This window comes from Enoplosus armatus, chromosome 22 (assembly GCF_043641665.1).
Source record: "Enoplosus armatus isolate fEnoArm2 chromosome 22, fEnoArm2.hap1, whole genome shotgun sequence".
NCBI classification, from domain to species: Eukaryota; Metazoa; Chordata; class Actinopteri; order Centrarchiformes; family Enoplosidae; genus Enoplosus; species Enoplosus armatus.
In genome coordinates this window covers 6,520,873-6,797,134 of record NC_092201.1, presented here as the reverse complement: position 1 = coordinate 6,797,134, position 276,262 = coordinate 6,520,873, and the positions used below count along the sequence as shown (strand labels likewise).

Genomic DNA, 276,262 nt, shown 5'->3' with positions numbered 1-276,262 from the left:
CTGCTTTCAAATGCAATCTGTGACATTGCCTCATGGATCTTCTCTCTCTAGTATAGTTTAACTGTGTTTTTTAGACCACCTGTACAAAGAAAAACCCTGACAGCAAACACTGAGCTGTCAAAGCAGATCAACACAACATCAAAACCAGACAAACCCAAATAGCCAAAATCCTGAATTAGAACATTGGTTTACTTAAGCTTAGAAAGTCTTTAACTATTACTAAGTCTACATCTTCCTCTACCTGCTGTGAGAAATCTGATTATTTAAGTCAACTGTGTCTGTTGAGCATTTGGGCGGCCGTGAGCGCGCTTGCCTGCTCGCTAGCTAGCTCGTGTGCAGGGTCCGGCCTAATTGGATTTATGTGCGGGAATGTTTTCCAAAGCCACACTTGTGAAATACCTCCACATCTGCTGGCCATTAGCAGTGGACATAACACACAACAGAGAGAGTAAAGCCCCTGAACGCCTTGATTCATTGGACTGCAGCTCTGCTTTTATTGCTGTGGAGGAAAAAGGCTCGCTGCAGCGTTTTAGCACAGCGAGCGCAGCCTTATCTCTCTCTCTATCTTTTTCCTCTCCTGTTCTCCATTTCATTTGTTTTCGCTTCTGTCCTTCAATCCTTCAATCCACTCACTATCTCTTTGTTTGACCTCTAATTCTCTTTATGTCACAATTTTTCAGTCTTGCATTCTTATGTGTCATTTTCAGTCTCACCTTTCAGCTTTTCCTTTTTCCTCCATAACTCCATCCAACAGGTCTAATTTCCCATCTGCTGCCCACCCCAACTTCCCCACATTTTGTGCTGCTGTGCCCACTTCTCTGACAGTCATTTATCTATGTCAATACAACTTCCATCTCTAAACCTTTTTCCTTGTCCCCAAGGCAAGGATGTCCTCCTGTTTCATCCCTTGGTGGGCACAGGGAGAAACTAGCAAGGGGGTCTGACAACCCTCTGACCCCTCATCTGTCATCTGCAAGGGAAAAAGCACCCTCCTAATTGGGGGAGGAAGCGTCGAGGGGTTGGGGGGCTGGTATGGAGGTTGTTATTCTAGTGTCGGGGGGGGTCAGAGGTGAAAAGGGGGAGATCACACCGGTGATTAGCCTCCTTCATGTGCAGGAATGGAGGGAAGCGGGGACAGGGGGGAGTGTTTGTTGGGCAGCTGGGGTGTAAAGTAATTAGAGAGAAAGGAGTAAAATTCAGCATGTAGGATGGTCAGTGCTGTTAATGGTAATGCCCCAGGTCAAGGCAAGGACACCTGGACCCTCATAAGGTGAGTCCAGGTATAGGTAATCTCTCACAATCACAAAAGATATAAGCACTGAGGCATTGGAGATAAGACTTGTCCAAAAAAGAAAGAAACTCAAATTTAGAATATTAAAATGTACATGATCTGAGTGTGCATGCACTAGACACTGTAGGGACACACTGTAATTACATTCATTGTGGTTTTGGCCCTTTGAACTACATTCTGCCAACTGATTTGAAGCTGCCAGCTGGATAAGCACATCAGCTGTTTGTAAAGACAAGTTTATCTTAGAATCAGACATGTTAGCGTAGCACTGGAAGGAGCGCGTCAGATTAAGAGTCAAATGAGGCTGCATTTTGTGAGTGCTGACAGGTTCTGGCCTTGGGAGCTGACAATGTCAAAAACCTCCCATGCTCACCCTGATAATGAACACTACCCATCTCTCGGGGTCACCCTCCTCCGCCTCCTCACTTCCCCTGTCCACACCTCTTTACGTGGCTCAGCAGGCCATGAAATAGGTGTGTGTTTATGTGGGCATGAGGAGAAAGCAGGAGAAAACAAAGAGACAGAATGTTAAACACAAAAATACAACCTTAAAAGCCATTATGTGTGAATTTTTGAATGTGATTTTAACGTCCTTCATTATTCTGACGGCTTTATCGTTTTTGTAGAAAAATAAGCCATACCCAGACTTACAGTTTGGAGAGTATGTAATAGGTGTACTTTCCCCACCAACAAAATACTTATTTTTTAAGTTTCAGCCTATTTTTCTCAGTGAAAGGACAAATTGCAAAAGATGCCAAAAAACTTGGAAACAAGCCAAAGAGGACAAACTCAGTCAAATCATGATTTTAATTTGTTTATTTTCCATCATTTCAACACAACCTTTACAATTTTTACAACTCCCCTAGTGTACACTGGGGAAATGAAGAAACAATGGGAATAATCATCAGGAACAAAGCAAAGATATGATCATGAAAGTTAACTCTCAGGAACCCTGTGATGACAGAAGACTGCTTGACTTTGTTAAGAGTGCTCACAAATAATCTGGGAATTACTTTGCTGTCTGACTGGACCTTATTGTTACTGGCAGTTGTGAAATGTATGTCAGTTACACTGATTACATCAGTATTTAAATAAAGGCGCATCAGTCTTGTACATCATAGTGCTACCAAACTTCCCATGCTCCAATTAACAATGCAGCAGAATGACTGACATTTTGGAATCCTCAGCGATAGGCCCGGGGCTTTGAATGAAAAAAAAAATCATGGAAGTTAATACTCCCATTGCTTTGGTCTGTTATGAAAGAGCTTTGCCACTTCCAACATCTTCTCCCTCGATGCATAATCAGCTGTCAAACTTAACTTATTTACCTGAGGCTTGTGAAGCACAGGGGACAGGGCTAGCTGTAGTTCAAAAGGTACCAATCTGCAAAAATCTGCTCCAAGACAGATTTTCTGAGCGTCTGGATTTCTTCTTTGCAATGACACTGATTGACGTTGCAGCTGAAATGTGTGTACAGTGCACCTCCATGCCTGCTGCCAAGGCCTAAAGCCGTTGTTGGCAGCCCCCTGAACACACACACACACACACACACACACACACACCTCTACACCTGCTGGTACTTTCCTGCACACACATACACGCAGACCAAAGGGAGGAAAAGGGACCAAAGAAAAATTAAATGACCTGCACGCGTCTTAATGAGGGACGGCCGGGCGTCTGGCATTTACCTCAAACCATTTCTTCCCCCTGCTGCTCTCTCTGGAGGGCTTTAAGTCCGCCGCCCGTTAACGGCTGAAGTGTGGATTTCCTGTCAAGTAAGGGTTAGGGCCCAACAAAAGTCCTGTACGCTGGTACCTAAATAGGATCACTTCCAGCTGCCCCACCTAAACACACACACTAACACACACTTCATGTCTTATAATGTCCCTATATGGATTTATACTGTGTCTGTGGTACTCAATGTTGTCTTTATAGTGACCTTATTGTACCTTTATGGTACTTTTAAACTCCAATAATCAATGTAATATTCCTATAATAAAGGATATTATAAAGTTATATGCTGTCGTGTGCTCTATCCGATATTATCCTTATATAATATAAACGCTATATTTCTTCATGGGGGCTGATTGAGGTCAGTCTCAAATGTGCCATTGGAATCAGCCATGAATAGACTCTTGGCACTGTGTTTTCCCCCCATACCTCTTTCTCTCGTGGGGATTGTTTGAACAGCAGGACAAATATTCCCTCAGTCCCCTGATTGATGTTTTCATATCTGTCATGATGTGACTTTCAATGGCAAACAACTGAAAAAAAGATGCTGTCTCATGACGTGGCATAGCAGTGCATCCCTAAATCGGGTTTGTGTGGTTCAGCCTCAGGTTTGTCACTTTATTGGAAGGCAATTTATGGCACAGACCAAGAATATTCAATATGCTGACGTGCAAGTTCAAAACCCAGGCCTCTTCATGTCACTGTCCAGTTGGAGCTCAATGTCAACAGGATTTAGTGCAGTTTCAGTGTCTTGCTTAGGGATGCTTCAGACTCTTTTCTGCTTGTTTTATGCTTGTGAGCTGTTTTCTGGTACTGTATTAGGCATTTTGCAACTGGCTAATCCTTTGAGAACGCAATCACTACTTTGTGCCAAGTGCTCTTTGGCGCACCATGTAAAGAATCCCATCTGCCTTTTCAGTTGAGCCAAAGTCAGGCGAGTGAGGAGAGACCTCCGAAAGATCCTGTCTGATGACCTGTTTGAAAATCTGGCTGGCTGGGGAGCCATTAAAAGTCAAGTCATTAATAAATGGTAACAAGTGTCTCACTTTCTAATAAGCAATGCATGCAGTTATAAATGATAGGTAATTGATAATAGGGGTCAGAAGTTTCTCTCTTACTAATAATCCAACAGCAAAAGTTAGCAAGTCATCTGTAACAAGAGATGTAAATAAGATATTGATAAAAGGGGTTTGACAACAATCTGTCAATTATTTAATTAAAGATGTTAATAAATTGTTAATGAATGGATTTTAATCCAGCTCTCGCCCTTCACCCAAAGGTCAAAAGTCAAACAGCCCATTGGAGTTGTCTATCTGATGAACTAAAGAGCTAAAAAGATAACACAGGAGATTTTTCAAAACCTGGCAACCTCAAATTTGTTCTAAATAATGGCTTTAAAATGATCTATAAATTATTTATTGACCATTAATTAAGCCATTCATTGCAACTTATAAACTTTTACAACCCATGCCTTATTAGAAAGTGGTGCCATGTGTGCCCATCTATAGAGGTGATGTTAAAATGCCTGATATGTTAAGGCTACACTATAATAAAATGCTCTCCAAACCAGGTTATTTAACCAAAATACAGTGTGATTAGTAAATAGAGCTACTTTCAAAATAAAAGCAAATCACCAAAGTTTCATTTTAAAGCTGCCCAAATTGGGGGGGTGTACAGAACAACTAAACCATTATTATATCAGCATTGGCTTATTCTGGTTGACTCGTTTGATTAACAGAATCTTGCTTAAGCCTGCGTGCTTATAGAAATATGATAAAAATGCTTTTGATGATTGGGAGAATTTGAAGTAAAACCAATTTGTGTTTTCGTTTACTACAGATTACCGCTTAACACCCTTTAAAAAAAATAAGGCTGGCATTCTAAAAAAGATGTAAATCTTTAAAAAGTGGGTCACAAATGGTTCGATTTTGACTTAGGTTTTAGTTAAGACTCAATTGTGCATTTGTTGGGCACTATTTTCAGATGGATTAATACACCCTTGGTGCCCCAGTCAGTATTTAAGGCACCAGACTGGTGTATGTGGGATGGACTCAAATGTGTGGCCCATTGGTGTGTTTTAATAATTTTCGGATGACTCTGTTTATGACACAGAGAAATAAGCTCTGTCAGACTTTGGCTACCCAGATGATATTTGTTGGCAGGATCGTCAGTGATATCACCAGACTGGTGTGCAGAACGTTTGGCGTGTGAGTCACATCCGGTTTTATTTTGAAAATAACAACCGGAAGGTGTGCTATTTATTCCAGAGGACTTGACACTGGTGAGGAGAGGGACGCTGATAGAGAGGAGCACAAGCTCAAGTAAAGGGGGGGTTGAACCGAGGACGTGTGGCTTCTTGGAAAAGTGGCATCTGTGTGAGGAAGGCAAGTCTTCTGCTGGTCATCAGCCACTCTGGACTTCATACAACCACCGAGTCTGTGGCTCACTCAACCCGGATTCTAACCTGCTTTCAAGCTCCTAACCATGAGGACACACGTATGGATTTACCAAGCTTTGGTGTGTGTTGTGGTCACTATATTGGACACAGGTAAGACATGAAGATCTGTGCTTCAAGGAGATGATGAGTGAGTGCAAGAGCAGTGCCTGCTGTGATTCTCATGTTAACATGTAATTAGTTCCCTTCTTTTCTGCATATTGTCTATGCAGTAAGGTGAGAAACAGACATAAGAGAAAGTCAAGAAATTACACCGAAGAATGACTTTAAAAAAGTGAAACAAGTTAGAAAAAAAAATAGATTTTGTTAATCGGGACTTGTCTTAAATCAGCCTCCTCTGAAAGTGAACTCTTTGTTGTTTACTTCTAATCGGTTTTTAATAAGAGACTATGTCGTTGAGTGGCGTTGAGTGAACTTGATAACAAGCCCTGTCTTGCACTGTTGATTCGGCTCACCCTCTTGGAGGAATTACTGTAATTCATTGAGAGATTGTGAAAAGAACTCGAGGCTATTTTGAAGATCAGGGAGAGTCTGTCACCAAACATTTAATGACTGTTTTGTGCAAAGAAACTTGAATGAATGAAATCATTGAGCAGCTCATCAAACTGCTCCTCCTTATAGTAACCCCCCAGGGGGTCCCATTATTTCAGTGCAACGCTGGCCCTAATCGCCAGTACGCAAAACGATCTAGAGACCAGTTTAAATTGTTTTGAGCGACAATATTTGATCATCAGAAAGTTTCCTCCTCCAGAAGGAGGACGCGCGCCGTGCCGTCCCAGCTGCCGATAGAAACCCGTGCCAAAGCGCTTGGTTTGAAGTGCATCTGCTTTGTCATTAAACTTTTTATGTAGGTCATGGTGGTTTCAGTAATAGACACTCCTGCATCTGTTGGCCCGACGCCAGCTACTAAGAGGATGCGGTGATGTCTACTTGTAATGTTGCAGCACCGGTCGTTTAACGCATCCAAACGAGCTCCGTGGCGCGGATTATTTGGTGGTTATCGAGAGTGTCCCGGTTTACATCCGCCCCGCTGACATGTCACCGAGTAAAAGCACTGAATCCACAGTCACCACCTCCCGGGGTGCCGACCCTGACCTCTGACCGCCCTGGAGTTGGGGAAAGTAAAATGCGCGCCCCGGACTGTGGTATTCGTGCGTTTGTCCCGGTAGAGAGATAGAAAAGGGGTGTGTGTGCATGTGTGTGTGTGTATGAGGGCGAGAAAGAGTGGGAGTCGGGGGGGGGGGGGGGGTGTAACATCTGGCTGCTGCTCCACATTTTGCGCTCTCTGAAGCAGATGTAATGTCTGCTTAATTCCCAGACAGAGGCGCACCTTTAACCTGCTACTTTCCTGTTGTTCAAATAATTCCGTTTGTCCTCAACACTGCCTTAAAATGTAGCCATACATTGTGTGATTATCAGCATTTTTGATCATTTATTTTGCAGGAAAGCTTGACTAAAATACTTATCCAGCTGATGTTCTTTGCTCAAGGGCACCTAAGTGGAGGTTTCTGAGGAAGGTCGGAGTGTTGGTCATTCACCTTTCCTCTCTACGTTTTTTCAAGCTAAACTGAGGAACTCCAACCTGTTCCTGTAAGCTATTACTGCCTGTTCTCATTAAATCTCATCTCTCTTCCTTCTCGCCCATTGAGCACATTTTATTATAATCTCCAGCTTCAGCAAATGTTTGGGATTTGGAGATAGCAGGAGTCTGACTGCAAGGAGAGGAAGAGACTAAGTGAAATCTAATTGAGCAGCCCGGCCAGACATCAGGGCTGGAACAACACAGTGATGAGTGCCAGATGTGGTCCAGTGGAGCCCAAACATTAATAACACGTTCTCCCCAAAAAACTATTTTCAACCACGAGTAGCCTCTAAACGCTCCACAGTTTACAATATCCTAAGTACACACACAACGTCTTGTGTCGGATCTTGGCGCAGGAGCATGTAGCTGTAACTCAGTAGCATGAGGTTTCCCTGTGTGATTTATATCGCACTTGCCCCTAATTATAAACGGAAAACCATTGTAACTAAACACATAATGCGTCTAAAGATGTTGCTGCAGCCCTCAGAAACAGCATTTACAGTGGAGCTCCATTCTGCTGAAGGATGGGCTCTTAACTTTTTCCACCAGGTAGAAATGAATGATGTGTATCACAGAGGATTTGGACTTAAAATATGGTTTTGTCCTGCTTTTGAACCCACTTGGATCTCTCATATACATTATGCTATGTCTTTGCAATGATAGAATTCCCTTTTGATGTACTTCTTCCTGAGAAATGGCTCTCAACAAAGGCCTATAAATAAAACAAGAAGGAATTATAATGTGTCCTTTTCCCAACTTTTGACAGTCCGTTTTTCCACATACTGTATGTTTTCTACTATGTGTTGGATGCCAATAGCTGAGAGACATTAAACTTGTACATAAAACTTTGTTAGTTTGTCGAAATGCTGAGGAATTCTGACTGCATCTTGTTTTGTTCCCTAAAAAATTAAATGTCACCAGTGTTGCTCAAAATGAAAAGGAATAAACAATGTCACTGTAGTTAAACAGCAGGAGTTCTAATAAGACCTTCGTGACTGTTAAGGAGTCATGAATCCAAGTTATTGAAATGTGTTTCTGTTGGAATCACATATATCCATTAGATGTATCTACTGTATGTACTGTTTAAAAAAGCTGATTTTTGGCTCTTTCTGAAAGCAGTAAAATATGAGATATGCTTTCATGAGCATCAAACCTCCAACTGAGGCACCGGAGCACATCAGCATGTTGGATGGACATCATTCTGTTCTCTTGGCTGTCTTCACAGTTCAGCACCCAGCCCACACTTCTCAGGCAGCTACCTTGGTTTGAAGCAGGAGTGCTGGGGGCAGTTTGAACTGGGCTTTGATCCTTTATACACTTCATACTTGCTTTTCTGACACATAAACTAGTCTGCTACGTTGGAAAGGTTCTCTCAAGAGTTTTGAGGGGTTTGGGACTTGCACAACGATGTTTCAGCATGATTCATCCGTGCAGATGCTAACATGTCAACAAGCATGGGGGGTTGAAGCAAACTGTAGTTGAAGGATGCTGTCATTGATAGCTGGCCACCAAGTTCAATGTATGACAGTGAAACCATTTCATCTTTACTCAGCTTCGTCCATGCCAAGACCCTGGCACCAGTGTTCATGCCTCCTGCTGTTCTAATAGTCAAAGCACCAGGAGAAAACTGCAGGAAATATTCTCATCGATTTGACAAGTTCCTCTTCATTCCCAGCGCCTTGACAGCAGCAGGGAAATGTTTGGCCATGTCTCCCAGTATTTGAGTAATGTTTGATGTTTTGTGAAGAGGAGACAAAACAATTCCACATGGTTTCTTAGAATATGTACATATGCATTTCACCTTTACTTGACAGTGTAGATACAGACAGGAAACAAGGGAAGAGAAAGAGAAGGGGGCACAAAATGCAACAAAGGCCCTCGGCCTGAATCAGACCAGGTTATGCCGCCCCAACCACCTTGCTTGCTGCCAGGACACCCCCAACATGGTTTCTTTGAAAGAGGTTTTTTTTTTCTGTTATTATGAACCGCATGTCATTAAATAACCCTACAGAGGAAAGTGATGTTCGTTGAGAACAAAAAGCAAATGGCAAAGAAGGTAATCAAACAAACTTTGGCAGGATTAATTGGAAAATGTAATATGTTTAAGACTTGCAAGCATTCACATCATCAGACAGTTGTATGATAGAAATGTTGGCCAGGTAAAGGGTTAAAAATACTGTACACTGACAGCATAGCACTATATCCTTAAAACATTTGTTTGCCTGTTCTGTTGTTGCCAGTTCGGTATCATTCAGCACCAAGTCGGATGACTCAGAGCTTTCAGAACAATTTCTCTGTCATGCTTACAACTTGGATGTTTGTGTGAACGGTCTGAGTCAGAAACAGACAGTAACTCCCACATGAGGTGAACCTGGCATCAGCAGGCCCATCTCCTTCCAACCCAACAGCGAATCTCATTGATGTTCCGAAACATGCAGATAGGTATTCTCATGTTGCGTCCTCATGTTCTTGCAGGTTTTTGTAAAAGGTCTCATCAGTCGTTACAGAAGTATGAGAAGGCTGAGAGTCACATGCTGGTTTGCACAGACTGTCCTCAGCCCCCTTTGGTGCGAAATAGCCGATCGCAGGAACACTGCGCTCGCAAGTGCAAGAAGGTCAAGAAAAACTTCAACTGCAGGTGAGTTACACTTTCTGTCTCTGTTTCCCTGAAATGCAGCACATGGTTTCTTCGTGGCCGTGTTCTCCTCACTCCTCCTGTGTAGACAGTATTTACATATTTCTGTTGTTTATCATTTCTTTATCTCTCAACTACTTCCCGTGTGCTCCTACAGGGCTTTCAACTTTCAACGGCACAACAGGAAATGCCACTTGCTTCCCTTTGACCGTTTCACCCATGGTGTGCAGAAGCAGGCCAATGTCAACTTTACTTTGTACGAAAAAAAAGGTAAATGTCGTAAATTTCGGTCTCTTAAAGTTGACTTTATGGACACTGGAGTTTTTCTCATGAGAACGTTCAGGTGCAGAGAGGGACTCAGACAGGCAAACTGTTTGTTGGTGATTGCAGGTTGTGCGTCGGCTCCCCGGTTTTTAAGGTCTTGGGTTTTCCTGTTGACACAATAAAAGCAAGCAACCGGCCTCACCCCCCCTGCTGTTTAATCACTCCAGTGGAGAGAGTCGCATGCATAAACATGTTGCAGACTTAAGTGTAAACGAGTGTAAACAAAAAAATTAATTGTTTACAGGTTGTAGAATCTAGCACTTTAGAATTTATTGCAAAATTTACAGAAACCCCCCCCCCACCCCCACCCTCCCGGTGACATTTAATGAACTTCAGGGAGTTGTCTGTTTTGGGAATAACACACAGGCTGGGACATAGTAAAACGTCTCTGACTATACATGGGAAAATATATTCCAGGTGGTCAAGGGAGCGAACGCAAATCAACTTTTAATTGACTTAACACTGTATAAATTGGCACACAAAGAGTACAGCTTGTAAAGTGATAACATGAATGGTCGTTTTCAAATGCTTTTTATGCCTTTGCTTTTACTTAGATTATATAAGGGAGTGTATCATCGGCACCAAGGACAACTACAGAGGGAGGAGGTCTTGGACGAAGTCGAACATCACTTGCCAAGCTTGGGCAGATAATAACATCAATGAACACACGTAAGTCCTCTCTTTTTTTAACCAAGAAAGTCAACAAAAAATACCTTTTTTGTGGGAATAGGGGCTCTTCATGAGAGGAGGACATTCACATGTCACCTTGAAGGAACAGTGTCTTGCTTGCGTGACACTTTTTAAGGAGTGGAAGGTGTTAATCATTTACTTCCCCTCGCCATATTCCTGTAGATTCTGAACCAGCAGCCTTCAAAGCCTGCGTCTCTAATCTTTAGGCTTCCACCACCTTCCTGGATGCTCCTTCTTCCTTCTTTCTCTGTGTCTGATATTGAACAGGCCTCAGCAGCTGATTTATTGATGTTCAGATCATCTCCTTGCACCTCAGGGGTTAAGGGAAGGTGGAGGCTTGGAGGCGGGTGAACGTTTAGCCAGAGTTAAGTCAGATTTCTTTCAACACATGCAGGGATGTCCTTTCCTATGAGGTTGTTTTTCTGTTGTACTGTAGGCCACCAGGTGTATCCCAAAGATGTTTTCTCTCTGCTACAAGCGAGGCAAGATCAGTGAATTTGTGATGATGGTTCTGTGCCAGCATCTCATTAGTGGGGCTCATTAGTTACAAGATTTTTTAACTGCAGTGTGGGGGGGTTGAGAGACAGAGTAATAAGTTTCAAGGAGTACAGAGTGAAAAATAGACAGAAGGGAGGTAGAATGAAAGAAATAAAGCACAAACATTTATAGACTGAAGTCATGTTCTGCCTGTTGTCCAGCTGAGCTCACACAAAGCCACAGACATACTGAAAGAAAACACAACTTTACTGAAGTGTCCGTCTCCATCCTCTCCTCTCTGCCTCCCTTACCTTTCCAGAAGCAGCTCTTCACATTAGGAATACTTTGTCATTGTTTATTTGACACACGGTTCCAGTCCCCGTCCCAGATGGCAAATGTAACGTCCAACAACATCACCCTGGCTTGTCAGCAACTTTTAACTTTCAAAGGGTCAAAGGGAGCTTTACTTAAGGGAGATTTAATGCCACTGTGGGGTTACCTAACATGGGACTGTCCCGCTGTGGGAGAATTACCGCCGTAATGAACCACGCATCATTTGAGTTTCAGGTAACTATTATTTTCATGCTTGAGCGATCACCGTGGGGCAGGGGTGATTTCTCAGGAGGTTCCCTTCCAGGAATGGGACTTCCACCTGTTGTCTATATTTAGTGTTTGAACCAAGGCTCTGAGAGAAGTGTGTATTGATGCCCGGCCAAGCGTGGAGAATGAAATGGAATGGAAAATTTCTGTTCGTATTAATAATAATAGATAACATTGCAATCATTTATTAGTGCCCATAGGGACATTCTTTTATTTTTCTACACATTTCCACTGGGAGGTACAGAAAACACACCCCTACAGCTTCTTGCCGAGAGTTAGAGGAGAAGATTGATACCACTCTCATGTCTGTGCGGTAAATATGAATCTTCCGCCAACAGCGAGTTAGCTTAGCTTAGCAGGAAGACTGGAAACAGGGGAAACTTTTGGACAGAGCCAGGCTAGCTGTTTCCAGTCTTTACACTGAGCTAAGCAAAGCTAAGCTAACCATCTCCAGGCTGTACCTTCATATTTAACATATAAAAAGTGCTATTGATCTTCTCATCTAACTCTTGGCAAGAAAGTGAATCAGATTTACTGGCTTTAATGCTGAATGCTTTGCTCCTTTGGATGCTGTAGCATTGACGTTTGTTCCATGATCACCAGGTGCATGTTGCTAGACATTTTGCAGCAGTTACTTCAGGTCTAGAGTTCATCTTTAGTGATATCCAAATATGCTTAGCCGGCCCAGGGAGCGAAGCATGTGTGCATAGTGTCTGCCTGCGCTCCGATGGGAGCAGACTTTGGCAAGGAGATGAATAACTGGCCAACATCTGTTAGCGCAACATCATTATGGCTAACTTGCTCCCATGCCGCGGCCTTTTACGGACTCTTACCAGATGCAACCTTTTTTTGTAAAGTGAGGAACCTTGTAATTCCATTTATAAATTAAGGATACTATGATAGAAATATATTGAGATTGTGAGTTACACACAACAGATGTGAGTTTTGGCACTTGTCAGACTGCTGCAAAGAGGAACAAGTGTTTTGTTTTAGTTACATGCATAAGTGAGATTTTGCTGATCTCCTAACCCTGTTATATTTGTCTCTTACTATGATTCTTTCTCTCCTTTTGGCTAAGTTAGATGCCTAAGATTTCTTCTAGTTCTGAGATGAATGATGTTGTGCATTAGTGTAGAAGCCTTGTGTAAGCCCCAGGTCACAGAGGGGAGAGCAGAGCAGGCTCCCCCAAGAAAAAAGTCATTGTCTGGTGTAGAGTGTTCAGGCACGCTGCTGAAGGGAGGGTGGACTGGTTCTTTTTGCTTTTCCTGCACATGTTATTTCTTTGTACATTGTCAATTAAACACTGAGCTCCCACCTTTTTGCTCACTTTATGTTCACTTTTTCTTTTTAAGCACTTAAGTCAGCCACCTCACTTGTTTCTTTTCACCCTTCTTCTCCACAACTTTTTCTCCTGTCTTCCCTCTCTGTCTTCCCTCTCTGTCTCCTTGGGCGGCAGGGGGGGAATGTGGTCAGCATGGATCAGGGGGTGCTGACATGCCAGCTTTTCATCATCCTGCCCTGACAGAAGACGAATTTCACACACTGTCCATTTAGTATGGGGATCCCGTGCAGTTCCCCATTGTTACTTCCCATATGTTTGGACTAGCCAGTTTCTTTTTCTTACAGTCTTACAGTCGCTTGTTCACACTGACATGATGTAGCCGTTGACAGAGAGGGATTAGGTTTGAACGTGTTCAAAGGCTGCCAGCAAAAGACCTGCATGGGCTGCTCCAAGTGGTTCGTAGCATTGTTCTGTGCTGTTGGTGGTTACTGTGCTGTGACAGGGTCTGGCTGCTTCACACATGAGGGAGCTGGGATATGGTAGGAATCAGTAAGGCGATCATGCAAAAGGTGCAAACCTGAAGAAAAGGAGCGTATTAATGACTTACTTTGCATAAGATTTCTGTGACTGGTCATTCTAGGATTTAAAATGTAACCCAGTCACACTGTAGGCACTAGCATTTCTCAGAATGAAGCTTACATTTTTATGTAAATGCCTTTTGAATTTATTTGGCTTGTTACTGAGAGCACCAGCAGGCAGGTACAGTATACACCACTGGAGCAGCCAAGTGTGCAAGTACTCCCTAAGATTTATTTATACAGCTTACAGTATCAGTTAACACTTTCAATAATGTCTGTCTACTCCCCTGTAGGTTTTATCCTGATCGGTACCCAACGCAAGACCTGAGGGAGAACTTCTGTCGGAATCCCAACAACGATCCTGGTGGTCCGTGGTGTTACACCACAGACCCCAACGTACGAGCTGAGGAGTGTGGCATACCACAGTGTTCAGAGGGTAAGAACTGGCCAAAATAGCTCAGATTCATGTTAGAAAGAAGCTGTCATGTACCTTTTCCAGAGGTGTTCTAACATTTAATCAGTGTTTAATCAGTGGTGTGAAGTCATAAGTCGTGTTTTCATTCATTAGTCGAGAAAATATTTTGATAAATGTTGTTTTTCTTTGTTGACAGAAGTCTGTATGACGTGTAATGGGGAAGATTACCGGGGCAAAATGGACCATACAGAGAGTGGCAAAGAGTGCCAGAGATGGGACTCAACAAGACCTCACAAACACCACTTCCAGCCCAAAAAGTAAGCTGCAAAGCTGATAATCATACACTAACCTTTCTCACGGACAATACTGCACACACCCATGACAGATGCTTAAAGAAATGACGCTAATGCTCAGGAGAGGTAGACCTCACCAGTTGTTATGACTTACTTCTCTCCCTCCTATTTTCTTTCCTCCCCGTATCCTCTCTCTCTCCTCTCTCAGGTATCGGAACAAAGATTTAAAGGACAACTACTGTCGTAACCCAGATAATCGTCTCCGTCCCTGGTGCTACACCATGGATCCAAAAACTCCGTGGGAGTACTGCAACATCACTGTGTGTGGTAAGGGCCTATGTACTGTATATACTCCAAATCTGGGGCTTGGGTTTTGTGGACAAAGCCTCCAACAAATCAACTGAAGATCAAATTATTGTTTAACTCTGATTTATGTTGCTAGTTTTTCTCAACATCTAGTACCCTTACAACCCTTTAATATGTGGACATAGTGTTGACGATCCCTTGCTTGGCTTTTGGACGGACAGACTGCGGTTGGGTACTACCAGCTAGCGGTCTGAGAGCACCAGGGGGTTTGTTACATACAGGACTTTAGTGGTTTTGGAGTACTTGCGGTGAGCTGAGTAAAAAAGCCCTTCTTCTCCCCTGCAGAGTTTCATAAGACCTTTGTTTACCCGGCTGGATGTTTCATGTGGTGGTTGGCTTCAAATCCTTCTACCTCAACAAGGACGAGTAGGTTGTTTGTAAAAAAGGGAGGGTCTGACTTCAGAGAGCCATAAGTGTTTTATTGAGACCATTCATAGATGACAAAGGGCTGTAAAATGAAACGTTACAATAGAAGCTACTACACAGAGACGTGTCACATGGCCATCGGAGGGTCTAAAAGTTGTTTTAGTGGTATGAAAATCATGGTATGTACAAACGAGTGACAAATAAAAGGAAAAGTGGTCACTAGATCTCTCTCCAATTGAAAACCTATGGGAGATTTTTGACCGACGTGTTAGACAACACTCTCTACCATCAGTATATCATCAAAACACTAAATGAGAGAATCCTTTTTGCAAGAATGGTGCAGACATCAAGTGCTTCTGTGAATACGCAAGGGGGCGTATCCTCAGGTGAGACTTCTCACTCGTGCTACTCAGAGAACCGAGGTTATGCAAAGTAATCTAAAGTTATTTATGAAGAGAAAAAGCCAAACTTTCTCTGGTTCCAGCCGCTCAAATTTGAGGAGTTGAGACTTTTCTTCATTTAATTTCACTGCAAATTTAATGTCTTTATCTATCTTGATCTAACAAAACAAGAAATTTGAAGATGTCACCTTGTGCTCATGGAAATTGCAAACGGCATTTTTCACAAAATTTGAACATTTTATAGACAAATACTTGTTTTATCGTAAAAATAATCTACAGATGAATCAATAATGAAAATAATCAGTAGTTGCAGCCCTAATTTATTTGATATGGTCCTGTATGTAAATGTTTTTCAGAAGTATATGTTGAGGGGTTAAACAATATAACTTGCGTCATATCACATTTGGCATAGTCTGACAGAGTTGTAGTTTAGATAACTTTTGCCTTCATACGTAAGACAGGAGACAGAGGGAAAAGAAAAAGAATGGACGCCAAAAAATTAGGTTACACCACAAGAGAATTTGTTCATTTTTTCTTTTTGAAAGCACAATGAAATATTCCCACATGTGCACCCACAAACACACAGAGCATCCCTCCTTGTCTCTGTCAGACACATGCACACATGCACTTTACAGTACATGTTATGATTTACAGCGGGGGCGGAGGATCTGCATTTGTCCAGATGTGTGCATCCCTCAATGCCTGCCCTCAGAAAGATAAAAACCACTGACCTGTACTGCACAGTGCACACAGACACTGGCATGTATTACATCAAACCAAAGAATCCCTCTTTTCCATCTTTCTCATTTCTGCTTCAAAACATTCCCTTTCCTCCTCCATCTTCTCCCATCTCATTTGTCAAAGGCTAAAGAAACAGAGACAGAAATCCTGAGGGGAGAAGTCGCTCCCCATGTACTGCAATCCCTGCACTGCTGAAAAGCAGAATTCCATCTGAAGATGTTTGGAATAGTTTTCCGGTGGATAAAGTTGACCCAGCCGGAGCGGGTTGGATGTGATATCTTTGGTTGGGCTGCAATAAACAAATTCACCAGAAACAGAATTTTAATATTTCATGTTGAGGCAAAAATTTATTCATAAATATGACAAGCTTCAGGTTTCTTACAGCAACCTGTGATATTGTGTCAGCAAGTTGAATAACTGCATGTTGTTGTGGATGTCCCTACGTGCAAGAATGTTGGGCACCAGTGTTATGAATACACAAAGTTTCCTATCGCAGTTGAGACAAGGGGGGAGTGCTACTGTTTTTGATCATCTGTCTCTAGGTTAAACATGACACATTCTTCTGGGGATTAATATCTCCCTCCTTCTCTCCCTCCCTCCTTCCGGCCTTCGGTTTCTACATCTCACTCTCTTTCGCAAAGTTTTCCTGTGCCTTCGTTCTCGTGCTTACACTCACTATTACAATTTCTGTCTTTCTTCTTTCTTGGCCAGACTCTGACTCAAGTGAGGACGCAGATGTCAATGTAACAACATCCTGTGTCCAGGGAAAGGGCACAGATTACAGAGGCACAATGAATGTCACTCCAGAGGGTGTGACATGTCAGCGCTGGGACTCCCAGTTTCCCCATAACCACTCCTTTCTTCCTCAGAACTTCAAATGCAAGTGAGTAATGTTTGTTTCATGGCCCCTGACAGCTTGGATTCAGTTGTTTCGGCTGTGTGAAGGAGGTGATTTGTTCATTTTGTACATTTTGACTGTTGAAATGCCAAAGGAAAAGTGATGAAATTGAAACTTAAAAATCATAGTTTTGCTGGACAGTCATCAGCACCATCATTTAAATTGTAGTTTGTGTATGTGTTATAGAGACCTCAGAGAGAACTACTGCCGTAACCCTGATGGTGCGGATTACCCATGGTGCTTCACTACAGACCCTAATCAGAGGATAGCCAACTGCACCCACATCTCCAGGTGTGATGCTGAGGCCACACAAAAAATAGGTAAATTACTGTACAACTTCAATTTAAAAAGAACAAGTCAACATTTTGGGAAATATGCTTATTCATTTTCTTGCCGAGGGTGAGATGAGAAGACTGATACCACTCTCATGTCTGTACGGTAAATATGTAGCTAGAGCCAGTAGCTGGTTAGCATAGCCTAGCACAAAGACTGGAAAAAGGGGGAAACAGCTAGCCTGGCTTTGTCCAAGGTAAGAAATCCACCTGCTAGCACCTAAAGCTTACTAACAGCAACAGAAATGTAAAAAACGAGAAGTTGTGGTTTTACAGGAAGTTGTGTGCTGTAACTATTTCTTGCCGAACAGTGACAAGGTGCGGACCAGCGAAATAGTGCGGCACATAACCCCCAGTAAAACCACACCTTGCTGGTTTTACATTTAGATTTTTGTATGGTTTAAACAAACAAGATATAATATGTTGATTTGTGATGTTTAGAGGTGCTAGTAGGCAGATTTTGTTACCTTTGGTCCGAGCCAGGCTGGCTGTTTCCAGTCTTCATGCTAAGCTAAGCGGCTGGTGGCTCTAGCTACATATTTACCATACAGATGTGAGAGTGAATACAGAATTGCACATGCTTTAAAAGCCATGTCATGTTTTTGCAAAGTGGAGTTACACAGACACTCTCTATATTGCTCCCGTAGGACTGGGCCAGTTGGCAGCATGCTGCCCAATGAATTCCATTTCATGGAAGAACAAAAACACCAGACTTTGGCAATAGTGCTCGCTGTCATTTCCCATGTTTCTCTGCTTCACATTTACAGTAAGAAGACCACATGAGTCAAACTGCGGAAAGTCTGTTAGTTACTATAGCCCCTCTTCTGATTCTGTTTAAGAACAGACATAGAACGCTTTAATGTTTCTATTACATTTGAGAACTACCGGTTACACAGGGGTCCTTGACATGAAGCTGATTCAAACCACAAATAGACTTATTATGTTGTGTTTGCATCAATGAGGAAGACCACCATCACCCTAATCATGTATGTTGTTCTTTAAGTATGTCCACTTACTGATTGCATTTAGATGTTATATAAACTGTTGGGCCCAGTAATTCTTTGCACTCCTGGGGATAATTAACAAGATGGTCCAAAGTAACTTCATCCTGTCCTTCCTCAGAGTGTTATGAAGACAATGGAGAGACATACCGGGGCACTTTATCCATAACTCGATCGGGGATTCCCTGTGCAGACTGGTCACATCACATAAACAGGTAACAGAGTCATTTATTCTGCATATAAATGTGTTGTTTTGCTCTTTCTGTTAACACCCAGTCAAGCTTAAGCTGTACTGAGAAAACTGGACATATTTCCTAGAGAGGCTGACATTCTTTTCAGCTCAGTTGATGAGTGTTTGTTGACAACTTAGCTCCCATTGCCTTGTGAAAATCCCTTTCATATGAATGAGGCTAAGCAGTGAAAACAAACAGCAAGAGGAAATCAGGGGTTCCTCCGGGGTCAATACGAGGCCCAATTATTATTCATCTAACTGACGAGAGGAAACCCCGGGGTGCTCTCCAAGTGACCCAACCTGACGGAAAGGTTGCCCACTCCAGGGCTGTTGCTTCATGCTTAAGTCAGGCTGTTGGAATTACTTAATTTACAGGAATTTTAAAAGCCAAAATGGCACAGACAGATGGACATGTTCCAGAGCAGACCCCTGACCCCAGGAAGTGCTTTCTGAGGAAAGCAGATCAAAGCCAATCAGCTCCCTCGCGTAGACTGCAGCCAGTGAGTCTACCCTGGTCAAGGTCAAGGGTCATCCCAGGAAAAACTGCTGAGAGCTACAGCTTGTTTAACATTCTCCTGGGAAGTGGAATTATCCTCACCCCCTGACAAATTGTTGCCCATCGCTTAGCATTATTTTTTGGGGGTGTGTCCAAACTCCTACCTTGTAATTGCTGTCAAGTGATATTCTGGATAACTGGGAAGATCACATTTAATTCTCCTAGAGCCAAGTGGAACGTTAGAAAAAGACACACAATTAGACGTGAATTCCTACAAATCGGCAGCACAACCAAATCGTTCCATAGAGGATGTGGCTCCTGCTGGTCTGAGCCCTGCTGAATGCTTAGAGTGCATACTTTCATACTCCCATGAGCACTCTTCACAAAATTCTGCGTTTCCTTCTACAGGCTCTGTGCAGCAAATGCAGAGGACTCATTGCACTATAGGAAAGCCAGAGTCAGACTTTCCAGTCATGGTTATTTGTAGTGCGTATGTACTGTATGTGCGTGACAGCGTGTGTGTTGGACTCCATGCATGCACTTGTGTGTTTTTAGAGTGTGTGAGTGTGTATGAATCTTTATGAGATGTGGCCCAGTGTTAGTTCTGATACACTGTTTGCAAAATAACAAATGGAATATGAGAATCTGTATTTGTGTGTTTTACAGTGGGGATTCTCACTCTACAGAATCCCATGTAGGGCTGGAGAAGAATTACTGCCGGAACCCGGACCGGGACAAACATGGCCCCTGGTGTTACACCAATCCAAATAACCGTTTGGTCTGGGACTACTGCAAACTGAAGCACTGTAAGTGGCTTAAATAACCTTGTCTCCTCTAATGTCTGCCTCTAGTGGATACATCTGTGTTACGTCAGACCCTTAGTTCACCATAATAGAAAGGATGTGAATGATGCATTAGTTGTATAGTGCACTTGTTTAGTGATCTGTTTAGCAGAACCTTGAAGGAGTAGTTCGACATATCGCATATTCGCTTTCTTGTTGAGAGTTGGATAAGATAATCGATGCCACTCATGTCTGTACAGTAAATATGTTGCTAGTGCGAGCAGCTGATTAACTTAGCATAGCACAAAGATTAAAACCACAACGTAACGTTTTTACACTTGTTTTTTTGTATGGATGATTAAACAAGATATATTAATTGATGAGCTTTAGAGGTGCTTGAAGGTGGATTTTGTTACCTTTGAACAGAGCTGTTTCCCCCTGTTTCCAGTCTTTGTGCTAAGCTAAGCTAACTGGCTGCTGTCTGTAGCTTCATATTTATCTCACAGACATGAGAGTGATTAAGTGTATTTCCCAAAACACTCTTCAAAAAAAATGTTGGTACAAGTGACAAATGAACAGGCTACAGAAGATGAAATGTTTCCTTTACAAGTAGCAAACAGGTTTCCACATTTCACAGCAATGAGAGTTCACAAACATAGAGTGGGTGTCTTTCCATCAGTGTTGTTTAGAATCCATGATGCCTGTTTTTGGTCACATTTCTGAAAGCACAGCCAACACAGATGCAAGGTGTTTGTAGTTGATACTTGATACAAGTATGTGCATATACATACAAGCGGTAATGAAAAGTAGGAATGTGAGGATTGTGGAGAAAAGAATTTGCAGATTGTTTGGAGCTCTGGTCATTTTCAGACCTGTGGGCACCTGGCTAATTGCTGCAGAGAGCAGGTGTGGGTTGTTGGTTTCAGGAGATTCCAAAAACTGGCACTGTTCAAGCATTTGAAAGCAGCTTTTCGTCACTTTGCTTGTGATGTATTTGCTTTTAAATATGCGTACGTATCTTGTGTGCGTTGACGGAAATTAAGACAATAAATTTGTCTCCAACATGCAATTAATCTCATGAACAAAGGTCAGGAGGCAACAACAATGACAGAACATTTAGAAAAGAAACTAACAGTGTTTGTGCTTCTTCTCATTAAGTGTCACCATGTTTAGTTATATTTACCTTAATTACTGACGGTATTTCAGTGTCCACACAAAGCACAGATCCCAGCTGGATCCAAGTATTTCATGAGCCGTTCAGACTCTCCAACCAGCACTTCTGAAAGCACTGATAGGCATTTAATACTTAGAAGAAGACAGCGTCAGTGTATGGGTGCAGAACAATGAAATAACACAAACGATTTAGCTTTGTAGCCTTTGTTGACTTCAACTAAAATGTCATAACTGCTTTTTCATACAGCTTGGCTGGTGGCTTACGTAATCTATTAGCCATGGTTTTGTCCAATTGGCAGAGAATGCATGATGTTCAAACAGCAAACAGATGCAGGTCTCTGCTGCCATCATTTTATTTGAGAAAACACACACTCGAGCGGCTGGACCCAACATTTTCTTTGGCTGGTTTCAATCTGGCTGCATTGAAGAGCCTCTTTCAAATGGCTGCACAATAATTTCCATAATGTAAAACATGTCTTCCATGAAGTTTTTGAGGTCTTGAGCAAATTTATTTGCTGCGGTTGCTGACTGTTATAGCCTCCAACAATGATTCAAATTCAGAGATAAGTCTTTATAAAGTAAAGAAGGGTGTCATTTTCAGTGAGGTTTCATGCTTTGTGCGTCAATGTATGGTCAGGGCTCTGAATTATTTCCTGCTGCTGTGCGGTCTCTTCGTAATGTTGGGCTTTTCTTTACGTCTATCAGGTGAATCAGCCCCAGTGGCTCCTCAACCAAACAGTGAGTATCTTTTTTGCTTATCTGGCTTTTACCAGTCTAGTCCTCTTCCTCGTCCTCTTATCTCTAATCTCATCCCTTTTCCTTTTTACTCTTTATATCAAATCCTTCTGTAGTCATGTACCTGACTAAACAAATCATATGTTATGGTTGCCTTTTGAAGTTTTAATAAACATTTTCTCTTTGAAATGTAAATTTAAAAAAATCCATCTAACATGCAGCATATCTATATCTCCTTGTTTAGCTCTAACTAGACCAAAGATATCATGCTTTGTGCATATAAACACCAGAATTGTTGGAGGACACCAAGTGCGAGGTACAGATGGCAGCTGGGTTGTAAGCATCCAAAGAGAGTGAGTATAATTTTTCATCTGTGTTTCCCTTTTTATGCCTTTATACCGACCATAGTGGTGAAAATAATTTTCTTACATTTTTTCAGGAAGGTTCATTTGTGTGGGGGCTCGTTGATCAGAGAAGATTGGATTCTGACAGACCAACAGTGCTTCACCTCCTGGTAATACTCCACCTTTTGATACTTCTGATGATTACTCCTTTCATTCTCTGTCTGACGAACTTTAACCAAATACGTCTCTCATTTGCCTCTTCCATTTACTCTGTATCTCAGACTTGTTTCTTTTCCGCTTGCTGTCCTCTATAACATTGTTTAAAGTGAGGACGCAGGATGTATCCTGTTTACTGACAGTTACTCACTCCAGACAGGCCTGACCTGAGATATGGAAGATCTGCTTAACTTCTGTAGTTGTCTATGTCATAGCCAATCATATACATATAGTATCTCTACATCTGAAGTAGTGGCTTTAAAGAAAATGCCCCTATCTCTGTACTTATGTACACTACTGTATGTATTGCATATGGTGTCCATTGGTAGCTTTTAACTGATATTTTTAGGTCCTGTGTGTGTTGTGGAAAACCATGGTTTGCTTTGAGACTTTACTTTTTGTTTTGCTCGTATTTGTCTGTCTTGTCTTCACATTTTGCATATTTGCAAAAAGGATAAATATAGATAATATTACTTTTAAATTTAGATTGCTGTAGTAATGTTTCTGTGAAATACTTGCAAGAAGGTGCAACAATGAATCCCAAAATGCACCTGAAATTTTGTGTTTAACATGTTGCATATATTATAAGTAATGTAAATGTTTTTAGAACTGACCACATTTAAATAATAAAAAAAACACTGTAGAGACCACTGAGACCACTGTAGGTCTGAGCAAGGCTCACTTTCTTTAAAGAGGCTCTCCAGCAATTTAATATGGCAATTAAATTGTGGGACTCACTAAAAACAGATTCAAAAAAGAACAGTCAAAATAGAAGCAGCAGAAAGTTATCGTGTCTTTTACTCTCTAGTATGGGTCAAGCTCCGGTAACACTGGATCCATAGAGCAGTTGCCCTCTCTATAAGTATCAATACTGTAGGTGTACAACTTACATCTTGATCCTTGTGGTCATCAGTGTTCCAGATCTCAGGGATTACAGCGTGCAGGTTGGTCTGCGCCACCTCAATGAGTCCACAAGCCACCCGAGACTACGCATCTCTCGCCTGATCTGTGGCCCAGAAGGATCTAACCTGGTTATGCTGAAACTAGCAGAGTAAGTTCTCAGCTCAATTACGATCCTAATGTTAGAGCATAACTAATGATAGGGACAACTATTTAATCTATTTTACTAGCCACTATCAGTGTCATTTGGTTAACTTTGGTCATCGGAATGTGTGAAAGGCATGTTGTTTCCCCAAAAAGTTCAAATTTGGGTTATTTTACAGTTTTACTACATCATTTTTATTGATCTAAAGATCTGTCCTATTTGCTTTATGTGCCTCTTATTTGTGTGACTGATTTATGACTATTTTCATGTTTGTTCCAGTCCTGCCCCTGTGTCTGAAGGTGCCTCCACTATTCATCTTCCAGTAAAAGAGTGTCACATCACTGAAGGCACCAACTGCACCATGTATGGATGGGGGGAAACCAAAAGTACTGACTTCTTTCACCCATACACCATGCCACTTTGCATTTTAACCATATTTCAAACCAAAAGAATCTCTGTAACATTTACCAATTACACTGCATATCCTTCTCTGTTCAGATACAGAATATGATGAGGCACTGAACACTGTGACCATGCCAATGGTCAACAATGAAATGTGCTCACAAATCAAAGGGGATGCTGGGGAAAGCCGAATATGTGCCGGCGGCAAGAGAGGAGAAGGCGTATGTGATGTAAGGATCACAAATAAATGTCTACATCATGAAACAGAAACAACGTGAATGTACATTACTTAAAAGCTCATTTCACCCAAATAGTGTAATAACATGGCAACATCTAGATATCTAGTTTTCGCTGGAACTACTTTCTAGTCCCAATGAAAATGGTTGATGTAAAAGTTTGGATTATCTTGACTAAATGTGACTTTTCATGTTTTTCAAATGTAATTTTGCCATTTTTTCATTGTGCTTTGTGGCATCAGAGGTTTCAACAAAGAATATCTAAAAAGTGTTGACCTTTTAAATGACCTTTTGAGCTTTATACCAGTGTTTTAGACATTTGGAGTTTGATTTAGTTTGAACATATTCAACGCAGTACAATGTCCTTGTGCCGTCTCTCTGATGTGTCACTCTCTACATTGTCTTTTCTTGCAGAAAGACAATGGTGGTCCTTTGGTTTGCCAGGAACATGAGCGTAAAGTCATCATCGGCGTGAGCATCCAAAGGACAAAATGCGCCTCGTCGCAGCCTGCACTGTTTGTTAATGTTGCTTTCTACTCTGAGTGGATATACAAAGTGTTCAAACTTTACCCCAGTTTGGAGAGGAACTGATGGTGTGGTGTGAAAGTCAACGCCATATACGACTTTACCACAGCCTGCGAGAGGAGGGCTGGCTTTGGGCCAACAAATTCCAAGACCTCTCCAGCATGGACCACGGGGGAGAAATGAGGAAAATCACCTTATGGAAAGTGGCCATTTTGGGATCTTGTGGCTGAATTTGTCATTTAATGGAGAGGAGAGAGATTAAGATTGAAGATTGGATAAAACAAATGGAATCTCATCTATTCTTCCACTCTGCAAATAAATGAAGACGTCCAAGTTGTTCGCCTTAATATCATCTTTACGACCAAAGTCTCGGGCACATGGATGGCATGCTAATTGTATTTTGACATATTCAGAATTTCTGAAGCCATGCAAACAAAGACATTGAGAATGACACTTGTGACTCAGTATTATCTCCTGGAATATACTTGAATATGGACAGAACCCACTTCTCTGGCGGTTACCACGTGAGGTAGCCTCCTGTGACTGGGATTTCTTGTTTGTTATGTGTTGAGCTGGACTGCAAAGCATATCTATTTTTCATACATTTTTGGATATCACAGCAAAAATTATAAATGTTATTCGGCTACTAAAAGAATCCAACAAAAAACTATGGTACTACCAAAAAGGAAGAAAACATGAACAGGTCATGAAAAACTCACTATTAGGTAGCACAGTCACGAAAGGTCCCTATGAGAAAATAGTGATTAAGCCAAAGCTGTAAATCCAGCAAAGGTTCAAATTTGGCTTCAGATATATGAGTAGTTAGGTGCATAATATACACTTTTGCTACTTGAAAAGCTAACTGCAGAGCAAACCATGCAGTGCTAATTGTGTGCAGTAGCTGGACTACCTTTTCCCCCGTTAGCTGTAATTGTTAGTTTCCCCTTGAGAGGGTCTAAGTAGGACTGAGCAAACTGCTCCAAATCTTATGCTAATATTTGTAGCATGAGAGAGAGAAGAGCCATGCCAAATATAACATGGCTATTTGGTCTCCAGTTTGGAGGGAACTTTGGCCCCTGGTGGGCTGTGTGTGGTCAGTAGGATATTTTATACTTTTTTTTTTTGTTTCATGGAAAGTGGCTCCTTATGTACATAACTGCAGTATGTTTCTGCTGTGCTGTAAGATTTTATAGGTCTTATAGATCTGGAATATTTTTGGTTCACTGAGTAACATCAGATTGACTTCTCCGTGCCGCTGATTATGTTAAATATTTAAAGAGACTGGTAGCTTGTAAGTAGTAGTTAGGTATATTTATTTTTTTAAATTAGCAGAAGACATCGTTTGAAAAGAATCCAGATTTTGGTGTGATGTTTTGATTTTGATTTTCTTTGTTCTGAGAGTAATTAGAACCCCAGAATAACTCACAGGTAACAGCCACACAAACATAAAATGACTTGCGAGATTACAGTATGCTTCATATGGTTTGTCTAACATGCATTTACTGTGCATATACGCACGAACATAAAAACACATCAATGACAAAACACATTGGGGCAAATACAGGCATTTAATCGCAATGCAAGAAAGTTTTATTTACAAAATAAAACAAAAAAACAATACAGAAACATCTTACATAATAAAGCCTAATAATTAAGGAGCACATTATCACTGGCTACCCAAGTGAACTCTATGATTAATATGTGTGATGTTTGTAAGAGGCCAGATGAATGTTTGCTGATGAGTGTAATTACTTAGCTAGTTAGCCTAGAAAAAGGATATGTTTCTCTCACAAATGTCTCTGTCTATGACCATTTCTGAATTAGCAAAAGTTTGCCCTAGCCCTAAATTATGCCAAAATGCCCTATTCCCCATTCATTTAGTATTAAAAGCAGTGTATTTCACTCATGTTTGTGTGGCTCCTACACAAGAGTTAAACCATATCTTCTACTCTCAGCTCAGAGGTGACTGTTCAGAATATCACATGGAAAACGGTACATAAAAATAAAGGAACAAACATTAACATTAGGCTTTAGTACAATGAATTGCGGGTTGCCATCAGTCATTGAGTCATTTTGCCTTTGGTTCAAGTGCTTCAAAGACCATAACTGTATGCAATTATAACTGTGGGCTTAATGCAATCCTCCAATAGCCTTGCACAGGTTAAAACCAAAGTCTATGAAGTAGCAATTTAATCGCAAAAAGCTTCATTAAAGGCAACTGACATGGAAGATACCAAATATCACATATTCTTGGTTATTGATTGTGTGCTCTTATGGCGTTGTAACTGTTATTTAATTTACCTTTATGTAAATAGCCCAGTGCATTCTGTAAATTACAATTTGTAATTTTTGTAAATATCACACGTAAGTATTTTTACTTCATGACCATTCTGTTTATATGTTTGTATACTGTAAACTTTAAATATATCAGCTGCTATTTTGTGTTAGTGAGTTGTTTTACATCTATGACCTTTTCTGAATTCTGTAGCCTTTGTATTATTTCTGTTTTAATAAACAACTTGACATTACATTCAGCTCTATTCTGTACATCTGTTTCTTTCCCATGTATAATATGTAATATAATATGTCTAAAGGAATATGCCAGCAGCAGACACAGTGTGTTTACTCAGTTTTTGGCAGTTAACTCCCAATATCAGTCAGAGCAGCAAATCCTAGTGCATGATAACTTTTCTTAAGTGGCTGAAAACAGCAGGGGTCATCAATACAACCACTGAGGGAGATAAATAACTATAATTCTTAAGAGACATTTGGATAACAAATGTGGACATCCCATACTTAAGTGAGATACAATTGTACTTGGATAAACTTTTCAGCAGCTCTGAAACTTTTGGTTGCTCAATATAAGATTAGATGGACTTATTGCTCCAAATGTAACATTAATTTATGTGTCAAATTATGATATCGAGGTAAAAACTGTTGGGGGGGTTGGTAACTGGTGGTGCAAGAAGTACTCAGATCTTTTACTTTGGTGAAAGAAGAAATACAAAAATATAAGAATAATCAATTACAAGTAAAAGTCCTGCATTCAAAATCCCATTGAAGTAAAAGTACAGAACTGTTATCAGCAAAATGTACTCAAAGTATCAGAAGTAAATGTGCTGGTTCTGCAGAAGAATGGGCCCTGTGTTGATATTGTTATATATGACATTGTTAGATTGTTAACACTGATCAGTCATCAGTGCTTAAGCAGTGTTTTGCTGCTGTAGCTGGTGGAAGTGGAGCTAGTTTTAACTACTTTATATACAGTTAGGTAGTTCAGTCCAGTGGTTCTGATAAAAGAAGAAGAGAAGATAAAATTCAGGAGTCCTGAGATGATTAATGGGGTAGGAAAAAAGAAAAAAAGAACGTTTTGCAACACAAATCTGTATTCAACACAAATCTCCCCCCCGACATGAGGGCTATCAGAAACACTAAAACTGGACGTGTTTTAAGAGGGTTTGGAGGAGAAAATCATGTTCCCATTTCAATAGCTGAGCACACTGTCATGTGGAGATGTAATTTACCTATCTGGCTTCATAGCGTTGAATTCCGACAGGTCATTTTGCCAGTCAGCCACCTCCATGCTGCTGCCCCCCCCCCCAGTGACCAATTATCAGAAACTCTGAGTCTTACTGTCTCTTCCCTGTAGTAAAGGGATATAAAGGAACTCAATGCCTCTGGCCTGTTGCAGTCATAAAAACTGATACCGAGCAGAGCAGATATCAGGTCATGTTTAGACTTTTTGAAGCTATACTTTTATAGATTTTCCCACTGGCATTCCCTGGAAAGAAATCTTGGAAGATCACCTTAACCTCCCACTGCACTTAAGCAAACAGCAAGCCCAAGACTGTAAACGAGATAACATCCATATTATCCAGTGGTAACCTTAAATGATCCATGGAGTTATGATTTATGTCACAATCATAGTATATCACTGACCAGATATACTGCAGAGAATCCACTTAAAGTTACGCTCATGTATCCAAATATGACTTCTCTTTTAATATTCTCTATTAGCACCAAATGTGTCCTCTAAAATATCTACCCTTTCAAGCAGAACCTGTGTTTATTGGCTTCCTTACAGGCCAGTTAAGTGGATTAATTTAACATCCATTGGGATTGTAGGATTGACATAACCAAGGTTACAGAAGTTAAGAACTTTGAATTGGAATAATACTTAAGACATTAATCCCTATGTTACTCCTTATCAATGGCAATTCAGGAGTACTGATTCAAGGAAAAGAGATGAGTGAAGCTGCAGTGCATTTAAAAAAAAATGAGTGTCAGGGATGATATTATAACTCCAGTCCTCTGTCGCCCTCTGCTGGTTAGCATGTGTCCCACCAGTCTAGCAAATTTAGTTGCACTCAAATTATAGTTGTTGCTTGTGATCCAGTGAGAAATGCACATCAAACATGCTAATGTTAATGCACTAATGTTAGAGATGTGGTCACACGTTTAGTCCAGGTAGCGATGTGGATTCACATCCCAGGGCTGCTGGGTAAAAAGAAACCTCTCATCTGTTTGAAACTGGCTCCAAGTAAAAGAAATGCCTTGCTGGTCTGTTCTTGTTGTCTCAGTTGCCAAAGGGAGAGATGTCCTCGTGTCTGTGTGATGGTGAACCAGTGGTAAAGTGGATCGATCTCTGTGGACATCCAGTGTAGTCTTGTCTGCCATGGTCTGGGCCATCATGTTGTTAGACTGATGGAGGAAGGAAGGTGAGACTGAGATGGATGTCAGACTGTCAGAATGTCCCACACCTGCACATCAGATTGAAGGAAAGAAATAATTACTTTACTTTCTCAAACTTCGCAGGATTACACTCAAGAACCAAGTCGGGGGTAAAAATTAAGATTGAGACACATTTATGAAGCTACTGAACACAATGATTTGATAAATGGATCTTACCTGTTGGGAAGAAGTAGCCATTTTGCAACTTCCTGGCAACTGTGTGGTATGCAGGGGAGTCATCTGAGTCTTCACTGTAGACTCTCAACACCCCTGTTGCCTTCATTTGTGAGAAACCAAAAGCCATTTTGTATTTGCCACGTTTTTAATCATATTAGTCATATTACTCAAATAACATTATATTTTAAAGTCACTAAATACTTGGCTTCGAATTTTAAGTATTGCTCTACAATATTAAATATTCATGACTAAATAAGCAAAACTTAAAGTTTAAACTGGACTGTGTGAGTGCGGTTTGATCACATTTGATTGAGAGTGAGCAAACTGCTGTCAGATTTATGTTGCTAAATCCTGCATGTTGCTAAATCCTGCACGTGTGTGACCCTGTCGCTCAAAGTAAGAAGCCGATTCAGATTCAGGGCCTTTGAAGTTTGTTTAAACTCACTCTGTACCTGTTGAAATGTGAAGCTGTGTGGCATCGTTGGACTCACAGGAGCAAAATCGTTTTGCTTTTGAAGGTCTGCAGGTGTTACAGAGAAATACATGTTGTCACGTAACTGTGAGGGGTGAACGGGCATTTGTTTTCTTATGGATGAATTGTAGTATTATGCATGAGCTCTCCAGGCCTTGTCTTGAACACTCAAATCCAAGTAAATACACACACACACTTACTCTGTGTGCTACCCCTCTGTTTGGCTTCCCTCCTCCATTTAGCCCGTCTGTTTGAAAACCAGACCTGTGAGAGACAGACAATCATCTCCAGAGCAGAACGATTACATTTGGGATTCTGTTTGATTATTGTGGTGATTAAAAATGATGAGTTTACCTTGATAGTGTCCTCAGGAAGTTTGATCTCAGCTGAGAGTTTCTCTCTTGTGTACATATCTGCATACTGGCTGTGAGAGAATTCTGATTCAGGAGAGAGGAACATGTATTCAGCTGCTTTTCTCAGTGGAAAATAGTAGTATTGGGTTAGTTTAGTTTTTACAGATTTGAAGTCACCTTGCTCGAGTGCTGTGCTCTGCTGCGGGGTGAAGGAGGTGCGGTTTCTGTGCTGGATACCTTTGGGTTTCTGGTCATTACTGCACACTGTCTCCAACATCTTTCTCTCAGTCACTTCTTCTTCAATCAGATAATCTAAATCTGCACATGATATATACACACACACACACAGAAAATGTTACATGTTAAACCTGCCTAATCTCATCTCTCTAGTTCATCCAAACTTTGTTTTATTAAATACACTGTATGTATTAATGTAGGAAACCAACAGGCTTATTTAGATAAACTGGTATAAAATGATCAAATGAGGTTCCTTGGTAAATTATCATTTTGTCCTTCATGGCTGTTCCTTATAATGACCCTCAGGTGAAGGGTTACAGGTTCTGCAGGCTTTCACTTACCCTGCTCAGTCCTGATGTGCGCATCGATCTCCATGCACATCGGTCCGTGGTCCAAGTGCATCTTTCTTAAAATCCGATTTATTGACGAAACCTTTCAGAACACAGTGTGGGAAAATCAAATACTGCAACATTTTCATTTTCACGAAAACTCACTTGAACTTCAATCTCACTTACGCTGGGGACTTTGGAGGCCTGGCATATTCGTGCTGCCGCGAGCCGTTTCCGAATTTCCCAAGCAAAAATGGTTGGATTTTCCTTTTTGCACTGGACAATTGTGGAGATGACACCGGGGGTGAGAAGCCGCGGTCGGCTCCCTCCAATGGTCTTGGGCTCCAGGAGTCCAGTGCGGCGGAAGCGGCTCAGGATCTTACTGACGCACCCGTTGGACACCTGAAATACGCAGTGGGTTCCACTCGCTTAAATTCTGCACATGGAAATCGATGTTTTGATTCACTAGAGCTGACCTGCCAGTGAGAATATTAACACAGCAAGACGCTTTAGCCAAATGTTCTCAACAATCTCTGAGCCACTTGGTTTAAAGCCTGAATGTGGTTATTTGTGCAACTTTGCCTAAATGGTTTTGCGTACCCGAAGAATCCTGGAGATCTGGCTTGGACGGACTCCCTCCGAGGCCAGTTCAATCATTTTCCTCCTCTTGGATTCTGGGAGAGGTCTGCCGTTGAGAAACATCCCTCCTAGCTGGTTGACACTTCCACCACCTTATCATAACACAGCCTACACTATTTAAATCTGTCTTTAAAGTAAGAAGTGGTTTAACGTTCTTATTCACTCAAATGACTCGTTCTACAGTTCACATCTGGACTGTGCTTATTGCACTGCAAAGTCTCAACAGGCGGTTTAATAATGTGCTTACAATCTAATAATAGTCTAAAAGTGCAATATAATAAAGTAGTAAAATGAACCTTTATTTGGCAGATCAACGTTTGTTCCGCACATCTCTTCTTGCTCCCAGCCCCGAGGATGAAACTGATGACAAAAACAAAATGCGTAAAAACAACTTCTTGTCCAGGTAACTCCGCGTATCTCTGGAGAATGACAATGAGGGGAATCACGCCCTTCAGCAGACATTTATAGGCTCGCAGACTGTTACCTGAAATGTCAATATTGCCTGGAAGTGAATGCGGGCACTAGACTTCAAATGGGCTTCAGGTCTGTAGGTCTTGCTTTACCAAAATGTCTTCACATAAAACATATTAATATTATGGTTTTCACTCCACTTTTCATTTGTTTCAGGCATTTTGATTTAAGCAACATGCAGATGAAGGCAGATTGATTGAGTCATGGAAATCCATGAATCAGATTCCTCCAGCAAGTAACACTAACTGTTATTCTAACTTCAGTTAGTCCACATTTGAGCTCCATCTTATTATCGTGCATATCAAAGATTTACCGACAGAATACAATAGAAATAATAAAACACGAGTCACAAAAAATGACGCGGGGTAAATGAAGTGAAATAAGGTATCACTTACCGATAAATATATCATACATCATCTTCTTCTTTGCACCGTTTTGTTTTGGTGACTCATGTATACATTTAGACGCAGCTTTGCTCCAGAAAGATGAACTGAGAGTTTACTGGAGTTTACTTATCTCTTGGCAACACCACATTTCCTCGGTGCCATGAACACATTTTCCCACTCATTCTTATTTTTATAAATTGTGTTTTTCATTCAGAAATTCTGTGTACTGCTGTGCTCAGCGAATCAACATAATGATATTCAAGTTTGGGAATGCAGACCGGCTTCCTTTTGCGCAGTGGCTGCCTACAGTCTCAATCAGACGAACCAATTTTTCAGTGCAACACAATTCAGTCCTTGAAGTTTCTGCTTCGGTGCATGCAATACTACTAAACTGAAGGTACAAATTCAAATTTAAATTCAAAGAAATTAAATGATCAACAGTGGTATGTTTTCCATCCTTTAGGGGGGGACTTGTGGTCACGTGACTTGGGCATCCTTTCCCAGGATAAGTGGCTCAGATTAAAAGGATCTCTGGTCTCCTTTCATAAAACAAACATTTGGAAATCTGCGCCAATGACGACTGCCATATGGTAAAGTGCTTTTGATAAATCATAAATCCATCACCCAGTCTCTCTTTATTACATTTTCTTTGAAAACGTGAACAAATAGACTCGTATATGGGCGCAAGGAAAGGGCCAATTGGGGGACCTCGTTTAACCAGAAGAGGGAGGCTAAAATAACCCTCACAGATGTTCCTTGGGCAGCCAGCAGATAAAAATGCGTTGTAAACGTTTCAAAGGGAAATATTTGACGAGCAAATATTAGCCTATGTGAAACCCCACACAAGGCTCGTCTTTTGGCTTGTTTAATGACTAATTGAATATCATTAGTTGGGTCCACACAGATCGAAGTGCCACCGAAATAAAGGCTCAGATTTTAAAATGCCATATGGCCCAAATTATACATTAACCATGAGTTAGAGGACAATAATACTCTCTGTGTACAATCAGCCAGGTTAGATAGAGGACAGCCATTTTTGGACACCATCATCTCCTTGCCAACCGAGACAAAGGACAAATAAGGCAAGCCTTTTTATTTATTACCGGGGAGTTGATGTGGTCATTGATTTATAGTACTTTATTGCACGTACAGTGTGTGCCAAACGAGGTTGATTAAAGTACTTAGGTTGTGTTGTTAGGACAGCACCACATATTCCTGGTGCGTAAATTTGAACCTGGGCTCGCCAGAGGAGAGAGCGGGAGTTTAAGTGGCTAAATCGTGACACAAAGTAGGTATACATTTTACTAGCACGTCCTATGTGCTTGTCTTGGGCATAAAACACGTATATCTGTTTTTTACTGCGTCCTGAAGCGTTAAGAAACGTGGGTAATTCATCCGCGTAAAAAGGTTACCAAAACCTCTCCAAAGCGCACCGAGGTGCCGTGTGCGCAACGGAGCAGCCTCCATAGACGCTTGTCTAGCGATTCTCTCAACCTTGTAATGAGCTTCATGTATTGTCGTTGTTTTTATTCTTGATTTTTACTTTAGTGAAAGTGTTTCCATTCAGTGAACGCAGACGCTTGTTTCAGTCTTTTATTATCGATAGTCTTTTATTATCGATGGCCATTTTCATGTCTGTAGCCAAATTTAACACAACTAGCACAAAAATGAACATGCCATTCAATTTTAACTAAGTCTTATTTTTTTCTTTTCTTGAAAAAAACAAAACCATGTATCCATAAGGTTATTATTCTTTTAAATTCATCTAAAGACTCAAAATTGACATGTTAATTACACATTTCTTTATGCAGCTCAGGTTAAAATGGCCTACCAGTGCTTACTTTCCACCTTACCAAATCTTCTAATTATTAACTAATTACATACATTTTTGAAGAGAAAAACCTTTTAATAAGTTATTTTTATTTTAACATTGTCTTAAAATCGTGTTATTCTTCATAACGCAGGTGAGATAGTGTGGAGATCATTCCTCTTGATTCGGATCCAATTCTTCTTTCGATTAACTTCAAATTCTACAATGTCTGGTTTCCTTTGGTATACTGTGTATGTACAGTGTCACATTTCATTTTTTTCCATTGATAATCCGTCGGGTGTCCAATCTCTTCCCCTTGCTCCCTCTGCTCTGTCTTTCAGTCACACACAGTTTATAGCAGTCATTACCAGTTACTCCTTTTGGGAAATTAATGTCAGACCATTAAAAGAGTCATTATATATAAAAACATGTCAAGGTATTTAGTCTGCAAATATTTAGAGTAGGTCCCCTGAGCATTAATGTTTTTTTTTTTCAGCAATGCCCTGCTTTCCACTCACACAGTTACTCACATCTGTAAGCTGCCAAGTACAACTGAGCAGCAGCAGAACATGTTATCACCACAATATTTATGGTGACACTATCCATTACTTATTATTTGTCATCATCATATCTAGTAGTGTATCATATTCATCTTACCAAAAACCTTGTTAGAGTTTAAATTGACAAATATAATCCAGATAATCAGTCAGTCTGCGTATCTGTGAATCAGCTGTGAAATGGTAGCCCCTTTCAGGTTACTTTGAATTAATGCATTTTCACCTTTTCCATATATCATCACATGTACATGTTGTGTAATGTAACCTCTCAGTTGGTTAATAGACAATTTTCACAGCTGACATTTTGACTTGCCAAAGCAGGAGAAGCACCGGTGTAGCTAATAACATTAACAATGGCTCCATTCCATTAAGTGTCCCAGTAAGCCATAACAGTGAGTGAGCATGCACAATCCCAGAGCCCTGGAACTGGCTCACCTAAATGGACAGCAGCCATAGTTAATGTTATTAATCCCACCTGTGCTTTTCCTGCTTTAACATGTCCAAATATCTGCCATGAAAATGGTCTATAGGTCATTGTTCTGTTCTATAGAAGAGTACACTGAGGATTTCATTACATGTTGCCTGTAAACTGCTCGCATCCTGTTAAATTTAGTCTGAAATAATATCAAATAGAATCACATAACTAAAACTACATCCTGTTTGGTTTATATCATTTCAGTCTTGAAATATTGTGGAACAGAATGAGGAGAACAAGATATGCAGGAGAATGTGGTAAATGTATTTATTAAATCCAAAAAAAGAGTTAAACAAAGAGTGAAAATTTGTCAGGGCAGCTTCTAACTTAAAATTAACTAATTATTAAAGATTAACATTTAATACACACAAGCAAAAAAAATGTTCCCTTCCTGGCGACTGTTACAATATTTATACTTCATTTGTCATTGTGTATGGTCGTTTGTGTGAAGCTCAAATCGAAAAGGAAAATTTCCGGTACACCTTGAAGGCAGCATTAGCTGGGTTAACGCTATGCTGACGTGTCGCACCTCTTGCTCCGGAAGACTTTATTTCAATTTGCCTATGCGGTCGAGAAACGGCTCCATTCGCTCCCATTCATTCTGATCTCCAGACCCGGAAAGATTTTGACGTGTGTGTATGCATGGCAAAGTGTGTTTCCGGTATAACGTGTGTGTTGATCGGTGTTCAGCCTTTTTCTCTTGGCTTTCAGTAGAACAGTCAGTCACTTCAAAGTCCCAGCTCCCTTACCTGGTCACCCCTTCACGGCGTTATATCTCAAACCGGTGGACATGGCATCTGTTTCGGCACCCGCTCAGACAGCCCCGGCTCCTGCTGCTCCTCTGCAAAGAGGAATTGTGAAAATGGTAGGAAGATATGACTATGTGAGCTCACTACGTGAGTCTAGGGGTACAGCTAGTTAGCTTAGTGAGCCAAGGGCTAATGAAGGCTAAACTAACTGTCGATTGTCATACAACTTTAACTGAACTTATTTGACGATATAAATACAATTGTCTGTCGAATGCCAGTGTTGGCACTGTGTCACTAGCAACTGTCACTAACATTCAGCTCACCTGGCGGCGGCATGGTTTGCTACTAAATTTGCTAGCCTGCTAATACGCTGAAGCGATTTGACGTTAGCACATGTTTGCTATCTTGCTAGTTGGCTATAACTAACTGAAACTAAACACTTCAGTGGAAATGTAAAGTGTATTGGAAGTATTAGATATTAAACCGTCCACTGTGATGAGACCAATGAGATTTACATGTACTGGGTTAATAGCGAAGTTGGCTGGAAACTAATGTCATTTAGTAACTTGTTAGCTGTAACGGTAACAGATGTTTAGATTCACAGCTAACGGCTAGCTAACTGCTAACAAGCGATTGCCGTCCAGCAAGTGTTGACTTCTATGAAGAAAGTTCGTGTCCTTCTGAAAACGGAGTTGACAGCGTTTGGGGAAATTGAATTCATTTATCTTATTTACCACATGTAAATTAGTACTTAATCATCTAGCGTGAAAGCTAACATCAAAAGCGTCTCCCTATATCGTTTCATTTTTGTCCCTCAGAGTTTCCTAGAAATGCGTTTGTGTCATATTTCAGCGGTTTGCTTACCCGTAGTTAACGGTAGGAAATCTGGGACTCGAGTAGTCAAGCTGGTTAATGTCTTCCGACCCTTCAAATCACACACACCATTTTCTCAGTGTGCTGGTTAAAAGCAACCACGAGAAACTGACACGTAGGGCTTTCTTGCCCCTATAATCTCCCACTCATCTTGGTTGTGTGTACTCGTCCACATTACTTCACGTTCTCTGATTTTAGATTTGGCCTGGCACTTTAACCTAACAGCAACTTAACCTTTACTCATCTAGATAAAGGTAACATATATTTTCTGAATGCATGCCTTGCATAGTTCCATAGTTTGACTTGTGGAAGTTGCCCAGTGGATCCACAGTCCTCTGCATGACACCATGAAACAAAGAAAGTGGAACAAACAAATATAAGTTCAGAGTTATCTTGTTGTAGATGTTATGTTGTTTTAGATGTTAGGATTAGTTAGATATCCACTCATGTCCTTCATCAAAATGTGCATCGCAGAGAGCATAGGTTAAACTCTGGTGGGTTTATTACTAAATGAGTTGAGGGTTTTATGAGGGAATAATTATAGCATCTGAGTAGTTGGATTAATATGATTTTGGTATGAAATTCAGTTAAAATTGACTCTTAACTTTCAGTATTCAGTAGCTCAGTATTACCCTTGTGTTTTTGTTTATTATGTACACATTATACATAGTAAGATAGTAGAACCTTCATCAATGGCCCTTATGCTTTGCTGTGCCTTGAGAAAGGTGATCAGGGAGTCGAGCAAGGCCATGTAGTGCATTCCAAGTGGAACTTGGCCCTTTTGTAAACAGAGAAGGGTGGTAGTGCCTTTTTGCCTCTTTTTTCCATGCCTGGTCAGCGTGTAAAAGTTACAACTACCCCTCTGCTTACCCTATACTCTGGGACGGTCAGATGAGTCAGATAGTGGGGAACGGTGGTCATTTGGTGAAAGACTTTATCTAGCTCACATCTTAGATCAACAGTCCCCAGTGATGCTCCCCACAGACACACTGGAGAGTCTGCAGATAAAAGGTGTTTGCTCAGATTCGTGTAAATGCCATGGTTGTCAAACCCAAGAGTAGGTTATCATTTTTTTTTTGTATTTATCTACGTTATCAGATGGCATGATCTCACCTTGCGTTTGAATGACAGACTGTCGCCATAGCAACGTGCAGTATGAAGTTGCTTTCCGGCTCTATAATAGTTCCCCAGGCTCCTGTAACATCCTAAAAGAGTGTGAATAGGCATCTGATTTGCAGCCACACAATGGGCTTAACACATGAGCTTGGATGTAATCAACAAAATTGATGATTTCATTATTTGCCTACCTATTGTACTTTCTTCCTTACACCAGTTTCAAATTTCAAATAGTACTTAACAGATTGGCACTTGCTGCAATGCAAATGCATATGCAAATACAACAGTTTAGTTTAGGGTTGTGGTCCGGTATTTGTTCCTGGTATTAGTGGCTTGTGAATTGCATAATATTTTTTGTGATGAATAGATTTTAAGATGCAAGAAGAGAGAGTGTTTGAAGAATCTGCATTTGCTGAATGAAATGGTGGGCAATACTTCTACTGTTTTAACTTCTCCAACTAACAGTGTTTATTGTCACCTCTGCAGGTCTTGTCGGGCTGTGCCATCATTGTTCGGGGCCAGCCTCGAGGTGGTCCACCCCCGGAGCGTCAGATCAATCTCAGTAATATCCGAGCTGGGGTCATGGCCCGCCGAGCCGCCCAGGGCCAGCCCGACACCAAGGACACCCCTGATGAGGTGAGCAGCTCTATCTCATTGTGTTTGTGTTTGTTTTTATTTGTTTGTGTTTGACAAAGGCAGAACAAGGTCCTGCTAAGTAGCCCTGCAGCACACACTGTGATGTTCCAATTTGGGGGTGAATGCTCTTTTGTTTTTACTGTGGGGAGAAGATGTGCGTTGGAATTTTTGTCACATGTCTTTGCTACTCTCATTTCCATCGAGCAGTTGAAATATAGTTGTGTATGAATTGGTATTCAGACCACAAGTTTTGTATAAATGATGATGTAGCCTAGAGATAAACATGTCAATTCTTAATTGAACTCGAGGCTTTAAGATACCACTGATGTAATTTGACATTTTCTTATCACGCCTTTGAAAAGTCCATGAATTTATTTATCACAGTCAGACGTTACTACTGTCTGTTCGTCTGCTTCTTTTAAAAAAAACCAAAACTATTAGTATCTGAAGTTTGCAAGACTGAAATGTCTTGTCTTTCTTTTTCAATACATTTCCAATTTGGCCTTGACAGACAGTCATGCCTTTTTTTCTTTTATCAGATGAAACAAATCTAAATCTAAATATTTAAATGCATGTTTATTGCAGTTTTTGCTAACATGATAATCATCCTGCTAATTTTTGTGTTTATGGGTACTATTTTCATTTCATTACTGTGGACTGTTTTTTTTGTCAAATAATAATACACATTTTATTTAAAGTAGGATTGGATTTTTTGATGTTCCAGCAGTCTGTCTCTACTAGTTGTTTAATTCTACTGATACTGATGAGTCAAAATACACCTTGATGAGTTGTTTGTGATTTAACTTTTTTTGATCCCCCTATGGAAGTGTACATTAATATTTCTGTCTCTATTGCAGCCATGGGCCTTTCAAGCCAGAGAGTTCCTGCGGAAGAAGCTGATTGGAAAAGAAGTGTGCTTCACCGTGGAAATCAAGACTGCTTTGGGCAGGGAGTACGGCATGGTCTACCTGGGGAGAGGTGAGTGACAGTCCACTTCTAAAAACACACACTGGTCATCATGGTTTGGGAAAAATACTCATTCCAGATGTTCCCTTTACCTTTTTATTTTTCAGCTGTTTGTTTCTTGAAGAATATAACAATATCAGAGAGGGAACACGTTATACTGAATTCAACATACCTGTGATGTGGAAATCAAACAGTTACACAGTTATTAAAGGCAACTCAAGGGGCCTTCCCTGAATTCCTTGTTGTGATTGATCAAAATATTGTGTGTATTTTGTGGTAAAATAGTATCAGAAATTCATAAATACCCTATTTTTCAAATAGTTTGGTGGTGGTACTGTAGAGTATTTTTCAAGGACGTTGTACCTGCTGGTGGTTTATTAGCTGCAGGTACAATTTAACTGAGAATCGGTTATTTCTTATCCTAAATATCAGCAGTCATGGTTGTCTCTTGTCCAATTAAATTACTTGACCAGAACTAACTTCTAAAAAAAAATTTAATTGAGAATTGAAAAGTGTTTTTCTAGTTTTTTATTTTCTCTGTCCTCTCATTTCAGACACAACAGGCGAGAACATTGCTGAGTCTTTGGTAAACGAGGGCCTTGCCACAGTCCGAAGGGAAGGAATCCGTGGGAACAAGTAAGATTTTTGCTTCTATGCTACCTGTAATGTATTACTGTTTGTTTGTTGAATGGTGTATATGGTGTATATATACAGGCTGAAAGGCATGACACTTTTCAACACAGTTCAAAGTGCTTAATACTGTCATGTCAGGCATAAAACGCTCATTATTAGAACTGAAACTGCTACTCCTGAGGAAGGTTTTCATTCTGTCTGTATCTCTGCTTTTTGGTAAGATGACTCAAAAAGTAAATACATTTAGATTCAATTTTGTCTACTGATATAATTTGATCCCATAGCCTAAGCAATATGTGACTGTACCATATTTCATAGTTTCTCTTTGGATTATCTAATTGTTACATATCACATTTTGTGGTATGTTTTCTTCTTGATATGATGCCATAATCGGCTGTGTTGGCCTGACTGACCTCGAGTGTCTCATTATACAAGAGACTGATCTCATAAATGCTTTCCCTGCAAAATAGTTTGCTCAGTCTGTGTGGTTGAAGTAATTTTGGATGTCAAAGCTGGTTTTAGTTTGCAACTCTACACTTTGTTTCACAGAGTGAGTAGGAAATCTCTTTTGGCAACATGATGTAATCTTCTGCTTGCTAAAGTTTATAGCCACTGGTAATTCTGTGGGGAGATATACATAAGTCCTCAACTGGTAGACTGTAGAGAATTGAGATAGAGCCATGGTGTCCCAGATGGTGGCAGTATTACCCTGCTGCTACAATGATGTCCCTCTGAAACCCTTTTCTGCCACATTACCCTTACGCAGTAATCCCCTAAATACACTTGCACACCCAGCGCTATATGACAAAGTACTGTATATCCCCCCCAGTGGCAGTATTTGCACATTACACACATTACAAGCGATTTGACTCATGCTGCCACATTTGTATCTTCCAACATGAACAGAGATGATGTGAATATTTTGCCACTAATGGCCCATTTGAAGCATGCTGTGCAATGGCCCAGAACAAGCACTAATGTAAATGATGCTTTAAGTTTAAGCGGGCATCATTTGGCCAAAGGGGAGGTCCATTACTCAGTGAGGACTTTAGGCCTTAGTTTTTCCCTCAGTGCACTAACCTCCAATATCATTACCCCTCGTGACTGGCTACGTTGATCACACTAACAATGATGTGATCATAATTATGGGGGTGATTATAATGATGATGGCTTTAGACACTGCAGTTAAACGTGTTCAGAAGCTGATAGCAGCTTGGGAAAACGATCAGCCAATTCACGAATTTCAGTTGCCAGTGCTCAGCAGTGCACCAGAGCAGGCTGAGGCACAGTTGTCTGGGGCTGGTTTTCGTTGGTTTATTAGAGCAAGAATAAACACAGTCAGTCTCTCACACACACAACAAACTGAACACAAGTTGGCTCACTTCTGTCTATTTATGTATTCAACTTTTGAAAGTGTTTGGATGCCAAATCGGAATCAGAAACACTTTATTGATCCCTGGAGGGAAATTATACAAATGTTGTCTTGACCATAACAGATTTTTATGCAAATATATGTAGATTTCTGTCTGTCAACGTTTATTATTTTAAGTGATTAGGCCACAATACGTCCATGTATTGTAAATTGATATTTAATCTCCATTAAATAATGAAATATATAGTTAATTACTTAGTTAATAGTTTGAATGAGCAGCACACAGCCTTTTGCACATAAATGTCATTTTTGTAGTGGTACCCAATTTTGAACAAATTAATTCACTTTGATGTGCCCCATTGGGACAGTGGATTGATACCAAGTAACTTTGCTGCACAGATACTATAGTTTGGAACATTTTTTGTACTTTATTTTTTATTGGATTTTCCGATCTGGATCAAGCAACTTTTGACAGTCGCCCAAATACAACCTAACACAGATCTAAAACTTGTCATAGGGTTCTCAGACATTTCATTTCCAGTTATTCCATATTTAAATGGTTAGGTTACTTGTTCGACATCTTGATTTATATAAATAGTCCACTTTTCCCTATTTCTTCCAGCTTTAGCTTCCTCCTACATATTGTAGCTGTCAGTCTCGGGCAGATTTATATTTATTTAAATCTCACGGATGAGTTTTTCTGGTTTTCTGTTGGAGGCTTCATCATTTGACTGAGTTTCACTTTAACTTGATCAGGCATATAAAATGCTGTCCTTGGTGCTGAGCCAGTGATTGGTACAGACGCATTCATCAATCTCCTACTCAGTCTTTCATTTCACTCTCTGTCACTCAGTCAGACTGCTTGTCTTTAAAAATGCTTTATCCATTCACTGAGGTGGCTAAACCCTGAAAATTGGTCAGATTCCATTGCATTACATTTTCCCTTTTTGGAAAATTAAAACCACAGACAGGGGGTTTGACTGATTAGTTTATATAACGCCCACCCACCAGAGCAGAAGGGAGCTACATTAACATGGAGACCAACTGTGCTTTATAACCCCCCATTGCTGCTTTTTTAACTGGAGCCTCCAGAGGAGTGCTGGTTGCGGGGTGTAAACGTCTGGGGGGATGAACTGTGCTCACTAGCAGTGGAACCCTTCCAGTCAAGTACACTGGGGAACATTGACTTCATACACCCTCTTCAAACTGTACAAAGGCAACAGGGAGCTGTGAAATGGCTTGCTAAGGTTCAACATTTTGTATCTATTTAAAGTATTTTTGGTTGCACAAGGGAGCCATATGGAGATGAAAGATGCAGCCTACAGCGTGTTCAAATATAAGGGAATTGGAATGTTTTTTTTTTGTCTTGGCCCTTTTGTTTCTCCAGTTGACTTGCTCAGTACTGCACTTTCTTACCCATCAATATCCGTTTTGATTTGAAGCAATGTGTTGGTTGGAAGGAGTTGCTGACCTAAAAAGAAACCAGTCTATTTGGAGACATGGATAAGTTCACTATCATCTGCCTCCACACATGAAGTTATTTCTATATCTTTACCAATCTCTGCTTGTGAGTTGCTTTCCGTTTATTTCTGTGGCTTTACAATGACTGCTGTCCTTGATTGCATTGTTAGTTTCCCTCACTCTATCTTTGTAGCTTTCAGTTCCTGTTTAGCGCTTAAATTCTAAGTAGCTTAAACACAATTGACTTCTTACAGAAAGTTTCAGTATTGTTGCTCAGTAAGCAAGAAGCTGTTTTGATTCAATTTGAAGTTGGTAGCTAAATCAGTGTAAAGGGGGAATGAGAACTTGACTGCTTTTGGGCATGAATCCAAAAGCCTAATTAGGAACACACAGCTGGAGAATAGGCTACATGTGTATTTATGTGTGTGGCATTTTAATTGAAACCCACTTTGTTTCCCTCCAAGCTCTAGTCACCATTGCTACTCCCATATCAATCGAGCAGTCTTTACTTCTTGGACAAACAAAAGCCTGTTGGCCATTTGAAGTAATAAACACTGAAAGTTGTACAAGGGCCCTCAAAAAGCATTAGGATGCACAATTTAGAGAGCCAGCATGGAATCAATTGCTTTTGAAGGAGCTGTCAAACACTGTTATTGTCTCTTCACAAAAAGCTCGGATACATTTTTTAAGCAGTTATAATCTGGTCATCAGCTGGTTGCCTCTTAAAGAACAGTGCAGTTTGTCAGGAACAGCACTTTATCCAGCACTTAATTCAAGAAAGCTGGAGCCTTACCAAACCCTTACTTATACAGCCCTATACTTTTAATGAGCGCTTGTTGTACGGGTTGAAGTTAACAACCAATGACAGTTTTGTTGCACCGAGTTGTTGTAATTGTAGTTATAGAGCAACATGTTAAACTTTACAAGAGGTGCAACTCTTCATTCAAAACCTTTTCTGCTTGTTGGTACGGTGATCCCTATCCCTTTCTGAAATGAATTGCTTGTTAACAGGCTGAGTTAGCAGTGTTATTATAGATTAAATGCTGTATATAGCAGGTTGTCAAGGAGTTTTATGGCACTCACAAACCCTCTGATCTTTATAGATGTTTGTAACCTAGTTAATAGCAATATTTTATATAACGGCTTTAGTGCAGAAGTGTTCTTTAACAGCATTTTCATTTTTCAAAGCTGGTTAAGTTTCAATATCGGTTTCACTCAGCTGCAGGTTTCAGTAGTAGGCCAGGTTTCATGCTACTTAACTAATTCATTAAAGTAAATTTAATAAAGTTACTGAGGAGATTTCATTTTGGTTTCTTATTTTACGCCGTAAAATTCATTTTTAAATGTCCCAGTTAAAATTAAATCAGACAAACTGAATTGCCTGTCTTAAGGTGTTCAGCCTTCACACTGTAGCTGCATGCAAGTTCCTCTAAAGGAGATGGAGAAGTGAGAAGGAAAATATGCACTTTTTTTTTTATTTTTTTTTTTACATTCGTTGGTTGAAAAACTGCAGCAAAAATCTAAAATGGATTGAAGTCAAACAATCATGTTGTAAGAAGTCTCTACAGCTAAGTGCTATTCACTACACATACAGAGAGCAACATATTGCTTTGATCACTTCAACAGTCCAGAGTTTGAAATATGTTTTGTTGGTGTTCCTTTTTGTTGTGTCTTAAACTTTCCTTTTTGTGTGTGTGACCAGTCCAGAGCAGGCCAGACTCTGTGAATTGGAGGACCAGTCTAAGGCGTCCAAGAAGGGCATGTGGAGTGAGGGTGGCGGTACACACACCATCCGCGACATGAAGTACACCATAGATAATCCCCGCAACTTCGTTGACTCCTTGCACCAGAAACCTATCAATGGTAATGAGTTTGGGAGGGAAATGCACGCATCCACACTGACACACTCATGCATGAAATCTTGGCCGAGGAAACAAAGACACATGGCATATAGAAACACACAATATTACATAAGCCTCTATTTTCCCATAAAAGCCACATTTACAGGCTGTGTCAGAAATCAACCATTTTGGTTGAACATATTTCATTGTAAAAATCCACTCCAGGGCATATAATGGTACACACTCTATCCCCCTTCACTGGCTAATTCCTCCACTCTCTCATCTCTGACCCTACCCGAGGTGTAATGTGCCACTCAATTCATTTCCAGCCGACTGCTGTTAACAGAGGCTCAGCTCATTTCACTACCCTTTAATTGAATGGGAAAATGAACAGTGGAAGGCTTTTTCAGTCCTTTATGTCTTGTTCTTGCCATTCATGAGAGACAGGGTTGTTTCTAAAATTGGAGGCAACAATCCAGCCGAAGCGCTTTATATGTGCTTTGAGTTGCTGTGGATGAAAACCGGAATACAGATTTCTCTCTCATCTACTTATGCTGACACACTCGCACATGCACAGTTATACACCAAAAGAAGGAATATAGAGAATGAGAGAACACATCGTCAAAATACCATTCAGGTGTGAGATGCCTTATACACAGGTGACTCGCATCAGGTCAGGAGCAACAGTTGAGTGATGTGATACAATGAAAATACAATGTAATACCTCAAAAGCTTTCCGAATGAATTGACACCTCAAGCCTTGATATGTTGCATATAGCAGAGTCAAAACTTTAAAGTGATACTCCACCAAAAATCTATTCAAGTAGCAAGTACTTGAAAGGCTTCAATGGTGGCTGTAAAAACAAACACTAGAAATATGTAGTTTCCTTCTTCCCAGAGATCAATGACTGTTCAGACTCGCTATGTTCCATACATTTTATTGTTTTGGCGAAATATAGCTAACTACTTGCATCTCACTGTCAGAATGTTTTACGACAATAGCTTAACACTGAAGTAGTGTATTAGCTGTATTTTGGTTAAATAGTTTTGAACATACTTTGCATACTGACTGCAGAATAGTGGCTTAAGCTGCAGGAGTAGATTCAGAAGTCTACTGTGAAAACTGAAATGAATTGTAACCAAAATTAATTCAAGCTGACCACAGCCTTTTTATGCTGTGAGCAAGGAAGCGGTAAACCTTTTTCTAGCCACCTTTTAAGCCTACAGTAGTGAGTGTTTGATAAAGATTTTAGTTGTAGTATCACTTTAAGTGGAATACACAGTCTGCCAAGGAGGTCATGATTTTCTCCTCTCTGAGAAGTACCAGAAAGTGATCCTTTAGTAAGACATTTCAATGTCCCTGCTCAGTAAAACACTGTGGTTGTTTTCGGCAGATCACAGGTGTTAGTGTTTAAATTCAATGAGTGTCGTGCTGAAAATGATGCCATGACAATTTTCCCAGGATGAAGGAAGATTAAAACAAATTAAATAAATTCAGATATTCATTGGTCTGGCCCGACTGACCTTGGGGCAGCTTTCCTGAACGAATCAGATATTGGGTTTCACCCTGGATCCATAACCATTCAATCCTCACCCTGCATTTGCCAATATGAAATATAGTACTCATAAGGAAAGTATAAGCTTTGTCCAGCTTTGCCCACAAATAAGATAATCTAATCCAAGTTGATGTCTGTATTGTCATTGTAATTCAACACACTCCTCTCCCTCCAATGCTTCTACATTCTGTTCTCCTTCCTCCCCCCAGCCATCATCGAGCATGTGCGTGATGGCAGTGTTGTTCGTGCCTTGCTGCTCCCCGACCACTACCTGGTCACTGTCATGCTGTCTGGAGTTAAGGTAACCACCACTCACTTGCTGCACTTACAGATGTGGTGAAATGTGAACTGTTGAGCTCATTTATTATTTTCGACAAACTCACAATGCACATATGGCCTACCACATGTAGAAGAAGAAGTTTCCTCCACACCTGTCTTTCTTCACTTTACTGACAAAAAAAAGAAAAATACATACACACATAATGTTGACATTAAAAGAGTAGCAGCTTTTTTTTGTCACTCCTCTAAGTCTCTGTTTGTTCTACCAGTGTCATATCCGCTCCACTAAATTTCCCCATCAATCTTTCACCAAGCCCAGCTTTGCCAATGGACCACTCAAGATAACTAATCTTTTCATCTCCCACTTGAAGATATTACATCCATTTCAAGGTGTTCTTTGTCTCGCTCTAAGGCTTGTCTGCTCATCGCGCCTGTTGTGTTTATATCTGTCTGGTGTTTTGCTACACTCAAAGGAGAATACAGATAGCATGTACAGCAAGGTGACGTCGGTTAAAAGTGGATAACAGTAGTACACAGAAAAAACAGATTATATCAAAAGAGCCTGTGCACAAAAGTACTCCCAGAGGCACTGGTTGGCTACTGGGAATTGCAGTAGACAAAATGTGTGCTGCTTTTACATTGAAGATATAATCAATCAAATTGGACACATTTCAACACATTTCAATGCTTGCAAAATACCCAATGATTGAGGCATGAGTATTATTGTGTAAATGTGTGTTTTCCTTCTCTCCAGTGTCCCACATTCAAGCGTGAAGCAGATGGTACAGAGACACCAGAGCCATTCGCAGCAGAGGCCAAATTCTTCACTGAATCCCGTCTTCTGCAGAGAGACGTTCAGATCATCCTGGAGAGCTGCCCCAACCAGATCATACTGGGCACCATCCTTCACCCGGTAAGGCGCAGGAGTCAGTGAGAGTGTCATTAAAATTCAGGCTTTCCGTCTCATTAATTGTTCTTCTGACTGTCCCTGTTTCCCTCCGTGTCAGAATGGCAACATAACAGAGCTGCTGCTGGGGGAAGGCTTTGCCCGCTGTGTGGACTGGTCCATGGCTGTCTACACTCAGGGAGCTGAGAAACTCAGAGCTGCTGAACGGTATGCAACTGTGGGCGCACAGAAAACAGTACTTTTGTTGAATGGGATTTTGTATGTTGGATAGTGCACAGGTCTTGAAGATACTAAGAACTACACATGAAAATTGAGGATGTTTATTAAGTATTGTTGTTGATTCCTAATAAACATATCATTGAGCATTTTATTTGGTGCCAGACAAGCTGTCATGTCATACATTATTAAATTTAGCTGTTGCTCAGCTGACAGAGGAAAGTTTTATCACTGACATAATGAATTATGAAAAGACATTCAGATTCATGAGGTATTCAATATAATTGTACAAGTGTGTGCTACCCCCACTTGACATGAATCTGGCACTGTGATGATATGATGATATTCATTCTCTACAATACTTGCAGCTATGACTATCGGCTAATCATGTTCGAATGTTCTCACTTTAATGAGCTTTTGTAGCTTTTTCCAGCCAAATGGATAATTTTTAGTCACTTGATTAAGCCCTTTATGTCCTAATATCTGGCTGATGTTGAGGACTTTCACTGATGATGACGATGTGATTTTGTTCTTGGCCAGATCTGCTAAAGAGCGCAAGGTCCGCATCTGGAAGGACTACGTGGCACCCACAGCCAACTTGGACCAGAAGGACAGGCAATTTGTAGCCAAGGTGAGGTCTTGAAGTGGCTTTTATAAGCTGTGTCCTATTGTTAAAGGTGTCTCTAACTGGCACTTAACATAATGTTTTTTGTTCCCATTGCTCCCATTAAAATTCCACACTTTTCTTTATACTACAGAGAAAAAGCAGAAGTAAGGTATCAAACTTTCAACATGACATGCAGATATTATCCACCATAAATAAGACTTGGCTTCAGTGCTAAGGGGAAGCCGCTCGTTTCCCTTACTTTTACCACATGATGTCTACTGCAGCATTTCCAATTTTCTCTCAGCACTGCAGCAAAAGCTCAGCCACTTTGAGGCTTTTAACGAATTATATCCTCCTGACACCTTATTTTCAAATTTGCACCCCCCCCCGAATAAAAACAAAAAATAAAAATACCTTCACTGAAGGTACGGGGAGGAATGCTTAACAGCAACCTTGAAGCACTCCCCAGTCAAATTAGGGCCAAATCGCTGGCGTGTGCTGTAGCAGCAGCACAGAACGACCCCCAAAAGCCAAGAACTAGAGATATTAGCTTAGGAGGTTATTGGCCAGGGCCTCAGGAGAAAAGAAGTGTCCGTAATATCAAGTACAAGGGAGTGCACTCCCTCCTAGTTGTCAACTCACATTAGTTCAAATCAAGTGAGATGGATTCCTCGATACATTTTGGTAATACATTCTTACTATGAAATGGCATATTATAGTGTCTCAAGTTGTAGCTTTAACGTAGTAAAGCAGCTTTAAATCTGGTCCCCTCTGTGTGCTTTTAGATGATGCGTTGCACTCCACTCCCCTTCAGTTGATATATTTTTCTCTAGGAATAAAAAAAAAAAAAAAAAAAAAAAAAGTTTGATACCTCTGAATTTTGTCTTTTGTCTGTGTTTGCTCCCTTCAGACCCTGAAAAATTCATGGCCAGCCTGAGGGTTACATAAAAGGTGTAGCTTTGGCAATTTGCTTACAGAATGAATTTGATAAACTGCACACACATAAAGAAGGCCCAAAAAGAAACTGTCTATGTATATTTTTTCCTGAGTCAGAGGGAAAAGGCTAGAGAACGGATAAAACATTTATATTATGAGTGTGAGCTGAACTCGGATCTCTCTGAACCCCCTCAATAAAAGAGGGTTGGATGTAGGCGGGGGGGAGGGAGCATTTGGTGGTGAGTTCAGGAGGGTGTATGAAAAAGAGGCAGAAAGAGAGGGTTAGATGGTTGAATAAGAAATTGAAAGTGTGAGTTTGTTTAGAGAGGTATAGGGAGACTTAGGGGAAGAAGGATGAAAGGACACAGTTTTTTTTACTGCTACAGTAATGCACTGCTGATGCCCCCAGTTAAACCTTTGTGCACTTTTTGATCTCTCTTGGACTCTTTTCTGCCATCTTTCCCCTGCAACCACACTCCCCCAAAAGAGTCACAGAGGAGGTTTGCTCCATGTCAGCTGCTGCTGTGTTAGTCAGTTTGTTTAGGGAATAGAAAGCAGCAGCTCCTGGGATACCACGCCTTGGGCAAAAGACTTCTCCAGATTACCGCCTTATGTAGTTTATGTGGTTAAAATGGAACCATTTTCTAGACAACAAATATGATCTAAGATAGCTTTAGAAGTTTGTGATAGATTCTAAAGCCTCTAAAATAGCATCTGACTGCAAAAACGTGTTGTTAAAAGTGGCAGGGAGTTGTGATGGGAAACATCATGCTGACCCTGCAACTGCTTGAGCCGTTTTAAAACTAAGTACATATTGGACAGGCTAAGGTTACTCAGGCCTGTCATTGCCCCTCCATACTTGTCCCTGTGACATTTGTCGGCACCTAATACTGCAATGCACTGACTCTCCCAGGGACACATCTATCCATCAATCCCATCATCATTCACTCCTACCCTCTTCTCGTCCACTCTACTTTTCACTTCTTATTATGTGAGTGATGGATAGAGTGGAGAGGCAGAGCAGGTCCAATCCCCACAAGTCAATCCTGCTGACGCATCTTCCTTTTTGGCTGTCTCGCCTCTCTCCTCCCACCTCTACTGGGACTAGAGAAGTGGATGTAGGCCATGTCCCAATAGTCTTCCTCTCCCCTCCTTTCCTTTCCCTTCCCCTCCGCTCCCCTGGGCAACCACCGACCTGCGAGGTGATGGATAAAAGGTGACGTGGTGTAAACCCCTTTACCAGCCTCTCATCACAAGCTTGTCAGGAACACTACCACTGTTTCTTTCAGGTCAACCACATCCATGAGAATATGGTAGTTAATATGGAAATTTGCATTTGTAATGTCTGAGGATTATATAAAGAGTAACCATGTGTTTGGCAGTAGTGTAGATGTTTTTTGTGAAGCCGATACAGATGTCAGATAAGCAAAACAGTTTTCCAGACATTCTAAAAGACAGATGTGTTTTTTCATACATACATTTTCATACATTGACAAGATAGTTTTATCATGGTGCCACTTCAACTACAAGCTACAGGATAAAAAATGCTCTTTAATGTACTGGTGCAAAGGATCAATTGAAGGTCTCGTTAGATAGAGAGGATAATAGACCTTAGCATTGGCTAAGAATGAAAGAGATGACATGATGGCCTCTTTTGGCTGTTAATATACTGTATGTCCCAGTTAAAATACGTCAGACAGAATGGTTACAAGGTCAGACAGCTTCTTTAAGAAATTACAATGTCACTTTTGGGGAAGATGATTAGAAAATGGTATATTGGTTTGTGCCCCAGTTAAAATCAGTCAAGCCATTAGGTCAAAAAGTCGCTCTAGATTATTTTTACCACTCCCAGGATAATGTCCTCCCTAAGCATTACATACTCATCAGCCACCTTTTCAGCAGCACCCAGGGGGAACATGCCAGCTGAAGGTGTTTATCATGGCATCGAAAACACCACTAGTTTATTTGAAACCATGTAATTTGGGTGACAAATCATCTCCACTGGCAGCAAGACTGAAAACACTGCCATAGGTGTTGCTTTTGAGGGAGATGATCTGACATGAGTAATTAGCAAGTCCTGGCTAAGCCTTGGCCCTGTGGTTAAAACCAACTTAATGGATTCAACTGACAACCAACACAGTCCCTGACAGTAGCCAAGATCCTCCTTTCGCTATGACTGATCTTGGCCACTGCAGATGTCATGTCAGCCATGGACAGAGGGTGGCAGTAGATCCCCACCTCTTGAGTATCAGATTAGCCCAGTGAGTCATGCTGCCCGCCTATTTGTCTTCTCTGCCTGTTCACTCGACCCTCATGGCAGCTACTTTTGCAAAGACTTTTTGCTCTATTTTTCTGTCCATTCTCCATCTTTTCCTCTGTCTCTCTTCTTGTGATATTTGCTGAGAGATTACACTCCGTCTTCCTGGCTCGCTCCATCTTTCTGTTCCTCTATGTTGGTGTGTGTTGATCTGTCCTCCTTCGCCTCTCTCGTCTCGCCTCCTCCGGCTGATAATTAGCCAGTAAATGCTGAGCCATTTTCTTCTGCTCCTGCCACATTCTCTCTCTTGCACTTTATTTACTTGGGCAGGCCACAAAATGACCTTGTTACAGTGTGAATTTGTGTAGGCTGGTGTGCGTGCATGTGTGTATGTCGCCGTGTGCATGCATGCTCCCTCTTGCACTTACTCATTACACCTCTCCCCCTCTCTGTCTCTCTCCCTTCTGCTCCCTATGTCTCTGTATCTCTCCCACTCAGCTCAGTGATTAGTATATGATGTATTTTGGCTGCTGTTGTGGGCAGCCTATTTAGCATGTGGGCTGGTCTAATTTCTGTTCTCTGGTGGCAAATGCAATGGCTGATTTGTTTTCATGGAATAATAAATCTCCCAAAGAGCCTAATACACCTGGATTTGTGTCTGCCATACATGCTAAAAATGTTCAACTCCATCTAAATAACTCAAAAGGATTTTTGGTTGTTTTGTTTTTCTACCACACAGTCAGCCACACAAACACCCACTCGGTCCAAATTGTGCTTGAAACATGGCTCAGACCTGCATTTCATCACTGTTAGGACTTTAGCTTGAGCACAGCCTACATGTGAACCACAGTTTGAGTGATGATGAGGCCATTTAATGCATGTGTGGGTGGCAACATGTGTAGGGCGATTGATTTCTCAGTCTCTTGCAAGCGGCCTACTTAAAGGGGTTTGGATGCCTCCTCCATCTCAGTCACATTATACCCCCAATCTGTCTTCTTACTTGGGAAGGCACAGGCACATAGAAAGGCGCATACCTAGACTGGGTTATATTTTTTCCACACACTATTATTATTCATGACTTGAGATGAGTATAAATTCCTTTGAGATTTGTATACTTTGGGGACAAGGATTGTAGTTTCCAGATCCCCATATCCAGTTCCGAGTGCTTTTGTCACTGTTTTAACATTTATACATATATTCTTCTGAACTGTATCTGCTATAAATTGTGGTTGCTACGTTTGGTGCACAGAAATAACATTTAAATGCCAAACATAAATTAGTCTGTGTCTTTAGTTACACTTGTAAAGGTCTCCAGAACAAAATGCTGCCAGCCAGTTGTTGGGCAGAGGGCTGTTTAATGCTCTACCAGTCTATCTTTAACAGGATGTTTGTGTTTTAAAGCTCTTTCTCTTGTTCTCCGTCTCCCTCTTCCTTCCTTCCTCCCTCCCCCCCTGGTGCCAATCCCCCAGATAGCAAAACGTCCTCGCTCTGTCCTCCAAAGCTCACCGGCCTGCTGGGACGACTTGGCTCGCTTACTTACTCAGTCACTCAAGGATCACTCTTTCTTACCTCGCTCTCAGTGCCTTCTGCTCGTGACAGCACACGATCTGCACTGTCACTCCCCTTCCGCCTTTGAATAGATCTCTTCCTCTCCATTTATCCTTTACCTGCTCCTTCACTTCCTATCTTTCTTTCCGTCTATCTACTCACTCACCAAAATGCAATGCCAGTCTTTTTGCTCCAACACACTTCCATCTTGCAAGGGTGTGATTTTTTTTTTTCTTTAGTTATTTCCTAAAGGATTTACATGTTTTTTGGACCCTTAAATTAACTTCTTATTGAGTTTCTTGTCGTCTTTGTGCTGCTTTATGTTTACCCAGCGGTTTTTGTCCTCCTCTTCTGTCCCTCTAGGTGATGCAGGTGGTCAACGCTGATGCCATGGTGGTTAAGCTCAACTCTGGAGAAAACAAGACCATCCACCTGTCTAGCATTCGGCCCCCCAGAATTGAGGGAGAGGTACAAACAAACCTGTGTGTCTGTCTGTCTGCTTGTATGTGTGTACACAGCTTTGCACATAGCGAGTGGCTACTTGTGTGTGAATAAGTGATTGGATGTGTTTGTATGTGGGAGAGCTTGTGGTCTTGCATGGTCAGCCAATTAATTAGAAGCTCCACAGAGACGACTTGTGTCACTGCTGTCTCGGATGTCTTGACAGAGTTGGTTTATTTTCATTCGAAGTCAAACACAATCTGTTTATATCTCCCCCCACACATTCCTGAATATTTATCCAGCTCTCTCTTTTTCTTTCTCTCTTGCCCTCGTCTCTTCCCTTACACATTAGTCTCGTCTCTCTCTAAACGACTGTGGGAATAATTGTGACCACTTGGTGGCGCCCCTGCAGTTGGGGCACATGCATACACAGTGAGACCCTTGCACACACCCAGTGGTTGCAGCACTGCAGAGAGTGAGGCAGAGCGATGTTTTTCTCTCCCCTCCTCACTCCCCCATTTTCCTCAGAATCACTTCAAGACTGTGAAAACTTAAACCTACACATATCCATGCTTACACAAATACCTAGTCGCAACAGGGAAGACGTTTATTTATCCACATGGCTCAACCTCCTCACCCCCCAACTGATTATCAAGGAACTTATTGGTTGAAATGAAGCCATTTTCATCACTATATAATTGAAACTTGCCTTGCTTCCAAAGGATATCATTTCAACACAATGCATTTATTATAGAAAAGGAGTGATCAGTTTTTATTTCTCAATTACCCTTGCTGTCTGAGTCTTCTAAAAGGCTATTATTTTGTAAATAATGGGCTCAAGATGTCTGAAAGTGTCACTCTCATTAATTAGAAACTTTTAGTGTCACAACAGTTGTGATTTTCTCTTTTTGTCAGAGGGAGAGTTCCATATTTCCAATGAAACCCTTCACTTCCTTTGTTTAACGTGTCTTAGGCTGTTTGACAACCAGTCCTCTATTCGACACACTGTTTACTGTAATATCCATTTATCAGCAAGTCATGTCTCACATTTTCCTGTTCAAAGAGGTATTAGACATACAGGGTGCTTCTGTCTAGAAAACAGCTGTAAAAGTCAGATTGCAGAATGTCTGCAATAGCCCTTTACTTTTTCTGTTTTGATTGTTTTTATTGACTCACTGTCTAATGTTTTTTCATTTTATGGGTTATTCTGTCCTATCTTTTCCTCTTTATTGTTGTCTAGTTTTTATTCTCCAGCGTCTCCCTCTCTCCCCTGGTGTCGTTAGTGCCTCGCATCATTAAGAGGCTGCTTTGTATCTCTCTCTCTGCCTCCCTCCTTCCTTCTGTTCTCTCCTCCTCTGCCTTCTCCTCCACAGTCACTTTCTCCTGCTGTCCTCTCCCTCCGGGTGTGCACACTGTGGTCAGATTGTTGACCTGCACCGTTGCCCTTCGTGTGTGTTTATTCTCCTTAGCTCTCTGTGGTTGTTACAGGCTTGTGGGCAAAAACTCTCTCCATTTTGTCTCCCTGCCCTTTCTCTTGTTCCTTGCATTACATAGCTGTAGCTCCCAACTTTTGTAGATTATTTCCGTCTCTCACATTACTTTTCCTGACTTTCCCACTTTTTCCTGCTTCCTTTCCGCCGTTTGTCCCTTTTTAATTTTCCAATCTTGTCTTTGTCTCTCTCCTCCTTATTTTTCCGCCTCTCTCTGTCTTTTAGTGCCTGTCTGTCGCTCTGTCTTTGCCTGCACCAGATGCTTCAACAGTATGTGTTTTGTGCTTCATTAGACTGTCGTATGTTACAGGGAGCCTGGGAGTGTGAGCCCAGATGTGAACGTTTGTGTGTATTGTATTGGTGTTATAACAGCACAGTTTTGTATTGCACTTCATGCATATTTAATTGCTCTTGTGTGGTTGTGTGTCTGATTTTTCATGTAAATAATTTGCATATTCATCAAAATCAGTCTGTCTGGGTACTAGCTCACTGGGCTAGTAGACTGAAATTTGTAGTAGCCTGGATAAAATATTACGAGCCCTGTAATGATGTAATGTCCATCTTGAACAAGGAAGATCATGTTCAAATTGACTTGCGTAAGTGACATTTTTTAAGTGTTACTAGCTGTTGATGTGACTATTTCACAAATACATAATTTACATTATAAACAAGTTAAGGAACAAAAGCATAAGACACAACAGAAAGTATGCCTCTATCATTTCAATGAAAACATGTAGGGCAATCAGAGTCATGTCATAGCCAGTGCTTCCTATAGCAGTTTGTGACCGTGCTGGAGTTTGGAGGTGGTGGTTTGGTTTGTTAGCCAGTTATTTCTGTCTGTGAGCTTAAGAGCTGCCTGCCTGCTTGTCTGTAATGCTCTTGGCTCAGCTCTGAGTGTTGTCGCTATGGTAGCAATGCAGAGTTGTGATGAGGCTGTGATGAGCCCTTGGACTGTAAGGTAGAATAAAGGCAACTGGCAGAGAAGCACTGACATTTCTGTGATATCTTAACTGAATGTTTTTTTTTAATATTCATGCACAGAATTGAGAATTGTATGTCCAATCTCACTTGCCAGCTGGGCTTTAGTGAGCTGTTACACTAGGTGAGAAGGGGAACTTCATTTCATGCCTTGTCTACACTCTTTTACAGATGCAGATATTGTAGTTCATATTGTGTTATTGGAAGCCATTCTGGACATTATAATCTGTTCATTAGTGTTGCTTGAATCATTTTGAAATGTATCATTTAGCACCTCCAAATATTGGTGTTCATCTGCCAAAGTATTTGTAAGGAAGAAACTCTTGCCAGCCATGGCTAACAGCTGTGGGTAGGATTTATTTCTCCACCTTGCCGAAATACAAAGTGTGTTGGTGCTCATGTAAGAAGCATACATGCAGTGATAGCATGCGCAAACTTCAAAAGGCCTGATTTTTGTGAGATTGTAAGCAGCAGGGATTTCTACCTTTAGGTCAAGTGAGTGAGAGGTCGCAGCAGGTATCTCTCAGCCAGAAGCTCTACATACACTGACATCATGTTGGCTAACACTGTCACGAGTGAGCTGGCTTCTTGCTTACAGTGCAGCAGACAAACACAAAGACATCGTCACGGTTTGCAGCACAACTCTCTCTCTCTCTCTCTCTCTCTCTCTCTCTCACTCTCCCTCTCTCTCTCTCTCTCTCTCTCTCTCGCTCTCTCGCTCTCTCGCTCTCTCGCTCTCTCTCTCTCTCGCTCTCTCTCGCTCTCGCTCTCTCTCTCTCACTCTCTCTCTCTCTCACTCTCTCTCTCTCTCACTCTCTCTCTCACTCTCACACACACACACACGCTTGGTTAAGCTGCATTAGCCTGTGTCAGGAAACATCTTGGAAATTGGCGTCGACTTGTGCACAAACATGGATTACAGACATGTGCTGTGTGTGTGTGTGTGTATATAGAGACACTCCAGATATATGCATGTTTGCACTGTAGCCTATCTATGAACCTCCCAGGAAATCTCCAGAGAAATAAACTCAGAAATTTGTGTGTGTGTGTGTTGCATTCTCTAGAGGTCTGTAGGGATTTTCTTGTGCCAGTTGTCATTATTATTATCTCTCTGTCTGTCTAGATGTGTTTGTGCACTGTTTGACTATGCATTCTGCAAGCAAGGCCATTTATGTCTGTGTGAGGGTGCGTCTGGGTGTGTGTACTGTTGAGGGGGGGGGGGGGTCTCGTCTATAACAAGACCAGATGCGATGTACCAGTGCACTGATGAACTGTGACTGTTCCTGCCAAGCCCCTCTCCTTCTCCTCTCATCTCCTCTGGTTCTCTTTAGTCTCCTAACACCACACACAACCCCCTCCACTCTCATGACAATACTAATTGTGCTCAGACTGACAGATAGGTGGACCAATGGTGTCTGGCTGCAGTAAAACATAGGACACGAACTTCCTCACTTCTCTCCTCTCCCTCCTTTTTCTCTCATTTTGGGTTTCCTCTCCCCAGTGTCACTGCTGTGGCATATTTTCAGATGTGAGTTATTTTGAGCTTAGGAGTTGGAGTCAGCTTTTTCTTCTCTTTCTCTACTCCCCCCCTTTTTCTTTCTTTCTTCGTTTTCTCTCTCGTGTGCAGCAAGACAAGCCCAGCGTAAACACGAGTGGGGAGAGATGTCTATGCTACTCAGTGACTCACTGTTACACCCCCTCACTCACACTCACCGAGTTTTGGATCTGTTTGTGTGTATCTGCTTTGACGATGCACATGCATTTAGTCTCGAGTGTTTCTATGCGTCTCTTCATGCATTGTAATGTTTCTGTGTGCTTATATGGTTTAAGTAGGGTTAAGGACAGCGCTGATGGAGCACATAGAGAGGTCAACTCGCTGTCCTTATATAAGGCAACACAATGACTATGGCTAATGCCCACGCTACTCCATACAGCCCTGCCTACTCGTCTAACCTCTCTAGAGTCCACCTCTGTGTGTGTTGGCTTTGTAGATGATTTAGTCTCACAATACATCTTTCTCTGTCCTGTCTGCTGCTGTCTCCCATAAACCATCTGTCTATCTCTCTGCCTCTTTCACCCCCCTCTCTCTTCTCTTCTGTCTCCATCTTATTTTTACTTTCATGATATTAGGTTTATTTTTATACTGGAACACTGCACATTGATTAGCATTTCTGTAAATACTGCAGTTTCAGCACAGGTCTGAAAAGTCTGGCAAAGTATGTGGGCAGAATGCGACAATTTCCAAATCTTCATAACTATGTGATGTACATCAGAATGTGTAGATAAGTCTGGAAGGCTTGTCACAAAACAGACGACTACATTTTTTTTTGTTGTTGCACAGCTGCCGTTGTTTCACATATTGTTATTTTATCAATTGTTATACGGTAGTTTGGTTTTGTTACTAGTGTCTGCACATGATAATGAATTCTATTTCACATCTACAATTCCAGTCAAGACATCAAGGTCTTAAAAAAGGTGGTAGAATATGGAAATAGAAAATGTGTTGTAATGCTGTTGCAGCTAGACATTTGATTATCAACTGTAGTGGAGGGCGTTATGCTCAAATGAAAAGCGATAAAGAAATTGACATCAAAATGCTGTCAAACAGACACCATACTAAGCAAAAAAAACAATAACATGTGGGACCAAAAGACAAACAGACGGGTAAGAAGATGATGGCTAACAAACGAGTAACAAAACAGCAATGTGAAAGACATAAATTGGAAGGAGGCTTGGGCATTGTATTAATAGAATTTTGGTTCTCAAGTTTGTGTAACACAGTAAGGTAAAGGTGTTAATTTTCCGTGGCTTTTCAGAACAGAATCGGGCCACTTTCATTATGCAGATGTCACTGTTGGAATATAATTCTTGAAGTTTGATGCTCCTTGTTTGTTTTTCACCCAAAATTTACAAAAGTTTGAAAGGATGCAGTTTTACGATAGCCTAGTCTTTAATCAGACAGACCCATCTGCTCCTTACTCTCTATTTGGAACTGTGGCTTGCTTCTCTTTTCTTGCGCTCCTCTTTGTTTTTGTCTCTTCCCTCCCTCCCTCCTCACTTCCATCCCCATCCTCCAAATCTTATGTCTGGCCATGTGTGTGCCCTCAGCATGCCCCTAGCCTGGCATGACATGCTTTGACCTCAAGTTTGGGAGGACGATGACAAGGGAGGAGGGTCGCCCACCTCGTGATTTACTTGTGAACTATTGGCTAGGCGAGGCAGATTGGTAGCCAGTATCCCTCTTCACTACTGGATGAATATTTTTGGCCCCATTTGGCTGACACTGTTGAAAAAGCAAGGATTTGACTTGCTTGTGTTTGAGTGCAAGGGAATGAAAATACAAAGGGCTGCATTACAAGATAATGTGACAGTCCTCTTGACGATACTGTTGCTTACATCTCTCAAAAGTAACAAAGTACACACCACCTGAAATCTTTTTTTGAACAGAATTTGTTTTGATACAGGCCATTTATATGTAAGGCTTTGTGTTCGAGTTGGATGCAATGAAATGTTCAATATTATCCAGTGTAAGCTGTGCAAATTTGCTCTGTGCTTTCAATAGTTAAATGTATTCAGCAATATTAGATATTTTTTAGCAGGCAGCACTGCAGTTAGTCTAACACTGCATCACTGTGTGTGTCTGCAGGGCCAGTCTGACCGTCTGTCTGCCCCAAAAATTAAAAACAGCTCCCATGGTTTACCACACACTTTTTTGTATAACATCCTTATTAATGAGTGCACAGCCAGAACATGGGCTGCAACCTGTCGCAGCTGTCCCAGTTAATTTACCTGCACCAGTCTGGTAGCCGCTAATCATGAATTGAGTGGCTGTTTGTGGTTGTGATGCTACAGGTAATCTCATTCTGAAATCCAGGTTCTCTCTTGAGTGTATTGTGGCATCAGTTCAAGTCAGTAATGACTTATTTGTATTCTGGTGTATGAGAAATAATGCTGTGAATGTATGATTATTAGATTAGATATATTAGATTTTGTATTGTCGTCCCATAACCAGCTATATCCTTCATGCTCTTGCTTCAGGAAGTGTATGCCTTCTCTCTCCCTGTTCTTTCTTTCTCTCTCTTGCATTGTCTCACTCTCTCCACCCCAACCTTCTACAGCAATGTAATGTTTATGCATGCACGAATGACTAATGTTTTTAGGCATGCAATAGTAAATGTTGATGCTTTGTCTGAGGCTACTGGTGCTCTGCGTAATCAACAAATAATGTCAGTTTCGACTTGGATACACGCACACAGTAGTGTGTTTCTCTCAAAATATAGGCTACATACAAAACAACACACTCTTCTCAATAAGTTAATTGCAAAACTAAGGTCTAATACTGTACGCTCCCCCAACACCACACATCAGAAACCATGACGTGCTCCTGAGTCAGGATTTCACCCTTGAAGATCCAGAAGCTGCAAATGCTTCCAGCAGTAGCATCCACGCATTTGCAGCCCGGCCCCTGCAGCCCTGCGACACTGTACAATCCAGCTAGCGTCATGCCTCTGCAATAGTCAAAGATGATTCCTGAGCTTTAGCCGGTAATTTGGAACGAAGGGAATTTACCCCAAATAGAACAGAACTCCCCCTGAGGATAGTGAGAGCAAACTGTTGTTATTGGGTCACGCTTGAGACATAACAGTGACTCTCTCCTCTTTCTGTAACCTTCCTGCAACTGCAAAACAGTTTAAGGATGGTGTACACAGAGTTTGTCTTGTCTGAGTAATTTAATGATGCTAATGTTGTCGGTTTATCTCTGTCTGGAGACTGAAGTTGAAATCGGCTCCATAGTGAAATAATTAAAATGGACACGGTCTACGTTTTCACATACTAATCATGGTGGAACAGCCTTGTGTTTGTTTTGTTTGATTGGCAGGGAGGCACATTTATTTTCAAACTGTTTGAATTGCACTTGGCTGTCAGGGAATGCTTAATGTCCCCTTGAATAGCACGGCAACTGATGTGGACCCCTTTGTAGTGTGAACACAAAGCAGACCAGGCACATTGTGAAATATTAGGCGGTTGTTGCAATCAATTGGCATCATTGATTTCTAGGTCTGCCTATGTTTTTAGTTGTAACATTTCCTCTCATCGTCTCATTTTCTTGTTTTCTGACTCTTTCACCTTGTTGTCTTCCAGTCTTGTTCCATTCCCCATAGACTTTCTAAAAGATGGAGGAGTAGTACCTTTTGTCCTCCTTGTCTGCTTCTCCACTCCTTGCGCCTAATTGGCATAGAGTGCTGACATTTACACTCTTCGCCCTCAGTGGCATGGCTCCCCTTCCACCGTGAAACAGCTTATTAGTTAGACATGATTTTTTCCTTTTTTTGTCTTTCCCTCTACTCTTAGGTTCATTCTTTACTTTTCCCTGTACGTTATCCTACGGTTTTGACCTGTGTCTGTCAGAATCCTAATGGCCTTCAAAATGGAGTACTATGAATAGGCTGTGTGTGAAAGCCCCTCAGGATGAAAACACCATCATTCAGTATCTGGGAATTGTCTTAATGTATATCATTAAGAAAGAATTCACCAAAGTCAGCTTGGTAAAAGTTATCCTCCTCCCCAGCAGTGGACAGCTAAGTCCACAGCTCAGGTACAAAATGGAGGATTTCTAGCTGGCAGTGCTCCTAAAAGGCCCCATCATCCCACCGCAACTGACTTGGTAGGGATGAAAGACCCTGACAATAAGCCCCGACTGACACAAAATGGAGGACATCGGCTCTTGGCTGAGCGGTGGGGATTTCCACTGGCCATGTGTGAGATTAACTCACCTCCGAGGTTCCATGCTGTGCTGACTCCGCTAGTGAAAGTGGAGAGGGATGGGAGCGAGGGAGTAAGAAAAGAAAGATAGAAAGCTATTAAACTCAAAGGTTATTACATTCCTGCCAAGGTTAAAGGAACTCTGTTGGCTGATAGATTTGGCAGTTTCCAGAGCGCCTTTACTGGGGCCGATCCAACAGGCCCTCTGTGCAGTCACGTTGAGACTTGCTCAAAATATTAAGTGTTTAGGGAGGAAACATTGTCGTCGCTGAAACATTGCTTGGTGTAGGACTTTTCTTTTTGACACCATTGGAGTTTGTCTCCACAGGATTTATGTTAAAGACCTTAATGGATCTATAAGCACATGCTCGAACATACAAACCTATGCTCACACACCCTTTGCTCCCCATGTGTTCTCTCCACATCCATCTGCCCAGCTGTGTGCCACACCTGGCAGCTCCGAACAACTGGAGAGGCATTAAAAATGAATGAAAACCATTGAAGAGAAGAGGAAATGAGGAATTAATCCAACGCTATGTGTTCATTTGGACGAGTGTTACTTCTGTTTGTGTGACAGATAATGATGGCGTTCATAGAAGAGTGTGGGAGGGGCAGGGGTGCCGAGCACACTGGTATTGTCATTCATAGCCTTATTCCTCCTGTTAGTGCCTGTCGTTTATTTTCCCACTGCGTCATTGTCATTTGCTGTATTATTTTTTTTTATCCCGCCCCTACAAAAACGGCACCTGTCACTGTGTGTGTATACTACGTGTGTGTGTGTGTGTGTGTGTGTTTGTCTCTTCAGACTGGGAGCAACACAAAACCTCAGCCTCCTTTTGAAAATGCAAATAGGTTCTATTTGTGGCGTGCTCCTGTCAGAGAGTGGGTGAGCGTATTGAGGGAAGTTTTTGTGTGCAACTGTGTGAGTGTATGTGCGGCTACATCTGTGTATGCACGCAGTGTTAGCTCGCCTTTGTGCATCTGTTTAACACAAAGTATCATTGCCTTGGCTGTTTGCCTCCATGTCCTTGGTAACTTTGTACTCGATTTGATATGTTTTTTTTTTTTTTTTGGTGCAGCGTGTCAGTATTGACAGCCAGAGACATGTTTGTGTTTGAGGAAGGTGTGTGCGTGACTGTGCGTGTATGAAATGCTGCTGTTTACACTAAAATATTTCATAGTGAGTTCAGAGTCCAGAGCCTCCCTGTCGCAGGACTGAAGTTGAGGGGAAAGAGGGAACAAACAAGCTGACTGTGTGTGAATCTGTGTGTCTGCGTTTATGTCTGTATGTGTGAGCTGGAGGTTTGTTTTTGTGTGTGCATGTTTCTCAGAAGTTTGCATCTGCTGCAGATATGTTAATCCATGCAGCTTTGAAAGTGCAGTGTGAATAACTTTTTCTTTTCATTTTTTCTTCTCCCTTCTCCCTCTCCACATCCTCTTCCTGACCCTTCTCCGTAATTTCTCCTCCATCCTTCCTCCTTCTCTATTCAGGAGAAGAACAAGGACAAAGACAAACGTTTCCGTCCTCTCTACGACATCCCCTACATGTTTGAGGCCCGTGAGTTCCTCAGGAAGAAGCTCATTGGTAAAAAGGTAAGAACCAGTGACGGACATTGAAACCTCCCAATCGATCTTTGGCTCTGTGTGTGTATGCCAGTATGTAACTTGTTTGCTGCTAATCAGCTTTTAATTAATTAAACAATAGCTCTAAACAGAGATTCCCCCAGTGGCTGTACATATGCTACAACACCCTTTCCCCCCTCACCGGTAGCCAAACACACATTTCTGAAGCCCTAAGCTAGATATTTATTTCTCTCCCTCTCTTGGTTTGAATACCAAGTACTCTCAGTAGATGCCCTGGGGCTTAGTATTGGCCCGGACGCACCCTTTAAACAAGCAGTGTTGATTTCACCCTCTTGCGTCTATTGATCTACCGTGTCTGTACACCTTGGGGGCTGCTATGATTTACACACATCTGACCTAGCAGAACCCAGCACTGAGCTAGGGAGCACTGGAGACACACACCACCACTTGAACATCTGCCTTTTTTGTGTTAAATTTGAATAGATGCACTATGAATTGAGATTGGTTGTATGCGTCTAAGAGAGAGAAAAAAACACAATTGACTTAAATAGGTTCAGTGTTTGGGTACAACTATTACAAGTGAGTAGTGAGTTGTTAGCAGCTCTGTCCAGTTTTAAATGCAGCAAACTTTGCCTTGCATATCAACGTTCAAAGATTTCAGCACACACAGTAGGTTGTTTTTACACCAGGGTCCCCTCAGTAAATCAGAAAAATGTCAGCTACGTTGATGTTGTTGTCCTTACAGTGGCAATTTTGCCGCCTCCAGTGGCAGTAATGGCACAGGGAGAGAATGGCGGCTGTTGCTCACAGGCACGCCCAGGGCTGTTGTCCACTGCCTGAGTTGAATGATGGTTTATGATTTTCGAAATTGCTAACTCTTGTCAGACCATATTATAATGGGGAAACCTTTATTGAAAAAATCTACGTGGAAACGTAGTTGTAAGTACAGATTGATGGAAAAGTCAAAAGGGTGCGTTTATGCACAATCATACTGACTTCCCTAGTCATAAATGATCTCATAAATTCATTGCTGTTTTGCAGCTGGCTTCCATGTATTAGATTTTGGAGCTTAGCCCTCCACAAATCAACCAGTATGCTTTTTAAAATGTATTTCTGTTGGGCTGAGTATGTACCAAACAAATGAACAGATATCAGGGGTCCAAACCACAGCACCCAGGCAATAGATGGAACAAACATTCCCGTCTCACACACTTTCATAAGTGTACAGAGTTTAAATAAAACATTTGCAGTACAGCCTGATGAACACAAAAACATGCACCCACTCAAAGCCAAAAGCCAAGAGAGTTCCTTTTGGCATTCAGTACAGGAGTGAGATTCATGTCCCTGTCCCAGCCTCTCATCACAGGCATTTTAATCATCCTCATTAATGTTTTTTTAATGACAGAAAATTCAGCTGTAAGCTGGCTTTTGACGAGTGAAGCGAGAATAATGATTTTGCTGTTTATTTGTGGTGTTTGTGTTTAGGGATAATGTCTGTGTGTGTGTGTGTGTGTGTGTGTGTGTGTGTGAGAATAGGGTGACTATATAGCCTTGTCAAGGTGTAAATACTGTACAAAATATGCCATTTGCATGATGATAACATTTGTGTGTAGCTCAGCTTTCTAACATCAAGCCTCATATCAAGACATAATGAGTGTAAAATACCATTCTGGGCTTGTTTGTAGAATTACATGTCCACATTAAAACAGTGACTTGTGTGTGTGGTGTGCCCACATGCATCTAGATGAAGTCATAATACATATATACGGTCATTTAGAGTCAGACACATACATGTATACACACATGCAAGCCTATACCCGTCTAGCACAAATGACATGAAACCCAAACAATAATAATGGAAAATAATTCAGTACATAATAATCATGCACACATTATGACGTGCAACATGTCTACTCCATACCTTAACATGTTTTATATATTATAATTGTCCTCAGCACGCACAAGATCTAAACAGTATTGCTTCTTACACTCTGGGGTGTTTCGAAGTCACCAATAAAAGACTCAAATTGTTGTGTTTAGTGTTTATCGGAGAGGAGAGTATGCATGATTGTGTAAGTGTCAAAAGGAGTGCATCAGTGGCCCTGGTTTTACAGTCTGCATTAAAATGCATCCCGGACGATCCAATCACATGTGGACAGCTCTAGATTTGAGGTGGGAGTGCACTCCATGACTTGCTGAGAGATGAGAGACACTGAGGCTGCAGTTGGAGGAGGTGGTCATCAGGGATCTGTTTGTCCACTTGCAAAGTAGTGTGAATGCAAATGGAACCTTGACCACCTAATCAGTGTTGTAATATGTGAAAAGCAAGCAAACCTCCAAAGTACAGTCCATACCCAAGGCCAATTACCATCTACGCTCTCTCGCTCCAATGTTATCCCGTGACTTCCATTTTAAATCTCTCAACTTGGCGCTTCTCCTAAGATCTGCCTAGATCTGACCTCACACTTCCTTCTCTGTCATGTGTGTTGCCGCCTCCAGTGGTATATCTGTATGTATTTATTATACTACACTGTATTCCTCTACATTTGATTAGTATTGAAGTTGGGTCTCCCAAGTGTGTGCTTATAGGCTCTTAGAAGTGAGTTAGGTTTAAGTGGGGAGCTCTTGCCCATTTGCCAGCAGTACAGCCTCCTCCTTCCTCAGTCTGCAAAATCAATAACGGAAGAGCTCTGGAACGTTGCTTCCCTCCCATTCCTTTATTGTTGCTAAGACACAAGGGTAAAGCTCTGAATTAAACCCTCTGTCACAGTGTATCATATATATTTTTTAAATAATTAGAAGTCCTAAAAAAAACCTGAGGTTTTTGAAGGTACAAGCATCACCCTTCAGCTGCCGTGGCAACAAGAAAGAATTAGTTTGGATGAACTGATCACAGGCTCTCTGTGGGTGAATGTTTATTTGCGAGCACAATACTTAACCCTCAAGGCTTTAGTGTTGATCCATGCTACCTTGGCCTACTTGAGTTGTCAAGCTGGATGCAGGTAGGTGCACAGATGCATGTTGCACCCCAACAAGGAGAGGAGTTTAGTCGACCCACTTACTGTCATCCTGTCTCTGAACACTAAGCTCTATAGAGACATATTTGGAGCAGTAAGCATTAGTAGAAAACTCCAAGACCACTGCTTTCCCTGAAATTCTGCTCCAGAGAGCTCCACTTTTATTTTTTATTTTTCCTCTCCGACAAAGATTTTACCTCAACAGCGGGGTAATTGGGCCTTGACCCGGTGGATTTAAAGGGGAATACTCTGTCTGGTCTGGGTCTTCCCTGAAAAGAAGAAGGGGAAGAAAACTTGAATCACCTACAGAGGTGAAGCTGCACATCTACTGATCATAGATCGTAGATCATCAGAATATGTATCTTTGCATCATCTAGCTCAAACTGGACTTGACTAAAGCTAATCGTCCCGTCAAGTCACAAGGTTGAGTTATCAGACCTACAGGTATTCCCCTTGACAACATTCCCTTTCAAAGCTCAGAGACTGCTAAGAGTGCAATACATTGCATGAACTGGGAAACAAGCAGATTTTCCCCTGACTAAACCTCCTAGGACGTGACTAAGCATTAACTACGAGTCTCAGTGTGCAGAGCAAAAGCTCAAAGCCCTAATGCCACCGCTCCGCTTTAGGAGAATAAAGCTACATTAAATGCTTTTTTTCTATTAAACCTCCTATTCCTCATTTCTATAAGGAGAGCGTGGTGCTTTTGATCTTTTATAAAGCATATCTAATATCCATATTCAAAAGACTGCTTTCTTTTTTTGGCCAAGCGGAGTCTATATTTGATAGCTCTCAGACGCAGAAAGGAACTGGTGCAATACCTGGTCTAGTCTTTGAAAGAGGACTTAACAGCTAAAGGTGGCGACACAATCTTGATCACAGCATCAACTCAAACAACCATACATCCTTGATCAATTTCATGTTGACAAACTCTTTTCTATCAATTATTATAAATTTTTCCAGCCGAAAGCAAAGTGAGACGTAAGAATTTAGTTTAATTATTACTTGGAGTGATTAAAGTGTTTAGTTAATTTAGTTAGTTAGTTTAGATTAGTTACGGTACAAGACATGTCGTTATCGTTCTACCTAAAAAAAATTTTTTTTTTTTTAAATCTTGTGAACTATCCCTTTTAAGGTTAGCTAAATGTGCACTGAGGCATTTTCCTTTTCCTCCGTTCACTCTGTCACTCGTCTCTCTCTCTCTCTCTCTCTCTCATATTTATATATATATATATATATATATCCCCACCCTCATTGAAATGGCAGTGCTTGCATGGTGACATAATCCCAAAAAGCTCGATTTGGCTAACTTTATAAGTAGTGCTTCTTGTGCGCCTGGGTCTCAGCCTCAGCAGAAAAAAAGTCCAGTGGAAATGTTGCATTAAGCCACTTATCAGGGTTGAGCACATTCGGATAATCCTGCGTGCTCAAAGTGGCTCCTGTTATGCAGCTGCTTGTGTAGTACTGTTAGCGCCAGAGTTTCCCCCTCTTATTTGTGTGCATGTGAGTGCGTGCATGCACTGAGAATGCCATGTGTTCAATGTGGTATTTGATGCGGTGTGTATTTGTGAGAGTGAGACTTTTGGGGGGGGAAGCTTGAGGTGTGTGCGTTCAAGCAGATGCAAAGCGTGTAGGCCTAAGTGTCACCAGGTCCCATGGTTGAAAATCCAGATGGGGCTCCCTCTTCCTCCTTTGCTTCCCTCTTTTCTTCTCTACATTGTGCTGTCCCAGCCTGAGGTTTTTTCCTCCCACAACAGCTCACTTCATTAACTGATAGCCAGCTGTGATTATAGCCTATTAAAAACACAACCACAACTTAAGCACCTCTCTTACACACACCTTCTCTCACACACACTTTCCTCTCTTACCATACCTTTTTTACCTTGCTCTCCCTCTTGCGCCTTTTCTTAACCATCTATCCTCTCTCTGTTGTGTCTTTCTTTGCCTCTTCAAGGCTTAAAGATGTCCAAAGATCTCCTTTGTTCAAACCCAGGTGTTGCAGCACTACACCTGTGTGTAGCTGTCAGCTGAACATGTGTATTTCCACTGAGAACCCTAACAACATTAAATATGCTCTTTGATTACAAAGTGGTCTGCATCATCATTATTTCTATGTTTACTTGTTGGCAGATTGGTTTAAAATATTGCAAAAAAGAAATGGGAGTGGGAGATGGGTCAGATGAAGAAGTGCAGGTGACTAGTGCTTATTTCAGTTTGAGCAAACCTTAAAACTCCTACACTTTATCAGGCCACCACTCTGAGCCCATGCTGTGTCGTGATTACTGTTACTCATGATATGGCACTGCACAGGTATCCTTACCCCATCATAGTTCAGCTAGTTGTTCAAGTTGTCTGTGAAGGTCTTGTCAATTAAGCCCACCTCAAATGAAACTCATTTAAGCAAGCAGGGGGTTTGTCTTACTTTAAGAAAAATATTTCTTCAATATTAGTTGTAACTTTTGCATGCATACACGTTGATACACGCAACTTGCTTTGGTTCCCTGTTGGGTATATAAACAAAGAAACACTCTCATGCATATGAGCATGTCAGTATATACTCTATTATACTATTATTGTTCATACACACACAAACTCCCATTACATGTACAAACATGCTACAAACATGATTCCTTTGGCAGAGTAAATTAAATCTCTGCATGCTGCTTTTCACCTCAGCAGAACAAAAACATTTTGACTCACTCTTCTCCTGCTGCCCTTGTCCTTATCACTCATCACTCCTCCACTTTCTAATCCATCCATTGCCTCTCCCCCTCCATCTCACTCTCCTTTGGGGGGTTCTTATAGATAGCTTTGCCTTATCAGGAGATCGGTTAGATGGCCCGTGGAGAATGGGCCTGGAACTCCTCTAATCTAACATCGCTTGGTCAAAGTTTAGAATCAGTCATCACTTTGCTTAATGGGGAACTACTGGTGTTCTGGTTTCACAGCTTATGGCATCCAGCATTATATTCTGCTTGTGTGTTTCAATCTCCTCTTCATGTTGACTTTCTCCTTATCCTATTTCATGTTGTCTCATTTTGTCCTCTCTAGCGAACTTGAATTCTTCCTGTTTTGTTTGTGTCCTTTCCCTGAATTACCCGCAATTACCCTGCATGGCCATTTAGAACAAATGTTACCAAGAACAACCCAAAAAATATTTTCTTTTCCTTCATTTGAATGGCTTTACTTTTCAAAAGGCTGAATAGAGATGATACTCATGTTTGGTCTATGGGAAAATGAAGAACTTTGATGTTGGAGTGCAGATAAATTAATTTCTTTCAAGACAAAAAGAATGGGTTGTTTGCATGGTAACAAAAATGCATGAAGTTGGGGGTGTTTTAAAAGATATTGTATTTAATGGTGCAGCAAACTGGCCTCCAAAAACCTTAATCCATCCCCCGGTATTTTTTCAGCTGCTCTTGAAATGCAGACAGCACTTCCTGCTGAACAATACACTACAACTCATCCTTTCTGCCTTTGACAGAAGCTCCTCTCTTCCTCACGTCACCATGTCCTCATCCTGTCCATCTAATGACAAGCCAACGTCGTTCCATGTCCTGGTTGGCATCTCTTTCATGTCCCTGTAATAGGCCTGTCTGCATTGTCTCTATTTGACTTGCGTCTCCGCTATGACACTGTGATGCAGAGCCAGATTCCCACATATTTTTCCTCCCATCACACTTGTCTGACATGGTTGACACGTAGCTCTTAAACTGCCGTTTGTGTGTACCGGTGCGGCTGCATCCCTGCTGTTGGCGCTGTCTGCCTGTGTCTGGCCCACAAAGCAGGCTTTCCCCGTCACATGCCTGTGGATATGCGCACACACACAGCTGAGTGACAAAATTGTATCTTCAGGGTTGGTGGATTGGAGTCTGTCCCTAGGGAGCTGTTTTGAGAACACACAGTGTAGGGTCATTTGGGTTCTATCACTGTTCCCTCTGTCTGTGTGGGGGGTGTGGGGGGTGTGTGTGTGTGCGTGTGTGTGTGTGTGGGGTGTGTGTATTGTCCCAAACACCCACAGTGTGTTAATACTGCTCCTCTGGGGAGATCTACAGTGCTGCCTGACGTGATTCACACTGACTGGGGGTGACCTTGAGAACTGGGACAAACACACAGGCCGACACACACACACACAGTCAGAACACTCCCTACACTAATTATTACTGTAACTGGTGTTGCTTTCAGTTTGTCTCAGCACTCTTGGCATATTTTTTTAACCTCTTCTCCTGCTTACTTGCCCTTTTAGGTCAACGTGACAGTTGACTACATCAGAGCAGCCACCGGTCCAGGAGAAGGCACCCCTGCCTTCGCAGAACGCACCTGTGCTACTGTCACAATTGGCGGCATGTAAGTAATATGCCACGTTACACCACACTGACAGTTTTAGTCTGATCTATTCTTTTCAGGTCTATTCCTCCATTCCAGAAGAGCTTGCTGCGTGAATGAAACAGGCCTTTTTATTTCTGTATTTACAGTACACACTACCAGTAGGAGTTTGTTACAAATAAGAAGCCCTTACTGGCAGATCACACAGTATGTAATTTGTCAGTGTAAGAGACTCCACTAACACATTTCATTTTATTACACTAGCTGTCTCCCTGTGTAAAACTTTAAAAGTTAGGTTCATCTGATGTGAGCCGACGCAGAACGATAATTTGTAAATGCTTAGAACTTGTAATCTCACCATGAATCACACAGTAACCTGAAAGTGCTTCTTTGTATTTTAATTTTCGTGAGAAGGGTCGGCTCAGTGCAAGCAATTATTTTCTATCTACAAACACTGCTTTCAAGAAATCTAGTTTATCTGTTTGAAACATGTATTTTATACAGTACCACAGATATGAATGTTATTAAACCACTCAGAGGTTCAAATTTAATCAAAACCGGATAGAGGAGCTTTAAAGTCTGTTCTCACCCAAAAAAAACTGTTGAAAGCCACACTTCTCTTCTGGTTTTCTGTCTGTAACTCTGGGCTCTGTGGCGCAAAGCACAGTTACATGCACACATGGAGACATTGATCCGTCTTCGTCATCAGACCAACAGTCTTGCATCTGATGTACGTGCGTACACAGAGGTCAGGACCCGACCTCATGACCAGCCTATTACAACCCAGCACTGGCCAGCTACACCAGCCGCTCTGCTCCACAGATAACAGTTGGCGTGGCCCCCCATGAATGCCGAGGTGCGGGAGTGAGGTGGTCGTGGGGTGGATGTTTTCGACCTTGTATGACCTTGTCTAATATTGGAATGTATTATTCACAGTTTCCCTGCTTGTTATGAGAGAGAAAAAAAACAGGCTCTGCTTGAGAGTTTGTGTTTAAGTTATGAAGCCATGTTTTACTTTTGTGAAGGTGATAAGGTGAAGAAGCTTGGAGCAGACAGGAAGTCCTCCTTGTATGATACCCGACAACAAATGTGACTAAAAGTAAATAATATAAAGAAAATCTATAGATAAACTAAGAAATACTTTGCTGTCTGCTGGCTTTCTGTATTTTCCATCATTATATTACCCTCAGTTTTTATACAGCTAACAAGAGCTGATATGTGTAGAAAAAGGACAATGAAAACATTTGGTTGGTGACATCAAGAGCTGTAATATTGTGTCAGGTACCATGTCTGCAACATGAGGACAGATGCATTGTATGACATAAGCTCAGAAGTTTCCTTCCTGTCCATTCATTTCTTCCTCCCACACTTCAACCAGAACACTGATGTCCACGGGCTAGCCACTAAGTGCTGCATTAAGTACAATGCTCCCCTCTTTCTGCCCTTCATCCTCTCCTCTGTACATCAGTAACACAGCGAGGAAGTGTTTAGTCAAGTGTGCAATGTCAACATTTAAGTGACCTTTGTTCCTTAGCAAAGCCACCTTTGGGATTCGTCATGTCCTTTATTTTCTTTTTGTTGAGCTAGCTCGCTTATAATTCTGTGTGAAGCCAAGGGGTTTTGCTTTTTGTTTTAATTAAAGTAACCCCCCCCCCTCTTCATCCAGTAACATAGCGGAGGCTCTGGTCAGTAAAGGCCTGGCCACGGTCATCAGATACAGACAGGATGACGACCAACGCTCCTCCCACTACGACGAGCTGCTTGCCGCAGAGGCACGGTGAGGAACACACACATACACACACACACACACACACACACACACACACACTCTTTCACACCAAAAAATCTCTCTCACATTCATTCCATCTCCATTTTACATGAACCTATGCACTTGGCACAATGGGTCTCTCAAATGCATGTTTATTCTCATAAAGACACATTTTTTTTCTCTCAAATAAAAACACATGCATGTGCACACCCTACACTAATCTCTCTTACACACTCCCTTTTTACACAGACACACACTCGCACCCTGCCATCCACGAGTTGTGCATGACCTTGGAAAATGTTGCTCTTGGGAAGTGGAAGAGAATTGAATATGACCTTGAGGCTTTTTTTTCAAATTGCTTTTTGCATTTCCTTTTACATCCAACATGGAACAGGTGAAGCAAGTCACTTGTTATTTTTCTGATTTTACTTTAGCAGTGACACCATCATAACTTGCAGCCTATCACAACTCTTGCTACATTTTCCCCAGGAAATATGTGATTGCTCTCACACATTCATTCATAAATGTATCCCCCCTTCCCCCATGTTTTTCTTTTTAACACACATGCCTGGACATACATACACCGTCCCAAGTGCTGCTGGACGCTAAATCAGAGGCTCTCTTTACACAGACCCTATGAATATAATTATATGGAGGAGAAGTGGAGAGATTTAGTACAAGCTTTATTACTCTGCCATAGATTAAGATCTGCTGGCTATAGGTAGAGCAGATGCAGCCACAGCCTCTTTTTATAGGACTAACTCTTTCACTCCCCTTTCTCTCGTGCAGTGTCACTGGCCACCCGCCCTCTTTTTCTGCTCTCTCCCTCCCCCTGCTTTCCTTCTTCTTTTGCACATTTTGTCCTTATTTCTCCACCTTAGCGGTTTTCCATTTTGTCCTTCTTTGGCCTTGCTCTTCTGTGTCTTCTTTTCTCCCATTTCTCTTTCTCTCTTCCCCCCTTCTCTTTCTTGCTCTCTCTCTCTTGCTCTGTCCCTGGTGGGGTCTTATTAGAGTTGATGAGAGGTTTCTGTCTATAGCCTTGGTTTTATTTTTAGTTCCCACTGCACATAGCCAATGGCCCGCAGCCTTCAAGAAACCTCCCCCTGGCTATTAAATGCACATATATATACATGCTTGTATAAATGAACACGCTTTATCTTAGAGGCAATGGTCTGCTTCCCAGTGACCCATAGGTGGCATGATTCCACTCCACAGCCGCAACCTCAGTGGTCATCTTCATCCGATTCGGCCCTTGAGGCTTTTTAAAGCAGCGATCACCATAACCAGTCATCTTCGCTAAACCCCTAGCTGGCTCTAAAGATGCATGTCTCTCCATTTCTCCTCATCCCTCCATTCCAACAATAATATCTCTTCCATCTACCACCATTTCCACTTTTCATCTCAAGCCTATAGATTATCTGGGTTGAAAAAAATCCTCCCTCTAGCGCTTCCAGTTGAGCTGTAATGGTAGTTCAGGGAAGAGAAACTGGTAGGAATTAAGAATTGACGTCTTTCTTTACAAATCGGCAATGGCTCCCTCTTTGCATCTACAGTGATTAATCAAAGAGCTTCTCCAGGTCTGTTAAGCCTCAAACCTTGTGCTTTCTTGATGTGTTATGATGGTGCTTGAGCTCTGTTGATGATGTGTTTGTGGTTTGTCTGCCCATAGGGCCATCAAGAATGGGAAAGGGCTGCACAGCAAGAAGGAGGTTCCCATCCACAGAGTGGCTGATATCTCCGGGGTAGGTATTCTTTTAGTGTATGTATTCACAGGTTATCCTACACAAGGGAATGAAAGCTTTTCCATGACGTGTAATAGGACAAGCATCTCTCAAAATGCACTGATGTAATTGAACTACTGACTTATTCTATCACGCACAGTAATTCTCAGAAGACAATCTGTAATCCTCGACTCACCCCCCCCCCCCCCCCCCCAACCACCCCGTCCCTGATCCTCAAGCCGGTTCCCTCATCTTAAAGAAACTAAGAGGCCTCCAAATATAATCAGCGCCATTAATAAAACCATCAGTGGTCCTAGCTTGTTTACGTGTGCCCAGGGGCTTGATAGAGGCATCATTTGGCTAATGAAGCCTGATTGGGAGTGCTCACCAAATGAACATTAGCGTGGGGAACCCATAAAATCTCTCAGTAACGAGTAATGGCCGATTGGTACACACTCTTCTTAAACATGTTTTTGTTCGCACAGCCCTGGAAGCTGGTTTTTAAATTTGTTCCCTATGATGTGTCTTCTGTTGCTCGATCTCTTCTTTAATCTGTAAATCTGTGAAAGTTAGGCATGTTTTAGTTGCATTACTAATTGTAGAGAGTCCTGTTTATTTCTAAAGGGATGTTTCCTCTCTCCATCTTAGTTTTTTTTTCTCCCTCTGACTACAAATCTATCTCTTGAGGTTCAGCTACATACCACAAGAAATGTAGCCCCACAAGACTGCAGGCTGTCACAGTGCACTTCTTTATTAACTCACTATAAGCTGCAGTGTTGCAGCTGTCGAGAGTTGTCAAACTGAGTGGCTGGGTTAGATGAGCTCACATGGAAAGCGCAGTCGACTGAAATCTATACTGATGGCACTGATACGAAGATTAAATGCTGGCACTATAATGGTCATTGTTGCTTGCTAGGTACTGTTCTTGCTGCTGGATTATTTTTAACATTGTATTATTCACATACCACCCAAGAGGGACTTTGAGGTGGATAAGGCACCCTTGTACTTGAGTGATTTTTTCCCCCCCGATATGGAATGGCCAGTTTCCACTTTACTGTGACCTTTGTCTCTGCCAAAACCATCTGTTGGCTTGTGGAGTGCATGGATAGCAATGTGTTTTCTTCGGTAAAGTAATTCCAGCTGCTTTTTCCACCTGAATGTGAGGAGCTTCACTGGGCAGGCCTAACATGGAGTTGAACCCCCCTCCCCCCAGATCCCAAACCCGTCCGCACAGCCTACCTGACCAACCTGTAGTAGCTGCAAGCGCAGAAAAGTACGTTGTCCCTCACTGACTTCCCACCCACGACCAAGTCAGAAGTCATGCCTATTTTAAATGAACTCAGCTGGGTCCATTGACCACCTTGTTATCACCCTCACAGCTTGGTCTTTTCTTTTTTAATCTCACAACTCAAAATGCTGTCAAAGTTATGAAACAGCTGTAACAGTCTTTTATTCAGAATGGTTCGAGTGCCTTTATGTATCTCTGTACTGGCCATCTCTTATACATTTTGATAAGCCACTACATGGTCTACGACTCAAAATTGAACTTCAGAAACATTAGCATCTCATTGTCTCTCTCACTTGAGCTCTCTTGTAGTACTTGTACTTGTAGGCTCTAGAGAGACATTTTGGTTATATTAATCAGGCCCTCTTTTTCTGTATTAGTCTTTTTTTCTTTTCTTTTTTTTTTGCTCATAGTGGTCCACCAAATTTAGTGGTCATGTACATGCTCTGCAAGTTGCTGTTTAAAGTGCCGTCACCTTGCATTTGAACAGAGGCATTCAGCCAAGTTATTAAAGCTCTTTAACACCAACAGGACTTTAGAGTCAGGCTAATGAGTCCGGCATTGCTCTGCATAACTACTCTCAGATGTTATGCTATTCTACATTGTCATCATCGTAACCTCCCTATGTCTTATTGTGTCAGCAGGACAGATAAATCATTGGACCCTGTAAAAATAATTATGACAGGGAATTGTTATGCTGACTGAGCAGCCCTGTGTTATTTCATCAGGGGTTTTAGTGCATTTTATACTCATAAACCCCCTGAACTTACCTCGCTAAAATGACCACATTCTATGTGCAGCAGTGACTTGGGAGTAGTATCAGGGGGAGGTGCTCAATAATTAATTTACTTTAATAACATAGTGAAAAAGCAATATATGCCACACCCTACTTCCAACTGGAGATTTCAAATGTGTCACTCATTGAAAACTGTCCCAGTAACCCAGCAAAGACTGTGGTGGTCTTTACAACCTGATTGTGCTGTGTCATGTGTGACATGAGCACTGTATAGCCCCTCTAAACACTCCCATATTAGCGCCACTGTGTCAGTGGTTTAGGTCAGTGCTATTATATGCAGCTGCAACTCCTTCCCTCCCTTAGCATTTCTGTCAGTTTCCAATAGGATACACACACACAATTTGCAGCACAGTCCAGGATCGTTGCCAGTCAGTGCCGGTAGGCGTGCGTGTGCACGTGCATGCACCAGTTGTTTGGCTAGGCTAATGTAATGAGCATTCTAACAGACCAAAATAGCAACTTTGCCTCCCACCCCCCCACATCCTTCCCCTCCCTTCCCTTTTTTCTTTTCCTTTTCTCCTCTGTGATACACGCCCACGCACAGCTGTACACGTGCACAGGCGCACCCCCCACATACACATGGAAATACACACTCCTATACGTCAGCATCCTTTAGCTCGGTGGTAAAGGTTTGCTGAAAGGGATTATGTACATTGAGTGGGATGCAGTCACAAATAGAGCAGAGATAGGTTTATAAACGTATAGTGTAGGAGATGAACAGAGGTGGTGGGAGGAGAGTAGATAAAGCACTTGACTCACCTCATACCACTAAAGGTTGCATAATGAGGTCCTCTCCTCTCAAGTCTCCTTTTTTCTGAACCAAGTTAGACTGCACAGCCCACTCACTGCAGGTGCTGTAAATGTGTTTGTGTGAACGACAGAATGTTTGGTTCTGTTGTCTCCCACTCAAGAGGCTATTTTGGACTGCAGTGGGTGGAGTTCAGGTGGTGCATGTTTTGGCCAAAGCACATAGCCTTTACTCACGACGTCATGTGTTGTGACTCCCACTGGTGATGTGTGTTGCATGATGTCTCTAGTCCATCTTTTCTGTTACTACCATTTGTGTTGTGTACCAATCCCCCACAACAGGAAAGAAAATATCAACTCATCTAAAACATGTCCTCAATGATTTGGTATTTTATTTTTTAACTGGCCTGAGCTCTCACATTCACTTACAGTAGAAAATGCATTTGTTATTTCTGACTTTCCTTGTTTGAACTGTGTCCTTCCCTCCGAGCCTTTGCTCCTACTCCCATGGCCACACTGCGCAACACACACACACACACACACACACACACACACACACACACACACACACACACACACACACTGGTCCATGTCTGTTGTGCCTACATGCTCCTGCCTGGAGTAGGCGCATATTAAATTATTTTTTATCGTTTATGAATCTTCCTCTGCCACTGCATCACCAGCCCTGCTTGAATACACATGATTTAGCTCTGCTTGTAATTTTGGCCGGGGCACAACAATAAGCTCGTGACTCACCCTTGCAGACAGAGATGGAGGCAGGAGGGGAGAAAATTATTTTTGATTGCACAAGGTACCAGACGTGTCACGCAGAAGTGGAGCGGACTTCATTAGGCCAGACCAAGATTTAAAGATGTCTGGAAAAATCCCACAGATTCAGTCGTCAATAAACCTATTTGTCTGTCTTCGCTATTTTGGTTATTTTTCATTTGGTTTTTTGAGGATGCTGTATCCAGGTTGATTTTGTTACTCTTTTTGTAACAGATATTTTTAATGTTCACTGAGGCCAATAACTTGAAATAAATAAGGTAGATAGTTAATGCATCAGATATCAGAAAATCTCCTGTTCACCAGATTATAGACGGTGTCTTTGCTTCATAGCTCTGTTATTTAAATACCATACCATTACATTTGGCTCAATAAATTCTCTTATAAGAAGGGTACATAGAATGAAATCGTGCATTCTAAAGAGCAGTATCTAACCTAATTTCTTTTCTTTCTTTTTGTCATTAGGAGACACAGAAAGCCAAGCAGTTCTTGCCCTTCCTGCAGAGGGCTGGCAGGTCAGAAGCTGTGGTAGAATACGTCTTCAGCGGCTCCCGCCTCAAGCTGTACATGCCCAAAGAAACCTGCCTCATCACTTTCCTCCTTGCCGGTGGGTAGAGCTCTTTCTCTTCCTGGTGCGAAGGTCACTTCCTTCAATGTCCTCCAACCAACTAACTTCTGTGTCTGTACAGGCATTAGTTGCTGCCCTGTGAAAGTTCATTGGCATATCATTTAGTACAAAGAGTGTGTGTTTGTGTGTTGTAGCAAATACATATTTGCAGAATTGAGACTCCTGCCAGCTCAGAGATCAGAGTTTAAGCCCTGCCCACACCTCTCAGCAGGCGACCCTGACAGAGCATGGTGCCCCACCCTCTTTCGAAACACCAGGGTTGGCGTGAAGCATGTGTCCCCTTTGACCTCACATTTCCCTCTCTGGCTCTCTGCCAAGTGTGAAATAGACTCATGCTCTGCTCTCCACGTCTTTTCTGCTTTACCCTTGTGGTCATCTTCATTAGAAACTGGCCACCGTGTCGAGGTAAAGAGAGGTTTAAACTCCAGTGGATGGGCAGGTATTCTCAGGTCTTCAACACTGTGTGAAGTTGGTAAAAAAATTTAAATAGTTTTTTTCTTTTTCTATCCCTCTGTTACTGAAAGTATCTGAGGTCATTGTGAAAACTTGAAATGTTCTTAGAAAGTAAAGGTGTACCCTTTTTGGCATTCAGCAACAGTCAGTTTATCCTTCCTATACTGTTTTTGCTTATCTCCCACTTGATGAACAATATCGGGTCACAGAGGACAGATAATGAATTGGAAAGAAATAGAGATGCAGTGATTAATTGATTAACCGATTAGTCACTTGACAGAAATCAATGGGCAACTATTTTAATTAATCGTTTTTAGTTATTTTCTAAACAAAAACACCAATACTTTACATTCACATTCAGATGTGAGGATTTGATGCTTTTCTTCATAGTAAATCGAATATGTTGGGTTTTGGATTGATGGTCGAATAAAACAAAGAAAGTTGAGTACGTCACTCTTGGTTGTGGGACATTATAATCCATTTCCCCCGTTTTCTGACTTATTCTTTATAGACAAATTGATTAATTGAGAAAATAATCGGCAGATTAACTGATAATGAAAACAATCCATCCATGAATGAGTCCATTCTTTTAGCTTTTCTACCCATTTTCAGTGTGAGTAAAGAACAGTAGTTTAGGGCAGGATGCAGATGGGATGAAATACAGACTGTTTGATAGCAGGTCTAGTCATTTATTTCAGCTCCTCGATTGTCTTGACACTTTCCGCTAGTAATAAAAACACTGAGACTGTATCTTTGGCAGCCAACAATGATTTGCACATCCTCCCAGATCATGGGAATGGTGAGAATGCTTATCCCTTCCACAATGGATGACAGTCTTTGTTATAGTTGCAATAAAAATCAGTTTCAATCAATCTCCATTTCAGTCAGACATTTGCCACCCATACAGTTCCTCTCCATTTCCAATTGGCCAAACGTCATATATTTCTGACAAACACTCAGATTCAGTTTAATTATGCATGGCTAAATCGTCGATGCATTAATTAATTTTGTAATTTGCTTCTGATTGTCTTTGCTATCCACTGATGGTTTTTGTAATTACGTTTTTTTTGTCCACTGCCTGCTACAAGATGTATTGACATGACCCCTGCCAATAAGCAATCTGCATATAGGACCATGTAAGATTTGTTTTTTTAACACTGGTTTGTGTTTGACAATTCTCCCTTAATGAGAGTGCTTAGTACCAACACACTTGTGTTCAAGAAGATATCAGGTGTGTGTGATATGGTGTTTACATAGTCTGTCTACTTTTGGAATGATTTTATTCAATCAAAGGTTATTAGCAAACCCTAAGAAGCACATTAGAGCTGATGGCCTCTGAGCGTATTTGATTAAGGTCATCCGCAGAAGAAAAGATTCATCTGTTGGAAATGAGACGACACGTATCGTCTTTCTATATACACATTAGGCTGGATTAGCCCTGATTGATACAAACGATCCCCTTTCCTATTTTGGTTATTTTAAATTCTATTTCAATTAGAGTCCTCTGTGTCATGTGAAGAGCTCCCTTGTGTGTGTCTCCCTATAGGTGTGTGAGTGCTTTTCCTTGTCATCTTTTTTTCCCCCTTCCATCTAGTTTTCTTCTTTCAGAGATAGAATGTTTATGAGATGTGCTAATATGTCTGGTGGGTCGTGACCCCAGTGTTTCTGTGCATGTATGTTATTATATGCGTGGTTTTCTTTATGTGATAACTGATGTTAACCTTTAACCATACATGAAATGAAGCCCTCAGGCACAAACAGTCTCTTATTATTTCTCTGCCTCTAATCTCCAAGCGCTTCTCCCTCCACCTTCTCTTTCCTGTCAAAGTTATCTTTCCGTGTTTTCTTCTGTTTGAAATGACACATACATGATAAATTGGCTGCCCCAAGCCTTTGTTTATCTGTGCATGAGACAGCAGAAAGCACTCTGACCTTTTCTCTTTAAACTATCACATATCGGTGACATACAATGAGGTGTGTTGAGAGCAGATCTTAGTTATGCATGTTTCAGATATGCTTAGTATTTTAACGTTAAATGGGCCTCTCATCATGATAGTAGTGTTGTAAGTATTCTACATTGCACAGGTTCTTCATGTTAGGATATATTTATATACATGTTGAATTGAAGACAAAGATTATTAGAATAATAATTCTTAATGTCTTATAAGCATAGTTATGATCTTAATAGTTTTACAAGGCCCGTTATGTTATAATAGCTTATAATTGCCCGATTCATTTTGTATTAAAGGTCAAAACATGTTTTAGATACGCGGAGCTCCCTCATGCTCAGTAATTGTAAGTTGCTCTGAGTAAATATTGACTATATGCCGACAATGGAGAAGATATTCAAAGGATGTTGCTTTTAAAACAAGTCTTGCATTAGTCATCTCTTTCATTAGCCGTGTTCTCTTCACACTGTATTCATCATGGCCAAGTTTTTATTCTTTAAAAATGTCGTAGGAGGCCATTGAAGAACAAACTGTTTACAGTAGAGCTGCAAATGAAATGACCCCAAGGCAGTAAGTGATGTAACACAGCAGGTCAAAATCATAATACCAAAAACACGGTACAGGCATCTTTGAATCTGAACTACTAGCTTGCTCAGCCAGCAGCATTTCCCCCCTTTGTTTTAGTTTTATTATTTGTCCTGATTTAATACTGAACCCCACTCATTGCACTGACTTGTTTCTCCAGTGAGGCACCTGAAAACCTCAGTATCTTCCTTGCACAGAGTCTCCTTCCTTTTCCAGAGTTTTTCTTGATAGATAAAGACAGTGCTTTAAGAAAAACGGGGGGTGAGGAAACAAAGGGTAGCAAGAGAAGCCCATGCTTCAAAGAGGGCCGGAGGTGTGCTTCAGGAGTTGAAGGGAAGTTCCCTTTTCTCTCCTCCCACATCACCTTTCCTTTCTTCTCCTCTCACTTGCTGGCCTGTGTGGTGTCACTTCCGTATGCAAGTTTGATAAAGGGTAAAGGAGTCATCCTGTCTCAGAAAGGGAAAGGAGGGCTTCTACACAGGAAAGGGATTTGAGAGTGTAGTGGAGGGTTGTAGAAGGATGAAGGATGATGAAAGGAGGAGGAGGTGAAGTAAGAGCTGTGGAGGCAGAAAGGACAGGGGAGGGTAAAGAGAAGGGGGATGTGGTAAAGAGAAGACAAAAAAAAGTACAATTGATGTGAAGAACGTGGGTATAAAAGCCTGTTGAAGCTAAGGGAGACCAAGCAGTGAAAAGGCTGTAAAAGTTTACTTGCTTCAATAGCTTTCACAGAGTTTCAGACGGAGGCCACAGCAGGTGAAGTGTGCTTTCAAAGTTACTCAGAAAGGAATGTTGAGTAGCAGTCTGTCAGAAAGATGAAACACCCATCACTCGGACACAAAGATTTACAGTGTCAGCAAGACGCATTAGCCACCACAGTGTGTGGCTTAGTGCCATTTGTCTGATTTTTGATATCTGAGTGCGTGTATGGTTGTGTTTGTGTGTGTGTGTGGGTCTGTGTACACCTGTGTTGCTGATACACTTCCTGCGGTGTGTTAAAGCAGGAGATGGAAAGATGGTGAAGTGGAGCAGAAAATTTGTAGACTTGTTCCCTAAAAATACGTCTGTTTGCAAAAAAAAAAAAAAGAAAAGTTTAGTATAGTAGCAAGTCAGGAAAAGTCTGCAAATAAAATGTTGTGCTCTGCTGTGACCTCTACAGATTAGTGTCCTTGTGTGTGACTGCACACTCATTGAGATTTACACATTTATTAGAAGCCTGGGGCCAGGATGTTTTGAGGCCTTGAGACACATTTTAAGGCCTGCTGCATAATAAAGTTGCTGGTAAGGAATAAATAATAACTTTAGTTAATAACACTCTATTGGCTTTACATTTACTACACTACAAGCTATAATCTTGCACGTAAACATGGGCTATGAGCTGCATCAGCTTCCAACAAATCAGTCATCCACGATAGCTACTGCTACTGGAGGGGTGGAGGTGTAATCAGCAGGCCTGGAAATATGCTCACATCTAACCTACAACCAATAGGTAACTTAAATAAATAACAAACTGAGTTTGCTGTGCATGATACATGAATTTCGTTATAGATTATTATTCTGCTGTCTAGTGCAGGTGACATCAGATATGTGCTTCAGTGAATTTGGGCCTGCAAGAAGACTGCAATATTTCCAAGCATTAGTAACCTGTCGTACGGCCTCCTTAAGCCTACACCTACGTTATTTAGGTTGCATTATCCAACCAGCTGTGCTGAAATCCACAACATCCTTCCTTCATGCTTTAATTTTACAAATAAAATGTTTAAAACACTTCCTTGGCACGGTTGTGCTTCGTAGGGAATCAAAGTATAGTTGCTGAAGCCTCGTCTGAGGTAATGAGGCCTTACATTAGAGAGTCGCAGTGAGATAATGATAAGACGCAGGGATGGATCGAGAGGATAAAAGAGAGGGATAGTCCAACAATCCTAGGATTTTCCCTAACAGCATGCACTCTTTGTCTGGTCTACCTCCATCACCCCTCTCTAACTGCTGTCTTGTCCACCTGCATCTTTCACCCACTGCGGAACTTCCTGCTTGGAACTGACTTGACCCTGGAAGGGAGAGATATTCAAAGATGGCAGAGACACCTGACAGTTACTTAAGGGAAGGACAGGGAAGAGTAATAAGAAGTCAAACACATTTAAATGGAATGGTTGTGATATGAGTGAAAGAAGTATTAGAGCTGAAATAACACACAAATGTGCACACTTCCACGTCTCCCCAGCTTTTAGGTCTTTATTTGTTTGCCTGTCGCAGTGCTAATTATGTCCTGTCAACAGCTTGTCAAAAATCAAGAATTAGTAACTTAATAACATTAAAAAGATGGACACTAATGGCATTCATACTGAGCTGACTGTATCCTGCAAGCATCCATTTATGCCCGCAGACATGCCAAAATGAGAGCACAGAGCGTCTGGCAGGTTATGAGCAAAAAGTCAGAGGCTAATCAATATGCAAATTATTAGTATAGGAATTCGTGTCTTGATATATGTTTGTATAAATTGCAATTGATGACATTAATGCATATCCGCTGCCCATCGCCACATTTCTCCCTCCAGACCCATTTATACAAGATGAAACTCACGATTGCAGTTTGGTTAGCAGAGGAAGAGAGGTCAACTCAATCCTGTTCCTGCTATATGTTGGGTCGACTGAAAACACATTCAGTTACAACTTACAAAAAATATATTAGAAAAGAAACTGCCTCACCAGAAATAAATGAATTCATCCAATTAGTTTTAGTTTCTGAGTAGAATTACAGCTAGAATGAAGATCATTCCTCACTGAAAAGATCCATTCTGTATGCGTCACTTGTATGTTTGCATGGCACTTATTATCATTGTTTGTATAAATGCATCTTAATGGCTGGGACTCTTACAAGTACTCCAGTTGAATAGTATGGCAGTTAGATTATGAAACAACAATTTGGGAAATACACATATTTGCTTTCTTGTCAAGAGTTAGATGAGAAGGAGGTTAGCTTAGCTTAGCACAACCACTGAAAGCAGGGCAGGGGTAACAGCTAGCCTAGCATTGTACATAGGTTAGAAAAATACACCTACCAGTACCTCTAAAGCTCAGTAAAATGTATATATGGTATTTAGAAATGTATCTAACACTACTTTTGTGTTTGATATGGAGAATGATTGTAGAAGAAGATGGAGGAATTTTTTGGGGTGAGCAGAAGGAACCATTGCGTGTGTGACTGAGCTGTGTGTGTTTAAGCTAAGAGGGCAGGCAGTATTTCATCAGGCACATGGCTCTCCCTGAATCACAGATTAAAATGTTACATCTTCTCCACGGGGCCTCCCCACCCCTCTCTGAGCCTGAGCTCTACAGAGGGGACAGGGATAGAAGTGCGGTGGGACCAGACGGGGAAGTGATACAAACCTGCAGCATTACGAAAAGAAATGGTTGATAGCTTGTCATCTTTTAGGAGTTGGGTTGCAGAATTCGGAAACAACATAAGAGTCTTTAATCTGTTGATTTAGTTGTGCATTCTTTTGTTAAAAAAACACTTCTTGCTAACTCTGTTTTCAGTTCATTCTGAAAGCCTGACACACATTTTAAAATGTGACCTCTGATATCATGTCTTAACAGGCCAAATATGATGATTGATGTGATGTATGGTGGATTGACATGTGGGTGTGCGCTTCAGGCCAGTGTGAGGAACAGCACGTGCAAGATGCCATCGTGTGTGTGTGTATGTTTGTTTATGTGCGTAGTATGATGTCAGTAGCTATCAGTGCATGTCTTGTTTGTCTCTGAGATCAGATAAGATGGATATCCTGTAGTTTGACCCAGATGTTTATCTTGGTGTCAGGCGTGAGTTATGTGTCATGGCGCAGGTTAAAATTGGCTGTGCTAATTGACTCCTTGACTTGGTTTAAATGCTGCAGGGAGGACACTACAGTACAGTACGCGTGTGTGCGTGTCTGTGTGAGAGTTGCAGGATATTGAGTTAAGTTAGGAAAGCCGTAGGTCAGTTGAGGAGAACATGCCTGCAAGCATTTGACAGCAGATATGGACCTATGACTTTGACTTATTTTATTGGGCTTCTTATACAGGATTATTACTGTAATATTATAACCTTATTTTGGATTCTAATCCAGTTACTTTTCTGTGTGTATTAAGTTTTTTTGGGATGTTTTTGTCTTTTAAGAGAGCTTGCGCTGGGTTACGAATCTCTCCTGATTATATGTGCTATACATTTAAACTTGACTTATCTGTGTATTACATTCTCGTGCAGTCTTTTCTGTGGATTATGTTAGAAAAACACAATTCCGGCAGTTATCATAGCTCTGGCCAACCAGAGCAGCCCAGGCTAACCGATCTCCCCTCTGCAATTCATACACCAGTCTTTGCAGTGTGCAGTATTTACCCCTCCCATTGTCTTTCCTCTCTCGTCTTCTTCTCTTCCTCTTATTCTGCATCCTCCTCTTCTCTGTATTCTGGCACTGTTGTAGCCTCAGTGTCCCACGTGGAAGCCCTGTCCTGGTCCACTTCTATAAATACTTTCAGATGATCTTGGCCATCAGTGTCTCCTCCTCCTCCTCCTCCTCCTCCTCCTCCTCCTCCTCCTCTTCTCTGCTGTTGAGGAAGCTTTTATTTTTTATTGTATTTTGTGAAATGTTTGAATATAGTAGGATACATAATAGAATACAATGAAAAAATATTCAACCATGATGTGTAGTACAAACATTTACAGTAACATTTTCTTATTTAAATACATTTCTAAAGCAGTTCTTTATTAAATCAGTTTGTCACTGTGAGGTTTGTGTGTTTACCCAAAGTCTTTCTTATTTACCCTGTGTACAAATGTTTTTTATAGCTCCTTGGCAGCACCAAACACATTTTATCACAGTTTTGCAAAATATTACAGCTAGAGTGGGGAAAAAAACAAATTGTTTAGTACAAAACAGAAATTTGCACATCTAATTGGTTTTAATGCTCCCTGCTGTATACTGAAGACCTTTATGTCTTACAGAAGGTTGACTCAACAGTTCTTCATAACTCTTCGGTGCTGACTGTCCTGTGAACTCATTTTGCCTTTCCTGGGTCATTTTCCCTACTCTGCCAGTGTGAATGCGCTGATGTCTCCTGTTCTTGTTCTCATAAATGGGACAGACATGGGCAGAGGTTCCTGTAGGGAACAGAACAAACTAAACAAAAAAAGGTTCTTTTATCTAGTTATAAAACCATACAAGGAAACTAATGTTTGGCTGGCACACATTTTTTTTGCTTTTTAGCTATTTTTCCTAGTCAGTTACAAATCAGCTATGTATTTAAAACAGGCCTGAGATAAAACCATTATAATCATTTGGAATTCAGTAAAAACAATAAGAATACAGATGTGGCATGTAAAACAGATCTTCAGAGATCTCCTTTGCTAGCACTTAAAGAGAGAACAGCAGCCAAGGTTTAAACACACCTGGTGCACAGTGTCCCAGATTAATGTCACTGTAAAGCACTGTTGTACTTAACTGTTTAAGATGTAAGTACCAATGAAAAATGTGTATTCTTATTTGGCGAAAAATCTTAAAATATTAAGGATATGTGTACAATATTTACTTTTTCTATCACTATGTCGCATTGGAGCAGCATTTCCCTAAATGAAAAGTTAGGGGAAACACTCTTTCCCATACCTAGGGCAACATGGGGACAACATGCCAACATAGATGGAAAAGGAGTACATTTCAAAGCCAGGATTGTCTTACTGTGAGGTGACCATGCTCCAACCGGATGCCCAAACACATCTGATGTTACTTCTGTCACAAGTCCATCCTGAGGCAGTATATGCACGTATCTGTCATGTCAGTGAAGTTCAACATAGAGTCGGCTGCTTTATTAGTACAATGCTGGAGGGTTTAACGCCCAACCGGAACCGCCATTAAGTTACTCTGAATAAATCGATACAGCACCAACCTGCTTGCTAGTGTGCTAATTAATTTAAGAATCTGAGGAGAACAAGAGCTTAACAGACAAATATATATCTACTGCTGTGTGTCATTTGTATTAGACATGTTTTACAGGCATGCCTTTGTGTACACATTAACATAAATACAGAATTGAAATCCAATTCCTTCCAATAGAGGCTTTTTATGCAAAATTCATAGTGTGTGTGAAGACTTTGCCCAAAACTTTCTTTAAGGGTGAGATCAATACACATACTCTCACTGCTTTATAGCCCAGCCACATTCCTCTTCAAATGGAGAAATTCCCTCTTATGCATATACCTTTCTTGCATACGTCTCCTTTTATCTCAGTATATTTTTTTAAACAGGGTGAACATGTAGAAATGATAGTCTCACAGCGCCTTTATACCCACTCATTCCTCTTCCATCCCTCTCTGCCCTGAAGCTTATCCATTCCTACCTGAACTCTACAAGAAAGCCTCTGAAAATCCACCAAAGTTGATGTCGAAGGGTCCCAAAGGCGCAAATTCCAACAACTGTTCCGACTGTTTTTCAGTGGATACAGAAGCACTTTATGTGCTCAGGATTGACCTCTTGATGACCAATTATCCTTTGAGTGCTGATGATAGCGCAGTCCTTTAATCTGTGTTGTGCCACTGATGTGCCTTTTGTTAAATAGTGACGCTAAGCGATTTTGACCTTGACCTATTAAGAGGGATGAGAAGGATGCTTGGTGTAGCATCAGTTGTTCGGTGCACTAGAGGTCTGAAAACTGTGGATACAAGTCTATACACTGACTTGTTGATATTTATGTTAATTCCCAGAGTATTTCTGCATTTCTTTTTTTTTTTTGGACAAACGGATCCAGTTATGTCTCCTGGTCTTTTTGGACTTATCCAGCCAAATAACGTTAAAACCATTGAGGACATCTTGCTGCTCTTTTGATTAGCTGCTGTGCTGACCTTTAACTCCTGCTCTTGTGTTGTCCATTGCCAGGTATTGAGTGTCCACGCAGTTCCAGGAATATGCCTGGAGGGATGCAGGTGGCTGAACCCTTCAGTGACGAGGCCATGCTGTTCACCAAAGAGCTGGTGCTGCAAAGAGAGGTAAGCAGTATAGCAGGACATTCTGGCCCTGGTTTCATCACTTCCTAGTTTGCTATGCTCAATGCTCATTCCCATGTTGGTTCCTCTTGGTGTTCTGCTTTTTTGGCACCTACATTGATGCATTTTATTTTCACACTCATGGTCCAAGTTTAGTCTGCTTTGAGCACAAGATCTTTTTGGTTCAGAGATGTGAGAAGAATGGTGTCTATTATACTTTTAATAGTTAACAGTTACTGGTAACCACAGAAGCTGCTTTGGCTTGAAAATGTATTTCCAACATGCACACTGGCTTTGAGTTTGTGTAACTGCCACATTGTGAAGATCCGAGCCGATTTGAGCGACACATATTAAAACTTATGTAGTGCACTTATTAAAAGAGAAATAAGGAAATATAGCATTGATATGCCCACATTTGATCTTTACGTTGGATGCATTTCCAGGCAATTTGTCAATTTGTCATTAACATACCTAAGCATGATATTTCAACTCATAGTAAAGACAAGATGTCTCTTGTTTGTTCTAGATGTCATTTGGAAAAGCCACCACCTGAGAAATCTTCTCCAAATTCAATTGTTTCTGATGTCAAGCATCAAACCAAATGTCTGTCTGTTACATTGTCAAGACAGTTTGTATAAAGATTTGGCCACTGACTTTAATAAGCTGATTAAATTGTTTACTCCCGAAAGAGCTTTATTACAGCATTTAAAGCACTGTACTCGTACCTTGAGTGCTGTGAAATCTCAACAAAAATCCAGACAAAAGTGGCCACAATCAAGGTCGCTAACCCCAAACCACACACACACACACACACACACACACACACACACACCATCCTCCCCCGCTTACTCCCAGTTTATGGAAAGCTCACCTGATAGTGGATCAGTGCTCCTGGGCTTTAGAAAACTCCATCCACTATGTGCCTGTTCATTCACATGCTAATAGGTTTTTATAAGAAGCAGTGAACGGACCAAAGCCATGATGGAACTAGCTATAATCCTGCCACCACTTATCCAGGCCACACACTCCCTCTCTTTTGCTCTCTCTTACTCCCCCTCTCCATTCCTATCTCCGTTTTAAAGGGCTTTTTTTGCGTAGGGTGGCTGACTCCACTGTCCTCCGGTGTTTAATTGTCATGGAAATGTAGCCTTGGCCAGCGTTGGAGGTGGACTAGTGTTAGTGTGTGTGTGTGTGTGTGTGTGTGTGTGTGTGTGTGTGTTGTACGGTTGTGTGTGTTTGTGGTGAGCCAGTAGTATAGGTTAGATCAGGAAAAGCCTTGGCTGTGAAATAATTCATTCAAGCAATAGGGAATTTGATTGACAGGGATGCAAACCTCCCCCTTGAGTCAGTGCAAAGGTTCTGTAGCAGGTACATGTTGATATGAATTTTTATTATTTTTACAGATGCATATATACGCACAAATGCATAATGAATCTTGTACACATGCTTTGCCGCACTCTGCTTAGTCTTTCCTATACACGCACAGATTAAATTAAGCATTGCATGCCCATAACCTCTTCCATGCATACACACTCTGACGCACACACGCTCTCTCACACATTTTATCCCTTGCCAGTCATTGGTGGTGTCAGCAAGTTTTTCACAGGTAGGTGGGAGTTAGCAGGAAGGACTGAGCCATATAATGAGTCCTGAGCCCAGTGCGGGGGCTGATTGGCCGGCTGCACTGACCTGCTGTTATGGGCTAATATGAACACAAACACATACACACACGCACACTGTCAAACGGACACATTCGAGTAGACAACAACACAGTTAAGCATTCACACATAAGAGCTGTCATTTTTCCAAAAAAGGCAAAGTCATTATCCATATGAAAGTCACTGCTTGAAAATCAGTTTGGGTGTCATTCTTCTGTTTCACCGGCTTTAAGACTAAGCAAATTGGAACATGGCAAGGGTAAAAAAACTAAACAAAAAAAACCCCTAAACAAGTAACATCTCAAACACACACACATCTAGCTAGAAAAGCGTCAAATGATACGGCGCCTTACACTGAAACAGAATAGAGTTTCATGAGCGAAAGCTTGAAGAGGTGAGAGGAAGTGCAGGAGCTCTAACAAGGCACGAGTCAGTAGCAGCAGAATAGAAGACATGATGTAGGATAGAGGGAAACGTAGTCTGTACCCTTGATCCTTCCTTCTCTCCATCTCTCCTATCCTTGTGACCGAAACAGGTTATTAAGGTGTGTCGCACTCGAACATGAATATGGATCATTTGGTTGCATTAGCATAAGATTTTGCTGTTGATTCATCTCTGAATAGCGTCTGATTGCGGAAGCTGTTTAAGATGTTCAGAAGATGGCCTCACGTGAATAACGTTTGATTTGGGTTTTGGTGGCATATTTATTTGCATTCATAAAATATTTTTCTCCGTTCACTCTGCTCGACAGGCATTTTGAGTTTTGGAGGGCTTTGTTGATCTGATGACATGTTGACTCAATGGTCCATTCACACTTCCGTATGTCACTACTCTGTAATTAGCTGCTCTCTCTTTCTTGTCTCCTTTTGAGATGAAGTTTGGGTGCAGGCAAGAGCCCATTTTTCTCTTTTCTTGCTTTTGCATCCTGTTTTGGTCTTTCTCTCAAAGCCTTTTCTCTCTCTGCTTTCCCTTTTCCCACTCATTTGTGCCTCCCTCGTCGTCTTTGGTGTCCAGCTTTAAATCTCTGACTGACATTTACTCTCAGCTCTCTCCCTCCTCGCCTGCCATTTCTCTCTATCCCCTCCTTTCTCAGTTTCTCTCTCTAAACTGACACACGGCCATGTCTTAATTTCTCCTGATGCAGACACGCATAATTAATGTGGCATCCAGTGAGGGGAGAGGCCCTGGTTTCTGTCCCTCTGTGTCTCTGGTGATTCTCTGCTGCTTTTTAAAGATTTCTTTCACTTTCAGACTCCCTCTTTTCAAAAATCACTTTTGTGTTTATCTACTCTGTCTGCCTTTATCCCTCTTTCCCTTCTTTCTTTCTCTCTCACTGTCTGTCCCCTCCCCCTCGCTCTCTCTGTGTAGTGTTAATCTCTGACAGACACTGCTCCCGTTCCCAGCGTGGAACCGAAACAGCAGCACAGAATTCTGAGGGGGAAAAAAGCAAACACATTGGTAAACACCACTCCCCAGACATTTGCCTTTTCTTTTTTGATGTCTTCCCTTTAATTTCTCTCACCTCCCACCTTCCATTGACAAAAACTTCCATTCAGAGTCTCAGTCACTGAGCCTCTCTGTTGATTTTTCTTTATGCTTTTGGGTGGCAACTTCAAAAGCTCAGCCTAACCAGAAGGGAGGAGGACGGGAGAATTTTACTGCATTGACGTGTTTATCTATGATGAGTCAGCTAGAGATGGGACATAATTAGTCGCGTTGTGTTAGTTAATAAAAGACGTAAGTCAGTGAAACAATATTTAAACTATTCTCAAAGCCTCATTAAAATGTGTATGTTTTGATGAAGAAGAACAAAAGGCGCCTCATACTTCAGAGTTACAAGCTATTTAAGAATAGTTGATGTTCTCATAATGGATCAGTTTTTTGAAATGTTGAGTTTCAGCTTCTGTTGAATGGTTTTCCATAATTTCACATTATGAGGGTGAATTTGATTGAGCAGGGATGAGAGCAGGCTAAGTGGACAGTAATATGCGGTGTACTGATTCACCTACGCATACTGTCAGCCCTGATGACCTCATTCAGTCCGGGTGGTCTCTCATCTACTGTACTGCCCTGACTGCCTACTCACTAATAATTCCTCTTTCTATCTCACATGCGGAGATGCTCGTAGCTTACTCCCTCACTCACTTAGCATGTAAAGACAAACACATACATGAAGAGGGCCTTTAGTCAGGTGTGGGTGTTTTTCTGTACATTTTCATCTCCTTTATTCTATATTTAAACCGTAAGTTCATAAAGCTAGTAAAGATGATTTCCAGCAACATGTTTACATTTGACCCATAGAAAACACAACGGCTTGTTTTAAGAAACTGGACTGAATAACTTATGCACTTGAGATGGATTGTCTTACATTTGACTGCACCTGAGAAGAAAAGTCTCATGGGGTGTTCAAAGTCTTCCAGTCTCTGAAAACCCATCAACACTCTATTTAGAAGGAAACAATACTCGCAAGAACAGCTGTGGTCAGGTTACAGTTTTAAAGTTTGATAGACAGTTGGTAGTGTATGTCATCATTTGGATAAACAACACTTCATTTCAGCTCAAATTTCAGCTGTAGTTGAAAAGAAATTAAGATGGCAACAATGAAAAATGATAATTGCAGTAATCAGGCAAAGAGCAAAACAAAATTGAATTAGCATTTTAACATAATTGCTGTAGTCCGAATATACACACACACACAGGCCACACAGGCCCTTACCTCTGTCTCTGTGCCGAGTGTCAGAGTTTTCGGTGTCGTGTGGCCTGCATGCCACTCCCCTACACATGCTGTCCCAAACCTTGCCTAAAATGTGCTTAAAACGGATCCCCTGCACCCACCTACTCCACCTTGTGACGTGAACACCGTGTGCACCAGGCTGCCATAGGTGGGGGTTGGCATAGGCTGTCTTCAGACCTGCAGGAGGTTGTGTTGTAGAGCGCTGATGAGTCACTGTGCCGGCATGGCATCACAGATGCCCCGCTCTCTGCTTTAATAACTGTTCTTGGTGAGCATTTTAATTAGATGCTAATACATCCAACACCTTTGTGATATCAAGAGGATTTTGCTTTCTGTTCTGTGTGTGGTGAATCTTATTGTGCCACTACCACAACTATAAATAGTCACACTGTGGCAATTGGATAATTGAAGTGTTATCTAGTTGTCTGTCTTTTCTTCCATCTGCGGCTGTGCACATCTGTGGTCAGTGCAACTCGGATCAATTCATTTAGCATTCTTCTCACACACACACACACACACGCAGAGGCACGCAGAATGCATCCTTCATGCATTTGATCCTCTTTTATACGTCTTATTTTGCCTTTCAGGGCTGCAGGAAGGCATCGGATTTCTCCACAGCTTCCATGCTCTCACATTGATTTCCGATCACGCTTGAATTATTTTGGCATGAGGCCGATTACACAACTACTGCATCTCGCAGTCTTTGACCACGTCTCTCCTCCCCTCTCCCTCTCCCACACTTGCCTCACATTCTGTTGTTCATATTGGCCTGTTCTGTCAACATACATTTGTGTGTCTTTGTTTTTTTTCCCTCATACTTTGGCATACGCATGCAAAGTGTGTGTGTATGTGAGAGAGAGAGAGAGAGAGAGAGAGAGAGGGAGGGAATGAGTACACATAATGAATAATGCATGGTGTGGTTTCCTGGTCAGCGAGACAGACAGACGGTGGGGACGGTGAACTGCCCCTCGGGTCCTTTTCCCCACCACATACTGTAGTTGAACAAACCACAAGTGCAGAAGGCAGCCTCATATCCAGATTACCGCTACTTTATAGCCACAGTCGGGATCTCTCCCCATCCATTCATAACTCCAGCTGAACAATGTGACCAGTTTGGACTACATCATACCAAAAATATTTAATACTTTTTACCATAACATGGTAGCTAATCCTTCTGATGGAGTATGTTTTAGTATTTGAGTGATATGACCAAGATTGGACTTGATTTCAATGAGTAACCCCAAACAATCACAGATGTGCCCTAATCTGTGCATTTATTTAGATGTTGATAGAAACCTGAGACCATTTATCCAGTTTTATGTCTGTTATCGTGGCCTCGTGTTACAATTGAGCAATAGTTAGCAGCGGCAAGATAACTGGCAAACCATGCTAGTCTGCGATTTAAATAGAGATTACATCTGTAATTTACAGTTTGACCTTGAAACCCACCTCGTGAGCATAAAGGCATTAATAGTAGTTTCTATTGAGCACTGACCATAAATTCTGATGCTCACAGTAGCCTTTCTGCGTTACTTATGACTAATTGATGTCACAGGTGGAGTTCAGCTTTTGGTTTTGCAGCAGCTTGCAAATAAAGTACTGCTCGGCCTGTTTGTGTGTATCGGTGTCACAGTCGGGCGGCTTTGTTCCTCGAAAATCGTGAATTATAGCCTGAAGGTGAACAGAGCGACCCACATAAACGCGCTCGCGCCATCGCAATGACGGAGAGATAGATGGGCCTGAATAGAGATGGAGAGATGAGAGGAAGGGAGAAACCTGCTCACCGCTTTATCGCCCCAACTCGTTTACGAGGGCGACCTTGTGTTACACGTGTGTGTGTGTGTGTGTGTGTGTGTGTGTGTGTGTGTGTGTGTGTGTGTGTGTGTGTGTGTGTGTGTGTGTGTGTGTGTGTGTGTGTGTGTGTGTGTGTGTGTGTGTGTGTGTGTGTGTTGGAATTGCAACTTCACCGTCCACCCTGATAAGCCTACCCTGGAAACAGTGCAAAGACACAGGCACACACTGTGCTTGGGGACCAACTGAATCCTCTTAGCCTTTTCCTCTACATGAAGGGCACTGCAGTACTCTTCCACATCAATGAGGGCAATAGTATAATGCTCCCATGCACTTGCACTGCACTGTCTCACAGTATATCACTCACTGCATTCATCTAATTTTTAATTATTTTTCTTTCTTTGCCTTTCCCTTTCTTTCCCACCCCCACCCCCCACTCACATTGATCTACATTTTAGCTGCTAGATTTTAAGGCTAAAACTTGCTGTCAGAGAGACAGCACAATGAAGGTATGGGGCATCAGTGTGCGTGTGTGCTCACATTCCTAGACAAACACATTTCTTTAATCATTGTTGAACCTGAGGCCAGACGACTGAATTTTATGAATGATTGAAGCAGCTAGAAAAGGAGAAAAGGCTTCTGTTGTTTCTGCTGTGTCCCCTGGTTATACTCTGGTCCCTCTCACTTATAAAGAAAATGGCCAAACTACATATTGAATTTTGGTCTGTCTGAGAATACTGTAGGCAGCCAGCCAGATAGCCAGTGGCTGTGTCAATAGACAAGTCATTACCTGTCTTATTATTTGGCGGCTGTTCTTTCTTCCTTTGGCTTTTATTTTTTGCCTTTTCTACCAGTCTGTTGTTCTAATAAAGAGCAGTTTCATATGAAGTTTGTTTCAGTTTCTCACTTCATTCCATCAGTCAGCGCCAGAGAGGACAAATAGAGGAAAAGGATTATAAAAAAGAAAGTTGGGACAAACAATGAATATGTGAAACAGAGAGTTGGGAGTTACTGTGCAGTATCGACTACATTATTGAATGAGGCCAGTCTCGTAGGGCACTCTCAATAGCTCAATTTTCACCAGTTGGACAGTTGGACCAATTTTAGTCTTGTTCTGGCTTTTTATCACAAACAAGAAGGAGGTGATATAAATGCCCCTGTTAGTTACTTAAAGAGCTACTTTAAAATCTTGCTAATGAATTTCTCTTTGGTAATTAAATATGAGAAGAAAACATTTGATTTTGATGATTAACATGAGACAATTAACAATAAGAATAATAAGGTGATAAGCATGACATGTTGGAGTTTAAAGGCAAGTCGGAAAATGCCTCAGCTATGACAAGTGTTGTCTTGTTAATACTCCGTCGGTCAGCTGATTCTCCTTCATGTCTTGTTCCGCCCCATGAGGCAGCTTTATTTCTATTGCTTATTTCTTAATTCGCTATTATTGTTGTCTTGCCTTCCCATTCTTCTCACTTGACTGGCATTTTATGTTCCTCGCTAAATTAATGTTGGTATTCGCACATGCACACACACTTCCATTCTCCTTTTTTCTGTTGTCACGGTTGTTGATTCTTTTATTACCTCTTTTGATTTTGTGTCCATATGTTACTTTCAGAAACCTCTTTTCAATCTGCCTGTTTTGAGCCTGACCCACGAGGAAAATATTCTTACACACAGTCGCATGCGCACACACACGCATACCCAAATCCCCCTGCTGCGTCGCCTTCTGAGCTGCTGGCCGCTAGGTGTTTGTTATCTAAACACGAACACTGTTTGACACTGTAAGAAAAGTGGCGTGCGACTGGCATCAGAGGCAAAATTAACAGTCTGTTCAAATTCAACACAAATAAATGCTGCCCTTAACTGATCAAATGTTGAAGCTATTTCTGTGTAAGTTTATTGACATGCACTGCTATAATAATACTAGAATTTGAATGTCTCCCCATTGAGTTCTCACTGTTGCAGTTTGACCTAGATTGTGCACAGCACCAGGAACAGTATATAGTCTGTGTCCTTCACCATATGTTAGTTGAATCCCTGATGAACCTGCCTGAGGAAATGGCTCTAGGCCTCTCTGTTTTATTGATGCTTAGATTGATCCTGTTCAGCTGATGACTGTGACTCAACAGCGTAACATATTGATAGTTTTGACAGACAAATACACATTCATCTCTCTTTGTGTCTCTACCGCGCATACATCAGATACATACATAGGTTAGATTTGATAGAGCGGTATATTGATGTTGTTTACATTGCTTTGCTGTCAGCGTCAATTGTAGCTTCTTACACCCTGGAATCTACAAGTAGGGCCAATGCAGAGGAATTATTTTCTGTCATCACTAACATACATGCAAGAGGGTGTGTGCGTGTGTGTGGGGACAGGAAAGTGCAGAGCCGATACCAGCCTTTCAGTCGTGCTAATGGTTCCCTTGACAACACAGCAATTGCTACACGTTGACGATGTCTTGGCTGTAGGGTTAAAAAACATACCACAAAGAGACTCTTTTGCCTGTTTTTGCCCTTTGTATTTTTATTATTTTTTCTGTCCATCTTGACCAGGACACACACACACACACACACACACACACACACACACACACACACACACAATATTGTGCTTTCACATGCACACACTGAAGTCATTATAAAAAGAGCCAGTTGGTCTCTACGCCTTTTCTCCCCTACTCCCTATGTCTACTCTTTTTCTATGGTGGCAGAAATTACATATGATTCATGCAGACACACACACGCATACACACACACCCTGCTGTTCACAGAGAGCATCTTCACCTGTTCCCTTCCCCACATCTTCTATGTGTGTGTGTCTCCATGTATCATGTCAGTCCTCCGTCACTTGCTCGCTTATTGAGTTGTCAACGTCTGGCCGCTGCTGCGTAGAGGGCACACCTACCTAGACCTCCCATCTCCTCTTGTCTTGTCCTTTTCTTTCTCCTCTCACCTTTCACCTCCGCTTTCACAAGACGCTCCTTTTATCTGTGTGCATGTGTGTGTACCTGGCGTGAGCGGGAATATAGCCTCAAAGATTTGAATAAATAAGCGGCAAGTAAAAGGCCAACAAGAGGGGAGATTTGAAGCGGTAATCCTTTGCCAGCTTACCCCAGCATAACGTCCTCATGCCTGCACCCTTATCCCCTCTCAGCATCTCCTTCCATCTACCTGTTCTCTCATTCCATTTCTTTATATCCCTTACCAACAAGAGAGAGGCTATCTCAGCGGCTGTGTCAGCGATCGGCATCCCTCCCCCCCATCTCTCTTTTTTTATGTTTTCCCAGAGGAGACGGGGGCATAAAGGGAAGAACAAGCCTGGCAAAATCTTTTCAAAAAACCAACGGGATTGGGCTCTCAGCTTTGAATTCAGACAGATAAAGCTAATGGCAGAAGTGGGCGACAGGCAGAGAGCTGTGTGTATATGTGCGCGAGCATAGCTTCAATTGAGGCCAGCTATAGAAATGTAGTTTCTTTAAACCCCTTTGCTGGCTGAATCTCTCTCTGAATGTGCAGGGGTGTATGCAGGGGAAGTTCCAAGAAAGGCTGGCCGGGGCACTGCAGTTTCTTAAAATGCTTTCGTTGCCAGCTGAATCTCTCTTAAAGTGAGAGTGTTTGTTGCTGAAAAGTGTGTTCATAGGTTCAAAGATAGGCTTTTCTGAAAGGTGATCAATACTTCCGAGGCCCTCAGTAAATTTCATTATCTTTGATGTGTCAGACTGCTTGTCTGTCCTTGTAGAAATATCTTTTGATGCAATTTGTACTGAGGGAAAAATAAGGTTACTTGAGGAAATTGAAATCTTGGACAAGGGTTGTGAGTTGAAGTTTGAATTATAACCATAGAGCAGAAGTCCCAGCAGTCCCAGCAGAAGAACTAGCTTTCAGTTCTTAAACCTTTGCCCATCGAGGGAAAACAACTGCAATGTGATACTGGGGGTGTCTGTCCATACTCTACCTGTTACTTTACTAAACAGTAAAATTTGAACACCTCACCATTCTAACAAGAATGAAACATTTAATTCAACAAGTGCAGGCTGTTGCTAAGACTCTGTAGTTGTCAGGACCTGTGTTATTGTTGGCACCACGGCCTCTGGTGTTTTTATAGTGCTGACATTTAGTTCTAAAGTCTGACACACCCACAGACAGACAAATGCTTGCTTCCTCATACATTTTATATTGCTCCTTTGTATTGTTTGTCTGCCACCTCATAGCAACTCATTTGCCACTTTTGGCTGAGAACTGACACTCCAACACACATGTACATTGACACACACAGTTATTATCTCCTGGAACAATACTAATAGATGCATGTACTGCTGTGAGCAAACAGTTTGTGCTTCTGCTGCCAACAGAGTGGGAGGGTGAATGCTTGCCAAGTCTCTTCTCCTCTCCTCTCCGCCACCTTTCTTTGTCTCCCCTTTCTGTATTTCTTCTTTTCTTTGATCATTTCCCTCTACTCCTCTACTCCCTCTCAACACTCATCCCATGAGCCAAGCCACATCCTCTTCTCCTTCCCATAGTATAAAACTCCCATTAGAGCAGTAACTCTGTAGGTCTTCTGCTTCTCATATCACTGGTGCATGATACCTACTTGTTTTATTTTTTCCTGACTTGTGGTACTAATCCCTCATGTTTACACTCTTATATTACATGCCCAACTATGGCTCAAAACTTGGTTTGAAGTCATTTTACTGCAACAACAACAGGACTATAATTGATGGACAAACACAAGCCTGCTTGCACATATACCTCTTTGATGTGTCTGGTCGTGTTTAATTAGTGAGGGACAAGAGAGTGGTGAGGGGAGAGGAGCAGTATAACTAGCTGTCTAATTATTGGCTCCCCCGTTGGGCAGGTACTCTTGTATCAGCCGGGCCGACGAGGTCATGCTCAGCTTGAGGCCACACAGCGCCTCTGATCCACCTCTCGTTCAAAAGTTCTTGGTTCTGAAATGCCTAACACAGCCATGAAAACAATTATTGTTCAAGGAATAAGTCCTCCCTGATGCCCACATTACTGCGCATGATATATAGCTGTAGACATACTGGCACTTAACATGTGGTGATTAAGGATCTGTCCTGACCCTGAACAATCGGTTTATTGTAATTGTGTTGTCAGAAATTTCAATCAATCCAATTCCTTTTCTCTTGGCGGGGCCTTAAGCTCTTCCTTTATGTATACATTTGCCAGGTTTAAAAGTTCCAATTTCCATTTAATTAACTACATCTTCATATTTAGAATTTCTTCCTCTGCTTCCAACAACTTACTTTTTTTAGATTGTCCCAGTGCAGCTGTAGAAGAGCTCACAAAGTTCAAGTGTTGTCTCGTTGTCTGACATAAATAAGCAGCTACTGGATTTAAATGCTCTTTGCTGTCTGTTTCTGGGATGGCATGTGCTTTGATCAGTTTTTATGCGGAGGTGGCATAGTTAGACTGGCGCAGGTTCACCTGCAGAGACTCCTACACAAGCTCTTTCATGTAGATGGCATGCAATCACACATCTGTATTTTTTAAGTGATTTTACAGGGCTGAATCCCATCTAAAGGCATGACCGGAAACCATTCCACATCGGACAATAACTCAACAACAGTAACTGCCAGATGTATGCAAATGATGTTCAATACAAATTCAAACATTTGTGTGTCTCCTAAACCACACACACATCCCCAAACAGACCACTTCACAGCACTTGTACTATTATTTTCCTCTTTATGTTGAAGTCCAACAAGATTTATTTGAAGTCAGAATTAAAGGGAAAAGGGAATGAGCTAAATGTTTACCAACAGTCTTATTGTTTCACTGCTGCCTTAGATCTGCCAGCACACCCACATCCTTTTCTATTAAGCACTGACTGTATTTTAAACAAGCACTTCTGGAGACACCATTTATTTGGGATCCATTAAAACTTGTGGCTGGGATCAGCGCCTGGACCCCACCACCTCATAAAAACAGCTTTTGAGCTTATTTCCCCTCCCTTTCTGTTTTGAGTATACTGGAGTTGCATCTACAATTTATTCCACATATATTAAATAATTAAACAAAGCCTGACAAATTTCCAACTGCCCCCTAAATAGTAAAAACTCAAGTGGGGGCAAAAAGATTTGACTACGAGTGCAGTGAGGCTTTACTTGTCTACTGCAAACAGAGGTTGGCTATTGATTTGTTTGATCTTTAAAAATCACTGCTGACCCAACAGCACGCACATATTTAAACACACACAGCAGTTTGCTGCAGCGGCTGAATAATTCTGCCACCACACGAAAACTGTTTCAACCCGTGGATGCGCTACGCAGCTCGTCAGAGCTTTCATCTTGACGTTGCTTTCATGTGCCATTCTGTGCTCAGCAGTGCACGTTTTCTCAGCAAGTCTTTGACATTAGCACACTGCTTGTCATCTTGAAGTCCACATCAGTGTAAATTCATGATCCTACAGTTACTACAGAACGAACAGTGAGCTCTCCTTAATGTGTCAGATAGAGGCGTTTTATCTATTGCAGTCACCTTTTCAATTCTCCTCTTTCTTTCTCATGTCTATTGCTCTTTGTTCCTCATCCTTGCCCCTCGTCTCCCTTTCTTCACTCTCCTTTTCTTGCCCATGTGTCTCTCTACGTGTCCTTTTTCCATTTAGCACTGTGATCCTCTGACATACCAAATCAGGGTGTCATAGATAATGTGTCGCCCTCACTATCCACCTCAGTTAATTCTCTTATCCTTCTCTGATTTTCTCACTGCCTCCTTTGTTCTCATATCTTGAGCAATGCAGGAGGCCATTTTGTCACCCCAATTCCACCCCTCCACAATCACCAAAATGTCTACACCCATAAACACTCATTCTCATCCTAGAAAAGATGAAATCCCAGTAACACTCCCTGTAACCCCCAAACTCACCCTCCTTTTTCATGCAGCATCAGTCTCCAGGTTTGTAAGAAAGCTTTCTTTAGACTGTACATGCAGCATGAAAGCAAAGATTTTCTTATCAGCACACTGTGTATGTGCCTTTTCTTGGACTCTGCAATTGCCTGAACAACATGCAGGAGTTTTTTTTAAATATTTATAATTGTGCGTAACAAAACCTGGCTTCAGCTGCAGCAGCCTCTCACTGCGCTTAAACACAGTCCATACCCAAGGCAGGAAGATGTACTAAATGAAGGCAGTACAAATTGATATTTTCAGAAGAACACACACCGACATTTCTGACTGTATCTTATGGCTTTTGATGCTCAGCACAGTTGCCTTATTGCACTCTCTTTAACCCCATTAATAAGCTTCCTCAAACGTTTCATTACACAGAAGCTGAATCGGGGAGCTTGTGCATATTTTAGTTATACATGATAAGAGCAACATGTTAATACAGGGTGAATTCAAAAGACGGTGTTAAGGGCATTTTATCTGGGTGGCTTTGGATATTTATTCTGTTCTGTTAGTGTGTATATATCTCTGTGTCTGAGTGAGTGAATGAGGGCTGATCCTGAGCGCAGTATCCTTGGTGATGCTGCGCCTGTGATCATGATTTCTCTCCAGGCTGTAAATATCAACAAAAGCAGTGAAATGAATGGCCAATGGCTTCATTTTTTGCTCTGTGTGTGTGTGTGTGTGTGTGTGTGTGCATGCTTTTGTGTCTTTCCTTGTGTTTGTGTGCCTCCCCCCCTCACATATGTCTCAGTCCCCCTGTTTGCTGCTCTCAGTGGACATGATTTACTACACACACACCTCGGCCTCAACTACTGGACGGGATCATAAAAGTAAGGCTTCATCGTCGCTGGCTGCTAAGAAAACACTGGGATGTTTTTCACCCACCAAAAGGGCAATAAACTCTGTCTCACAGGGAGTAACACACTTGAATGATCCTCTACATGGCAGAAATAGCTCACACAACCCACCTGTCATTCAGCCTCAGTTTTAGCAACAAAAATGTTAATTTAACCACGGTATACATCCAATAAAATCTGTTGGCATACAACACTACAGCCTTGACGGCACTGGGCTCATTGCCAACATAATACTGTGATTAAATTTTTTTCTCCTGCCTCTGTTGACCTCAGTAACAACAAATCGTACCACCAGCTGGTCACTGAATGTGACTATTTGCATCAGTTTTCACACGGTCAAAGTCAGATGCACCAGCAAACATCATTTCCTCCAGTCCACCAACATCTTCCGCACCTTAAACCTTCTTGCTTTATGTTTCTTGATAAATAAAAATCTATAATGCACTTGGTAAAATGGTAAGGCTGAGTTAGCATTCCTGTTCTCCTAAACTAGCTCAGTTTCTTTTCTTTCATAATGAGCATGGCCTTGCTCTCTGCATAGATGATGTGCTGTCTCCACCTTTGACTCTGCATCCCGTCCAGTCCCTCTATTTGACATTAGGACCAAACAACTCTCCGGACCTGACTCATGTTGACTCACAAGGCAGCGTGCTCCCAGGCCTGCTTAGAATAGCCTCCTGTCTGCTCCACTAGCACACTGGCTAGTGCTCACACAAAAATCCTGCACTGTGTAGCACACATCCCTAGCTTAAACTAGGGATATGGATTTTAGGCAGTTTCTCTAATCGATTGTTGGCTATGTTAATTATCAATATCAATTAATCAATGAAAGCTCAGAAATACAAATACATGAAAACACAATTAAAGCAACTATTTTTGCAGCAAAGCCCAGGTAAATTACATGTTTGAATCATAATAATGCTGACATTACATTGCTGCTCCTGCTTCTCCACTCCACTTTGATATTCAGCAAAAAATGAAGGTTCCAGCATTAAATATAATGATCATGCAGAACTTGCAGGCTTTTCTTAAAAGCATAAATCACATGAAACTCAACATGCAGGGAGGCACTTCCTTCCTATCAGTGGAATAGGCATCTTAAAAGAAAAATGCATGTTTCAAGGAGAAAAGGCTAATGTCCTAAGAAGCACCTTTTATCCTCACTGTCCTAACCCTCATCACAGGATTACTACACCATCTTTTATCAGAGCCCAAGTGTTTGGAAATTCACCATTAAGTTCAGGCTAATAAAACACTTGAACGAGTGGAACCAAGGTCCCAGGAATGCATAAAGTTGCTCCAACATACTTCTATAATCTGTCAATATAGTCTTGAGATTGATTGTTTTCCGATTATAAAACATAACACTTAACACATATACATTTTAGCAGACACTGATCAGAACAATGTAAAATATAGCCTCTTTGACAGAAGTAGAAAATGTTTCAATGTTTCTACTGACATGATTGAGTGAAGGGCTTTAGTTGATAAATGGCTGATGCAATTGAGATTGTAATGCCTATTGATGTAGGTCATTTTAATGGAATAACATTTTATTACAGCCATCTTCTGCATAGTAATTTACAATGAGGAAAAAAATCTAATTAAGAGATTGCATCAAAATAATTGAGTTTCAAAATGTCTTACAAACCCTTTTAAATTGAGAATGAGCTCCTTTCTTAAATTGAATGTGGGAGTATATTGTTTGTTTTGTTACTACTGGTTTAAGGGCTTTGACGTGTTAAATTCAGTGTCCTTTTGATCACACAGAAAACACATACGCATGCACATGGTTGCACTGTGGCAGTTATCGTCCCTGTAGTTCCATTTGCGCTGACCTCTTGATCCTCCCATCCTCTCTGCCTTCATATTCACCAGTCTCCCTTCCCCAAGTACCCCCAGTGGTCCAGTCATTACTGGTATCAGCACTTCTTATCTGCTACACTGTGCTATGGTAACATCACACTCTACCCCCCCACCACCACACCCCTTGTGGTGCAGTCCAGGCCATTCACCAATCATGCAGGATGCATGATGGCCAGGCTATATATCCCCCATTCCATCTGTAGCTGGCACTCTTGCATCACATTTGCTCTGCTTACTCTTTTCCTAAGCGCCTTTGCTCTCTCTTCCTCTCACTCTCACTGCTTTGCTTTCACCTCCTTTGGTAGCTCCAGCTCTTCTTTTTCATATTCTATTTTATTCAATTTTCACTTCTTGTGTCTTTCTTTTTCTTTTTCTTGTTTCATTGTGGGCTGATTCTCCGTTAATTCCCTTCCCTTCCACCTCACTTCACGTTCTCATATCTTTTTAGTGGGAGGGGAGTTTAGTCTCCCAGAAACGCTTCTATGTACCATCAGCCACCTTATCCAGCCCTGCCACATTACTCTGTGTATATCTAGTTTTTTCCATTGCTGTCTGCTCTTTGCGTCTTAGATGTGCTCCCTTTTGTAACCCCAACTGTTTTCTGTTTTGGCTCAATTTCTCAGTTTTTCTTGCTCCCTAATAACTTCTTTCTAGCAGTCATGCTTTCCTTCCCACTTAACTTTTCCTTCCTACATCTCAATTTCTACAGCACTTTATCTTCTTCACCCTCTAACTCTAATATCCCATTCTTTCCTTTCCCTCCTGCTTTGTGAGCTGTGAGTAAGTAGGTGCGTCGTGCCTTGCTTCCTCTTTCAAATGGCTTCATGATTGCTAATGAAGCACACAAAAAAAGAACATGATGCAGAGGAGGAAGGGATGGAGGGCAGGAGTGTTTCCCATGGAGATGGGCACTTCTGTGGCTGGCTAGCTGATTCGGCTGATTGATGACCCTGTAGCCAAGTTGACTGATTAGTATGACAGAGCCTTTTATAGCACTGTTCAGCTTAATATGTGACCACATAGCACAACATACATGTAGCATAAGCCCCATCCTGCTATCCCATACTGTGGCATAGGAAGTGCAATACAGTAACGTTACGAAAGAATGCCACAATACAGCTTAATGCTTAATACAGTGCTTACATCTGTCCATACAACTGCTCACAATCCATCCAACTCATCCATCCATCTATCCATTTAGATACAACATACTGATACCTGCTTGTTTTCACTTGTTTGAACATTCCTCTCACATGTTTCACATCAGAGACAATTTGAAAACCACTGTCTGGTTAGGTATGTTATCAAAACAATTACAAGTAAACATCAGGAGTGGGAGATAAAGGCATGCTGTCTGCAGTCAGTGTAGTGACAAATGGTCAATACAGTGTGAAATGGGCATGTTTTGCTTTTTTGGGGGATTTGGCCTTCATTGGAAAGCTGATAATAGAGAGGCAGACAGAAGACAAACGGAGAGAGAGGGGTGTGACATTCAACAAAGGTCCGCAGCTGGAATTGAAGCATGGAAGTTGCAGTTATGTGGTATACGCCTCAACCATTTGGCTACTGGGGTGCCCCGAAATGGACAAGTTAAATGTGAAATTTACCTTCTCTCTCTCTCTGTCACGTTTTCCTTACGCTCTCCGATTCCCTTTTCCACATTTTACCTCTCCTGCACTGTGCAGCTCTTATTGTTTCTATCCCCTGGGTTTGATGTACAAACAAGACTGGCACAAGAGACACATACATGGACAAATACAGACAGACTTGTATGTCTGATCCTTGTAGCTTATTCTTGCACCTGCAGAAAATTCTCAATATTTAAAATGCAGGCTGAGTCATCAACAGATATTGCAAGAAGGAGAGGATAGTGAGAGCTGTAGCTGATTTGATCATGTCTGATTTTTGCCCAAGTGACCAGTTGTGGCAGCCCTGGGAACACTGCAGTAGGTTATTTTTTACCCCAATTCAATGACAGTTGGTAGAGGATCGTAAAAATCTCTTTCTGGGAAAATGACAAGACGCTGATGCAGTCGTGACCACTTGGTGTGTAACCACACCTATATCTGGGCCTAAAACGCTGTTTATTGTATTACAGTTTAGGGATAGATGAAAAAGTTTAACTTTCTCTCAATATGTCTCTCTGGCCCTCACTGTCTGAACATGCCAGATGTCCTTGGTCCCTGAGATTGCACACAGGGTCCAGTGTGCTGCCTCTAAATGTCTTTCAGGAAGATTTTTTTTGTTCCTTTTTAAATGATTAAATGATTTTTGTCTGTGATATATTTTTCTGCTGCACTGCCCAATTGCTCAAAAAGTAGTCGCTCCTCATTGGGATCTTCAAATCCCTCCTAGCCTGGTAATGTCATCAGCCTTTAAATTATACATTTACAACAAATGCTGTCTTCAGATGCTCTCTACAACATGTGATGTGTTATCAAGACAAATAACAAACAAAAAAACACCTTTGCACAACAATATGCTCATTCTCCCTCTTCAGCTGTCATCTTTAACTTCCATCTCTTACTCTATCTATCTCACTCTCCCTCTTTTTGTCACATCCTAATTTGTCAGAGCTGGACTGTCACCCTTACAAACACACACATCACTCTTCTCTTCTGACAGCCTCTTCTTCAGGTTAAGCCCATCACAATCTCTCAGCTAACTGCTGCACTCTTTTTGTGGTGCGCCACGTCAACTTCTCTCTCTCCTTTCTATTCAAACATTCTCACTTTTTTTTACGTCCTCTGTCTCAAATGTCAAAAACGCTACAGTGTTAGAGAGGCAAAACCTGGTATTGTTCTTGTGGCCCTCACATGTCCTCTCCCTAACCAGGTCTCCATTAGCCACACTTCTTACTGGTTATTCAAAGTGGTGTCGTCTTCTGCACTACTAGACCTAAGCTTTGCCTGCCTGCACAGGCATGTGACTGTGAATCTGATAACGTCATGCATCTCCAGAGCTAGTTATTGTGTTTTTGATTGTCACTTTCGTTATGATTGTACAGCTTTATAGAGGTTAATGAGAAAGGACTATCTCTGTTGGCCTTGATCATTAGTTTTAACATGTCTTGGCCACATGTTGCCCATAAATGTTATTCTGTTCTTTGCTGTGTGCTCCCAGGGAAGTTCACACCACCTTTCTTTCTCTTTTATAATTTTAATTTACCAGTGTGCTTCAGATACTGTCCTCAGTTTTGCTATTAAGCTACAGTAGAGAAACAATTACAGTAAAAAGAATGGTAACAGCACTGTTTGGTCTTCAATCCCACATACTGTGGTTTCCAAAAACAAACTGGCTCACTTGTCTAATACATGCCTACTAACCACTGTGTATGTTGTATGTTATCTTTCTTTGTTGGGCAGATAACTGTGAGGCTATATTATGATTGAGAGGGGTGATATTGTCAAAGATGAAAAATGCACAGTTAACAGCAAGACCCGAATGCATTTGTCACCATAAAAAGCCCCCATTCTGATTAATGAAGGCACAACAGCTGGCAATGCAATGAAAAGTGAAATGAGGATCTATATTTTTTGGCAAAGTGCAAGACAGTCTTAACACCCAAACATTATTTCACCTTAATTTATCACCTTTTTCACTCATTAGAAACATGATTAATAATACCAGTTTATAATGTAGAAAATGAGCTAGGTACCACAATCAGCTTGCATTGTTAAAAAACATTATGTAATGAGCATTTGAATTAACATAAGATGTTATGACAGCACTGCTATACTTGTCTGTGGACACACCATTGCTTCATCTTTTAACATCTTAACGCATTTGTAGAACTTAAGAACTTAAGATTAAATACATGCTTTTGATCAGCCACACCTTGATGAAGCACCATGACGCTCACTGGTGGTGTAAAATAAAAATTGAAAAACTCTTCTGTTGCATATAAAGAATATGATAATAGGAGGTGTTGAGAGATTAAAAAAAGAAACACCATCCACTTCTGCACCGTGATTCATTCTGCCTGAGTCATTCAGCACATGTAGGGTTAAAGTATAGCTGCAGCGTCTTACTGCAGTGTCTAAAGCATTTGGCTGATCGTTACAGTATACGCCAAGAGAAGAAGCGAAGGGGAAAAAAACATCTCTCTCTAATACTTTCTTTTTTTCTTCCAAAAATCCTTTTTATTGCATTTTATAACATTTGGCACAGTACAAATTCTTGGTGCTTTTACAAGATAAACCTGTAAAGATCAACACTGACCTTTTTTCGGTTTTTGTTAAAGAAAATCTTCTCAGTATAAATATTTTTTTTTCTTATCACTGCATTCTCTGTAGCATGGTGTAAAAATCACACAGAATGCCCCTTTTTAAAACAAGACTACCCTCATTTGTCAAAGTCAAGACAGCATCTTAAACAACTCATTGTTTTAAATAGAAGTTACAAGTTAGAAAATAGTTTCAATTTCTTTTTAATATATGTTTCTCTATCACCAGCCCATGGTAGTTTCAATTTGTCCATATATATATTTATTTATAAGCATGTACAACAAGAAATCATCAGTCAGTTTAAGTTTGCACTCTGTACAAAAAAGTAGTTCCTGTCCTTTTTTCGTTGTGCATTCTATTGCATGATTTTATGAGGAAATGACGAAGGGGGGCGTGGGACTGGGGCGGATGGGAGCTAAGGACCTGGGGAAAGGAGTGGAAGCCTTTTTTGGGGGGGGCTTATTAAATCTGAGTCTCCTGCACCTTCTCCTTGGTGTGAGTTTTTATGACAAAGGGCTCAGCCATTACTGTCATGGTGCTGGGCAAGGTTCGAGGCAAAGAGTTCCCGACATTGTTGTCTGTCCATTTAGCCCCATGGCCAGTTGGTTTATAGGTGTTGTATTTGGGCTTTAGAGTGCTGTAGTCCACCTTATGGGGGCTGTAGTCCACTTTGTGTGGACTGTAATCAAGTTTAGGTCTCTGAGTGTGTGGACTAAAGTCAGACTTGAAGGCGCTGTAATCCGCTTTGTGGGGGCTGAAGTCAGTCTTGAAGGCGCTGTAATCAGTTACAGTCTTATGGGAGGTGTAAGGGTCCTTGGGTTTGTAGGTACTGTCAATTTTAGATCTCTGGGCACTGTAGTCTGTTTTGGGTTTAGGCTGAGTGCTATAGTCGGGTTTAAATGGGCTGTAATCAGGTTTAGGTCTTGGGTGAGTGCCAAAGTCGGGCTTGAATGGACTATATTCAGCCTTAGGTTTATGTTGTGTGTTGTAGTCCGATTTTAATGGGCTGTAGTCATGTTTAGGTTTTGGTTGGGTGCTGTAATCTCGTTTGAATGGGCTAAAGTCCGTTTTCTGCCTAGGATGAGTGCTGTAATCTGGTTTGAAGGGGCTGTAGTCTGTTTTGGCTTTTGGGTGAGTGCCAAAGTCTGGTTTGAATGGGCTGTATTCTGCTTTAGGTTTGTGAGTGCTGTAGTCCTGTCTAAATGGGCTATAGTCAGGCTTTGGTCTATGAAGGCTGAAATCTGGTGTAGATTTGTGAGTGCTGTAATCTGGGATGAATTTGTGGCTACTGAAGTCCATATTTGGCTTATATGTGGTATACTCAGCCTTCGGCTTGTGAAGGGTGAAATCAGGCTGGGGTTTGTATTCGGCCTTGGGCTTGTGAAAGCTGTAGTCAGTCTTGTGGCTGATAAAGTCCAGTTTGTGTATGCTGTTATGGTCCCGGATTTCAGGCAATGTGAGAGCCGTCTCTTGAGATGCAGATGCTGGTGGTGGAAGGTCCTCCTCATCCACCTGGATAATCTCCACAGTGCGGGCAGCTGCCACTGTGCTCCTCTGCTGGTGGCGCTTTCTCAATTTGTAGAAGGCGATGAGCATGACAGCAGCCAGCAGTGTCACCGCCACAAAGCAGCCTATTATGATTTTAGTGGTCTTCATCACTTCATCTAGGCTGGGGCCAGACTTTCCTGGCTTGCCAGTGGCACCTTTGAGTCCTGTAACCACAGATGGCTTAGCTGTGCCTGGTGGGCTGTCAGTGCTTTGCAGCAGCACAGTTGGTGTGGAGATGAAGACTGGCTGAAAGACAGAGGGAGAGGCAGTTGTAGTTGTAGTCCCTAGGCCTACCCCTCCTCCTCCAGCAACACCAGCCCCTGCAGCAGCAGCAGCAGCTGTGGTCGTGGTGGTTTTAGGTTTGGGCATCTCAGTGGTTGGCCCCAAGACCTCCACAGTCACTGTGGTAAAGTAACTCAAGTTGGATGTATTAAGCTCAGCTGCACTCACATTGAGGTAGGCCGAGGCGTTGGAGTTCCCAGCTGCATTGGACACCATGCAGGTGTAAATGCCTGTGTCTGCTGCCAGGACATTTGAGAAATTAAGGGTACCATCATTGAGGACTGATATTCTCGGGTGACCAGAGGCATGTGTCAGGATAGTGCCATTGGGTAGGAGCCAGCGCACTGAAGACATTGGGGCTGTGCGGCAACGAAGATCTGCCACTCGCCCTGCTGAGATGTTCAAGTCCCTTGGTGCATCAGCTATGAATGGTGCAGAACACTGGATCGCAGCGCCCTCACCTCGGTCCACCTCAACCAGCTGTCGACCTCTCATGCTGGCAGGTGAGTGACAACGTCCACAGCAAGTTGAGTTAGTAGGGATGTACTCCCTTAGCCAGCGTGCTAACCATACAGCCTCACAGCCACAGTTCCAAGGGTTATGGTGGAGATGGAGCTCCACCAGGTACCTGAGCGGGGAGAACAGATCATGTGGCACAGCGCTCAGATTATTATGGGCAAGATTAAGCTCCACCAATGAAGATAGGTCGTCAAAAGCATTGCGCTCTATCACTGTGATTTGTGAGTTCATCACCCATAGTTTTTTCAGTGAGCGCAGGTCTTTGAAGGAGCCTGGCTTTATCTCTGGGAAGAGATTTTCCGATATCTCCAGCTCCTCCAGGCCCTTGAGGGGACTCAGGTTTGGCATATCACCCTTTATGTTGCACATGCCCAGGTTGAGGTACTTGAGGTTTTGTAGGCCCTCAAAAGCTCCTTCTGAGATGTACTCCAGTTTACGTAACTCTCCCAGGTCCAGTCGCATGAGTGAGGGCACCCGGTTGAAGGCGTAGGAGGGGATACTTTCAATGGGATTGTTCCTCAGCCACAATTCTCTCAGTTTAGAAAGGTACTCAAAGGCCCCACTGGGCACCACTGTCAATCGGTTGTCAAACAGCTCCAGTGTGTTGAGGCTGGTAAGTCCATTAAACGCGCCCACCTCAATCTGCCGTATGGCATTTCGCCCAAGCTGGAGCACCTCAAGGTGGTGCAGGTGGCGGAAGGAGTCAGCCTGCACCGCCTCAATGGCGTTTTCCATTAGATTGAGGTGTCGCGTGTTGGCAGGAATGCCAGGGGGCACACGGGTGAGGCCACGTCGGGTGCACACCACCTTCCCCTGCTGATTACTGCAGGAACACTGCGGTGGACAGCCCTGGGGTCCCTGAGACACCGCCGCCCCCGCCAAGGCCAGGGAGGCGCTGCTCCACGCTCGCGCCATCAGGAAGACTACACAGAGCAGGGCGGCTTTCCTGGCACGATGCACAGCTACCCGCCCCAGGAGACTCATGATGTGGCACGTTCATAATTCAGCATCATCTGGGGGGGGAGGTGGGGGGTGTTTGGGGGCTTTGGGGACAGGGAAAGTAGCTGGTTTGCTGGTAGTAGTGTTAAGGGGACCAGAGTAAAGCGGTGACAAGGGGAGAATGTGGGTCTTGGGTGCTTGCTAAGGGGCAAGAGGGCTTGATCTATTCTCAATTAAGCAATGCTTTTATTTCCATGAACTGTGCTCAGGGGCAGAAAGAAAGGGGAGGGTAGAGAGGGCTGGCTTTTCTGAAACGTGTGTATGAGAAGGACATGATGGTAAATTAAGCAACCAAAAACTGTATTACAAGACAGAAGGAAGGGTAGGGTGTTACAAATTGATGCAAAGCGGGGTTGAAACACTAGACACCTACCTCAAGTTATTATTACAGGTCCTTGAACTGAGATATATAGCTTCCCTCCTGTTTGCAACCAGAAAGAGCTGTGGTATTCACATCAGATGTATGTATATCCCAGGAGCAGCAGAGAAAGCCTTTTTATATTTGCTCTGTCAAAACAGGTATCAATGCCAAAGAGCTTAATCAGAGCTATTTTGTAAATCCACACATCCAAAGAGAAAGGTTCGAAGGCCCTTTTGTGAGTGTTTTTTCTCTCCGTTTCCTTATTAATTAGAAAAAAAGAAAAAGAAAAGACTGTAGATAGGAATCCAGTCAGGCTCCCAAAGCAGCAGTGCTCCCTTGCTCGCTTCTTGCTGTCGGCTCCTCTTCTCTTGCTTGTCCTTGGAATCCGACAGTTGATCCCCCTGCTAGACACCTTACCCAGGTCTCCATAGCACAGGCGACCGCACAAACACACATGCACAATATTTTGTGCACCAAAAGCCAAGGCAGAAAGGACAAAAAGAGGGAGGTAGGTGGGGGTGGGATTGGAGAAGGTTGAATGAAAATTCCACAGTCCTTTCCAATGTTCTTTGCCTTTTGTTTGCGATGGTTAGGAGGGGAGGTTGACAAGCCGGGGAAAAAAAATAGACCCCCTCCTCTGTGTATTCCTCTGTTCACTTTTTAGTGGTCAATCAGTTGGTCGGTTGGTCAGTCTGACAGCCCTTTTCCCTCTCTCACTCTCTTCCCCTTGCTCCCCCTCTCAATGTGGCGTCGTGTCCACTTGATTTTTCTTAAATATTTTTTTCTTTTTTTCCTCCAGGAGTGCTCGTGGGGGTTGAAAAGGCTAGGCGACACACTGTGCCTTCATTAGCTTCTTCCTCCTCTTAACTAGCCACACGCTCCAGCCTCGGCAGCCGCGGTGGCGACAGCAGCAATTGCAAACGCACACACACCATCCCTGCGAAGCACACAGCAGCAGCAGTAGCGAGCACACACAGCAGCAGCTGCAGCCTGCCTCCCTTGCACTTCCCAATAATCCGTCAATTTCTTCAGAGAGGGAGTGGGGTGGGGGATGGAAGGGGGTGCTGGGAGGAGTGGGGTTGTTGTAGCTGGGTTGATCGAGGTGGGTTAGAGGGAGGAGGGGTGGTGCGCAGTTTCTCCTTCCTTTCTCCGGGTTGTTTCTTTTTTCTTCTTGTTTTCCAGTTTTTTTTTTTCCTCCTCTCCTCGTGGTGATCAGCACCCCCTCACCAATGCAGCGTCCGACTGGGGAGAGGAGCAAGACAGGCAAGGCAAGCACTGGGCGAGCGCGCGGCTTACAGGCGTGACGTTAACAGTAGCGTCGATGTGGAAAGGATCCGTTGTAGCAGCAAAAGAGAGAGCGTGTGCTCTCTCTCTCTCTCTCTCTCTCTCTCTCTCTCTCTCTCTCTCTCTCTCTCTCTCTCTCTCTCTCTCTGCCTCCTTCCTGCTCTCTCTGCAGTGTCCTAAGGTAGTTGGGTGAGCTCAAAGCACTCAGACCTTTTTAGAGATCTACCTCTTCAAAAACCAGTTTGCTCCTGCTGTCCTCTGCTCTCTTTTTTAATGCTCACAGTCTCTTGTTCTGTGGCTTTCTGGGGCTTTGTGTGGCTTAGGGGAATAGACAGGCGGTCCAAGCAAAAGGCAGAGATGGACAGTGGCATCCCCACAGCAACCAGATTTTAACCCCCTCCTCCCAAGCAATAATCCAGCCATTCCAACAAGTCTGGCAAAGCTTTCCAGCATTGCTGTGGTGGCAAAGGCAGGCAGATGGGACACTGTTTCTCTCACTCTCTCACTTCTCCTCTGTCTCACCATGCCCTCTCTCTTCCCCTTCTCTGCTCTCTCTCTTTATCTTTGATTTTCTTTCACTTTATCTCCCTTCGCTCTCTCACTCTTTTTGTTTTGTCCTTTAGTGGAAACTAGAGGAACATGAATGGACTGCTGACGCATCCTGCTCGGAGCAGTGCTTTGGTTTGATGCAGTGTGTTTTGTGCATTAACTCCCCCCACCCACTCCACCCTCACCCTCCTCGCTGTCTTTCCTTCTCTGCACACTCTTTGTCCGTCACTGTGTCACTGTACTTCATCTCTGGCTAACTCTTTATATACAATCTTCTACAAGCTCACATTTGCATTCATTTATGTCACTGTTTTAGTGTGCATGTCACCAAATCCCCTCTTAATTTTTGTTGGGTTGTTAGGACATAAAGTGCTATATCCATCTCGATCTCTCTCTTCAGTGCAATGGAACTAAAAGTTTTAGGAATTTGATAAGGTTACCTTCTTAATACCATATATTAGATAGAGAGTAAGATTTAACAAGTGAGTTGTTAAAGTGAAAGAAGTTATTAATTTACAGACTGAAAATATACAAGAAAGTGCAGTATGATATAAAATCGAAAGACAGAGCAATATTTTCTGCTCTGTCTACACCTTTTTGCCTTTTTCCACTCTCCATCCCCCCTCCATCATGTATGCCTTTTCAAGGTAGTTAGAGCACTCTAAACAGGCAGGCCTTAACCCTCAATTTGAGCACAAACTGTCGCTTCAAGAAGCACACAGCCATAAAGGTCATGTTGAGGAAGGCGAACAGGACAAAACAAAACATGCTTTACCTTTCTGCCGCAGGAGAAGAGGCAAAACAAACGCACCCTACTGTCCCATCACCCCTTTTTCTCCAATGATTTGCACAAGCGTCATGTCCATTAAACTAGGAAGCAGCATGGGTAATTGATGGTTGGTAAAGCTAGCTGTGACAGTGTGCGTGTATGTTTGTGTCTGAGCTAGAGAGTAAGCATGTGAGAAAGAGAGAGAGAGAGACACACAGAGAGATAGAGAGAGAGAGAGCATGCCAGCTAGAAAAGGTCACACTGCCTGTAGCGCAGTACGTTATTCCCACCGGCACAGGAGTATAGAGCCAACTCCTATATTATACACACACATACACACACAGACTTCACTGCAGTTGAATACGAATGGGCTTCAATGAAGCACATGTAACAGTGAGGTGGCAGCCACAGGAGTATAGGGGGGATTTTCCTTTGTTAAGAAAGAGGTTATTTCCTTTCCTTTCCACAGGGATTCCCTCGCATCGCGGCCATGTGGAGGGCGATATCAAAGGTGTGCTGCACTAGAGCATCCAACATGAGATAATGCAGACATATATTCAAATATGCATGAAAAAGCAGGTTATAATACAAATGCAGGATGTGCAGCAAATGTGCTGCTCAAAACATCAACATTTCATTGATCTGTTGTCAGTTAACCCAACTGCAAATGAAGGCTCGTGGTTCGCTGTGTGATTATTGATGAAAAAAATCAGATGCAGTACAGTGTGCATACTGGCACTGTTAGCCTGGTTTGTGTGTCAGATGGTGCTTGTACACTGTTCTGTAGGTGTGGTGTGCCACCATTTGATGAGTAAGTGACCCAAAATGACTTCAGGTTGTGTTTTACCCACCCAGCACAGTACATCCCAGACTACTATCTAACCAAAATCATCCATTGACCCATAACATGACCAACGCTGCCAGGGCAGCTCTCTCCTCTTGGCCCTCACCCTTTCTATTTCTCTCTTTCCTGTCTTTTCTATTCCCACTCTATTTTTGTCTGTCAGTGGACGCTGTGCTTTCTCACTACTGATGGAGCCTGGGTCATGGCCTGCCAAACCCTGTAATGCTCCACTGATCAAATGTGGTCAACCCCTTGCGTTATAGTTTGATCCTGGCCCGGAATGGCCAACATGGCTTGATAGTCAGCCAAACTCACGGCAAGGTTTTCTCAAGGTCCACCATGTGTGTGCATGTGTGTGTATGTGTGCAGCTCACATGGCATTCCTGACATTGGCAAAGAGGTGAGCCAGAAAAGCCAAGCTAGTGGCCTTTTTTAAGGAGTGTACCTGAATTTCAAGTCGACTCTGATTTGGTGGTTCAGGCTTGAAATTGCAAACCTTGCTAAACAGCTTGAATTGGAGTGTCTTTCGAGGTTTATGTTATGCCAGGATATCCATACACTATCTTGACAAGAAGAGTGTTGTCAGGCCTTACCTCCAGGACTTTCGGGCGGATGACTGCTTGATGAGCTGTCAGATTTGTGGGACCTTCATGCTGTCATGCCAGCCCCATGCCCCTGCTGTGCGACCCCTGCCCTCCCTGCTTCACCCAGGGCTCTATGGAGCCACCCCCTGCACCAGGCCAGGAGGGCACTGGGTGTAGTTTGGGGGTACTGGACGACCTACTTTGGTGTGGCTTGTCGGCCAGCATGTTCGATGGGTATATGCAAACATTACGGAACCCATCCCCTGAGGTGAATGCTAGCAAATCTGGGCTGCGGCCAGTCACATGTAGGTCAGCAGCCTGTGTCTGTTTGCATGTGTGTGCTTGTCACTAGTTCCATTGGGGTGAATGGCCTGCAGTATGGTATAGCAGCAATGACAATCGCAGTTTAGAAGTCTACAGTCGAATGATAGATCTAATGATAATGTCATTGCCTCTGCCATTGCCAGGATCAAGGATTTACAGTATAGGCCCTTGGGTAATCCACATATGGTTTTCAGTGTGTGGGTATAAGAGAGACAGAGAGAGATTTTTTCAAGGAGAAAAGAGGTACTCTATTTTTGGGTTTGTCTTGTGCTTTGAGAGCTATTACAAATTTTATGCATTTGTGTGTGTGTGTGTGTGTGTGTGTGTGTGTGTGTGTGTGTGTGTGTGAGCGAGCGAGCATGTCCTCCATGTATCCATTAATGTCCCAGTGTCCGATTGCATGCCAGTGCCCACCCTGGCACAATGTTATCTTAAACCAATTTTTTCAGGCCTCCGTACTTAAACATGTGTACACACACAGACACCCCAAACTCTATGATGCTGACCTTGAGGTAAAAGATCTGCTACTAGACACTTCCTTTCCCATTTTCATTTCAATTTCCAGGAATTAATTCTGCAAGAGATTACGTGTAACACACACACACACCCACACACGCTGCTATCACTGTCCCAGTAAAGGCTTAAACTGCTTGGAAGGGATTTTTTTCTATTTATCGTTTTTGTCATCACATACACACACACCATCATACGCCGGCATATCAAGAGGTTATAATAGACGTTTATTAGTGGTTTCCAAATGCCTGGGTTGGATGAGTAGTGTATCGTCCCAATACCTGCTCAGTCTTCCTAGCCTTCTTTCATTGACCTTGTGTAGCCTCATTACAAACTCATTACAGCATACTAATATTGATAACATTTTTGGCATTATCCTTCATTAAACATTGTTTGACACTTTCATTTATTCATTTAATTTAATGCAAAGGAATGGAAGTTTGTCATGTAGTTCTATTCTTTTCTCTTTCCTTTTTTGTCTTGTTTTAATCCCTCCCCACTCAAGTGGTCCCTCGCTCCCTTTCTCTCCTTTTTCTTGGCCTTTTTGCATTTTTCTTACACTGCCTTTGTTCTTGCCCTGTTTCTTTTGTATCCCCCTCATTTATTCTTTCCTCCTCTTTCTCTTTTGCTGTGCTGTTCCCCTCTTTCTTTTGCTTTCTCTTCCTCTGTCCTCCTCTCTGTCTTCTTGCCCTTACTCTCCTCTAAATTGCTACTTCCTACAGTGTTCCTCTGGTCTACTATTTGCAGGCCAGTCTCAAGTTAATTGTGTTTGCTCACTCAGCATATGTTTTTGTGTGTGTGACAGAGTATGTGCTCTCAAATGAGGGCAATATCAGGTCATGGCAACTGAAGGCACACAGTAAAAAAATGAGCATTTTCACTCCTCTTTTTTTTCTCTCATCCTGTGTTATTCAGTGTTTGAGCTTCGCTAGCAGCCATTGTCTCCAGACTAATGGGCTTCATTATGTTGAGCTGTGTTCATACTGGCTGCCAGAGCAGGGATTAGCCCTAGCGCCATGTTAGCTGGAAGCAGAAGAAAGATACAAGTAGGTTAGCGCTGTTAGCGCTGTTAACCCAATCAGCATGGGCCAAGATAGCTAGATAGGAGGAGATGCTTCATGCATATTTAGAAATAGGAGTGTTTACTTTGGCCTATTACATTTTCAACATTTTAAAATTTGTTTTGGAATTTTAATCAAGTGGTAATTAAAAATACTGTATACTCTTTATATGTTTTCTCTCTTTGCATTTTTCTCATGCTAATGCTCCCCATGTCTTGCCCTGGCCACATCATTGGTCAGTTGGCCTCATTAGGATTCATGGAGCATCCCTATATGTGCGTACATCACAATGTTGCCTTGGCTACTGCCAGGCAGTAGGAAATGGATGTCTCATTCTCTGAGCAATGTGAAGGTAAAACATAGTAATTCACAGCAGAGAGAGCATCTAAATCTTTTGGACTTTTAGCTCCTTGGGAGCAAAGATTCCGTCTTCATTCAGATCCACCCCTCCCTCTCCTACTTTTGCTTTTATGTCCTTGGCTTAGTCAAAACAAAATTCCTAACTAGTGAGTTGTTTAACTCTGTAACTTCATATGCAACATTAGTTCCATGCTGGGCTTTTGTATTACTGCTGCTTGAAATCTCTATTTGTAGGCCATCTTAAACCACCATACCATCTCGATCGTGAATGGTGGTGAATTGACTTAACTCCCTCCCAGGTCTTTTGTTCTACTCAAAGTGGCCACCTTCCTTTCCTCTCCCACTATGATACCCTGACCTTCAGTACCCTCCTTTTCCCTAAAATCACAGTGACAATTACCTTCTTTACAGTGTTATTTCTCTGAAACTGTTAATCCCAGAATCGCCATCAAGCTTCATGTAGGGGAGGATTAGCCCAACTGAGGCCTGTTACTGCACAGACCCAGGGATGGAAGAAAAGGATGAAACAGCTTTTCATCTTTTCAAATCCACCTGGCCACACCCAGATTACGGCAGCACTGTCCAGCAGATAGAGATTGTGTGTGCGCGCGCCAATAATGTTTGTTTTCCCGTTCCATGTTTGTGTTTATAAGCCTGTCCTTCTATCTTACTGTGCCAGATCTATCTTGCTACAGACGCCACACAAAATTGCAAACTGCTTTCCAATGATTTTCCAATGTTAGAAAGCAGACGGGAGGTAAGGAGTGAACAGAATGTTTTTCTAATACGCTTCCAATTTGGATTTCATTACTGATAGTTGTATTACTGATAGTTATCTGTGCTCAAATTAACTATCTGTTCCCCAATGTGACTATAATAATGAGAAACACACGCTACTAAATAGTAAAGTATACTTTAAGGAGGTATGAAGGGTCATTGTTGTGGCATGAACTAACAATTTATTTGTATATGCTGCAGAGAAGTGGTGGGAGTTTGTATGCGTGTGCGCACAGGAGATGTGTTTTGTGTGTCTATTCTCTAATGCGCCTACTCACCTCCCAGCCAGTTATTTTTCCTGTGTAATATCCGCTGTCTCTCTGCCTCCATTTTTTCCCCTATACCGGGGATTTGAGAAGCCAAGCTAAGTGTGTCTAATCTATGAGCGCAGCCAGCACAGCGTCAAATGTTTGGTGCCGATGTACCTGCAGCCTCCAACAATACAACACTCCAGCAGCTGCCACCCAAGCAGGTAGGAGACAATGCAAGATAGGGAGGGCTGTAGGTTGAGAAACAGACACCTGAGTGGATGTTGACATTATTGCTAAATTACACTGAAGACTCAAGGAAGGAAGTAATGTGAGAAAAAGCATACGCTTGGGATAAAGGAGGAAAGAAAGATGGAAATGGAATATGTGTCGAAGGACCCCCCCCCCCAAACCCAGGACCTGCGACCTTGCTTAAATGTGTTTTCTGTAGCAGTGCAATCAGGGATATCCCCTGGAGGTAGTCTGCGGCTGGGGGCCAGCAGGGTCCAGGCTATGAAAGGAAGGGGGGAAAAAGCAGCAAGCAGCACTTTCTAAATTAAAGTCAATAACACAGCAGTCCATTCTATCAGAGCCAGTCCTCCCACACAGTCGGCTTACAGTCACTAAGGAGAGCTGAGGGTAGGATGTCGATTGAGTTCTCCAAAGTACCACTACGCATGGCAACATGTTTGTGTGGGTGAACGCACATGAGGGGAAATAGTGGTGTCAGTGATGAGAGGTGTGGCACCAGTCCTGTAAACCTCATCATAAACTTTTACTTGTAAAAACAGGCTCACGTGTATGTGTGGTTGACAACAACAAGAATTGCATATTAAGTAGCGGAAGTGATCCAAAATGAAAAATACATACAACTTGGAAACGTTGGAAATGGAATGAATTAAACAAACCTGACCAAATGCCCTGAGCCTGCTACATGAAAGTGCTTTTATTCCTCATCTAGCTGTTGTATGAAATCTTGCTAATGCAGGCATATCTGAGACACACATGCACACACAGCCTTATTTTGCCTTTAATCCCTTTTCGCATGTTAGCACTTCTACATAGCTCGGGGGATTAAAACTGGTATGGCTGGCCTGCCCTGAGCAGGGGTAGGAAAGGAAATTAGGGACTGGTAGAGGGTAGACATCCGGCTGACATGAGTTCGCCTGTGTGTTGATGCATGTGCGGTAAGCTTACATACTTTGTATTTGAATCTGATGACTGCTATGTAATGGTTACTGGCACATCCGCTCAGCATGGAAGCATGATTTGTTTGGGAGCTAGCACATTTTGTTTACTTTAGCAGAACCGAACGCTAAAAAAAGTCAACTGGCTGCAGTTTGGATACTCTTATGTTCCCAGTAGTGTGCTGACATGCTTATGTGTGTTTTTGCTTTTCACAGGCAAATGCAATTTTATGATAAAAATCCTTTACATTTCAGATCTTGAGATGGTAGGATTTGAAGTGCCTGTGTATAAATGTCACTTTTTTGTATTTGAGGGAGAGAATAAGTCTGTCAGTCTAAGACTGTCTATGTGATGGATTCATAACTGTCACGCGCTATCCCCAATGTCAAATCGTTTCTGCTCTCACCCCAGTATCTGGAGAAAAGAACAGCACCCACAGTCCCATATGTTCATACTCAGATACACGTCTGTGGTTTTATAATGCAGTGTTTACATTTTACATGATATAAAGGGAATAGGCTAAATGAAGTGTGAAGCTATTCTTCATCCACAGGGCCCTTTAGCTTTTTAAGCATACACATAGAGACGATCCAAACAATTGCATTTCCACAGCACATTAAAAGCTGTAATCTTTATATTTAGAAGCTAAGTGCATCCCATATGTATTAGCTACATTATCGCTCTTGTACTTTCGTTCCTTGTTACTGTGTCATTGTTTGCTGGCAGATATTTTATAGATCCATGCTGCACTCAGGCCTTCTACTAGTGCTCTCTATCTATTCTCTCACTGATGGCGTCAGTCTAGGTCACTTGCACCCTAGTTGTGTTTATTGGTGTGTGTCCCGGTTATTTTTTCCATAATAATCCCCCCCCCCCCCACACACACACACACACACAGGCATACAACACACATAGGACTGGCTTGACACATGGATGAACAGTGGTAATTTCCCAAGGCAGACATTGATTCACTTTTCCTGCCTCTCATTGTTTGACATCCTGCTGAAAATTATAATTTTGACACTTAGAAACTTGATACATTTTGCTGTATTTCAGTGGCCCATTTTAAATCAAAGTGACCAAGAAAAAAGAATTAGGGAACCCAGTTCAGTGATAGTGTATAGAGGTAATTTTGCCAAACAACCAATGGCATTGATTGTAATTGCTATAATAGTGCTCAAATTCAAATGATACTCATAGTATTTGGATATGCAGCAAATAACATGTCTAAGTTTGTGCCTCTGTAACACCTTTCCATAATGGTCATGATGTATGGGAGCCTCCTGTAATCTCAGAGCATTCATGAAGCTCTGAACCAGTCAAATTAGGATGTTTCACATGTGATAGTAACCAAATTGTTATTGTGAAAGACATTATTTCCTTTGTTAGTTCATTCCAGTTGCTTTTAAGGTAAACACAGTGCTAGCAAAACTTTGACTGCTTGCGTATGCACTTTAATATGCATGTTTTGTCTGGAGATGGCTTTGCTGACTTAACTGTCTAGACACTCTTCTTCAAGGGGGTGCCATTTGTTTTTTCCTGTTGCCTATCACTGTTCTGCCATCCATTTGTTAGTGGTTCAGCTGTGCACAGCAATAAATGACAGAAAATTGATGAAACCACTGAGACACGTTGGTTCGAATTTTCTTTTGAGGAAACAATTGAGCTCCCCACTTATTCATTCAGTGGAAATACCATGACACAACAGCCTGTGGGCATGGGGTTTTACTTCTTAAAAGGTGTCCCATTGGGTATTCAGGCAGTAAGTCTGGGCAGCATGACTGTTGAGCTGGCCACAAGATTGTTGTAGCTTGTAACTCCATGATACAGTAGTGGGGTGTCTGCCTTTGCCTGTGGCCACATTGTTGAAATTGAATTTGAAGAGAGTGTTTGTGCCGCTGCCTGTTTTGAAGTGTTATCCATCCTATTTGGAAACACAATTGTCATATTGCACACCTGTTGGTGTTGAAAGCACTCCTGCAGGAAAATAGTGCATTCTAAGCCAAACATATCAAGTACACGATCACATGCTATTTGTATTCTGCTGTGAAAAGAGATTTTATCTGATGCAGTGTAAGTATGCTACATTTTTACACTCATATTTGTGTTCAGTCATATTCTTATTCTTATTCATGTGTGCAAGTGCTTGACAGTCTTCACCACACTGGCTTTGTCATTGCTTTATCCTGTAGTTATTCTGTACATTAGCCTGTAGGATCATACTCGAATGGACACTCCATATGACAGAAAGTCAGTTCCCAGCTGATGTTGTGATAGACCAGAACACATGTAACCATAGTGACAGTACTTGCCAAAGATGGTGACCGCAGTAGCCTTAGAAAGTATTTACCTGAATTTTAAACAGCGAAACATCATAAAGACATCCATCAAACTGTGATATACCTACACCGACATTACTTAGCTTAACAACGACTTTGATGCCCTTTTTGTTCATGTGCCGTCATGAATGACTCAACCTTCTTACATATTGTACTGGGTGGTATTATAATGAATTAAGCTGTGAATGAACTATGGTTCACATACTATGCTTCATAACCCCGCATGGGTTGAGTAAAAGGAAAGGTTAAGAATGTGCTGCAGCTCTGACAAAAGCCCTTAGCCTTAGAGATGCTGTAAAAAGAAATAATGCAACACTGACATTGTTGACTGACTCATGACTGACTGAGAGAACCCAGTTGTGGAAGGAATAATGTTCTTATATTTGTTGTCTTTATTGCAGTTTCTATCCTGAAGTTTTGTAATGTGTTTCAATCATGTCGAATGAGGGAAGATTTAAGCACCATAATATAATGTATATTGTTACTGTCTGAAATTGAAATTGTACCTTGTTATACATTTTAGGTCATACAGCCCAGAACTACTGTGTGATGAATGAATAGCTAAATGAAACTTCACTTCTTTGCCTCTTTCAGTGCTTCAGTCCTGCATCTTCCATCTCTCTCTGTGCTGATTCTCTAGTCAGAGCATGTCCTCTCTGAGGTAGTGCTGATTAGCAGCATCTGCGTTTCTGTAGTCTTGTGGGGCAGAAAGAGGAGGAGGAACGAGGAAGAAAAAAAAAAACAACAACTTGTACCTTCAACACTCTCTTTCGTCATTTGTGGCCTCTTCTAAGTTTTCTCCGTCTTCCTCCTCCCATCCCTCACTTTTCTACTTGCACTTCTTTCTAACTTGCTCTCTATCTCCTTCCACAAATGTTAGCCCAATTTCTATCCCTTGTCTCCTCATTATGGATGTGTTTGGAGGCCCAGTCTTGTTTTTGACACTGATTTTCTTTTCTTTCCTTTTCCCCCGAATGGTAGAAGAAAAACTGAGGAAATGGATGATTGGAACAAAGTCGCAGAGAAAAGTGATAACAAACCGAAGGTGTCACATGTGAAACTTTGCTGTGGGTTGGAGGCTCACTTGAAATATTAACAATGAAGGATGGAAGCAAACTTGCCTTTCCATGGACATTGTTATTTCAGTTATATGAATGTAACACAAGCAACCTTCTTGTACTTGGGTAGTATGTATTAGGAGTGTGGTTCAGTTATGTGTGTGTGTTCTGTATGTTGTCAGGGCATTAGTATGTCATGACCCAAAATGTGGTTAAAGCAAAATAAAAAAAGGTAGAAAAAGAAACCACTCTCTTAACTTTACAGGTCAGTACTTTATTAACCAGTGCACGATTGTTCAAGTATCGGTGCCTCTCTGACAATGGCCCAAATATTCACTATAGCAAAACGCACTTGGCCAAGCTGAGGGAAATTACTAGCTAGAAATGGTATCACCCAACAACCTAATCTTCCATTCCTCAAAGCCTGTAATAGAGCTCTGTTGAAATCTCCCTTGAAGATGGGCCTGCTAACCAAGCACAGGTGTAAGGTGGCTGTAATCCCATTCATTTGACGCCAAACTGATTAGATTTACTACCATAGGCAGGTACTAGTATAGTCAGACTCATCAAAATGCGTTGCAGTTGAAGAAAGAAAATAGAGGGCAAATCATATTTGCCAATGAATCGTCATTTGCAGTCCAGCAACAGACTAACTGCATAGCTCCTAAGTAGGCACGACTTGATTCAATCAGTCCCCCCTCTCCTATCTTTCTCACACACACAAGCACACACAACCCATCTCAATTCCCTATCTCATTTGTTGATTGTCAATTGCCATTTATTTTGATTGAATGTGCGGAGAGGTTGAATTGGATTGCCAAAATTGAAGACTGATTATAGGATAATTTGTCTCAAGGTTTTTATCTTGTATGCCGCTGACTGGGGTCAGATCATTATTTTCTATTATATGATCTCTGACTACCTGTTGGCATGAAAGATTCATTTAAGCTGGCTATTTATGCTCTCTTAGTGTCCCTCTTAGTTTCCACACAAGTGTCTTGTTCACCATTTTCCACTTAAAATCAGGAGACATATTCTTCTAGAGTCCTGGATCTGTTCTTTGTACCGGACCAATGTCGACCCTTTACTGTACCACTAGTTTATTGCAACTTGGAGCCCCTCTTCTGTAGCTCGTCTCCACCACTTTTCCCACTCTTAAACTTCAACCCCTGCCTAACAACTCTCCAACCAGCCTAGCAACTGGGCACTGCCTCTCATTTTGACAAGCACACAGAAATTGACAAAAAGCCATGTTGAAAAATGCCTCTGTCGGCTCTTTTCCTCCCCTTCTTTCTCTCCCTCATTCTCTCACTCTGTCAGCACAGGCAGGGTCTGGGAGGACAGAAATGGCTTTTTGAGTGACACAGGCTGGCTATGCCATTTGCCGTGTCAACTGGTGAAAGAGGATAGAAAAGGAGGTGGAGACAAATGATGATGGCCTGGCCATGATTGTCCCGCGCCCCTTCCTGCTTTCACCCGCCATCTTTTCCCCCCGAGGTCATTGAAGTCCGAATAACGTTGCCACAACGCCAGTAGGTGTAGAAATGTTTTTCACAGTGCTATGGAAGGTTTTTTTCTCAATTGCAATGCAGCTTTGTCTCATATTCTTTTCTTTCAATATTGTTTACACACACTCACTGTAGAGAGGTTTGACAAAGTAGAAAGGTAAAGACTCGTGGCTTCCATTTTTACACGTGTTACCACTAAAAAGTGCTGAGTCGTCCACCTCGTAAACTAAATCATGCTAATAATTCCAGACAGTAGAGGCATTTTCTGTGTAGTTTTCTTTCCCCATCAATATGGCTGCCTGTACCGTAGCAGTTTTGTACAGTAGCAAAGCGAGAATAATATTTCTGTCCCACTGTGACTTGTTTACTAAATCCAGTAATGAGACCAATTTTTGGTATAATTTTGTTTGGATACTTTATACATGAATGCATGGCAAACATTGTTTTGCATTTACAAAGCTTCCCCTCCATTATGAAAAAATTGAAGATTATATTAAAAGCCTCAGTATACCAAATTACAATAGGCAATTTAACGCATATACTGACGATACAATAGCCTATAGCTCCTAGCTAGCTAGCTCTCCTAATTTTTCATTTTTCTTTGCTGTTTAGGCTTCCAGTTATGACTGTATGCCTGTGTCTTTACTGTTATTTATAAAATAATAAATTGTTCAATGAATAAAATACAATACATTATATTAATGCATATGATGTTATGGTAATATGTATATAATATGTGATTAGCCCACCACACAATACTGCGTACAATACTGGCCATTTGAGCAAAATAGTTTTCACAATTAACTTGCATTCTCCTTGTTACTGGAATATAATATCTGCTGTTCAATAGAAACAGTGCTCAAAATTGGTCGTAAAACATGTGATTGTTATTTCCTCTTTCTTCATGTCTTTGTTGCTGCTATACTGCTCAGTGATTGCAAAATAATGGCCAAGCTTTATTGGTTATGTACTCCAAGATATATGTGTAAATGGATCTGCAGGAAAGCAACGCTGTCATTTTGAGAGGTAATGTGGCTTAATGCCCTCTCCAATCATTTTGACCACCCCTAAATGTGCTCAATGTGGCTTGACTGCTCCCACCAAGCATTCACTGCTTCAGGCAGCGATTTTGAAGATTTGGACTCTTACCTCTCATTGCTTTCCAATACCCTAGGGCCTCGATAAGCTGGGTGTCTCAACCCAGAACACAATATACCTTTGGGAACTAAGTGAAAAATGCTTAAAAATCAAATTACAGTGTCCATTCCAACGTGTCCAGAGCTGCAATTAATTTTGAGCTTTCCACCCTTTTGTTTCCATTAAGATCTGTAGTAGCTAGGTTGTGTTGACAAAAAAATGCTGTTTCAAAGTAATAACTTTCACAGAGCTATGTGACATTTGCTTGTAACAGCCATCCAATAATGTACAGCCTAGTTCCCAGTTTTCCCACTTGCACCCCCACACTACCCGGTTAAGGGAAATTATATGATATTAGTAATATTACAAATGTAGCTCAATATTCATCGACCAGCATGCCATGTCGCCCCTCTCTTAAAAAGGAGATGGATTGTAGTTATTGCTGTTATTGATTTTAATAACCAGGCTGTTACGGCCCAATGCAGAGCCTTGCTCTTGCTCAGCTGCCTCTTGCGCTGTGTGAGGGCTGTTCTATTCTTTCATCAGGATAACAAAGGATCTATAAACTAATTTAACTACAGGTTTAGCATGATTACATTTGCTGACAATTGCAGTTTTTCTTTTTTGTCTTCAAACCTTCCCAGATACAGTAAGTTTTATGATGTAAGTGTTTATTTTAATGGTGTATCTATACAGGAGAAGGGGGATCCTGGTCATGGACTCAAATGGGAGGCCTTAGACCATTGGATAGAGTGAGACTGATGTTAAATCTAGTCGGTCATTAACTCGCCACATGTCTTGCGTTACATTTTGTCACCGACCCTTTCACTGTGCTGGAATTTGTGAAACCCCTATGGTGTCTAATTGTTGAGCATCACAAAGGCCTGCAAGTACTGACCAGAGTCCATTTCTTTTTACACGATTCAGCATGACCATGTTCATGGGTTCTTATTAATGGGCTACAACTGGTTCTGATCAATGCTGAAAACATTGCAAGCTTTAAGAGTATAATGGTTAAACTCACTAGCCCATTGTCTTTAATGGATAGTTCTCCCACTGTCCATACCTCTCAGCAAATAGCTGCCACATAATAAAAAGATGCAAAGTCATTCACTTGTTTCAGATTGTATGTCACTAGCAATGGGACAAATTTGTTTTGACAATACTCCACTTAAAATGCCTGGCGCAGACTTGAAACCCCCCAGCAGGAGATCTCTCCATAATTTATTGCTGTGGTTTGGTCTACTGTAGGTCATGCGCAGAGGACAACACCAACTTCTGCTCTGATCGACTCACTATTGACCTCTGCTTTTTCTCTCTCTCCATCTTTGCTCTGGCTCATTTTCTGTGAAGGCTTCGTGAGTCTTTCAAAGCCCTCCTTCAGAAAACTGTTCTCCTTATCTTTAACTCTTTCACTTTCACTTTTCCTAAATGCTGGCACTAGCTTAGACTATAACCTTAAATAATTATATTTTGAATAATTTCTTTTCCTTTCTGTTGGCAGGTAAGACAAACATGGTTAGACAACTACTCCTGACTCTTGCTCATTAAAGAACAAATCCTGTACAGTCTGAATCAGAATACAGACCATGTAGACTCATCGACATTGTATGCATTACAATTAGAATCTAACTAATACATTTGGCCAGGGCAATAGGAAAATCTGTGAAATTCATGCAAGATTTGACAAAGTTTCTATAGTTTATATTGAATCTATTAATGAAACGTTGAAGTTATGCAGATATCATCCTTAAAAGCCCCTCAACTTCTCCAGTCATGTTAAAACACCAATGCATTTGGCAGTGCCAGTAACCGTTTGTCTTTTGTGTGTATTTGAGATGGCCTAATGCACCCTGTGTCAACATCTCAACTCCTACCAAGGAGGACCACAAGGAAAAACAGCAGCTCGCATTTTTTTCCTCTCTTCCTCTGTGACGCATAGAACGAACATAGTTTGATCTCCGCTTGAAAGGAAGTGATGCCAGGATATAATAACGGATTTAAAAAGACTAACAGGTAACAATGCCAAATCATTTTGTCTCCCACCTGCATTAACTGGAAGCATATCCGGCTTATTCAGCCTGCTCTCGTCTGCGTCTTCATATCTCTCCTTTAACCCTCTCCACCGGCTTCCCTTTATTCACCTGTTTTGTCAGAACAGTGATCCAGGGCAAACATCAATTATCTATTGATAAAAGAAAAACTCATTAATGTGCATCAGGCAGGTTTAATGGTGGGGATCATGGTTGTTTGCCTGACCGTTAATGGCCCTAGCCATTAGAGAAGCCGTTTGACTTTTCCCCACCCTGCCACCGACAGACAGCAGCCTGCCACTGACAGTGATGCATGGGACCCCCTGAGTCACATTGATCACATTGAGAGTCTATACACACAAAGGCACCCAAACAAACTGTTCCTATCCAGTGCGTGTTATTGTTCCATTGCTAAAACACCGACCTTTGCTGAACATGGTCAAAACTCTTGAAAAACAAATGTTGAGTGTTATATTCCCAAAAAGAAGCTTGACTCTTGTGTAACAGTGTAGCAACTGGTGGAGAGGTCATAAGAAGTCTTTTTAGATCGCAGAACCTGCAATCCAAGTTTAATTGCTTCTCCTCTAATTTCAAGAGATGAACTGTTTGCTCCAGAAACAGGAGGACAAGAGTGGAGGGTACTGTGGTTAGTTTGCTGTAGTGCCAGTAAAAGGTTTGTTTTTAACTGTAGACTGTGGGCATGTGAGGGAGTTGCAGTGTGGGTCCCAAAACTGTCCTGCTGCCACCAAATTGTGTAAAGAGCCAGATTGAGACACACTTCAGCTCTGCAGTGATTATCATTAATCCTCACCTTACACCACGCTGTAAATGGAGAGCTTCGTTTAAGTTGAGCTCTGCCCTCCATTGCCACCGGCTTGTAGTTCTTGTTCAATGGAAAGTTGTTTGGCAACAAAACTGGCGACACTATAAGCAGTATATAAATATTTAAGTGGTTTATATAATACAATAGGGGGACTTCAACTAAAGAGTTACCAGTTGTGTAAAGCTCTCATTTAGACCAATTTTTCAGTTTAATCCTTTTCATTTTCATAACATTGACTACTTATCCCTCCATTTTCAGGATGGTGAGAAACACTTGTTTGGAATCAATGCAGCGTAGGTTTTCTAACATATTTGACAACTTCCCCCTCCCAGGCTTAACTCAATCAACATCTGACAAATGCTGTCTGTCCTGACCCCGTGGTCCGATGGTTAATGAACCAACCTAGTTTTGGAATTGGTTGGTGCAAGAGGTTTGGCCCTTGGCCTAGAGCTTAGCTGTACAGCGAGCTCGCCAGAGCAGGGACAGTCAACAACCTGCACATACAGGTATCCTCCCGGCTCAGGGAAGCTTCACCTCTTTATGTTTTGTGTGGACAGGGTGACAAAAGGAAATCCCATTGCTAACCAAAAACTACTCACTCATATCTTCAATTCAAGAGAATGTTTTTTGCCTCCAATATGACTTTGAGAATGACTTGTTTTTTTTGTTTTGATTTTGAGATCACTCAGTGTCTTTCAACAGCTCGTGTTACACTGAAAATGTCTCACTGATATATTTTATTTTGTCACATGTTTGGAAAAAGAAAATGGGTCAATCATTTTAGCTGATGTCAATACAAACAGGATCAGTCTCACTGCCCACATTTTATCACTGTTCGATGATTGGTGACCTCCTTTTACCCTCTCTGGCCCTCATTCCCTTTTTTGTAGTGGGGACTACACAGGTCATCAGTTTGCTGGCTCACCTCTCTTTAACACTGACTGCAGCTGTTTTTCCCATGTGAAGAGTTTTCTTTTTTTAAATTACAGGCCCCATTAACAGGCCATTTACATCCCTGCCTGATCCATGCCATTAAGGGATCAATAGCAGTTTGTTTAATTCATTCATTTATTCTTCTCTGTCTCTCTTTCTCTCTCCTTTTTTTAAAAGGTGATCTATATTTATAGATTTCAGAACCGACTGGCCTTTTCCTGTCTCGATTCGACCACAGTGACATGCTAACACATTTTATACCCAGGCATCCCTGGTGTGAGGGAGTAAGATAGCTACTAAACAAGAGCAGCACTTAAGAAAGAGGGGTCTTTTGTTAGAGTTGGGTCTCTTTATCAGCAGGACGTCAGGGTAACTACACCTGAAAAAGTGCCTATTACCATAATCAAATGGCTAATATTTACACAGCATATGCCCCTGTTTCCTGGCCATGCTGTGTTACTATGCTCCATTAACAGCAGTTTATGGACCGTAGTAATGGATGCACTATTGATAATGGGCTGTGGGAAGATTTTTAGAGGGTGACATGCAGTCATAGTGCATGTGGTCTGTGTGTTTTTCAATCCAATGACAGCAGTCTTGACTTCTACGTGAATAGCTTTTGGGTGTAACAACATTTTCTTTCAGCAGCTTGTCATTTCTCTTATCTTTCCTTTTGTGAGCAAAGATTACCCAACATACACATTAGGATGTAGCCTCTTTTTTTGTCCTCTGGTAAGCGCTGTCCACACTGTCAGTGCCCTCACAGAACGGTGACAGCACTACTGAGATGTTGTTTCTGCTCTCCGGCGTGCAAACAATTACATACCTATCAGCACACAACCAGAGAATCTCACACATAATTCTACATCTGAAGCACAGCCACACTAAAACACTGATTTCGAGCTCCCTTTTGTGCACGCACACACATTACCGGACTACTGTGAAGCCAAGCAAGTTCCCTTTCACGTAGCTGTCATGGCCTTTAGCAACTCTGTCACACTAATAGTGTATTTATTACCTAGCAGTAGTTGTCGTTTATTTATTTTGCTCCCCGCTCATGTGTCGTCCTGGACAGTTTGATTCAGTTTGCACTTTAGCTTTGATTAATTTTCTCCACCCAACAGAAACACCCTCACAAGATATTGATTTTTGGTCGAAATCTGATCAAAGTTGTGGATGCATGTCTTGCTTGGAGGTACAAATGTATCATTTAAAGGAACTTTGTGTGTCCACTTAGAAAAATGATCCATATAAGCCAGCATGAGCGGCAATATTTGAGAGATGATGGACTTTTGTTGGAAGGGACTGTTCATACCCCCAAATGGAGTTTTCACGCAAGACTGGGCTCAGTGCAGTGAGGCTGACCCGTCGATGCTCAGCCTTTTCTACTTATATCCACATGTGACCATGAGAAGGACAAACTGTCCTTTTCATGTGACATTCATGACTCTGAATAAAGAGTCCAGAGCCATTGATTTTTTTAAGTGAATAGGGAAGGTTAGGAATATGAATTAAGGTATAGAGATTATCTGATTGCTCACCCCCATTGTCGTCCTTCTCCCCACTTTGCACCTCAATCTAAGGTTTAGGATTGCTCATTGCTTAGAAGAGGTTTGATCTCTTTGCCACAGCACACAAAGGAGTGAACACACACACACACACACACACACACACACACACTACACTACACACCTCCACATCACTCCTTCAATCTTCTCTAAGGCTCAGTTTGATAAATGGCTTATTCTGCTGGATGAGCAAAGGGCTGTAGGTGGGAGTGACTCAAGTCCTTCTTTCTTTTCTGTTTCTGACTTTCTCTCTGTCTATCTGCCTGTCTTATTTGTTTTCTTTGAGTCAGGGTGATGAGAAAGATGAGCAGATAGTATGACAGACTTTGAGAGGAAAAAAAACTGATGCTGGTACTCTCAGTTATAGTAAGTTACTTTTGGCCTCCCCTTCCTTTGTCATACCACTCGTGTGTGCTGACAAACGATACATTTACATGCATACATCCATATCTTCTGTCCTACATAAATATTATCCCCTGCATCATTTGACTAGCTACTTGAAAACTATTGATAATTTCACTTTGATTTGATTTTATACACACAGACACACAAAGACATAAGAGAGTCCAGCTAAGTGGCAGAGTACATTAGCTATAAAAGCAGCCACCTCCTTGTTGCTTAATGAGAATGAATGAAGACATGCCAAAACGTCTCCTCCTGCCAGTTTGTTTGTTTTGCCTGGTGTTCTCTGCTTGCATCTGCACATTACAGGGCCCTCTTTGACAAACAAGTGCTCGCTCACTCACGCCAGCAGCCTGGAGTACACTCTGAACAAATGCAAAGCCTCTGCCTTTTAAACTTTTACGACCACAACTGGTAATTCGACTCATGCAAACTCAAATCTCTGTGGTGATAACTGTGATCTCAGTAATTGGAATATGCCGTAAAACTTAGATTTAAACAGTGGCAGAGTTGCCGTCAGTGATGATTGAAAGCTCTGACTGACAGATTCATCTCCTCTGTGCCTTGCATTATGTATATAGCCTGCTAGAGAATGCAGAGCACATAATGTATGCATGAAGCAATACTTCAATTGAGCTTCTAACCTGTGTGCCAGGTTGGACCTCATGGGTTCTTAAATGGCTTGGACACATAAGTGGGCACACCCTGTTCTCTGTAACCTTTGGTTATTTATCCATTTGCTTCCCTCCAGGTATTTAAAATGTGTTTTGTTTGGATGTGGTGATAAAAGGCAACCCTATTGCTTGCCAATTTTTAAATTGCCAGCCCACTGTGTTCTTTCATTTTCTTTTAATGCAGAGTTTGGCTCTGACATGATGTGTCACCTACCGCAGTCTTTTTTGATTTTTTTTGTTCACTTTCAAACAGCTAAGTGAATTAAATCTGCTGCAGTTTTAAAACATGCCCTCGGGCCAGGTTTCACTTCAATGGTACCAAATGGCTTTGTCTTTTGTACTTGACTGCGCATGTGTATGTGCTCGCACACACGTGCATGGCTTTTTGTGTGTATTTTGCCTTTTTGCTCTTTTCCGTCCACTGTGTCGACACAATCCCAGCGTTTATGAGATTACCAGAGCCCATTTGTGTTCCGGCGGGAGCCATCTTGGCTCGGAGGAGGCCTCCGCTGGGAACCATCTGGGCTCTACTCAAAGCAGTTTCCACTCCGCCTCCCCTGTCCTCTCCACATTGTGACCAAAGCTATTTACTTTAAAGGAAGTAGGTACTCAAATTCGTGTGTGTTTGAGTACCTGTGTAATGTGGTGTGTGTATTTGTAAAACTCAGTCTTCAGATCCAGCTCCTGATCTTTGGGGTGGCACTGCTGCTTTATGCATAGCTGCAATAATCCTTCAGTAAGGATTATTTTCATAATGGATAAGATGAATCTATTGAACATTTCCTTGAATAATTACTTATTCTATGTAATGTTCAAAACATGATACATGCTGATAATAACTTTACAGATCTCAGCAGTGCCCTTCATATTTGATCCTGTGTCTAAAACAGACACAGCTCAACAACAGCAGAATAATAGATAAAGGTAGTGTTTTACAAATATATAAAAACCACCTAAAAGCAGAATTGGAAACACCGAGACAGAGAATGTGAGAAGTTCTCATTACTGGCAATGACTGCTCACTGGATAAACAAGCTCTTATCAGTCCGTCTTTCATATTAAGTGCGACATATTGTACCAACACTAGTATTACTCTGCAATCCTGCCATGGATTTAAAGCCTCTCCAAGCTTATCTTACTCTGCCAGTGGAAAAATGGGCCCTCTCTCGTTTTATGAATTAATTTGTCCTTCTTAATTTCACATTTGACCTCTCTATTAGCCTCTTTCAGCTCTTCCCGTGCTGGTCAGTGAAATGCCAGTTTCTTTTTGTCTAATGATGCTTTCAAGCTCTTGGAATTTAGATACATTTTTGACTTCAGTCTGGATGTCCCACTCTCCCATGAAGATAAATATGAAAAACAGATACATTTCGTTTTCTATTGAATGACTAGTTGGTTAAGTTGAATTGTTCGTTTATAGTTTGGCTGGTCTTACTACATCTGATTTGTTAGTGTAACTGCGAGGGGAACACAAAGTCCTTTCAGTGTGTATTTCACAGGTTGGAGTGTGTGTGTTTAGCCTATGTGACTGACAAACAGCAGCAAAGTCAACAGGTTATAATCAGGTCATGTAATTTTTTTGCATGTATTTTATTATATTACTGATATTCCCCAGTAGGCCCATTTGTTATTATTAATTCTATGTGCAGTCACACCAGCCCTCTAGTCATATTGTGCCGTTGTCAGTAGCAGGCTAATTTTCTTTCCATAAGGTTGGCAGTGTGTGGTAAATGATGTTTCCCCCCATAAGTGGTTGGAGAATAACACTAACACTAACAGACTAATTTGTTGTATTATGATCGAAAAGGGTAAGGCCACGTATTTCTAATAATTTCACAATTTTCTCCCCTCAGCGTATCTTTACCTCTCTCTCTCTCGTCATATCTGGAAGACACATGTTCACATCAGACCTCATAAAAGCATGATTGATCTTACTTGTCCCGCTGTGTCATTTCTCCACATGGCTGTGACGTTCATCACTTTTATCTAGTTGCTACATGGGCTGGAGAGTGATATTTTCCTCAAGAAAACATATTGATACAGGTATAGGGGCAGAGAGAGAATTTCTCCTTGACCTCGAGATAGATTTCTGCACTCAAACTGAAATCTCTGTGGAATGATTTGGTGAGCTTTTGAAGCTTTTAGAGAAGGATTGTAAATTATCACCAATATGGAAACAAAGAGGCTTGTTTAAATCTCTTATTGCCATGACTTTTTCTTTCTTGTCTTCATGACGTAGACCATGTCATGTATTGCTCAGCTAATGAAAGATTGTCAGACCTCCCCTGCTAAGTAAAATGTTGCTCTGATTTAAAAATGGGTAACCAGAAGTCTTTCACTCACTCTATAAAGGCAGTTAGAGTTATCTTTGTTTTTCGTGGCGATATATTTTGTGGTTTAGAAGCTTCTAATTTTTGCAGAAACACAGATGTAGTCCGGAAGTGGAGCTTTCTATTCTTCCTCTAAATTGGATTTTTTTCCCAGCTAGGAGTGTTGTTTTTAGATGTCAGTGTTGTTTTATTTTTGTTTCGCATTTGCTGCCTTAGTGGTAGTTGTGACAGTTAAGTTGGTTCTAGCCGTTCTAGCCTCTTTCCAGCACTCGCCCACTTCCCCATTTGACATTTGGGTGCTCGGAGGACCAGTGGTGCTCTAATAGCCTAGTTACGTAACTGCTTCTGCACTTAGAGACAAAGAGAGATAAAATGGGGTGAGTATCTGAGATAGCAGAGAGGAAGAGAGAGAAGGAGAGTAAGAGAAAGCAGATGAGGTATGAGTGAACTTAGGTTGTATCACAGTCAGGACCTGGGAGGGTGGACAAATGTCCTAGCTGCTCTTTTGTCTTTTATGAAGCCTTCACAGTACCATATTACATGTTAGAAACAAGTACAGTTATTATTATCTAACAGAAAACAACTACTTTTGTACATGACATAAATTTTGGGACACAAACCACAGACATTTGATTTTCTTTGAGCCATTGTTGCATTGATTTGTCAACGTTATACACTTTTTAGTCATTTTCCTCACTGCTGATGGCTTGATCCAAATGGTAACTGGATCCAGAAAGTTGAAATATATGTATTTTGCTGCTGTATGCCTAGGTTGTCAATTTTGTGCTTAATAATAGAGGAGATTATGCATTCGTTAATAAAAGTGTTTTACTTTAGTTGAGAACAAGGCAGAGGAGTTTACAAACTTAATTCCCCTCAGATTTCCCATGTGGCTGCAGGGCTAAGCAGCCCGAGCCTTAATCGCTTGACTTCTCCCTATCTCTTCAGCACACCTGCCCTCTCACTTTCCCGCTGACTGAGGCTTTAAAGTAGGAAAAAATCGATTGATTTTTTTTTCCCGGTCGTCCATCACTTATGAAACAAAATGTAATGAATAGATAATTAGCCTGAATAGGCAGAATTTGGTTATAGTCCATCGTGGGAAATGTTGTGAGATCTTTCCTACCTTGTCAGCAGGGTTAGCTGTTTCAGTGCCCTCATTTGTTAACTTAAGAGAATTGCAACTTGGCTGTCACTAATTGCAAATGATTTACATTACAAAAAAGTAGGATGGCAATATTTATGCATACACAACATTAACTTAAAGCCACTCATACTGTTTGTGCTGACTGTGGGATTTCTACCCTTAATAGTTTTATTGTTTGCAAATAGACAAAGAAGCTGCTTCTATTGAAAGCTGACAGTAGCACTTACTTGAGAATGTCAAGGACAAGTTGGCCTTAATGTCCACTAAGACAAGAGGCCACCAGTGGGAAGAAAAATGTGTGCCATGCTGGCCCAGACCAGATACCAACAATTTGGAAATCCACAACAGAAGAATGAAACAGGATCTGTGTGTGTCCTACCAAATCAATATAGAGCTCACGGGCCTCCATTTATGTGTCTGTTCTTCATTGCTGTAATGGAATCTCAAGCCTAATCTCAGTTACAGAAAATTAACTGTGCTTCTTTTCTTCCTCTCCTTCCTCCCCTCCCCTCCATTCTTCTGTTCCAGGTGGAAGTTGAAGTGGAGAGCATGGACAAAGCAGGGAACTTCATTGGCTGGCTGCACATTGATGGTGCAAATCTGTCAGTGGCGCTGGTAGAAAATGCTCTGTCCAAGGTCCACTTTACAGCAGAGCGCAGCGCCTACTACAAAACCTTGGTCTCAGCCGAGGAGACATGCCGACAGAGGAAAGAGAAGGTAGGTCTCATGTAGATACTACAAGAGCTGCAACTACTGTACATCCGATTAAACTATCAGAGTGATCACTTCTCCCAACGGACATAAAGCTGTCTTCATGAAGCTTCCATGTGGTGAAAGAAGCAGCTGAATTTATTTACTCACATTCATCCCACGCTCACATTTATTAAAAGAAGACTTAGATGTCCAGCATGACATCATTTCTTATTTTGAAAAAAAATAGGGCTCAAGATACATTTCTGTCTTAGCATTATCATCCAGCAAAGGCCATGATGTCATGTTTCTCAGGCACTTTATATTAAAAACTACATTGTGTCACCACAACCAACAGCAACTGCAAAAGGCCTCTTCTTCTTCTGGTCCATTCCTTGCAAGCTACACAACTCTCTCTCTTCCACGTTCAACGTCATTGCTTGTTAGCAATCCGTTAGTCAAGGTAAAGATACAGTCAACAGGAATGACGATCCTTCAGGACTGAGGAGAGAAAACATAAAAAGCTGTTTGTTCCAATAAGGACACACAAAAACAAATTCTTCCAGGGGTTGGCAACCAGTTGTTTCCTTTGGCAACACCCAACTCTTCTCTCAACAGCAACTCTGTTATTCTCTCTTGTAAACTTCCACACACTGCCCTTGTCAAAGGCAAAGCCCATCCCCCTTACCAGCCTGATAGCCAGTTAGGAGAGGTTGTGCCTTGACCTTTGGCTTCCATTCATAAAAAACTGTGCTTTTTTTTTATCACAACAGAAAGTGTGTATCCATATATGAAGGTAGATAAGGACACATCAATATATCTAGCATGACACCCCATTCAACCATGAGAAGTAACAGCAAGTCATGTCTTCATGTATCAATAGCATGCAGACGGCACCTTTAGTTAAAGCTACAATAATGTGGAAATGCTCCATCTGGGGTTGAGAAAAGCCACATATTTGCCATTGTCATTGAAGCTTCCTTTCCTCAATGGGAGTCCTTTGATGGATAGAGGCCTCTCTCACACTGATCCTGATCTCGCCCCTGCATTTTCATTATGGCTCCGCAAGTCACCCCTGCCAGATGCATGAAGTGCCTGGCCAGCTGTCATCCTTGTCCTCTTTCTCTCTATCTCTGTAACGTATTTCTTTTACCGTCCCTCCCTCCCTCCCTCCTTCTCTCCCATTCACTCCTACCTATTTGGGTCCTTTAGGAGGCACAAATGCCTCTTTCCCCATATAAACGTGATGTATTGCTGGAGCCAAGAAGGGTCTGTGTTCTTTTTCCCTTCTCTGAATCTATCATGTTCATAGTCAGTGTGTTTCTACCCGTCTTTCTTGCTCTTGGCTTCCCACTTTTTCTCACAGATAACTCTCCATCTGTGTCTTCCTTTTCTCTTGCTGAAGATCTTAAGAGTGGAGCGCAGGTGAACTTTGTCTCCATTTACAAAAAAACCCCAAATCTCGCCAGCGATGTGAGCACACCGACTCTGCCATGTTAAATCTAGCTGCAGCAAGAAGGCACATTCCTGACACCTCTGATGACAATTTCACTACCGGTTTCCGACCCCCTTTGCAGCGTTGAGACAGATTGACTTTCACCACAAGGTTTGACTTGAGCTAACCTGAGTGTGGACAGGGCCGAGAGGAAAGACGACAGAATGGGGCCTGAGTAGACCAGACAGACAGTGATTATGTTTGATGTTAGTTTGCCACAGGCACCGGTGCATAGATCAACCACAGTCTGATTTTGTTTGTGTGGGGAGTGTGTTGTGCTAATGGAACACAGGGCAGTTGGTTGTATGTGTGTGTGAATGCATAGTATGCAACTTGAAGGCAGATGAGGTGGGACTTGGTGTTCTAATTAACCCGTAGAGACCATCTTTAGAAAAGCTGAGAGCTTGGCAATTTTTTTCCTGTCTTTCTCGTTTGAAGTGGGGGCTGGTCTTTGTCTGTGTGTAGGCCGAGGCAAGGTAGGGTGGATTGCATCTTCTTCCCTCTCTTCCTCTTTTATCATTGCCCTCTCTTTATTGTCCCTACGGCTGTGGATATGGAAGACATCAGTGGTACTGCTGTGTCAGGCATCCCTACAAGAATACAAGGTTGTCGTAATGAAATGGACTCAGAGGGTGTGTGTACGCACACACTCACACTCATTAAAGAAAACTTTGCATTGGTGGTCCAGCTGGGCCCCAAGACAACAAGGGGGATTGAGGCTTTCTGCAGTAGCATCCTGAACCAAAACTGCTTAGTTCGAGTGACTTAAATGAATATGAGTTTTTGCTACAATGAGACCAGTGGGACAAAGTGATTGTGTTCTAAATGAAGCATTCCAAAGGGTTTGAAGAAGAGCCTTTTCTAGAGCTCAGCATGTTTTGATCTTGCGTATCAGCATCTCTTGGAACAATATTTGGAACAGTCTCCATAGCAAACCCATTCCTCCACACATGCAGAAGGCTCAAGTTGTAGGCCTGCGCACATTCCTAATTCTGTTCCCCATTACGTTTATTTATGGCTAAGCTATTGTTTGACTAAATCTCTCTAAAGCGTGTCGCCCTGTCAGAACCTATTGTCATTCTTTCAGTGCTAACATTTGCATGATTCAGCTACAAGACAGACCCAGGACACTGAATACTCTTATTTCATTTTCTATTAACAATGAGTCGGTTGTTGCCAAGCAGTGCTCATGCCCTCTTCTTAAATCTCTTGCCTGGTTTTGCAAAGCATTCTTGTGTATATTTGGATTCTCCTAGGGCTAGAAAAATACATTCTTGCTTACCAGGCATCTCTGTAAACAAGACTTGTTGCAAAAAACACTGTATTGTATGTCATTGTAATATGAGATGGCTCATTGCAGCTATTCATATGATGTTCCAGTATTCCCATGTTGCTGCTGAGGGAAATAAATTTGACAAGATAGCTGCAGTTTGGCTCAAAGTGGATTGGGAGCAGAGATTTTGACTGCAGAGACATTGGGTGTAGCTTTCGTATAAGTTCCCCTAAGACTGAACAGGTGTGGTTTGTGTTTATCAATATTTGGTTCTGCCTTAAGGGCCTTCTTTTTTCCTTTTTTCATTTTTGGAAAATTCTTAAACAAAAAAAAAAATGAAATACACTGAAATGAAGAGGTTGGTTAATGAGAGGGAAATCAATTTTCACCCCTAGAAGCTCTTGGTTCTTCTCCGCAAGTCAGGTCTTTTAACCATCCGCCAATGTTAAATGATTTTTGGTGGCGTATTTTCTGTCAATATTAAGGCATACGTCTACTTGAAAGAAAAGCAATCTAAAAGCTGTAAACAGGCAGAGGAAGGAAACATGCTAGTAATTGGAGTGGCCCAATTATGAAGAGGTGAATCAACAATCGGCCCTTAATAATAACCAGAGAGTGCTTTCTGTTGAGCAAGGTTTTTTTTTTTTTTTGTTGCTGTAATTACCCAACCTTGAAGGAGATTAACACACTTCGATGGGTCTCAGAGTGGGAGAGAGGAAGAAGGAAAAGAGAGGGAGTGGAGAAAGAAAAAGGATATGACAACCCCTGTTAAAGATATTTCATGTCACGGGACTCTCCTCCTTTCATCGCTGCCCGCCCATTTCCTTCAGTCCTGCTCAGACCGCTATCTTTCTTTTAACCTCTTCAGTGTTCTCACATCCTTATGCTCACCCTCTTCACTTGTTCCCCCTCTCTTTTTTTTTTCTCTACTCCTTCAGCTAATCATCTTTGAAACCCTTCTTACTAACCGGATTAATGTCTTCTCAGATGCCCTGTGTCATGCCCTTGTTCTCCTTCGCTGCTTTACAGTTTTTGGATCGTGCAGGATGGCTCCTTCCATGGCCTGGACTGTGGTCAGAGTGAGTCAGGCAGCTGCATGAATTGCACCGTTTTTGAGAAAAAAAAAATTCCCTCTGAAGCATAAACACAGGATCCGGTGCTGCTGTTCCGTATACTTCACCCGTCCATCAACGGCACTTGTCAAAGCACTTGAAGCAGCACCGTTTTGACATTGAGCTTGGTGACGCGTCCTTGGCCGAGCCTGATTGAAGTATATAATCTTGTTTCAGCTTTCTCTTTTTTTTTGGGTGGAATCCAGAGTTGCAAGTCCATTCGACTTGACTGTCACTCCGCCCAAGGGCCTATTCACAAATATACATTAACACATAGCTCAGACCAACCGTTTTTGTACTGCAAAGCAAATCACAGCACTTGGACTTGCTGTGATTGGCTGACTAGCATTGTAAGCGTGTCTGATTATATTGCTACATTGCAATTTTTGTCCCTTTTTATTTCATTTCAGTTGCCTCTGGCTCGCTCTCTCAAGGGTCAGTAGGCTTGCCACGCAAGCCAAACATCTCGACCGCTAACCAGAAATCCCCACCCCCAACCCACCCGCTTTTTATATATGATTTCTTACTGTTTTCAAAGGGTGTGCAAAAAAGCAACATCTCCCTGTCCTCCCATCTAAGCCGTGTCTTCTCAGCAGTCAGCACATCATACACCTGGCTAAACAGGAACACGCTGTGGATGAATCAAGATAATTGGGCTTTTAGCAAAGCTAATGGGCTTGTCTCTGAGTTCAAGCTGGAGGAAGTTTTCCTCTAGTGGACTGGTTTCACTCTCAAGGATTAGCTATGATTTGCATTCTGTCCTGTTCCAGTAATGGCATTTCTATGAAAATCAACATGGTATTGTGTGTTTTACCTGGAGCGATTTACATTACATTTAGAGGAAACTCATGATTTGTACAGTGAAGGGCCATTTTCTGTTACGTATATGTCCTGCTGATTTTCGGTCTTCTGTAAATAGTCTATGCAGAATTACATTCAATCAGCCTTGTTTGGTTTTCATGCATGACAGTCCCTTTTCTATTAATACCATTCTCAGTGCTTTCCTAAGCCCCGAAGCCATTGAAACGCTTTCAGGTTGCAATCTTTTTCTCTTTCCCTTCCCATTTGCTTGGCCTCTCATAGTGAAATAACCTGTGGCAGTCACCAGGCAATATCATGGAAAAATGCTGGGGATTAATATTAAAATAGCTCATCTGTGGAGGCTTCAAGTCAAATTAAATTAAAACAAACAAAGATTTGACTCATTCTGTTGCTGACTCTAACCATTGTTTCAATTTAGGTCTCTTTTAGCCGAATCCCCTTGCTGCTCTTGCAAATGATCTCCTCTTAACTTCAGCCATTTTTATTTTAGTCCCTTGCTGTCCTCACTCCGCACAGAGAGTTTTGCCAAACATGAAATAATTACTGTTATTACTTTCCTCATGCAAATTGCATTAGGCCATGCGGAGAATTGAGCTTTAATGTTGTACCAACAGGATGATTGCACCTGTATTACCATTCCAGTCATCCCTCTCTTCTATCTCTCCCATCTATTGCTGTCATTGTTGCCCTCTTTGAAAATGTCATCTGAAATGGAGGCTGTATGGTGTTGAGACAGGAGCAACGTCCATGACATGGCCAACCATGGAAAGTGATATTCAATTAATGCCCTGGCCAGATACCTGTCCAGTCCATTTGAGAGGTAACAGGTAACAGGAATGAGGGCTGAAGAAAATGCTTCTCTTGTCTGGATGAAAATGAAATGACTTAAGGAGGAAAGTGCTGATGTTTTAAGATTTACCAGCCACTTTGGAGACTTCTTGGGCACTGCACCCCCCCCCCCCCCCCTTTCCCTGTTTCAGTAATCACAGAAAAGTCTAGTTCAACTCTCTGCCATGTCATTTTTAATATGTTTAAATCCTCATAACTCCAGTCTTGGTCACTTTTAAAAAATGCGATTGTATGGCCTATGGGTAGATGAAAGCTACTCCCTTACTCAGAGAGGTTTCTTTGATTACACATAATACCTAAAAACTTAATATCTTAGCACATGGATTTCCGTTTGTCTTGAATTGTTATTTGCTTCTCTGAGTTTTTGGCCTCTTTGTGCGACACATTCTCCCCTGTAGGTTGGATAATGAAATAATAGAAAAGCTTTACTATCGTGTTATATATCTTTGCAGCTTTGGTTATGTTCTCAGGAGCCTGCACAGCTTGTTTGCTTTCACCTCAATTGCTTTTTGGAACGGTTTCAGAACAGTCTGTTGTGAGGCTTTAAATGGATGAACTCTGAATAAAAAACGGGCTTTATCTAGTCGTATAGTTCCAACTCCAGCAAAACGTCCTATCTTGAATTAATAAACTTGTTCTGCCAACATAAGTTTTGAGGTTTACTTTTTGGTATGTCCATGCTTTTCCTCCAATGAACAGGCCTGAAATGTAAGCTGAAGACTTTTAGCAAACACATTGCGTGCATCTTGCAGACCATGCATAAAGCAGGTGTTGTATTTAAAACTGCTGATTCAAGTTAACTAATGTCACAACACCCAACAGTTGTTCAGCCCTTATGATTATTGTTTTCTAGTAACGGTTTATTTGCTTGATAGTTTTATGCATTAGAGTGTCAGCCATATGCAGAGGCCCTCTCAAATACCAGAAAACTAATGAGAGAATGAAATGGTGTCAGTGACAGCATTTTGCTCAGCCATCTCAAAGATGGAGGGGCCAGGAGAATCATTATGTCGCTGATGATTTGCATTTTTTTGCCCTTTAGGAGATGAGTGGCTAAAACTGTGCCAAAAGTCACAGTACATCACCTCACCCATGGGCAATCAATTTATGCTAGTCTAGCTTGTGTTTCGAATATATATCGTCCACAGTATTACATAGTCCAGCACAACATCACTAGTCAAATAAGTACTAAACTCCAAGGTCTTGGCTTCTCTTTGGGCCAACATTATCTCTTTGGCTCACTAGAACATGTAGCTGAAGTGTTGTAGCTGTGAGTAGCAATGAACAGGTTTGTACAGTAGGATGACTCATGTTGCAGCAGCCCTCAGCCTACTGTGGTCAAATCATCTTTTGTGTCCAGGTTTTGAGGTTCCAGCTTTTTCTGTGCTCTTTTCAAAATGTTACCTGTTTTTTTTATAGGTATTTAGTACTGCTGCTACTACTGATGATGATTATGATATTCATCCTCAGAAACAGCATTAGAAACCAGAGCACAATATAGTGCAAAGCCTCTGCTGCACAAGCTAACTAACAGTGTGTCAGAAAATAACTGTTGCTATTTAATGAATATGCCTCAACCACATGTAACACCCCAAGTGTAACATCTTAATACATTTTTATTAATCTATACAGATGTCACATGATTGGCTAATTATTTGCATATTAATTCCCCAGTAATAATATTGGCAGTATTTATTCAAAGTTAAATTCACATTCCATTAAATTTGAAATAAAATCAAAAATAGCTTGCCACTACCGAGCAACGGCATATAAGACAGCAGAACAGTATTAAAGCTTTTGTGATAGCCGACCCCCTTTTAGATCAGGGGCTCAGGGGACCCTATTCCATGCTGGAAATCATCAACACATTCAGTGAGAGAACATTTGGCCCCATTGCCAGCGTGTCGATACACAAGCAAGATGAAGGTTGCAGGGTTTGTTGGCAAGTGTGAAAGGACAGTGGGATCACAGCAAGGGGACATTATTGCCTGCAGGGTGGCCACAATGGGAGAGGTGACCCGTGTGAGACCTCACATCTCTGGAAAAGATGGAGAGGACTGTATGCTCTGTTATATACCACAAATTCCCAGGCTTCAGTCTGTGCGTGTTTGCATTGTCTTCATGTTCATTGGTGCACAATGTGACCAGATGTGTGTGTGACTGCATATCATTTCCTTTCCATTTGTTTACTATGCCATAATGTTTGTATGCCTGTGTGTGAGATTACTCCTGCCTTCGTCTTTCTTCTCAGCACAACTGTGTGCACAAAATGAACCACCTACCACACAAAAGCAAAGAGCTGACGGAGGCTTTTTCATATGGCTAAAAGATTACATAATATGATTCTCAGTGTGCTGTGTACACATCCGCACACACAAACTTGGTTGCAGATGGAGGGAGGCGCCACACGTGCACACACACCATACTCTCACTGTCTCTCTCCTGCTTACTCAAACACACTTCGAGCATGTGCAGACCGGCAGCGCAGACACAGACGTACACATGCACACACACATGCCCCCCCCAACCCACCCCCACTGTCGACGGCAAGCTGGACCCTCAGTGCCCTGAGGCAGAGAGACAGAAAGACAGAGAAAGAGATCAGTGGACCCAGTGATGTGTGTGTTATTTACACCCCAACCCCCTGTTCTCTCTCTCTGTCTTCATCCTCCTTTTCCCCAGTTCCAAGCTGCAAATTCAGCAGTCTGTCAGCTCCACTCGCAGTCTTGTGAATACACATGCAAACATTCTTTCCATCTTTATCTGCTTCGTTCTCCACCCCGACACGCAGGCTGTGCATTCGTGCACATGGCGTCACCTGCAAACTGTCTCATATAAACTGGTTCTGATGAGCAAGAAACTAAAAGCTATAAGACAGACTCGATGAAGCGAGTCACTCTCAGCAGTCTCACCTTCTGCGTGCTGAATTATACATTTACATGAGTTGCAGGATTACACGCTGACTTTGAAAATGTCATCTGAAAAATGCATCCAGCCACAATGACATCAGGACAATCCTGAGGAACACACACACACACACACACACACTCTCAGATGAAATATTCTACTTGATGAAGCATACAAACAGGAAGTAAGCCATATTTGTTTAGCGCAACATTTTGTCTGTGTACTGTGTGTGCTTGTGCTGCTTTGCCCTTGCAGCAGTGTACATATGGTCCTTACTGTCCGTGTTTCACTGTTTTGTTTGCGTATTTCCATTTACTTGCATTTGTGTGCATGTTCATTGTTTATGTATATGATCCTGCACATGTGTTTATATGCCTTCGTCTGCATGTCCTTGGCCTTGTGCTTCCCCTTCTCCAGTCATGCACAGGATTCTTGCGGGCTCTTAGCAGAGGTCCTCAGGGGCAAGTTTGCGGCTGCCTCTGGTTCATCAGCGCAGAAAAACTCAGGCAGTCCCCCCATCCCCCTCCCCCACCCCACTGCACAACCCCCCCACCCCTTCACGCCGCTCTTGGGCTGAAGGGCTGAGGCCACGAGAGGAGAGAGAGGGCTGAAAAGAGTAAAAGGAGGTGAAACGCTGGCAGAGAGCATAATGTGATATGACATAGTGCGTTGCATTATGGCTGATTAACACATGCTCAGCTCCGCCACCCGCAATAGAAAACACAAACCCCCAGGTCTGCCCGCCTGCCTTTCTCCGTCCCCCCTGCCTCTTATATCTTGGGGCTTCCCTCTTTTTTTTCTCTGCCCCAATTTCTCCCCCATCTCTGCTGATGAAAGTGAGTGTGAAGGACATGCACTGACTAGAGTTGGGCTAGCGGATTATTTGTTCTCTTTTTTTTTTTTTTTTTCTGGTTTGTCCCTCCTGGGACACTGTAAGGAGACACTTTTCCACTTGGTTTGCTGAGGACTGGTTGTGGCTGACTGCTTCCTACCTCCACTACAACGAGTGCATAGAATACAAGCAGCGAGCCTTGAATTTTAACACAGGCATATTTGACCTCAGACTTCAGAGCTTTGATTAGTCAGTTGCTGCAAAGGTTATTACCTTGTGCAACGGCCGTTAATTGATGCAGTATTCTGGGTGTTTACTTGAATACTGTACATATTAATCTGAAACTGCTTATCCATGAAAATATACCCTTTGGAAGACCCTTTTTAGATGTGTTTTCATGTTCATTCTTTATAAAAAGTCACTTAGTTAACATTGTCTTTAAATAGTTTAAAGGATTTGATCAGTTAGATGAGAACTGACATGAGCTGATATTGGTGACCTTCCTCCAACCTTGCAGCAGTTTGTACAGACGACCCGGCCATGATGTATTGGCCACGCCATTCATGTGAACATCCATTACGGGTAGAAGCAGTGATGACTTTTTCCCCCCGCAGATAAGTGACATTTATTTATTTTTTTTGGAGTCATCAGGCAGATGCTGTGAAAACATCAAGTCTGCACACTTTCGCCCAGCTTCAGGTGTCCTCTCTAATCGTCCTTGTTTAATCAGGGAGAGGAAGAAAACAGTGTGGGCTCTCCGCGTTTGCTCTAAAAATAAGAAGTTATAGTCATTTACACACACTTTGACATTTTTTAGGGCCCCTGCTCGGAGCCACACTTAACTCCATTTAATATGGGTCGGCAGTGAAATACCCCTCCCTGCTTCCCTCGCTCTTCTCTGCTGTCTAATGAAATGCTAAATATTTGTTTCTTGAGGGCACCATATAAATGCTCTTTCTGCTGGTCGGTGGTTCAAACTTTGCCCCATTTAATGAGTTCTGGTTTTATTAGTTCCATGGCAGACCTGGTTGACATTGCCCCACTGGCCTGTTGTCACCTAAAAGGGACATGACATGCTTGTTACCTCTGACACTAATGACCTTGCTAAAAATGCATTATTATTTATGATTATTATGTTGCTGTTGTTGTTTGTCCAACATACACCGGATCTTCCAGCCGCGTCTAGGTTGGGGCAGATCAGGCTAGTCTACTCTCAGCCAGAAAGGGGAGAAGAAGCTTATAGCCAGCGTGGATGCTAACGCCTCATCAGTTCTCTTTATTACCTGCCTACCTAGACACAGAGTCCTCCACACATTGGCAGACTGGTCTTGGTTGAGCAGCCAATTCCACTCCTAAATGCATTTGCTTATTTTTTTCCTCTCTTCGCCTCGTGACGGCTCCCCCACTGCCTCTCATTCTTCCGCTTTTCTTACTTTTTTTCCTCTCTTCAACTCCTCCACTGTTTCTTCCTCTCATTCATTTGCTCTTGCTTCAGTACCTACACGCTATCATCCCCATCAGTCTTTTTTTCTCATCATCTCGTCTTTAATTCAACCTCTTTCTCTTTCTGGCTCCCTTATTCCCCTCCTCCTTTTTACACTGTCTAAATCTAAACCCTGAATTAGGCATCTTATTTATTATTCTCCCCTTACCTCACATGCTCTCTAATGCTTAATGTCTGTGAGGGGAATGCAAAGTGCATTGATTCATTGATTTTTCTTCTACTGTCCTCTGGTCTTTCTTTCACCTCTTCAAAGTGCGTCAGTCCAGCAAGAGAGCACCCAAAAAGAGGTTGGGATGCCTGCCGTTTCTCTGAATTAGACCAATTCTCCTCCTCACTTGTCTTATAGTGGATGTTTTATAAAGCAGATACTGGAACTGCTCACTGGGTAATGCTAGTTACTGTATGGTACCCTGCACGCTTATGTTTTCGGTTTCTTGTAATGTTTGTGCGTCATGTTCCACCAGCACATTGATGATATAAACCACATTTCTGCCAACTGCAGAGGGCCATACCTTTCAGCTCAAGTTTTATCTGTGAGACTCGTATTTTAGTGTTCTTAGTGGCCTCTCAGGGATCGTCACACTGTCCAACAAAAATAAAATATGTCCTTGTGACCCTAGTTAAGTTATACAATGCCAGTACACTGCAGATTGCCATTGCTGGTTTGTGGAAAAGCATTCAACATGTTTGTTAAACCTTCAAAAAAATGCTAGCTCTAAATAGAAAATGGATGGGTCCTTTTTCATGGGCTGTCAACCTTGGAGTACGGTGACATACGGAAAGAGGAATAGATGGATGAATACAAAGAAGCCGGGAGAGATGAAGGATTGGAAGGATTGCTATTTTTGAGGATTAGCAGACTGGATTGTGTGCGTGTTATGCTTTCATGGTTTAAAGATCATTGTATTCAGTAAATTTAGCTTAATCGTTTCATTGCTTTCCACTTCCACAGAAGATCATCAAACCCATATGTTATCATTTTAATAGATTTAGCCCATTAATATAACCACTAAATATTGAAACAAATAGCTGGTGAGAGCATGTATGTTGCAGTTCATGTGTTCGCCTCCATATTCTCCACGTTGTGTGTTTGTCTTTGACTGACCATTAGAGGTGTGGCTGGCCTACTCCACCTCATCAGTCAAACGAAGAGGAAGTGGAAAGGTTTATTAACGGGGCGGGCAACGTACCTGAAATAACTCTGCACCTGTCCTCCCCTGTTGCCTCTTTTTCACCAACATGACACATTTTTTGTAAAGATCCAGGTTTGAAAGAATTTTTGATGAATTCTTAAGCATTCCTCTTGTAATTTAGGTCAGTCCACTTTTACTGTCTCTGGGTTGCCTAGCCTGCAGAAAACACTCTAAATCTCAATGGGACCACTCTGCTAGTTTTGCGAGTGTTTTTATGCATTTTACAGAGTCCCCCCCCCCCCTCTCTCTCTCTCCCTCTCCCTCTCCCTCTCCCTCTCTCTCTCTCTCTCTCTCTCTCTCTCTCTCCCTCTCCCTCTCCCTCTCTCTCTCTCTCTCTCTCTCTCTCTCTCTCTCTCTCTCTCTCATGCCTTAGGGAGAGACAGTTACATAAACAGGCTCTCGTCATCACTGCGCTTCTGATTCCCGCTGTACCAGTCTCTCACAGCCCCCTTCTCTCTAGTTTCTGTCTTTTTCCCACATTACTTGTCCTTCCCGCTTATTTCTGCTACTTCCTCTATGTGTCAGTATGGGGCTCGCCAAACAATTTGGTATGGTTCCAATGTGTTACTTGTGGCAGGGCATTTGGCTATACAGTGGTTGATATACACCATATTAGTTTTGATTTGTGCTTTGGCACACGTAGATGACAATGCCAACCTTAGTCCCACCTGCAAGGATGCTGATTAGTTCAGTTGTTTCTCAAACTGGGAAAGCAGCATCACAAGACCTTTGAATTGCTCTACAAATTGTAAGATGTGGAGCGATTCAGAGACTTCAAGGGGCTTTACCTCTGATGTGATAATATTACCATCTTTTTCTCCCCTTACTCCTCCCTCCCTCCCCGTTTCTGTTCCCCTCTCTTCCTTCTCTTCTTCCCCCCTGTTTTCGCTTCCCACCGCTGCTCCTCGCCATTGCCACATCCATATTAACCTCTGTCACTCTCTGCTATCCTGCATCTCTCCCATTCCCTTAATCCCCACCAGCTCTGCTTCCCTCCCTCCGTAGCTCCCACTTTTTCGTACCTCTATTATTTTTGCTTCTTCTTGAATGGAGAGAGCGTAGGGAGTAGGGGAACAATGGAGTGGAAGGTGTGATCAGAGAGAAAAATGATCAGGATTCCTCCACAGAGAAAGGGAGGAGAAAAGATAACGGCACCCTGGAAAACCAGTCGTCATGGCAACACTGGCAACCCGGGACAGACTAGCCTGTTAATTAAAAAGTTGATTAATTGTCTTTTAATTGCATACTTATACATTGTAACATTGAGGTAGACTTATTCCTTAATCACTCTTCTTTATATCCACTCTTTTCTTTCCTCTTCCTCTCCTTGTTACTTTAAGCTCTTCTATAATTTCCAGTGATCAGACAGAGAGCATGCTCTCACGGGCAATAATCCGCTTGAGTTGATAAACATATCTTATAGAGGAAGGATAAAAGGAGCAACAGAGGGTGGCAAGGACAGAGGGTGGGCTAAAACGCTGTAGATTCATTGTTAATTTCAACCCACTTTTATCCTGCATGCTGTTTAGCAAGTGGGCGTATTTCTAAAGATGGAACTTCACCTATTTGGCATCAAGGTCATAAGAATGGCTGTTGAAGGGGGAATCAACACAGAATAAATGTGAAGAACAAAGGCAGCAAATGTGGGGAAGTCATCTGGCAGAGCACACATACAAATGCAAAATCAGTGCAGGACAAGCAAACATAGCAATCTAATACAAATCAAGCAAACCTCTAAATAGATGCTCGTGTCCCTCTGCACAACCCTCCATCTCCTTCCAGCAGCACCTCATTTTTTTTTATCAAGGTTATCATGATACACAATCAGACAGAAGTGTTTTTCTTGGCTGCAGCTCAATTATTTTGTCTTTTTTGTCTTTTGTCTCTGCCTCTCTGTCTACGCCAGATTTGAAGATTGAGTGTCTGTATCATGTGCCCTCGCACTTGCAGCTGGTCGGCTTTAATTGCATGCTTACTCCCCAGTGCTGCTTTTGTTTTGCTCTGACGACATCTTGCCTGGCTTGATCATCTTTTAATGACCGCGGATAGACACGCTCACTGCTCTGGTTAAAAAAAACAAAAAACGTCCCACTTGACATAAGGCTCCGTATGCTGGAGTGACTGCCTCCAGGGAACGATGTGTGTGGTTTTGTGTGCGTGATCTGTGAGCAATGCCTGGTTCGTACTCTCAGCCTTCTGGTTATCCATACCAGCTGAGTAGGATGGTGCCCATGAGGATGGTGACATAGGTGTAGACTTGTGTGTGCACGTATCACCCTGATTACATATGCACCCACATGTCCTGTTTCCATGGTAACACCTTGCCCCCTTTTAGTGCACTCGCCCATACCACCAATCTCTGTCAGGTGCAAGTTAGTACTTGTTGTAATTTGATTTTATACTTTTTATGTTTCTAGTATATTTATGTCTGCTGCTCTGTCTTTTATTAGCTTTTTTATCTTTTATTGTGAAGTACTTTGTGACGTCTGCTCTTGAAAGGTGCTATATAGATGAACTTACTTACTTGCTGCTAATAGTACCTTGTCAGCGGGCCTACAGACCTGCTCCCACCCCAACACACACACACACACACACACACACACACACAGCTAAGTGGATCAATTTGTGTCAATTTAAAAAGTGTAACAAGTTGCCACCACGATAGCCTTAGGTCGTCTCTAAGCCCTCGACTGTGGTGTGTGTGTGTGTGTCCGTGTATGTGTGGCAGCATAAGGGGGGTCATATTAGCCGTGTAAGCCGGGGTTGAGTAGCCCCGCCGCCTGCCTGCCGCCTCTGTGATGGGAGAACATCTGTTGGCTGTGATATGAAGCTAGGGAGTATCTCTTTCTCTCTTCTTCTCCCTCTCTTCCTCGCTTGCTCTCCCGTATCTGTTATGAATTCCCCAGCTGCTCGGCTCCCTCCCTTCACCTAAAAACCCTGTCCCGCGCCACCTGTGCAGTTTTAATGCATAATTTATCTGCTAAGTAACCACATCCGAGAGACGCATCCCTCCATCCCTCTTCTGCTTTCCCTCTTTCCCCTCAGTGTTTGGCTTGGGACATGAAAGTGGACACCTATTTTCTAATATTCTTATTTAAGAGGATTAGGATTGATTGGGTTCCAGTGGTGGGCAGTGTATCCAAGAGTTGAACTCCACAGTCAGTGTAGCCTCAGCTTGAACCTAGATCTTTGTTTTGTTTTTGTTTAATCTGTAATTGGAAGAAATCAGAACCCAGAAACCGTACATGGAGTCCAGTGTTTGTTTTGTTTTCCTTGTGATGAATCCCCAATACAAAACTATAATTTATTATCTTATTATTTTTTCTTGCTGCTTTACAGCTGCTGCTTTTCTGCTATACAGATAAAAATGTTATAAAAAAAAAGAATTGCCTCTGGAATTCTTTGTATGTTTGTGTTAAACCAATTGCCTCCGCAAACATGATATACTGGTGTTCAGTTTTTACAGCTTGTCAAATAGGCCTGTGTACAACTGACATGTTTTGTTACCGTGTCCACGTGTGTGTCCTTGCAGGCTCATAAGCATCGTACTATATTAGCCCACTGTGGCAGGAGCCATGTTGCTTCCACATCGTAGTTCAGCCTGGACCAATTCTTCCCAAGGCCACGACTGTGCCTCTGTGCACATACATGTTTGTGTGTGCTTATCCCAGTCTATATGTTTTATGATGCAAGGCTGCTATGTATTGTATCTGAATATGAGGACAGCAGGGAAGGAATGACGACTACCACTACCACTACTGCAGCAAGCCCCTCTTAGTTATCCCTCCATGACAAGGTGAGCGATCGGGGTTAATGTACCATCAACAACCCCTCTTAACCTTGAAGACAGGCATTTTAGGGGCCAGGCGGTTGCATTGGGTTAATGCCTTTTCTCTTTACTGTACAAGAGCGATTGGGCAACCCTGACACCTGTCACTCAACTCTCTGTCCAATCAAGATCAACAAAGACAACTTCTTTTTTTTCTACATGGAGGTTACTCAATTTGATGTGGGGGTTGTCAACAAAAGTGAAGTGGCCTCTGGTCTGTTGTGTCACAACACAGTCGATAAACCAAAGTAGGGGACCCTGGTAGCCCGCCTGTCAGTCAGTCAAGCTGTGTGGTACCTTTTATCAGCTCTGAGGATTTACCTGACACCAACCCCTCGTCACATCAGTTATTGGCAGGGAGTCATATTGGTTTGAAAAGCCAGAGTTGAAAAAGAAACATATGCACTCAGCAGCAAAGAGGAAGAAAGACGAGTTATTTTTCTTTGATGTATATTTTTATTGAAATGGCCACATGGAGAATATTAGAAAGAATATAGAAAGCTTTTTTTTATTTTGTAAAGGGTGATTTTCTCACTGACAGCCCCTCATAACATCACATTTAGTAAACAATTACAGCACTACCTGTATTTTTAAATGTAACCGTTCATCAGCCATTAACAATTCACCTGTTTATCAAGGGCAGCATGTAAATATTAATCATTGATGATAACAACAACAAGCTGCTCTACTGAAATGGTCATATAACTTGTTGTTGTCATTTCTTGTCTTTAAGATCTCTTTGGTTTTGATTCTAATGCTTGAGAACTCTTTAACACTACAATATTTGGCCCTTAATAGAATATATATTCTGTAAGTAAATGCTGTCTCTCTACTACTACGAAAAATCATGATTTTAGATAAAGCTCCTATGACTTAAAGAAGAGGCAGCGTAATCATAGAAGCTATGATATGGCAGATTGCCCCTCAGTGAAGCAATCGTCCGTCTTGTTGATCATTCTCTGCCTCTAATGGTTTAGTCAATACAGACAACATCGTAGAGCATCAGGAAATCCAGGGTCGTCCACCTCTCTGCCACGCCAACGCGTCCCACTCATTAACGTGACTCCAATGCAGATTTCTAATGAGCTCTTTCTCACTTTGTATGCCAGTCAGATGTTTTTCTTGAGCTCGTTGTAAATCACAGGGACCACTTTTGTACATAATGTCATGGAGGATATACACGTATAAGGTAGCACTTTGTGTTCTACTACATTGAGTACCAGAGGGATTGAATTACAGCAAAAATAGTTCAGGCAGTATTCATGTAAATATGAATACTTTACTGACTTTCCAATACTTCCCTTTGATAGAAGATATGCTATTGTATTGTTGTATGTGTGAAGCTCACCCACATAGCATCTAAACTGGATAAAATGAATCATAAGTAAATGTGGTCCCTTTCTGTTCTTATGTGTAGCTTTAAGCCTTTTGATGTGAGCTTCTAAAAAAAAAAGGCTATAAGTGAACATGGAGAGACAAAAGAGAAAAATGTGCCCTCGATTGAATTAATTAACCATTCTCTCTAAAGGGGATTCATCAGGGATATAATAGTGGCTAAATTGATTTACAAAGTGCACTTTTATGAATAACATGCTCCTATTGATTTAAATTGTTCTCCAAGTGTGATTGGGTAATGAATTAACAATGAAACTATGAAAGTATCCCATGTAGGAAGAGACACCACTCTATATTACTCCCTATTCTGGCTAGTTTGTGACTGCGTTGTTTCAGAACGACACAAGTTTGATCACGAGTTGCGAGGGCTGAGAAACCTCGTCCACTGCAGTACGGGAAGACAGGTTAATGAGGAATTGTGAAGACGGACTGTATTTAGAGTCTTGCTCGTAATGTTCTTTTCAAGGAGCACTCTCTTCTGAGTGTGACAGATTAATCATAAGATGGGGCGTAACATGCTCTTAATTTCATAGGAGAGCAAAAATAAGACATTTTCTCAAATCATAGAAAACTTTTTCACAGTTTTAGAGATTCAGTTCAAAACAACTTGTAAACCAGATTTGAATATTAGAGATATGAGTCAGTTTTTCTCTTAACAGTTAGAGGTTTAAACCAAACCCTTGTCTTTTTTAAAATATAAATTTGGGCACTTGCCTGCTAACAAAGTACATAGAGTGTACTTTAGGTAGCAGTGGCGATTTTTGTATCAACAGACCATACACACACACACACTACTAGAATTGACACACTGCCACCTTTAATCAGTGTTCAAACCAGCCCTCACCCCCTCGTTTTGGCACTACATGTGTGTTCAGTCATCCATCTGTCTGTGTATTCATCCACCTGTGCTTGTATGTGTGTATCTATGAATACAGCACAATTGCTTAGTCTTTCTAGGCTGCGCGCTCTTCATCAAATTAGAGATATTCAGACAAATCGGCACTAAGCTAATCAGTGTCCCACTTGACTCTCCAAAGCAGAGCTGCAGTTACCAACTGTCAAAGAGCTTCTCTTCCATCAGCGAGGTATCTGGTGTGCCAGGTTGAGAAATAAAGACTCTCTACCAGTGAATTGCTGCAATAATTTGGCTATAACCAGGTATTTCTACTTCAGGGTGAGGCATTTAGCATCAAGGTTCCACTTGTTTAAGAAACCAATTTGGCTGTTGAAAGTTACAGTGGCTGGTGTCAGTTTGTCATAATCTTTCTAAACAGAAAATATTTTTCAGTTGTTAGCTGTTATTGCAGAGAATCGGATGACAAAGAGATTGACTGAAGCAGTAAGATCATTGAGGTTTAGCAAGAGAAAGGAAGCGGGGGAACAGAAGGTTAAGAGAATGAAAGGCAGAGGAGAAGAAAAGAAAGCAAAATTTGCAAAATGGAACAGACCTTGTCCTAACCACACATGCTTGAATACACTTCTTTCTGCCTTTTCCATGTGATTCTGATAATCACCATGTGCAGCAATAGAGCAACGTTGCCCCATCACATTACCCCACTGGACTCACTTGGGTGTAAGTGTGTTTTGTCATTGAGGAGTTGTGAAGGTCAGCCTAACCTGCCATCTCTCTCAGCTTGGCCTCCATTATTAGGACTTCTTGTCCTTTCAGTCCAAGCTTAATGGCCTGCCGCTTTGTCCTTTTTCCCATCTATATTTCTATCTCTCTCTTCTCTTCCCCTCTCTCGCTCTTGCTCACTCATTGTCTCTGGCAGCTTGGTGGCTCTTGCGTCTGGCTGCAGTTGCAGAGCAGCAGAAGCAGCAGTCACATACCTGCATTCAAGTGGAACAAACAGGATGGTTGGCTGCTCACGGAAGGTCATCAGCCGTAGGCACTGTGTGTGTGTGTTTATTTTTGCTTTAAAAAGAGATGAAGCTCTACAGTGTTTCTAATAGTGCACTCAGAGACAATGCAAAACAAATGTTCATCTTGCTGTTATCACACTGACCACTTTTAGCAGTCTTGGCCACATCATTGTTAGTCTATTGGCTATTTGTAGCTGTTTACTATGACAACTATGAAATGTGTGTGTGAGTGATAGCTTTTACTCAGTGATTACAACTACCTCAAGTCATTTTTCACCAGGCTTTCTTCTGGAACTGAAATCATGCAAAACTGGAATCTTCTCTTAGAGATTTCTGCCTGCCTTTTCAACTTGGGTGTACACAACATAAGGTCAATTTGTGCCGCTTATGTCATGAGTATTTTTTTTTCAGCTTCAGGTCTGTTTTCTTCTGTTTTACGTGCATAACTACAGTGATTGTGTATTGCCAAAACGTGGGTAACCTACAGTCAATACTGTGCCTGAACGCATCATGTGTATATCCAGAAGGAGGACTAAAGCTGCTGCTGCTCTACTAACTCATGCTATGCCTCCTGTGTAGACACAATGTTAGCCGCGATTCACACATGCAGCTACAAAGAGAGTGGAAGAAGAAGCAGCAGGATGTCCGTCATTTTCAGTGGAAACCTGCTATGCAAGGAGGCAATGTCAGAGGTGTGAAGATGCAAAACATTTTGCAAAGGTCCAGTAGCGCACTGGTTGACAACTCAAATGAAGCAGTAGCCCTTATGTTAGTTGCAATGGGGAACAAATGCACAGCAGTTTACAACTGCCTACACACAGAGTCAGAGCTAGATATGTAAATTACACGAGAACAAAATGGACGTTTACACCTACCTGAAAAAATCCGGTTTGAATGAGAGGCCGGAGACTACTTGCCTCTTTGTATCCGTTTTTTTGAATGTACTGTTGGAGCAAATCGGTACCTGCTCGCCTCTTTTCATTGACCTTGTATGTATCTGTGTAACCTCTAAATTTCAGTTAAGCAGTGTCTTCTACATGTAGTGCTTCAAAGAGAACTTTCAGTGGCGAGGCAAATGTGTTTTTCTATCCGTCAATGTACCTGTCTTGTCACTGTGACAGCCACACTCAACACAAGGTCAGAGGTCAACAGGATGCCATGTGGCTGTGCTTGATGTCCAATCCCACCATAAGCCCACCCACTTGCTAGCACCCTAAAGGTGCCGCAGTGATGGCCACCAGGCTAATGAATGGGGACAGTCTAATCTTTGTAATCCCTAATTGGTGTTGCAGGTTTGATTAAAAGCCAAGCCATGTCAGCTCAATTGCAATGTGGGAAGCATGTTTATTACCAGACACTGTGTATTCCCGCATTTGTGACTGTGCATATAATGTGTGCATATGGGCTGTATATGAGCTAATAATGCACACGCCTGTCTAATGCTGAAGAAAAAAAAATCCTGGTTGATCTCTGGGTTTACGAAGCGTGGCTGCATTTTCTGTCTTCATTAACCTTGCTCGCCCCCAATCCCCAGCATTTCTACCTGCTTTCTTTCCCCCTTCTTTCCCTCTTCTTTTCCTTCTCTTCTCCAGCTATTTTCTTTTTTCTTTTTCTTTTTTTGCAGCGGTTGCGGGATGAATAATTGAATGTAATTGGGTAGTATGACCCCATCTTTTGTTAGCAGGTAGGCAGGGCAGCAGCGCTCAGTTCTTCTATCACTTGTTTCATGGGAAACAGTTGGAAGCATTTCTTCCATGGTTATGATATTGTTGTTTTTATTCCTCCAAATCTCATTCACCAATTTCTCCATCGCTTACACACACACACAGTTCACGTCTGTAAGACTCTTGCCACTGTACATCACCACATCAATGAGGTAAAAGGATAATCTTAGCATGCTGAAGAGCCAGCATATTAAAAAAAAAAGCCTCGGGTATGATTAACTAAGCCTTAACACTAGCGTAGCTCTGCAGATGAGCTAAGGCAGAGTGAAAAAATGACAACACTAAAACTAGCTAATCTAATTAGCTCGATGATACCATGCAGTTAAATAATTAGCCAGAACCTAATTGGCTAATATCACTGCGCTGTTGAAAAAATCTGTCTGCCACTTTTCCCTCTCTTTCTGTAACCTTTAAAAGTAAACACTTCCCAAATAGCCTGCAGAAATGAACAGTAACAAGCTGTGCTGCTGCTGCTGCTGCTGCTGCTGCTGCTGCACAAGAAGTTGGAGCACTGTGAAGCTCGGTTGCACTTTTTGACTTTTCAGTTCCCCGCCCATCTTGACTCCCTGTGTTCTCCTTGTACATCTCCTCGCAGTTGATTAGTTTGCTTTCATCCTGACCATCCTGTGTTGGTGCACGTGCTTAATACTATTACTGTACTCAGAGCTGTATACAAACATGCAGTATTCAAGTCTTGACAACCACCCACTCTTTTTTTCCGCATCCCTTGCACTCTGTAAACACACACACACACACACACACACACACACACACACACACACACACACACACACACACACATCTACTAACATCCATGCAGTTTGATATGTGGCCCAAGGCAAAGCACTTCTCCCTAATGAGCCTCCTGCCCTCTGTTTCTCCTGGGGAGCCGAAAGAGAACTAACCTTGATGCAGCATAGAAAGGATGTAACCTGCTTACATACACACACATACACAAACTGCTATGCTTGTGAGAAATCTCATTGACTGCATTATTTCCAACACAACATGCATGATGAACCTCAATCTTAATCTTAACCTAATTCTAACTTGAACACTTAACCCAAGACTGAACCCTAAAACGGCCCTGTGAAGAAATGAGGACTGGCCAAACTGCCATCACTCTAAAGGTCTAAATCTCAAGAATAGATAGAAGTGCAGGAACACACGCGTGAATGGCCTGACTATGCAACTATGTTTACAGAGTCTGCTGTGTTTTAGCATCCATTTTGAGTCTTGATTGAATCTGATATCATTTGGCTTCTTTTACCATGAGAATCATTCAGGCTCCATGACAACCATTATTACTTTCTGTGGGGGATTGTTAGACCAGTGAATTGATATATTACCTTTTCTATTATTACTCAAATAAGGTCTTTTTTATTATCTGTTCTGATTTGAAACATTCATCATCAGGGGGGTTCAGAAAGCGTTGGTAGAAACTATATCACATGTTGGTAGCATCATGGGTTTGAGTTTCGTCCAAGATATAAAGAATGTTGATTTGACAATGATCAAGTAACATGTCACCATGCCTGGTATGTCAGTATGATATTATGGTCTCTTTCATTATTCTGATGCTCTCATAAATATGTGACCAAATCAGTCATTAGCACAAAATATGTGAATCATTATGTCACAAGTGGATGGAGAAAAAAAAAAAAAATTAGTGGCTGGACTTATCAAGGAGACATTCCTAGGGTTATCATCCCATCATTACTTTGACTCATGTTCTGCCACACACAATCTACTGTCCTTATTTATGTTTTTTTCCCCTCAAATTATACATAGAATAAGTAATAAGTACTTTGGCACCATGTTTGTATTGCAGAGGTCTGGTATTCATTGCAGCCATTGACCTGTCTCTATCACCTGTTTGTGTGTATTGTAGATCTGGGCCAATTATGAGGAGAAACCAGTTGAGGAGGTCGTGCACATGACGGAGGAGAAAGAACGAGTGCCCAACTACAGAGCAGTATACGTCACTGAAATCAGCGACACCCTGTACTTCTACACCCAGGACGTAGAGACAGGTAACTTGAGTTTGTGTGCGTGCAAGAATGTGTGAATGACTTAATGAAAGAAACATTTAATTATAAGCATAAGTTTTCCAGTTACAATTGGAAGTTTCCAAGATTTGACGCAGAATACCTGGGTAGATCAAATGTCAGTTAATAAAAGTTTTTCATCATCCTATGAAATCCTACACAACATACCACCATCTACAATCTCGCCACACAGAGGTGCGAGCGAGGTCTTTTTATTCCCTTTTAACACCACACTTTATGAATGACAATTATCTCTACCACTCTGACATTCACCTCATCCCTTGCTGCAGCATCCCTCCCACCAGCGGAGACAAAACAAAGGACGTCCTACTTGTTATTACTACTGAATGACAGGAATAAATCACGCCACCCCCTCTTGTCACCAGTGACAGGGGGAGGAAAGGAGAGAAAAGTTTGGAGATGGGAAAACTAACAATCCCTGGTATTCCCGCATGACTGCTCCCTCTGACAAGCACTGTTTGCGTCTGCATACAGTATGTGTGTGTGTGTGTGTACACAACACCTCCCCCTATTCTGTTTTGTGGGTTACAGTCCGTCTTTTAGGTTCTATACTTAATGGGCCATCCTCTGCAATATCAAAATCAAGGTGTGTGTTTATGTATACATATGTATCTGTGTTTAATTACAGGCGCATACACACAGCAGTTTGTTGTCAGCAAGTTGGCAACAGTAACAGCTTATGTTTAGGTTACAATTCGCTGAGCAATGCTCAGAGTAGTCAATATTTTAAGGTCCAAATAATGAGAGAATATGAGAGATTTCTGAATCACCATCACTGTATTATGGCCCTTCAAGGGATATTAGAATTTGAATTAACCTGTCTGCGACATCTTGGATTTGGTGACTTAATTATTGTCTCAGAAACACACAGTTATGCCGAAACCTGCATTCACAAACTAGCTGGAACAGATCTGAAGCATGCATGCCAATCACTTTCCCTTCATCGGCTGCCAGTTTGTGTGTGGGAGCAGTACAGGATGCGGAGGTCTTCCTCTCACAGCGGCCTCCCACATCTGGCTTCACTGGCAGTCGACTATCAGAGGCCATGAAATTGACTTTGGCCACCTCTTAATTTGCCTCACTGCCGTAATTAATTAATTTGCCTTCATTTACTGCCAATCTGAGCCTGAGCATCACTCACACCATAATAATCCAATCACATATGAGTGTGGAAAGCATTTGGCCCTCAATTGTTCTTTTGAAGGCTCCCTCCCTTTTCTTTCCTCCACCGTTCCTTGAAACCTCCAAGTGTTGCTCAAACAAACTGCTATTCATCTTCTTGCCAAGAGCTGCAGATTCAAATCTAAAGCCCTTACACCTCCTCTGGCTACTTTAGCTCCACTCCCCTTCATTCCAAAGTCGGGAGTGATGTCGAGGTTATGTGCAAGGTTTTATCACTGATCAGATTCATGTGTCACTGTGAAGAGGCTGAAACGTACAGTACATGGCACATGTTAACCCAAAGCTAAGGTTAATGCCTTCAGCATCACTTACTGTCAGCAGGGAAAATGTACAAGCGGAATGTGGAGTGGAATTTTTTTCCTATGTTGTGGAATATCTAAGGGAGTTGGAGTTGCAAGGGCTTTTGGGAAACAGGTAGTTCTTGAGCTTTTTATTTCTCATATATTCCTTATATCTATAAGGGACCTGGGGAAACAGCAAGATGCAAAGCATTTACAACTTTTTCTTAGTAACAACTTAAGTGTTGCATTTAAAGAAATTGTACACAAACTGCATTTTTTATATTGCTGCTCTCAGTGTATTTTGACAGGAGAGCTGTGAGTTATTTAATCTTTTCTCATATAAAGGCTTGATTTTAGATGATCCAGCAATGCTGGGGCCTTTTTATTTATTTATTTTTCCCTTTAATTGGCCCGTGTTCTTCCACCAAGAGGCTTACGTGCTAGTAAAAAAAAAAAAAAAAAAAAGTGTTATTCTCAGCAGGGAGGTAAAACCTGACCAGTCCTCACCCCCTGCCTCCCTCTCCTCATCTCCCTCTCTATCACGTTGTTTGCCCCTCCCCGCCTTCCTCCATCTCTTTTTCCTCCCTTCGTCTCTTTCATTTTCGCTGACGCTTCCTCAAAGCTACATTAAGTCATACCAGCCCCTTGAAGAGCACATCAAAGTGTTAGAGCCTGTAAAATCATACAAGCTGAGTGCTTTGCAATATCATTACATGTTCCACCCCCCCCTCTCCCTCTCTCTTCCCTTTCCCTTAAATTCTGAAGTGAAGGAATTTATATACTCAGATAAGCTTGGAAGCAGAGGCCGAATTTCATAAATATGCTTGTGATTGCAACTGATGACAACAAAACACTTCACATAAACAATAGATGGTTATAATGTGTGTACCACAATTTACGATCCAAACCATATGAAATAGATGTTCATCTTCTGTATATGTTATGATTGTTCTCATCCCATACCAATTAACCTATACTGTTGGACTGTTCACTACCACAACACCTAGCCATTTTCTCCTCCTTTTACTGGCTAAGATCAGAGTCAAAATTCAGTCACTGTTTTTTGGCAGCCACTGCCAGCACTCCATTTGCCAGATGGAGCAAACACTTTCATTGAGTACTCCTTGACCATCCTTGAGGTATAGCACACTTACGACATGGAGTGCAAGCCTAACTGGCTCTCCCCTGGTCTTGCTCTCACCTGATGTTCAGTTTGGAACAAGCCTCATTGAACGTAACTTGAACGAGAGAATAAAACAATAACGCCACGGCTTTGCTTTCATAATGCCCATAATGATGATAGGTGCGAGCCCATTTATTTAACTTCAATAATCTACAGCTTTTATTGTGGGTGTAAATCATGAAAGGTAGGTGTATTTATAGAAACAAAAATGATTAAAATACAGCTGGGACTGGCAGAGTCATTTTTCTGTCTGCAGTTAAGCAGCCATTTGTTTCAACCGTTGCTTCAATATGATAAGATGAACTTAATTGATTCGACGTAGGGAAATTAAAGTGTCACAGCAGCGAGAGGAGAACAAAAAGCAGTGAAATATTCCAGGTAGAAGGATAATCAACAATAAGGTGCATGGGGTATAAATGTGTTTTATAATATTAAAAGAAAAACAAATACAAATTGTAGCTCAGTGAGAATGTCTTAAGGTAGAATGGGTCAATAAATAGCACCATATATAGAAGACAACTTTAAGCAGAAGAAAGAATGATGCAGGTTGACATTACAATTGATGGATGCATGTATAGTTTGAGGCAGATGGCAGCAGATAGTGTAATGTAGTAACAATGAGCAAGCCAGCAGCTCAAGATACGAGATGTTGTAAGTATAGAGTAAGTAAGTGGACAATACATCTGTTACAGTAGAATAAAGATGAAGAAGGTGAAAAAAACATTATAAAAACAGGAGGTTTACAGACATTAATTTCGCATAGATGCTGTCCGAACGCTGTGAAAGTTGTGGCTATCTACGGTACGCATTTATTTATTTATTGTGCTCTGCTCAGGCCAGTGGTGATTGAAGTCCATACAGCTGTTGCACTTAAATGAACATGCGTAGGCCCATGAAATAATGTTTATGCTGTTATCTTCTAAGTGATTCTTATACATTGCAGAGAAAATGCAGTTTATAATATCTTTTATTCTCTGGGGGTCCTAAGTGCTCTGTATTTTACCCCTTTTCCCATTTTAATTATTCACATTTAATTACATTTAAGTGCGGCTTTTTTTTATATATATGGATATCTTTACACAAGCTTGATAAGTGATTAATTTCACGTAAGGAATGTTTTTTTCCAAGTCACTGAGAAGCTTGAGGGCTTGCACTCTTTAATCCTTAGTTTATTTTAAGGGTCTTTATCTGTTGTATGCGTTTATCTCTCATTGTCTCACTTCTCTCCCCGCACACATTGTCTCTTCCTCGTACTGCTTTCTCTCTTTTTTCTCTCCCTTTGTGTTTGTTGCCCTCTCTCCGGAGGCTATATGTAATTACTGTCAGAGGGGGACCTGCATAGATCGGTGTGACCTTGGACACTAAAAGACAGAGGCCACTCCAGGCACAGGGGGAGGAAGTGACTCTGCGCTGTACACTGTTGTTGCTTTGCCACTATGCTGGAGAGTCGACATAATTAAAAACTTGCTAAATATAGCCCTGAAGTCTTTATGGGTGTATAGCCATAATGGCTGCACCCTGAGTATTGGATGCTCTGTCACTTTGTTGTTTTTTTTTTTTTAAATCAAAGACATTAAGTACAGGAGTATTAGCTTCCCTAAAATCTCATATCTGTGCCCCAATTCCATAGTACATTTTAGTTTAGGAAGGTTTCCAATAGAGCTAAAAGGATAAATATGTCGGCTGATAAGTAACAAATAATTGCAGTATAGCAAAGATATATTTGATATCATTTAGAAACAGTGTCACGGTTATGTAGTTTGTCCACCAAAGAGACAACTCAAATGTCAATATTGGTATTGGCCAAAAAATGTATTATCGATCAGCTCGTTTTAAATTTGTAGTGTGTTTTTATACCGGAAAAGTGACAAAATGAAATATACTCAAAATAGTTTAAATGCATTAAGAGCGTTAAAGAACATTCTTGACTTTGGAAACAGATGTAAATATGTAGATGTAGACAAAGAAAGGTCTTAAGGTCTACCTACTAGCTTTTGCCTGCTAGCTTTCAACTACATTTCGTGGTCTTCCTCAGCGGTAGGAGTTTGTTCAGTTGTCATAGGGATAGCTCGGTGGTCATCACAGGACCTAAGCATGGAACTTAAATCAACTGAGCTATCCCTATGGCATACTGTACTTTATCTGCTTAGGAGGACCATGAGATGGTGTTGAACACCTTGGAAAAACTAGCAAACTAGACGGAATGTACTCAGAATGCAAATCCACATAATTTTGAGTGTACTATTGGAATATGCACACTGTGATGCAGCTATAGTATGGACTTAATTACCATTGGGCCTTACCGTATTTCCATTTCCTGTGTATGAGTTAGTTACAACACTCAGACATGTTGCATCCAGCCTGCACGGGCTATCTTGGCGTACAGACTGTATCACTGGGCAACTTTCCTACAGGGTTTTCTTTGCCTAGCTAGAAGCCTCCCCCTGATTTGGACCTCACTCAGTTGTCACCTCCGTAGGACTGGATTGCTAGGCCGGCCACCGACCGACAAACACACATTCTCTGCCCACCGCAAGCCTCAGCTGTAGCGCGGTTGGCGGTACATCCTGTCTAATGCTTGTTTCCTGGCACCCATACAGACTTATAATGAGTGGAGTCGTTCCCCCCAACCAGGTGCCACTCCGTCCACATTATTCACACTTCTACCTTTTACACACAGCAGCTGTTCATCACCTAATGATGCTGGACCCAGCTACTGATGGAGCAAGGCAGGCAGGGAGCTGTTCTCTCTCTGGCTACACTTCAAACCAGGCCCTTTTCTGTCTTTTGAAATTGAATTCTATTACTTTGAGATGTTATGTTTCAATCTCAGTTCCTCCTGGGCTTGTTTTCTTTACTGTCAATTGAGAATGTTCATGTTGGTGTGTTTACTTGTTCCCTCTTTGTGTTGGTTTCCTCTTTAATGTATGCTGTCCCACACAATGACATCTTCAGCCAATATGGCCTCCCTACAGTGATCTACCACTACCACAGCATCAGTATCTTTCTTTTCAAGTCCAAGTCTATATTAAGTGGAGGCAACTTGCCACAGTCACACTGGTATTCAGGGTGCTGATTTCAATAAGAGGACATGAGTAGCACTATTACTGTAGCATATCATATTGATCAGGGTGAGTGGCCCGCTAATTGGATGTCATGTCAAGACAGCCAAGTGATGATTACTTTATACAATAGAGCTTAATAAAAAACAAGGGTGCACATTTAGAATTGGTCGTCACAACGCTGCCTGCACTGTTTTTTTTTTATTTTATTCCCCTTTTGGATGAAACATCTTTCCGCGGCACTGTGGGCATCAAGCCAAAGTCAGTCAGGGGTTGAGATAATTAACTCCTACGCCAGCACGTTATGAAACCACATTTTTTTTCAAAAGCATTCGAGAAAGTAATTTTTTGTTAATCATGTGAGTTCTTTGTTGAACAGTCTAATTAAAACAATGAAGTAAAGGAACTAATTGTGTAACGGAAAAATTAACTCAGATTTCAGACAAAAGAAATGCGGCAAAGGGCTAAATGTGACAATTGCATTCATGATTATGTTGAAAAGTTTAATGGCCCCATCAAATTCAGGGAGAATGGCTTTAATTACTATACTGTATCTTCCAATGTGGAGTGCAATCATCTTAAAGCTAAAACTGCTTGTCTATAACGCCATATTGGTGTTATTTTCAAATTCAAGCTAAATAAAATTTGTTGCCATCTAAATGATTAGAGCACTTCTTTCTGAGAAAATTCACCCAGATGTATCTTTGTCCATCAGTCATGTTTTATTCAGCTGAAGTGTGTACAAGGCCTTGTTGTGGTGGCATCAACCATATACCTCCAGTGAACAAAGTAACCAAGCAGGTGAATGAAAGTTGCAGTATAGACGGAGCAGCCGATGCCGCAGTTTTTCACTTTCCTAGCTCCCTGCCACTGCAGCAGATGCAATATTTAGAGGTCAGACCCTGCCCGGATGATCTCCCCCCTCCCAAGGCATTCATTATTAAATCAGATACGCAACTTAGCTTCTAAAAGGTCAGCTCACCTGTCGTTTTGAGGCGGGGTGCTTTTGATTCTCAGGCGGAAAATAAGCGTCTTGATCCGCGTTCTTCACTATCCTAGCGAGCATGATTTGCAGTAATGTCAACTTCTGGGTCTGTTACCGAAAGCTGAATGGCTGAATTACACTTTTCACAGTTGTGAGCCACTTATAGGTCCAAGTGGGGTCCCCCCGGTCCTCTTCCCCAAATGTTGCACAGGGCCATCTTGTGAATATATTTGGACTACTCACAATCAAAACAGGGCATTATCTGCAGTCAATGAGGTTCGACAGGTGGCAGAGAGAGGAGCAGGAGAGACTGATGCAAAAGGAGAGCCACAGATGCTGTCTCTGTTTAGATTTTTCAGTGATGGCTTTTCCAATTACAGAAACGGTAATTTGCTGTAAAAGGCTCCAGACTGCCGGGAAGGGTAGAATGGAACAGGGTAATTGGTGGTGGTGGTGGGGTATTGCATGAGATATAATCCATATCACTCTCCAGTGGGAGTGGAGCAGCATTAGTCAAGCAGGGGGATCATTTGTTTTTTATAGAGGCCTCCCTCAACGCTCTGCAGATGCTGACACCACTTTAAACATCACTTAGGAATGGGAGTAAATGGCCTCCCTCCCTGTCACACTGTGTCTTCAGAAAGTGTACAAATGTACCCGGGTGAGCTCCAGCCCTTTGTTGACCAACCACAGGGGGCATTAGACTCATAACAGCTGTGTGTTGCTCACACACACACAAAATACAGGCCTCCCAAGCCAGTACATACTATACCGAGCCTATGTTTTTGTTGTTTGTCAGTGTGGCCTTTTACCTTTTGAAGTATTGCTTGCATGTCCTGAAACGCAGCCATTCCTCTGCCCCAGAGGATAAAGCCTGTCCAAACCTCATGCATATTTAACACTCCAAACTAACAGGTGAGCAAAAGTACAAAGCTCTGTTCAGCGACTGTGAATCTCTCAGATGGTATATTATGTCCACACAGTCTTTTGACCAGTCAGCAGGCCACACAGCGAAGCCTCTGCAGTATTTCTTTTAAGATGAGCAGGAATGTTGATGCAAAAAATATTTGTGTCCGCTTCAGTTTGTGTCTCACTCCTCTAGATGTTGCCGTCTTTATTCTTTCATAAATTATAGTCAGTTATAGCCAGGTTTATATTTCCGGATCCTCTCCTGTCGATTGTTCCCCCAGCAGGTTTTCATAGATGCACTCCACTTTGACTCTTAATTCCTTCATTCTTATATGCCAGGAAATTAGAACGCTTTCATAAGCAACCATTGCTCTCTTGGCCTCTGACTTTGTCATATTGTGATTATTTACCCTTCTGTGGTTTAATGGCTTTTGTAAACAGCTTAATAGAATTCAGTACGGCCTTGGGATGCGTAGCGAAAGGGCACATGATTCACTGTTTTCATTGGCTCTTTGTTCCCCCCTTGTCTCTGCTCACACACCGTGCGCCACAATATAATCAAATACGATCATAACCAACCTGTAAAACTGTTGTCAGTCTCTCTACCCTCTCTCTCTTTCTCCATCTTCATTGTTTTCTTGTTTTTAAGCCTAATCGTTCCCTCACTCTGCACTGGGCATTCACAATGTAATTATATATGATTTACAAACAGCTGCAGCCATAATGGTGTATAAACAAATTACAGGACGAGGGAGAAAAAACAACAGAGGAATAAAGAGATGAAGACAGAGAAATTGGCCAGCATCAGACGCAGTCAGTGGTTTGGCTCTTTTTTGGATCATCGCTTTGGCTCTCCCTTCAACACAAAATGAGCACTCACGCTCGACATGGTTTACCCCTTCTGCACGCAGATATTTAGTTTGTATTTATGCCAACATTAAATAGGAATCTGTCTCTGGAATGCAGAGCATCCTAGCTGCACTTCCCTCCTAATGTTCACATGGCAATTTAATTTATATAGCATATTTCATTACAAGGAAACTCAATGTGCTTTAGACTAAATATAAAAATATAGACATAAACATAGGTAACATAGGCAACATAAATTTAAGAATATAAGCTTAATCAATACCCAACGTACATTAAACATCACACAATCAAATAGAAACCCCTGCCTTATCACATAGCCGCACATGTAACCAAGAGAACAAGAAACTAGTGCTGCTATGGGAACACACACACACACACACACACACACACACACACACACACACACACACACACACACACACACACATACATACACACACATTCAGACAGTAATTAACCATAAGCCTGGGAGAATAGGAAAATTTTGAGTTTCCTTCTGAATGTGGTCACAGTTGTGATGGACCTCAAGCCGGCAAGGAACTTGTTTCAGAGAGCAGGACCACAGTAACTGAAGGCACCGCCACCGGACCTGGATCTAATTCTGGGTGCAGCTAGAAGACCTGACCTAAGAGGCCCGATCGGGTTATAATCAGTGAGCAAGTCAGAAATGTACCGAGGAGCCAAACCATTAAGTGCTTTATAGACCATTAGCAGGGTTTTGAAGGTGATTCTGTGTTGTACCGGGAGCCAATGGAGTGATTCCAGGACCAGAGTACTATGTTCAGATTTTCGTGTAAGGACTGTGCATTTTGAAGGAGTGGAGCCGCGCTACTGATTGTTTAGATAATCCTGCAAATAGAGCGTGTGTTGTGATATGCATATTTACACAAATATTTTTCTGACCACCCCTCTGTAGACGAGCACTCACCTGGACTTAAACCTGCACATATGGATGAGTTCCTGATACATTTGTAACCCCAAAGCCAGTTCACCGTTGTCCAAAAAGTCTGCACTGCAAATTAGACCTGTAAATCCCAACAGAGAATAATGATAATGCATGAGGCACACTCTGCATACTAAATCAAACACACCTTCCAAATGTGGACATGCACGTTGGAAAATGCTCAGAAGCACAAAGGAAATGTGTATGAATTAAAAGGTGTCCGTTCGGAAAGGTATCCGGTAAATAAGGATGTATTATATTTAACTCCTCATGTTGGTGATCCTTCAGAGTTCCACACATAGTCTGCAGTAAAAGCATCAGGAGTTGATGTGTCAACTTGAATTGAAGCTAGAAAAAAAACAGACTTTTTTTATTACAAATTGTTGTAAACATAAACCAAATTATGAAAACTGCACAGAGGGACATCAGGAGACATGGGTTTTTCTTTAAAGAAAAAAGTTGAGTAAACCAGGATTCATGTCAGACAGTGGATGGACATAGATTTATTGTTAAAGTGTGACTGGACTTGACTTGGCAGTAATTGGAGTGAATCTATGGGTCACAGCGGATCATAAATCAGCTTGTTAAAATTGCTGATCCATAACACTGCACTGTCAGTGCCCTTCGACTGCGTAACCCCAACCACAAACTATACACATTAAACCCATAGAAAAGTTACACGAGAACACACACTGAGTCCAACTTATTTTTGTCAGCCTGCAGTGAGACGTGGGAAATAACATCAAAGACAATATCAGAATCAGACAGAACAAAACAAGCTCAACAATTGTAACACATGCTGCACCAAAAATCAGGCATCAGACTGTAGAAAGTTCATCAGTGCCACATATGATATATATGGTGATATATGTTCAGGTTAAACATATTTGTCTTAGCTAACCATGGTATTTCAGTGTGTACATGTAAGATATGCATTGCAAGAACTGATCTATTTAAGGACGCATCCTAAAACCACAAATCCTGTAAACTGCAGTTATGAGTGTCTTCTTGCAGGGGGAAATGCAGCACAGTGTGGGTGCTTGAGAACATACTCTACAAACCTTGTCAGCTCTTTTTAAGAAACCAGATTGTTTTTCAGTAAAAATCTGTTAAAAACATCAATAAACCTTATTCATAGGCTAGAGATAGAATGGGATGCCTTCAGAGAATCTTCAGCTGGTTCAAAGCGAGACATCTGAGCAGGAGAAAACAGCACTAACTGTAACTGCACCTTGCCATGGAGAAAGAGGCATGATTAGGAGCAGCAGCATGACTGCACTGTAAGTTAAGTAGTAAAGCTAGCAATATGGTGGCATAGAAGAGCATTTTAGAAGACCATCTGATTTGACAGCAAGGACTTGGCTGTCAGACTTCTAACAAGCAGAGATTTGTTCAATTCATATCAGCTAATCAGGGCACTGTTCACGATGTGGCATGTTCGAATTTCTTCCCCATTTAATGTATTGCATATTAGAGCTGCACCTCCATACGGTCGCTCAATCCTGCTTTTACCCTTTACATGAATAAAGCATTTTAATTAGGTTGAGCTAAGGGGCTCCATCCATTAAAGCTTCATGTGTGTGAATATATATATATATATATATATATATATATATATATATATATATATATATATATATATATATACTTTATATAGCAGGTAGAATCATCTTAAAGCTCATGTGTCATTTATTGGGTTCTCTATGGACCCAAAGTGGAACACGGCCCAGGAACGGAAATAAATATATAAGTCGGTGTGTAAATATACCCACATGTACACACATAAATGCACACTAGTACACTCTGAGAAGGAAGGAAGGCACACACTAACTTTTTCTAATTAGATTAATAAATCAAAGAGGTGGCTGGTTGTGACGGCTGTAGCCCATTGCCATTCCAGTAAGTCTGCACCAAGCCGCCGTGGCAAAGCTGGAGCATGGAGCTCTGTGTGTGCGTGGTGTGTGTGTGTGTGGTGTGTGTGTGTGTGTGTGTGATGAAGCGAGGAGTTTGGGAAGCAATTAATCTGACATGTTTTCCAAAAACTACATTCAAAACACTGAAGATGTGTCTGTTTGGTGTGTGTGTATTTGTACTCCTATTCCCCTCGCTGCATTCATCAGCAGTTGGTGTTAGCAGTGGGTGGCCAATGAGGTGTTTGGGCTCCCCACCCCACCCCCTGCCCTGACCCCCTCCACACTCAAACTGAGCTCCTAGCTTTTCCTTCACACTCTACATCCCTCCGCACCGCTCGCTGGTGTTTTTCTTTAAGTTTGACATCATGCTAATGACGGTTCCCTGTCTGCTGTTGGTTGGCAGCTGCTTGGCTGTCTCAGCACAGATAACCCTTGGAACACAGCATCATTATTCATATTTTCTTGTTCTCCAATAGCATAAATAATATTAGGTGTTAATGACAACTCACCGCTGTGGTAAAGGAGTAAAGAAAGGTGTGTATTTATCATTTGAGTTTGGCGCTGCACTGCCTGCCTCCAAGCTGTTTGTTTGATGGTACAGTAACATGCATAGTAAGCAGAACTTCCTAATTTTACACACACACACACACACATACACACACAGACTGCATTTTTACGTGCACACAAGAAACCAGGTTAGTGGGAGAAATCATGTTAAGACAGGAAATCAGAGAATGTGTTTACCTGAGCAGCGATAACCAGGTTACTTTAGAACCCAAGTTTACACGCAGATGGTCAGTAATCAGGTTTCTCCTCTGTCTTGTTTTTACTCAAGGCTGCCATATTCCAAGTGTATTTGTGATACATGAGGCGGCAGCTTGAAGAGTGTTTTTCTGGTCAGAGCATTTGGACTGATGGCACGGTCTCTGCAGTATGAGAGCACACAGTGTTTCCCTACTATTTGCAGATACTTAAATTTTACAAATAGTCCACTGTTTAACTGTGGAAACCAACTTCAGATGCATGATTTATTTTACTCTGCTGTGATCCATATTTTCTTCAGATTTGTCCAGATATAAATATATATAGTTTGCAGCGAAACTGATCCATTTAATTTCTCTCTATATCCATCCATTGTTTAAGTGTGGAGGTTCAGTTTTATATCAGTTTTTGGATTGAGTTGTTTTGAATACAAGCATGCACTGCTACTGCTACTAAAGATCTCTTGTCCTCACCAGTGAAGCTTTCCCCGTCTGACGTCTTTGTTTTCCAAAGCAAAACAAAAACTAATTTGCCATGTTTAAAAACCCTGTAAGTAACCATGTTTTATACATGGCCAAGAAATTGGATTTTTCCAGAGGAAATCTAATGGTGTTAACTGGGCTTCTCTTAATCCCTTTGCCTGGATTCTTGTGTACTTTAGGGTTTAAGAAATCTGGTTACTTCAGAAAGCTGACACTAGACACAGTGATTGTCAGTTTCTTTCGGTTTGTAGTGTTGTAAGACTGTGAATTTTATTTTTGCCTCCATATACCCTCCCATTGAATGGACATGTGTGGTTACAGATGCTGCATTACTGATGACCCTGGTCTACCCACAAACCCTCCTCCAGGTGATAGATCAGTGAAGATGGCCTCTAAAAATACCACCATAGAATTTAATGTGGGCCACTTCACAAAACTAGCTGCATTAATTGCTTCCGCACACTTCATATACTCCACACACACACACACACACACACACACACACACACACACACACACACACACACACACACACGGCCACTTGTGAACACTAATAGAAATGCGTGCCTAAACATACTATGCCATACACAAACAAATATGGTGTACATATTACACAAACACCAGAAAGTGGCTCTCTTGGAGATGCACATACTTAGAGGCGCTCACAATTAGCTCCCCAATTTCAACTGATGGGTGCAAATCAGGCTGCCACTTACTGCAGTCATTGACTCCATGGAACACTGATTCACTATCTGATTTCTCCAACTCCCACCAAAGCAACAGCCACATTCTCGCCTTGAATCCACCATAATAGTTCTGCTGCGCATCATATAATGGCTTGATAGGCCACAAGGGCCCATTGGAAGGCTCACTTTACTCAAAGCTGTATTTCTCCAACAGGGTAAAACCAGCATTAGCTGTGTGGTGCTAATGGACTAACAGCTACAGAGCCACAGATTATTTTGATTTTTGGTCTCAGTCTCTGAAGTGCAGTTGGGGTTAAAATGGGTTTTGAGCTGATAAGTTGTGGCATACCATTAGCGCTGAGGTATTTAAGAAATAACATCCTTAAATAACATTGTCTTTATTCCTTTATTGATTTTCCATTTGGGTGAGGAGCTGTGTGCTCTGCCAAGAATGATTTGAATTATTTGTTTGTTAATACGAGGGTACGAAGGTTTTGAAGTACCTTCTTTAAGACAGTTATGCAATTTAAGTGAAGCCTACGTGTTTTATAATAAAGCATGCTGGAGAAGCACTCCCATTCAGTTACAAGAAGCATAAACAACCCTCAGTCTGTGTCTGTGCATAAGAAGCACACAGTCATACTTTGCAAAGTTGCATCAGACTTTATTTCGTTTATACTGAGGCGTTTCTTTAGCTCTGCAGGGGTAAGATGCAAGTGTGTTCATTTTCTTCTGCCGCCTTAAGGCCCACCCTCTGTCAATCACACCCAGTCAAGCAAATATCCAAAACAAAGCAACATGCTTGCACCTCTGTAGCTGAGAGCATTAAATGGAATTATATATTTTACATTTCATTTCACACCATCACAGCTCGAAATCTTCAATTTCTTCTCTAACTTGTATTTTAAATTGGTAAAATGGTAATGGAGGCAAAACAGCAAACACATCAATGTCAAAAAGATGAAAACAGCCCATAGTGATGTAATGAAATGCAACTTAAAGAAACGAACAAAAGCTAATCACACTGGAATTGTAAATGGAAGTTTGTCTCCATCTGACCCGTGTCTGTGTCGTTGTCAGGAGGCCAGTTGGAGAGTCTGATGGAGACCATGAGAGCAGAGATCGCCGCCCAGCCACCAGTGGAAGGATCCTACGCTGCACGCAGAGGGGACTACTGCATAGCCAAGTTTGCTGATGGCGAATGGTAAGCAAACATTTTGATTCTTATGATGAAGCTTTACAAAGACCTTAACCCATTAGTAAGATGCTCAGGCAGCTAGTAGAAGTTACTTGGCAAGCATGATTACCTGAAACAATGGAACAAAATCTACTACAACAAACACATTTTATACCAGTTTGATGAGCTACATTTCCATGAGACATAGATGTTTGCATCTTTTTTACCTACTCAAGAAAACTTGACATTTCATTTTTACCTTGTCTCTATTTAAGCCTGTGATGCATTAACTGCAGACACCCACAGGGTGTAATTAGCTCACTGCCACTGCTTTGGCCCCTTGGAATCAGCAGTTGCTTGACAGTAACACACACACACACACACACACACACACACACACACACACACACACACACCTCTTCATCTAGTCTCCTCACCGGATGTTGGAAGTTTACAGATGGTCATGGGGACAGATAAAAGTCACAGTGATCGAGGGAGGGAGAGAGAGTGTCTATGTCAAGAAGGTGACGCCGAAAAAAGATCACAAAACTGATTAAAAAAACAAATGTTCCCCCAACACAGGTGCTCTTCTTTCTTTCTTCCTTCCTTCCTTCCCTCCCTCCATCTTCCTCTCCAGATTTTTAAGGTGCAAAACTTAAGTTATTTTCTTGCCCCAGCAACCAGTGCAAACAAGCCATCTGTTGTTAACCTTCACTTTCTTTTTTGCATAGAAAAGTCTGCCTTGTTACTTCCAACAACAGTAATCCTGCTTCAAGTGTCTGAGATTTTTGTCTTTTATTTTTTTATCAGTCTTCTATTACTCAGCGAGCTAATTATGTCCCATGTTCGCATTGTTCTGTGTCCATATCTTTGTATTCTGTGATGCATGTGGAATGTCTGCTTGTTTCATTAAGGGGCTAATTAGAAATGCGTCGCCTTTCAGGGCCTCTCAGAGCCTCTCAGAACACCACAGAGTGAAAGTAAATAGAAAGGAAAAACCTCTGTTCATCAGTCACTCACACTTTATCTCTAACTCTTGCTCTCATTGCTGTTCTTTATGTCTTCCTGTTAATCACTTATTTGGTTTTTAACTTTGTTCTCCTGGTTCTAATTATTTGGCTTTTTCCTGCTGTCCTTGGTTCTCAGCCAATTTGTCCTCCCCGCTCTCGTTTGTTTGTCGGAGTTGAGAGTCAGAAACATGCTCTTCTGTAGGACTGGTCTTTTACATTTGACACTACGTTGTTTTTTTCCTTTGAATTTGTCACTGATCAGTACGTCCTTGTAATATCAATTTTAATTTCATTCAAAATCAGATTGCCAAATGTGCTGGAAAATCAAACCTTATAAAGTAAAACTGCTGGGTTTTTGTGATTAGCCCTAATGCACTAAGGTTATTTGCTACAAGCAAAAATAGGTTTAAATTTTGTTCCTTTATTGCAAAGAGGCCTCTGTGCAATTTTCGCAGCCCTTCGACGTCCTGATAGATCCCCTCTGTCCCCCCTCACTCCCCCGGCCTGCTCATCCTCTCCTGCCCCTCTCCCCCGATCACAACAGACAGATCCTCCAACACCTGCTCCTCAGGGAAATAAGCACAGAATCATTTACTCATCTCCTTTTCCTCTTGTGCCCTCTGTCTTCATCTCTGTTTCCCTCCGCTCTATTCTCTCTCTCTCCCCCTCCTTCTCTCTCTCTCTCTCTCTCTCTCTCCCCCTCTCAATTATTCTGTTGCTGCTGCAGGTACAGAGCCAGAGTGGAGAAAGTTGAGTCACCGGCAAAGGTTCATGTCTTCTACATTGACTACGGCAATGTGAGTAACTTTATGATCATGAATTTGACTGTGTGATAAAAGTGTTGAATGTTGCATCATCTTTGAAACAGTGCTATTGTTTGGGGCTCAAAAAAACACAAACATTCACCAAGTTTTGTTACGGCCAAACCCACAGCCAGAGGGAATCTAGTGTCTGAAGAGGGATGTCGTTTCTATTTCCTGCATCTCTGCAGACGCCAGTTGTTTGCTCAACCTAACAGCCTTTATGTATCCTTTCAGCTGGAGTTTTTAAGACAAATATGATACAGGCTTGTTTGTTTTCCCTTTATAGTTTATGAGTGAAGCACGGAGTGCAGCTGAGTGTGTCTTTTTATTCCTTTTCATAACAATGACAAAAGCAGAACTCCCCCTCTCTCTGGATCTGTTTTTTTTAAACTCTGTGATGACGAAGGCACTACATCCTTGAGAGTGCGTTATTGTGTGTGTTTTTACCCACGTGCGTACACATGCTTGCATCACCAAGTGGCTCATGCAGCCAACCCCCGGCCTGTGGGAGATTTCCCATGATGCACTGGAGCGGCACAGTGTGTGACTGACCTCAGAGTGGGGGACAGCTCTAGGTTTGGCTGGCAGACGCGATGCGTCCTGGCATGTTGCTGAAAGTGTGATTCTCCAAGGCCGACCTGGCACACAAAAAAATGGAGCTGATATCTACCTCACTCTCTGTAGTTTTGCGTCATTTCAGGTTGAGTCATTCTGGCCTTGATTTCATGCCTCTGTGTCATGAGCTATTAGTTGGTAATATTGCCACCTGTCTGTACAGGTCACTACCGGAATTATTATGTGATCATTAGCAAACACAGCAGAGCACTTTTGTCTTTCATTTTTAAAGCCCACATTTACAGTGCCATCAAAGTCTAATATGGCGTTGATAAATCTTAACGTTGTAATCCATAATAAATGTTCAAGGTATTCTCTGTCTAGACTGTACAGTCCAATGAACACATTAACCTAAGACATGGGGGTCATTAAATTAACTCCCCACTTATAACGGCTGTCTTTGTCTGACTTTCCATCAGCATGTCCTCCCTTAAGGCAGCCTGTGGTGATCAGTGATTGGTCATCGCTCACGGCGGCTCATACAAATCAGGAAATATCAACTTAATCACATCGTTGCTTCAGCAAAACGTTGTACAAACTTTTCATATATAACAATGTGCATTTTGTTTAAAGAACCGAGCCAAACTACAGTGTTTACAGAACCTGCAATGAGCACTAGAGATGACAATGCTTGTCAGCCTGTGACTCCTGTAACTGTTTATCAGGTTGTAAATGCAGGAAACGCAAATTGATGTCATTGCAAAGATCATCAATTCATAAAATGTGATGCCTATAATCATAGCATAATTAAACCTGAGTTATTGTCTCTCTTGAGCACCTTTTTAGAAAATGTCGCTTTGTTCGTTGCTTGTTCCTAAAATGGATATTTAGCACTGGAACCCTTCAGTCATTACTGTCAACTTGACGTCTATTGTTGTCTTTACTCTTAGCTTGTAGCTGAGCTAGAGAGCAGATGGAGCTTAGTGAAAGGGGCCTCTGTACTGCTGTAGAAACAGCTGTGAGATGATTGGTAAGGTGACGTATACAAGCATGCTGCCCTTAAGCTATAAAATGGCATCTGTCCTTCTTTCACAGTTGTAAACTATCATCGTTAAAGTGACAGACGGATCTCAGAATTGATTCAGTATCAAGGAAAAATAGAAATACGTTACAAGGTACAGGATAAATTTACAGCCCGAGTACATGCTGTGTGTTGTTTAAGAATGGCCTTCCCTTGTAGAGGCACTCTGTAATGTAAAAAATTCTGAAAGTTTCATCGCAAGCTTTCAACAACCTTGTAACACATTTGTTTTATGTATCTGTATCATAACTGAACAAGCCAGACAGTTCTGCCTTAATCTCTGTTGGCTTCCTTTAGTGTAGTTGTTGCAGGAGATGGGCGTCTGTCATGTTAGCTTAGACATAGTCATCATCACAAACATGCACTCCAATTGTTGCGCTTCACTTTATGGTCTCAAAATATCCCTCAAAAAGTAAATGGTGAAGTAGTAAATATGTTTGACCCTAAACTCAGACTGTACTAACTTTACAGCGACAGCATGTGGACGTAGTATTGATAATACAGAAAAGGCCTCTGTGTGTCTACTTGAAAAAAAGACTGTCTTGAAAATGTTCTATATTGGGTCTGATTTCTGTCCTCCGTTCATCCTCCCTCAGAGAGAAGTTGTGTCGTCCACTCGTCTGGCTGCCATTCCCCCTGCCTTCAGCACCAGGACCCTGCCAGCACAGGCCACCGAGTATGCCTTCGCCTTCATCCAGATCCCTCAGGACGTAAGTGCACGGACGAGCACGCGGGCAGAGTAGAGATATGTGTCGCAGCTGAAAGCTTCAAAATTAACTTTGCGATATCAACCTCTTCGGTCTCATTTTCTGCCAGCTTTTGCAAGTTGACTTTTCGGGCAAGACATAGAAACTGTTTGAGTTTCACTTATCGAACGGGGTGATAAGTCTGTAACTGTCAGACAGGGTCGAGTTTTCATTTCAAGCAAGTGTTAGTGAAAATTATGCTCATCCATAATGCATGTAGTACGAGGCAGACAGAGCAATGACAAACATCAAGCCATTGATTTACTTGGTTGCAAATAATTTGAGGATAATTGACATAGTAGCAGAGAAACAATGTTTGATGAACAGTTTGATCAGGTCTACTATATTTCAGCAACCCAGGCTGACACATCCGATAGATGGATACAGACCAGCCAGGTAATTTATGTGTCTGTGCATATAGATGTCCATCTGATAGCCGAGCAGCAGTTACTGGGTTTTTTTCGGCAGCCCTAATCTTCTTGTTTACATCCATGTGTGTTTACTCAACCTCTGGTGACCACCTGTGTGCGTGTTTGTCTGTGTGTGTGTGTGTGAGTGACTGACTGTGTTTTGTGTGTGTCGAGGGGTCAACTCATTGGTTGCCTCCTGAGCCGGCAGGATCCTGAACAGTTTGTTCATACTCAAACGTGTTTTCTCTTGGTATGTGCCCGATTGACACAGCACTGAGCCATGTCTTTTAATTGGTTGGTTGGTTGTGTGTATGTGTGTGTGCATTTGAGAGTGAGTTAGTTTAAAGGGTATTTGTTCCACCTAGATAAGGTTCAGAGCTTTTGCATGTTCTTAATGTCATATTCTATATCTCAGTTGCCAGTTAATTAGACATATCTAGCTGAAGTTAATGTAGTCTAATACAACAGTCCTGCAATAAATCCTGCCTTCATGAAGCTTATACTGTTTTGGAGAGGTGCGGATACTATATGGTTAGTTCAGAGTAGTCTGTGATGCTGTTTGTATTGCGTTTCACTTGGTGAACTAGGTTTCTCAGATAATTCGTCTATACTTGTTAATCTAAAATGTAGTGTTATTTTAGTGTATTTATAGGGCTTTACGTTTAATAGTGTTGACCAGCTGTGTGTGTGTGTGTGTGTGTGTGTGTGTGTGTGTGTGTGTGTGTGAGAGCTGGTAGTGCTGTCACTTGTCTCATGAGTCAGTGTCTCCTGAAGGATGAAGTGGCCCATCTGTTCGGTCCAGTCCGGGGGACAAAGGCATCACCTACACTTTGCAGCCCCCAGACGCACGCGCAAACACAAACACAGACACACACACACACACACACACACACACACACACACACACACACACAGCTTTACCACATGTTGGAAGCTGACACGCACCTTACACCTCTCCGTCTCACTCCCTCTCTGTCACTCTGCATCTGTCTAACCCTTTTTCCCATTCTTTCTATTTTCTCTTGGGTTTTCTTTCATGTGTTTTCCTGTCTGCTTTATCTGAATGTTTTTTGCTATGTCAGTCACACTGACAGTTGTACTGCGCCTTTGCTGCTGCACATGGGAAAGGTTGTTGCCTTTGTCTTGCAACCTGCCACCTGACGCCCTTCACAAAATGTCTGTCTTAACAAGTCATATGGCTTTATAGTCGGTCTTAAAATCTTTCTTTTCTCAACACAAAATTCCTGCCAGTGGGACGAGATCATTCTGTTGCTTTCCACTGCAGTTTCCTTAAATGCTCCATAAATTGACAACGTCTTCAAACAATGGCAGGTTCGAGGTGCACTCTCACCATTCTGCTGGTTTGTAGGAAAAACACTCTTACCTGAAATGTGGACTTGTAATGTGACAAAGCAGGTGGCACAATGCACGTTACCTCTATCAGAGCAACAACTGTTGCTACATTTTAAGCGCTTTTTAATCCAATCTTATTGCAGATGTTATGAACTCTCAGCTGCCTGCACTCAGGACACACTGCCACCTCTTTGTTGTGCACGGCCAGCTAATTAAAGAAAGTCGTTCATGCCAAGAGTGCGCTTGTAAAAAAGATGAACAACAACATAAATTCTAAAAAATGCCACCCAAAAAAAGTCGGGGTTGAGTCAGATTAATGAAATGTGTTCTTATTATTTGATCACATATTTCTCGATATAAATCACATTTCTTTCTAATACTGGAGAGTATTTTATGAAGGCAACGTTTCTGTACGGTTGCTTTGTGTCGAGACAAAATTTACACAGATGCATTTGAGAGTCCGGCTCATATTGTATCGAAAAAGTATTGTTTTGTATCAGCACTGAAACTGAGCTTTTATATACCCAGCTGCACATCCAATTATATTAATTAACGATAAGTAAAATGCAGATATTTTAGCCTGTTGTTAACATATTGAACCAGGTCTGTTCTGCACATACGGTAGTCATGAGAGGGTCACTAGAAGGCTCTCATTCATTTTTTATTGCCTCCTCACGAGTGTCGACGTATTCTTGTTCTGTAACACTCTCTCCCTGCGTTTCCCATCTCTCCTCTTGTGTCGGCTGTCTCTCCCTCTCTTTCCCCCCTCCCCCTCTCCCTCTCAAACACAAACTCTCCCTCTGCCTCACTCTCTCTCTCTCTCTCGCCCTGAGCTCCCCTGCAGCGCCTGTGACAAGTTGACCAGGGGGAGAGCGGGGACAAAAAAGGCCCTTAGTTTTGTGCCTTGAACAAGCTTCCCTGCCCACACACGCTCGCACACACATACACCAGACACGCACATACCCAAGGGCGGCTAGCTCGAAGGGGGTTGCCATGGAGACAAGACCAGGGCGAAAAAGAAGGGAAGCAAAGAGATGGATGGTGTAGGGTAGGGATGGATGATGGCCAGGGACTGATTTTTGTTTTTAAGTGTCTTCCTGCCTATGAAGACGCAGCACCCCTGTTTTTCTCGTTTTCACCCTGACTTCTGGAGGATGTGAGGTCAGGGTTGCATTGCAGCTGTTCCATCTCCTTCTCCACCCTGTGTTCAATCAAATGCTGGCCTTTCACATTTGTGAAGGTTACGAATAAGAGTGAGGTAACTAACTGAAGAATGAGAAGAAAGGAGAAGAAAGGGACATGATGAAGGAGGAGGAGGAGGAGGAGGAGGAGGGTGGGTGAGAGAGAGTCAGACCATCAGATAGTTCAGCCAAACTAAAATCTCTTGAACTGGTTAAGAAGATTATTGTTGTGCCTACACGACTGTCAGATTGCTGTGTGAGTGATCATGTTACTGTAATCAATTTGGTGAATGATGTGTGATGTGTATGAATGTGTTCTTACTGACCACATTACCAGGTGTATGTGGACAGGTTTTTTTCTACTTTCTTAACTGTTTTTTTCCACAACAGATACCAGATCAGTTAGGTTTATGCATATGTAGGGTTTTTTTTTTTTAGCAGCCTCTGCATAGCATGTATTTGTGTGTATGTGTGTGTGCATATCTGTTTAGGAGCCATCAGTGATAACATACTAATTAGCCCTTTCACCTTTTTTTCCCCCTTCTTTTTATCTCCTCAATCTTCTTTTTTTCCTGCTTCGACCCCGCCATCCATTACTCCCCCATTTCCTTCCTTCCCTCACCTCCTCTTTCTTCTTAATCCCATCCCTTATCAAACCCCACTTCTCCAGGAGGATGCTCGTGCGGACGTGGTGGACTGCATTGTGCGGGACATCCAGAACACCCAGTGCCTGTTGAATGTGGAGTACTCGGGTACCACCTGCCCACATGTCACAATACAGTTCGGGGACACCAAGGACGATGTAGGCCTCGGCCTGGTCAAGGAGGGCTTGGTCATGGTGGACGTCCGCAAGGAGAAGCACCTGCAGAAGATGGTAAGTGAAGAGATGGGATATACAGTTGGTGATGGGAGGGCAGTGTTAGGTAAAGCGGTTTCCAGTCTTCTATTCAGCTATGGAAGGCCTAAAACTAAATCTGATGTTACTCTCCCTGACTGGATTGGTGGTTGTTATATTTAGGCAAGCAGTCCCTTTCTCTGTCCAGGGTAATGACACTGTCTGGTGTCACCGGGGCTGCAGACTGGGCCGTTGTTGTCAATTATATCACCAAATGCAGACATTCTGTTTGGCGGTTGTTGTTGAGATTTTAATTGTTGTTGCACTTCCAGGTGCATCAAAGGTAGGGATTTATTGAACAGGTTAGAGAGTCATAATGTCAGTTTAGGGAAATTTAAATTAATTACCCGGCCCTACTCTGAATGTTGTGTGGGCCTATGCCAAACGTCTTTCAAAATATGACTTATTTTTCTCTCCCTTCTTCTTGTTATTCAGTGGTTCACGGTGCTGTCGAAAAAGCAGAGCATGGATCAATATTTGTGCCGCCACTGTTTTAAATAGACAATGGCGTCAGTTGATCATATGGTTGCAGGTGCTACTTAACTTAAAGCACACAATAAATGTTTGGCATTCTCTTTGGCAAATGGGCCCCTTGTGTATTATTTAATGGTAAATGGTCCATATGCTGCCTATGGCTTTCTGACAGTCCAATAATCACCACGTTTCCATGCTTGTGTGCATCTACCCACTTGCTTCCATCTCAGTTTGTCACGTATAGATTTCTTTTTGATAAATGAAAGGTGGCATTACACTAAATGCCTAAAGGTTTTGTAAAGTGAACGCTGTGGCACAAGAGACATAATACCTCTCCGCACTTGTCAATCCAAAGCCACACAACATACACTTACACACCTCTACAATTTTCCTCATATGGCAGCCATTTTGTGAATGAAGCGTCGCTCATTTACTTTACTCTCATTAAGCTAATTTGCCCAGCAGACTCAAAGCCACTCTGTCCATTAGAGATAAAGAGAAAAATAGAGGATATTTATTCCTGCTGCAATTACTGCTTCCACACAACCCCAATATTAGTCACTCTGCTATTTATTTAAAAATTGAAGTGCACAAAGGAATGGAGAAATATGTCCACTGGAGTGTCATTGTTCATAAGCATAATCAGAATGTATATTCATAGAAATTAGAGGCTGGTGCGAAGAACACATTTGTAAAGACATTCTTTCACGCAATGTATTCGCTCACACGGAGACTCATTTTTGTGCACACTAAACAGCACCGATAAAAGCACTTCCAGCCTCACAGTCAGTCAATAAAGCACTGTGCATCATTGTAAGAGTGTTTTGACCTCTAACCTCCAAAGAGTAGCCGGGGACCATAATGCAGTGTCTGGGTAATGGACCCTATAGACAAAGGACAGTGATTAAAACCTTCCAGCCATACGACTAATAGGCTTATAGACTGCACAAATTTAGGTTTTGTTGGATCAAATGGTTTCTCTTTAGTACTCAACAGCTGTGTCTCCAGCATCTGCCTATTCCTTGCCGGCTACAGACGAATATTTTGATCTGGAGAAAGCTTTACAAGCAGCAGTGTTGCCAATGTGCTTACAAGTGAGTGTTAAAGTAAGCTCTACAGCACTTCTTGTTGATAATTCCACCACCATCAAGTCTGCTTCCAAGCTCGAAGCCGAACAAGCTGAAGTGCGATTAGGCCACTTTTCAAACCTATAAATGGAGCAAATTTGTTTCTGATTCATAGAACGTGTGGTGATTCTAAAGACTGCTGTTCTGCTGTATAGCCCAGATATAAGTTCATTATTAGGGCTGAGGGATGTTAACAGTGTGCTATATATCTATTATATCACTCAATATCTAATGTGACTTTGTGAATTGTAATAGTGATGTTGCTCAATGGTTCATTTTCGGATTTTAAAGGCTTTATTAGAGATGATAGCACTTTTTGAACTTAATGTACTAGAGCTGAAACAGTTAGATAATGGACTCGATATTGATTCGTTGATCGACAGAAAATGAATCTACCACTATGTTGAAAATCGATTGTCTCTCCAATTGTCATTTTTAAGCTAAAATAATTTTCAAATTTGAGGATTTGCTGCTGTTTTTTGTCTATTACATTTAATGTCTTTGGGTTTTGGACTGTTGGTCAGACAGAACAAGACATTTAAAGACGTCACCTTGGACTCTGGGAAATTACAGTGGGCATTTTCAACTATTCTGACATTGAAATTATTTTCCTTACAAATCAAACCATTGTGATTGTTTGATTCTTTCAGTTTTACCCGTCCCTGTTTGATGTGCGCTTTTGGATTTGTATGCTGCTTTGGATGCAGGCATTTACAATTTAATCTGTTAATTTGCTGTATACAGGCTTTTTTCTAATCTACCAGAGTTGACTTAAAGTCATTTGATTGCAAGGCACATTTCTGGCTCAAAGATTCATGAGCAGCACTGCAGCTGCTGCTGGTGCGACAACAGAAAGCGTTATCTTGCAGGGGCAGCAGAGCCAAAAAATGTTCTAAGATGCAACCTTTTGTTGACCTCTGGATCTGTGCCCCTATTCTTCCCCTCTTTTATAGAAAGTTCCCCTCAAGCTTTTGATAGTGTAGTATCCAAGCTGAGCTCTTTCTCTCTTCTCACTCAGACACACTATCAGCCTCCTTGTAAAAGTGACTTTTGTCCTTCCTATCTGCTCCATTTTAGCTCTATTCTTTATTCATTATCCATTCCAGGGGATTGGAACATGGTCATTGTAATCTGTACTCAAGTGCTAAGCATTGCATAACAGATGGGCTGTAATGTTCACTGGCACTTCAGTGGCTATCAATAGTCAGTCATAAGTGCACTGAAGGTTAACACCAGTCTTTGAGGATGGCATTGACCCAAGAGAGGGAGAGCAGAGAGGGATATTCATCCATTTGGGGTTTTATTTCTTTTTTTCAAGTGCATTTCTGCCTTAAGACCTACATTCACTGATGCCCACTATGCACACCATATGGATGGATATTGTTGCAGTATCGTAGCAAAGGATAAACAGTCATTGTGAAAGTGTAGGCGAAAAGATGATCATATGCGGGCCAGCTGCTGCTACCTGATTGGAAGGGAAGTGGGATATTAAACGGAAGGCAGGAACAGAGGAAGTAGGAGGTGGGTGGAAACACAGTAAGCCAAATTATGATTGATATAGTGTATTTAGTGAGGGGAAACTTACAGAGTGACCCAGATGTGTGGATTGATGATAAAGCTTGGGTTTAAAGTACAACTGACCCTTCGTCCTACAAATATACAGACTAACGTAAAGATCATACTGTTATATATCCATTGCGCGCACACACTATATCTACACTCACATTCAGGCAGATTTAATGTCACACTATAAAGTTTAATCTGTCACACATCTGGCATATCATGCGCACATGGGTTGTTTATGGGGCTTTGATATTTAGATTATCATTACTTTATCACTGGCACAGTATTTGAAACAGAGGGACATTATATACAGGAGTTACAGGATTTCAGGCATCATGGGCCAGAATACATCTCTGCCCATCTCTTCGTTTCTCGTCTGCTCTTCATCTTTATTTGTCACCACTCTGGCATTTTAAATTCAGATATAGAGCTTGACAAGAAGCTTGAGATTTCTGTGGTAAGAAAGAAGAGTGTACGAGCATGTAGGGATGCGTTTTATTCTATTGTTCCCTAAGGCACAGTACTACTGTACTCAGTAGTAGTAGTAGTGTGTCAGGTACATGTTATCATCATGTTGGTATCATAAATGAGCTGTTAGCAAAGCTCAACAGTAATAGTTGCCCTAGGCAGCCAGATTTAGAGCCGTGTCAACCATGTCATTTGGTCTGATTGCCTCTGTTGGTAACCGCTGTTTTTGAGTTGGGAAAGAAAATCTGTATTTCTTCCCTTCAGTATAAAATCTAATAAATGCGTGAATAAGAGGGTATTGATTTTCTCTGTCAGAAATGGCGAGAATGGAAGGAAGTTTAGAGTTTAATCAATAAGGCCTGATGCCAAGCACAGGAAAGTACTGATATCAACTCAGAAGAACCCAAACGGAGGAGAAGCAGAAACTTCATCAAAACTTGAGGTATAACTCATAATTTACGGATAGTTACATCGAGGTATTACCACTCCAGCTATAAACAGTGTTTGGCAACCGAAAAGTGATGGATGTTTGCCAAACCTGGAATGTAAAACTTCCCGTTGGGTTCTTGTGTGCAAACAAGCTGTCTTCTTTTACACCACGTTTAGAGTTCTTCTGTCTTGCTCTGACTTGAGACTCACACACTGACTTCATACCTTCTTCACCTCAGGCACAGTAGATATACTAAGCCATCATTAAATTGTCCTGGCACCATCAACTATCCACTGCTAGAATGGCAAGTTGCCACACTGGCACACACTCACTCACTAAAACACTTCTCTCTCCTCCTTCATCCCTCTGAATGTCTCTCTCCACTCATTGTTCAGGCTTTCTCAGTTCTACAACATCACTCATTTTTTCATCCTCTCCTTCCTATCGCCTCTTATCTTTCCAGTGCACTCCTCTTCATCACTCCTTTCTTGTTTACTCACCCCAGTACTCTCCATTCCTCTTACTCCTCCATTTGTCTGCCTCCTGCACATCACACCCTCACTTCGCCGTACTTGTCATTATTACTTTTTTCTCCACTCAGAGATTCACCCTCTCACACACCCTTCCTCTCCTCCCTGTCTTCTTTTTTTTAACCTTTTGCTATTCATGCTATCCAAACTGAGCTTGAGTACTTAATTTAGACTGCGATGGGGAGGCGGCTCGCTTGGCTTCTGCATGTGCTAATTTACATTTTGTCTTTCAGTGCCACGTCATGATGAACAATAATCCCCAGGAATTAAAGTGGAGAGGCACTCAGATCATACTTGGTGTCGGCCTCATAATGAGCTGTGATTTAAAACGCTGTTATGTGCAATTATTTGCAACTTGCATCAGCTGATTCTGCCCTGTGAACCCACACTGGGTTGATAGTAAGGCCTGTCTTTTATAATTTTAAGTGAAGGCATACAGTAGAGAGACACAAACTGTGTGTGTTTCTGTAGGCTAATATTTAACAGAGAAAGTGAAAAAATAGTGGGCTCAACAGATAACTAGATACACTAGAAAATGTTCTTTCTACCTGATTGGGGGCACAAGTAATAAGTGCCTGCAGCAGCTATCTCTGCCCAACACACAGACACTCACACCCAGACGTGATATTTCTTTGTCGCAGATGTAGCTGAAATTAGTCTGTCATGACAGCTCAATTGGAAGATGGCTATGCGGTTAGAAGCACTATCTTTTGTGCTCTGCTGCTTTTCACCAGTGTTCTCTGTCAGCAGCCGCCAACAACATGACTGATTCAAACTCTGGCAGGCCACCGGGTGCACAGCGTCTCGCCCAGTCACCTCAGCTAACTGACGCCTGTGCTAGCCCCCCAAAATGCATTAGAGTTACAAGCTAATAATCTCCTGTTTGCTAATTACAAGTCAATTACAAACACGGAAGTGTCTGTCAGTCCCTCGCCAGTGCAATTATTATCAATCACCAACTGCGAGGAAGCCTGCTATATCGACCGAGGCCTGGTTTCCATTATTCACTGACGAGATGAAGATATAGAAGTAGCATTCACACACCTCAGACAAACATGCCTAAGATCTTTATTAAAATGTTATAGTGTTGTGTGTGTGTTAGCAGAAGGCAGACTATGGGGAAAACAGATGTGAGGTGGCTCCCTATGAGTAAAAGCTTCAGATGAGAGTCCTGGAATCTTTAATTACCCAGCAGCCCCCTGGGAAATGTAGTTTGATTTTTTTTCCTTTTATCTTCTCTCCCTGTATTGTTGTATTGTATTCACACTGAGGCTTTTCATGTATGAATGTTGAGCAGAGGACTTTTAAGTAGCTTTGAGGGGCCAGAAGGGGCAGCCTTTAAGTGGTGGCTCGCATGAGATGCAGGTACTTTTTATTTATCTGTGTCTTTTCACATAAACTGCCTCATGGGTAGCGTAGTTTTCCTCCAGCATGCAGTTAGAGTCCCCAGTGTAGTTGATAGCGCAGCGGTTGCATTGCGCTGTGATTGTGTTAATGGGGGATGAAACTGTAGATGAAGATGAAATGGCGTGCTTAGAAGTGTAGTCACACCTACAGCTGCATGTGGGGAATCCATACAGGAAATCAGGAAGGAGGCTCACACATACACAGGATGCCTCCAGGGATGGGTTGTTCCATTTATCAAAGTGCAGTTGTGTTGTTTGGTACACATACTCTACAGTAAGGTGGCTCATGCGATGTAGTCTGCTGCTGACATACTGTTAAGGCACTGGTTTGGACACTGATGATGGGTCTCGTGGGAATGCTGGTGTTTCTCTACTGAAGGTTCACTGTAACAAAATGAGGCCTCGTGGGCAAACAACGCTTCATGTAGTAACACCGCTGTGTTGCTTATGAGCTGTCCCCAAGCAGAGAAGGACGTACATAGCACATGTGCGGGTGTCCCTCATGAGCTCCAGCACACGCACACACTTTGAACTATTTATTTGAAATGTAGAGAAGGGGAAAACCAGAACAATGCACAAATACAATACCTGAGAGAACACACCCAAGAAAAACAATAGTGACAGAACAGTTACAACAACGACAATGAGATATTGAAAAAGACGATGGGGGGTTGGTGTTTATGTATCCAAGCACAGCCAGTAAGCACCCCATGGATCCTGCCACGGTGGATTAGGTCCCCACCCCAACCAAAAACTTCTCCACCAGGTCATCTATAAATGGCTTTTAGCCGTATCCGGACCACCAATTGACTGACTTTCAGGTCGCTGCCCTCCCTGTTCAACCCCAACGCCTGTCACAGCCCATCAAGAACCCCCCACCTCATCACAAAACAACACCACAGGGCACATATAAACACACACACACACTCGGTGAGCTTCATGGGTGTGTGACAGCATGGCCGCTCCCCACCAATGGCTCAATACCTAATTTACAAGTAGAGTTAGAGATGGGGCCTTTTAATGGACATTTTCTGCTCCTCTGTTATTGACTGCACACACACTCACTTGCACAGGCAGTTGCCTCCCCTGCTGCTGCTGCTGCTGCTCTGAAGGCCATTTTGACATGTCCTAGCTGACACGCGCCACTTCCCAAATGCCATTCCACCTTCTGCAGATGTATATACACACACACACACAGTCAAACAGTTGCACACTATATCCTCTCTCCCACACACCCTGGGGATGAGTAGAGGACAGACAGGAAGGTAGTGGAGGCACCACGTTGTTCCAACTTAAATTATTTGTTGTCTGTCTGGCCTCGCGGAAGGGAGAAACGAGATATTGGAGAAAAAGAAGTACAAACTCTTTATGCAGCCTTTAGAAAAGTAAGTGTGTGTGTGTGTGTGTGTGTGTGTGTGTGTGTGTGTGTGTGTGTGTGTGTGACGTATTTCTATGATACATTAGTGTTTACGTAAGACTTGTTTTCTTTCCAGTGCCTCTGGGAGAGCACTGGAGAATGTTCTCGGTGATATCTGTTGTTGGTCCTTTTGTTGTGTGCGTGCGTGCGTGCGTGCGCGCGCATGTTTTTACATGTGTGTGTCCTCCTTAACTCTATGAACCCAAGCTGGTGGGCTTGTCATGCCAAGTTCCTGCCAAACTGCCTGATCTCCTACGACAGCTATGCTGGGGGGACCAGCATGCAAGATGGCATAATCCCAGTTTACCTCAGATAGGGACAATGACACTCATACACATGATGGCTCATCTTTTTCATATTTTTTTTTACAGATTTGTACAAAAAATACCAAGATTTTGTATGAAGCAGCAGATTTGAATTTGATTTTAACTCGGATTGATGTCCACGTGCATGCAAAAGTCAGTTTCTGCAAAAAGAAGAGCATGACTGCTGCATGACCAAAGAAAAATGTACACGTGAAGTTATAAATCCGTAAAAATGAGTACATTCCCTCGTCTCTCTCACACACAAGAAGCCTGGTTAGCTATGGTGCTCATGTGACAAGCCTTTCCCCATCAAACCACTTGTACAATGAAAAGTCTGAAGAGACTTTCCCAAAACCCTGGCCTCCTCTCTGCTCGCCATGCAGTATTCATGTACTGGCATGTTGAATGAGAGACATCTCTTAGGACTACAAACCACAGCTCAGCCAAGTACACTCAACTTGAAACAGTGTGAGTTACAGACATAAAAGCTGTTATGTTCCGGCAAACGCTCCGACGACGACCTGTCTTTCTGCTTTCAGTGGAGTCAAAAGGAGACTGCGATGGCAGGCGGAGGGAGAATGAAACGAGATGTAATGAGGATTCAGAGAGCAGTACAAAAAACCAGAACAATGCAGAAACAAAGAAACAATGACAAAAGGGAGTTAGTGGCAGTTTTTTTTGGGTTGGAGTTTGACTGCTCATGTCTGGGAGGCTGTGTGTCTGATCGTCATTGCTGTTAATGAGAAAAGCTCAACATGCATGGAGGACAAGCCTCATTGTTCCCTTTCCACTTGAGTGGTTTTTACGTCGCCTGAAATCCCATCTCGGCAACGAGGACCAAGAGAGCACACCCAGCGCTGAAACTTTGATTAGTCACTTGCTTTTCATATGCACTCCATCCAAAATCTGGTTTCAATTAGCATTTTTTCACGTGCTGTGAAATCCTGCAAAAAAAAAGGAGGCAGCTCACCTACGCACCAGACGCGCACAACCTGTCAGAAAGCTGCCATGTTAGCTTTCACTCAGATCCATCACTTTCACACCATGCTTACCAGAACGCCACCTGGGCATGGCATGCCGGCCAGCGCGGGGAAATGCACGGTCTCTCTCTCGCTCTCCGGCAGACAGATTCACAGCCAGGCAGACACACTGACTAGTGCCAAAACACCAGACCTACACCACCTGTCGTTCATCTTACGAAAAGCATCACACTTATACAAAGTCTCCCACCAAGTCTGCAACTAGAAAGTTACCTGCATGTATTAAAACTGACTCAGACAGTAGTCCTTATTGTACATGGAGTATCAGATAGTTGTTTTCTAGTCTCAGAATGCTGTGATGAATTCACTCAAACGTGAACTGTTGGCGTTAAATTGTAATAAATTGACTTCTGTAATCAGTTTCTGATAGTTGTTTTGTTGCACGCTGCAGACTCTGAGCAGAGTTAAATGGATGTTAAGAATTAATCACACATTCAGGGACACTCCCACACACAGCATCCTCCTTAGCCGAACAGCATATTCTCTGCCACTGCCAGGGTCCATGGCCACTGCTCACCAAACATGGCATCTGTCTGGCATATGGGAGCTCTGTAGGGTCATCCAGACAAGCACGCTGTCACCCACTGCCTTCTGCCACCCAAAGCCCCTTCAAACATGTTATTTTCTTTTCCTTGTCCCCTCATTCATTATCCTCTTTTTGTTGTGTTGCATATTCTCCTCCTCCACATAATCAGCTTTAAGCCTCTTCCTTGTTGGCCTCTTTCCTTTGCCTTGCTGGAACACACTTTCTGTTTTCTGACAATCCTGCACCCCCCACGTGTATTTAACGTCGCCCTTGTTTCCCATGACGAGAAAAATTCCTTTCCTCCAGATGAGTTTTACTTCTGTTTGTGTCGTAAATGAGCCATTATGCCTCCCTACTGGAGCCAATAGAAAGAGCTGTGAAAGAAGGATCCGGGACAGGATACATGGAGCTGTTCACAATCCGAAGGCAGTCATCATCAGTGTTCAGCTGCACACTGATTGGCTGTTGTGTTACACTGAGCTGAAGTGAGCAGAACAGTGAAAGATGAGGATGGGCCAGGAAAGGCACCCTCCCGACCAGAGCACAAAGAGGCTCACCGTGATAGTTCCAATATGGCAGCGTATCATCTGTGCATATTGTGCTTTAGTGCTCTTGACTTAGCATCTTTCACAGAATAGACTCAGCTGTGTAGAGTTTGACAAAAGTGTAGACTGAATATATTTATTTTAAAGTTGAGCTGGGGTTTAGATTCCTAGTTTCCCATTTTTCTCACAAATGTAATTTTTCTCTTTTCTGTTCAAATATTGCTAGATCCACTTTGGCAGATATGAAACCCTTATCGACATCATTTTAGTCTCCCGCTAGCTTTTCAAGTGCAGCACTAGGAAAGACAGCTGAAACGGGACAGCTACGGGCACTGATAGCTCCCCTCCAAAGCCCAAATGGCATCACAGGCCTTTTGTGTCCGTGAAATATCGTCGGCTGGGTCTTCCATATGGTGACATCTGCCTGATGGGACAAAGATGCCATATCCCAACGCCTTCCAAAAAATCTCTCCTTTAGTTGGCTTTGATGGATGACTTGTGCAGCCACTGCACTTTCCCCAGCCACACACTCACACGTGCACTGCCTCAGACAGAGGGGCTGTGCCATCCAGCTTGCAGGTCTGTTATCTTGGCGGTGCCATGTGCAGCGTAGCTATCAAATCAACCTATGTGCACGAGCTAGCTAAGCAATTAAACTCCAGAGCCCAATCCACACTCGACAGTTTTAACATCTGGCATCCTTGTTCGGGTGTGTGTGTGCGTCGAAGTGTGAAAGCCAGCTCATCTGCTACTATAATAAGCTACAAAACATGGTGCACAATTGAATCCATTACAAGAGCACAATGGCTCTTCTTTACTGTTTCCTTCTTTCAAGTGACTTTTGCTTTCTTTAAATTGTTTTCTTTTCACCGTCGTGCTGATATTTCCCTTTACGTTTGTCCAGCTGATCGGAATCCAGCAAACTATACTCAAGTATTTGCACATCTCTTACTTACAAAGCTATACTTCCACCATTCACAGACAGCATGTGAGTGGTGTGGGTGGCCAGGGTTAAACATGGTGGAGGTGAGGTGAACTGTGTGCGTATGTGTGTCTTTGAAGGCCTTGTGTGGTGCTGGATCATTCGGTATCCACTCTGACATTATAATGGTGGAGGACAGCTCCACACAGAGGGTCTGCCGCTTTTCAAGGTCCATACATCCACTTATACTGTACCCATCTACCCAAACACTGCCTCTCTCACTCGCTCTCTGCCCCCCCTACCCCCACCTCTCGCCCTGTGACTCATCACTGTTCATTCAATGAGGCTAAATGGCTGTTCTAGCAGAAACAGTCAATATGCTCGACACTGCACATTGGCTTCCTCCTCTCTCTTCCTCCAACTCCTTTATATCCTCTCTATACTCTCAGTATGTCCAGGATTCTAAACTGCATGGATTTGAAACTGCATTAATATCGAACAAATAATTAGAGAATTTAATGCTCCTACACGCTGATGATTATTTCTGGAGGTAGCATAGCTTAAATAAGAATAAAACCCCTACACTCATTTCTTTTGAGATATCCTATTTATAGATACTTGATAAAAAGAGACATAATGAGTAAAAAACAAACCTGTCACACAATACTAATCTCCGATCATTCATACTGAACATTCTAATGCATTTGTCTGTACAAAGAAAGCCTTTGTAACCTTTGTTAATGTGACAATTACGGGAGAAGGCTAAATTAGCAGAAAATATTAATCAGTGAATTGACAGAAAAAAGAATTGGCAATTATTTTGCTAATTGATTAAGTCATTTTTCAAGCAAAAACAGCAAACACCCAAATGTGGGGCTTTGTTTTTTTTCTTTGTTTTTATATAACTGAATTGATCACAGTTGGGTTTTGCACTGTTGAAAAAAAACAAAAAACCTATTGAAGGTGTCGACTTTGGCTGTGGGAAATTGTGAGGGGCGTTAATTTCTGCCATTTTAAAGGCCAAACAATCAGTTGATTAATCGAGAAAGCAACCTGTAGATTAATCGATGATGAAAATGATCTTTAGTTGCAGCCCTGTATCATATAAACATGTAAGGCTGAGGTGTGTTTTATTGCTTATGAAAGAGGAGAGGAAGAGTGTATTATTTGTTCTTTCAAAACTCACATAGTCTGGCTTAAATAAAGGATAGTATAGGCAAACATCAGAAACACTATGAATAACTTTTCTATGGAGAATTCTTTGACATGTCTGTTTGCTACTGTACAATAGAGCTCTGATTTTTCTGCGTGAAACACAGGTAGAACTTGGGGCTCACCCCCTTTTTGCTAGCAGCTCCCTTAAGGCGTCCTGTGAATGCACTTGATTATAAATTGCTGTTACAAACCAGCGGAGTGTTGGCCTGAGGCTAGCAGGCACATGGGGGTATGAGAGCCTCTCATCTCGAGTGGCTTTGCTAGTGTGAGTTGTAGCATGAAGCGCGAAGTGATGCCCCGCACCCGGCGGATAAAGCAATGACCCCAAACGGTGAGCCGTAAGGCGGCGCTCGGCGCTCCGTATGCTTCCTTCACATGTTTGTGCGTTCCGGCATCCCCTGCAGTGACATAACCACTCCGTGTCTATGTGTGTCATCTTGATCCTGTTGATCTTCAGAGAACACTGTGTCCTTTACATCCAGAGTTGCTGGGAGGGCGAGCAAGTGCCCTTCTGACAAAATGTGAACTTTGTGCAAAAAAACTTGTGAATTTTCATGTAAGCAGGTGAAAGAAATGTCGCCAGGGGCAGAGCAGGTTGAAAGGATGCATTGATTCACCTTAATCCTTTAAAATCCTACGTGTGACGCAGTGATGTGATATGCTAATGACTCTTCTCTTTCTGCCCTAGGTGACAGAGTACCTGAACAGTCAAGAATCTGCCAAGAGTGCCAGGGTAAGTCACTTCATCCAAACCCAGCAGCTTCATCTCATTGTCTTTCCCTCTGTCTCCTCCTCCTAATAATTGTGGTTTGTCTGCCTCTCTGTGAGAAATCTAATGTTGCCAAAACAAGAATACATTACAACACTAATTACTTCTCTACACCGACTACCAGGGAGAAAGTGTCTCTTCTCTTTGCTGCTTTTCTCTCTCTCTTAAGATGCAACACATTACATTGGCAGTCACCATTGTCCCATATGGATTGCTGCCCACAGTCTGTGCAGGTCCATACTGTTAAAATGGGGGTGGGGATGTGTGCAAAAGTGTACAGAGGGGACAGAAAGAGAGAAGGGAGAAAAATGGAGAATGAATAGAAGGCAGCACATAACACACAGGGCTCCTCCTGTGTTAAGATGAATCAAGTCAGAGCTTTGACACAACCCTCTCCAGTGGAAGAGACTTTATTTGAGCCTTTGAGTGAAACTGGCAGCAACATAATGGAAAGGAGCATCAGGAATTTAAATCCAAGTACATGAACGGATCTAGGTTCATAAAGGATTTATTAATTTTCATTATGCAAAAACAAGTCTTTGTTTAGTCTTTGTTTTTCTTATTGTCAACAAATCCCATGAAAACAAACAAAACCAATAATGAATTGATCTTGAATTGACGTATTGACTGTGTAGTCAAAGCTCCATTGTTATTGCTAAAACTATTACAAACACGTCAATGAGGCACCAATGTTCCTTCATTACGTTGAATTGTCGGTGTGTTTGTGGCCTGTTTTTAAAGATGTAAATCGTCAGTGGCACCAATGGGCTTGGGGCTCAGTGCCACAGATAGGCTGGGGAAGTCAGAAACTTGTGAGACTCGCACTAACATATTGATGTTTTTGGTCATTTCCTGGGATATTTTGACAATAACAAAAATATAGAATATCAGCAGCGGAAATAATAATTGATGTCTAATAGCCTGAGTTCCTCACGTACTGCAAATCCACAGTGTCAGAGCCCTGTTGGCTCTGGTTTTTATCTTTAGACTTTGACAGGAAAGTGTTTGTACATATCCGACGTGCCTTTCAAAAGAACCCTGTCAAGCCTGCACAGACACTTGGATTTTGTTTTTACTCATGTAAATGTCAAGCATGATGGCTCAAAATCCTAGAGGAAGCGGTCCCTCTTGTGCTCTTTTTGTTACCCTGTAGTTATACTGCATGCTCAGAGAATGAGTCAGTCAGAGGTGGAATTGACTATAATCACAATTGGAGTTACTACCATGTTTTCAGGGTGGAGGAGGAGGAGAAAAAAAGGCAGCAGAGTGAGAGACGGGAAACGGCAATACGTACAAATGGCTTAATTCATTCATTCATCCTAATAACTAGTGTTAATTAGCACAGTCGCTAATTAGCTATGAATCACAGCATTAACAGCTGAGCGTGCATGCTTCTGAGAGCCAAAAAAGAAACATCCCACACAGACAGATACCCTCGCACATACACACACAAACACCCCTGAGACTGCACAATTTCTATCACATTTAAATAACCAACACCACACTGGAAGCTGCTCCAAACTACACACACTCTCTGCCAATCGCATTGTAATAAAGGCGAGATTCAGCTGGAAAACGCATGTGATGGTTTATGAGGCAGGAATGTGAATGTAATGGAATAGGAGAAGTAATAGACTGGGTGGTATTTGAGGCACTGTGGGCCTCCAGCTTGAATGGGCAAGCACAAAGAGTTGGATTAAATGGTGGTGGTGATGATGATGATGCAGGCGCCTGCTGTAAAAGCAGTGATCTCTCTCTCTCTCTACGTTGCATGCTGGCTTTCTCACTCCCTCCCACTCTCTTTTCCTCTTGACCATTTAACGTGTAATGTGCTAGAGAGGTTATTGAAGTCCCATTCAAAGCAATTGGGAACATAACCGCATTTTATGGTTATTTGTTTCATTATGGTCTGTAAAATCTGTTTCCGTCTTCCCATCAGCTCAACATTTGGCGCTACGGAGACTTCCGTGCGGACGACGCCGATGAGTTTGGTTACAGACGTTAAAGGAAAAACACAAAACCGACCATCCAATCAACACCATTCCAAAGACCAAGGTGGACGGCGAGTGATGCATTGGACAGAAGACAAAGTAAATAAATGACGAAGAACTAAACGACAAGCATTGACTCACTCTTTTTATTTGACATTTCATCCCTGCAATCCTGACTTCTCTTATGCTTATACCTTTTTTCTCTCCAGCTAGCGCCCTGTAGCTCCAAATAGAGCATGCTAGCAATGCTAAAAGAAAAAAATAATCATGTAAGAATCACTTTCCATTCATCCTTAATTTTCTTAATGGCTTGATACTGCCAGCTCAAGCAGCCTGCACTATTGCCAATCTGTGTTATTTGCCATGTTACCTTTTCAGCAGACCTCCTGTGTGAATGATAATAATTATAATGCTTGCGTATGTGTTTCATGCTCTTTGCTCTCTGACACTCTAGCCCAATCCCTGCTTTCCCCTGTACAGGAAGGGACTGGGTGTTTTTGGGGGAGACGCTTGATTTTTTTGCAAACAAATGCTTCCCTAATAAATTTCATGTAAATGTGAGGATATGTTGAAAAGTGTAAATGGATTTATTTTCGAGAAATGCTGTAGGTGGAGCCACACAGACAAAAAAAAAAAAAAAGAAAAGGATGATTTATTTTTGTCTTCAGTGTATATCTGTGTGATGATGACATTTGCAGATGTTTTTGTGGGGAGTGTTTTGTCGTTTATTCACTATGTCACACTTTTATGACCAGTAAAAACGGATGCCATCACGTGGCATTTTATCGTCTCTCTATCTCCTTCTGTAAAGTTTACATTCTAATAATGGTAATCTTAGGCAGTCTCCTCTCTTTCTGTCTCTGTATGCCATAGCAGAAACAGTGTTTGAATTTGTTTCCACATAATGGACCTTTGCATTCTATTAAAAATCTGCTGAATAAAAATAAGCAAACTGAAAGTGTGACGTGGTTTCATTTATTTCATGAAACTAGATCGTCCTTGGCACTAGGGCCAACAGTGAGGTCTACATGAATTCTACTCAGAATGTGAATTTGGATGTTTGATTTTAATAAAAACATTTGTGCCAAAATAGAAGAGCACTTCTACGCGGGTAAAAGGTTTTGTTACCTGTAAAACAAAACACTCTGACAAAAGGTCTTCGACTAAAAGCCTGCCAGTTTTTTTTCAATGAATTTGAAATTGGCAGATAAGTTTGAACTAGTTTAACCTTCATCTCTAAAACCTTTCAGATTCATCACGAGTTTGCAGTAGTTTTACATATCTGCTGCTACCAAACAATAGTGTGAAATAGACTCATTTCACTTTTCAATCATTATAGTTTATGCAAGTCGCGCAGAAGGGCAACTGCTGAATTTACATGAGGTGAAGTTTTTTTCAAGGGTTGTTTTGAAGCATGCATGTCTGAAATGTGTTCCCACTGCCAAGAAACAAAATAAAACATTTATCTCTGGATATCAACATGCAAATGCCAAAGCATACATGGTTTAGTGAAATGTTTTTCAGGTTTTATAGCTTTACATTAAACTTAAGTATTTTTTTTTCCATATTTGTTCAGCTGGCATGCATTTAAATATGCTGTCGCACTAGTTTTGATTTGATTTCTGGCTCTTTGTCTTGAACAATCTTTGCAACCATATCCACCATAATATCTTTGAAAAAAAAAAAAGGTCTCTAATGAAGTGCTCATAAACATTTAATATTGGCTGCCATATAAATAAATGCCCCATTCCACATTAAATGACTGTTGAGCAAAGAGCAACCAACATAAACCACGTCGTTGGCTCCTCGTATCATCACTTATATCTATATCACTTATATGGTTTAAAGCTCGCTTCATGAAACCATATGCGCTTGGTTGAACCCAAAGGATAAAACTGCACTGTTAAATACTAGAGTATTCATAAGTTTGTTATCATCAAGGTCACCTTGATGACGCACCTACATTTACATTGAATTTCACAGCATAGAAATGTTTCACATTAATGAGACAGATGCTTCATTTACATTGGAGACGTATGGCAGATGTTTTAAACCACAGTGGACATCTATCGGTTCAAAAGTGTTGAATGACAGCTCAGTGTGTGAAGCTTCTACAGTGACTATCTCCAAAAATAGACCTCTTAAAAAAACACCAGTCAGTCACACATCAAACTGCATTCACTGTCTGTACAATCAACCATTTTAACTACATTTGTGCCATGATGAAAAATTCCAGACCAGCTTTACAATTTAAATACACATAACAAATCACCCCATTATGTACAATATGGACCAACATCAGCTGCTGATATAGCACAATAAAGACACACATTGTTGGGATATATAGCGCTCTCATAATGGTCCTGTGTTCAGGAAAGAAATGAAGAGAAAGAGTCTCCGTGGATATATGAGAAAAGTCCTCTCAACTCGTGAGCGTGTCAGTGTGTGATTGACAGGCTGAGGCACACATTTGCACTGGAAACTGCTGTGTTGTTAACGGCACAACAGGCCGTTTGAAGTGGTCTGCCTTGTGATCCAGCAGAGCTATCAGCTTGACCTCTTGACCTATCAGAACACTGGAAGTATTTTGGGTTTTATGCCATAAATGTCAAAATTGCCAACAAAGACAAGGCTGTTTGCCGATTATGTAAAAAGCAGCTGCCACATGCTACAACAACAAATCAGAAACAGAAACGACAGCAGCAACGTCAACTGTACAACCTCGTCTGACGGCCTACTTTGACCTCCACACTCAACATCAGGACCCTCGCCAGAAGCTCGTAAAAAGGCCATCACAGATATATATATATACACTGCTCATTGGCATTGTTTTAGGAAAATATATCAACTATAGTGAAGGGTTAAAAGGGTGTTTTGGGGCATCCTTTGGGGGCAGGCTGTTGCAATACAAGATGGTTTACATTTGAATTAGTTCAAACAAATTATGTTTGCTGTCTGACAGTTAGTCAGTGTCACTGTCTGCCGATGATACAACGGTGACTTTACTACAAATCCAGTTTAAAATGAAGCAATTTGGTCAGATTCATGAGAACAAGTTCTCCATCTACATAAACGTAGAACTAATGGCTTTCTGTTTTAATGAAAACATAGGGGGTGTGATCAGGAAACCAAAAACTGATATGCTTTTTACCCAAAGGAGAACACAAGATGGGATTTGCAGAGCAAGATGTGTACACTGCAGAAGAAAAAAACAAAGAAACATGCTATTTAATTTCGGTCCGACTTTAATTTGAAATACAGCTGCAGTGGGAACAAGGAGCGCCTGCTTGTTTTCCTCTTGAGATTAAACACTCTGAAAGAGTGACCAGGGGTTGTTATTGCAAACTGCCCTGAAAGAGGGGGAGCAAGATAAAAATGTACCTTCTCAAATTCAAATTTGTGATTTAAAAAAAAAACAGCTTCAACCTTGAGGACATGATTTTCAATTAGACATAGCAGCAGTGCTTTCTCTGTGGTTGATAGATGACACACAGTAGGTTTCTGCATGATCACAGTAAGAACCAAAGGCATAAATTACTGTTCATGACTGAGCTTTGGATAAAAGGTGTTACAAAGCCAGGTGTCGTTAAATGAATCAAAAGTTATGTGTGGAATTTAAAGTCAGACAGGTTTAAAAAAAAACTTGCCAACATCCCTCCCCTCCGGATGCCAGTCTTAATTCCAGGTGCCACACAGCAGTCAGGAGCCACCAAATCAAAGATGGCCCGAGCAATTTATCACCAGTGTTCATGTCCAATTACCAGCGGCTGGGATGAGAAATATGCTCTAAGGGCAATTAAGAATCCTGTCTGTCCTGTCAGTTGACTCATGGACTGGGTGAGACGACTTTGTCTTAAAGATCCATGTCCTTCCTCTGTCTTTTTTTGTCACAAACTATCCATCGTCTCTCCCGTATCTCTTCTCCATTTGCCTCTCTGAGCTGATGAGATGGCTACTGGGCCGACTCACTAAAGAAGAAAAAAAAAAAGGGAAGGGAAAGAGAAGCGATCACGGGAGATATGAAAAGTGGTTGTCTGTTTCGAGTTGTAAGCTAAGCCTCCTGGTTTCATCTCCTCTCTGTTTGTAAAGCTGTCATAGTTGAAACAACGCCCAGCAGACGTAACACGCAGATTACAGAGAGCTGCTGTCAGCAAATTGTTTGCTTAGAAATGTCGATTATTCGGTGCCTTCCACAGCAACGCAAGCAGCCAAATCAAAACTGTGTCAACAACAATTAAAGCATGAGATGTGGCCTTGTTGTGAAGGATTTGTAGAGAAAAGCACCCATCACAGAGGTCCCTTTGTCAATTAGGCAAATGGAGCTTTTCTGTGATCTCTCCACGTGTTTACATGTGTTACCAGCGCAGCTACGAGACAGAAAGAGAAAATTAAATAAAATCAATGATTTGTTGTGAACAAAAAGCAACAGTAGAGGAAAGGGTATCTTTTTTTCATGAACCCAAGGCACGTTTCCCCTCTGAGGAGTTTGAGGAGGAAATGAAACCCATCTTAATAATTCACAAACCTGAGAAGAAAGAAAATGCTTTTAAACACATTTGAGGGTTGATACCAACGTAGGATAGAGTTCAGTGACATGGTTTGTGTGTGGTATCAGTGAACGCACCACTGCTCACAGAGATCAAGTGTTGAACCTCTCTGCTTCTACTCACGCTTGGATTTTATCTTGTAGTTACCAAACCTGTATAACATATTTCATGGATCTTTCCAAAGCAGGATCGTCTTTTAAATGTTGGTCCTTTACAAGCGCTTAAATAAGACGATATTTGATAAACTCTTATTTGAAAAGGCCGAGATCAGGGGGTAAAATGTGTGGTTTTTGGCAGACAAAGTTAATTTTATTCCATTTATAATGTCAATCTGCTCTTCTGAATTGTTAATTTATTGTTCATGCCACTTAATTTCATGCCTTCCCTGTCAGAAAATATTGCGTCGCTCCCCTGTCTTTCCTTATCTCTCAGTAACACCCGCTCACGTCCTGCCCTCTGTCCTCCAGTACTGCTGTTTGCGGCCAAAATGTACCTGCTTCAGCCCCTACAGGATCCCGGACACCGTCACACTGGCCAGCACGCGTGCAATCAGCTCCTCCTGGATGCAATTCTAATTTTTTGGGATGGAATCCTGTCTGAAAGGGCTTCTCCTGTCTGTCCGGCACTTTGTAAAACATCATAGACACAAACATGATGGAGCGCTACACATGTTGCAGCAGGGCATCTTGAGGAAAGATGTCTAAATCTGTTCATTTGGCCAATGAAAACTACAAAGGAAAATATTCGTCGACGACATTAATTCATGAAGAAAAGGAAAAGTATGCTTTGAAAATGAGACCTATGAGGAAATCTGTCTAAAGCACAAGCTGCAATAATGCCGAGTGACAACGACAACGAGCGACCAACTCTGTTTAAACAGTCAGAGTTTGCAAATGACAAGCGTATTTACTGAGGAGTGTGATTTTGTATTATCCCAGAGCCGAGTGACATGGGCACTACGTGTGTGTGTGTGTGTGTGTGTGTGAACTATCAGACTAGTAGAAACAAGTAAACAGTACTTTTTCTTCTAGACTAAAATTAAATGATTATAAATAACCAAGACTACAAATACATGTAAATGGGGGCTTAATGAACGCTGCAGGATGAGCGACCTGCTGATGATGTATCACACATGGTTTTATATGTGGCATCCGATTTGAGAGTTGTGTTGTCACAAATGGCCTTTCATTGTATCAGCTGTAGCTACATAGAAGTCTGCTTTTTAGTGTGCATGAACAGATGGTGTTGTAAAATGCATTTGGGCATTTAAACAGCATTTGGACATTTTTTTCTCTGCAGTCTAAAAATGTTAATGGGAAAAATTAAATACCATTTAAACATTAGAATAAAATGACTTTGGGTGAAACTATTCATCATACGTTTGCAGCTGATCAAGAGTTTAAAATGGCCATTTTTCACTTCAGTTAATCTGGGTGATTCAGTCGAGTGTTAGTTTTATAACTGACCTTCACCAAGAGCTGTGATGGAATTCAATCAAACACATCGTGTTATTGGTGCAACCACTTTGTTTTGATTAGTTGATCAGCATAAAGCTAACACTGAATTTAAATGTTGACATTTGGCATTTGATATGGTTTGAAATACACTGTGGATCATTCATTTAATGTTTGTGGTCTAGGGTTTAGCTTTTATTTAGAGACTCACTTGTGTGTTCATCCCACACAAGAAATAATCTTTTAGTACTTATCAAGAGGAAAAGAGAAGCTCAAACTCAGGATCATCTTGTCATGTTGAGCTGATACACAAAGATGCAGAGTTCTACACAATATTTTGTTTTCCTACGTGAGCTTCAATGGAAATATAGCAATAAATAGAAAAGGCACTGCAGGCTGACAATTAACATTTCTTGGCAGCATAATTGTCCATGCTCTACACACGAGAAAGTTGAGAATAGAAGCCATTAGCCTAAAAACAGGCGTTTTTCTAATGAGTTTCTGTAGAGTGGCTATGTAGAAGCCAGTATGTGTAATGTAGCAGGTTTTAGTTCTTACTTCATGCTTTTGTACACCTACTATATTTGGAGCATATTGTGTGTGTGTGTGTGTGTCTTTTAAACCGGCGCAGTAAAACATAATGTGCCATATTGTTGACTTGCAGCACACAATGTTTTTATCAACATAACTTTTACGCCATCAGGGATGAAATCTACCCTGAAAAAGCTTTTTATGGGGGGACGCCAGCCGCTTCATCCCTGAGCGATTTCAAGAGCATTAGACTTGCTTGGCACATCATCATATTACACCACAGACAACGATAACACACTACTGTACAAATCGGAGGAGATTCAAACCACTTCCCTTGTGTATTACAGGCAGTTCAGCATGTCACTGAGCTACCTTGAAGTGCTTCTTTGTATTTTTGTCATGTTTCTTTTCTCCTTCCTGCATAAACAGCGCAGTGTCTTTAGATTAAATTGCTGTTTGATTTAAAGTTTAAAGAGTCCAACTGTTAAGTGCAAACTATATCCTTTCCCAGTGAGCTCTTTGTAAATGTACCTTTTGTACTATTCATCATCTCATATATTCCACTCCTCTTGACAATTTAGATGGCAGTGGGATTCAAACCGGCATCTCGCTGTGCAATGATGTATGTGTCATAAAACCTCAGCTTGCCATCTATTTGTCATCTTAGTCATTGACTAAGTACCAGCAACAAAGAGCTGTTTGGCATCACACATGTGAATCACCAACCCCCCTGTAGTTTCACAGCCAATAACCAAAATACTTATAAAGGTCTAATGTGAGGATGAACACAGGGAAATGTGTTAAAAGTACTGCTGCTAAAGTACTGCTTCAGTGTTTGTACACAATAAACAATACGATGAAAGCTGTACACCCAGTAAGTGCTACAGAATAGTACAAGGTAATACAACAGTTGATATTAGACATACAACATTTTTTTTTATTTCAAAGAAATTATAAAATCACATGGATGAAAATGCCAATTTTATTGGTGTTAGTTCATAAATTCATCTAGAAGACCCGACCAATTTACTGTAGTTTGTATTTAGGGCTCTGCTTTAGTGGACCCTGCGGCGTGCTCTGCACAGTGTGTCGGGGGGGCATGCCAACTGCACTTTTGGTAATTTCATGGCCAGGCTCTCCGAGCACACCTGTGGGGCGGGATTATACATTATCATACTTTATAGATGGTCATGTTCAAGGCTGTGTCTCGGCCAATCACATCCGGTACTCTCATCCCCTTTAAACACAGGGCTCTCCTGTGATGATGCGTGACTGTTTTAAATAAGAATACATATGAATTTATACATGACTCTTTAATTCATGTGTCTGGACATGTTGAAGATCCTACTGTGCATAGTAGTGCACAATTTTATTTGTCATTTGCCTGTTTTTGCATTTTTTAAAATATTTCTTTATCATAATTCTTGAAGTTTAACTCGGTTACATTTGTTTTACATGCAAAATGATTGCTGACAATCTGAGAAAGAAATTGTTTAATCTTTATATTGCGACATAAACATGGACAATACATAGTGGCACTTCACTCCCTTTGATATCTGACCTTGACTTTGTGTGGGACAGTTGGGTACAGAGAGGTTGTAGTAATGGGACATTTTGTCTCTGCTGCTTTAATCCACTGTGCTAACCACTGAGCTAATTTTCTGAGGACTTTGTCAGTGTATCTATTTTGTCGTGTGTTATGTTAGAGCACATATTTATATATTGCATATTAATTAGGAAAAAATGATTTTCCTGAAAGTACTAATGCCAGTTCTTAATGCTTCAAACAGGCAGGTTCTCGTGGTTGTTGCTAATCAATTAAACGCTTTAATTAAACTGGCTTAAATAATGCACACATCCATAATACTCACGAGAGGTGTTTGCCTTTTCAATCTCATCAGTATTATTCCAGTGAGCCATCTGTGAACTTTTCTATCCCGGCCATTATATTTGAACATCCTCACGCCCATAATGTTAATAAAGCACGAGGTATTGGACTGAGCCCCTGGGATCTGAGTGCTCTATTAATGTTCCCACTGGGCCGGCACAGTCCACATTCGGCCATAGAGCTCTACAGCTCGTCTCCCGTCTTATCATTCATCATATTTAAATGAATTCACACCCACAGTAGTCTTAACTGCTGCTCATAGGAGTGGATCTATTAATATGACACCCTTTTCTTACAGGCTACTCTACTCTACGTGCTCCTTATTCTATCATTGAGTGAATTTACTGTTTTGAATACACAAAGGAAGGAGGGAAGAAGCAGGTTAAGCCTTAAAATAATCCTTAAAAAATACTGTGCAGTAACAACTTACTTGAAGAATTACCCATTTGTTGAAGACACCCTCGAGAGCCAGAATTCAAGTTTAATTAGGTAGACATTGTCCAGAATATATATAGATTTACATGTAATTCCTTTTCAGTTTTCAGTGTAATCCTGCTTCTTAACATTTCCACACCCCAGAGTATTTTTTTTTCTTCTGTAAGCTCCTATTACAACTGCTGGCCCGTTCCATTGTAGGTCCCAGATAGTGATGAAGTTATTGTTGGTGGACACAGAAATGGGGATTTGGTACTGCAGTCTAATTTAATTAAGGCTGTTGAGCTATCCAAGACCTGCTTTTGTGCATTACACTCAAAAGATTGGGATTTGTACTGAGAATTATCCAAACTAAAGGGAACTAGTAAAATGCTAATTTGTAAAAACAATATTTTCTGTATTTCTTTTACTAACAATAACAAAGTTAAGGGTAAGATCACAGCTGCCAGGTATGATGCTGACATTTCAACTCATGTAGCCAGTGAACTGACCCATCTGGATGCCCCTCACCACCAAAGGCCATTTTCAGACCAACAGCAGCACAGAATCAAACAATTGGTGCGCTGGTGTTGAGTGTTGATGTGGGTGTTTTTTTTTTATTTATGAAAATAGAAGTCCAGTTTGAAGGCTTTTCAGATGCAAATACACTGTTCTGTCAGAGACACTCATGTCAAGGAACTGACAATTTATAGCATGTGGTTTTACAGTTAGATTTGCCTGACAGGGTCTGCTTTCTGAGGAGGCTCTCAAAGGATCTGAGCAGCAGAGAAGAGTCTGTTGGGAATAATCAAAGTTAAATCAACAGTGCCAAAAATATAGCACATAGGGGGAGGCTGCGGGGGGTGGAGGGGAACTGCAGCAGCAAACGGTGTTGGCATGAATGCATCAGCAGAGTAACAGTGAGAGGTGTCAGATTATAATGGCCATGCTAAATATGACTGGACGTTATCAGTCAGCTGATAATTAACCAAACAGCTACTCAGCTAATATCAGCATTTTATATTAGTTTGAGGCAGGATTTTACAACTATGGAAAGTTACCGTATTGTTTGAAATGTTTCCGTACTAGTGCAGATACAATACATAACATTAACACAAAACTATACCTTTTTTGATACTCTTACTCTTTTTCAACAAAACCCCTTCTTCCCATTTAATAAAAGAAGCCAAATGTTGAATGTCTGGGGCCGCCAATCATGATGCTTTTAGGCCAGTCTTTCCCTCGTTACCTGTCGTCTCTCCACTGTCATTATCTAGTAAAGGCAGAACAATCCTTGTGTAAAACTGGCAAAATTCAGATTGAAATTAGGAACCTTTTTTGTTTTACCTTGATTGTTTGCAAGGTTAAGACTACAAATAGCTCAATATTACGTGCCGCACAACATTTTCTACCTTGCGCATATTTAATTGGCCAACACAGTGTATTGTATTGAGACAGGGGGAAGAAGAAGAAGAAAAATCAGTGAGCGAAGAAGCCATGCTGTCGTTGTCTTTCCCATCATGTAGATGTGAATTTAAAGGGAGGGGAACTCCAGACTTCAACAAGCAATTAAGTGTTGATCCACACAGACACAGTGATCCACTTGGATGTACAGTACAGTAGTCTGTCACTGCATGAATGTGACACTAATGCACTTGTCTGTTGGTTGGTTGGACATTACATCATCCACTCATGTCCCATCAGCTGTCAGTGCGGTACGCGTGAGACAGGTGCACGTTCCTTTCATTGTGAATACACTGAAGGTTTTCAGTGGGAGAGTGAACAGCTCCATTATGAAAAGAAATGGTGAATAAGGAAGCCGTACTCATACAAATGACGTGCCTACTCCAGGTTTGGTATGCTGCGAGGGACACTGCGATGCGTTTTAAAAGCCGTACAGCTCGTACGGCCTCCAAGGACGCCGAGTGATAATTTGCTCACAGATTAATCATGTATACAATGGGGCAAAGATTTCTCTGAGGCCCTGATAAGCAATAATAGTCCTGATAATTATCAGATTGCACTGCTTTTCAGACACCTTTGTTGAAGTCCTTTGTGTGTGTTATAGGTGTGTGTGTGTGTGTGTGTGTGTGTGTGTGTGTGTACAGCGTGTACTTGTATGTGTTGTACCTGTGTGTCAGGACATCTCTGTCTGGACATGTTACTTCCCAGTGGTGTTTCAGCTGCAGCCCTTTTCTTTGAATGTGACAGCTGCTGTACTGTATCTGCACTCAAAAAGGAGACAATCCTGTTATTTGTTTGTTTGTTTGTTTTTATAATACTTACTTAATCACTACTTATACTATACTCACATGAGGGAGAGTGGTCAAGCTAGGTCAAGTTAACAATAATAAATATGGATGCCAAAGTTAGTTTTGGCACTCACAAGGTTGGAAATGCATATTCATACGCATATGATGGACCACAGCCTGAGGGACTGAGACAAGGCAAGAATGAGGAGAATTAATGGAAGATTTAGTGGAGAACTAAGCATACTTACAACTGAAACTAATATGAAAGGATCACTTTGCTATAGGTCGCTTGTATCTTGCATTGCCAGACATAACTACACACTACAGTTGACTCAATGTCCTGAAATACCGTGATGACAATAAAATGCAAAGACTGACTGACAACTGCCCATACTCAACATCACCTGCTAACACACAGTGTTTTGTGGCAGGGTCAGGGAAACCAATTCCAATTTGCTCAGAAGGCCTACTTTTTCTCTGAATTTCTGCCATTATGATTTGTGAAACAAAATCTAAACAAAAAAGAATTTACTTTTCAAATCATTATTTCGATGAAAGGTAAATTAAAAATTCAGGAAGAGTAAGTGACACATTGCTCTTAAAAATATCTAAAATAAATTAAATATCCATGGCTGAAGATTTTGGGATTGTTTTATAAGTATTATTTTTATCTTAACAACCAAAAACTTTATGTTTATGTGCTTCATCAGGAGTGTGTGGGTGTGCTTTGACTATATTTGATTGATGGTGTAATCAGAATAATTTTCAGATGTTACTAAATCTTGATATATATCTGGAAATATGTGACATAAATGTATGTAACATTATCTATAATGTAAACAGCACATCTAAAAAGCTCTCAAATTAAAATAACTAAAACTGTTCAAACTTTGTTTCAATATTAATGATAAAAAGCTGATTGAAAAAAAAAAGAAAAATGGGCTTTAAATCAAGCATGTCCTTTGCTCAATACTTTTGCAGTGTTGGAAGGTGTCTGAAAGCAGCTTAGTGGTCAATACGCAGCGCATCTGATTCGAGAGGTCTCCATGACATCTCACGAGGCAGATGTAATTATCAGCCTCATGTATAATTTAAAACAATATACCTTCAGTAATTTAAATGGCTGCACCTGTACAGACATTCAGGCTTGAGAACACAAATTAACCTGTGTTTGATTAGAGAGCTGTAGGCGTTCGGTGCTGAATACTAAAACAGGAGAAAGGAGGGAGGACTAGGAGGGAGTAGACTTGGTTGAGGCACAAAAGAGGCCATCCCCAACACACACACACACACACACACACACACACACACACACACACACACACACACACACAGTGAAAACAGTGCCTGTTCCTCTCTGCTGTCTTCTCCTTTTGCACCTTGTTGGAGAAACCCCTCCACTGAAGTGACAGCACACACCAGAGGGTGCGAGCCTCGTCGCCAGAGCCTCGCTGTACTTCCGGTACGCCGGCAAGCCAAGCGTGCACAATGCAAGTACAGGACGCGCTCACACACGTACATGACACGCATGCATACACATTAGAAAAGCATATCGCTCAATGACATCGCAGCACACGGACGCGTACACCCTCTCTCCTTGCCCCTCCAGCTCGTCTCCAGCATCTGTTGTCATGTACTGTACCATATGTATATACATGCATGTCTCCTCTCACTTCAGCCCACCACACACTCACTTTCTGGTATCTTGCGCTCCCCACATAACTATCTTAAAGTACGCAGCCAACACTTCTTTTTCCACATTCCCCTTCACCGAGTGCCATCGCTTCAAGCTTGCATGTGCTTGCCAACCCCATAGGCCACCCAAGGGATACAGCATTAACAAGTGGCATGCCGGTCCTCCTTGGTGCCTGCTGTGGTTTGCAAGTTTTCTGTTGTACATCCTACTGCTCTGGGGGTGCCCGCTGCCCAGGAACACACCCAACCCCCTCCAAAAAAAAAAGAAGAAAAAAACACCCTTTTCTCTCCCCTTAGAGGGTTGTGTGCGAGTTCTTGTGCTGTGCCAGCTTCATGCCATGCGAATGCCCTGCAACTGTGGAGATGGCGCTTGCCACGGCAGGTGGCAGCTGGGGACATCACAGGCCTTCAAGTGAGCCTGTTAGTTGGAAGTCTGCATGTTGAAATGTAGCGCGCAGACATGGTACGATTACATAACAGGTTCTCCACAACACTTGTCAGCAGAAACACTCTGATTCACACTGTTCTTCTGCGATACTCCACGAACAAGTGTGACCTGGACACAGCAGATTGGTACTTCAAGTTGTTGTTTTTTTGGTGTTTTCTGATCTTTTAAAACTTGACGACTGTATCCAGTATAACTACCTCACCAGCAAATGCCAATACCCACATGGCCATGTTCTAATCTCCAGACTTAAAGCGACTTGGAAACAAACCTGCAACTTAACTGTTTCCCATCTGAGCTATCACTCAGCGTGCCTTGGCATTAATGTGAGGACATACCATTCCATTTGTTTGCAATAAGAAGTTGCTGTTTACTGTTAAAGCCTCCAGAACTCATTAGCCAGCCATGAATTTGACAAAGAGCATATTAGATTTATTGTATTTATCCTGTCATGGTGGCTTCCTTGTAATTTCTCCATCTGCTAATGGTACGCTGTCGGAATGTATGATGGAATACCGGAGGCTATTATCACTGACAGACTGAGACCCAGGTACCAGGCACCAACTGGGGATGTGTATTAAATCGTTTATTTGCTCATTTCCTTGATACTTTCAGCCAAATCAAATCAGTTTGGAATAAAACAGGATCACAAATTTCTCAAAGAGGTAACCAAACCACAGCTGGTGTCATGTTTTTTTGAATCCTGTGCGGCTGCAATAATCCCCCTCTTGATCCACTTTTAATTCTTGGTCACCATAGAAACAGGCTCTGTTGTCAGGTGTGCGTTGACATGCACACCCCATCCCGACTATCGCCAATTTACATAAATAGCCATTCCACCAGCTTGTCTGTTTCCCTGGTAACACCAGGTGATTCTCCAAGGCAACCTCCGCCCACAGAGCAGTGGGCTCTGTTCCTCTATCCATCACACACACACACACACACACACACACACACACACACACACACACACACACACACACACACACACACACACACACACACAGGGTTTCATTTAGGGACACAAGAGACCTGAGATAAGTGAACGAGAAATTTAAACTTGATGGGTTTGATGTCAAGTTGATGGCTAAAACACATTTCCAAGAAAATAAAGGGCACTGTCTCATCTTTGACAAGGGCTCTGAATGTCTTAGTATCTTGCTAACATGAAAAGCAAACTACACACCATAAAAACTACCATCAATGTAAGAAATAAGTGAATGATGTCCATCAATAAGTAGCATAATATCCAGGATAGGTGCTGTGAAACATTGACTTTTGGAAAATAAGTGAAAAAAGGTGTGTGTGTGTGTGTGTTCGCGTGTGTGGCTTTTTCTGGCTCATTGCCATGACAACCATGTGTGTCATTTTTCTTGTCTGTCTGTCGTATGGGAACTTGAGTAAACATTTAAAGAAGTGATATATTTGCTTATTTATAACTCTGGAAGAGGAATGAAGGTCTGTGTGGATCTAATTTGATAGGAAAAAGATTAACTTGGCTTTGATTCTCTTTGGTGTGCTGAAATAAAACAGGTCCAGCTCTGACAATGTCAAACGGGAACACTGCTATTGTTGTGGTCATCTTCAACTTAATATACTGTAGGGCTGTCACTTTTGTTTGAAAGTGGAAAATATATATCTACATATGATCAGTAATAATGTTATATATCATATATGGACTAAATTTAAGCCATGCACACACACACACACACACACACAGACACACACACACACACAAACAAACACACACACACATCCACCATTGGCATCTGTTTGTGTGGATAAAATATTTCCTGCCCTCTATCTGGCCTCAGCTTTGATGGGAATGGATATATTGCTTGGTGTCCTAATACCTCGGCGCAGTCTGAGGTAATGGGACAAGAGAGATGAGCAGCGGTATCGTCTGCCTGCCTCACAGCTAACGGTCGCAGAGTTTATCATGCCTTCCGATGTCTGAGAAGAGAGAAAATTAGGAGTGCAAACACACATTAAACTTAAATTAGATCAGCGTCTCTCGTCTTGTCACCACTTCTAAGCCATGTCTGCCTGGAGGGCGATTGAGGTTTACCTTAATTCTAAAAGCACACAAAAGACATTTTGTTCTTCTTCTATTGTTAAAAACACCGTCAACAGGTTTGTGTGGGCAAGAGATTACAGAGAAGGAAGTGCCTGTCTTGTTGTTCCCTGCTGAACACTAAGCATTACAACCACCATCCCACAATGCAGAAGACAAGGTGTTTGTTATTGTAAATCGTCAGAGAAACACAATTAAATCTACCTCGGCGGCTGCTCCGTCTTTCATGCCTTAGAGTATCCTTGGATCTTTGCCTCTTGATTTCTGACATTAAAACTGTCCCCTTGCCATTTGTTACGCATATATTAGCCTTTAGATGATTGATTGAATTAATTCATAATTTTGCTGTTTTTAATCTTTTAAAAAAAAGCCTGTAGGTTGGGGCTGAATAGGAATTACCCGGCGGAGCATAGCTAATTACCAAGCATTAGCATATGCAAATGAGAGCCGTTATCTTGTGTACAAAATGTTGCTTATGGTAAACACTGGCTAATCACTTTAACGAGTTTAGCTGTTTAAATGCTGGTAATTGCATATTGTTCAAACAGATGGGCTTGATTCACTGAAAATCAAGGTAGAAGCAGGAACACAAGATATTCTTCTTTTGTGTCCACTCTGTTTCACCTTGGCTGCTACACTTATTACTGCGGCTCCTTTGATGCAAAGACCGAAAAGGGAATAAAAGATATGCTCAGCCTTTAGTGTTAGGCATTGGTTTTAGCTGTTAAAGTGGTGTCACGGACGTTTGATTACTTTTATGTAACGGCGCTCCACAGTGACACACTGCAAGCCTTATGAAAGCTTTGTGTCAAAAATAATAGAAGAATTACTGGAATTAGCTAGGCCAAATGTGTTGATGCCAAGTTCCACATGAGAAGTGCACCTAACACACAGGCAGCAACACCTGGTTTCATAAATGTGATGGCAAGTTAACACCAGGTCTGAATAAGATGGCAGTCTTACTAGGTCTGACCTGCAGCAGAAACATTTCCAACACGGCACAAATCTGATTCGAATGCCCTCATATTAATGCAGCGATATCAACAAGATTAAATAACCTGAATGCATGTCTCCTTCCTTTTATCATCATTGTTTAATAACACAGAAAACACCATGATGGAGGCTATTTTATTTTCATGTTGAGGAGATTCTTCTCATTTCAGATCAGTCGAAATTATCTGTCCCCTTGTTACGCGGTTTGTTTGTTTTTTTGCGAAATTCAGGATATCCAGTAAAACACCGGAAAACACAAATTAAACAAGAGTCCCAACCTGTCTTATACAGCGCTGCAGCTAATGATTACTTTCATTATCGATGAATGTGCCAGTTTGTTTTTCTCCATTAACTGATGTTGAAATATCTGAAAAATAGTGATGAATTCCCCCCAGAATCTCCCAAAACGCAAACAGTCCAAAACCGAAAGATATTCAATTTACAGTTGCATGACAATGGAAAAAAACTTGCATACTGTCTTGGCTTACCGTCTCGTAAATAAATAAATAAACCAGCAGCAAGTTTCCTCCAACGCACCTGTCACATATTCAGCTGTACAGAGATTTTTACAATGATATAACGGAGAAAAAATAGTAAATGTTCATATTTGAGGAGCTGGAACCCATTAGGAGTTTTAGCCGTGTCTGTGTCATTCTGTACTTTTGCACTGTCCGACATTATAAAAGCAGAATTATCTTTTCAATAAATGTAATAAATGTACGAGGAGATACACTTTTGTTTGAAAGTCATTACTTTCTAACTCACTGCCACTGCTCTCTCTCTCTCTGACGCATCGTATGCCAAATAGCATCGCGTCCCTTTCTGTAAATGTCCTGTCATGTTTGAATAAAGCCGTAATCAACATTTAGGTAACAGAGACACTTTAACAGACAGATGAAGCCAGCAATGTTATGCATTTCACGTCTGAAAGGGGGCTTTAGGAGGTGGACATGTTCTGATGCAATGAACAGAAACAGAAGATGTTCCAAGTCTCACAGATACTTGTTGCTTTGTAATTTCAGACGCACAAAGAAAGCAGTCATAGTTTATCAGATTTTGTAGTGAAGGGGACCCTGTGGCAGAGGAGTCTCTGTCCTCAGAGGTTAGAGCTCTGTGACTGACAGTGGACAGAGAGAAGCCCAGGGGCAAACTTTCCAGTCTGGAGACGGCCACAGTTTTACTCCACACAAACACACACACAGTATCTGTTTTTGTACAACGTCCACAGGGGGATTTAGAGATACACTTTCTCTCTCTCTGCTGTGCGCATGCTCACAGTCGCACACTTTCTCAGGCTGTGTGTGTGCAGTAAACACAAAGAAAGAAAGGTAGTCAGACAGTGAGACAATGAGTGCTCGTATGTCTCTCTGAGTCACCCTGCGGACCTCTTACAGAAAAGATACAATCATTTCATCATGTCGCAGCGAACACCCACCTTATCTCTCGCTGTAGGGAACAGGGTGTGAGTCAACCCCACCGAAAAATACCATTTTGCTCGCTAAACACACTCATTTGATGATACGAAAAATCCATGGCAATAATTCAGCCCTCTGTGGGGGAGAGACTTTAACAATAATTGTGAGCAAGTGGCTCATACTTTTTGTGGAGTGCAGAGTAATTACAATTTGCACGTTTCATTTCTGCTTCTGTAGAAAAACACAGCTGGCTGGAGTTGAGTTCTCGATGCAGTCTGCGTTTTTATTTGTGAAGACTGAATACTCGCTGGCTTCCTTTTAGTTTACTGCTAAAAAGACAAAGGAAAGAAATCGGCAATTTTTCAGGTAAAAAGGCTCTGGTGTCAGTTTTTCAAACGTGACAATGTGCTGCTTCTCTTTGTCACAACTGACTCATTTAGCGTATTTCCTTTCTCAGATTTACTTCAACTTGGCCTCTAGTTAAACTGCCATAAAACTAAATGGACCCAAAAGTCTGCATATGCCCCAAAACAGAAACATGGTTCCAACACTCTTGGCCAAAATGTCCAAACCCTTGCAGACACACTGTTCCATGCTATAAATCACCCTCATTAAGTGTTAGTAAAGTAAAACCAAAAACCAAACCAAAAACAAACAAACAACTATCTGTAAGTACACACTTTTAGTTCTTTCTTTAAAATGGATACACTCCCAGTTTCGGATGATATCTAGCTCTTGCTCCTACTTTGTTTGAATGCACTTATTGCTTCAGACAAAAGCCAACTTAATGCAATATAATGTAATGTAATGTAACATGTCAAAAGCCTGATGCCCATTTCCACAATAATCTATAAACTTTTGTCAACACACACCCATGTTTGACCTAATTGGACATAAACCAGGGAAGCTTTGTTTTTGATTTGCCATTGGTAAAGTCCTCTAAAGCCAAGCAGACACTGTACAGATTAAGTCCGATTTTAGCTCCAGACTGGTTGCCCCCGACTAATTGTAGGATCAGGCCGAATTTCTGCCAGATCGTTGCCTGATTAACTGTCTGAACGATCAACAATCTGTCTGATGATCAGTTGGATTTTAGGCATGTCAGAAACTTTGGTCTGTTTTCTTGCAATTTGAGCAGTTCCACGGTCCAGTTTCCCCCATGGCTGTTGACACAATGTACAAGATCAATAAAAACACACAGTTTCTGTCCAGCTTAACAGCACCAGAGCAGCCAAGGTGATGTAATGTGCAGCCATCATGTACCAGTGTGTGTTGTGAGCTGTAATAGCCTATTCATGGCACGTAAGTACTTCAAATTTCAACTGTATGATTTAGATGACAATTTGTAAATCTCTGTACAAGAATAAATACATTTTTGTAGAGAGAAGGCCATGGCACATCTATAATACAGTTTGGGGCCCTGTTGGCACTTCTGATGACCTAAAATGATTAAGAACTTCAAATAAAACACATAAATTCCCATTTTATTTGACATTATCCTTACCCCTCTCATTGCCATATTTCAATCACACACCAGCTAAGATAACTCATTAAAGTTCATATACGCGTGCTGTAAAGCCTGCCTGGAGGTACGTATAGTCTCACGGTCTGCTCTTTTGTTTGGAATATGAGATGAGAGACTGGATAATTAGTATGAGCAGAGTTGGCCCACCATGGCTGGAAAAATAACTCACAGGACTGGACACACTTAGAATTCATATCTAGCAGGTAGAAAAAAAGCAGAATCTCACTGATAAGAGGGCAGACATGAGGCCTAATTACACATCTTCCAAACTCTCTGATAAATGATTCCCTTTTAGCAGTGTTTGTAATGGTGTGATCACAACACGCACCATTAGGAAAGACTACACCATTATGTACAAGCATGGCTTATCGTTAGGTCTCATATTTAGGTTCAGTGTGTTAAGGGTCCCATTTGCTGCAACCAAAGTGTGAAGCACATTACATAATCATTATTTTGAAAAGAGGCTGAAATGGTTCACTGCGAGTGTGAATTAAAGGCTGAAGTGAAACGCAGGTATTGATAAATGGAGTTTCTCCATATCGCAGCGGCCTGTTGTTGGAAAATTGGTAAAATTGGTGGGTGCATGTTCTCTCTAATTATACATAAAAATGTTCTCCGATTCGAAACATTAAGCCAAGCACCTGCTCGCTGTTTTTCCCCAACTCAAGGTGAAGGTCAGCGCAGGTGTGTGGGCAGTTCAGTTTTCAGTGCCAGGCTCTCTGGACACTCCTCAGCCACCAGCCGACAGGGAGTAACCAGCCGTATCGGATATTTCCATGTCTCCAATGTTCAGTGTTCCAGTCTGGAAATCACCTTCTCCTGGGACACATCCATCTTCCGTGATGATGGGCCTCCCCATCTTCTGTCCATCTATACGTCTTTTACCTCTAAACCCTCCCCTCTCCTCTTTTACCCCCTCACTTTTCTCTCTCTCCACTCGGTCTCTGAGGGATGGAGAGTCATTAGCAGGTAATGAATACAGGGGATGTGTGATTTCAGCGAGTGTCTGTAGGGCTAACCGAATGGGGAACTAGAGAGTGGACATTTTCCTCCCTGCTCCTTGTCCGTGCTCAGGGGAAAATGGGGGAATTTCGGTTATTTTGGCCCTGCTCTGAAGGAGAAACGTAGTAATTGGCTCCCCTCGGAGACTGGCTAGCGTCGGAGCAAAATGTGCCCAATTTGCTACGGCCGGTTCATTCCGCATAGCCACATATACCATGTATAATAGATGTGCATCTCTCTCTCTCCGTCTTCAGGGCGGATGAAGCAGCTCTGATTTTCACCCTGTAGTGTGCGAGCAGGAGGGGAGTAAAAAACCCGGCTGCATGATTGGATGACATGCTGGGTGATACATTGTTGAACTGCTTTGACCGCTGTGCTGCGAAAGTTACCATCAAGAACCTCTCACTGCTGAAATATACATCAGGATCTCAGCCGGTTAAATATAGATGTAGTGTACAGTACGTATGCTGTGTGAGGACAGTATGGTTCAGTTTGTGTGTGTGTGATGCTGACTGCTGCTCTGTGTTTCCCCTAAGTGTCACTGTGACCTGTTGGGGAATGTCTGACATGTACTCTGCTTTGTTTACCAGGCTTGAAATAAGGCTCTCTCATCTTTTAGACTTTTCAAGTATCTGTCACCTTCGAGATGCATGAGTGGGCCAGCGATCGCCAATATATCTTTTATTTAGTTTCCATTTAAACTGGGACTTCTTCACACGCAAGACTATTGGCAATGCAAGGGAGCCAGTACGGACAAATATTTTTTTCAAAATCAAAGCTATTTTCACAGGACAGTGGGTAGTCATAACCTTCTCAACTATGCTCCCTTTACTGAGATGGTAGGAAAGATGAGAGGGATACAGAAAAGAGCAGAGCCTGGCACAGGAGAGAAAGTAATGATGAAATTTTTAATCCTAGGCATGAGGACTGTGTTGTACAGAGGATGGGTGAAGTTGAAGAGGATATTGGACATTTCTAAAATTTATTTTTTACAGAAGAACCCACAATAACATGGTGAATCATAGCATTAGCCCTCCATTATCTTTAAAATGGATAGAAAATGGTCAGATTCATGTTTCAGATTACAGTTCCGCGTGTGCTGGCTTAAAAATACACTAAAATCGGAGAACGGCAGCTCAATGCCCAGGTGAGTCCAGCAATAAAAGGTATAGTGATGAGCTCTGTTCATATCTGCGAGGGGATAAAAATTGTGTTGCTAACGGCGCAAGGCTGACTGTGGCTTGTGCATGCAGGGAGATAGCATGCCAGGAGGCCAAGGAAATCTCATTCCCCTATATTTTTTATTTTATATTATATTTTTGGGCCCTCAGATGAATGATAAATGAGCTGTTAAAGCCGAGGTCTTGTGTGCAGTCCTCACCCATATCATAACTGTCAGTGTGGTCACTGTCACATGATTGCTGTGATAGAAAAGAGACAATAAGCCAGTTATTTTCACCATGTACAAAGAGCAGCTGTATATGACTAATATTCAAGAACTCTTAATTTCCTCTTCCATCACCAAAGATCTTTACAATTACAGCAATAACAATTATTGTTATTGCACCATTCAGCATCCACATCCCGTTTACCAAGAAACGATGATGTACGTCAGCAGCAGACGCGGGTCTGTACAAACTGTTCAGTCTTTCATAGGAACAGCAGTCATTGCCATGGTTACCCAACAAATATGAGATATATTCCACTTTTTGCTCTCTTGTTGGTATAATCGCTGTCTGAAAGATGCTGAGACATGACCCACCATCGCAGTGCTGTGCCATTATTAGAAGTCTAATTTAAAAATACTGTGTTTCCTCAAACAGTAATTTGGTGATTGGCGGTCACAGCTAAGAGGAATCCTATGATTCAGTATAAAGATTTTAGATTCTTGACAGACTTGTTCTTTTCCTTTGTTTTATTAAGTGCAATTCATTTTGTTTAAAGGCACAAACCAATTGTAAAACCGGACGGATATTTCTGCCTGAAGCTACAAGGTCTTGTTTATCTCAAATGTAAAAGAAAGGTGTACATCATGGCCATGTGCTGCCATAGAGATTCAGCCTTTGTGCTACTACATTTTCTCTTATTGCACAAAAATCTCAATTCAATCTCAAGGACAGTCCTCCTCACACTCCAATTGTTCATCTGCAGCAGCAGCAATGGGGGGAATGTGAACGTTAAATGACCCTGAACTTGATGGATTCTGTTTTTGTGAGATTCCCTCAGGGCTAAGTAGCCATTTGACACATGTCGTTGCCATGGTAAATGGAAGCTTCACTGGAAAGGCGGGAGAGTCCGTTAAAGGTTAAGATGTCAGCGATTGGCTGGATGGACACTAAACAAGGAAGGGAGATATCAGCTCAGGGTTTCTGATTGGGCGGTGGGGAAACGGCGCGTTCCTGGTTGGTTGAGCACTGTGTCTTTGGATCCTGGACACACACTCACCATGTTCTCATCTGCTCCTGCTAATTAGCTGTTCGCCTGAGAGAGCACTGTGCTGCCCGCCAACCCCATTAGCCAAGCAAACTGTCCCCATGAATCCCTGCCTCACAAACAAACAGACACACATGCACAATCATACCCATCTCTCCATATCAGCTCCCACCAAGCTTGTATCCATGGGAATGATTTTATTTATCTAATACCCCAGACCCTTTGAGTGATGTGTTGATGCTGAAATTACAGGGTGCGCTCGGTTTAAGGATGGCCAAAATGGAACGCGTGAGGGGCGCGCTCATCTCTCATCCTCCTCCTATTTTGCTCCAGCAGCATAATGAGCCATCAGCTACTGCTGACAACCAAACATCAGCTGGCCAATTAATGCCCATGCTTCTTTTTTAATCAGGCGCCTGTGCAGACGCCTCAGTCCAACAATATCTGGGCCCTGGCTATTTGGAGGCTGCTTTTTTGTGAGGCTCTATAATGATTTCCTCCAGAAAAGCAGAATTCACATTCTGCCAGATGATTAGTACTCAATGGGAGCATCTTGGATAGAAGCCTGGAGGTAGTGTTACATCCAGTGGAGAGCCACAAAGCGTTCATACTATACTGCACAATAAATACAATTAGGGAGTGTTTGCAAAAAGGACCGCTCAAAGAGGCCTTCAAGAGGTTAGCAGCTTCGATGATTCAACAGAAACTGATTCAAAGACAAAACCTGCGAGGCTAAGATAGCTATTGGTGTTAAAGAGGTGACGTGAGATAACAAACAGTCCTTTTAGAGGCAGAGAAAGATAGAAACAGATGTTCCAAAAGGCAACAAAAGAGAGCTGCTTAAAGCGAGGAGGAAGCTAAAGAAGCGATGTGACAAAGAGACCCGTCTTCTCATTACCGAGTCAACAGAAGTGGCCCGTTTGCACTGCCAAGAGGAAAGGGGAGGGGCGACGAAAGAGCGAGAAGGAGAGAAAGATAGAAGAGCGTGAGCTCTCCAAATGGTACTGTCAGAAGATAAGGAGAGCTATTTGGTTGTGGCTGATGCTCCAGAGCCGGGTCATGCATCGCTACTTTTGACAACCGCTCAGTCTGCTGTCACTCAGTGGACTCCCTTATCGGACTAAGCCTGGCTGTGGAAACCCACCACATTTCCCAGAGATGCTCCTGTGAAACATGCATGATTTCTGATCACATTTTCCATGTCCTACAGTACGTTATTAGAGCGGCGATATGAACTGGAGCTATACACCCTGAATACATCCTCCTTTTCTATCCTCCCAGTGGTATAAAGCTGCTCTCAACTGTACCATGCCTGGTTTATGAACCAGCATCGATTTATATGTTAATTATATCCTGGGACAGATTTAACAAGCTCTAATGTAAGTGTGAAGACTCCTAAGCTAGCTGTATCTCCTTTATCTCCATTCTCTTTCCTCCATCCCCTCACAATCTGCGGCCTGGCATCGGCAGTCTTGTCACGGAGCTGACACAGGTTATCCTGATGATAGCAGATGTCATTTAATGTGATCTCCAGGGTGGAGAGAAAAGGGGCTAAGGCTAATGGAGAGTGGAGCAAATCTGATTTCTGTTTGACAACATTGTGCTCTTTTCTAACTCCACCTGCCAGATTACTTTGAACTGGACACGTAGAGCCGGATACAGCTATAGAGGCTTGGGGGCGAAAAACAGGGCGAGGTCGTTTGTTCTATAGCTGCTATCGACTATTTTTTTTCTATTCCTGCAGAATCTGTTTCCGCCTCAGACTACACACAGGAAACTTGCTCGATGTAACACTGCCAGCAGTCATGTCTGCACTAATTGGAATAACAATTGTGTACAGTTGTTGAAGACTTCAAACATCTAAATTTGCTTCTAAATTTAAAGAAGGAACAAGCCACTGAATATGGGATAAGCACCTGAAACTATCGTGATAATACATGTAAGTGGGTCAGCGATTACAGCAAGCACACAGGCCACACCCAGCAGCAATCAGTAGAGCAGATGATTGCATAATCCTGAAAGCGTCTACTAATTGCCGTTTGTCACTTGCCATGGTGTTTTACCATGCTTTGCTGGAGGGGACATAAATACTGCCATCCCCAATTTTAAAATCCTATAGAACAGATTCTCGTAGTGTACATGCTAGATTTTATCAATACACCTTAGGGGCAAAAAATCAGAAAGCAAATAAATCATGCAAAATGTTACCATGCTGTCATGAGAAATGTTACCATCGAGCATGCCCTATAAAGGTCAGTGGTAACATATGCACTGGGATGAGGAGAGATGGCACATGACTCAAGTCTCAAGAGTTGAAGTCATCGTGACAGGTTGGGCAGGCCGAGGGCTAACAGGGAGGACATCTCAAATCTCACATTTAAATGCTGCAAAGACGTAAGGTGCCAAGGATATACAGCAGATCAGTCTCTGTCACTGGTAGTAAAGCATACTGTCAGCTCTGGATGCTGGACCTTGATTAGCGACTTCTTATTCTTCTGCCCAGCTGCCAGGACCAATATTGCACTATTATCTCTGTAGATCTAATCTGAATAGTTTAACAATTGGATGAAAATGATGAATGAAAATTTAACTTGGCCCCTAAAGTAAAAGTGGACTGATATGTTTCAAGAGTGCACTCTCAATGTGTAATAGCTAATCAGAGGCAGATAGCTGCTTCCTCTGGCTGTCTGGCTAGTGTTAACCGCATAGTGCTGCACACAGTATCAGGCTTCCTCTTTAGCATCTGATTGGGCACCCTGCTGTTTGCACAGGGTGGCTGCACAGCTCTGGGGCTCAGGGATGGCCTACAATCGCAAATGCACAACACACATTGAAACAGGTATGGAAACAGATAACATAAACATACACATGTGGGCACACAATGCATGGATGCACAAACACAGCTGCAGACAGTGTGGTGAACAGACATGAATTCTGAAGCACAAAAACTGCGCTGTACAGTGCAGCCTAATGGTCAGATATCTCTTCGAATATGGAAGAGAACAGACTTTGCTCATTCTGTATGCATCGTGCATTCACAACATACCCCCTTATCTCTTCAGTTGACACAAGAACCCTGTAATTAAATGTGACTTCTGTCATCTTTACAACTCAAACAAATGAAAAGCCAGCACACACTCCGAGGGGCCTTTATGAAGTCTAACCTCCCTGTCAACTGACTTTAGGGTGGGCCAAAGAAGGGGAGTGGGGAAAAAAAAACACATCAGACAGGCGCTTTTTAGATCAAAGTTGTCCAGACGCAGAACGAGTATTGCGATGTGGAATAATTCACAAAAATCTAATGGCCATCAAAAGGCTCTTTTCCCCCTAAAGAGATGTGCTGTGGGAAATGTCCAGTGTAGCCTGTGTTCTTACCATCAAAGTAAACGACTCTCTCACTATGGGTCATTACTGCAAGCGGCTCCTGTCAATAATGAGTAAGCAGCCCTTAATCTAATTTGACAGAGGGGCCACAGCTCTGGTGAAAAGCCATCCTCTCCATAAAGAGCAATGGACTGCTCGCTGTGCACACGCTCGCTTTGAAATGAGAAAAAAGCAGATAGCTAGAGGAGGGTTTCTTGCTTGTGTGTACACATGCGCACACACTTCTTAAAGCAGGTGTACAGATCACTGCATCCATGTAGCACAAAGTTCACTCTCTGTCAAACAGGCAGCTTAATTTCTCCTCTTTGATGCCAGTTGTGGGGTCCTCTGTTGTGATCAAAGTGCTCAGGCGCTCATGCCAAAATATATTGACTGTGACTGATTCAATTATTGATGGGTGGCTGCTTGGTTTTGCTGACTGACCCCATCCGACTGTCCTGTGTAATGCCCCAAGGATGGTAGACCCCCTGCCCCTCATCTCCTCAGCACTGCCTTTACCACCACTGGCTCCAGTCAGACTGCCCTGTCAGCCAGTCAAGCCTGCTCAGTGCTAATGTAATGTGACCACTTTCAGCCCTCCACCTCTCTTTGTCATGTCAAGGGCATATATATTCAGCGCTATCAGTGTGGAACGGCTGCACTCACTCCGGTGCTCAGTGCCCATCACCCTGGGTCCCCGGCCGTGGTTAGGAGCCCTCTTAGGCACTAAAGGTCATTAACGATTTATTTCAGTGTCGGCTTTGCTGGAGACTCCCGATGCTGGTGGCAAACGTCAGATGTCATGCAGAAAAACAGGCAAAAATAAAAGTTGTCAAAGTAGATTTTTGAAAGCTAAAATATAAATATATTCAAACTCAACTCTGATCAACCCAACTCAAAACAATATATTCTATCTGGCTTCAAAGTCTTTTTGCAAACTGTAACACTCAATACCTAGAGAGTTTAAGAAAAGTGTAATTTCACATGTTTTTCTATCAGAGAAGCTTTCTTTGGTGAAAGATTAGCATTCTGCCAAGCCAGGGTGCTACCAGGCTTGCAGATTTAATGAGAGGAAATTATAGTGTGGCAGGTTGGTGAGGGCTAGAGGTTTCCCAGAGTCATCAAAAGTTTAACAAGCATCTGCCAAACAATTTGGTGTCTGTTTGCCTTTTGAACACAGTTGTTGTTCAAAAGGTGACTCATTCTGGGAGAAACCCTTCATGCATCCATGACGCACAACTCATTCTGCCACAATTCAGTTTTCGCTAATATATGACCCACCTTCAGGGTCAACGTTGGCAGACCATTTGTCTTTCACACCTGTCTGTGATCACCTATGCAAATCTGATTAAATATTGAATAATCACTCTAAATCCACACCAATCACCACTGTGACGCTCAAGTGAATTGACAAGTGGGTCACAACATCTGCTGTGCAGCTGCTGTTACGTAATGGTGGATTACTCTCTGTGTTTCGCACAGATTCTAATATGTGGGGAGAGACACTATTAAAGGGCCACCTGACATTTGGAGAAAAATGCGTGTTTGCTTTCTTAACAGAAGTTGGATGAGATTAAACCAATTTTATATGCGCTTTCAGTACAGATTGGTCCTTGACATACTTAACCTAGCTCAGCGCAAAACTGGAGGCAGCAAGAAATAACTAGCCTTGCTCCATCAAAGGTATCTTTAGACAATATCAAGTCTTTACCCCATGTATATAGTGTGTTTAACCTGTAGAAATGTTGAGAACATGAAATGAGAAATGAGAAAACGTGATGCAACAAGCAGTTAGCTCATGTATTAGAACCATAGTGGCCTACTGGTTCCACTGGCTGCATGCAGCATCGGACAGTTTGTGCTCTCATAGTGAAATTGCCAGCTAAATTAGACAATCTTGGAATTGTTGGAAACACATTTCTTCACTTAATGAAGGCTATCAATTTCCCCCTGTTTCTAATCTTTGTGCTAAGTGTCACATATGGTCAGAATATCTTGTTACTTCTGTGTGTGTATGAGTGTGTAAGTCCAGCTAGACACCAGTGTCTTCTCCTCATTTGACCAAAGACGAGAGCAGAGTAGAGGGAGACAAGAATGAGACAAACATGTTATCCGCTGCTACAGTGCTGGCGCAGCGGGTCTCACAGCGTCATCATCAGCCTGAGTCATCTCATTTTAATATGCTACTTTGATGAGCTGGTGGTGGTGGTGGTGGTGGTGGGGGGGTCCCTTGAGACTACACACACACACACACACACACACACACACACACACACAGAAATCATCTCCACTCAGCTCTCTTACATACTAAGACATGTGGTTAGCAGCCACTTCTATACTGCAGTTCTGCACATTAACAGGATCACGCATGCCTTCATTTGGCGCACTGAGGTTGTTCCTCTTCTGGTACACACCTTCTTGTCCCCCTGTCACACAAACACACACACTTTTTGCATGAATTAAGACATCACACTGACACATGCACGTGTGCTTTCACACATGTTTGACACACACATGTGACCGTGCGCCACCAGCTAGCATGCGAGTTTGGCCTGGGGTCTGTGTATGTGTGTCCATGCGTATAACCCCATATATGTATGCATATGCATATATGAGAGTGTGTGCGTGTGTTACAGTGCAACACTGTAGGTGGGATAGTCGCATGTGCCAGTTATGCACTTGTGTCCTCCAGGGCGAGATGTACTGAGAAAGCAAAAGTGTTAGGGGGATGAGAAGTCACGCAAGCATTTTTCTCAATAGCCAGGACCCTTCTGAGTATTCTCCCCCCATCTGTTCATCCATATGAACAGATGTCTGAGCTGAAATGCAAGAAAGAAGCATCACACCATCATATATGGAGAATACAATATTGGTTGAAAATCAAATGAGTTGTTGCCTGAGGGTTGTTTGGGATATGCTGGCAGTTTGCGGCATATGAAAGAAAAATACTGTGTATATGTATATGCTATATACTTCTGTTTATTTCCTTCATTCTCAAGACGCCTGCTCTGGTTCAGAAGCTCCACTCTTACTGAGGGAATCAAGATATACAGTTAGGGCAATTTTCCATTTATTTTCTCATCTTCTTTTAGCCACCCCCTCCTCTTTCCAAGAATGGAACATTAACTGGGCTTGACTTCATTTGTCAGAGCTTCTTTATGTCTCCTGCTAATGACCTTTCTGTTTAAATAAGTACACATCTCTCTCCTAACTCTGCGTCTCATTGCAAAATGACCTTGCCTGATGTCTGCGGCCCTGTGTCTCCACATATTACGGTGCTGAGCTTCAGACTGCTAGACCGAGGTTTGGGGTGGCAGTCGGGACACCCCACCTTGCTTAGTGTAATCCAACGGGAAGCTATGGCTCGAATCTCAGCGCTGCATTCTGTGCGCCGGCTCCAAGCGTGAACTGGCAGGACGGGAGGCAATTACCGCCACTCAGCCAGCCATTTACCAGAGGAACTGAGGCTGCAGAATGGGCCAGCACTGCTCGCTTTGGATTGAGCTCAAATGGGGTCTAAGCAGGAACGACACTCCACTGAGGGGACAAGGAGTCCTCGTTTCAACACACACACACATACACATCAACACACTCAACCATGTGCATATGCATACCATACAGAGTAGAATGACGACTGTGAACACAGCCTGAACCTCCACAGGAAATAAGTCAGAAAGAGGAGGTCAATTTATTAAACTTGAGGTACAGACTGATATAAAGACTCTCACAAAAAAATCTCACAAATTCGAAAACAAGGTAAAAAGAAGTCAGGGACGCGCACATTCATACATCCACCCACATGACACCGCTGTCCAAAAAGCACGCGAACAAGCGGCCAAACGATAAATACTATTTGTAAGAAAGAGATGCCTATTATTCTCCAGCCCATATCTTTCGGAAAACATAATTATTTTTCCTTTTTCTTCGAAATACAGTAGTCACAACTTCAGGTGTCATTGAGAATAATCTGATATACCCTGCATAATAAACGCTTTCTCCAAGGCAGAATCTTGAAGGTATGACTCACAAAAATGAAACGGGGCACTTGAGCTGCCTGATGTGCTGCCATAATCACCATTGAACTTGACCGCTTATTCTAATGAGGTCAATCAAGGCAATTTAGCGGGTCCATGCATTTATTAGGGCACATTTCTATGTCTACATACATATAACACATAAAAGGTATTAATATAAACTGTATCTAAACGTATTAAAAACTGTAATTAGACTGTAATTATTTTTTATTTTATTATAGATTTGACTGTTCATTGCAAGCTCATGCAAAGAAAAATTTCTAAGAACTTATCTAAACTACAGCTTGAAAGAAACAAGCAAATTCCCTAGAAACCGAATTATCCCTTGAAGTCTTGCATTTACTCGCTCGGTAAGAAAATCATTGCTACACTGCTCTCTGTGGGCTGAAACTGGCCCGACATCATAAAGTGTTTTTACTATTGGAAAACTGTTACCATCCCCAAGTAGCGATCTGTTTTTACAGACACAGCCCTATATGCCCTCTAACTCTCCACTTGACTTTTCTATTCACAATTATGTACTTGGTAAACGCCGGCTGTCGACAGTCTGTTTATGCACTGTTTAAGTGAAAGGTCTGCAGCAATAGAGAGGAAAATTGATTAAAGCATTTATGTTAGGGAGTTTAACGTGCATACTGCTGTTACACATGAGAGAAATGTGAGCGACCAAGCAAACATTTCATTACAACTGATGCTGAAAACAAGTTGCCAGTGTAAAAGCCCGGGGCAACTTTCATAAAAATAAAGTGATACTTTATTGATCCTACTGAAAAAAAAAGTCTCTTTCCACTTTCTCCCGGCACAGGGATGTTTAGAGGCTAGCTTCAGCTGTACAAAAGCAGCCCTGGTAGAGATTCATTGTCTTGCTCAAGGACACATAAGCAGGAATGATGCATGCCAACATGGGTTGAACCATAATACCCTACTGCACCGATGGGAGTCCTCTGAATAATTCAAACTATTGCCTACATTTGTTAGTTTGTGATTTATTATCATCGTCATTTGCGTGGGCTGATTTATACAATGTATTATAAAACGCAGTATTAAGTCTGTATCATACCTGCTAAATAACAAGTACAGTTTGTACTTCATTTGAGTATTTCATTTCATGCCACTTCATTCTACTTCAATACAATGTAGACAGAAATATTGTACTTTTTACTTCACTATATTTATTAAACAGCTGCAGTTGCTACCTAATTTACAAAATAAGATTTTCATATAAAACACATACGACAGTTAAAATTAGCCTCATTCCAACCAACTACAACAATAAAATGCTACTTATGTGTTAATGCATCAATGATAATAATCTAATAATATAGTATGTAACAGTATCACACTCGCACAGGCTTTAACTTTTGATACTTTCACTTCATTACGCTAATACTTGCATACTTTAACTATCTAACTTTAACTACATACTTTTGAATAACAGTGCAGGATGTGTACAGTATAATGAAGCATTTTTACAGTGTGGTATTGATACTTAAATAATAGGATATCAGCACCTCCTCCTCCACAGAGTAAGTGGAAAAGGAAGCAAAGCACAGTCAAGTAACAACAGCAGAGTGAACTTTTTACTTGTATTGTTTGTAGAAGAGATTTAATATTGGTATCTTTTGTTGGCACAGATGAACGTTGCCCTCAGCAGTGTTTTGATTTTGTTACTGTCGCCTAGCTACAGGCTTATTCTGCAAAACAAATCCCCTTTTATCTCATTGAACCTTTTGCTTTTTGTCACCTGGAACCACATGAGTAACTTCCATTCTTCGTATATTCACCTAAAGATAGAGGAGGACATAAAAACGTCATTTCTAATTTAAAATATTTTGTGGATTAGAAAAGTAATATATTGCAGCGCTATACTTGTAACCACTAGAAAAACAACACCCACGTCGGAGCTCGTCATTCAACCCCACAATGTAATTTTCTTTAAAATGTTATTATTTTCAAGCACAACACCTGAATTATTCTTTTGATATTTAACTACAAAGGCTTCAATAAAATGCAAGACTGTTATCCATCTACTTTGTGCCACACTGAGGGTGAGTAGTTAAACATTCAGGGAACAACACAGATCCATCAGAAATGTCAAGAGGACCTCATATTGTCAGCCTGAATACCAGTCCTCGCGTTCTGTTTTGACAGGGGTATTGACCTGTCCACACAGCTGCATAAAGATCTCTTTTGCAATCGCACAGCGTAATTCTGTTGCCCCCCCCCCCCCAAATTTTAAGGCCTCATCTTGCTTGTCTGTGTCAGGAATAATTAGGTTAGGTTAGTGAATCCTTAATCTCTTCGGCCCTTTGATAATCCTCCAAAGCTGAAACGATCTGGCTCTTGCGTTGCCAACTCCTAACTAGAGTAATTAGTCCAGTTTTGGAGCTGAAACTTCTTCGACTCAAGACGTTTGCTGGAGGCGTATTCAGACTACACTACTACAAGGATCATGTGCAGTCAACAGGAATATACCAAGTGATTTATACGCATATTTGATGCCGTCCAGTGAGGTTGAACTTCTTTCAGCAACTGTACCTTTATTTGGTTCAGACAGGACACAGAATACAAAGCATGTTTAGCATTTTGTGATAGAGAAAGTCTGTTTTACGCTTCATTTGAAAGTAATCAGAGAGACAGATTAAGAGCAAAATCCTTGTATTAGCCAAAGTAGGTTTTGTTCTACCCATTTCTAGTCATTTTATTATAATCTTTGAGGATAGAGTAAACCCTTCCCTGCTGTTATATTTATTACTTTTGATGCGGTGTCTCTCTCAAGCATTTCCCAATTAATTGGAAAACATGCACACTCACAGTACAAAAGAGGCTCTAGAGCTATAAATTCAACCTTATCAGAAAAAAGGGCCTATTTTGGTGGTAGTGAGGTGGGGGCTAATTAAGATGTATAACTAAGAGATTGCAATTAATACCTCCGCACAGGTCATTTAGCTGTCAGCTGGAGCATGCAGCGCGGCGTTTGTTGGATTAAATAGAACATGCTAAAATCAGCCTAATTAGCAAATCTGATCTTTTGCCTTTTCTTCCTTCCATTAGATGCCATGGGAACTGATGAGTATAGAAGGAGCAGTGGTACCCCTGGAGCTCGTGACACAAAAAAGATTTCAGGATAAACGGTAGAACGGCAAGGGGCTTCTCTCACCGGAGGGCACATGAATCAAGCGCACCCCTGTGATTTGTCCTTCACGTCGGGCAGATGGAATTGCGTCTGTTGCTGCCTGTTTGATGGCCGCCGAATGATCGTATGCAAGAATGATGGGAACACAGAGGAAGCTGTGGGGTGGCTTGACTACAAAGTCACTGGTGTCATTTCATATGTGCAACAAAGAAATCATCTCTCTTTGAAAACTCAAAACTAGTATTTTTTTTGGGTGATTTACATTTTACAGGCATTTCATGACATAACTTATACTGATAGGAGTAGGATACCGACTTGATGAGTCAATCAGTAATCAGTCAAATAACAGAAAATCAATTCATTGGCTCAGTCATTCTGTTGTTCCAGGCTGTGATTCTCTGTCACATCTGTATGACAACAAACTGAATATCCTTGGGATTTGGACTCGTTAATTAATCGTTAACAGAAAGTATCATTAGTTGCAGCCCTAATACAGAGTACTGGTCTGAAACCTCACCGCTCTATTCTAATTTACTCCCAGTTTCAAAGGGGCTGCCCATTTATCATGCCATTGCCATATATAGACATGCAGGTTTCTCTACATATGGTCCTCCTGGAGTGCATCTTCAGAGTGAACATTTCAAAAAAAGGAAATCCACATGGCATGCTCCGGCAATTCACTCTGATTTTACCTTGATGTGATATACTCTACCCCCAAGTTGTTTTAGTGTGAAATAGACCTATTAGCGCCCGTCCCCAGGAGGAATCAACCTAATGATATTCCAGTGTGATTTAATGTCCCAGGTGTGGTCATGGTGTCTTGGTTTTTTTTTTTTTTTTTTGCCTGAGCTTGTCTGCTGGGCAAACCAATCTATCAGCTTTGTGCCGTCAAGTCCCAGCGGCAAAGCTCTCTGGTCCTCCAAGGTCTTCTTAGACATGACTGACTGACCACATCCCCATTCTTTCCATCTCACTTACATGGAGAGAAGCACTGAGTGATGAGAGGGGACATGGCTGCTGAATAATATCTCCATAAAAAGATAAAAACATGCTGTTTGAAGGAGTGACACTAGACTCGTTATACCATTTTCCCCCCTTGTACCGCCATTTGCCCATACTAGGTAGGATCTATTTTAAGTGCGTGACCTTTACCAGCTACCTCATCTCCAGTGGAGTGAGTGAAATTGAGGGTTATTGAGCAGAATAGTAGCTACTTGTACGCTTGTTGAATTATGGTGAAACTACTGTATGTACCACAATCACACATGCATTTGTGCGCACACACACACACACACACACACACACTTTTAATGTAAATGAACTGAGGTTAGAGAAGGATTATCTGCATAAATGCAAATCCTTTGCAGAAAAAAGGACAGTCTTGAACAGAAGCCATGTTTTACCCCCGGTGATACTATTTTCATTAACATGCAATTTTGAAAAGCCTTAAATGGCTGACGCAGCTCAGTTAATTGTTGGCTTTTGATTCCCAGGGGCTGTTTTTCTTAGAATATAAAAGAAAAAAAATGGAGTAAGCCCTGCCTGGCACTGTTACTATGACAACAAGCTTATAGATATATAATCACACTCCACTCACCCCCACAAGAAACCACCAACACACACACACACACACACACACACACAAACATATATATTATCTTATAGACAAAAATAGAGCACCAAAAGCTTCCAGACTGAAGCTGTAGAAGCATATATCATGCTGGGTTGAGACGCACAGCTGTTGACTAGTAAGCTTGCCAAAAGTGCCCCACCGCCTCTTCCCTTGGACCCAAATCAAATCCCCAATTTGTTTATGTTATTATGTTAATAAAGGGTAGCATTTCCATATGAATATCAATATTTCAGTAGCAAGCGAGGCGTTACTGTGAACACAGTGGATCGCTGGCAAGGAGCACAGTGTAATATGAATGGGGTTCCATTTGGAGTGTAATTTCACTCATCTGATTTTCTCTTCCTCACATAATCTGAAAAGGAGGTATTTTTAGAGCCCAGGTGCTTATCCTCTTTGTGGTGCTGGAGGCTAATGTTAAATGAACACATCAATCTTAGGCGTTTCAGAGTGAGAGGGGAGCAGCGGCTGCACAGTCATAGTGGTAGTGGGTTCCCTGCCAACTGTGTGATTCTAAAGCTTTCCTTTTTTTTAGCTATAGTTCGCTGCAACCACAGGGCATTATTGGCTTCACAGTGTGATACATTCAAGTCACTTGAGTGACGGCAATTTTGACTAAACTCTGGGGGCATGAATAACACTGCGGAGTAAAAAACTACACAATGAAATATCAGTAATAAACAGCTAATGGTATCAGTTTCATTCCATAGACAATTCGGAGCTTCCTATCACACATGGATTATAAACCCTGGAGGCATTTAAAAAATAATTCCTTACTCTACTGCCATTGCTTCCTCAAATCAATTATGTAACATTTAAATACATCAACATAAGGTGTGTGTATGTAAGTGCCAAACAATGTACCGATCTAACTACTTATTCAGTCATACCACAGTGTGATGAGTCATCACTCTTTCAGCGATCTAAATCACCGTGGGTCAGTAATCATTAATGGTTGTCTAATGCATCATGGGCATGCATATCCGCTATTTAGGCAGTGTGTATGAGATTTTTGAGTTATGCGCTGTTGTTAAAGCCTGATGGGGAGAAGGTAAGGCCAATCAGTCATCTATTTGCTGGTGTAGATTATTCTATTAGTGTCTGAGTGTGTGTGTGTGTGTGTGTGTGTGTGTGTGTGCACATGATTAAAAGGTCTCATGAGAATCCCTTATACTGAACTTCAGTGCACCTATGCAATCATTCCTGAGCCATTTTCTAAGAATTACACGACTACATGCAGATGTAGCCATTTTAGTTGTCCCCTATTAAGCATTGATGCTGTATCCACCCTGCATTAGCTCTGGAGACAGTCCTTACAGCTCACAGCTGAAACTAATTAATGAAATTGAACACTTTTCCAGACCAGACTAATCATTGTGGCTTCTGATGGATGTCAGTCAACCATTCATTTCCAAAATAATTCCTTTCCCACCAAAAAGTGGGCCTCCTACAACATCCACATGTGTTGGAGGTTTTGGACCAGAAGGGGCAAACATAAAATTGACAAATCATCCATCCCCCCACCCGACCATAATGTAGTCAAACTGGGTAATTTCATTTATCTCCTCTGCCCAATCTTCATTGATTTTGAAGGAATAGATGTTGAAGAGCGTTAAGCTCAGTGAGTCCAGATTTCATCAGGTAAATAAGTTGGGTAAAGTTTGAATGACATTTAGGAAATGGGGGGTTGGAAAACCAGATAAACGGGATTATGCTTCAGACTAAATATAAAAACTGAGTGTTTCTGCAGTACAATCTGACCATAAATAAATTTAGTATGCCTACTGTCATCAGTAGGTATTCCCATTTAACAACCGGCAGCCCATGAAAACAGATCAATATGCCAGCGACAGACCTGTATGACGGTAGATGGTGTGAAATTGTAACCTCTGGCCTGGTTGTCAACTGTGCATCGATAGTTTGGAATAATGCATTTTTGAGCCTCTCAACTCAATTCCTCTAATGTGGTTTGCCGGGACAACAAATACCATCATCTCAATGGTCCTTGCTTCCATCTGCAAGAATCTGATTGATTAGCCGGGCTGCTGAAAGTTGACTGGGAATTGTTATACAGAGGAAGCTCTCTGTGACGGCCTTTTGTAGGCCATCGATTGATGTATAAGTGGGACAGCATTCTGATGTGTTCAACTGACTATTGATTCACTCCTATCCATATTTGTTCATGTTGTTGGAGATGTCGCAGTGCGACTGCAGTGCTGCCTGCCGGACAATAAAGACACAGGTAATCTTTCCCTTTAGTAGATATTGATGGTTATTTAAAGTATTTCTTTATCTCTATCTGGATGTGTGGAGTGCTTTTTTAAAGGTGCAGCACCCATAATGTTAAATGAGCTCCTCCTGATTGGTTGAGTATGTCCTAATTTTCAGTGCACAGATGACATTGAGTGGCTCATGCTATAAGCCCTGTTGGCGGGCAAAGCCTACATGAACCACAGCTATACTCATCTGTGTAGAAGTAGAATGCAATAGAAGATTGTAACATACAATGTGCCCTTGGAACATATTTTTCCAACCAACACTAACACCGACCTATTGTGAAAAGAGAATAACACCAAGCTTGTTTTGCAGCTTTCCAGGACAACTCATTTATTGACCTGAAAGGCTGTGAATGTTCAAGTTTCTCCTAACGATTATATAAGGCAGAATGAGCATAAATCATGTTCGGAAATCAATAAATACAGCAACGGTACAGTGCGTTCTGCAACACCATATCATCTTAGTCACAGCCAATAGAAGCACCCTGGGCTTCAGCTACACTGTGTACAGAAAAACACCTCAATCATCCTCAATGTGATGGGATAAAGACCCCACACTGGGCGTTACACTCCACAAATATGGACAATTCTCCTTGAACAAAACTGTCGATAATGAAACTATGATGTATAGGTGCCTCTGCAATCAATATTTCTTAGCAGTGCCATATAGCATTTCTGTTGGGTTAAATTTGTAGCCATAATAAATGAGTCAAAGAGCAGTAATGGGGGTATATTTTGCTCGCCTGTTTGGATATGCACTCTCTTGTCATAATAGGTCTCTTTGAAAATCCCATTTATTCCGCTCCAGGTTGACAAATAAAGCGTTAATGGAGGAAAATCTCAATTTCAAAGCAAACTAATTGAAGTGGTTGGAAGGGTATGTTCGTTTTATTGGCTTGCTGTTTTTTTGTCAACCAACACATTGAGTTAATCCAGCCGCTACTTAATTTGGGGAAAAACAATTAACAAAAGGCGTATACAGGGCAGAATCACAGGGAGCAGAGCCCTGGACTAGAGCTGGTAGAACGGTTTTCACAATCTGAGGGAGAAAGAAAAATAGTTCACAATGATCTTCAGCTCTTAAGTTCATAAATTGTGTTGATGTAAATTTAATGAAAGCATAAAAGTCCTCCCCCTCCCCCTCTTCTGAGGCACGTTGCTGTTTCAAGGCTTAAAACGGGACCATATGCCCAGTGAATCCATGCTCAGGGTCACCTTGAAAGTATTAGGATTTAATATGATTGACCGTGCAGTCTTAGCAAAGGATTATCGTGATGTTGTCCGTATGCTCACTGAAAACGAGAGAAGTCAACATTATGCTTATAGGTATGAAACAGAGGTGAAATAGGAACCGCTGGGGGAGGGTGCTCTGGGATCTGCTCGGCAAGAACTTTAGGGCCAGACAGGTTGGAAATGTGGCTGTAATGACTTAACATGGAGAGCAGGTCACTCTGTCAAACTAGAGGATGAGGATCCCATTAGCTTGAAAAAGTCTGAGGTGAATGTGATGAGCTGCGAGACTCAATAATGTCCCCCCCTTAACTCTTTTGCCCTCTCTGTCTCGCTCCCTTCATCCTCCTCGTTCAGGGTCAAGAATGGCTTTATAAATATTATCTGATTGCTGAGAGCTTTCCAATGCAGAGATTCGGCGGTGAAATTAATCTCTGACTAAAATATTGACGTACACAGAACCTATCAAGAGAGGCGAAGCAATCAGGCAATACGGGAGGAGGTGTTGCAGATAAGCACAATCAATCGGACAGCGTCACCCTGGGTTTAGGTGCTGTGCTGAGGCGTTGGATGGGAGTTGAGTTTCATCGACTACAGCACAGGTGAAACGCTGAAATAGAGTGGAATTAATCTAAAATTGTTTGACCTTGAAGTTTGACCTTTCATTAAAGTAATCCCAGAAATCTGCGCAGGTTTAAAGTTATTACAAGGCATGATGATAAAACAGTTTATACATCAACCTCCAATTCCCTTGATTGAAATGCCATTAAGCCTTAATTTTACCAAATTAACGCTTCAATGAAGCACTTATCACTTTCAGTATGTGGAAAAGAGCATGACTACGAATACTGACTTACATATTATTACGCAACATAACCTTTTGGCCATGGTCTACGATGTTTAAGACATCACATAGTATTTTACGCTATGGCAGCCAATATAATTCCATTGGACAGGCCTTACTCCTTGACAATGGCAGGCGTACTTTATACTATACAGTATACAATGGTGACCTTCCACATTCACCTTCCAGGGTTTAGAGGAATAATACAAAACATGCAAGCGTTAATCTTCTCTGCCATGCTTCAATCCTCTGTAGAACCCTGGGGGAAAGTCACAAAGGCACTGTCGAAATGCCTCCTGCGTATACCTCCTGGCAACTATGGGAACAGGAAAATAATATAATAAAACATTCATCATTCATTTTGTAATGCTGAGGTTGAAGAAAAAGGGGAATGAGAGAGCGGGAGAGAGAAAAGAAGCACGAGAAAATCAGGTGCACATGTGTAACAGAGACTGACAGGCCCTTTTCATGTGGAAAAATAGCACTAATTCATTTCCCACACAGTAAGTCCTCTTGTTTGCAATATTCATGTCACCTAGCACAATGAAAGGAGGACAACCCCTGTTACTGGTGTAGCACTAAGAATAGACGTAGCCTCCTTTTGTTTTAAAAGGGGGGGGGGGGGGTAAATAAAAAAAAAAGCTGAGGAGAAACTCCACTCACAAACTGACCCAGATAAAAACAACAGAAAGCTGAAGTCTGGAGGGGCAAACAAAACAGTCCACACAGAAGACAGAGAAAGAGAGAGTGAGCTGTAAAGACAGAAAAAAAAGGCTCTAAAAATTGTTCTCCTGACAAAAAGTTAGTTGAGAAGTAAGAGGGAAAAAAGGGATGAATATTTTAAGAAGCAAGCTCTCTCAAGGAGGAGAGAGACGAGTAAGAGGACGAATAAAAACAAGCAGCTCTAGTAGCGAAGGTTCAAATTGTTGACTTGCATAAAGGGGAGTTTTTTGGAGTACATGAGCAGGCAGCATCTGTTGAAGCCTGCCTCTGTGTACATCCCCCCCCGCCTGGTGGAGTGCACCATCAGCTTATTGGGGCAATCATCTGAAGAAGAGAAAACACAAATATGGCAACCGGGGCCCGGTTTCTCGACATTGTTAGAACATCTGCAGTTGTTGCATTTCTATTTCCAGAACACTTTCTTGGTTGCGCTGAGCTAAGTGCTAGAGTAAGCTGCTAGAGTAAGCTGTGTAACATTAGCCTACTCAATGCAACCCTAAGCAGTGCGATGGTTTAACATTCACAATAGGCCCACCTAAGACTTTGCAGGTAGCAGAAATTCACTGATTCTTTTTGATACTTTGAAAAGTGCCTGTCACTGTGCGAAGGGTTAGCCAGCGTGGCCTTTGAGAAAATCTACCCTGATGCATACAAAGCTAATATGCTAATCATACCGCACCAATCCCATGCATATGGCAAATTTGCATCATTTCGTAACTCTAACACTAAATACTATGCCAGACTAAAAATGCTAATGTGTGCTGCAATATGTCATTTGTCCTTGTGCCTAGCTGGCCTGCAGCTCCACTGAGCATGGCCTACGGTGTCCAGACTGTCAACTCCACTCTGCTCTCCTTCTCCCTCTGTGCTGGGCAGAGGGGACTCTGACCCCGCCATGATGACACTGCTCCAGAAGAGATTATAGACCCTGATACTCCGCCGCGCCAGCATTATGCACACACTGCCCTTTAACTAAGATACACGGGCTAGCTGCCAGCTCTGTCCGGCCCCGTCAGATCTGCCTACTCACGTTTGTGCAGGAGAAATAACAGAAACAACCCAAGACAGTAGACGGCCCACAAACAGGAGATACACAAACATCATGATGCATGTATACAGAGAAATACACAAATTCCAATATAAAAACAGACAGAGTTGGTGTAATAAACATACACCAAATCAATGAGCAGTAGCGTTCAAGCCATGTGGGTTTTGGGGGCTGAAATCAATACCAATAGATTTAGAATGAAGTTTCCAACTGTTTCTACCGCCATCATATTTTACAGAGACAATATAACAAGTATGCAATATTTCACACCAAGGGAAATATGATCAGCAAAGCAATATAGAGTATGACGCTAACCATGTGTAAAGAGCAAATGAATTACATCAGGAAAACTGCTGACGCTCTGCTCTCCAAGGGCTGAAACTTTTAAGCATGTTATGCTTCTGTCCACACCCCAATCAGAGATGTCAAAAGGTAAAACAAGCGCTATGACATCACTCAGTGGGGTACGGCCAGAAATGCCACTTGTGTGAAAGCTCAAACTCACAGAAAGCAGTGTAGCAGCAGTATTCTACCCTATGTGATTTAGTGTTAAATTACCCTTTTAAAAGGAAGCATTGGGTGCTTTTTAGGCTAGTAGTACTAAGGCTAGTAATGTAAGCTTCCAGTGTGGAAGTGGCCCAAACAAAACATGTCCAACATGTGTGCTTCCATGTCCTTTGAACAAGAAAACTACCTTCTGCAGAGTCTTTGACAGAGGTGGTGCAATACAAGACTCCATTCCAAAACCTGTCATTTTAAGATGTTTGTGCCAAGCATGAAAAACATTTCATTACTCTGTAAAAAGTGCAGGTGTGCTGTTGTGTTGTTAGCTGGTCAAGTAGAGCAATAAGATGGAGGGGAACAGTACCTCTTTTGAATTATACAACATTATTAAAAGTAAATTAAGTTTCAATGTAAAGGACACAGCATGTTACATATATTTTGCATCTAAGCATATTTACATACAAGCTTGAAACAGATTGAACTCAGTACACTAATAACAGATATTCCACTTTGATAAATGTAGCTTAATGTGGACAATTCCCCAGCCACCTCACATTTTTCATCTCGAATCCCATCTGCATCCCATCGAGTATGAAGCTGCGAGTCCTGAATGTCATGCTTTGGGTTCTAGACTGAACTTTCACTCGTCTGTCAAATTACATCCAGTTCTGCTTACATCTCCATTTAATTGCTAAATTAAAATGACTTTAATTGAATTTCTCACTTTGACTTTGGGGAGTCACTCATGTCACTGGATGAAAATAATTTCTCCCAACACTCCCCTTGGTATAATGAGACTCAATGCCAGCTTGCCTTCGTCTTACCCTCCTGACCCTTCTAGCCCAACAACTATTCTCAGTGCTCCTCCATCTTGTCATGTTTTACAGATTCTATTGCATGATTACGTGTCCCTCTCCAAAATGTATTAGCTACTGCCTAAAAATGTATTGTACATTACCACAATGTCTGTGGCTTGTTGTGACACCTGAGGGAAGATCAGGTAAAAAAAAAAAAGTAGAAGTCCTAAATGGCTAAATGACAAATTGAGGACAGGCAACAGCAAAAATAATTATTGATGTAGATTTTTTGGTATGTTCAACACTGATTTTCAGAACTAATGAGTCTATAGTAGAGTGGGAATGCATCATGACCCTGCTGTCCATGATACAGTAACAATTGGAAACAACAACTGATCATTTATGATAGATAAATATTTTGTTTTCATATTTACTAAAAAAAAACACTGTCCTCTCCTTATTTTAGAGGTTTACCCAGCAAAACATACGGAGGAGGTTGCCGTATTTCTGTCCAGCCCTGAGTAGTACCTGCAGTCCTCCTCTAAGGCTGCATATGGCTGCATATAATAACCTCCACCAACCAGAGGAGAGAGCCAACAGAAATTAATGGGCGCAACACTGGCTATTTGAATTGATTTTGAAGTGATTGGCCCAATGTTGCGGGACGTTCAGCAGCTGGGTGGCAATTCAGAAGTCTGAAATCAGGCTTCATGGGTATTTATAGAGAAAGGAAAATGTGACAGTTTAAAGAGTACCATGACTATTTGGATTATGAATATCTTGGTAAGGAATAGCATCAATTCAGGAAACAGTTTAGCTTGAAGTTAAGTTTAAGATTGATTCCTTCCTCAGGTCGAAGGAGAAATTAGCACTGAATTAAATGACTTTGCACCTCATGCTGTCTTTCATCATCATGTTTTTCAACCCTTTATCAAATTCTTTTGATAATGACTGCCACTGAAGTCAGTGTGAGCTTGTGCCCACTGCTGGTACCACCCTTGCAAAAATAAAGCTAGCTAACCAATGTGAAATACATAAACATGATTGTTTTTGCCCAATTGAGTCCATTAATCCTGGAAGGACTGTGGGAGAATGCAACTGATCTGTTCTATTCTTGGCACTTTGCTCTGTGCGTCATTGCACAAGCAAAAGAAGCTGAGCAAGAGCGTGTGTGTGTGTGTGTATGAGTGTGTATATTTTCATCCTAAGAGACTCCGCCCTGAAGGCAACAGCTCAAACCTGCTGCTGTCACATATAAACAATGAGGCCTGATTTGATGAACTGACAATGACATAGAGCTTGTGAAACAGTATTCAAAATACCAGAGACTATTTTCATTACTCTTTCAGGACTGAGGGACAAAATGGGTAGTGACATATAAAGAGGAAGGAAACAAAGACCATGCTCCAGTAATGGAATAGAACTGAAAGCTTGGGTCTGGTATGATTCATAATTATATAACTGCTACAAAATCACTGTGCTGGGTACATACACATGTGCACACCAGCAACTCATGCCTGCTGTGGTATCCTGTTGCCAATGTCCTTGGCCCTTCCTGCAAGGCAGGAGTCTCTGAGATGGCAACGATCACAAATGGAACAACACGCAAACTGATCCCACCATCTTGGCAGGCTGGTAATTAAATATCAGCTCTTGGCACACAAGTATGTAAATGCTGCCTCCCTGCCCGTGCTTATGCCCGATTCACCTCGACCAAATCCCGCCCCCCCTGCAACACTGATCAGTAGAGAAGGCCGTGCCAGGTCCCGTTGCTAGCGACTATTCTCAAAGATATTATTAACCTCTTCTATAAAAGCAGATCCAGATCAGAGGCACCCCACTTTGAGGCCCTCAGCTTATCTGGCTGAATGGCTAATGCTCGTGTTTGGCCCTTACAGCATAAGGGAGGAGAAGATGGGAGAGAAAAGGGGTTCAGAAACACAGATGCAATAAGTCAGAATTTAAGTTTGGCGGGTGGCAGTGCAGGGTGTGGGGTAAAGAATAGGGATGGGCCCATAAATAGCGAGGGCTCATAATTCTGAAGATGTCAGAGGCTAAATGGATATTTTTCTATTGGCAGCGATAAGGCATGTGGGCAATACACGGATAGGGGCTTATTAAATTTCCCATAAAGCCTATCATTGTGTGGCAGAGCAGAGGGCTTTCTGTTGACATGCCAGTTTATGGATGCGTAGCAATTGTTCTGGTACAGGCTCACTCACTATGGAAAGCGAGGGTTCTTTGTGTTGCTCTGGCCTTATTAATGATGCCCCATCAAACATATTGCACTATGATTGCACGCTTATCGGCATTCAACCCTCAGTCAGCCATGCAGTTAGAGTTAGCTGTTTTTGAATGGAGATTCTGAATGTAACATCTGTAAGTGGGCAAATAAAAAACCTTTGACATTACTGGCTCAGGTTTTCATTTATTCATACCCTCTGACTCCTCCTGGTTTTTATTAAACCAGAGAGCAGCCTACTAACAGTGGCTGTGCATAAACACCAGAAGGCATTTTAGCCAATTTGTACTGTGATTGGACCTAAGGAGCCCCCTGTCACTGGCAAGGAGGGATTTATCAATCACAGAGTCTCTGGCTGCAGCTTTTGCTCACTTAAACTGCCTGTGCCTTTTCTAAAAATGGAGAAAGATGTGAGGAAGAAAACAGGAGAGTAAATGGGGGTGTAAGAGGGATGTACATATCTGGAAAATATCTGGAGATAGGAGGAAAAAGGATGATGAAAGTAGGTGTGGGGAAAGAGCTGCAAGAGAGGAAGAGGGATTGCAGAGGGAAAGAAAATGTTTGGAGAGAAGAATGAAACAGTGAAAAGAACAGAAGACAGAAACAGCCTGAGAGAAAAATCATTAAAAGAAGCTATTTGTGAATGCATTTAATACAACACAGTCCTCCAGATGCTGTCATTTTAAAACATAAGCCAATTAAGGTGGGGTAGCTGTAGTCAACATGCAATAATGCATGCATGATCCTACTACAGATGTAAAACATCACATTGCTAATGCTGAGTGTTACTGTGTGTCAATGTCAACTACAACTGAGATCCAATTAATTATCCCCACGTCTTTCTCCCTGTCTGCCTCACCTCATACGTATGCAAACTGATCAATTCAGGGGAACATTCAACACATATGGAGCAGAAACCACGCATAACTGATCTGCGATGCGCTGTGTACAACAAGGAAGAAAAGCGCCATGATACAAATCAATTGTCTGGCTTCGAAGTACCATTTGGAAAATCTGATGAAAAAGATTTCCTCCACTGCTGATAAGAGACACAAAGAGCCTCCGTCTTTGCCGCTCACTAAATAATCTTTGATTCTCAACTCCTTTTCATTGACTTGCTCTCTCACGACCTGCTCGAGATCTATGCAGCAAGAACGCACTGGGTAGATGCATAAGCGTGGTAGATAATTTGTTTTGATCACAAAAAGCGCAAATGTATTCTTCAACCCTGCCAGGCTCGACTTACTCAATGCCTCCCCAGATAAGTCTGTCCAAAAGATAAAAGGGAAATGTTCAGACACATTAATGATTAGTCGCTAATGACTGATCAAACAAAACACGCTGCCACTAGTAAGTACTGCTCTAATGAAGTCTGCTGAATACTAAGCAATCAATAAGCCGGAGCCCAATATCTGTTAAGTCTGAGAGACACAAGTTAAAAAGTGCTGCTTTGAAATGAATAGATGGATGTGATATATGATCTATGAAACACACAGACCAAGATACCCAAAAGTTTTCCTGTCATGCTGGTAAATGAATTGGAATGCCCTTTTAGAGACTTACACTTTTGACCACAGATACACTGTATAATGTCACAAACCACCTTATATAATGAATCAATGCGCCTTCTCTGTATTTTTGTCTCCTCTGCCCGCTGCTTTCTCTCTAACCAATGTTGACATTTGGCTCAAAGTATATTGATTTATGCTGGGAAGTGGAGCGCATATACACAACAACGTGAAGTGTGAGGTAGAGGGTGCAAAATGGGAACAAACTGCAGTCGGCGGATCTTTTTAAGGTTGGGACTTTTCATTTGAGTCGTACTACAGTCTCATCAGTCGTGAAAAAAAGAGGATCAACACGGGCAATTCATTTACCTGTGGAATATGGCTTTCCTATTCATTCGAACCGTATTGTACCTTTGTATTGTACACAGAAGTGAATGTTCCTCCACTGAAAAGAGTACAGCAGATAAATGCCTTCAAGGGCAAACTATGAAAGCCTTTCCTGACTTCATAACCTGAAAGTTTAACAGCTTTGGAAAATTTCACAGCCAGTAGTTTAAGAAAAGCCACACACAAAAAAGACTTGTCCTGAATTTCATTGAATATTATCAGTTTGACTGTTCTCAGCAGCTTGTCTCCGACTGCCTGTATTTCTTTCATTTGGTTGACTGGGAACATCTCTGCAATTGTACAGACTTGCAGCTCAATTGACTCCAGATTGGTGAATATGTATAGGAGCGAGTCTTGAATAATGTATTGGAATCAGTTACATTCACTGTGGTGGTGGAGCTCCCATTGTCAGGCACAGTGGCTATCTTTGATGTGAATCCAAAGCCTCAGATATGTTTAAAAAAAATATTCACAGATGTGGGAGCTGTGGGAGTTTTGTAGTGTCACCTGAATGCATACGTCTATTAAAAGTAAAATAATGAAACCCAGATGAATGTATAACAAGGCTTTACTGTACCTTGAAGTGCAGTGGAAGAGGACGGCTGGTGTGGACCTGGAGAAAAGGTGGCGAGTATTGCTCTCTTCCATCCAATATCCACAAGATAACATAGAACATAAAGGAAATATGTAATTGATGATAGACATCAGCATGTAAATCAATATGGCTGAGCTGGCTTTAATGCTACATTTTCTACTTGACAGACGCCTGATTGAACTTGTACAGCTATTGCATGCATACTGAAATCATAAGGTAGAGCTGTGACACCCTCATACTTTCCACACTCACTAGCACAGTTGGGCTACAGATGTTACCACTTTAATTAACATGTATTCTATCAAAGAAACTCCATGCCCCGAGGATATCAAACTTTATTACTTTTTAAATAGGACAAAATTAGGAAAAAGTAAATTCACTGTCAGTCCTCTGTGATAAAACAAACAGAGAGAGAGAGAAGCGTAGATGAAGAGAGATCATTGGGAAATATGCAAATGAGGATATGAATACAGATCAGGCTTCTCCTCGGTAGGAGAGGAATACATTTACCTCTCATCTACATGCTGATGAACAACAATAAGGTGCTTTTTTTGGCTTTGGCACAGCAGAGTATATAACGCTTTCATGAAGCTCTCACAGTCCGTTGTTTGAAATGAAAACCTTAATAGAAGGATAGAAGGCCGACAGATTTACATCTTGTCCATTCAAATACTCATGCTTACATCTTCTTTCACTATTGCACTTTCTTCCTAGTAAAACTGTAGATTATTTTACAGCCTCCGAAGCTGCAGTCAATTTCTTTGCATTTGTACAACGGGCTGCAAGCAGAATGAGAATAATTACCAGTTAATTTATCCTCAGTAGAAATACGTAAACACTTGTTTCTGCACAGGATATCTGGGGGGAAGAGAAAGACTCACAACTGTAGTTGAAGAGGATAGCACTTGCATAATAAACCCACAGGTGTTGTGATGAGCAGCTTGAATAGAAAGCCGCAAATTACCACTTTGTGAGCTCATCAGTATGAGTAAAGTATGGCTGTGTGTCTGTATGTGAGTACAGTACATGAACATGAACTGTGCTTGTTTTTTAACTTTTTTAACTTGTGTCTGTGGTTTCATTTTATTTCAGGGGATTGTTTGAGTCCCTTTGGAGAAATAACTTTTCCTTTTAAGCTCTGCTCGCACCCACCAGAGGCCCAATTGATGACAAACGCATGTTTATTTCATTCCGTTTTATTTTGCCTGCCTTCAACTTACTGTAGCTTTTTTGAACTTGCCGTTCCACTCAACCGGCCAGTGTTTGCCAGTGTTTTTGAAGGTAACCATAGTCACAACCTGGCATAACTGTCCCCAGGCTACCTTCAAGCGTCGGCAGAGCGGTCACAGGGAAGAGCTGGAGGTTTATAGTCCTAAAGTGGAGAGAGTGCTCCCTTAACCCCTGTGGCATGAACCTACTATATCTTTTTAATGAGACTCTGAGTGTTACAGGCCTCCAGGCTGATGGCTGGAGGGGATGGAGTTTTCTAGAGACCAGCTTGACATATGCGCAGCAAAGGCTTTAGAAGGTGCACTGACACAAGCCACTAGGTATCAACAGAGAACCTTTGAACCAACACACCACATTGCATTTGTATTAATTTCAACCTGGCAAAGGTGTTTTAGTGCATATTTCACTTACTCCACTTGCTCCAGGGATTTTATGCAATAGGCAGCATACATTATATCAATATGTAGCACAGCGCTGTCTATTCGGTAATGTAAACACTTCTTGGCAATCCCATTTTCATCTGTGACCGTGTTATTCTATACGAGTAATTGAACTGCAAGTTTTGCACGAGTCTTTAGCTCAGCCATAGCTTACGGTCTAACCTCAATCTGTCAGGTTTGTGTCAAATCCATATTCATTTCTCTTCATCATATTGCATACACATGGGTTAAACCCCAAGGTGATACAGCTCTTTTATATATTAAAGAACTATTAAAACACTGAGCATATGAATTATTAACAAACTTTCATATTGTTCTCTACGGGTTGAGAACATTGGATGAGATTAGGCTGAAAATGTCTTTTCAAGCAAGACTGTAATGTTTTAAATAAGAAATAACACATTCTTCCTCTTGGAAAAGTTGAATTCATAAGAAATAAACTGCACAATTGTTCAAGTGAATACATCCAGGGGTGTTGCTGCTACAGTCTTATTTGGTGTGGTATGACCGATAGTTTATGGTGCTAATAAATCATTTTGTAGACTTTATAACTCTTCTTTGCTTGTGCTACACTACACATTTTAGCATGTCACATATTAACATTTTAGTAAGAACAATGTGTTTACTTCTTGTGATGAAACTATTGAAATGTTAATCTGTGACATGATGAAACATTAGCCACCATACGTCATACCAGACCAGGTAAGACTGTAGCAACAAAACCTCTGAGTATAGTGAAGAGCAAGGGTATGTTTTAATGCTCAGCAATTACACTTTTAACCTTCTTCTCACTTTAAAACATGTTTTTTTATTGCATAGCTGAATAGTCTCAAGCTAATCAAGCTAAGCCTGTTTTGTGAAAAATAAATAATCAATTAAATAAGTGGACAAAGACAGGGGGTATATACAGTACTGTACATAAATCTTCATCATTTCTACCTTGTTAGTTCAGGACATGTTGTAGAACATCACTGGTTAACTGACCAAATTACATCTACAGGTGTCCCTCAACAAAGAAAAAAGGCTGCAAGGTGGATGCTAATGACATTTCTGTAGCATAAGCTTGTTTTCTCTGCCAGGTCTGTGTGCTGGAAGACGTCTGACAGGTGGATATGTAACTAATTATCAAACGAATCACCCAGCAAAACTATGAGTCACGCATCAGTATCCACAAACCTGGGCGCTTGTTGTTTGTCCTTCTATGACTCACATCAGCTGATAAAAAGAGAAAAACAAATAAACTTTTGAAATGTAATCATCTGTTTTTGAGTGTCAGAATTTAAAAGGTTAGCCTAAATGGACCTGGAATTACAGGCAAAGTGGTAAAATAACTTTTCAGAACTCTCTTTGAAGGCTGTGTGACAAGGGTTGAACCGTAAGAGCCGATTCAGTGTTGATTTGTTGTCATCTCCAAGCGCAGTTTTAGGGAGAGTGCTATGCCAAGCAGCTGGGAGAGAGGAAAAACATCACTCTTAAGAAAAGATGGCTGTTGCTTGGGTCGCCCATATGCCTCAGCATCTGTGAGTGAGGATGAATGCTTCTGTGTATGACAAAATAAATCCCAATGACCAATTCTCTCTTTTTTGTAAACACTTCAAAAAATTGTCTCTTCCAACACAGATTGCTTGCTCTTTTACAAATTAGTTTTTATCTTTTTACGTACATTACATATGGGTTTTCAACAGAATTATTCCCTGATACTGGCAATATTTACATCCAGTGGTTTATGTCTTGAATATTTAATGTTATTTTGATATAAATATTACACAAGAGGGGTCGGATGTGTCATACACATTTTAGGTATACCCTACATTCTGTTCAATATTGCTGCCAGAGTTTGGTCCAGAGACTTAATTTAAAAGCTGTCCTGCCGTGCTCCCCTCTGGCTTTCCAATGAGTCATCACTTGCATTTATAGTATGTTCAGAGGCTGTGTGATCCAAGAGGGGATTTGTGGTGTTTTGAAATCTGTTCAGCAAGGTTATAATTGATGAGGGCTGAAGTAAAACTAAAAAAAGAATCAGTTTAGTGGACAAGATTAAAACTGAAACTTCTTGAAACATTTAAACTTAAACCACTATGTTCACCAGCTAGTCACAATCAATTTGGGGATGGACAGATAGCTTTTCTCTGCTGAAAACAGTTGCCTGCTGTAGCCCGAAAACAAAGCTATGAAAACTGTGAGAATGAACCAAAACATTAAAGTTGTGGGTGGGAAAACCAAAACAATGAGCTGAGAGATGCTAAAACAATCCGCAGAAATGAGGGGGACTGCAGAGACTAGTGATACTTATCTGTGGATTTGTCACTACACACAACTCCTTTCACATTACATGTAGTAATTTCATTCATTGTTATTATAAAAACACTGATTATAGACGCTTTAACAGAAAATAAAACTAAAACAAAACTTACTAAAATGCTATTAAAATGGACTGAAATGGCACTTTACAATTTAACTTAAGTTTTTCTTTTTTCTTTCCGATAGACATAAAACCTAAAACATTTTTAAATGTATTTTTCCTTTCAAATAATTTGTCGTAGGAACCACTGGTTTCTGTTTTCCATCTTATGTCTCACCCACTTCCAGTTTGCATCCACGTTTGAACAATGATGAGTCTTTGAAGGTTACAGTAGCTTTGCTCTACATCTTGACTGCATATACATTACAGTACATAAACTACATGAACACTTGCAGTTGGTTAGGATGCTGCCACAGCTCCTAACCCACATACTCAACTGTAATCATGCTCTCTGCGTACAGTACTTGAATCTTGTTAGTGCAAAGGGAGCGCAACAGGCCTAAAAGGAGGTCTGCTTTGAATATGTGCTGGCCGGAGAGCTGAAAGGCCTGAACAACAAATGGGATTACACGGTCTGGAGCCACTGCAAACACATTGGAGCAAGACTCAATGCTGTTGCGGTTAAACATACGATTATGCCTCCCAACATGAGGTGATTATGAATACCGGGCGAGAAATGCTAAAGTGATTGTCAGTGTTCACTTGTCATCCAAGACCTCCATGAAAACCCCTGCTAAAGACAAGATGAAACAAGACCTGATCCCTGGGCTCAGCTTCTATTATCTAAGACTGGTTTAAAGAAAATTGCATAAATATAATGTGCATTTCAAAGTCATGGGATTTATATTAATACATCATAAGATAATAAAGGGAGATGGAAGCATTCATTATGAGCCAGATGAAATGAATCAGTCAAAAGATTTATAGTACTATAATGCATATGTTTACGTATATTCTGCAAGGCAGTCATATTAGAGTAAAAGTCATCTCTATTTTCACCCATATTTCATTTTATTTTAATTCAATATAACTTTACTTTTAATCTTGCGGCACCAGATTTCATTATTCCATATGCTCAGTTCAAGGAGAAAAGCCAAGAGAGTGCCAGCCTCTGCAGAAAAAAATAGGGTAAACTCTTGGCACACTGTCTCAAACTATGAATAAATAACCCAACATGCTGTTAGCCTGGGGATAAAACACACATTATTAGCTTTCTCCCCCCCCAAAAAAATAAAAAATTAAAGAATTAAAAAAAAAAGTGTTATTCACCATCGCCTGAAACAGATGGCTGCATCGTCCTCTATATGTCAGGTCTGTCCAGCTCTCACAACCTTTGGCTGTGGCCTGAACCTTTTCGCAATTGCCTGCACATGCAACACACAAGCGTGCACACACACACACACACACACACACACACACACACACACACACACTGAGTATCTCTTTCTCTCTACCACACACATGTCCTTTCTCTGTCTTTCTCTCTTTTTCTGCCCATCTATCCTCTCTTTTCGCAAGTATCGCCTCTCTCCAAAAAGCCTTTCTAATAAATATTAATGTCAGGTCCCATGTGGCGGGGCAGGGCTTACTCACAGCCAAATGATCCTCACACAGAATAATGAAGCCGCTGGGATCCAGGTGAGAGGACGGAGGGAGGCTTATGTAACTCGGTGCCTTGTCAGGTAAGTTTCATCCATAATTTAACACCCGGGGAAGGAGATTGGAGATATAGGAGGAGACGTGAGGAATTAGCCCCATAACCTGGGAAAGACGTGGAAATGGGGGAAGCAAATGTAATGAGAGAGTAAGCCCACAAGAGATTTAGTGCACAAACAGCTCTGCAGCCAAGTTTTGGGTGTGATTAAGTTGCAAATGCATCATGCATATCCCTGCTGAGAGCATTATACTTCTCCTGCAAGTAAACCGCAGGATTTCTGTTTATTCATTGATTCAGTAATATCACTCACATACACTGGCCATTCCTAGAGCAGGAATGATCAATACAAAGACTTCAGCAAACAACTGTCCACCACAGGAGATCCCAGAACTCAAGCAATTCAAAGGCTGTGGGGTTGTCTCGTCTACAAGTGTCTCCTGTTGACACATATAAACAAGACGAATAGCTCTAACAGGCAATTTGATGGACACAGTGGTTGACAACTTCACATTTTCTGGAGATCAATCTGCCACACACAGAGCAGCCAAACATGGGCCAAACAATCAGACAGGAACAGGAAACCACAGGGCTATTGATTCAGCTGACCTTTGAACTGTATATTTTGACCTTGCTATGATCACACAGTGTAGCTTGACAACTCTGGGGTCAAACCCGCTGGACCACTGTGGTGAAGAAGGAGCTGAGCCGGAAGCCAAGGCTTTCGATTTAACAGTCGATCTGTGTCCCAACCCTCACCTATGGCCATGAGCTTTGGGTAGTGACCGAAAGAATGAGAGTACAAGCTGCCGAAATGAGTTTCCTCCGCCGAGTGGCTGGGCTCACCTTTAGAGACAGAGTAAGGAGCTCAGACATCCGGAGGGAGCTCGGGGTAGAGTCGCTGCTCCTTCGCGTCGAAAAGAGGCAGTTGAGGTGGTGGTGAACCTCCAGGAGGAGCTAGAAAACACTGTTGGAGAGAGGGACACCTGGACTGGATTTTACATATAATGAGCCTATAAAATATGATGCATTCTTATAGAATTATATTATCCTAAACAACCCAACCAATCTTTACAGTGTGGTATTGCTACTTTTACTAAAATAAAGAATTTGAATCTACAATTTCTCCTCAACTGTTAATTATTAACCTAATTTATGATACATAACTTGTAATATAATGTAATTGAAACAAAGACAGACAAACAGATAGATACACAATATAGAAAAGACAGCAAGATGGATGGATGGATAGATGAAGTAATAAAACTAGTCACAGGAGCAACTGCACCTGGTGGTTGGTTACTACAAATCACACAACAAAGATATGTTTGAAAGTGAATCCCACGCGAGTTCCCTTCAACAGCAGCCCTGTAAATGAATCATCTGCAATGCAAATGATTCATTCACAACTCATTTGGAAATGTCTTATACTGGCAGACGTAAAAGGTGTGTGTGCAAGGGTGTGATTTACCTTCTAGCACACTAGTTCAGCCAACTGGGAATGCTTCGCTTTATTTGTTTGCGTATGTGTATGCATGTTTATGTGTGCAGATGTTTGTGTGTGGGTGTGAACCTAAAGGCCTGTATTTGCACATGATAATTGCCATGGAAATGTATATGTGCATATTTATAATACCCCCTAAGTCTGCATGCATACAGGTGCCTTTATGTGTGTGTATGCATGCGTAATGCATCTGTATCCTTGTGCATGTGCTTGCCCTTGTATCAATAACGCTTGCCAATACGGTGCCTGTGCACAGTGGTGAGTTGTGGGCCGGAGATACAGCAAGGCCAAGGGCCAAGCAGGGGCCAGATTGATCAGAGGGCCCCTATAGAGCCCCAGGAGGGCCACTAATGGAGCTGTCATTATGCCACGTCCTTGCTGTCCAACAGCCTCCTCTGCTGTCACACACACACACACGCACACACACACATCACTTACACACACGCACAGTGTTTACTGGTCTCAACGACTCAGCAGTTTCTCCTCCTCAGCTGGAGTCAGTACCAGAGAGAGTTCAAAGGCACAACTGTGTCGGACAGGCGAGACATTGTCATCTCAACGGGATGCAAAAGTAGAGTATCGTTCAAAGGCAAATAGGGCTGTTTACATTTTACATCATGTGTCCAAAGCTTTGACCTCAGGAATCTGAAAAGGTCATGAGAGACAGTGCGACAGAGAGGTTTGCTAAGCCACATAACACTGTTATGAACCAGTATTACACGTCAGAACCAGTATTTTGTTCTGTGCCTCTGTGACTGCCTGGTAGGAGGAACATTTGAATCGCTCTTGTATTACGACTGGTTGTTTCCACAGGAGGAGGAGGAGGAGGACTGGAGGTTTGGAAATAAGGTGCAGAGACTTTCTCTTACTGTCTGTATTTTATCTGAAGGTAATAGTGAGAAGAATGGTTTAAACCCTTTACCCATTTAACTCCAAGTTTGTCTTTATGTGGAGGAGATCCAAAATCAAAAGAGAAGCTTACATGGCTTAGCCTACAGCCTTGGTGTTGTACAGTAAGTACCTGCATCCTCTCAATACCAGGTCAAAGCCTGGGGATTTTATATAAGGTGGTTTTCACCACTTCAGCAGCTTGTTTCGCTCTTTGTCCTTGGAAAAAAGAAGCCTCTCTGTGTGTGTATGTGCAACTGTGAGTGTTTGTGGGTCCATTTTATCTTTCAGGGTTTATTAATGACAAATTCAGGAATCAAATTTGATGTTAATATTTGCAAAACATTTTCCTTCTCTCGCTCAGTTGACACTAAAACACGATTGTTATTATATTTTAAATGAGGTGGAGTTCAGCATCACCATTTAATACTAGGAACAGAAAGGCCAATAGGAGCAAGCTGAGTGGTAGTAGGGGTAACAGATAGGAGGAATCAGTTCTGTAATGTCATCTATTCCTCCCTGATCTCAAACCGCAAGAATTAGCATTAGCCTATCCTGAGGAGGGGATCTGCTATTTCTCAATTAGCCTGTCTCTCTTAGACTCCTTCCTTTAGGTGTTGTCAACCAGGCTCAGGAGTGTCACTGACACTAATCTTTAGCTTAGGAAAAGAGCATTTAGCTGTGGTTTGAACTGGAAGGAAGTTGGTGAAAAGTTGGTGACATGGTGTAGCCCTGCAGGTTGGCAGGCAGGATATTTTTCAATGACTACAGAGTTGTAAGTCTGTGTATAACAGCAGTAAGCAGTACACCACAATTGTTAACCCATAGAGAGAATCTGATGAATGTTTGGGCTTGTCAGTGTCAGCGATACTCATTCTACCTACTGCCTATGTCTATTGCAGAAACATTGATAATGATGATTGGCATACATTGCCTACCTCACATGCTGCATATTCAAAATTCAAAAATGTGAAAAGGTTGTGAATTTATGTTTTCTCATTCCTTCATTATGAAAGTGTTCCAAAACTGTGTAAATGTTGCTCATCTGTCTTACATATTCTAGCTAGGGCTGGGCGATGTATAGAACGTTTTGATTAATTACAATGCGTATAATGTCTGCATTGTAAAAGAGTTGCATTTCGTAGGAAAAAAAGTTTATTGAAACTCTTAAAATCTTCCCAAGCTTGAAGCTTGAAATTCTGATTTTATTCTTTGTCCAGCAAAGGCTGGGGGATATAGCTATTATTATATGCTAGCCTTTGCTTCTGCAATAACCAAGGATTAATGAAGTCTCATCAAATCCAATCTCATCAAATGTTGTATGTAAAGGTCACTATATGACCAACACCTTGACAGACTGACAAAACTAATAACTAAACTAGATAGATTGTTTAGCGCTGCAGCAATCCACATTTTATCAAATGTGCTACCTGTGACATGAGAACAGGTGTGAACCAGACTAGTATCTGCTCAAAGAAAACATCCTGCCACTAAAACAATATCTAATAGGCCATGAGTGCATCCAAAATACATAACAAAGTGAGTCAGCCCAGTGTTGAACAGGAGGAAGAGAGCAAAATTGGTATCCTGCGGATACACTCCAAATGTCAGGTCTGGTAAGAAGAAGTCAAGGCTGCCTTGACAGAGCAATATAATTTGAACCCAATTTTGTGACTCAACTAGATATATCTGCTCTTTTTCCTTCCGAGTGAGTGGAAATATCTGCCACTGTCATTTTTAGAGGAGAGGAGGAAGGAAATGAGCCGTGGAAAAGACGGATTTGGAAGATGGGATGGTGTTTGTGTGTGTGTGTGTGTGAGTGTATGGGAGAGAGATGACTTGTGCATATGAGAATCAGAGACTATTCTACTGAGAAATGGGCTCTGTGTATGTGTGGGCAGTATGTGTATGACACATATGATCTATACTTAAAAAATGTACAGTTGTGCATGTGTCATGGCGTGTAAAGAAAGTCTGTGAGAGTTGTCATCCATGAGGCGTTGTCATCGCTGGCGTGAGACTTGGGTGTCAGAGTGTCACCCGTCACTTGTCTTGTCATGTCAGCCATGATACTGCCAGTGCGTCAATCAAGGATCTCTAGGCTGCGTCTGGGTGCCACGGCAACAGGGAGAAATGACACTGGAGGTAATGCATCTCCCTGTTGAGAGTGCCGGAAGTTTGGTGGACTTTTGAGTACAAAACGAAAGATACACAGAAAGGTGTGTTTTTGTGTCAGGAGGAGAAGAACGGGGAGTAAATCTGAGGGGGAGGAAGTGAGTGGGCATGTATTGACATTTGACTGACAATCGACTTGAGGGAAACATGAAACATTCAGTTGGATGGAGTGCAAGCAAAGGAATGGAGGTAGATCAAACTCTGAGCTATTATTCAGAGCTGTGACACCTTTTATAGATACCCATGGCACTCTCGACTCTTCACCTGAATCAAAACAACCGCCAGCTATTGTCGTTCTTGCTGTCTGACTTCTTGCTGCTTCCTCCATTTTGCAGTAATGTCAAGCCTGCAAAAGACACAGGGTATTGATCACAGCCTCTCAAACATAGCTGCATCTCTGTGGTGAAACGGATGACAGGGAGGAAGAGCGAGGGGGAAAAAGGAAATGGGGAAAGCAAGATGGGAAAACCAGATAAATGCAGCCGGTGTCAGCTGGAGCTCTCCTGCTACCAGGGCTGAGAGAATAGATCCAGGGCCTCCCACCTGCCTCCCATCGACCGGTCAAAAGGGAATTCCTATTACAGTTACTGCCTTGCTGGCTGTGGATATGGACTTGACACAACAGACCCACGGGAGGTTATTGGCTGCACTCTCCTTCAATAACCGCTACCCATCTTCCTCTAGCTTGTCTCCATCAATCAGCTCTGTCAGCTGAGTTTGTGGTTTTCCCTGTTTGTTTGTTTTGGCTTTTCCATGTAGACTTCTTCTTTTTCTTCTTCCTCCCTTTCTTTCTTTCACACGCTCTCTCTGTCTTCTGTAACACATTTCAGACACCCGTACCTGATTTTCAGTGGCTTCTCTTGCTTCAGAAGCTTCTTTTCATCTCCCCTTGCTGCCTGGCTTTCACACCCTTATCCAATCTCCTCCTCTTCCTCCTCTTTTCATCTCTCCATCACTGCCTCCGCTGGTCCAATCCGCAGCAAAAGACTCTATAAAGCTCAGTATTTGTTGCCAGAGAGACAGCGGCCCACGCAAAAGTGACCTGTTCATTCATGCCTTATTTCCTGCTATTCAAATAAAGAGTGAGAAGAACATCATATTGTGCCAACTAAATTCTCTGAAAGCCTCAAACATGAACAGACACACACATAGTGGGCACAAGCTTCCTGCTGCACTCTCCAGTCCAAGTGATCTTTTTCTAACTTCACTGCAAGAGTCGGGGTTAAAAGCCCACTCATCAGAGGTGTGGCCACGTCAGGGGTCTTGTTGTGCTGGTACAAGACATACTGTGTGTGCTGTGGCAAAGCCAGGTAGCGCCACACACACAGGTTTGGTTGTACAGGCTGATCTTTTCATGGGAGAAAAATATACAATATCGACAGACAGGAAAAATGGCACCCAAAAAAACGATTCTCATATGGAGACACCTTACTCTGTTTCCAAAGCAGCACAGATTATGTTACATAACTTAAAGTTTTCTTGTGCTACTCGACAGCGTAATCCTCCTCTTTTTTTCCTATCATCACCTTCCACACAAGCCTCAGGCAGTCAATATCAATATTCGGCAACAAACTGTACTGAACACCGCACTGCATTCAGTGGAAAGAAAAAAATAAATAAGTAAATGAAACAGCCTGCTCGACCAAATCATGCTCATTCAATGAAGAGAAACTAGGACAGATAGATACCCCCTTTTATTTATTTATATTTTTCCTGCAATTTAATATATTCTACTGCGCCTGGCATAAAACTGCCGAGCTCCTCTCCATCACTAGCAAATACAAGATTGAATTTTGGGGGAGAGAAGGGGAAGGGGGAGTGAGATAGATAGAAAGATTGAGAGAGACAGAGAGAGAGCAGGCAGTAGGTAGTGAGGGGTGGGGGGTGGTGGGTGAGGGGTGTGGGGGGGTCATGAAACCAGTAAATCTGTGCATGTAAGCGTACTGGCACAGGGGATGTTTGATTTCTTTTTATATGCCCCCTTTCTGCACATTTCTAAGGGGAACTGATATGTGAGGACAGACAGACTGAAAGAAAAGGGACAGAAAATTAAATAATAAAGAAACATTCAATCTGACAATATGAAGCCCGCACTGCTGATATTCAATATCGCTTTAATGCTTTTACAGTATTATCTTCTTCTTCTCCCATTTCAAAGGGGCGTCACAGAGACACAGAGGGGCTGCTTTTTCCTCAGCCATATCTCCCTTTACCTCTTCCTTCTCCCTCTGTGCTCCTCTGCCCTTCCTCATTCTAGGATTATACAGTACTGCATGTGATGTAATGAATCAGTGCGTACAGTAAATATGGGATTGGAATTGTACTTGGCGACCTGACAAACCCCCGGCAACATCCCCACACTGCTCGCTCTGCTCAATCTCCGCCAATGCTCTGCCAAGAAATAGAAATGAGATCTTATCCACCCTATCCCATCATACACCCCTGAACACACACACACGCGCACACACACACAATTTTGTCCCCTATCATTGCATGGTGTCCTCCATTATGGATCCTTGTCTTAGGTGCACACAACTGCACACATGTATTCTGTGCTGTATGTGCTGTTTCTGCTTCCCTACATACACTGACTAGAGTCACAATATTTTCATGAGAAAAAGCATAATGGGAAATTGGAAAAGCCAGCATGTTGACCTGTTTTTGAAACGTTTCAATTTCACGACCGCAATGGGGATGCATTTATCTCAGTCAATCTATCTTGCATAGGTACTACAGAACTTTTCAACAGTTTCACTTGGGTTTGTGAAGCAACTGTAGTCATGGTCAACACAGAGGCTTGGTTAAATCCTTAGCATTTGTAAGGAAGAAAAAGAGGCCTGAGATAAACTGTACAACTTCTGAAAAGGCACATACATCACCACTAAGATATTATTAACAGCTTTATATTATTCATCTGCACTAAAACACTGCTCTCTGTGGTAGGAAATATTATCAGGATTTAGCAATAATATATCTAGTGAGGGTAACTTCTATTGGCTTGTAAAATATTACCACCCCCCATTCAAAGCACATTCAACAAGACTTCAGCAGTGAAAGCTCTATCACACTGTGTGAATAGAGGGAGTAAAACTGTCTTCTTCTCTGCTATCTCAGTGTAGGAGACAACGCCAGGCTTTCTGAGCTCAATCGGCATTCATATGACACAATGGACTTCATGTCAAAGTATATTAGTGATAAATGCTAGAGAAAGAAAGTCATGACAGGGATCACAAAGGTGGATGTTGTGTATATGTGCAGTTCACCGTGTATGTGTGTCTGACTTGCGCATCTGAGGAATCCGCACCGCATCTCATCAGTATTCTGAATGAGTGTGTCCTGTTTCCATCAGACGCCTCATGCCCACCCCAAGCTCCCATCTCCATGATGCAAAGCACGTTTGTGTCCGTGCACAGGCACATGCACACGCATGGTGGTTGTGTATGTGTTTTAAAGTCAGCTTTGAGACAAGTGGGAAAACTGCAATATGATGAAGGCAGTAATAAAGCCTGTATAGCTATAATTTGTACTGGAAATGCAATTAAGACATTTAGGAAAGTCTGTGTTTTGCATTTGTTTTCTGCAATTAAAATACAAAAGAAACCATGCGTTTAAGTTTTTATGTACCTAAAAAAACATGAATGTGAAATCTCTTGCTTTCAGATTCAGCCTGATGATTATATAACACAAACCCAGGTAGAGTTCCCAGCAGTTTGTTGGTGAACTTTTTGAAAGGCATTGCATGCAAATATGTGAATAACCTATGCAAGACAAGCACAGCTGAGCTCAGCTGTAAAACCGGGAACAGTGATCGTCAAAACGGCATTATAACTTTAACCAGTTATTTGCAGAAATGCTGTATGCTGTAAGGAGGAAGTGCTGGACAACATACTGCACCAACAGTGTTTAGCACACACCAGCCACTTTGACAGTATTTGATGATGTGGCACGGAGGAATTTAAGGACCCCTCTTCCAAGTTAACGCTAAAAACCATTAACCATCATGCAACTTCAACACTAACCAAATAATCAATGTTAACAACTTCAGACACTTAACAACCCCAATCAGTTCACAATGTTAATGTCTCAGCCTTCCCCATAAACAGGGTCTACAATGACAGAACCGAAAAGAGGCCTGTCACACAGAGAGCAGAGAATCGCGGGCCTGTGTAATTAGAATCGATAATTCATTTTCCCCTTTTCTGCCACCGTTCCATTCAAACGACCCCTCACACACTATCGAGAGAGCCTCCAAATCTCTTCAGGGTCGCAGTAATTGGACTGGGATTTTTTTTCTTTCCCCTCCACTTCTTCTTTTTGCACCTCACCAAAATCTCATCAGCTAAATGCAGAGGAGAGCATTCTTCTTGGGGTAATTGTCTTCGACTGCCATGCAAAGTTTTTGCTGCCCTTTCCCAGGTGCAGGTATTGTTCTTTTGGGCTGGTTAATTTGGCGAGAAGAAGGAGCTTTTGGCCATTGAGTGTATGGGTGCCAGACAACGAGGGTGTCTTGCTATTTATCCCCTCGGCTATAATGGAGCCTATTAGAGGTTTGCGGTATGTAAGTGGATGAGCAATAGGACTTGGATTTTCCATGTGTACTGGCTGGAATAATTATAGGAGTCCTTCAGTTTTTTCACTTGGATGGTGGATTTAATCATCGTCAAGCAAAAAGCTGCCCATTGTGTGAGCGTGTTCATTCAAATTCTTGGTGCCTCCTCTATCTGTGCATTTGAACGAAGGTAATTACACCCTGCTGTTAATGTAATCATCATAGATTGAACATGTTCAAATTCACTTTCACTCCCCTGATAGTTGGGGCGGTTTTCTTGACGTATCCGTCATGATTAACATGTACATACGTCATAATCATCATTCCCTGCATTGGCCGCCAACATTGATCATCAATGTTACTGTCATTACCATGTCATCATAATAATTTTGACTGCAATCATCATCATCATTGATCAGTACTGGTGTGACCATCGTAATCATTGTCATCATCACTGCTGTCACCATGGCTGCTGCTGTCAAGTGTAGGCCTCACATCACTTTAAACTTGTGAAGCGAATCACAGTCAGTGTCAGGCAGGAGATTGCTCTGGGACATTGTAAAGATCATGGCTACCTAAACATGTCTTAGCTTCCGCACAGGCACACTACAGCTGCACATTTCTATCTGTGGGTGTCACCCACAGAGACATAGATAATGGCGGTTGTGAATGGCTTCTCTGTCACTCTGCCATTCCCATCTCCCTGGCTGGGATTTAATGTGACACTTATAGCTATTGCATGGCTTAGCCCCCAGATAGCAGGGAACCACGCCTGAATGGAAATGAGATTGTCATCTGTCAGCTACACCCATCAAACCACTGGAAGACTGACAAAGAGAGTGGGAGAAAGATTGAGAGAGATACTGGGTGATGGAGAGGAAGAGGAGGAACCCTGTAGTTGCCTCTTACATTGGCCCCCCATCACAGATGCCCTTATCTGAAAACGGCAATGCTAGCATGGCTCAGATGGCACAGAATACAAATGTGGACAGACGCGAATAATATCATGCAGGTCTATCGCCCGGTGGGATTTTTCATTTGAGCTACATGATGTAACAAATTGGTAGTACATGGAGGGCAAAGAAGCAGCAAGTTTCCAAAGCGGGAGGTTTTGTATACCACTTGTTACCCCAAAAACAGAACCCCTCAAAACACAAGAGCAAGCAATACAAAGAGACTTAGCAACCTGCAAACAACACAATCCATATTCTGTTATTTCCTGATGTGTTCCTCAGATATAGAGTGCAGTCTGTAAGTATTTGGACAGTGAAACATTTTTCCTCTTTTCAGTGTTTTGGCTTTACTCCAGCACACTAGATTTTAAATGAAACAATGACTATGAGGTTAAACTGCTGACTTTCAGCTTTGAAGGTGTTCACATCCACATTGCATTAAGACTGGCATTTGTATACATGGTTTCCCATTGTAGGAACAACCCCGCAGAAGAATGATCTGAAAGAAATGTCAAAGCAAGTATTTTAGCGTCAATCAGTAGAATGTGTTCGACTGGCCAAGTCATTCTCCTGACCTCAGTCCAAATATTAAGGTGCAGACCATGAACTGCAATGTCAACGGGTTCATGTCCAGCTGATGACTTTGTTGCATGTCATTCCCCTTATCTCTCCCCCTGTCATCTCGCTACTTTTGTCTGTCCATCACAGCCATAAAATGCAAAGAAAATATGACATTATGACTTAATTTAACTTTATGTTATTTCTTCTAATTACTTTTGTCCCCTAAAACTGTCTCAGCATGTATAAAAGGGCTACAATGTAATGTAAACACCCTCAAATACACATCAGCCTTTAAGTCATTGTTTAATTTCAAATCTATGCACTTGAGTTCAGAACCACCACAACAAAAAACGAAAAACTCTCAGGCTGCCCTGTGTGAGTTTAATACCTCGACCAGCCTAAGGAGCCTTATCCAAGCCTCCTGAAGGTGATAGCAGAAGGGAGTGGGAGGCCAGGGAGCCAAAATCAAATTAGCATCACAATAAATCAGCAGTAGAGAGACAGCAGTCAGAGTAAAGGTGAGGGTAGAAGGCCATGGATTTTCTGCCACGGAGGCGACTTGCTGTCAATCAGCTGCCTGGAGGAGTGTTGTATCTGAAGAGCAAAACCACAAAGGGACATACACCACACACACACACACACACACACACATGCACACTGCACATGCGTGTACTAGCTACTAAACTCGCATGTCACAAAGGCACGCACACACACACACACACACTCTCATGCACACACTTTCTTCCACGCATTGATTACTCAAAAATAAGAAATCATTGACTGTGGCCAAGTTGACTGGGTGTGTTGACAGGACAGTGATCAATATTGATGTCCCGAGCTACAGCGAGAGCAGAGCTCACAAATACAGAGTAGGTGCATTGAATTGCATTATTGCACAGATCAAACATATGAAGAACACACACATATACACACACACACACACACACACACACACACACACACACACACACACACACACACACACACACACACACATACCGGTTGGCAATTAGTCAGCTTGACAGAACATCCCATGGCAAGTGAGGACAACTACAGCTGAATTAGACCAGCGAAGCTACTCCTGCAAACATACACGCAGTCGCAGACTTACACACAGTCACCAGGGAGGGTCTCTGCACAGTATGAGGGCCTAATTAAGACACAGAGATAATTGAGAAAAGGAGGGGGGGTCAGTGTATGTGTGTGTGGCTATGTTTATTTCAAAGAGATGTTCAATTACTCAGAGCAACAGAATATGAGCACAAACCCCAACAATGGCTTCCCGTGGGGGGTCAGACAGAAAAGGAGAAAGGTACTGTAGGGGAAAGGGAAAAGAACAGCAGGCCACAGACAAACACATATACAGGGACACGGAGGCATACACAAAGGGGATATATGCCAAATTTAGCAAGAGAGAGGCAGGCTGAGAGGTCACAGTGAGAGAGAGAGAGAGGAGGGGGGAAGAGAGAGAACACCAGATGAAAAATGAGGCTTCCTAGCAGACAGGCCTCAGACGACACCACACACTCCCAACGCAGCAGAGCCTTGGGGATACACAAGGAATTTTGGGTAATGCGGTCCGACATGCCACAGCTCAGTGGCCCCCTGACTGGCTGCTCTGATTGGGCCGACCAGCTCACTGGGGGGATGGGTCATGACTGAGGTTCCTGATTGGCTGTGGGGTTTCTGGAGGCAGCCTGTGAGATCGCAGCCTATGTAGGTTTGTCCTCAGACTAAGGTCGATAAACAGCTGAAATAAGCTACGCAGCATTTATCAACAGCAGGCGATAGCATGGTTTCATTCCTGCGCTAAAATCGGACAAGATGTCCACACAGACAAAATGTACCTTTTATCTCCCAGTACAATCTAACTATTTCACTTTAGGTCATCATGTTATCTAAGGATGTTTTTGCAGGAATATAAAGTCAACAGGTTCAGGCGTGTGTTCTGTAACAAAAGCACTCAAGGTACTTATGGGAATGCACAAAGTTAACACTTTCATTGAAGCATCAACTACAGTCACTGTACACGCTCACACATCCTCTCATCACTTCATTAAATGTAATTTGTAATTTTGGCAGTGTGTGTTTGTTTTACTTGTATTCATTTGTGCATGTCCATGTTTTCAAGAATGGCCAGCTGACGATAAGCTGTGACCCAGGACCAGGAAGCCACTTCTAAGACATCCATGCCCATAAAGAAGTAATTATTATTACTAAGATACTAGATGTACTAGATACACATTTACCTTGGTGTCCTTTCCCGTACATGCCCTTCTCCCCACTCAATGATAATATATTGCAAGCATGCATACATTCATAACCTGATTGCAAAATTCTGCAAAAGCCTCAGAAATGCTTACCAGCACAACCATCAAGCACACGGAGTGATATTAGTTTAATGCAAGGCATGATTAATTGAGAACCGGAGAGACTCGTGGCCCCGTTCTTAGTTACATTTAGACACAGAGACACATCTCCTCAGTATGAACTGGCTGTCCTTTGGTTGCAATGTCATGTATCATGCATTAGCCAACATATTAATCACCATAAAGATGACTCAAATATAATTAGATTTTCCCCCAGTGCATGCCTGATTTGGTGTTTCACTTCCTCAGTGTGAATTTGAGGTCATCTCTCCCTCTACCGATCCCCCAGCAGGAATGCGTGCTCGGGGAAGTGTTAAGGGCTATCCCTCACCTCTTCTTATATTGGGAATGTCTCTTGCTCCCTCTACCTCCATTTCTCCCTACCTCACGGAAATGAATGGTGCTTTTATGGATGAGCCGCCTAATGAAGGATCCATCTTCTGTGATTAACATTTTCCCAGGCCCGGGAATCGTCTGTGGGTTCAATTATCACTCAGGAGCCCACCTATTGTTCAGGTGGCATGCGCCTGCTAAGTGGAGGTTTATACCTTCAACATTGTGCATTAGCGCACATCAATTATGCAGGTGGCAGCAATTACATATTTATGTATTCTGATAATTACATTTTTAATACAGCAGATGTCAGCCTCATTTATAGCAGTTAATGAAAATGAATGACAGCCATTTTACAGTGGGAAGTTCGTAGGAGTGCTGAAAATACGCGGCCAAGAGTCAGTTTCGCATGGGTGACTTCTGCTGCGTCGTGAATGAAAATGATGTCTCCTTTATTGATTAGGAGAGCTTGAATAACATGAAATTGTAATTTCATTGTAGGGATCATGATGGATAATCATGCACTAAGTGCTGTGCCACAAAATGGCTGCTATACATACATCCCCCATGTGTGCATGTGGTTTTCATTAATTGGGCGAGTGGAGCTGATACCCGCGCAATACGGTAAGTACTCTTTAATGCAGTACATCATTATTTCACACTCAACTTTGTGAGGTTATGAAAGCCATAGAACATGCCAATCAGCTCCTCTACAACCAATTCTGCAGCACTCTTGCATAACCAGAGTTGTATGCTATAAAAAGAACAAACTGGGGCAAAAGTTTGCAGGGAAGGACTCCGCAGCATGAGGGGCGACACTCCTAAAGAGTAAAAGGACTCTGTACCCAAATTCATGATGGCATTTCGTCCAGCTACTGACATCTGAAAAGTGAGTCACCAGCTGTGAGTGGCATCCCCGCAAAAGAAGCCCAGGAGAGAATTGACAGCAATTCAACAGCGATTTGTTCTGATTTTGGGGGGAAAATGTTGCGTTTACTGTCCAGTCATTTGTACCAATGCAAGACTCATCATCACATGCCTGTAGGAGAATGACTGCACATACTAATGTCGTGCTCACATTTCCAGAAATATCTCGGCTTCAGTCACCCACCATGAGCAGTAAAAATAAAATCAGAGCACATGGGCGACGTCATCACAGGCCGTAGCCTCCGTACACTGGAGCCCTCTGACACGATTCCCGCTTTGAACTTTCCTGTCATGCCTCATCATCACTGCAAAGGCACTCATATACCAAGCACTTCCTATATCCCAAGGTCTGTGAATTATTTGGTGGCCATTAGGAAGACTGCTGTGTTCTTGGAATGAGGATTGTTGTCATCAGCAAAGATACTTCTGAGATCCACTCTAAATGCAGATTTCATGAAGCGTTTGACAAGTGCAAGGAGGCTAGCCAGTGGGAAATAACCTCAACCATAATCAAATAAAAACACAAGAGGCCTTCAGTTTCACTTAGCTTTTTGACAGGTGAGCTGGCCACTGCTATGAGGACTCCATATCAATCCTTCATCTACTTTTGGGAGCAAAGAAAGAAACTCTGTGTGTTTACTGCATTTGGTTAATGATTTTTACAAGGTTTTTATAGTGTATTTCTTAAACTGCTAAATGCCATGAATACAATGATCTAAAAACCACCAACTGTAGCCTACAGTTAAAACAGTTCCATTAAACCAAACAGATTGAGCCTCGATAAAAAAAAACGTCAATTGTTTCTCAAATTATTGGCATATTTCTTTGGATTGCACCATGCTGTATTTGTCTTGATTTTTCATGCTTTTGTTATTACAGCGTTTTCATAAAGTACAGAGTCATTTTTTGACAGACGATTAGATATTCTGAAAACAGCCTTATCTGTGAAGCTTATTGGCTATGAAGTGCACAATTGGACATGACTCCCCTGGGTGTAAGCCAACACTTCTGTCTGGGCTTAGTTAAGTTTATGGAGCTTGTGCATCAAATCCACTTGGCAGAGGAGGCCCCCCACACAGAAAACTGTGAAAATGAGTGTGATGTTAACGAGACATGCGGGGGCCGTCGTGACATCCACAGATTCTTGGCTTGTTTTCACTCTCCAATGTCAGTGTTGTGTTGTTGACTTGTTTTGATAGCTGGCAAAGTTAAGGGCATATGTAAATGATAACTGATCGATACCTGCCAGCACTTGCAGAGAAACTGGGCCTCGGCATGAGCTGCAATGCATTCCTGTCTATCAACCACGGACTTCTGCCCTAAATTGAAAATCCAATACTCGTTTATGGAGCTCCAGATATTGCGATTAATTAAATTTTCGTCATGCCGTCAGTCTTTCACCTCCTTTCCCCACTGGTGATTCATGGGGTAGAAAAGCAGAGTCCATCTTCCTTACTGTCTCTCATTCGCTCATCCTCCTCCCCCAGCTTTCTTGCTTGAGGATAGATTCAGAATGAAAGAGATGTCAAAAAGAAAAAAGAGAAAACAGTCAGAAAAATGACAGGCCGGTGTCAAAACAATTCACCCGCGGTAATATTTGTGCAAAGGAGCTTTAACATGGTGACAGAAATGCACATACAATATTCATGAGATAGATCTCAGGAGCTTCTCAGATGGGTTTCATGTGCGAGCTGGTGATTGACTGGCTTATAATTGTCTTGGTCATCAATCGAGCAACACTGACAAGGACAAAAAGGACATTCAACAAAGGCGTGAAATGCGAGAGAATGCCAAGACTCACATTGAGCTAACAAGCCGTGCCAGTAAACAATGTTGTCCCAGTATCTGCAGTATTTGACGAGGAAATTAATACTCCAGAATGAAGGATGTTGAATAAATTAGGTAAACAAGTATCTAATCAAAAGTGAAAATAATTTTCAATCAGAAAATACATGCAAAAGATTGTCGGCTGATAATCCACAAACATGATGGCTTTCAAGTGCAGTTTACTCATCAACCCTCACTCCCTTGCGTCCCTCCTGCCTCCATGGTGAGGCTCCACTGCAACCTGTTGCCTTGGAGACAGTAGAACTCTAAAACAGTGGCGTTAAGACAGTAATAAGCAGATGGACAATGTTTCATTCGCTCTCTGTTAATTGAAAATTGTGCCAAATCTGTGTTTGTGTCCTGACTCACTGAGACTTAATTATTTTTCACATGAACGCTTTGACAGGTAAGGAGCTTATCCTGTCATACAAACATTAACTTGACACCGGCCATTGCTTTACATCTCACTGTCTACAGCCGTGTGACAACCCATTTATTTTTTTAAAAGCAGAGCCTTGGACATTATTTCAATAACAACTGAAAGGCTGTCAACTTGGGCCAAATGCACTTATGAAAGATAGAGGAAGTCATTATCGTGCTACTGTACTGCTTGTAATTAAGTAAAGCAAATTGCAACTGGTTATTATCTTCTAATTAAGTCTAAGTTGGTATTCACCTCCCCCTCTCCTCTTGCATCATCATCAGCACCATCCTTTTCTTGTCTCTTTACTGTACCTGTCCTCTTTTGTGCCCTCAATCCTTCACAGAGGCTTTGCTGCACATTCTATCACAACACATACCCTCCTTCTTTCATACTTTTCCCATTTTAACTATCTTCTCCACTTCTCCCAGAGCCTCCTGGCACACAGTCTTCCCAGCGAGGGATATGTTGGTTCTCTCCACTGGGGAAACAACAGGAAATTGATGGATGAGTGGGCTGGAGCTTGCCATTTCCCAAATCACGTCCTGAGGATCTTAAAAGCAAAGGGGATGAAAACAGGATGGGGCTCTGCTGGTATCAATCTGCCCGCTGCCTGCCCCTGACGGATGGCCCAAACCACTATCCATAATTACCTGCTTGTTAACAGAAGAGAGAACACAGCGGACCCCCCCCCCCCAAACATGCTTTTCAGCCTCTGTTATGCCCTCCTCTTGCTATGGATACAGTTGTGAGTAGCCCTAGAGTGTTTCCCTCATTGTGTCTTGTTCAGCAAGATAGGCATCAGTCATCAAACTTTGGCTTAGGGACAACCTTGCTACGGTCAATGTAATGGAGTGCCGGCCGGCAGCTCTGGACCCACAGATTGATGCTGGTGTGTTGATTAATGCCAGGGCACACCCGCCCAGGTTAGTGGAGACCTGACAGCTTTATTGATAAATTAAACAGATGGCCACATGAAAAGCATAAATCTCTCAACTCCTCTCCTTGCTTTTTTTTACATCCTTGAGCATTCCTCAGAGCTAATCTGAATCGGTGGTTTGAAGTACTGTCAGCTTGGAAGCTACTCAGTCTGTGTTTGTTTTACTGGTGTCTACAAATATCGGTTTGGGATTAGAAGTAGGTTGTAAAAGAACAAGCCTTTCAAAGTTCACTGAGTCACTGGACTGGAACTTCTCGTTCAATTCAGAGCCAATATTTAGTTCACTTTGATGTCTTGGTTCACTGGAATCAAGTGTAACCCCGTGGATCTAAGTGAAATTAATGCAAAAGAGCGTCCTTAAAGTCAAAGTTTTGACTGTAAAAACTGGTCAGGTCTACCGCAGCAAATTAGTGGTGGAGCTGCCTATGTAGGTCACAGACAAGCTTTTAACATCCACCATCGTTATTTGATCAGAGTTAACAAAGCTGATCAAATAACGAGCCAACTCAAGCAGGAGGGAAACAAATCTTAAACCGAGGGCCTAGACCCAATCCATCAGGGATCCAAACAGGACGAGAGGAGGAGCGTCAAAGGAAATTAAATCAAAGGGAACAACACAAGGACTCAGATAGAGAGATAATGTCCACACCCCCTCCTCACACACACATTCTTCTTCACATTCCCCTCCATCGTCTCCCCTACCAGACAGATGGATGCACTTTTGAAGAGGAGTCGGAGGAAACTTTTAATGAACAAGAAGCCGGCTGAGGGGCTTTTTGAATTATCTCATGGTCGATAAGCACCCCACAGCACAAATGGCACTGCGAAGGGCTTTGGTCAGATAAACAGCATCTTTTCAGAAGGAGAACAGAGGAGGGAGCTGACACTCGAGGAGAGATTAGCGGGGTCTCTTTTCAAGGGTTGTCAGGCCCATTGGACAGGAGTCGAAACTGTGAAAGAGAGCTCTAAGAAGAGTAGGAGGAGCCATGACAAAAACATCTCATTCCAAAGATTTTTTCTGCTTTGTCTTAAAAATGTGTTACATGCCATGATTATTGGTTAATTGATGAAATTGTCTTTGAGTTTGATCTTTGTGTTTTAGTTGCCTAATCTTAAAACTATACCCTGACCATAGTTTATCTGCCATGACCACAACCTTTCCCTCATCTTATACCATAGTTGCCATGTGCAGATATGGCAGAAATTGAGAATTTGGATATCTACAAATAAAGAAGCGTTGACAATGAATTTGGGATCTTGCAGAAATATCCAATATCGAGTTCTTGTCCGCCAATAAGGTTGGATTCTTCATGGGTGATAGACCTTATATGACATTGAGCAATGCGGTTAGCATGTTCTTTATTACCTCAAGTTGTTGTGAATTGTCTGTTCAGTAATCTGATCAAGTGTAAGAAAAGGAAAAGTGCATTGCTATAGTCTAATGATAATTAACACAACAGAATCATGGACCCAACTCAACATCCTACATGATGTGCATTTTTATGGATCAAAGCTCATGGCCTTTGACCTTTCAGAGGTGCTGTCACAATCTCTCTTTGATATCCTCAGATCAATGAAAGGCTCCCATGGGGAAGTGTGGCAATTGCACCAAGATTAGACAACAAAGGTAGGGGTGATTGATTAGTCGGTGCCCAGCCACGCAAAACAAATAAAGAAGCATGATGGATTCCCCGGTGTCACAACCTGGCGGGACTGAACACATTTTGCTCACACACAGGCTTATGCAAGCCAGCTTGGCATATGCAGAGGGCGGGCGAGTGGGGGAAAGAGAGAGACAGAGAGAGAGAGAAAATACAAGGACTGGTTGGTTTTCAACCGACCTGTATGCATACCTGTTCTAATATTATATCCGTGCACAAAAATAATCACGGGAGGTATGAACGTGAGTAAACACACACTGATTTCTGTGCCCACATGCACATACACCTGCAGTCCTTCACCCTGCCAATATTGAGAATTTTAATATCACACTAGACAGAAGACTTGTAAAGCCGCTTATTATCCTGTGATGGTTATTATTTGGCTTTGTGGAGGGAGATGAAAAATGCACGCCAGCATTACTGTCGAGAAGATAACCCGGAGCTGTAAGTCATGAAAAAAAATGTGTAATACATCCAATGATTTTCTCATAATCTTAAATATGTTTATGAGAGGCCATTCATCAGCGTTAGTGATTATTAAAAAATGCAATAAAAATAAAAAATACATCGCGACACAGTGTTTGAGTGAATTATGGAAGAGATGTTTGAAGGCGAGGGAGTTCTTTTACATTTTTCACACTGTGTCAGTGCGAGGGAGTCAATCTAAATTTTCTGAAGCCTGTGCCTTTAAATCAGATCTGCCATCATTTACTGCATTGCAGATGAGAAGTCAAGTCATTAGAGCCACCAATTGTACACTTCATTGATCCCAGCAGTATTAATGAGATCAACCTGTTCGCCTAATGGACAGCCTCCCTTTGGGAGCTGGAATGGCTGAGTTTGATCCCAGCAAGACCAGTATAATTGTCTTAGTGTGTCTGTGTGTGTTGTTTGGGTACAAATGTGTGTGTGTGTGTGTGTGGAACCCAGGGTGAGTGAGTGCTTAGCCTGCGGAGACCTGCCTTCAGCATTCTTACAGGGCTTTAAAATCTTTATTGACCTGTGAAGGTGAATGTTTTAATGACCTCTCATAAGCAGGGAGGTGGACTATGTGGTTAATGTGGTAAATGGGATGCACCCTTAATTGAGCTGAGGTCTGCACATTAAGTCAGGTGAGATGATATGCACTGATAATTTTGAAGGAAGAAGCATTTTCAGCTCAGGAGGATGAAGATTGGAATGTGCATAACTAAAATGTATTATTACAAGGTTCCTGAAGAAGCATTTTAGGGCAGAATCTCTGATAAATTTAGAGATGTATGAATTTTTTTGTGTCAAAATGATGTAAATAACTTTGAGAAAATTACACCTCCGTGATTTCTTCTTGTTTTCATTTCCCCAAGGAAACTACTTCACACTCTTCCTCAGCAAGCAGTAAACATAACCTGTCATCCCGGATTTGCAATTTTACCAAACAAACTTATATCTCCACGTAAAGCCCGTTAGGCCCAATCAATGCCAACAAACTGACACCCGCAGATGAATCTGTTAGAAAAATCCCTTAGCCTGGAGAATAGGCGAGCAGAGAGTGCCTTGGCATTCCTAAGGAGCTATCCGTCATTATGATCTGAGCACATGCCAGAAACAGATGATATACAAACATAATATCATTTGCTGGAGCTTATCATGCATGAAATATCATTTTTCAGGATGGCGGGAGGAGAGAAAAGAGCAAAGAATGCATTTCTTTGGATCATTTCCAATTTCTCTTTTCCCATAGTGATTTGTTTTGTTGCTACATTCCTTTAATAGGCAGAGAGTAATGGCATGTGGAGATTTAACCAAAATGGCAGATATGTATCATGTAAATGTAAATAAAATTGATGGACCATGTTGAGTGTTTTACCAGAACACAGTCCTGCAGGAATGTTTGAATTATCACATGGAGATTATCTGGGATATTCTGGATAATCTCAGCTAAAGATTATTTTATTATTTCAAAATATGACAGACATGAACACATTTTTCCGAATATATTTGGAAATGGCAAAATTGTATGCATTTTGGACAGAAAAGCAAAGAGACAGATTTCATTTTCTCCTAAACTAAAAACACAGAATTGATTAAATTCAGGTCAGCTTAGCCCAGCCAAATAATGTGAAAGACATCCAAGAGTCCTTGAGATCTGTGTTAGTGCTGCCTCTGTGGATTTAGTGGGTCAAGGGGAGCTGGGCACAGCAGGATGGTATGAGCGCTGTGGGAAAAGTGCAAGGTACAAGACAAGGTCTGAGGAAGGGCAGCTTTTGATTAAGACCTTTCTACGACAGTGCCCATTTGGAATTTCCACCTGCACTGCTGCTTTAATACAGCAAGGTTATAAGTATTGGCAACCCTGTTAGGTTTTAGCTCTGGGTCAAGAGCAGGGTACAGTGGCAGATGAACTGCAACACACTCTGTTGGTAGTTTCTATTAGAAATCAAAGCAAAGCAAGGCTTAGCTTGATGGGTTTGTTAGCATATTTGCAGGGTGCATATTTCAGCTATGTGTGTGGACGTGTGACATGATTTATTGGGAAATTGGGTCATTGCAGTGTACATCATCAAAGGAAAGAATAGGAATCACATCACATACAAGAAATTACAAACAATATTAAAAGTTTAGGTGTCCTAATAACAGATCTCTTCCCTTTCAGCATACTTGCATCATGCTGTTAAACTTTCTCAACGGGAGTAAAGGTGCAACCATAAAATATTATAAAGCACAAAAAGGAAAAGCCCATGTCCGTTCCATTCTGAATACTTAATTTGCTAAAAAGAAAAAACGTCTCATTGTTTCACCTCTTCATTGTTTACTCTGTGCAATAAATAAAATCTAAATTTAACTGCTAACAATAGTCTTAAGTGAATGCACCTCCAAACAGCCATTACTTCAGACTTCATCTACCTCGGTTTGGTACAGGCATAAGTCTCTAGTCTCTATAAAGCAGATCCAGGACACAGTCTTCTTATTGAGTCACTGGGTCTGCGGCTGTGGGACTGTGGGGGGTTGACTCTGGCTCTGATGTGCTAACAGATGATACCTGAACTCCACTGGTGGGGAATCCGGGCACTGATGTCCAGTCAGGGCTCAGCAAAGCAGGCTGATGGACCACCCCATGGGGACGCAAGTAGCTACCCAAGCATGGCAAACAGGAGAGCGATAGAGAGGGAGAGAGCAGCTTGGAGGGAGAGAAAGGAGGACTGGAGAGCAGAGCAACCAGAAGAGACAAGAAGGAGAGGAGGTACTGTAGAGTGAGGGGGCACATATGTAAGACAGGTCATGGTCAGTTACCCCCTGCGTTACAGTAACACCGGGAGGTGAAAGGTAAAAGATAAGGTTGAGAGATAGCACGGTTGTTGCTGAATCACAAAGAGACTAAATAAATTAATGAAGAAATGGGGACGTAACTGTGGCCTGGGGGCTAAGATGTGTGCCACATAAACCGTCAATGCCCTGGGTTTTGATTACAGCCGGGGACCTTTGTTTGCATGTCATTCTCTCTTCCCACATTTACCGTCTCAACTCTCGACTGTATACTGTCAATATACATGCACCAAGTTGGATTGGTACATCCCCCTGAAGAGAATCAACTAGGGATACTCTAAGTATACAAAGTACATACCCAGATCAGCTGCTGACCATCCCCACCCTGACTGCATATTGGCTGCTATAGAGCTGCCAATGCGAATTTTGAACTTCAAGACCCAGAAAACATGTAATGTGTACTGTAATCAGTAAAGTGCTCACAGCATGTTTGTGTCACTTTGCCTTTGATTGTTTTATACCAAAGGATACCAAAGGGATTAGAGATATGATGATGAGTCAAGCTTTCTTTGGGTGGAGTGCTGATTTTTCAGCTTGTGTGGGTAGAAAAATGGCCATACTAAACACCACAAAGACAAGAACAAAACTGACCAAAGTTCAAACCAATAAAATGAGCAGGTCTAAAAACTACAGGCCCATAAAGTATCAGGAGACATATTCAGCCCCCTCCTGGCTTTGTTCCTCTCATTTCCATCACAGAAGCTCTGCGTCCAGGACAGACAATTGGCAATAAGTAATTGGCACACTGGAACGCGGTGTGTTTGAAATTGTGCCTGATCAGGCAACTGTGGAGATTACGGCTGCACTGTGGTGTGGCCTGCAGCTAAGAGTGCGAGCCCTTTGCCAACAAGGGCTGAAACAGAGACATGGCAGGAAGCATTAAGGGGCTTTTGAGATAGAAAATCTTGTTCAGAAAATCCTGCTACAAACGAAAAGCATTCTCATCTGTTATTGTGTCGAAAGACGGCATTTATGGCAAAGGCACAGCTTACTCTTGACTAAGCAGCAGTGTAAGTATGGATTATGTTGGATAGTGTTTTCGTTCATCTTTTTTCAATTGATGAAGCCAGACAAAACAGCCAGGCGGAGAGTAAGAACAACAGAACTTTGGTTAGAGTAAATTACTATGCCAGTACATAATATAGTCAATAACATCACTTAATTATATCACATAACTCTCTGAATAAAGGGGTAAAAAAAGGGATATTTGGGGTTTTAGCACATCTTTCAATATTATCTCTGCAATTGTGCATCCTGTATTCTTCCGAGGCAGCACAAATTACCTTGCCAACAACTGGCAAGCTTGGAAGCATTACAGCACACTAACTGTACCACCTCGCAGGGCATTTCTACACACAGCTCTGACTTTCAGTGGAGAAAACCCTAAAAATTTCTCTGGACATTTTCCATAATTTCCCCTTGGAAATCACTCAAACTGGGCATCAGCACACATTTGCACAGGTAGAAAAAAACAAAGGCAAATATGGATTAACATATGAAATGTGTCTACAAAGTGAGGAGGCTGAGTGTATGGGTTCTAGCTTGAAGGTACTGCTTTCTTCATGAGTTTGGAAGCCGCGAAAGCAGTGCTTCAATTCCCCAAACTTGCCGGTCCACCTGATAAACTTTGCTTTTGAACAATGCTAACAAAGTGTGGAGGCACACAAGCCCTTTGTATTTCATCAGAACCAAATTATGTCACAGGGGAAAACGCCACAGAAGGGCTACGGTGAGAAATTCCAATGCCCTAGTTATATTTTCTTTCCTTTTCAACAGTGTATGTGTGTAAGTGTGTCCTCCGGGCATACCATTTGCTCAAGGTTTGTACTGTATGTCTGACGTAGAACTATCATCCTTAAAACTGATAGCCTGGCATCATACTGTAAGCATACATCTGCCCTTGAGTGCTGCATGTCTATAACACACAAAAGAACCTACAAGCAGCTTTTATGCCCCTTAAAGCTGCATGCTTGTGACATATACAATACAGATACTTCTACAAGCACTTGTAGAAGTCTCAGGACTCTCAGGTGTACGTGCTAAGCATCACATACAGTATGCCCAATTTTATTGCAGAGAACTAGAAGCAGGGATAGAAGGGCAGAGCGACAGACAGAGAGGAACGAGCTGACATTTTGATTAAGGTGCCAACAAATTTTATTTGCAGTTTCAAAATGTCTCCTCCGTATTTCCCACTGGACATTTGAGGTTAGACAGAACAGGTATTCTGTCCCAACTTCAGCCGTCAGGCATCGATCCTCTCTAGATTACACATCAGATGCAGCCACAGTTCACAGAGAGACAAGTGTTATAAATTATGTAGCAGCCAACAGATGAGGACTGCATCTCCAGGGCAGACGTGCAATGTACCTAATGGTAGAATTCAATGTACAGTTTAAACTGATGTAAAGGTCAATGGCATCCAAAGAATGGAGCTGGGATACTATTGACCTTGTGTAAATATCAGCTTAAACCAAACTTTTCAAAAATGTGGATATTTGTGTGCTGCTAATATACTAAAGCACAGTGGTAATTTTGCTGAAGCCACATTACCAGTGTTCCATGTTACCCAGATCCCTAAACTACTGCACATGATGCCATTTGAACATGATTGAGAGCTAACTGAATGTGATTATATCCATTTTCTCAGGACAAACAATTTACACTCTATTAGTCTCCTGAATAAACCACTGAGTATGGTTGCAGAGATGGAAGATGGAAAGTGGGCCTTGCAAACGTGCCAACTATACTCTCTGTGCCTCAAATTGGCAATTATCTTACTGACTGACACATTGCAGATCATTCTGATTTAATGGGGATCACTCTCACCTACATTTCCGTTTCCTTCTCCCATCACACAAGCCTGTTTCCATTCTTTCCCAGGTGCCCACTCAAAATTGAACAAAAGCAAGTAGGACAAGTAGGGACCGAACAATCATCTCATCTAAATGTTGCAGAATTCCAGCTGGGAGCTGTGTTTGTACTGCATCCGACGGAGAAAAATCAGGGCACAAATTTGATTCAGAATCATTTTCTCCACATGCACATAAAACTGCTTCAATTTATTCCAGTCGAGTCACACATGAGTGGGTAATCACGTTTTGTTAGCGATGTGAGCAGAAGTAAACTTTAAAGTCATAAACCATAAATCGTCAGTCGAGGATGGATACGTTAACAGTCAGATTTATTCACAGGGGGACAAACCCAGCGGTTTATCTGCAGTGAGATTTGCCACATCTTGGATTGAAATGGGGGTTCGTGTCTGTGAATGTGTAGCAGGGTGTACTTTGAGATTATTTATGTACGGGTGCCGTTCTTTATGGGTTAGAGTTGAGTTTATTCCATTTGCGTGCCAGCCAGGAAATGAAACTGTGCACTAGTTGCTGTGGCAAAGGGACACTTCCTGTTTACCCATAATCCTCTGCCAAAGACTTAACCTGATGTGCTGGGTGTCTTTCTTATAATTCCATAACCGTGGGCTGCCTGCTCCCCTTAAGCTGTGCCCTCTAGTATGAGCCTGAGAGCATGAGAAAGCCCATCTCTTCACTGCTCAGTCTAAATCTGACAGTCTCTCTTTGCCTTACAGGGTGAGGAGGGGAATTTTTTTTCTCTCTTCCCAGAGGGAGATGGGTGAGTGCCATGCTCACAGCATATAAGAAGATCACACGGCGATGCTGAGGAGCTGGCCATTTCATGGCAACTCTCTGC

The 276,262-nt window shown here is 41.8% G+C and overlaps 4 protein-coding genes across 5 annotated transcripts; 2 read left to right on the top strand and 2 right to left on the bottom strand.

Annotated features, from left to right (window-relative positions):
* The first annotated feature begins 5,506 nt into the window (after nt 1–5,506).
* hgfa (hepatocyte growth factor a) lies at nt 5,507–24,712 on the top strand. The gene is made up of 18 exons (XM_070928952.1): nt 5,507–5,570; nt 9,535–9,697; nt 9,852–9,964; nt 10,573–10,687; nt 13,939–14,081; nt 14,257–14,377; nt 14,562–14,680; nt 16,939–17,110; nt 17,294–17,445; nt 18,580–18,673; nt 19,853–19,992; nt 21,847–21,879; nt 22,121–22,229; nt 22,316–22,390; nt 23,350–23,487; nt 23,761–23,867; nt 23,980–24,113; nt 24,534–24,712. Exons 1-18 carry the CDS (start codon nt 5,507–5,509, stop codon nt 24,708–24,710), a joined length of 2,169 nt encoding a protein of 722 aa, XP_070785053.1. The 3' UTR covers nt 24,711–24,712.
* A 4,390-nt stretch (nt 24,713–29,102) lies between these two features.
* Nucleotides 29,103–31,645, bottom strand: pax4 (paired box 4). Its single transcript, XM_070929297.1, has 9 exons — nt 31,544–31,645; nt 31,130–31,345; nt 30,956–31,046; nt 30,555–30,695; nt 30,379–30,461; nt 30,225–30,288; nt 30,009–30,072; nt 29,553–29,662; nt 29,103–29,404 (listed from the first exon to the last, which is right to left on the bottom strand). Exons 1-9 carry the CDS (start codon nt 31,643–31,645, stop codon nt 29,103–29,105), a joined length of 1,173 nt encoding a protein of 390 aa, XP_070785398.1.
* Nucleotides 31,646–35,992: 4,347 nt separating this feature from the next.
* Nucleotides 35,993–198,490, top strand: snd1 (staphylococcal nuclease and tudor domain containing 1). Of its 2 annotated transcripts, none has more exons than XM_070928689.1 (24): nt 35,993–36,146; nt 38,506–38,655; nt 39,513–39,633; nt 40,176–40,257; nt 44,790–44,950; nt 46,694–46,785; nt 47,518–47,676; nt 47,771–47,877; nt 48,427–48,517; nt 53,598–53,702; nt 63,401–63,499; nt 70,754–70,854; nt 72,500–72,610; nt 74,271–74,343; nt 78,402–78,543; nt 88,457–88,566; nt 137,307–137,495; nt 160,158–160,299; nt 174,674–174,797; nt 176,508–176,577; nt 178,816–178,929; nt 182,580–182,783; nt 195,461–195,505; nt 197,481–198,490. In XM_070928689.1, exons 1-24 carry the CDS (start codon nt 36,072–36,074, stop codon nt 197,544–197,546), a joined length of 2,733 nt encoding a protein of 910 aa, XP_070784790.1. In that variant the 5' UTR covers nt 35,993–36,071; the 3' UTR covers nt 197,547–198,490. The 2 variants fall into 2 exon arrangements, with proteins under 2 accessions (XP_070784790.1, XP_070784789.1); XM_070928688.1 differs by having other exon boundaries at nt 63,398–63,499.
* lrrc4.1 (leucine rich repeat containing 4.1) lies at nt 109,079–111,949 on the bottom strand. Its single transcript, XM_070928995.1, has 2 exons — nt 109,695–111,949; nt 109,079–109,592 (listed from the first exon to the last, which is right to left on the bottom strand). Exons 1-2 carry the CDS (start codon nt 111,947–111,949, stop codon nt 109,079–109,081), a joined length of 2,769 nt encoding a protein of 922 aa, XP_070785096.1.
* Nucleotides 198,491–276,262: the final 77,772 nt, after the last annotated feature.

Coding starts and splice junctions, on each gene's coding strand:
- hgfa (XM_070928952.1), top strand. CDS start 5,507: ATGAGGACACACGTATGGATTTACCAAGCTTTGGTGTGTGTTGTGGTC. Junction 14,378..14,561: donor CACCACTTCCAGCCCAAAAA/GTAAGCTGCAAA, acceptor CTCCTCTCTCAG/GTATCGGAACAAAGATTTAA. Junction 19,993..21,846: donor CTACTGCAAACTGAAGCACT/GTAAGTGGCTTA, acceptor TACGTCTATCAG/GTGAATCAGCCCCAGTGGCT.
- pax4 (XM_070929297.1), bottom strand. CDS start 31,645: ATGTTTCTCAACGGCAGACCTCTCCCAGAATCCAAGAGGAGGAAAATG. Junction 30,462..30,554: donor GAGCACAGCACTCGAGCAAG/GTGACTTCAAAT, acceptor CTCCTGAATCAG/AATTCTCTCACAGCCAGTAT. Junction 29,663..30,008: donor CCACACAGCTTCACATTTCA/ACAGGTACAGAG, acceptor TTTTGGTTTCTC/ACAAATGAAGGCAACAGGGG.
- snd1 (XM_070928688.1), top strand. CDS start 36,072: ATGGCATCTGTTTCGGCACCCGCTCAGACAGCCCCGGCTCCTGCTGCT. Junction 38,656..39,512: donor CCAAGGACACCCCTGATGAG/GTGAGCAGCTCT, acceptor TCTCTATTGCAG/CCATGGGCCTTTCAAGCCAG. Junction 178,930..182,579: donor TCATCCAGATCCCTCAGGAC/GTAAGTGCACGG, acceptor CCACTTCTCCAG/GAGGATGCTCGTGCGGACGT.
- lrrc4.1 (XM_070928995.1), bottom strand. CDS start 111,949: ATGAGTCTCCTGGGGCGGGTAGCTGTGCATCGTGCCAGGAAAGCCGCC. Junction 109,593..109,694: donor CCAGATTACAGCACTCATCC/TAGGCAGAAAAC, acceptor CAACACACAACA/TAAACCTAAGGCTGAATATA.